A 288,358-nucleotide genomic window follows, 5' to 3' on the forward strand; every position below is an offset into this window, starting at 1 on the left:
AGATACCATCTCACACCAGTTAGAATGGTAATCATTAAAAAGTCAGGAAACAACAGGTGCTGGAGAGGATGTGGAGAAATAGGAACACTTTTACACTGTTGGTGGGACTGTAAACTAGTTCAACCATTGTGGAAATCAGTGTGGCGATTCCTCAGGGATCTAGAACTAGAAATACCATTTGACCCAGCCATCCCATTACTGGGTATATACCCAAAGGACTAGAAATCATGCTGCTATAAAGACACATGCACACGTATGTTTATTGCGGCACTATTCACAATAGCAAAGACTTGGAACCAACCCAAATGTCCAACAATGATAGACTGGATTAAGAAAATGTGGCACATATACACCATGGAATACTATGCAGCCATAAAAAATGATGAGTTCATGTCCTTTGTAGGGACATGGATGAAACTGGAAATCATCATTCTCAGTAAACTATCGCAAGAACAAAAAACCAAACCCGCATATTCTCACTCATAGGTGGGAATTGAACAATGAGATCACATGGACACAGGAAGGGGAACATCACACTCTGGGGACTGTTGTGGGGTGGGGGGAGGGGGAGGGATAGCAGTGGGAGGTATACCTAATGCTAGATGACGAGTTACTGGGTGCAGCGCACCAGCATGGCACATGTATGCATATGTAACTAACCTGCACATTGTGCACATGTACCCTAAAACTTAAAGTATAATAATAAAAAAAAAAGAGTGAAGTAGCTCTATATATTCAGTCCTAGAAAGGTTGTCAAGATATTATTCTCCAGGTCAATATATGATGATTCTACTTTTTAATTAAAAAATATATTATGTAAACATTTGCATATGTTGTTAAGACTAAATTAAACTACATGTGACAGCAAAATCTCAAATTATAGTGGCATCAGCAAGATAGAATTTATTGTTCTGTCGAAGTCCAGTCAGGGAATCCAGGGTTAGGGTAGTGAGAGCATCATGGCCTGAAGGAGCCAAGCTCCTTATTTCATTTCTTGTTGCTTGGCCTTGGTTGGCATCTGTGTTCCACACAGCACAATGAGGAGCTGGGTAGTGTTCAAGGAGATGGTTGATTATAAGTCACTTGTGGATTTAAAGGTTCCCATTGTGCAAAAGAAAAGCATAACTTGGTCACTGTGGAAGCTAAAAGACGAAGACAAGGTAAGAAGGTCATTTGTTAAGGAGGGTTTTTCTAACAGGAAGTGGTGGGCCACAGAATTTGAGAAATAATAAGTAAAAAAAGGCTACTAGAGATTCATAGACTAAAGACTAAAGCTAGAAGGAATGTCTGAAATTATCTGATTTGAATCAGTTGTTTTATATCTTTTATTACAATCTTCAAAGGCTAATAAGAGAAAAAAGAAAAAAAGTTAATATTCTAAAACTTGTGAAAGATAATCTTTTATGCCCAAAGTATCTTTAAAAAGGATGCATGTTTCTACAGTTTTTTATTTACTTATTTTTAGATTATCTAATATATTATTTTACTAATATATTATATACATTAGAAAATGTTCACCAAAAAGAAATTAATTAGGATTAACTTGAGTTAAATAAATAATATAAAAATATAATTAATTATGATGACTTCATATTATCTTGAGAAAAATTTATAATTAGGACAAGGTTCACTATTTTATATGCATATGCATATGTGTATGTGCATAGTATATGTATGTACCTATACTATAACTCAAATAGTCTTGTTGGTAATTAAGTTGTTTCCCCCCAATTCCCCATCAAATCTGTTAGGTCATCACTTTTCTCACCTGGATTTGTGGCTGAAGATGAACCTGTATCGAGAGTGGAAGAATTGGTTTTACCACTTGCCATAGTTCATTTGTGCTTGAATTATTGATATCTACTCAACTCAATTTACTTGCTACAGTCTTTTAAACTAGGGGCCTATTTTTAAAATTTTAATGTAGTTAACATTATGTATTTCATAAATCCATGCGTTTGTAATAATGGTTACTCTATAACCCACAGGGCCAGTGTGTTGTAATTTGGTGCTACAGAATGAAGAGGGTTCTGCTGTCATTCCCTGCATGCCATGGAATTTCTGTAGTTTTTCCCTGAGGCCACTTCATGTATTGGTTGGAACAAGTCACTCTCTGACATAGGGGCTAAGTGAGGGTATGAAATTTAATGTGTTATAAATATTGTCCAAACTTAATTTCTTTCTCTCTCTCTGTGAGATAAAAATGCATAGAAGTAAGTAGTCTAATACTCCATTCTCATATCCTATAAGCCAACTTCTTCCATCTCTAGAATGTATGCAACAGTTTTTCCAACTATAATCTTAAAATTACAGCTATAGTCTGTGTATCAGTAGGAGTTCATCCAAGAAGCAAAACCAGTAGATACATATTTTAAGGGGATTATGATGAGGAATTGGCTTACATAACTGTGCAGCTAGCTAAGCTTGTCCAGAGATCACAGGACAGGTAGTCAGGAAGGGAAGAGCCCCTGGGGCCTGGGTGAATGTTTAATAGGCAGGCAGTCAGGAAGGAAGATTCAAGGGAAATGGGGAGCAATTGCAGCTGCTGGTTGGGGTCTTTGGGTTTAGCGAAGACCTAAGCCATCTTTTGAGAGACTCACAACTGATTAAGTCAGGATCGCCCATTTAGGGGCTATTATCTTAAAGTCCCTAATTGAGTGGTCCTGACCTAATCAGGATAATCTCTTTATTGATGAACTTAAAGTCCTCTATTGGGGACTTTAAGTACATCTGCAGAATCCATTTACAATGGTACCTAGATTCATGTTTGGTTGAATACCTGGGAGAAGGTGTGCCTGCTAAAACCCTGCTGCTTCCTCTTCTGTCCTCCAACTCTTGTGAGACAACATCTCTTGTAGTTCATTCCAACCAGAAACATACCAGAAAGGGAATTCTGGGGCCTGTAGTTTAGCTTAGCTCAGTCTATGCCTCATAAAGCTATCACATTCCATTACTTCTAACAGATAGTTATCTACCAGGCCAATGCCATCTTACCTTGGAGTTGTATATTAGCTGTGAGGTCATGCAGTCTTTCTCTTGTACTTACTGTTCAATGAGCTAGTTTTTGCTATTGCAGTTATTAAAAAGCTGTATCATTTTCAGACAACTTTTATTTTGTCAGTGTGTGGCCCTTTTACCCCAAAGTTCTTTAAATAAATATGCTATAAGCAATTTATACTCCAACATTAATATTCCAAGCAAAGACACACTCACCTGCTACTCATCACAACAGGCACTAGTTATAAAATAGTATATGAAATGCCTGGAAATATGCATCTAATATGTTTTCCTTTGTATATGTGACCAAATGAGGAAGATGAAGCAAACATATCCTCTCTGACTATTCAGTCTGATGTAAACATGCACTTTTTAAACGTGTTTTTAAAGACTGTATTTAGCTTTTATTTTTTCTTCTTTTTTTTCTGTGCTATAACTTTAAGTGTACTTTGAATGCAAGATACAATAATGAGCCTCCATCCCCGGGTCAAAAATTTTGGTGACTAAAATGGTGCATAAGAAAGAATTGATCTTTGAGGTATGCCACCTCATTCCTTCTCTCCATCAGCCATCAGTCACGCCCTGCTTTCTTGACGCAGTAAACCTTTATGATAGTACATGTCAAGCATCTTGTATTTTCTCACAATAATTTATGTACACACTAAATTTATTTTCTTCCAACTTGCATTTTTATTACTTACATAAACTTATTTCCATTGTTCAATTATAAAAGTATTTGAATATCTTATGTTGGATGAAATATATTATGATTCTTCCCATTAAAATAAATGGAAATATTCTTATATAATTGTTTTTCACTTGGTGGCAGGGTTTTCAGGAATAAATTGAGGTTGGTTAGTGAGGGAAGATTGTATTGCATTTCTATTTAGAAATTCTATTTCCTGGGTCAAGTCAGTTATCCTTTCTCTGTTTAGTGGTTTCATCTATTTAAAAAAAGGAGCAGTACCTCATAAGGGTGTTATGACAAATGAGACCACACACATAAAGCATTGGCAAGATTTGATAAACAGTAATCCCTCAACCAATATTAGTTTAAAAATAATTCATTTAGGTGAAAACATATCCTTGGTAAAAAGAATACAATTAAATTTATAAGCCAGAGTAATGAAATATTTTATTGTTTACAAATGGAAGCATTCAGTGCTGAGGGTGGCTATTTTTCTCTTATGGAGGCATGCAATGGAGATCATAACTCTGATGGCATTTTCTGGCTCTGGCAATATACGCATTTTACACTGGAAGTCATACAAAGAAACCGTGTTTGCACTGAAAGAAATCTCAGAGATGACTTAGACCACAGTCCTCATTTCATAGGTTGGGAAGTAAAGACTCAGTGTTCAATGACTGATCTGAAATCACAGACGTAGTTGGTATCAGAATGTGGATAAAAAGGTAAAAGTCTTTTACCTTCCTAACTCTGACTCTAAACATTAGTTATCATACAGCAGGGAGAAAGGTATGAAACCCACGGCTTTCAACATTTTAGACTAAAAAAGAACCCCGAGGTTTTACTGGAAATAAATGTTCCTAGGACATTTTAAAAGACATTGATTTATATTTATTTATTTATTTATTTATTTATTTATTTATTTATTTATTTATTTATTTTCTTCTCCTTGAAATCTAGCTGTGGTTTTTCTCTTTTGAATGGATAAAGTGGCCAATTTCTTACTATTTCTTTTGTACAACCTTTGCTTGTTTTTAACCTAGACTCTTTGCTTTGTGTTGCTTGCTTTGTTAGGCATGGCAAGTAATAGAAGATGTGGGTTCTAATTTTAGAAGAAAATTATCCTTGGCAGGCATAAGGAACTAGAAATTTGGTGCTCAGGGAGCCAATTTTTAATCAAATAGGAAAATCAAAACATTTGAATTTAAAAGTGTCTGAATTTTCTGCCTCATTGATTTAAGTTTAAGAAGTTGGATGAGCTGAAGATAGTACATGCATAGTTCATTGGATTTGGGTTGAACTACTTTTACTTAGTATCTGAGACAATTTATTTTTCATTTAAATTGTTTTTATCTCTTAGAAAAATATACACAAGAAATAAAGAGGTTGGATATGGAGCATCATTAAAACTAATCTGCAAATTAACACCTGTATCTCTCATGGTGTTCACTGCAAATAATAATTTCCACTCTAGCTGTTTACAGCCTAAAGGGATTTATTATGGGATATAAGGTTGCTTATGTAATTTCCTGGAGTGTCAGATAACCAAGCGTGTATACTGTGCTATGACATGGGACTCTTCCAGTGGAATCCACTGTTGCCGCTGTACCTGCTTCTTGGCAACCAGAAAACTAGGGACTGAACCTTAAGAAAACCTCTTCTGCCACCACCATCACAGGAGACCACAGAAGAGCTTGAAGCCCATGGTGCCGACTTCCATCTTCCAAGTCTCAGCGGCTATATCTGCTTAGTAGATGTTAGTTCACATGCAAAATCCTTGCTTTAGGGGAGACTATGAAATACAGTTTGAAATTTTCTAGGCTCTAATCTTAGAAAGGCATACTGTGTTGGAATGGTGTTGACCTCAGCATGGTTGTTGAATGGTTATACAATACCATGTGCATGCTGTCTGGGAGAGAGTACGGGCCTCAGGAATTGGCTTTTTCATTCTCTATGATATGTTAGTATGGAAAAGTTTATAAGAATGTTAATATTATTTTGGAAAGGGAAGGGGATGAGGAACCAAGAAAATATATTTTGTATAAAATATGTTTTGAATGGTAATAGGAGAAAAATATGCTAAATTCAATTATGTAACTTGTATATTCAGTCAATTCTATTTTAATGCTAGAAGTATTAAGCAAGAGATTAGAATATAGGCAGTTCTTACTTTGCATAGTTCCAATATGCATGAATTTCAGTTACCATAGTCTAGTTAAGTAGCACTCACAGTATGGCTTAAACTTCAGTTACCACAGTATATTAACTATGCATAACCCCATAAAGTACACACTTCACTGCTAGCTCTTTAGTCCATGAATCACTACACAAATAAAAGATGATCAATGACCAATCACATCACTTCTTTTGAAATCTGCTGGTGATTGGTCACCATGCATCAGTTAAAAGGAGTAAGCATGTGGTTGTGTTGCTTCCTTGTCTTCAGTGATAAACCCACATGACATTTCGCAAAACTAGATAATAGGAAGTGGAAACTGACCAACAAAGATCAAAGTCCAGAGGAGAACAGAAAGTGACAAGGTAAAGAGTAAAGTTTGCATGAAAAGTAAATGGAATTTTAGAAGGTATAGATGTGGCCATCTCCACCGTGTATCCACCACGTGGACACTGCAATCAGGGGAACTTAGTGACCGAGAACTTACCGACATGAATGAGGAGAGTGGTTGTGACAAAAAGGATGATGATGTCCCAGAGGAAGTGATGCTGGCAAAAAACTTTACATTAGAGGAACTCTTGGAGATATTTCATGACATTGGAAGCATAAAGAATAGAGTTCAAAGCCCATCCAAACTTCGAAAAGATTATGATAATTCACCAAGACATAGCAAAGATACTCACTCCATGTTGTCAATTATCACATGAGAAGAAGGCAAGCACTGTTTAAACTACTTTTGGTAAGTTTTTATTTTTTCTTTTCTTAATGGTGGGGTGATTATAAGTAGGTTTTTTATTTCCTTTTAAAATTATGTATATTTAAGTGTACAACATAATCTTTTGATTAAATTATGTATATTTAGGTGTACAACATAATGTTTTGATATACATAGCGAAATGGTTACTACAGTCAAGCAAATCAACATATCATCATCTTACATAGTTACCATTTTTTTGTGTGTGTGATAAAAGCACCTAAAATCTATGCTCTTAGGAAATTTCCAGCTTACAATATTATCTTTATCCTCATGCTGGACATGAGGTATCTGGACTTACTCATCCTACATAACTACAAGTTTGTACCCTTTGACCTGCCACCCCCATCACATCTCCACCAACCACCATTCTACTCTCTATTTCTAGGTATTCAACATTTTTTAGATTCCATATATAAGTTAGATCATGTAGTATTTTTCTTTCTGTGTCTGGCTTATGTCACTTAGAATAATGTCCTCCTCTGCCGGGTGCGGTGGCTCACGCCTGTAATCCCAGCACTTTGGGAGGCCGAGGCGGGCGGATCACGAGGTCAGGAGATCGAGACCATCCCGGCTAAAACGGTGAAACCCCGTCTCTACTAAAAATACAAAAAATTAGCCGGGCGTAGTGGCGGGCGCCTGTAGTCCCAGCTACTCGGGAGGCTGAGGCAGGAGAATGGCGTGAACCCGGGAGGCGGAGCTTGCAGTGAGCCGAGATCCCGCCACTGCACTCCAGCCTGGGCGACAGAGCGAGACTCCGTCTCAAAAAAAAAAAAAAAAAAAAAAAAAGAATAATGTCCTCCTCCTGATCCATGCATTTTGTGACAAATGGCAGGATTTGTTCTAAGCTGAATAATATTGCATTATGTATAGCATAATTTCTTTATCCACCCATTGATGGACACTCAGGTTGTTTCCAAATTTTGGGTATTAGGAATAATGCTGCAATAGACAATGGAATGCAGATTTATCTCTATGAGATGTTGACTTAATTTCCTTTGAGTATATACCCAGAAAAGGAATTGCTGAAGTTGTTTTATTTGTTTTTGTTTGTTTGTTTTTACAAAGAAATAACATTCTCCATGTTTCTGTTTCAAATAAATAGTAGCTTAACTAATTTTTTATTTCCATATGCATTTATAATAAGCAGTAAGAAAGTTTTTTATTTTTTTATTATGATACTTTAAGTTCTGGGATACATGTGCAGAACATGCAGGTTTGTTACATAGGTATACATGTGCAATGGTGGTTTGCTGCACCCATCAACCCGTCATCTAGGTATTAGGTATTTGTCCTAATGCTTTCCCTCTCCTTGCCTCCTACCCTGTGACAGGCCCTGGCGTGTGATGTTCCCCTCCCTGTGTCCATGTGTTATCATTGTTTAACTCCCGCTTATGAGTGAGAACATGTGGTGTTTGGTTTTCTGTTCCTGTGTGTGTTTTCTGAGAAAGATGGCTTCCAGCTTCATCCATGTCCCTGCAAAGGACATGAACTCATTCTTTTTTATGACTGCATAGTATTCCATGGTGTATATGTGCCACATTTTCTTTACCCATCCTATCAGTGATGGGCTTTTGGGTTGGTTCCAGGTCTTTGCTATTGTAAATGGTGCTGCAATAAACATATGTGTGCATGTGTCTTTATAGTAGAATGATTTATAATCCTTTGGGTATATACTCAGTAATGGGATTGTTGGGTCAAATGGTGTTTCTGGTTCTGGATCCTTGAGGAATCATGATACTGTCTTCCACAATGGTTGAACTAATTTACACTCCCACCAACAGTGTAAAAGTGTTCCTATTGCTCCACATTCTCTCCAGCATCTGTTGTTTCCTGACTTTTTAATGATTGCCATTCTAACTGGCATGAGATGGTATCTCATTGTGGTTTTGATTTGCATTTCTCTAATGACCAGTGATGATGAGCTTTTTTTCATATGTTTGATGGCTGCATAAATGTCTTCTTTTGAGAATTTTCTGTTCATATCTTTCACCCCAACGTTTTAAAAGTCATGGAACAATCATAATTTTTTACATTGATTATTAAGATTACGTTGCATGGTTTCAGGTTGTATGTTTATTTATACTCTCCATACCAATATGCAGAAAAAGGACTATCTGTTTGTAAAATAAGGGCAACCAAACATTCCCTATTTTCACCTTGAAAGACAACTTTCTGGCTAAGATGTTAGATGTGTGTTACAATTTAAGACACAATCTTAGACGTCATGGAGTCATTGCTTGTCCATACAGCATTTTAATGTAAAGTAGAAAAAAATCTCTTTATGAAGACAGTTTATTTCTATTGGTCAGAAAATGCATCTATGATGGTTGCAACAGAAATGGTGTGTTTTTAGATGTAGCTCTGCTGTGCTCTCTGCAGCCTGATGAGGGTGGTGGCCGTGGACTGGTTTCAGGGTGTCTCCGTCCAGCTTACAAAGATAACCACGCACAGCAACTGAGCCACAGGAGCTGAGGAGTGGTATATCACTGTTACTGAGCCAACAGGAAAAGCTTCAAGATGACACAGGTGTTCATCAGTGTCTCAAAGGTTAACAACCAGGGCCAGGATTAAGGAGAGGCAAGTGAGGAGTAGTCATGCTAATCCTATTTTGATTCCAATTTTTGATATTTTGTGAATCATGAATTTTTTGCATTAATTTTGATTTTAAAATATATTTGGTATTTACCCAAAGGAGCTGAAAACTTATAACCACACAAAAACTCGCACATAAATGTTTATAGCAGCTTTATCCATAATTGCCAAAACTTGGAAGTACACAAGATGTCCTTCAGTAGATAAATGTATAAAACAACTGTAGTATATCCAAACAATGAAATATTCAGTGCTAAAAAGAAATGAGCTATCCAGCTATGGAAAGACATGGAGGAAACTTAAATACATGTTACTGAGTGAAAGAAGCCAATCTAAAAAGGCTATATGCCGTAATTCCAACTATATGACATTCTGGAAAAGGCAAAACTATGGACACAGTAAAAGAATCGGTGGTTGCCAAGGGTTACAGGAGAGGGAGGAATGAACAGGTGGAACATAGGGGACTTTTAGGGCAGTTAAACTACTCTGTATGATACTATAAGGGTGGATGCATGCCATTATACGTGTGTCTAGACACGGAGAATGAACCACACCAAGAGTGAGCCCTTGTGTAAATTCTGAACTGTGGGTGCTCATGATGTATCAATTGTAAGCCTTGTACCATTCCAGTGGGGGGATGTTGTTAATGGGGGAGGCTGCGCATGCGTGTAGGCAGGGGCCTGTGGGCTATCCCTGTACCTGCAACATTGCTTCGATTCAATATTGCTATGAACCTAAAACTCCTCTAAAGAATCAAGTTTATTAACAATATTACATTACAATGTTATTGATTTTGATTACTAAGTGTTTGCGTATCCTCTTCTAAATTTGGTACACAATGTGGCCCACTCACTTAATCCGATTCACGCCCTGGAACTTCATGAGGCAATTTTACCCTTGGAACTGCTGATTCACTATAAAAAGCAAGAGAGATAGCATGGCCAGGACTCAAGCACTGGAGGGTGAGAAGAATTCTGATTATTTTTTTCCTAATATGCTTTTGTTGCCATCACTTTAAAATATAGGAAGTAATTGTGGCTCAATTTTTTTTTTGCTGCAAATGGCAGGAAACTGTGTATTAGCATCTGAACAGCTGTCAGAGTATGGGCATTTGAGTGTGATTTTATGACAAGCTGAATAATATTTTTGTAGGTGTTTAGAAATTCAGATATAGATGGACACATAGGTAGGACTGCTGGATTTAGCAAGTGAAAATGCAGGATATCCAGTTAAATCTAGATTTTTGACAAACAATAAAGAATATTTTAGTAGAATCATACCTCATGAAATATTTGGGAGAGACTTAGACTAAAAGAATCATTGTTTTTCTGAAAGTGAAATTTAGCTGTGGGTCCTGTATTTTATCTAACAATCCTATACCTTGTGCAATTGCAGTTGTTTGGGGAAGGTTAATTCCTATCTTTTGCTTTAGTTATTGCTGCAATGTATAGACCTCAATATGTTATCACCTTGAGTGTGAGTGATTTTTTTTTTAACAGTAAATTTCTTTATATGCTAACTTCTATGTCTTTGAACAAAATAGCTTCTTTCAATTGGGTGTCCTCCTCTTTTTCTCTTTTCTTATTATTGTGATTTCTCTCCCTCTTTGGACTTTGAGCACATAAAGGTTAGGTTACCAGGTTTCAGCTTTTTTTGTTGTTGTTGTTTGTTTGTTTTGTTTGAGACGGAGTCTCGCTCTGTCGCCCAGGCTGGAGTGCAGTGGTGCGAGCTCACTGCAACCTCCACCTCCCAGGTTCAAGCGATTCTCCTGCCTCCCTAGTAGTTGGGACTACAGGTGCACGCCACCACGCCCAGCTAATTTTTGTATTTTTAGTAGAGACGGCATTTCACCATATTGGTCAGGCTGGTCTTGAACTCCTGACCTCGTGATCCGCCCCCCTCGGCCTCCCAAAGTGCTGGGATTGCAGGCGTGAGTCACCGCGCCCGGCCTCCTGGGGTCAGCTTTTATGTTTTCATCTAATTTCTTTGACAGTTAAGAGCTGAAAGGGAAGCCACATGAGACCAACATATGAAACGCAGCGCTCACATCACATTCAAAGTCGTTTGCTCCCTCATGCCTGAGATCATCAGTATGGAATTACTTCATTTCAAGCAGCTTTTCTTTTTTAGTCCATGTAATCATGCCGATCTCACTATTGTTTTTAAGTTAAGGCAGATCATCTATCCATCCATCCACTTTTACACATAATCATATTTAGTATGTATATACTATTAACTGGAAGGCTAATAGCTAATCCAGTATTCAAACAGTGGCAGAGTTAGGAAAATTGCCTTATGTTAACCACAGTGATTTACCCTTTCTGCTTTTATCAGAGAAATCCTGTATTTTAAAAATATATTTTCTACCTTCTCGTTTGTTTTTGAAATTGGTTATTTCCTTTGCTTTTAAATTTTCTTAATTCGAGAGCCAGTGCAAGGCATGGCATGAATTTGGGGAAGCCTGTCGTGCCGACATTCCTTCCCTGGCTGACCCTCCTGCCCAAGTTCCCAGGCACCTTCCCTGCCTGGTAGGAGACTCACACCCTTTCTAATCTTTGTAGACTTATACTTGCCATTTAAATACAGAACACTGGAAATAGCCAACCTTCTGTCTTGCACATCTCCTCTGATATTTAAATCATGGGAGAGAAGTCACTCTTTTTTTTTTTTTGAGACGGAGTCTCGCTCTGTCTCCCAGGCTGGAGTGCAGTGGCGCGATCTCGGCTCACTGCAAGCTCCGCCTCCCGGGTTCATGCCATTCTTTCTTCTCAGCCTCCCCAGCAGCTGGGACTACAGGGGCCCGCCGCCACGCCTGGCTAATTTTTTTGTATTTTTAGTAGAGACGGGGTTTCACCGCGTTAGCCAGGATGGTCTCGATCTCCCGACCTCGTGATCCGCCCGCCTCCTCTTCCCAAAATGCTGGGATTACAGGCGTGAGCCACCGTGCCCGGCCGAGAAGTCACTTTTTTCCTGCGCCGGATGGATTTGTGGCCTGAGTTTCATATCCTTTGGGCCCAGGGAGTCACTGGGCAACTTTGGCGGACTGATAAAGTATCTTGCACAGAGAAGAATCAGCACACAATATTTAAAGACCCCTGGATCCAAAAACTCTGGCAACCTGCCAGGCACAACGATAGGTGCTAACGATACAACTGTGAATCTTTTGGTTTTAAAGGGTTTTGCATGATTGTGGGAGAGAAGCATACATAAGTAATTTTACTCCAGTGTTATTTAATGCTAGTGTTATTCATGGAGAATTATCTGAGTTGAAGTAGGAGTTAAAGGTAATCTTTTCAAGCAAGGATTGAAAGAAGCTTATGGCAGTACAGGCCAGTGGTTTGGTTAAAGTTTCGCCTTGCACTGTTGGGTGTTTCTTGACTCATATCGACGCTTCACGCACTGGGAATGTTGATTTGAGATCGAATTGCTTTGGCTGCTAAGTATCAAGAGGATGGAGTGAATTCCAAATATGAGAACTAAAGAAGCTTCTGTCTGTAACCATGGCCCTTCTCAATATTTAGGTATTAGAAATAGATCTCCAGCTAAGAAGAGGTTAGTTGTGAGATAGATTAGATCTGGCAGGGAACACTCGGGGTTGGCAGGCTTCCCAGCAGTTGCGGAGTTTGGGAGCCGAGCACAAATGTCCCACCAAGCTAAACACTAAGGACATGCCACATTTCCATTGTCTGCCAGCAGTAAAAGTCAATGAGCTTTGGAGGGAGGTTATTCCAGATTCCTGGACGTCCTTACAACAACAGCTATCAAATGTGAATAATTTCTCTCTTCAAAAATCATATTTTTTTCTTTTTCAGAGCAAAACTCTGGCAATTTTCAAAACCTCTTTTTCCCCCAAGTAAGAGATTAAAAAAAATGAAGCAGATAAAATATATGGCATATGAAGGCTTAAGATCCTAAAGTATTTAATGGCTTTTCCTAAAACTGAAATCTTATTTAAAAGAAAGTTGGAGTCTTGGGATAAGGGCTGCCTTCACAGTCCCCGCAGGGGTAATTTAACTCCTGTATGAACCTGACTTTGGGGTCCTGGGGACTTGGTAGTGAATTGTTTTCACACTAACTCAGGCTCCACTGTGGTGCTGGCTGCTCTGGAGTTGGAGCCTACCGGAGTGTGAGGAGATCCTGCTCTTTCTGGGTCAATTCAATTCCATTCAATTCAAGAAATGTTTATTGCTTATTCCTACGTGCATTTAAAATAATTGGGGTGGTGAATTTTTTGAGGGAAGGGGACTTATTCAGTGACCTTTAATTCACATCTTACAAGTTGTATCTTTGAAAATGACTATCTTGATTGTGATTTGTTTTGAAGTACTTTGGCATCATCAGTCGAATGCACACACACTTCCCACTTCAAACACTCACAGAGAGTATACTTTATACCCTAGGAGCAATTGATGAACACGTGTAGTACTCTAATCAGGAATATACACCTTAGAAGTGTTTGGTTAACATTTGAAAAATTAATTGAGGCCCAGGAAGTCTCCAGAGGTGGCTGATAATAGGGTGCCAGCTAACTATCTCTGATCAATTCCACAAGGTGAAAAATTTTGCATAGCAGATGTTGGTGAAATAATTCTCATTTAAGAAATGTGATTTGGCGGGAGATATTCTGCAGCTGTGATCCGCCTTGTGTGAGCAGCACGTAAGACTCTCGCCAGCTTAATACCTTTTCTGGATAACGCTGTAGACTAGGATTTGGATTAGTTCTGTAGACAAATGCATGGATTTTGCTGTTTGATTCTGACTACCCTGTTAGCTGAATTTCATTGCAAAAATATTGTCCGATCTGCTTCAAAAGAACCTATTAGGCAAAGTAGGGTCCTCGTGCTCTACAGTCAAAGTAAACACTTGACTTGGTTTTCAGAACAGGTATATGACTGTCCATAGAACTATTTTTGCCTCTTTGAGTGGATGGCTGAATTCAGTTGGCTAAATTCATTCTTTTATTGTAAACCCTTCTGTGGTTGTAACATGTCGGAGATAACCCCAATAGCCCTCATCTGACTCTTTCTGTTGGCGTCCAGCAATGTCTACCAATAAAAGAATTTGATATTCACAAATGCCTCCGTCAGTTCCCACCAGTGTGTTTGCTGTGGCAACAAATTCTTGATGAAATTTTCTCCTTCAGTAGCACCAAAAAGGAAGGCCTTTGCTAATTAGGAGGAAGATGACTGGAGAATATAATGTGGTATATGTCTAATTATTTTTTCTTTACCTTTAGCTAGAACTTCTAAAAGGTATTTAGTGTTTGAAGCATTTTCAAAAGAATTTTCCCTTTTAATGCTTTATCTACCATAACACCTTTTTTTTTTTTTTTTCTGGGAGCAATGTCAGAGAAGGGTATTTTGAAAGAAAATTCTGTTGCAGTGATTAAAAGAAACACTCACAGCTTTCAAAAGTGGTTATTTGTGGAAGAGACCTAGTGCTTAAAGGGAGGTCAAGCAGAGGATGGAAAATAGATCCCCCAAACCTATGCAAAGGGTACATTCAAAAACCTTAACCATAGTTTAAATTTACATAGTAGACATTTATTTAGTGCTGAAATCAAATGAAATTTTGCAGACTTACGTGAAAATCTGAACATTTGCTTGTAGGTTCTCCAAAATTAGTGCAATAGTAACACTAAAGAACATCTAGAAAAGCAAACTTGTTAGTCAAGTAATTAAGCCACTGAGAAAAGAATGGAAGAAAATTGTTTGGCTAAAATATATTTGTCTATCCAGAGTTCTCCCCTTTTTTGCCTACATTTTGTTTTGCCGGGGAGCACTATGAGTTTCCAGGAAACAATTTGCGTTACAATCTTCCCTTCTCTTGCTTGAGTATGCTGCTCATGCTCTAAGACCAGTAAAGAGGAAATGACATACTATGTGTGCTTTCATTCCTTCCAGAAAATAAATTTTATTGGCACATATAGCTTGCACATAACACATTTGCAACCACTTCATTTGTTGGAACCAGGTAATAAAAGTGAGATTTCCTTTAACAAATGATATTCTGACATTCATAAAAATGAAGTAATGAGATCAGTCGGCCAGCTTAGGAGAAGGCCACATGCCAAATGATATAAGTTTAAATAACATAAAGTGCAATGTCAAAGTAGTTGAAGTAGTAATATGCAAATTTCCACTCAAAAGGTAGGAAGAGGAAGACAATTCTTCTTACTGTGAAGTACCTGAAAGAGCCCAGGCTCTACACGACTAGATTAGCTTGAATATGGCCAATAAAAACCAACAGTTAGTACAATCTAAATTGCATTGAATAATTTGCATCAAATTGAGACTCAGAGAAAAATAATTCTACAGGAACCATTATGAAAGAGGAAAAACTATCCTTTGTTTTTTAAATGGTGCAAATTTAAATAAGTTCTATAACCTCAGGATAGAAGATAGCTAGACTAATAAAATATTGGTTTAACAATAAGTCAAGTTCAAATACATGAATGAATCTGATTCTACAATTTTCTTTTACCTACACTGATGTCATTTTGGCCTTTACTTCATGATCTTGAAACTATATCGTTAGAATGAAATAGTGGAAAGTAGAAAATATTATATGCTGCTTTTTACACAAAGCTTTTTATCAATTTTCTTTATTTTCTCTTTCTGCTAATACAGTGGTAAAGGCAAGGTGATTCCAAAAACAATGGCTCACTCATAATTGAATGATTTTTTTTTAATCAACACAGAATGGACAACAACTAAAGGTCAATAACGCTAGAGATAAAGCAGCGTATAATTTATGGATCTCTGTAATGCCCTATGAGATGGTTGTGATACAAACACAGATTTGTTTATTCTTTTTAGTTTCTCTTACTGCTTTCTCTCTGGGTCACCTTCTATCTTTTAAAATCAAACACCAAATTAAAATTATTAATTTTAAAAATAGTATAATTACAACATAATATGAAGATACTGCCATAAATGCTCCACATCATGACAGTCAAAGCTCATTAGGGATGATTTTTAATCTTTGTGTTTCAGCGCTTCCCTCTACAAGCCAATATAGTTGACGGTTTTCAAGTGCAAATGAGTAAAAGGAGGTGATTTGTGTATAATAATTAAATTTTAGAACTAAAAGGAGATTTACAGTTCATCTACTCCAATCTTTTTACTTCATATTTGAAAGTGAAGTGAAAGAGGGAGGGCTGTGTAGGTTACATGTGTTGTCCATGGGAAAACAGGTCTTAGGCTTCTATTGGGTTGCTCCTTCCCCTAACGTATTCAATTAGCTTCTTGTGTCCAATAAACCTAAAAGCCCTTTAAATACTTTGGTCCTTGGCTGTCCCCTATTCCTCCATCTGTGTGGGCATCTGTTCTACATGTTTTGTGCTCCTTCCCAGGGATGTGAATCCTGATTTCCCATCTGACTCACTATCTCTAAGCTGGCCAATCCACTCACTCGCTCAAGGGGTGGAGTCCTAAGAGTCACTTGGCTCAGAGGAGAGCAGTGGCCATGATTTCTGCCGGTACTACTAATTACGCGTGCCCCATGGCTCATGCTCATGTGGATACACACTAGTTCTATTATTTCATCATTGAAAAACATTACTTAAAATAATTATTTAAGTGGTATGGAGTTTTGCTAGTCTCAAATGCAAGGAGCTTTTCCATATTTATTTGTAGATCAATGCATTTTTATAATTATACTGAAAAAAATTCCAAACAATGCATAAATCCAAACCTTAATTTTGAAAGAGCCTGATTAAAGATATAATCTGAAAGATAAAATTAGCTAGAGAGAAGTTTTTAATTAAGAATATTTTGGCCTCAGATGTTTTGATGAGTTTTTAATCTTTATCCTCTTAGGAGATGAAAGAAGTATAAGGCTTTTGGAAGAACAGGAGCATATATTATGAGATATCATATTTGATTAGCTTTTTATTTGCAGGGCAATAGCAATAAAAAATTATGCTTGCCTAGCTATAGACAGCAAGCATTAGGAAACTATTTTTTTCCATATTTCTCCCCCCCCTTTTTTTTAGTATACTCTCTTTTCCAGATTTTGATATTAGAGTGTGCCAGCTTTATAAAATAAATTTATATTTCTTCACTTCTACCTTAATGAGGAGACTACAGAAAAGAGGAACAATCCAGATTCTAGGAAATACACCAACTTTGAACTCTCTTATATACATTTATTCCCTGCTATTCAAATCTATTCAGTTTCTAAATTGGGAGAGTGAGGATTCCAATAGTAATTCGGAAAGCAGGGAGCATTCTGATTCAGCTATTCAGGGCCCAAATTTTAGATACCAAGTTGTCAGAGTTTTGAAATTGATGTGTAACTTTTCTCCAAACAGTCCTATCTCACCAATTTTATCTGAATCTCTTCTGTTGCTAAGTTTGGGGAGTGAGAGTTTTAACAGAAAATATTACTTGTATTTTTGAGCCTATAAAGTTAGACAATTCCACTATTGGGCTTCCCAAGAACACCAGGCATTTTTATCCTCAATCTTCTTGAAAGATGGATTTGGGAGAAGGACATCAGCAGGAACAGATTAATAAAAACATCTCTGCACTCTGGGGTGATTTGCTTCTAGACTTTAAAGCATGAAGGTATCTGTAGTGGACCCAGGAAAGAGGGTGTTGGGCATGGAAACAGTGATATGGCTCTGTTCAAGTGGTGGTGGCTGCTGGGTGTGTGTGTGTGACAGAGAGAGAGAGAGAGACAGAGAGAGAGAGAGAGGGAGAGAGAGAGAGAGAGAGAGAGATTGAGAGACAAAGGAAAGAGTTGTGTCCATGAAAGATGGGAGGGGTCTGGTCATGTACATTGGTCACAAGTTATCTTCTCTGCTCCCTAATCCATCCATGCCCTCTCTCCTCCAGCATGGCCTATTAAAGGTTTCACTTGAATGTAGGGAATTAAAAGTTTTGAAACCAACACAGAAAATGTCCCATCCCCAGACTGGGGATAGGGATTCCTATAGTAATGACTGGACATAAACATCAGTGTCCAAAGAGCATGATGTTATGAGGAGTATCAGCAGCAGAGGCAACGGTCTGGCAGGGAGACAAGATGCCCTGAATGGAAAACAGCAATGCGAGTGTGAATGCTAATAATGGTAATGTTACTAGCAATGGTAATTGAATGCAATGAGGGCTATATGCCTGGCATTTTCCTAAGCATTTTCATAAATGAACTCATTAGATCCTCACAACAACCTTATGAGTTACTATTATTATCCCAATTTTTCAGAAGAACTAAGATGCAGAAGACTAAGGAATGTCTAAGATCACATAGCTAAGAAATGGCAGAGTTGGGCCTGAAAGAATTTGGACAGTCTGGATGCAGAGCCCATGTTCCTAAACACCATATTATTCCACAAAACAATTCCAGAGAGCTGGGAGATAGTTAATTGAGAGCTGATACCTGCCATTAAAGCTGGCAGAATCGTGTGTGTGTGTGTGAAATAGTCTTACATATATTCTTGAAAAAATATATAAAATTTATGAAATGGTCATATATATATATAATCTATCTATCTATCTATCTGTCTGTCTGTCTGTCTGTCTGTCTGTCTGTCTGTCTATCTATCTATCTACCTGTCTTTATGAATAGAAGACCATTATATATGTAGACCATATTTTACATATATATATATATAAAATGATCTTCTCTTCTTATGTATGTATATAAGAAATGGTCTTGTTTTGCAATCTTATTTTAAAACAAGTAATGTTTGAAATTTTTGCATTTTACTATATTTTTCTTACTATGAATTTTGTTAGTGTTAGTATTTAATTTCTTCAAGAGAATATGTTTTCCTCTCGAAGGAGGTTTTCAGACTATTTCAACACATTTTATAGGTATAAAATCTATTACCATATAGAAGAATAATAAGAAAGTTAATTTTGTAACTTTTATCTTTGATGTAGCTTCTAAATTATGCTGATACTTACCTTGACACATGATACAGTTACAGATCTTAAGGCACTAAAAGAATTATTTTATTCTGGTATGTTTCCAGTGGAGGTATGTGCACCTAAGTGAGCTGTGAGCTCATTCTATCTGTATTCAGATTTCTATAGGAGCCCAGCCTTAGGTGGTACCAGTTGATGGTGTAAATCGTTGAAGGTATTAGCATAGCATCAAGGCAGTTTAGGGCTGAAAGAGGCCTTGGGACCAACTCTGTCATTGCGAATGAGGAGGGGAAAACTGAGGCTCAGAACCAGTGAACAGTGAAATCATGGGTACCTCCAGCATCAGTTATATATTGAATGCAAGGGCAGGAAATAGGAAATTAATGTGATGCCCAATCTCTTAGATCTTCTCTTACAAAATTGGCCTTTTGGAATTTATGTACTAGATAATAAATTGGAAGTCTGAATAAAGAAGTTTGCTCTTGGGCTGAGAGTGGAATCTTGTTTTTGATGGAGCTTAACTTTCCTATAATTTGCTTTTTAGGGCTGAAAGTAGAAACTGTATTCATTTCTTTCTTTTTACCTTACTTTCCCCCTCTGTCTTGGAGTTATGAAATGTTTTGGTGTTTGTTCTGATGCTTGATAAAGAAACAATAATTATCCCCTTTGGCTTTCCTTTCAATTTTGCGTAACTGAAATTTGATATCGTGTGTTAAGTGATTCATCTGCTGCTTTTATATCTGGTCATTTAGGCAAGAAGCCTTGAATAAAAGCAATTATGTTGGGTGATTCCCAATTATCCACATGCGGCCTAAGCAGATCTGTGTCCTTTAAACTCTCCAGATGCCATTTCAGGAAAAAGCACAAAGCCCAACAGAAATATACTGCTCTCAGCCAAAAGCCTCTTTTGTAACAAAGTTCTAGATAACAGTGATGCAAGGGCTGAACCAGGGATTCTCAGCCTCAGCACTATTGCCATTTTGGGCTGGATGATTCTTTGTGGGGAGGGCTGTCTGGTGCATTCTAGAATGATGAGCAGCTTCCCCGACCTCTCTCCGCTAAAAGCCAGTCATACTGCCTTAGTTGTGACAACCAAAAATGTTCCAGACATTGACAGCTGTTCCCTGTGAGGCAAAGTCACCCCCAGTTGAGAATGCCTAATCTCAGCCTACATTATGTACCTCACATTACTCTTCAGGTTTTGCATTTTGGAAGCACACTCTGGAAACATATTATAGACATGTTGGGGGAAAGATAACCTGTGGTCTAGCTGTCTAAAATACACTCAGTGATGTTTCATAAATGGGGGTCCTCCTCGTACACATTGCTTTTAGGCACCCCACCCTGATGACAATAAACAGCCTGGCAAAGCTTTTCACATTTTTAAAAATCCAGGTGAAAAAAAAATTAAAAATGACTGTTCACATGACCAACAGTTTTCAAAGCACTTTGAAATTGCATCTCATTTTTGCCTCATAAAAGCCTTGTAAGTTATGTTAGATGCCTGTTAATATGATTACCAGCTTACAGATGAAGACACTAAGTCACAGTGAAAGTCACAAGCCAGTTTATGCAAGTGATAGACTTAGAGCTCAAGTCACTTGCAGTCTCACAGCTGTCATCAAAGTGGCCATAGTGGAGAGTGAGGAGTGTGAGGCTCAGGACAGCAGGCTTTCAAATGTTGGTCCTGTGACAACTAGCTGTCAGAAATTGGGCCAGTCAAACTCATTAATGAGTCAAAAATCTCATTATTTTTCAGTTTTCTTGTCTGTAAAGTACGGACTATACTTTATAAGGCACTTTATGAGGTATATAAAATTGTGAGTAATAAATGGTCAGTGCTTGGTGTATAACAAGCACACAAATATTGGGTACATTGTTATTAATAAGAATGACTACACTAGTATTGTTATTAATTTTGAGAGTGAAAGACAGACTGCCTAAGTCTGGAGCTAAGATCTTCCACTTAGCAGCCGTGCAGCAACACAACCCTAATTTATCCTCTCTCTGGCTTCGTTTTCTCGTTCACAAGGCGAGGATGATGGTGTCTGCCTCACCTCATGGGGCTGTGTGAGGATTAAGTGCCACATAGTGAAGGATCACTGTGTGTAAACAATAATAATAATAACACTGATACTGATGATGATGATAATTATTCAATAAATACATTGGCATTTTTTCCAGATACGGCTAAATTTGAGCTTAGCCTCAACAGTCTTGTCTGCTCCAGCCTTTATCAGACAGGAGTTTGTTTGTAAGATAGAGAAAACAACACTTGTCATCTTAGACAGAAAGGAATTTATTGGAACAATAACACTGGAGAATCTGCCAGGCTCTAGGTCTGGATCTGGAAAGTGAGCAGAGGCCATGGGAAGCCAGAAGGCTGGGATCAGGAACTGTGCTGGGAGTCACCAGCAGGAGCAGCCTGGACTGCGGCACTGTCCCCGTGGGAAGAACTCTCATCGGGTCCCTGCATCCTTTGCTGCTTCCAAGACAGACAAGGGCCCAGAAGAGGGGTCTGCTTGGCTTTTCCTGGCTGCAGGGGCTAGGACAGAGGGCCGGTCTCTTTGGCCTCTGGGATGGTCCAGGCACAACCTCTCTCCAGAACTGTACAACACAGGGCTGGACGCGGTGGCTTATGCCTGTAATCCCAGCACTTTGGGAGGCCGAGGCAGGTGGATCACCTGAGGTCAGGAGTTCGAGACCAGCCTGGCCAACATGGTGAAACCCCTTCTCTACTAAAAATACAAAAATTAGCTGGGCATGTTGGTGGGCGCCTGCAATCACAGCTAGTCAGGAAGCTGAGGCAGGAGAATCACTTGAACCCGGGAGGCGGAGGTTGCAGTGAGCCGAGATCACGCCATTGTACTCCAGCCTAGGCAAGAAGAATGAAACTCCATCTCAAAACCAACCAACCAACCAACCAACCAACCAACCAACCAACAAACAAACAAACACTGTATAACACAGGAGAAAGACAGGCCCTTAAACATAACTGGGGAGTATCACGAGGAGGCTTGCATGGTGGGAAGCCAAGAGGTTGTGGATGTCTCTTATACTTTGCTAAGTATTTACTAGAAGAGAGATAGAGAGAGAGAGAGAGAGGGGGGTTTCAGCTGTTAAAATTAATCACTATGGTACTACAAGTAACATTTTAATTTTTAAATGGTACATTGCGTAATTGACATAGATAAGTTTTTTAAAAAATATTGTGGCCAAATATTTGTTTCAAATACAGTCACAATCACTATGCTACTGGTGGGAATGACAATGAGAAATAACTGACCTTTAAAAGACAGATTTAAAATGGTAAAACAGAGAAGAGTGAGTTCAGTTTAAATACTTTTCATTGAGCACTTACTATGCCCTGGATACTGGGCTAGGGCTGAAGACTAAAGATGCAAAAACATGGGTTCTTCCTCTAGGAAGCTAGTCATCCATGTAAAGATGCAGATACATTAAAAACTAAACAAAAACTCAAGTAACATAATGGGACAAGTGTTTTAATAAAGGCATTATGCAAACTGCTTTGGAATAACAGAGAAGAGACATAACTATGGTAGTGATGTGAGCTTAGACTTGAAGCAACAATAAGCCAGGAAAGAAAGAGATGAGGGGATTCCAGGAAGAGAAAAAGCAAAGGTGGAAGAAAAATCATATAAAAGAGAAGAGGCTCAAATCCCAAGCCTGTTCTAACTACTTGTCCTATCACATCTCATTCTTTTTATTGCCATTTTATCGCCTTTGTGATTTTTTTAAGAGCTAAAAAGTCCTGTGTAATAGCTGTCCCATGAGATCGTGTTGAATGTGAGAGCCGTATTTCTGGAATAACTTCCTACTAGTCATGTTTCTGAAAGGGCCCTCCACCTAGACCTGCCATGGAGAAAGCCATTAGGTGGATACTATTCAGGAAAGGGGAGGCATCAGCATTCAGAGGGGGCACAAAATGTCTCCTCTGTCAATCTAATTCCATTTTAACATGTCCTTAAGCTCATTTTTATAAGACTTAAATGAGCAGGTCTGGCTCAGATTCAACTGTGGCTGTACCTGTTCTGAGAAAGCGCTGGAGAGGGTGGTACAATTGTGAAATGGATTAGCAGCCTTAATTACCTGCGAAAGTTAATTAAGGTAAAGACAGGCAATAGAACAAATGATCCATGCAGACAATGAGAATAGTCCTAGATACATAAGACAAATCTGCCTTTCTTTTCCTGCCTAATCACAGTGAAACCATTCAGAATTTATCTCCTTTGAAAAATTACTGAAATAATAAAATAGATGTTAAAAAGGCAAGTGCAGTCTGATCTTAAATGAAAGGTGAGAAATGGCAATCCTGGATTTTGGTCCATTTAGATCAGGGATCAGGAGACTTCTGTAAAGGTCCAGATAGTAAATATTTTTGGTATTGGGGGCCATGAATCTACATTACAACTTTGGGTTGTCGTGTGAAAGCAGCCATAGAGAATATGTAAAAGAGTGGGCATGATTGTGTTTCAATAGAACTTTATTTATAAACACTGAAATTTGAATTTCATATAACTTTCATGTATCACAACATATTATTTCTTTGGATTTTTTTTCCAACCATTTAAAAATATAAAGAAACATTCTTAGCTCAAGGGCCATACAAAAATAGGTGGCAGGCCAGATTTGGTCCATGAGCTGTATAGTTTGCTAACCCCTGGTTTAAATGATAAAGAAATGATGAAATGATGAAAATGACTTAAATGTTAAAGAAACGTGGCCCAAATATGACAAAAATAAATAATATACTTACTATCATAACATCACAGAGTAAAGAATGACATAGTGGCACAAAACTCATTTTAAAAATCTTATTCCACAAAATTACGTGAATGTTCTCCAAGAAGTGAGTCAATCACATATTAATGGGCCATTTTCAGAAGTTATTCACCAAAAAGTGCCACTTATCTTGTCCGTACAAAAACGTGACTTCAAATTTCACTTGGAGCCAACTGGTTGAAGTATCTTAAATTTAGGCACTTGAAATTTCTTCTAAATTCATCAACTTTTTTTTGATAACAACTAATATTCACTAGAAAATGAGACACAGATGATGGCCCTAACCGCACCAACATGGACGCCATAAGGAGTGTCAGGGGGAACTCTGGCGGGAGTTGGATCTCGCCAACAATATTATTAGGTCAGCATTAAGTATCTCTGAAATGAATGGCCAGCATATCATTTTTGTATTGATTTTGGCCTCAGTTCTCTTTTTCTTTTGTTTTGCTTGTTTGAGTCATCTGCTGATATGCTTTGGTCATCTCTATGTCTTATATTAGTCTAGTAGTTTCCTGGCATCATTAATTATGTTGGTAGCAACATATTCTTTCTCTGGTTATGACATAAGCATTATTTTCTCCCCTTACCCAGTTTAGTGGTCTCTTCCTTATTTACAAAGTTGTCCATGAGCTGCTTTTATACTGACCCATTTTTGTTTTTATTTTTCAACTCAAAATTCTGTGGAAACCTCGGAGTGTTTTTCCTCCCTAATGTGAGATAGTCACCCTTGAGAATTGCTCTGAAAACAGCAATTGCTGCAGAATATGTCTCCCCAGGTGTATAGAAATGTCTTCAGATATTGTGGTGGGAAGGGTTTGTAAATGACTTTAATGTTGATAGGGAAAGAATTGGGGTTTAAGTCTGCTTGGAAGATTTCTATCCTTGTATCAAAGGCTTATTCTATTAGGTATGAGTCCTAAAACCTTGTCAGCATACATATTTATAGTCTTACACATATATGTGATATGTGTAACACATAACTATATAGTTGTAGTTATAACAATTTTAACTCCATATAGTTATATATATATATTTATAAGTCATCTACATGCATTACTGTATACATTAAAAACACATAGCTAACAGAATTTTAAAAGGTTAAGATACAAATAAAAACAGGAGTTCTAGTGTTTTCTTTCCAGTCCTGTAAATTGATTTGTGCACTCCTGGCATACACACTCCCCTCTCTGGAGATCAACATTCTACTGGCCCTCAAAGCTGGGATTAAAGGCCATCTGTTTTATCTGCTTCACTAAGGTTTTGTTGTTCATGGCTTCACACTTACAGTAGTGCACAGAACACTGAGTCATATTGTTGTGCTTTTGGGCGTGAGACTACAGAGCTAAGCATAGAGAATATTCTTTCCAGTTTGTGGCATGTGATGAGCTTGATGAATCTGGCAATTTCCATGATGAAGTAGGTTGTGCCTGGGGCACAGTTGGGCTGATGCAGCGTGCATGTGATGAGCGGGCTCAGAGCTCTGTCTTACAGGAGCAAATACCACAGCACCATGTCCCTTTATTTTGGCACAAACTGAATTTTATGTTTATTTTGAGGGCTGAATTTAGGCAAAACTGACTAGCTTTGAGGGAGTTGAAGATGTTTCTTACTGAACCCAAAAGCACCACTTAGCCCCTTTGCAGTGGGTGCATTTTGTGCCACGAGGATGGGACCCAGCACCATGCAAAGTATCTAATCATCTTCCAGTGTGAATTGCAGACACCATGATATTCCTTTCTAGGATAGTTGAATGTAAACTCTTATCTAAATGTTGAGTAAAGGCTTTTCCTTCTATCGAGAGAATTTTAAACATTAATGATTAGGCAGAGATAGAAGATGAGGTTAGAAAGCTTCTAGGTTCCTCTGAAATCACCCTGTTTGTTGATATGCTCATCTGTTCTCAGCCTCTAAGTACTTTCCTAGTCATTTGAAAAAGGAGAGAGATTCAACAAACCTGGTTTTATTCCTGAGAGAGTACTGTCACAAACAATAATGTTGTCAAGAAAACCAAAATAGTGTCTGACTTGTTTAGAGGTGCTAAGGGCATCTGACAAGCCAAAGAGTAAGGATAATATTGGAGGAGGAAGAATGCCTCTTACATTGGTGGACAACAGAACACGTAATTTGAAGAAAATAATCTGCTGAATTTCATTATTTAATTCTGATCTTGAACATCACATCTACATTTATTTCCATGCTAAACATGTAGAAAAAACTAGAACTAATTAGAACATTTGGAAATGGTACCAAAATAGATAATATTTTTAAATCAAATAAATAATAGAATGAACAAAAATGGGCATAAATGAGTGAGCAAAGCCGTAAGCACATTAGAAATATACAAATAATAAATGGTACACAGATGGCCTGATATTTAATACTGAACTGAAGTTCTGGAATGAACACAGAGTTTTTTTTTAATTGAAAATGGCATTTCACTGGCACACAGAAATAATAATAATTGGCTCTTTGGGACATTTCCTAACTGAGGGCTTAATAGACTACAGGTACTCTTGCACTTTTGAGGTTTGATTAAAGATTATATAAAACAAATAAGTGTAATGAATTCTGTTAGTGATAAACTAAAATATTTCAAGTAAAACTCAGTGGTGATTTCTGAAACAGCTGTGAAATATACTAACAAGATCAGTAGTCTCAACAATATATTTCTACTTGTGAGTATATATTTAGAGACCAACAAAATAGGGGGATATCAGGATTTGATTAAACTGTCAGGCCAGGAACCATATGTTTACATTTGAGTTTCTGCAGTCAATGGGGTGTTTAACATGGCCAGAAAACTTCCTTTGAAGTGGGTAGCAAAGACAGGGAAGGAGCCACATAAGTTGATATTCAGCATGGTTTAATGAGACATGTGGCTCCAATCCACAGACCAAATTCAATATCTACTCTACTATACATTTTTGCCAAACATAAATCCATATTTATTATTCCCTTCAAAGCATTTTGGACATTAACAAGGATTCAAGGAGAAATGGACCCTTTGCCAACTTCAGAGCCAGTTGAAATAGAAAGGTCTGAAGTTAAGTTTACACTGCGGGTCTATCGTGTTTACTGATTTGGCACCACACTGTTTCTTGACTTCTGATGATAAATGGTCTATAAAGAGGTCACACATCTTCTTTAGCGTCAAATATCTCTTCACAAGTAATATTTTAGTGAGTTGAATATAAATGAGCCAAAATCATGAATAATAGGTCCCTTTGGACTTATGAACGAAGGGGGAAAGTAGTTGTAGTTGATAAAATGTGACCAGAAACTGTAGCTTTAGTTTTTGTTAAATGTTTGAAGAAGGCACTATTCGATTAAAGAAATCATCTAGTGACAGTGCCTCTTTTCTGCTGAACACTCTTGGATTGGGCCAGTTACTCTTTAGGCTGAATTTCCTCCTGTCCCCAACTTTTATTTGTTTCCTTGTGGACAAATTCATCCCCCTGCTTTTCTGTGGACCTTGCTTCCTTACTTCTCAAATTCCATATATTTTAAAATGACGGTATATATCTTTCTTTTTTCTTTTTTTTTGAGACGGAGTCTTGCATGGACCCCCGGGCTGGAGTGCAGTGGCACGATCTCTGCTCACTGCAACCTCTGCCCACTGGGTTCAAGCAGTTCTCCTGCTTCAGCCTCCCAAGTGGCTGGTGCGGCCACCACACGTGCCACCATGCCCAGCTAATTTTTTTTTTGTATTTTTAGTAGAGATGGGGTTTCACTATGTTGGCCAGGCTGGTCTCAAACTCCTGACCTTGTGGTCCGCTCGCCTCAGCCTCCCAAAGTGCTGGGGACTGTATATATCTTTTGCAATATCTCCCATATTTAGTTTTTTCTTCTGGAAGAGTATACTCTACTATTATTAGGCAAGTCCCCAATGAGGACTTCTTTACCTGTAAGGAAAGCAAACTTCAGAAAGTTGACACTGGTTGTAGAGAGAAATCTAGGTCGAGAAGCCACATCTTCTGACTCATAGTCTTATACTTTGATTAGTACTCTGTATGGCTTCACCTAATACTGAGACATCTGCAAGAAGCCTCTGGATTCTGATGTCTTCCCTTTTCAATTTCCTCTTACCAATTTATTTAAAAAAAATAACTGTACCAGGTGTTTTGCTAGGAGCTGGGTACCAGTCTGCCCCTGCAGGACCAGTTACATAATTTGAGGGACCCACTGCAAAATAAAGATGCAGGACCCCATTTTCAAATAATATTAAGAATTTCAAGATGGTGAGAGCAGAGCATTAAACGATGTGTAGGGCTCTTCTGAGCCCAGTGCCCTGTGTGCCTACATAGGTTGCAAGCCCAGGAAGCTGACCTTAGCACCTGATTGTTCACATAGCACTCTTCTTAATGTCATTCCTTTGCTTATGACTTATTAAGTGGTCCTCAGAAACGTTTAAACTCTAAGAACTCTCCCCCTTTTGGCTGAAATCAGACTTTCCATTCTGACTTCTCATGGTTCTCCTAAGCAGACTCTCTTCCTGCTTAACTAATGAAATAATATAGTTGAAAAAATATCAGTTTTCTCAGCAGCTGATAGCAAAATGGTAGGCGCATGAAGAGCTCAGAGTGAGTCACTCAAAAGGAGAAGTGACCTTCGGGAAGATACTTGGATAGCAAGAGGAAGAAGTATGTTCTTCTAGATGATAAAGGAAGTGGAGAGGAAGGAGAGCACAGTCTTGGGGAGAGAGGCTTGACTTCTCTGGCAGCAAATATTTCCCAGAGAAGACATCAGTTGAGAGAAGGGTTCTATTTGTGTTAAAATCTTCTGCTGACTGCCTTGCTCAGAACGCGTTTGGCATGGAAATTCTGAGGCTGTGTTAGGGTTGGCGGTGACTTCAGACTGGGTGTGGTCGCTCATGCCTGTAATCTTATAACTTTGGGAGGCTGAGGTGGGCAGATCACTGAGCTCAGGAGTTCTAAACCAGCCTGGCCAATATGGCAAAACCCTGTCTCTACTAAAAATACAAAAATTAGCTGGATGTGGTGGTGCATGCCTGTAATCCCAGCTACTCGGGAGGCTGAGGCAGGAGAATCACTTGAACCTGGGAGGCGGAGGTTGCAGTGAGCGTAGATCACACCACTGCACTCCAGCCTGGGTGACAGAGCAAGACACTGCCTCAGAAAACAACAACAGCAACAAACAAACAAACAAAAAAACTCAGTGACTTTATGAGATGAATGTCAACAAATGGGATTCTTCTGGTATTTCACTATATCCTGACCATGCCTGGCATATGCCATTTTCCCACCACCCCTCTCAATCTACCCTTTTCCCAGCTATTCTTTCCTCTTTGTTCTTTGCTTATTTAAAATCTGTTCATCATATCAGGCTGAATTCAAACTTTTCTTTCTTTAAGAAATCTTAAAAACCATCCTGATTCAAAATGTGTTCAAAATGCATTCAAAATGCATTTTCTGCTATAAATGCATTTGACCTGTCACAAATCACTTGGCACTGTGGCTTATTGGCTTATTTCTCTTTCTAGATGGAATTGTTTTATATGACTGTGTGTGATCTCCCTCCTGAGGGAAGGGCTTGTCTTTTCATCTTTCTACCTCACACCCAGCCCAGTATTGTGTCTATACAGCAGAATGGAGAGTGATCCTAAAGAGGAGAGTTGATCAAGCTAGAGAAAACCTTAAAGTCAAAGAAAATGAAAAAAAAGGAGCAGAAAATATTTAGGTTTTAGAGACAGGTACTTGCAGCTTGGCAAAGACTTCCATACAAATCTGTTGATATATATTCTCTTCTGAAAAGTATTATTTTGACCAGGTATATTAGTAAGTCAGAAACTTTTTAATAAGCTTTTTGAAGAAGTGGCCAATATTCCAACCTTCCAGCAAGTGGTCATGGGACAAATGCAATTGGGGGAACACATTGGAAATATCCAGGCTGTTCCATAACATTGCTGTTACTCATGCAGATTGAGAGTAATCACCAGGTCTTTGGAAAGAATTTGAATCTGATATATTTACTTAGAACATATTCTATTACCATAGTCACAAAATAAACTCTATATTGTTTTCATAATAGTGTATGGTTCCAGTCTTTGCAGCTAAATTATTTGCCACAATCGTAATGTTCTATAGATACCGTTTATGCAGATAGCTGATTGGGTACAAACTATGATTACTGAAGTGAATATTTTGATGCCTAGAATGGGCTAAGGCCGGTAAGTAGCACAACTCGGAGATTTTTATCTTAAAGATGTTTATTTCTGTGTGAACATCCTTGATATAGTTTGGCTGTGTCCCCACCCAAATCTCATCTTGAATTGTAGCTCCCATAATTCCCACGTTTTGTGGGAGGGACCCAGTAGGAGATAATTGAATCATGGAGGCAGTTTCCCCGATACTATTCTTGTGGTAGTGGATAAGTCTCACAAGTTCTGATGGTTTTATAAGGGGAAACCCCTTTCTCTTGGTTCTCATTCTTTCTTGCCTGTCACCATGTAAAATGTGCCTTTCACCTTCTGCCCTGATTGTGAGGCCTCCCCAGACACATGGAACTGCGAGTCCATTAGACCTGTTTTTCTTTAAAATTACCCAGTCTTGGGTATATCTTTATCAGCAGCACGAGAACGGCCTAATATAATCCTACATAGAGTTTTGTTGAAAGGGGAGAGAGCTGGTATCAGGTGGAAAAAGAAAAAGCCGACCCTGCGGAAGGAGTAAACCTCAAGTAGGAATACATTTTTGTTTTATCTACGAATATGGTAAGTTTATATTTCATTTCGGAAGATACTGATATCAGAGAAGTTAAACATGGTATCCATGATAATGATAGTGAGTAGGTGTTCCCACCATAGAAAACTCAAATGGCCTTTCCTGTATGAAGTCAGGTGGGTCAGGAGCAAAATGACCTGACAAATGAATTGGTTGGGAATTTAGAAATCTCAGTAAGAAGTGCTTCACTTATTCAAACAGCATGCCACGCTGTCTCCCCGACCCCTACCACCAAAGATACCTTTCAGATGGCAGCTTTTTCCCCCAAACACCTTCTTCAGTAGCATTATCTTAGAAAGTTATTGAGGTGCTTAGGTTTACAGACTTGGAAGCCTGACTGTGTGATGCAATTGAGAATCATCTGTCTCTAAGATTCAGATGCATATTCGTTGAGCTTAAGGTTGACATACAAACATAGAATGCAAATTTATCTATTTATAGTGAAACTTCTGTCTTAGGAATCAGAATACTCAAGTCCTCAGCACCAGCACATTCTCTCCCTATAGGTCATCCCATATAGGGAGCCCATTATAATCAGAAGACTTTCCAGGGTGACATGAGAACATACTGTTAGTTTGATGAACTTCAGTGTTTCTTGGCAACAGGCTAAATTAGCTTGTTGTTTACACCGCCACAAAAAGAAAGACCTTGACAATGGACTACAGTATTCTGTGTCTGGCTAGGCCTGTTTAAAATGCTTTGGTGAGCAGCTTACATGTAACTTTCTGACTCTCTTTTTAAATCTTCCATAACTCATCAGGCATACTTTGTATCAACATATTATTTCTTTAGATGTGTTAATGAACTCCATTTGATCCCAGTCAGATTTTGCAGGCTTAGTTCTTGAAGGGACCTTGCAAAATGGGATGACTTTTAAATAATTAATCATATTTTCTTTTTCAGCTTCATCCATGATTAATTTTACCCTGTGGAAAATAAGGAGAAAATCCTAGTCATTGCTTGGTAGTAGGAGTGTGGTGGCATTATGGAGGAGTTTAGTGGGGAGTGACAAGATCTTCATTAAGGACATAGGGAATTGGGAGACAGATTTTCAGTTGCAGGAGAGATTTCCAGTTGCAGGTGAAACCATCTTGAGTTTGGAGTGGGAAAATTTGGAGAAGATCATTTGTGTCAATTCAGCTGGGATGGTGGTGAGGTGTTGACCTACCGGTGCAAAGATCCCATCTCTGTACACATTAGTGGCAAAACCCATGGCAGTTGTCATATAAATGAGTCCAGTGGCAAAAGCAAATTAATGAGGATTTTTCTGTGGTCAGAACAAGGTAGACTAAACCAGTGGACCCAAAGCTAAGAGAAAACGCAGGATACAGGAAATAAACCTGGTGATTCTTTCTGGAAAACACAGTCCTACTCTGACTGATGGAACAAGCAGAGAAAATGAAATTTTTATCTTTCTTTTTGTTGTCTAGTTTACCCTTCTTTCTGATAGAAAGTAAAAACAGTGGAGCATGGAAATATATATTTTTAAAGGTCTAACAGCTTAACTAGTAGTCATGCTCATATTTTTATTTTCTTTTTATTGTCTTGCTCTGACTGAGCATTAGGACAGAAATTAATTGATTTCGCAAAGTGGCGTATGCCACCACCACCCACCACCCCAAAGCAACAACAAAAACAAAATTTTTTCATAGGCTTGTGCCACTGGTTTTGAATAGAGTTCATTAGCAAATGTAAACTTTGTCTTACAGTCATATTTAACCATTGCCTTATAAATTAAAACCAAGACATTATTAAATTCTTAGAAAAAAAGATATAAACCATTTGCTTAGTTAATAGTTCCCCCTTTCCTTCCCAAGATAAAAAACAAAAACCAAACATTTTTGTGTTGCTATAAATTGCACCAGTGCATCCCTTTTGATGGTGTTGTGTTGCATAATATGTAACTACAGAAACTAATTTTGCAAACATGCAAGAATGGGATATTTGCAAATAGCTCTGTTCTGGATATTAAGCACAAAGTGAATTAAGTTATTGAATTCCGTTTAAGCAGCATTAACCTTGTTTTAAGCCTTTTACTTTCATTAGTCCACCCTTCCCTTCCCACTTGGCTGTTCATAGTACATATTGATTCTCAAGGTGGTACTTTAGAAAAGTAAGAGATGGTGGTGAAATTACCTGGATAATGGAAACCACAATGACATTGAAGGCTATGTTAGAGTCTTTTTGTAATACAAGTCCGGCTCATGCTGTAGATCTAAGCTGTGGATCTAGTTTAAAAATACTAATTTTATAAAAGACTCTCTCAGTTAAATGAATGAGTGGCCTTTGGTGTGCTCCAAGAATGGATTTTCCTGTGTTATATAAAATGTATACTATGTTGTTGCGTGGTTCGTTGTTTTTATTTTGATGAACCCGCTTTAAATATGAAAAGTATAAGTACTGTCACTTCTGTTATAACATGACAAATGTGTTCCTATAAGTCACACTGTTGTGGAAAATTACATAACATAAAAGGGCTTGTGAGAAAAATGGGGCTATGGGTATAATACCGCCAAACTAAGTCACTGACACATAAATAAGATAGGAACATACTAAAACAAGTAGCACAGTCTTACATATGTTATGTGGTTAAGAAATAAATAATAGAATAAATGTAGCCTTTTATCTTGAAAAATACTTGAAGTTTGGTTGTAGAAGAGTTGCAGCTTGCCAGTTATTGTGAAGTAGAGGAAGGACAGTTATTTTCAAGTCATGGGAAAGTTGTAACACTAGAAGGGTATGGCTCATAACCCATGAGTAAACTGAGATAATTGACAAATTCTCGGTGTTCGTATGTTTTATGTATTCCTTTGAGGCTCAGTTTCAGCAGAGTGCCATTTTCTGCATTCACCTGATGTTCCTTAAAGATGAAATAACTATACATAACTGTGAAATGTAAAATTAATGTTATGCTCACAGTTTTTGCTAATATATTAATGGTGTAGAAACAAATTTGCATATCAAAATATGCATACAAAACAAAACTGACTACATCTTGTTCGAAATCATCATTGGCATCATCATCATCATCGTTATCATCACCATGATTACTTAACATTTTCATGAGTTGATTTTATCATAACTTCTTGGGCATAAATTTTATCTGTAAGAATGTTTTATTGAAACACTTTAATAACAATTCTGGGAAATAATTATCTTTCAGAATAATGTGAAAATCTATTATCGCAATTAGAGAATAAATCCATAAGATGATATTTGGCTCCTATGAAGCTTTTGTTTTTGGCTTGCAGACTCTCCTTTGGAGACAAATAACAAGATAACAATTATCTTGTTATTTCTCTCAGTTCCAGGTAAACAAAAGGTGCCTAATACAAGCATATTAACCTGACTTGACTTAACTCAGAGGAAATGAAAAGTTCCAGCCAAGTAAGGTTAACTCAGACAAAACTCAGTTACCCTTTTTGAAGTCCTTTCCAAAATCAATGGTGATTTATTTCAGTGACCCCCCTTAAAGCGTACATACATTTCCACAGAATCAGCGTATTAATCTGTTCTCATGCTGCTATGAAGAAATATCTGAGACTGGGTAGTTTATAAAGAAAAGAGGTTTATTGACTCACAGTTTTGCATGGCTGGAGAGGCCTCAGGAAACTTAACAATCATGGCAGAAGGCACCTCTTCACAGGGCGGCAGGAGAGAGAATGAGTGCTGAGCAAAGGTGGAAACCCCTTATAAAACCATCAGATCTTGTGAGAACTCACTCACTATCACAAAAACAGCACGGGGAAAACTGCCCCCATGATTCAGTTATCTCCACCTGGTCCCTCCCTTGACATGTGGGGATTATTACAATTCAAGGTGAGATCTCGTTGGGGACACAGAGTCAAACCATATCAATCAGGGATAGGCACCCATGTGTGAGGGCAGTAGACAGAATCCAAGGGGCAAATAGATGCTGTGCCTTAAGAAAAGATTAGTACCTTTGACTGTTTATCTGGATTTTGCTAGTAGGTTTCTTTTTCCTGCAGCAGTAAAACCATCCCAAGCTCTGAGGAGTACCACTGACATACCCACTCCATTTGTGGTCCCTGAATGCTCTTTGACCCGTTTGAGGAACCAGGAGATAATTAGTTTCTAAAATATGATTTGAGAACATCCACTCTCCAACCACAATTTATTGAATTATCTGTACTACTAATTGATTTAATTCTAACAATGACTCTCTCAGAACCTTACTGCGGAAGGGAGCCTGGATATTTTAGTCCATTTCCTTTTCTCCCCACTCTGATTTCTTGAGAAAAAAATAATAGGGTTAACTACTGCAGAGCAATTCCTTTAGGAATGTAACAAATCTGCATTACTTATCGCTAGAAATTATGAGTGGATGATAATGATTTGAATGATTTGCAGGTTTCTTGATAGTTTTCTGCAAAATTAGACCAGGAAGGAGTGAGTTAGTAGGAAGTTGAGCTTGGTGGAGGCCATGAACAATAAGCTTGAGAAGCTTGAGGAGCATATTAATTGACTTAACTCACATGTGACCATGATTATCAGTACCTATTATTTGGAATGCAGAAATTCAAGAATGTTACTAAATCAGTTCAACACCAATCTCCAAAGGTCCCATTGGCTTAAATTAAACCTGAGACTCAGCAAAAAATGAAACCAAATCGTGGGTATTGTATAAACTCTGTTTTACTATTGAAAATACAAACTGAAAAACTGATTTTATGCACCACTTAGCTGCTGTTAAATTCATCTTCAGTGACTTATCGATTTGTAATGACACTGGGAAAAAGAGAGATTACACAGTGCTGGAATCTTATATTCTCTAAATAAGCCCTTCAGTTAAAACACAAACACATATTATATAATCACATAAAATAAAAATATAATATTATGGAAAGATAAATATTAAGCCGTTATTTTAATTTATTTGTAAAGTTAACAAAATTTAATGCATTAAACTTATACTCAAACATTTGATACTACAAAATTTTATGCTCTTTTTCTCAAAAGGGAAAATGGCATAAAACTTAAGTAAAAATTAATATATAAGAATGCTCCTGTTCTTGAATTAACTAACCCACTGCCAAATAAAGGTAATGGTATAAAATGTATTGCGATGCTTGCACCAGGAATCTGATGTGGGATATCAGGAGAATGTTCTATGATACCTCTGAACCAGACTTTGTAAAGCAGCTTTTATTATTCAGGATTGGCATTACAGGTCTATTACTTAAACTCATATTGAGGAGTCAGGAGAAAGGAGTTGCAGACATGAGCTGTCAGGGCCTATGGGTCTTGCTGTGTGGACACGAGTTGTGGAGAGGGAAAATGAAGCTGATATGCACAAAGATGCAGAAATAAGGAGCAGGGAGAATCTCATGTAGTCCAAGTCCACAGAATTCCCACCTGTACCCTAATCCCACTCCAGGCTTCTTATTATAAGTGCTCCATTAATTCCATGGATTAATGTATTTCTCTTTTTGCTCAAGCCGCCTAGGATTTTTTTTTTTTTTTTTGCCAATGGCAATCACACCATTCTAAGTACCTTTCTGTTCATCCCGTAATGAGGGCTTTTTGTGGCTCTGCAGCCCTGATCTTCCTTCCTGAACTCTCACATGTTCTTTCAGCACACATCTGAGTGATTCATCTGATGCTACCACTTTAAATGGGCTGCATTTCTGTTTAAAGTAGTCACCACGTCATAGAAAGCACTGCATACTTGAGTGGCAGAAATTAAAGTTGCTAGCTAGTGAGCAAAAATGAATACTAATTCTAGCTGCTCCTGAGTCCAGAGAGCGGCACACTCCATCTCAGTGAAGTAGCTCTTTCTGAGATTCCTCATCCGTGGGGCTTTTCAGTTAATCAAGAGAGTATGTCCAGGCTAGTCTACTTAGGCAAGGTCGAGGCAAGAGGAAGCTAAATGGCTCTGCCTGAAAAGAGAAGACAGGAATTTTTAAAGTGGGTAAGTCACACTAAGGCCACAGGGGTTCAACAGCATATCTATGTGTAACACAACAACTAACTGGGCGACTATGCGGAGAAAAAGCTCCCTTATTTCCAGAGTTTCTTCTTGGTTTCTGAGTAACTGAAGTTTCTGGTTAACAGGAACTTCTCCTCCTGTTCAGGATTGGAAAATTCAGCTCCTTTATGTTGATTCTGGCACTTCCATGAGATTCAGGAGTCAAGCTTTTCTGGGTAAAATGGAAAAGCTTTTGCACTGACTCATCTTGGCTGAGGGCTATCCTGGACTCCAAGGCTCTGCTTTGCGGTGGCAACACAGCAAGACCATCACTCCTTCAGGGATTATCTTATTACTTTTTGAAAATGGTTTTGGCTCATATTTATTACCTATCTTATTGATAACCAGCCTTTTAAGTTGGTTGGTTATTCTTAGTAAACTTCAGCTTATTTTGCTTCTGCTTTCGTATTAGAATTTTAGTTTTGTAACTTTCATGAATTTAAGAAACTTAAATTTTAAACAAAGGAAACTAGTACATATTTCCAGGATGGTTCCTTCTAACAATAAGTGACATTTATTTAATTTTTACACAGTGGATTAAGTTTTTGGCTGAGGGGCCATTATGTCTTCTTTTTTTTTCCTATGATGGGTTATTCCTCAAGGTAAATTTGTGCTTTAATTTAATTCTTCAATGTACCTTTTGCCTGTGAATAATGCCATTTTAGTGAATTTTACATTAGTTAAAAAAAAATCCTGATGATGGTCTCTAAATCCAGGTTTCAGGGGGAAAAAAGAGGGTCTCTTGTTATCATAAGGGAGGGAGAAAGAACAGGAAGGGGGTGCACTGTTTTACAGGGTAAGGACAGACAATGGCTGGGGATGGAAAAAAGGGACGGTTAGATGGAGATTTGTGTGTGTGTGTGTGGAATCCTAGGGATCTGTTGAACTGAACCTTCAACAATCCTGCACAAATCATCATATTCTCCATGCAACTGAATTTCTTACAGAGGCTGGTGAATAGGGTTAAATTCTGAGTTAAGGTTGCGCAGAGGTTAAAAGAACAAAGCTTAGCAGCAAGGATTATTTGAAATTTCTTTTAATGAGAAAAACTATACTTTCAATACACAAAAGTAAACTGTTCAAATTGTATATTATTTAATTCAGAAACCTGGCTCTAAGTAGTATGGTGTCTGAATAGATAACATTAATAGAAGTATAGTCTGGTCATAAAAATTAATTAAAAGCAATCAAGTTGATATTGTTAAGCAAGTTGGAGGGAAACTAACTTTTACACTGCAGTAACATCTAAAAATCCCCTTCTCAGTTCCTTTCTCTACCAATATCTCTCCATTCCTCTGACTGCTGAGAAACCATTCTCCGTATCCTCCCCTCTGTAACCCCAAACAAACCCCATTCCAATCCCAAACTCCAATCCCAACCCAAACCTTCTCCAAACCCAATAAATAGCAACATAGATTTATTGAACATCTACAATCCATGAACACTCATTTTGATTGATGAGGATACATTTGTGGATAAAACAGAGAAGCAGTTCTAGTTCTCATGATCCTCTGCCCTTCACCCTGTGGAAAAAGTAGGCAATAAAAAGGCAGATGATAAGTAAAATATGTAATATGTCAGACGCTTATAAATGATAAGAACCGACAGAGAGTCTTTGATGTCTGCTGGAGGAGGTGGTGGCTAGTGAAGTCTTCCTGAGGAGGGGATTTTTAGTAGAAACGTTAAGAAAGTGAAGAAGCAAGCCATACAGGCATACAAGGAAGAACATTCCAGGCTGAGGGAATGGCAAGAACCTACAATTTGTGTTTGGAGAAATTCTGGCATCTTCAAGGCTGAAAAATGGGGCTTGTCTGATTGAAGGACAAGGTACAAGGAAGAAGTTAGTAGGAGAAAGGGCCAGAGAATGTGTATGAGTATACACATAACAGAAAGGCTTCTCCCTTTATTCAGCATAAGATTGAGGCGTTTGAGAATTTCTGAGTGAAAGAGTCCCATGATCCGATTGTGTTCTACAAGCACTGAATTGAGAAGAGACTGAAGAGAGGAAAGTGCAGAGGCAGAAAACTCCATGAGGAAATGTGTATCATAATTCAGAAGAGAATCAATGATGTTTTGGATCATAGAGTTATGGTAATGGGAGGGATGCGAAGTAGAAGTAGAAGAATCCTGAATATATGTTGAAGATTGTATCAGTGGGATTTTTTTTTTTTTTTGAGACAGGGTATTGCTCTGTTGCCCAGGCAGGAGTGCAGTGGCATGATCATGGCTCACTGCAGCTTTGTCCTGTTGGGCTTAAGCAATCCTCCCACCTCAGCCTCCCAAGTAGCTGGGACTACAGGTGCATGTGTGATCACATCTGGCTAATTTATTTTTTTTTAATTTTCTTTGTAGAGATGAGGTCTCACTATGTCGTGCAGGTCAGTCTCAAACTCCTGATCTAAAGTGATCCTCCCACCTCTGCCTCCCAAAGTTCTAGGATTGTAGGCGTGAGCTACTGCACTCAGCTGGGATTGCTTTATGATAGACTACATGAAATAGATAAAGAAAGAGTGGAATAGCCATTACTGATGAGAGCAAAGGCTGAGGGTGAGTTGGTTTGAGAAGGAAAACCAGGAGATCAGCTATGAACGTATTAAGTAGGAGATGTCCCCTATATACTCAAATGGATAGGTCAGGTAGGTAGCTGGATATATAAGTTTGGGTCTGGATTTTGGAGACGAGTCTGAGCAGGAGATTTTAACATGGGACTCATCAGAATGTAGGTGGTGTTTTATGCCATGGGACTGGCTGAAGTCCCTAAGGGAGTGAGTGAAGACAGCATAGGGAAGAGATACAAAGATTGAGGCTCAGAAATGCCAACATTTAGAAATGGGGTGAAGAAAAGGAGCACAAAGGAGACAAGAAGGAGCAGCCAGAGAGATGGAAAACAATGTAAGTTTACTGATCTGGAGGCCCAGGGATGAAAGTGTTTCCAGGACCCAAGTGTAATCAGGTGGGTTGATGCTTTTGATAGGTAAAGTCTGATGAGTACTAAAAAATGATCGTTGGAGTTAGTGATATGGAGACCATTAGTAACCTTGAGAAGAGCAGTTTCAATGAGTGATAGAGACCAATTATGATTCGAGAGGGTTTGTTAGAAAAGAAGGACAAAAATTGGAGACAGTGAGTTATAAAAGGCCATTTTCAAAGAGTTTTGTTATTGAGGAAAAGAGAGAAAGGGATAGCTAGAAAGGAAAGCAGAGCCAGGAGAGAGTTTTTTGCCGTATGCATTCACTCTGGTCTGGGAGAAATGTTCATAGGCTAACAGTTTTCATCTAGTAAAGAGGAGGAAATGATGACTCCGAAGAAAAAGGGAGAATTGCCAGAGCAATGACCTTGAGTGACCTTGAGTGGGCATGAAAGGCTGGGAACTACAGCACAGGCCAAGGAGAGCTGGAGCTCAGTGAAGAAGACAAGGGGCAGGGTTTGGACTTGGACGCAGGTAGGTGGGCATCGACCTGTCGTGGGAGCTTGAGAAATTGTCACTCATTCTGCTTACATTTCTCAGAGAGGTAGGAATCAAAGTTGTTGGCCGAGAGTGAGGATTGTTAGGGAGTTTTGGAAGTGTAATAAGAGAAAAGCCAGAATGAAATGGTCACTCAGTATAGTGGGGGAGTTTGTTCTGGGGAGACATAGTAGCTCCATGAAGCTTTTCTTGGAGTACGTCAAGGCCTCTGGAGCAGGGAGGTCCCCTTTAACCATGAGATCCTGCAGGAGGCCTATTCTCTGTATTGCTGTCTCCTGTGCTCAGCATAGACAAGTTCAAGACAGACATTCAGGATAAATGCAATCATGTGAGGTTCATGCCCTGTCTGCATCGTCCCCAGAAGCATGCAGTGCTACGGAGCCATTCATGAACAGGTTGAATGTCCTCTATGATGGGCAAGGCATCCGCAGGCCAATGCAGTAGCTCTTCTGCTGGTGACGGGGCACTTGAAGGGAGGTGCCACAAGTCAGACAACTGTTCCAAAGAGGAGGGGTACTACACTTTGGTTAGAGAAACCTCTATGTCATTAATAAATGAGGAGCAGCCCCTTAGAACCCCTTTACAAATTCAGCATGGAAGGATCACTTGGCGGTGAGTGATTGTACTCGTAAGTCAAAACCAGCTAGAACAGTTGTGTTTTCTTTCATCCATGTTCAGCCACACAGGGGCAGCCATGGAATAAGAGGGTGTAGTTTGCTCAGACAAATATCACAAAGAAACGGGCATGGGAGTGAGGGCCCATTCAGGAGAGGGGTGATGTTGGTTGATCAGGGTTAAAGCTGATGAGAGAAAGAAAGGGTGAGGTCAGGGGAATGAGGAAGAATGAATAATAATTGGCAGGATTACATAATCACTGAAACTCCAGAGAGAGTGAGCTAGAAAGTTAGCAGATGGCACTCAGAGACAGAAAGGTTAGAAATCAACACCATAGAGGGTTTATAGTTACTGGAACAGCAGGTTCAGGAGTTTGGATCTTGCGTTAACTTCCACTTTTCCTTTTTCTCTTTTTCTACATGGCTCCACTTTCTAAATGTAAATTGTCCTTTCTAAGTTGGTAAATGCAGAATCTTACCTAAAAGAGTGGTGTGGGGAAGGGAGGGGTGTAGGTTTGGTGGAAACCTACAAAGAGAGCTGATAGAACACAGGATGGGGGGATGTTGAATACTTTCCCTTGAATATCTTTTTTAAGCCTTGAAAATCATCTGTATTTGTAACTAGGATGATTGATGATTATAGTTCAATAAAATAATCTTATGTCTCTCATTTTTCTGCAGTATGAACAACCAGTTGAAAACTGAGAAAAATCTGTATAATCAACACTTATTTAGATAACGCAACGACATCAGTAACTTCACTCTTTTCCACTACTGAATTGCCTAATTGTTTTCCCTATTGGAAGGACACAGTATGAACTTGAAGGCTCATACAGGCCCCCAGATAGTCTGGTACCATAGTAAGGGGCCCATTTGCTCTACATTAAACATTTGTTTGAGGTTTTCTGAGAAGGCCATTACTAAATAGGAAAAGAGTTTTGGCAGGGGTAGGGGTGGGGTGGTGAGAGAAGGAGAACTTTAGATTCTTTGGGGAAAGTTAATGATGGAGTTATGAAACTACCAACGGAGGAAGCTGTCAAGAAGTTAGGAGATCCTCAAAATATGTCAACTCATATGAAGAACAGGCACATAATTTTGATAGTAATTGCATGCTAAGTGTTCTAGATTGGGATTATTATTGGTCATTGGTGACAACTGATGAAGATTTCATCTGCAATATCTAACCACTAAATGAAGACTGCTTAACAAGTTAAGCTAATGAATTTATATTTGACTTAAAAGCCACAGTTATTTTAAAATTTTATATAATACATGTAAAATTATGCACTCACATAATGCATGTTATATATAATATATATGTGTGTATTAAATGTATAAATAAATTAAAAAATATATATCCCAATAATAAGTGTCTATAGCCTCTTGGTAATTAGGTTTTTAGTAAAATGTTTTCCTCTGTAGCAATGTTATTTCTTTTTTTTATTTTTTATTTTTTATTATTATTATACTTTAAGTTTTAGGGTACATGTGCACAATGTGCAGGTTAGTTACATATGCATACATGTGCCATGCTGGTGTGCTGCACCCATTAACTCATCATTTAGCATTAGGTATATCTCCTAATGCTATCCCTCCCCCCTCCCCCCACCCCACAACAGTCCCCAGAGTGTGATGTTCCCCTTCCTGTGTCCATCTGTTCTCATTGTTCAATTCCCATCTATGAGTGAGAACATGTGGTGTTTGGTTTTTTGTCCTTGTGATAGTTTACTGAGAATGATGATTTCCAATTTCATACATGTCCCTACAAAGGACATGAACTCATCATTTTTTATGGCTGCATAATATTCCATGGTGTATATGTGCCACATTTTCTTAATCCAGTCTATCATTGTTGGACATTTGGGTTGGTTCCAAGTCTTTGCTATTGTGAATAGTGCCGCAATAAACATACGTGTGCATGTGTCTTTATAGCAGCATGATTTATAGTCCTTTGGGTATATACCCAGTAATGGGATGGCAGGGTCAAATGGTATTTCTAGTTCTAGATCCCTGAGGAATCGCCACACTGACTTCCACAACGGTTGAACTAGTTTACAGTCCCACCAACAGTGTAAAAGTGTTCCTATTTCTCCACATCCTCTCCAGCACCTGCTGTTTCCTGACTTTTTGATGATCACCATTCTAACTGGTGTGAGATGGTATCTCATTGTGGTTTTGATTTGCATTTCTCTGATGACCAGTGATGATGAGCATTTTTTCATGTGTCTTTTGGCTGCATAAATGTCTTCTTTTGAGAAGTGTCTGTTCATATCCTTTGCCCACTTTTTGATGGGGTTGTTTGTTTTTTTCTTGTAAATTTGTTTGAATTCATTGTAGATTCTGGATATTAGCCCTTTGTCAGATGAGTAGGTTGCAAAAATTTTCTCCCATTTTGTAGGTTGCCTGTTCACTCTGATGGTAGTTTCTTTGGCTGTGCAGAAGCTCTTTAGTTTAATTAGATCCCATTTGTCAATTTTGGCTTTTGTTGCCATTGCTTTTGGTGTTTTAGACATGAAGTCCTTGCCCATGCCTATGTCCTGAATGGTAATGCCTAGGTTTTCTTCTAGGGTTTTTATGGTTTTAGGTCTAACATTTAAGTCTTTAATCCATCTTGAATTAATTTTTGTATAAGGTGTAAGGAAGGGATCCAGTTTCAGCTTTCTGCATTAGGCTAGCCAGTTTTCCCAGCACCATTTATTAAATAGGTAATCCTTTCCCCATTGCTTGTTTTTCTCAGGTTTGTCAAAGATCAGATAGTTGTAGATATGTGGCATTATTTCTGAGGGCTCTGTTCTGTTCCATTGATCTATATCTCTGTTTTGGTACCAGTACCATGCTGTTTTGGTTACTGTAGCCTTGTAGTATAGTTTGAAGTCAGGTAGCGTGATGCCTCCAGCTTTGTTCTTTTGGCTTAGGATTGACTTGGCGATGTGGGCTCTTTTTTGGTTCCATATGAACTTTAAATTAGTTTTTTCCAATTCTGTGAAGAAAGTCATTGGTAGTTTGATGGGGATGGCATTGAATCTATAAATTACCTTGGGCAGTATGGCCATTTTCACGATATTGATTCTTCCTACTCATGAGCATGGAATGTTCTTCCATTTGTTTGTATCCTCTTTTATTTCATTGAGCAGTGGTTTGTAGTTCTCCTTGAAGAGGTCTTTCACGTCCCTTGTAAGGTGGATTCCTAGGTATTTTATTCTCTTTGAAGCAATTGTGAATGCGAATTCACTCATGATTTGGCTCTCTGTTTGTCTGTTATTGGTGTATAAGAATGCTTGTGATTTTTGTACACTGATTTTGTATCCTGAGACTTTGCTGAAGTTGCTTATCAGCTTAAGGAGATTTTGGGCTGAGACAATGGGGTTTTCTAGATATACAGTCATGTCATCTGCAAACAGGGACAATTTGACTTCATCTTTTCCTAATTGAATAGCCTTTATTTCCTTCTCCTGCCTAATTGCCCTGGCCAGAACTTCCAACACTATGTTGAATAGGAGTGGTGAGAGAGGGCATCCCTGTCTTGTGCCAGTTTTCAAAGGGAATGCTTCCAATTTTTGCCCATTCAGTATGATATTGGCTGTGGGTTTGTCATAGATAGCTCTTATTATTTTGAGATATGTCCCATCAATACCTAATTTATTGAGAGTTTTTAGCATGAAGGGTTGTTGAATTTTGTCAAAGGCCTTTTCTGCATCTATTGCGATAATCATGTGGTTTTTGTCTTTGGTTCTGTTTATATGCTGGATTACATTTATTGATTTGCATATATTGAACCAGCCTTGCATCCCAGGGATGAAGCCCACTTGATCATGGTGGATAAGCTTTTTGATGTGCTGCTGGATTCGGTTTGCCAGTATTTTATTGAGGATTTTTGCATCAATGTTCATCAAGGATATTGGTCTAAAATTCTCTTTTTTGGTTGTGTCTCTGCCTGGCTTTGGTATCAGGATGATGCTGGCCTCATAAAATGAGTTAGGGAGGATTCCCTCTTTTTCTATTGATTGGAATAGTTTCAGAAGGAATGGTACCAGTTCCTCCTTTTACCTCTGGTAGAATTCGGCTGTGAATCCATCTGGTCCTGGACTCTTTTTGGTTGGTAAGCTATTGATTATTGCCACAATTTCAGATCCTGTTATTGGTCTATTCAGAGATTCAACTTCTTCCTGCTTTAGTCTTGGGAGAGTGTATGTGTTGAGGAATTTATCCATTTCTTCTAGATTTTCTAGTTTATTTGCATAGAGGTGTTTGTAGTATTCTCTGATGGTAGTTTGTATTTCTGTGGGATCGGTGGTGATATCCCCTTTATCATTTTTTATTGCATCTATTTGATTCTTCTCTCTTTTTTTCTTTATTAGTCTTGCTAGCGGTCTATCAATTTTGTTGATCCTTTCAAAAAACCAGCTCCTGGATTCATTAATTTTTTGAAGGGTTTTTTGTGTCTCTATTTCCTTCAGTTCTGCTCTCATTTTAGTTATTTCTTGCCTTCTGCTAGCTTTTGAATGTGTTTGATCTTGCTTTTCTAGTTCTTTTAATTGTGATGTTAGGGTGTCAATTTTGGATCTTTCCTGCTTTCTCTTGTGGGCATTTAGTGCTATAAATTTCCCTCTATACACTGCTTTGAATGTGTCCCGGAGATTCTGGTATGTTGTGTCTTTGTTCTCGTTGGTTTCAAAGAACATCTTTATTTCTGCCTTCATTTCGTTATGTACCCAGTAGTCATTCAGGAGCAGGTTGTTCAGTTTCCATGTAGTTGAGTGGTTTTGAGTGAGTTTCTTAATCCTGAGTTCTAGTTTGATTGCACTGTGGTCTGAGAGACAGTTTGTTATAATTTCTGTTCTTTTACATTTACTGAAGAGAGCTTTACTTCCAACTATGTGGTCAATTTTGGAATAGGTGTGGTGTGGTGCTGAAAAAAATGTATATTCTGTTGATTTGGGGTGGAGAGTTCTGTAGATGTTTATTAGGTCCTCTTGGTGCAGAGCTGAGTTCAATTCCTGGGTGTCCTTGTTAACTTTCCGTCTCGTTGATCTGTCTAATGTTGAGAGTGGGGTGTTAAAGTCTCCCATTATTATTGTGTGGGAGTCTAAGTCTCTTTGTAGGTCACTCAGGACTTGCTTTATGAATCTGGGTGCTCCTGTATTGGGTGCATATATATTTAGGATAGTTAGCTCTTCTTGTTGAATTGATCCCTTTACCATTATGTAATGGCCTTCTTTGTCTCTTTTGATCTTTGTTGGTTTAAAGTCTGTTTTATCAGAGACTAGGATTGCAACCCCTGCCTTTTTTTGTTCTCCATTAGCTTGGTAGATCTTCCTCCATCCTTTCATTTTGAGCCTATGTGTGTCTCTGCAGGTGAGATGGGTTTCCTGAATACAGCACACTGATGGGTCTTGACTGTTTATCCAATTTGCCAGTCTGTATCTTTTAATTGGAGCATTTAGTCCATTTACATTTAAAGTTAATATTGTTATGTGTGAATTTGATTCTGGCATTATGATGTTAGCTGGTGATTTTGCTCGTTAGTTGATGCAGTTTCTTCCTAGTCTCGATGGTCTTTACATTTTGGCATGATTTTGCAGTGGCTGGTACTGGTTGTTCCTTTCCATGTTTAGTGCTTCCTTCAGGAGCTCTTTTAGGGCAGGCCTGGTGGTGACAAAATCTCAGCATTTGCTTGTCTGTAAAGGATTTTATTTCTCCTTCACTTATGAAGCTTAGTTTGGCAGGATATGAAATTCTGGGTTGAAAATTCTTTTCTTTAAGAATGTTGAATATTGGCCCCCACTCTCTTCTGGCTTGTAGAGTTTCTGCCAAGAGATCTGGTGTTAGTCTGATGGGCTTCCCTTTGTGGGTAACCCAACCTTTCTCTCTGGCTGCCCTTAACATTTTTTCCTTCATTTCAACTTTGGTGAATCTGACAGTTATGTGTCTTGGAGTTGCTCTTCTCGAGGGGTATCTTTGTGGCATTCTCTGTATTTCCTGAAACTGAATGTTGGCCTGCCTTGCTAGATTGGGGAAGTTCTCCTGGATAATATCCTGCAGAGTGTTTTCCAACTTGGTTCCATTCGCCCCGTCACTTTCAGGTACGCCAATCAGACGTAGATTTGGTCTTTTCACATAGTCCCATATTTCTTGGAGGCTTTGTTCGTTTCTTTTTATTCTTTTTTCTCTAAACTTCCCTTCTCGCTTCATTTCATTCATTTCATCTTCCATCACTGATAACCTTTCTTCCAGTTGATCGCATCAGCTCCTGAGGCTTCTGCATTCTTCACGTAGTTCTCGAGCCTTGGCTTTCTGCTCCATCAGCTCCTTTAAGCACTTCTCTGTATTGGTTATTCTAGCTATACATTTGTCTAAATTTTTTTCAAAGCTTTCAACTTCTTTGCCTTTGGTTTGAATTTCCCCCTGTAGCTCGGAGTAGTTTGATCGTCTGAAGCCTTCTTCTCTCAACTCGTCAAAGTCATTCTCCGTCCAGCTTTGTTCCATTGCTGGTGAGGAACTGTGTTCCTTTGGAGGAGGAGAGGCGCTCTGCTTTTTAGAGTTTCCAGTTTTTCTGCTCTGTTTTTTCCCCATCTTTGTGGTTTTATCTACTTTTGGTCTTTGATGATGGTGATGTACAGATGGGTTTTTGGTGTGGATGTCCTTTCTGTTTGTTAGTTTTCCTTCTAACAGACAGGACCCTCAGCTGCAGGTCTGTTGGAGTTTGCTAGACGTCCACTCCAGACCCTGTTTGCCTGGGTATCAGCAGCGATGTCTGCAGAACAGTGGATTTTCGTGAACCGCGAATGCTGCTGTCTGATCTTTCCTCTGGAAGTTTTGTCTTAGAGGAGTACCCGGCCGTGTGAGGTGTCAGTCTGCCCCTACTGGGGGGTACCTCCCAATTAGGCTGCTCGGGGGTCAGGGGTCAGGGACCCACTTGAGGAGGCAGTCTGCACGTTCTCAGATCTCCAGCTGCGTGCTGGGAGAACCACTGCTCTCTTCAAAGCTGTCAGACAGGGACATTTAAGTCTGCAGAGGTTACTGCTGTCTTTTTGTTTGTCTGTGCCCTGCCCCCAGAGGTGGAGCCTACAGAGGCAGGCAGGCCTCCTTGAGCTGTGGTGGGCTCCACCCAGTTTGAGCTTCCCGGCTGCTTTGTTTACCTAAGCAAGCCTGGGCAATGGCGGGCACCCCTCCCCCAGCCTCGCTGCCGCCTTGCAGTTTGATCTCAGACTGCTGTGCTAGCAATCAGTGAGACTCCTTGGGCGTAGGACCCTCTGAGCCATGTGCGGGATATAATCTCCTGGTGCACCCTTTCCTAAGCCCGTTGGAAAAGTGCAGTATTCGGGTGGGAGTGACCCTATTTTCCAGGTGCCGTCTGTCACCCCTTTCTTTGACCAGGAAAGGGAACTCCCTGACCCCTTGCACTTCCCGAGTGAGGCAATGCCTTGCCCTGCTTTGGCTGGCGCACGGTGCGCTGCACCCACTGTCCTGTGCCCACTGTCTGGCACTCCCTAGTGAGATGAACCCGGTACCTCAGATGGAAATGCAGAAATCACCCGTCTTCTGCGTCACTCATGCTGGGAGCTGTAGACTGGAGCTGTTCTTATTCGGCCATCTTGGCTCCTCCTAGCAATGTTATTTCTAAGCCAGAATCCTTACAATGAAAGGCAATGAAGTTGGAAAAGAGTCTCATTCCCTAACCTGGGAGAATGATTCAGGGTTCTCCGTTTGTGTGGGGCTCTTCCAAGGCTCTATTCCTGCTTTTAAAATCACAGTTTCATGTTTTTTTTATTGAAGAGAGTCCTCAAAGTGATTAACCCAGGACTGAAAAAACCTGAGTCCACCCCTGCCTCAGAATGCTTTCAGCACAAAAGCATTCAGTCTGTATGATAATTGCATAATCCCAGTGTTGTGTGGTATAATATCAAACCCCAAACTCATCATGTATTCTCTGCCAGCTGGAGTCCAAATCAAGTTATGAAGATTTCCGGAGGCACTGCCAGCTTCTGTTGTCTATGCTCCCTTCCTCCTCTGGATGGCTTCTGTCCTTGATGTGTCTAAGGCTGGGCTTAGGGGATAGTCACAAGTGGCAGATGAACAGCAATCTGGTGTGAGTGGCTGCTGGGCACAGCAAATAGTCTCACACGGCCTCCTTTTCTCTTAGACAAGGCTTTGGTGGATTCCTTGGTGCCACTTCCTCCTGGCTGCTTCCCATCTGATGAGGACAGTATCTTTCCTGGGCTGGCCACCCATGACCCTGACACCTCTGCTCCTGGGTTCCCATGGCCACTCCTTTGTTGGAGTCCATTCGCCTCTCCAGGTAGACCTCTTCGTGGGATCTGTGTTAAGGTTTTCCTCTAACAGAGCTCATGTTTGGACTTTGACAAGCCTCCCTGGGGTCAAAGTGCAGCTTGAATCAGTGCATTCCCTCTTTTTTCTGGATCTCAATTTCCTTAAGTCTCTGTAAGTCACTTTCTCTTGGCTTCAGGTTGAGGGGAAGTGCCATCTCCCCTTCCTTGGGGATGTGTGTGGGTAGCAATATGGCTCACTGACAACTCATACTGTAGAAGTGTTAGTTCTTCAGTCTTTTTTTTTTAGGCTGAGGTCAGCAACCGGCTAATGCTGGAAAGACCAACTTGGGACTACTTTCTGCAATCTTTTGGAAAATCCTGAAGGAATGGTTTAGACTAGCATCTCTCTTCGAAATAGAGGCGGACTTGGAGTTGTTTTGTGCTTCACTTCAGAGGGATTACATTGAAGCAGGAAAAGTGGCATTTAATAACACATTACACCCCCAAATTGGAGAATCCAAGAAAATGGAGATGAAACAAGTCTACAAGAATAGTTTGGCACATGGAACTACAGATAAAAATGGTAGGAAAATCCTGTGGGGTGAGACACTGGCTACTCAAGTCTGGAGGGATAGCTTGGGGCAATGTGCTCAGAATAAGACCTTTCCATTTCTGACTTGGAGGATCAGGCACATCTTTCCTTAAAGTGGTCTATAATTTCTTTTTCTCATCTAGGTTTTGAACTGTAGGTGTAATACTTAAAGAGAAAGAGGGTAGTGGTATGGAAATGTAAAATCTAAGAACCAGTGAATACTTATTCACATTTGCAAACGGGTCCACAACAAGAAGCATCTACCTGGGATCCCTGCAATTTTATACTCTGATATTTCCTTGGTCTCATGGATCCAATTCTACAGTAAAATCCTCAGGCATCTGTCATAGCCTGGAAAAATTTACAATTCAAATACCCAGTGGGTAAACTTCTAGCCTAAGCTGGTCCCCATGAAGAAATATAATTTTATTCCTTTCTCTGTCTTGCGCTTGAAATGGAAATGAAAATTCTTAGTTTAAAAGATTCTACTGGGTCATCAGGATAAAATGATTACAATTGCAAACTCTTGTAAAACACATGATCCCTGGTTATCTGTATCATAATGGTGGCATTTATTTGGGAATTCTCTTGGATTTCAGGTATGGACTTGTTTGGGAAGTAGGGCAACAAAGCCCTCACATTCGTAAATAGTGGTGTGCATTCCTGCGCTGGTCTGCCAGAAAACCTGCATTAAAATTAATAATTTGCTAGAAACTTTTCAGGTTGGCCTGGCTTGACATGGAGTCATTAAGTTTTCAGATATGCATAAAAACCATAGGTAAAAACTATCAAAAACAAGTTAAAAGAGCATATTTGAATAATTTGTGTCAAGGATGGATAATATAATAATTAGAAACATTAAGTTCCTTAGGGTGTCTTAATTTGCTTTGGGATATTAACCTCTCACATTTGGCCTCAATAGGCATGCAATTTTCATATTTGCAGAAATTTCAATGCGTTTCCATTATCCATTTGTTGATGGGGGTGAAGATGAATTAAGTAATCTGTACTTATTTTAATGTTTAGTTGTCATCAGTTCATGCCTAAGAGGACAAAGCACTTGAAATGTGTACATGGTCATGGCAAAAAAAAAAAAAAAAACTTTGGTTGGAGGTCATTTGTCCCCTTCTTTTCCTATGCATTAAGTGGCTGTGTAAATACGATAGACTTAATTACTTTATAGCATGTAGTCATGTGGCATCTTGGTATGGCTAATTGGGGTGGAATTCTTAGAGACTGCTTTTTTTAGCTTTGTCTTTGTATCTCTTGGAATTAAAAACCTGTTTAAATGAAGGAACCATGCAACATGAAATGCTTTTCACCTGAGAGTGGTAATTGTTGAACTATACCTAGTATTTTCTGTATCTGTAGCTGCCTCTGGATAATTGTATAAGATAGGAGTCAGCTAATAGGGAATCATTAAGTATGACCTTCTTTTCCAGAAATTCAGGTCATTTTCACCCTTCAGTGATTGTCAATGTTAGTGAAGCTGTTTCTCACTTGTATGGCCAATTTCAATTCATCTCAAACTTCCAGACATTCCATTGATAATGCAAATAACTGAATGCTCTCAGCATAATCTGGTATTTACGTCAGAATTTTCTGTTTCATGTGAGCCTTGCAATAAACTTTTACAACACATTGAAGACTTCTTTCTTGGATAACATAATCAATAGTCATGAGATCTATTATTTAAGTTAATATATGTTTTTATTTCTATAAAGATGCATTTACAAATCATTAGTTAATTAATTATTATTATTTCCAGATGAAGTCTCACTCTTTCGCCCAGACTAGAGTGCAGTGGTGTGATATCAGCTCACTGCAACCTCTGCCTCCCGGGTTCAACCTCAGGTTAAAGCAGTTCTCCTACCTCAGCCTCCCGAGTAGCTGGGACTCAGGCACATGCCACCACGCCCTCATGAGATAATTCTGGGCAGTTTGGCTCTGTGTGGATTCGCTCTGTAGCACTCACTACAGGACCATTTCCCTGAGCTTTTTTTTTTTTTTTTTTGGGGGGGGAAACTAAGACCTTCCCCTCACCACTGGGAAGCACCATCCATCCATTATCCCAAAATGGCAAGGCCACTTCCTCTAGGTCCTGGTTTCCATATATTGTGTGATAGGGTTCACCTCCTTCCGGAAAGCATGATGGAATGTTTTGCTTGGCCCACCACAAGAAAGTATCTATTTAGGTAAGTCTCTGCTCTCCACCCTCCTTAGGTCGTTTTTTCCCAGGTCCCAGGTCTTAGACCTGCTTCCTCCATGTATATTTTGCTATTTTTCTCATGTGGGTATGCTGTATTTAATCTTTATAGAATTCATAAGATTGAATATATGGCAAATTAGAAATATGTTCAATTTTTAAGTTTAAAGTGTTGTTTTTCCATTCACAATCATTTTTAAAATTCTTTGGGTCTTTTTAAGGGCAATTTTCAAAAATGATTTTTTAAAGACAACACAATATTATTATGGCAAAAAGTTTATTGCATAGTACACTCTTCTCCCTAGATTTTAAACTCCTTAAGGGAAGAAAGTAAATTTCTTCTCATTATCCTGTAGGACTAGACTAGTGTCTGTCATATACCTGGATGAATACACAAATGGGTATTTTAAAATCATTTCTTTAAAACCTGGTTATATATATGAAATTCTAAACATTTTTTTCTTTGTGTGTGATGAATATATCCTGAATCAAATTACTGTGAACAGAAGTCAATGGAATGGTTTTTAAGATGTATTGATGCTAGCAAGGCCAGTTGCAAGTTCAGTCTTCTCTGTCTTTCTCTCCGATAGCCATCCTAAGTCCACACATTAAAAAAAATCTATTCATCCATTTATTCATCTATCTGTATATCTTCTACCTATTATCTATCTATCTATCTATCTATCTATCTATCTATCTATCTATCTATCTATTTTTCCACCCGGTTAGTCAACCAGTCACTTATTCTGCTGCTATTCAGTTGTATCCTTGTTATATAATGGTGAGCAAGGTAGGCATGGCCCTGCTTTCATATGGAGAAGAGAATATTAAGCCCATCACTTAAAATGTGATAAGTACTGTGATAGAAAAAAATACATCTCTCATACATCTCAGCATAGAATCTGTCATGTGAGAAATGAAGATCTAGAAAAGCATGGAGGAAAAATGAAAATTATGCTGAGACTTCACATGTGTGAAAGGGTTAACCAAGAAATGAGGAGAGGGGATGGTGTTTAGGCAGGCCAGAGTACAATGTCTGCACATCTGCAGGGGAGAGAGAACATGGTGTGTTCTAGGAGCAGAAAGAATTGCAGTTATTTCTAGAGCTTGGATTACCAAACAGGGAGTAAGGAATGATGAGGATGCCAGTACCAGTAGGGGTTAGAATTTGAAAGGCTCCATAAAGTGGTGAGAGTTTAAAGTTCTCATCTTGGCTGAAGAATTGAGAATGGGTGGCCAGGTGCAAATCTGGAGCAAGAGTAGGGACTGGGAAGCCAGTTAAGAAGATGCCACAGGGAAGAGGAAGAGGGTGATCACCTGACCTCAGGTAGTGGCTGTGAGGTTGTGAAAAATGGCATCATTCAAGTAAACACTCTTAGTTACAGGGAACTGGCAGAACATGAAAGGATCAGAATGAATCAATCTTGGCAATCAGAAGACACAGGTAAATCATCTGTTTCTAAGTTTCTCCATTGCTTCATCTTTGAAAAAGTGATAATTTCTGATCATTTCATTTTGAGAGCTATTGTTTAGTCTTTCCTTTTAGCAAAATTGATTAACCTTTGCTATAGATGAGGAAATAGAAGAAACGAAGAAGAGAATTTAAACAGAGGAGATACTTATTCTGGCATCCTATAAATTTGTTATTTAACTTCAGGGCAAAATCAAAATAAGATGCCAAATTGTGCTTAATGTGCATGCCTGTCTCTGAGGCTATAAACACAGCATGACTGGACAAACCACATATGCAGCTAGAGTCTTCTGTGGTCTTTCTTGAAGGGAATAAAGACCATGAATAAGGACAGGATATTTCAGGTCTCGAGATTCTGTCCCATCGACTGAAAAAGGCATCAAGCATTAGGGACATTAATTTAGAAGAAGACAAATATAGTTAACAGTAATTGTTGCATAAAGACATGATGTTATTGGTTTTTAAAAGCCCATTCAAAGTTTTAAAAATCTTAGCTATATTCCTATAATTTTTTAGTGCCACATAGTGTGATGCTTTAAGGATCTGTATGAGTAAATGTCATTTTTTTTTCAATATTTGAGCATAATTAGTGAAGTTTTTCTTGGTGTGGATGATTTGCTCATGTTATCGCTGTTGGTTACTGTTTTTGTAAATTTCAAATTGTCCATTTTTAAAGATAATTTTATTTACTTAAAGATGAAGAGGAACTTTGATTGTATGAGATTGCCTGCAGCGGCCTTAATAGTCAAAGAGATGGTTTAGTTCTTTTGGAAAAGGAAATGTGACCCTAGGATTACGCCCTTGAGAGATGATACTTCAATTCAAATTGGGATTCACAGGGTAATTGCAGCCTGTGGTAATGCATCTTCAACGTCTTAAAATAGCTGTTAGACAGTAGAGCTTTCCCCTTGAGGAGGGCAGTGTTCACTAGGAGATGTCTTTTGTCTCTTTCAAACCAGCAGAGCAGCCTCTTAACAATGCAAAGAAACAATATATAATATTTTCCGGAGTGATTTCAAAATTAACTGAGAACAAAAATATCCTCATCTGTTTTGTACTGTGCTACAAATAAAAAATAAATAAAACAAATAAATAGAACAGCATCTGGACAGTGTCCATGTCTGGGTTAATTTTGAGGCTTCTATAGGGAATATAAAATTTAGACTTGGAGCCCTTAGTGTACAAGCAAGCAACTGAACAAACTCTTAATGTCATGGGTCATTACATCCACTGTATTGTACTCTTTACAGAAAAACATACAACTAATAAAAATATATTACTATGTTTTTCTACCTTCTGTAGGTAAACAGTGGCTGACAGCAAACAGTGAGCTATTGCTTTATTCTGAATTGCATAAATTGAGCTGATGGTTTTCTTAAATATCCAGTGAATGAGGCTATTTGACTATTTTTTTCTTTGTCAGGATTTTGACAGCAAGTAACTAAATCTAATTTTTTTAAAAAGAGGTCATTGGAAGAGCCTTCCAGTCACACTGAAGGTTGTAAAGCAGAGAAACATGTTAAGATGAAGTGGACCATGGCAGCTGGGAGACCAAACCACACCTAACAGATAAGAGGCTGCAGGGGACAATGCAGAAGGTGCACAGGTTCCCTTTTCATGTCCAGAACTACTGGTTGGCTGCGCCCAGGGAAGACTGTAGGGAGGGGAGGACAGATTGAGTTGGGACACCTTGGCTGTGAGGGTGATTATGAAAATGCCAGCCCCAGAGGGAAGGCAAAAGTCAGGTTAAGAAAGCAAATCAGATGGCTGAGAATCACAAGAGAATGGGTTTTAAGTCAAACAGAAAAAATAAGAATGTAAATAACAGACAGGTAGCAAGGTCAGGTGATTTGGAAGATGGGACAATATGACAAGGAACAAGGTGTGCTGCAGATTGAGCTGATCAATTCAGGAACTAAATCCATAAGTGCTGAGAGGCAGCTAGACAGTTGATCTAAAAATTCTTTAACACAATGGGGGTTAAAGAAAAACCCTGTGTTTCAACAGACTACAGGCAGGGACTTGGCATCAAGACTAAAATATCAAGGATTTCAGCTAGATGGGCTGTCCAGAGTCCATAAAAGTAGAAACTGAGAGACCTACAGATGCTGTGGCAACACAGTGGTGTAAGCCAGGCAATGTCAATGGCAGCACAGCTCTAGAAGCTGAAGAATAGAACAGATTCATTCAAAAACAAGGCAAAGAGCACTTATCATGTGGTGAGTACAATAGATAGGTTACAAGGAGGTATCAGGGTTGATTCCTGTCCTCAGGAATGTGACAATCTGGTAGAGATACCACCAGCAACCACTCCTTCCCCAACCCACCCAACCAAACCAATGAGACATCTTGCAACACTCTGTAATATATTACTACATTTACTTTGCTTTATGACAGGTGGGCTTCAGGCCCAGGTCAGCCTGACATGGAGGCTGGTGTGTGGCAAGGCCTGCAACAGTTCTGAGAGAAGTGATTGCTGAGAGATTAGAACATAGGCTGAGATATTTTCTTGGCATCCTTCCTAATTAATCTCCCAGGCTTTGCTCAGCAGCACAGTAATTCTTGAACCCTCTCCTTAGCCACAGCAAGCACTAGACCCAAGATAAATTTATAGGACAGGTTTTTGGTGTGGTTTTATTGATAGAAGAAACAGGGTTTAATTTGCTAGGAAAGTATGAGTTTTACTTTCTGAAGGAATCTGTTAAAAATAAGGATGCGTATGCTTTGAAGAGTCCTTCCTGGCACTGATGTGAAAGCAACTAACTTTGAAGCAGCCTCTCTACTGTGGTTCTAAGTCTTTGTGAGTCACTTGGAAACACAAGTCTGGTAGGCAGGAGGTCTGTATTATTCATACTTTTTCCTAAGTCTGACTTGAGGCACATCATCCCACCTCTTTGTGCTTGTGCTGTATTGTAGTTTGAATGTTTCCTTCAAAGTGCATGTATTGAAGTTTAATCCCCAATGCAACAGTATTGGGAGGTGGGGCCCAGTAATAGGTGATTAAGTCATGAGGGCTCTGTCCTCATGAACAGACACACGTTATTATTGTGGAGTGGATTAGTTATCTTGAGAATGAGCTTGTTCTAAAGGTGAGTTCTGTCCTCTCTTGCTCTCTTTCTCTTTCTCCCACATTCTTTTTCATCTACTTTCTACCATGGGATGATGCAGCAAGAAGACCCTCACCAGATGCCAGACCCTCAGCCTTGGATTTCTTAATCCCCAGAACTCTAAGAAGTAAATTTCTTTTTCTTTCTTTTTTTTTTTTTAAATAAATTGCTTAGTCTGTGGTATTTTGTTATAGCAACACAAGATGGACTAAGACAAGCTCCTTATTCATAGCCATATCCTGGGATCAAACACATATGGATATAGTTTTGAGTTGGCAAATTTTGGACTGAATAGTCAGGTCTCACCATGGGCCCTTTAAGGCTAAACCTAAAGTCACTCTCCTATCTTCATTTCAGTGTTCCCAACTTGTTAATTCATATTCTCTTTCTCCCTCTCCCTCTCTCTCTCTTTCTAAAGAAATGCAGACATATTCTTGAAATCATCAGAAATTTTTATGTGAAGCATTTTTTGAAAAGATATGAGAATTAGGAAAAATGTACTTTCTTAAAACTCAAAAATTTGACTTTTGTTAGAATAAACACAGGTATTATCACTGATATTGAATGAGTGCTCATGTTGACCCTTATAAAATGGAGCATGTCATGCTTCTAGTACGTGCAGAGGTTACCTGTAGGGTGTAACATCAAGGATGAGTGATGGGAAAACTCAGGCTCTGTGGGATATCTCTTTTCTGTGAATCTTGACTGTGCCTAGGAGATCCTATTCCCCGTAAGAAACACACATTGAAGATAGAACCTTGTGTTTAAGGAGTGGGTGGGAGAGATCAAAGAGAGGGGCATGAAGTGAAAGTAAGTGAACTCTAAAGCGAAATCATATTTTGCTTAGGGCAAAGATGGCATCGGTTGCTTTAGTCATGAAGCAATCTGGATTAATTATTCAAACTTGAGAAGAAAAACTGCATTGTTTTGTATTAACCATGAGCCATTTGAGTTTTGTTTGTTTGGTATTTGGCTACACACAGATTTAGCCTAAGACAAAACCTGGAGTAAATAAAAAAGGCGCATAAAACATGTATACTACCCTGTTTATCCTGTTGAGCTCTTAGTGGTTTCAGAGGACATATGTGCAATAAGTCAGACTCTCCCTGGAAGAGCTAATATCGTATCCATGCTGTGAGTTCAGAGTACAGCAATTTGTTATTGATGCCCAAACATTAAAAATGTGCAGCCAGCCTCCTAATGTTCTGCTAAAATCATTTCCTTTTCTCTTCTTATTCGCATTTTTTTGTTTAAGAGAATAAAAGTATTTCCATTTTTACATAAAAATAGGAACAAAGAGCACATGTTAAATATACTGGTGAGTTTGAAAAACTGGGATGCATATTTAAAAAGACAGTATCATATCTTTGGTAATAAATAATGACAACTATTTTTGTATCCCACTTTCCCTACAGTTTTAGCACGTGAGTACCTGTTCCAGCATATTAAAAAGTGGAAATTCTAGATTTTCCTAAGCATCAACAATATAAAATGACTTGTGAAGATATCAGAGAAGTGTCAGAAGAGATGCAGGGAGAAAGAAAGTGCAAGGAAACATGAAGTCTCTTTCTTGGAGGATTTTCCAGGGAAGGCTTTCTGTGGAGACTGATTCAGCTAGTTTAGCCTTTTTGTTAGGGTCCCTGTCTTTTTCTCTCACCTCCATATGCAACTCATAAGCAAACACTGTAGGTTCTACTTTTAGAGTGGATCTCAAACTTGACAGCATCTCACTGTTTTCTTAGCTCCATCACATATCAAAGAACAATCGGAGTAGCCTCTGTGGGTCTTCCTATTTCCACAGTGGCCCTCTGCATCTATCTCTTCCACATATAACCACCAAGTCCTGAGTTGAAGATCAGATCATGTCAGTTCCCTGATTGAAGCTTCCCAATATCTCCTAATCACTGGGTTGTTGTTGGTGTGGGACTTTTTTTGTGTTTATTTGTTTTGTTTTTGTTTTTGACCATATTTTGAGACATGGTGTTGCTCTGTTACCCAGGCTGGAGTACAGTGATGCCATCATGGCTCACTACAGCCTCAACCTCTCAGGCTCAAATGATCCTTCAACCTCAGCTCTTCAAGTAGCTGGGACTACAGGGGTGTGCCATCATACCTGGCTAATTTTTTTTATGTGGAAATAGGATTTCATTATGTTGCCCAGGCTAGTCTCAAACTCCTGGACTCAAGTGATCCTCCTGCCTTGACTCCTGAAATGCTGGGATTACAGGCTTGTGCCACCATTCTTGGCCTCCCAATGACACTTAGGTAAAAGTCAACTTCCTATGGGCCATGTGACCTTTGCTGGGTAGACATCTAAGATGTACTCCAATGATCCCTGGCTCCTCTTACTCATGTTCCTGTGTATGTCCCTCCTGCAGTGTGTGGGTTAGACCTCCTCATGTGCTCTAACAAGTAGAATAAGGAAGAAATGATGGCACTTCACTTCTATGATTAGGATACAAAAGACCACAACTTCCCTCTTGCTAGAGGCCTCTGAACTTCTCTGTTTGCTCACTTTGATGAAGTAAGCTGCCATCTTGGAGAGGCCCACAAGACAAGAAACCGAGGGTTGCTTCTGGCCGGCAAAGAACTGAAATCCTCAGTCTAACAGCCCCCAAGAATTTGAATCTTGGTAACAAAACTTGAAAGTGGATCCTCTGGATCCACTGAGTTGAGTCTTCGGATGATCACGACCCTGGCCATTACCTTGATTGCAGGGATAGAAGGAGGAGGTGAGGGCAAAAAACAGAACAGAGGAGGTAGCAGATTCAGTAAGCAGGATCCAGCCCAACTGCACCAGATTTCTGAGCTATGGCAACTGTGAGATACTTAATGCTGTTTCAAGCCACGTGCGGGGAGTTCGTTATGCAGCAATAGATAACTAATCTATGGTCTTATAGGAACTGGCCCTTGGCTATTTCTCAAACCTCACCTCCCTTCACTTCCCACTTTCTACTTTTCTCCAGCATCTCTGCTCTTATTTCTCCTTCTTGGACATACCAAGCTCATTCCGACTCCATGGACTTTTGCTTGCTGTTTGGAATATGCTTGGGATGCTCTTACCTGAGACCTTTGCATGGCTGATTCTTTCACATACCCAGGCCTTCTTTCAATTCTCACTTTTGCAGAGAATCTTTCTTTGGCCTCCCTCCATGGAGAAGCTACAACTACTGCTTCCAACTACTTCTTTTTTGCACTCATCCTTTTCTCTGTCGCATCCTGAATTATTTTCCTTCCTACCCTTATGCCTTTCTTGTTTGTATTTTATTGCTTGTTCCTGTATTCAGTTTGATGCTCCATGAGGGTTGGGGTTTGGTCTGTTCTCAGTTTCTAGAATACGTAGGCACTAACTACATATTGATTGAATGAATGGGTACATTTTACCTCAATAGGCTGACACTTCCTCATTTGCAAGATAATGGTGTTGGAACAAATGTCATTAAATTTGCCTCTATAGCTAAACTTACTGTTCTATGATTAATATGGCAAAGAGATTGAAGACAGGAAATCAACACTAGAACAGAATAAAAATCAAGTAAGGGGACTTCTGGAATGGAAAACATGGAGTGTATGAGACACTCTGGATGGAGAGGAGCTGGGATTTCTCTCATTTGATAAGAGTTGTCTGGTCTAGGGTTGTCACATAGAACTCTGTGTTGATGGGAATGTTCTAAGCTGCACTGCCCAACACAGGAGCCATAAGCCATCTGTGGCTACTGAGCCCTTAAAATGTGGCTAGTGTGACTGGACAAACAAATTTCAAATTTTATTTTTATTTTATTATAGAGACAGGGTCTCACTCTGTCATCCAGGCTGGAGTGCAGTGGTACAATCCTAGCTCACTGAAGCCTCAAACTTCTGAGCTCAAGCCATCCTCCCACCTTAGCCTCCTGAGTAGCTGGTACAGGTGCATGCCACTATGCCCACCTAATTTTTTAATTTTTGTAGAGATGGGGTCTTGCTATGCTGCCCGGGCTAGCCTTGAATTCCTCGCCTCATATAATCCTCCCACCTTTGCCTCCCCAAGTGCTGGGGTGATGGTTACAGTCATGAGCTACTGCTCCCCATCTCAAATTTTATTAATTTAAATTTAAAGAGCCATTTTAGATTCTAAAGTTTGTAATTGCTTGTTGGCACTATGATTGTACTTTCACAGTCTTATCCTCCATGAAAGGTCAGGGCATGTTAGGCTGGCACAGCCATGCAGGTAGTTTTACTTCAGAGACAGAGACAGCTGATGGACAGGAGAGGGGACATTCTCTATGTACTCACCATAGATTTATGACTAAAATGCAAATTAGAAAAAAAGATTTTTGCATAGAACCAAAAATATGCTATGGAATACACTGCTCAGTACTAATTAAGTGCCTTGCTGTAATAATGACAGTTTTCTATGTCTTTGATTTTTTTTTCCTCTTCCCCCTCATTTTTTTCCTGCTTTTCATTTCCATCTAGGTGGTTTTGAAAGTAAACAGAAAAGACAAAAATAAACAAAATGTCAGTGCTCAGTAATTTTGCCACTTTTAGTATAAGTGTTGATTACCACCTAAAGATACCTCTGTTCATGATTATGAATGTAAAATAAGCCAATTGGTTGCCATTTTCTTTGGGTCTATGATGTCTCTCTCGTCATCTGGAATTTAAGCATCTGAGCTTCCAAATTTCTTCCCCACTCTTCTTAATTATTATCCCTTTTGCTTCCATAGACAGATTCTGAACTATCTTTTAACATAGGCAAATGCAATGTAATATCAGCTGTCTCAGCTGCTCTTTATAATGAAGGTAATTCCCCTCAGCCTAGGCCCTTGGCTGTAATACCTGGTATTGGAAAGAACCAAAATGCCTCTTTTTTTCCCTCTCTTTTTTTCATGTTAAATGACATGTTTATTTTCCTGGATAATAAAAATAATGACTCAAGAAAGTCCTACAAATATTTCAGCTTTTCCTTAACACACGAATGTCTTGGCATCTGTGAAAGGTTATGTGTTGCATAGGATTTGAGATAAGACCCAGGTTAAATTAGTGCTGTGCTAGGTATTTATATGTGACCCTGAGAAAGTTGCTAAACATCTCTATTTTGCTTCCATTCTCTCACAGGCAAAACAAGAATGATAATAGGCATGTCTCAAGGTTGCTGTGTGGACCAGCTAAAGCCCTATGTAAGAAAGCACTTCACATACAGAAGAGGGTAATATGAGATTCAATTTTTTTTTTAAATGGAAGTTCATTCTAGTTTTGGGACATGGCTTTGGACTCTGCCTTGGGATGTTAATCAGCCCTTTCTCCATTAACAAATTAACCCCATTAACCCCATCCATTAACCCCACCTTAGCAAATGGGTTCACCTCAGATGTCACTTCTCAGAGAGGATCTCCTTGACCACTCTCTGTCTATATAAAATTATCTTACTTTAAGTATAGCTCTTGTTAGTGTCTGGTGAAATGATCAGATCTATTAGTTTCCATGTATACTAGCTGCCCATTTCCCCGCACCTATGAGAATGTGAATTTTGTAAGGATAGGTACACTCACTACCTTCTTTACTTCTATATCCCCAGTGCTGAGAACGTTGCCTGAGCATAGTAAATGCTCCATAAATGATTGTTGACTGATGAACCCCCCAGGGACACTCAAACCAGTCAGAACCCAGCTGCATTTTTCCATAACAGGTCATAATTACTGAATTTATGAGCCTTCCTACTTACCAATTACAGCAGCGTGGCTGCTATGGAAGCCATATTTCCTTCTAGAGCCATTAGGAGTGGCTGTGGGAAATACAGATAGTTTGTCACCCTGAATCCAGGTTAAATATTTTGACAAAGAGTTCTGCAGCTCACCACAAGGTTGCAGTCCTCAGGGTTTGTTAAGATAGATCTAGATGCATTTTTATTTCCAAAGAAGAAATTTAGATTTTTATTAGTGTCTATATGCTACATTTTTATAACACACCCCTCAGTGGTGTTATTTAGCTGCACAGTGTGTAAAATTCATAAAGTAATTTTGAATTGCATTTAACTAATACCTACATATTTTTATTACGTGATCTTTGCTGGCATGAGTTGAAATACTGGCTCATAAGCAAAATGTTCTGAAAGTTTTCTTTTGCCCTTTGCTAGTGCCCCAGCCAGGAGACTCTTTGCTTAGATGGGCAACTCAGCAAAGAGTCTCCCAGCTGGGGCACTAGCAAACAGCAAAAGCAACTCAGGGATCCCATGTCCCTAATGTGTCACTTTGGTAGACAGTGTCTACAATTTGCTGCTTAAAATATTAAGTGCATTAATAAAAAGATATTCAAATAACACAGTGACTTGATAGCAGAAGAATTACTAGAGTGGTTCCCCTATTTGGGGCCAGGCTGCTGAGATCATGACATTAACTGATGAATTCAAAGAGTTTCCTTGTGGCAGAAATATTTATTATTCTTAGAAGACCTTGAAGCTGTCCAAATTCCTCCAAGTCACATGTCACATTAATTTTAGAGAAAACAATTCCCAAGGATTTCCTTATACTCTAAAAATTTGAAGGAAGAAGTCATAAACCTTCCTATACATAAATTAGCTGAGCATGTTAATTACATTGATTTGGAAGTTCATTTTTGGGGGCCCTCTGATGGTTAATTCATGAACCACCAGGTTAAATAAGAATCAGAAATGATTTTTCTGCCACACATCTGCAAGTGACCATGGCATCCTGCAGCAGGCACATCTATTTTTAATTATTTGTTTTTAAGAAAGAATTAAAATAGAGGAGTGGTATTTTAATGTTTTTTTATGACCTGTTTATAACAATTTCTATAAAAATTGAACTTAAATTGTCTTGGTGAATGATGTCACCAGCTAATAAAAAAATCTTAGATGTATGATGAAGACAGTCCCGAATGCAGAGTTCAACTAACTGGTTATGAATCAAAAATTTACCAATTATATATCATTAGATAAGTCATACTTTAAGTTTCAGCTTCTTTTTTTTTGTATATAGAAGGAAGGGAGGTGAGGAGTGACACATAGTTTTTAATGTAGAGGATCTTATTTACTGTGTAGTGAGAAACTAACAGTGTGAGAAAGGCAAGTACATGTCAGACAAAGGCCTTGTGGCCATGCCTCCTCATGCTTAGTAGCACATCAAGCTGATGGACGCTTCCTTTTGTATAGGTTGTCTTCAGATATTTGGGAGACTTGATTTATAAACTTGTAGGTGGTCTGCATAGCAAAGTCTGCTTGATAGGAAAAATGTTATATTCTTGAGATAAGCCAAAGGAGGAACACTGGCTTTATTACCAATGAGCCCACTGCCACCCTTCCAGCCTTGCTTGCAATTCTCAGTTCAGAAATATTATAATTTGGAGGCTGGGGACTTTAATTACAGAAAATCCAATGGATGTATACATGTTGCCTGAAAAAGAAGGTAAATTCAAGATGCCCGTTATTAATTTAGCCCTCATCTCCTATCACATGGACAGTGCTTGATCCATATTAATTGCTAGAGAACTCTATAATTTGTGGTACACTGGGAGGGATTTATTTCACCACACACCAGGATGGGACCTAATTTTTGATTTAATCAAATAGTTCCTCTCCTTTGCCATAAAGATTGCTTTAGAAAACCCAGGCTAAGCCAATCAGTATAAGGCACTCTCTTAGCCCAGGGATTGCTTTAGAAACAGGCATAGAACCAAATTTGGCCCAATAAAATACAACAGAAGGTTTCTTTGTAGATTTTGGGAAATAAGTGTTCTCAATTCTAAAACCATTGAGAGAGAAGTTCTATTTATTTCTCTTAAGATTGATGCATTTGGGAGACCCAGAAATGTGGATTCCATCTTTCTATGAGCCCAAGGATGAAGGAGAACAAAAGATCAATAGCAGAAAAACGCAGCTGGACCGCAGATGGTGCAGCCTGACCTCTGCTCTGCCTCTCCCTTTGTCTTTAATTTTCAGAATTAAAATGATTTATCTTGGTGTGGATTTCTTTGGGTTTCTCCTATTTGTGGTTCCCTCAGCTTCTTGAATCTATATATTTATGTCTTTTGCCAAACTGGAAAGGTTTCAGCCACTATAACTTTGAATAACTTTGAGTTATTTTTTTTCAAGGACTCAGATAATATAAATTTAGATCTATTTGGAAAATAGATTAGATTTTCTCCTTTTCAGATTTACTCATTGTAGCAAATAGCAAATTGCTTTATCTCTCAGTTCATTATCTCTTTCCTCTGTCCCCTTTATTCTGCCATGGAGCCCATCCACTGAGATTTTTATTTCAGCTACAGTATTATATATTTTTGTTCTAAGATTCCCGTTTGGTTCTTCTTCTTTACATATTTTATATTTGTTTAGACTATTTTTCATTTGTTGTAAATATGTTTGTAAATTGCTCTCTCAGCTAGTTGCATCGTGGCTGTCACATTGCTGCTGGGGCTCTTTGTCACTGCTGGATGATGGTTGGATTCTAGTTCCCCAGCAGCTCTCCACTGATACCTCTTTGGCTGGGAGGGGTAGAAGTAACTCATGCTCACATAACCTCCACTGATACCACAGAGTGGGGAGGTGGCTTCATTACCACTGGTAGTGCTGAAAGCCCAGACCCTCCACTGGGCCTCCTCGCACATCACCCTGGTAGGGATGGGGAGTGGCAGCTTGCTATTGCCAGCTGTGTGTGGAAGGCCAGTCTTCCCAGATGCCTGACTGAACCTGAGGTCGGTGGGTGCCTCGCTGCAGCCTGGAGAAGGCGGAAGTCAGTGTCCCATGTGGTCATTGTTGCGGTGGGTGGGAGTGGGGCCACAGACCTTTATCCTATGGTGTGTGGCTGGCGTAGAGTGCTTCCTGTCTGAAAGTTCCTGTCTTGATGGGCTGCCCCATCTTGGTCTTTGGCTGGAGGGATTGGGCTTCTGTTGGGGCTTTTTGGGTTTGAATTCATGGGATTTTCAGGTGTCAGCTTTGCTTTCCTCAGCTCAAGGCTGGGATCTATGAGGCAAAATAGAAATTCAGGGAACTCCCCTCTAAGGAGGTACCTCACATCCCAAGGTCTCTGGCCCATTTGCCTTCTCCACATTTCAACATTTTCTATGTTTGTTTGATGGATAATGCCCATGTATTTTATTTCTAAAAATTTTTTCATTTCCATGGTTTTATTTTTTGGGTAAACAGCTGGTATTTGTTGATATAAGTAAGTTCTTTAGTGGTGATTTGTGAGATTTTGGTACACCCATCACCAGAGCAGTATACCCTGAACCTGATTTGCAGTCTTTTATCCCTCACCCGCTTCCCACTCTTTTCCCCTGAGTCCCCAAAGTCCATTGTATCATTCTTATGCCTTCGCATCCTCATAGCTTAGCTCCCACTTATAAGTGAGAACATATGATGTTTGGTTTTCCATTCCTGAGTTACTTTGCTTAGAATAATAGTCTCCAATACCATTCAGGTTGCTGTGAATGCCATTAATTCATTCCTTCTTATGGCTGAGTAGTATTCCATCTCTATATCTCTATCTATCATCTATCATCTATCTATCTATCATCTATCTATTTATCTATCTATCATCTATCTATCTATCTATCTATCTATCTATCTATCTATCTATCTATCTATCATCTATCTATCTATCTATCATCTCTCTATCTACCACAGTTTCTTTATCCACTCATTGATTGATGGGCATTTGAGCTGGTTCCACATTTTTGCACTTGCAAATTGTGCTAATGCCCAGGTATTTTTGTTCTACTTAGTGGAGGAAGAAAGAAAAGTATGTTTATTCTGTCTTCATAGAAGTAAACCTCTCCATGATTTCATTTTTACTTTTCTTCAACAAATAAATTTTTGAAGCATCTAGAATTAAAATAAATTCTATCAAAATAGGTAAGATTTTGATAGAGTGGGATGGGGATCACACATGACTTTTTCCCACCCATGTCATTTATTGTAACAGCATTTATTGAACAACCTATTTTTTCCTCCAAGACTTAAAGTGCCACCTTTAGCATAATGGATTCATATATTTATGTGGATATATTTTTAAATTCTCTACTCTGTACCTTGATCTGTTTATTTGACCTCTGCTACTGAAAGGTTTTGATGACTATTTACTACATGGCAGGTCTGGTTTCTCCTTATTACTCTTTATTGTAAATTTCCTGAGTATTCTTGCCTTTTGTTTTCTAATATAAAGTTTAGAATGAGCTTGCCAACTTAAATAAACTCTTGCATTGTGCTTGGAATATTAAATATATCAATAAAATTTGGAATAATTGAGCCATTTAAAACATTTAGTGGTTCTGTATGAGTGCTCAGTATTTATCTTTACTTTTTGATGTCTTTATGTATCTCAGTAGAGTTTTAATATTTTTTTATAGAACTCTTCAATGAGCCTTATTAGATTTATTTTTTTCTTCTGTGTATGTGTGGGTTTTTGTTTTGTTTTATTTGAAACAGGTTCTCACTCTTGTCATCCAGGCCAGAGTGCAGTGACACCATCACTGGTCACTGTAGCCTCAACCTCCTGGGCTCAGACCATCCTTGCATGTCAGCCTCCTGAGTAGCTAGGACTCCAGGCACCTACCACCATGTCTGGCTAAATTTTTTAATTTTGTTTTTTGTAGAGACAGGGCTCCACAATGTTGCCCAGGCTGGTCTTGAACTCCTGGGCTCAAGCAATCCTCCCACCTCAGCCTCCCAAAGTGTTGGGATTACAGGTGTGAGCCAGTGTGCCTGGCCTGGTTTATTAAGTTTTAGGTATTTTATTCTTTTTTAAAATGCTCCTATTGTAAATGAGGTTTTAAAACTTATTTTTCTGATGATTGTTGTCTTATACAGGAAATACATTGATTTTATTGGTAATTTTGTAATAAGCCAACTGGGTCTTTTTAGTTCTTCTAACAGTTTGTTAGTTCATGCTATTCAATTATAATATTGGCAAACAATAAAATTTTGCCTTTTTCTTTTTAATTTTTACAACTTTTATTTCTGTATTCTGTAGTTAGCATTTTCAGAAATAATATTAGTCAATATTATGGATAATGGTAAAATTTTATCTTATTCCTGACTCTAATAAAATAAGATGCTACTAGTATTTAACAATTAATCATGATGCTGCAATTTGACTCAAGATACATAAATTTCAGAAACAGTCATCTACTTATAATTTATTGGGAGTTTCAAAACGTCAGGGGTAATTGTTGCACAATATTATGTTGAATATTATAAAATGTTCCTTTAGAAACTAGGACATAATCTTATGATATGTTGCCTCCTTTGCTTCATAGATATTATGTTTAGTATTAATGTCGAACCATTCTTGCATTCTTAAAATGAATCTCATTTGTCATCAAGGAGTATTTCTTCTTAATATTATTACTATTATTATTATTATTATTACTACTACTAAGGGACAAGGTCTTGCTATGTTGCCCAGGAGAGTCTCAAACACCTGGACTCAAGTAATTCTCTTCTCTCAGCCTCCCGTGTAGCTGGGACCACAGGTACCCACCACCATGCCTGGTAGCTTTTTATTATTCTTAGTATATACTCTCAATTCTATTTGTTAAAATTTTATTAAGAACTTTCCCTTGATACTTACAAGTGAGATTGACCCATAAGGTTGTCTTGGCTTTTGTGTATTATATTTTCATTGGTAATAGCTTTACAAAAATACTTAGGAACTTTTTCTTTTTTCTTTGTAGTGTAGAACAGTTTAAATAGTATTGGAAATGCCTGTTCCTTAATGACTTGTTAAAATTTTTCTGTAAATTCTTTGGGTCAGATACCATCATGGGAGGGCATATATCTTGGAAAATTTGTCAACCATTTAAAAAAAGATGTCAATTGGTGTGTTTTACATTAAAAAATCTTGTTGGAGTTTAGGTAATGTAAACTTTTCTTCAGAAAATCTTCCATTTCATTCAAGTTTTTAAATTTATTTGCATAGGGTTGAACAATAAATTCAACATTCAAAAATTTTGTCTGTATCTTATTTTTACCTTATTATTCTAAATTTTGGTATTTATGTTCTTTCTTTTTTCTTTATTAGAGTACTTTAGTAGTTTATGTGTTTTATATTTTATAAGAACCAGCTCTTGAATTTAATAATTAGTTTCACTTTTCATTTTCCTTGTTTCATAATTCATTTATTTCTGACTAAAATGTAGTTTACTTTCATCTCTTTTAAATTTTATTTTGATGTCTTTTGTAATTGTTTGAGTTAAATATTTAATTTATTTTCATTGTTCTTGGGTTAATAATAAAAATAATTAAAGCTATAGATTTTCTTCTGAACAGTGCTTTAACTGTGTCTCTTAAGTTCTGAAATCTGTTGTTTTTCATTATCTCTTAAAAGTATGCCACGGCTTTGGATTTGAATTCTTCTTTGAGCTAAGTGTTATTTATAGTGAATTTAAACATTTCTAATTGGTAGCGGTATTTCATTTTTCTTTTTTTTTTGACATTTCTAGCTATATCACATTTTGGTGAGAGAATGTTTTCTGTTTGATACCTATATTCTAGAATTAATTAAGATCCAGTACATAGAATTTTTGGAAATTTTCTATGGGAAATTAAAATGTTTATGTTTTGAGTATAAAATTACTGACAACAAAGAGAATGCAGGCTGGACAAAGAGAATAAAGGGTGGAGAATGAGGGTGCTGCATGGATGGAATTGGAACACCCCTGTGTGTCATCAGAGATGATGGTTATTGGTGATGAAGTGAGGGGCTCTGAGAGGCATTCTCTCTATTCTCCCCAGCCCTGTGCCCATCCTGCACACCTCTCCCTCAAGTTGATAGTTCCATCATCTGTTCTTCCTTAGCCCACTCACATTCACTTCCCTTCAACTCACCCTGGGGCCAAGGAATCGCTGAGTGTCAACTTTGGGCATAATAAGCTATATTATTTACTGAATATTAATTAGTGCCATTCGCTACATCTAAAATGTTTTCTTAATCACTTTTTACAAATTAGTTAAATATCTCCTGTCAAAGTAGCCCTGATAATCTAGCTAGAGATGCTCTGTCCTGTAGTTCTTGGCACCACTGTTGTCTTCATGCCGGGTAATGCTTTGTTTGGGTTTTCTTGTACCCACCAGTCAGGTTTTTTTTTTATTGCAGGGCTTAAATAAATGTTTATTACAATATAGCCTCATTTGTGATAATGACTAAATTCTTGGTGATTGAGCAAAGGATTAAAACAATGTAAATCATTTTTTTGAGTTTTGCTTTTCCTTACTTGACTGTAAACATACCTTTATCTGCGCCCTTCCTTTCCTTCTTTGGTCTGGCTCCGCAGAGGGAAACTTTCCTCCTCTGAAGCTCAGTGTTGGCCTTTGCTACACACTTCCACCTTTGTGTCCCCTTTTCTAGAATGTTCAGGCTTTTTATTTTTTACTAGTTTTTTTTTTTTTTTTTTTTTTTTTTTTTGAGACGGAGTTTCACTCTTGTTGCCCAGGCTGGGGTGCAATGGCGCGATCTCGGCTCACCACAACCTCCGCCTCCCAGGTTCAAGTGATTCTCCTGCCTCAGCCTCCCAAGTAGCTGGGATTACAGGCATGCGCCAACACTCCCGGCTAATTTTTGTATTTTTAGTAGAGACGGGGTTTCTTCATATTGGTCAGACTGTTCTTGAACTCCCGACCTCAAGTGATCCGCCCGCCTCGGCCTCCCAAAGTGCTGGGATTACAGGCGTGAGCCACCGTGCCCGGCCATTTTTTACTAGTTTTTGAAGTTTTCTCTCAGCACCTTGCCTTCTCAACATTCTCTAATCTTGGAAAAAAAAATCAGAGAAAGAAACACAAACAGACCTTCCCCTCCAGCCCGTTTAATGGATTAGAGGGGGATGGGAACCCCTTAGAGTAACCCTGATCCCAAATGAGGAAATGTGAACTAAGATCGCATCATTGTTTGGGGAAAAGGGAATGGTTGCAAGACATTAAGCAGTTTCCCATCTAGCTGACAAATCATCCATGATTCTGCTCTCTTACTGTTTCTTTAATCCATTTCCCTTGCTGCTTTGTCTACCGTTGTCTTCTTCACATCCAAGTTACTGAGAAATTTTATCACCGTCTACCTTATGACTTCCATTTCCCTCGTCCTCTTATTCTCTGCACGTACTCAACACTTGCCCTGTCCACCACTCCGTTGAACTTCTCTCGTTTGTTTCCATTTCTCCTTTGTAACCTGACTGGTGGACGTTTTGCAGTATCTTCTCTGCTGCATTTGAGCCTATTTTCGAACCAAGCGTGTTGAGAATGTTTGATTTCCAGATCCTTTCTTTCTCCAGTGTCTCCTTCTGCTCTTCTGGCTGTTCCTTATCAGTCTCTTGTGGACATTTCTTCCTCTACTCTCTCTTTAAATGGCAGAATTCTTCATGAGTGTTTCCATGTGTCCATGTTCTTCTTTTTTTTGTTTTGTTTTTTTTTTTTTTTTTTGAGACGGAGTCTTGCTCTGTAGCCCAGGCTGGAGGGCAGTGGCGCGATCTTGGCTCACTGCAAGCTCCGCCTCCCAGGTTCACGCCATTCTCCTGCCTCAACCTTCCGAGTAGCTGGGACTACAGGCGCCCGCCACCACGCCCGGATAATGTTTTGTATTTTTAGTAGAGACTGGGTTTCACCGTGTTAGCCAGGGTGGTGTCGATCTCCTGACCTCGTGATCCGCCCACCTCGGCCTCCCAAAATGCTGGGATTACAGGCGTGAGCCACCGCGCCCTGCCAGTCCATGTTCTTCTTACCACACTGAAACTCTTGGGAGATCATATCCCTTCCTATGACTTTACACTTCTTTACTTTGATGACTCTCAAGTTTACCTTTCTAGCTTTGATCTTTCCCTACTGAAACCATCTATGCAGCATCTCTCACAGTCACTAAACTATAACAAATGCAAACAGAATTCACCTCCACCTCTATCTTGCTTTTCTTCCCGAACTTCCCCATTTTGAGGAATCAAGATGACTGAGCCATCAACATCAGGATCCCTTTGGATTTATTTCTTTCTCTTACCCTGAAATTTGGTCTCTTATCAAGTCTCATTTACTCAGTGTGTTGCTGTCTCAAGCTCTTTCTCCCCATCCTCACTGCTACCATCTTCGTTCAGGTTTTTATGATTTTCTCCTGAATTATTGCTAGTGCCTAACCCATTTCCCATAGTACATCAGCATGGCCTTTCTAGAACGTATTTCTGCCTTGGAAAAAGCCCTCGTTTCCTAGAAGAATGAGAAGCAATGGGAACTCTTTGAGGATTTGGTCCCTGCCGACTTCTCCCCCTCATGCCTGCCATCTCTTCTGACCTCTGGATTCTGTGCTCCAGCTGTGCTGGACACCTGCAATTGTCCCCGTCTGTCTTTGCTTTGGCTTCCTATCCACTTCCAGTGTCATTCACTCCCTACAGCCATATTTTGTCCTGGATAGTTTTTATTTGTTTTTTAAGACTTTAATGAGATCTCTTGAGTTCTGTGAAATCCTTTCTGTACCTTTTCCCTAACCATCTCACCACAGACTAGTTTAAGGGGCTGTCTGTATGTGCTCCTCAGCTCACTGGGAACTTATGTTTCTATCACTGTTCTTACCAAATTGCATTATAAGTGCCTGTTTATTCATCTTTTTAAAAAACTTACAAAGATCTGGGCCGGGCGCAGTGGCTCACGCCTGTAATCCCAGCACTTTGGGAGGCCGAGGCGGGCGGATCACAAGGTCCAGAGATGGAGACCATCCTGGCTAACACGGTGAAAAATATGAAAAATTAGCCGGGCGTGGTGGCGGGCGCCTGTAGTCCCAGCTACTCGGGAGGCTGAGGCAGGACAATGGCGTGAACCCGGGAGGCGGAGCTTGCAGTGAGCCGAGATAGCACCACTGCACTCCAGCCTGGGCGACAGAGCGAGACTCTGTCTCAAAAACAAACAAACAAACGAACAACAAACAAAAAAACTTACAAAGATCTTTAAGTGCTCTGAAGAAAGTAACTGTTTCCTGCTTTTTCTTTGTATTCTTTAAATCTAGCACATGGCTTTTTTTAAATGAATGAAACTCAGCAGAGGTTTGGTGATAGAGCTAGATTAGGTCATCTAATCTAATCTAATCTGATCTAATCTAATCTAATCTAATCTAAACATCAAGCATTTTAATGTAATTGTTTGAATCTGAATTTCCTTCCAATCATTGTTCCTATGAAAACATCATTTTAATGTGCATGCAGTTTATAGTGTGCCATTTATCTTAACTTTATATAATATTGATTCATAGTCTTTAAGTGTAGGGATGATATTCCACTAAGTTTCTGTATTACCATTTATTTTTATTGTCCTCTTTTGCTAGCCACTTTAGTTGTAAGCCTTTCTTTTTATTTATAAAGGAACTGATTTTACAATTCTTACATGGCATTTTTCCCTATTTTCTATCAAATAGGTACTTAGTGAAAAAACAGGATCTTGCATAAGAGGATGCCATGATCAGCCACAGTATCATTTCAATTTCTCCATAATATTTTCTTTATAGAATTATTAAGATCAAAGTTGCACCAAAAACAAGGAATTAATGCTGGCACATCACCTGGACACTATTGAAGGAGTGTATGGTTATTAAGATTGGACTCAGAGATCCTGTTGTTTGTTGAAATCTGCACCAGATTTCATCTTGGAAGAAAGTGGCACTCAGGTTCTACATTCATAACCCAAGCAAATACCTGTGATGGATTGTTTTGTTCTCTGATGCTCTGAATTTTCTCCCATTGAAGTAATTGCTAAGGGAAGGATGGATGCTGGGTGAGATGGGAGAGTGGCTTTTACCAAGAGAAGAGCTATATCCACATAACTTGGAAGAAGATAGTGCGAGGCATTTTGAGCATAGAAGATACTTTGATACTTTCCAAAGTTTTGAACACCTACTGGAAATTAAACAATACCAGAAATAATTAATTAATGAACAAATAGGAAATAAACATTTCATTGTCACCTGGGTATATAATTGCTGCAGGGTGACACTCAAGACTCTTTTCTAATATTTTTTATAGTATGTGTTCCCACTGTTCCATCTTTTGGGTTATTCATCTTTCAATAAGCTTCAGTATATTGACAACTTTCTGGAAACAGAGCTCCCAGAGTACATTATTCTAGATGTGGCTTGTTCAGCACTGAGAGGCGGGCTTATGGTTTGCCTAATTCTGACATACATGCCAGTTAGTATAGTCAAAGCTTGCATTTCTTTTAAGAAACCTCATCATTAATCAAAAATGCAATTCACCAATAATTCATGACAATGTTAACTCTGTTCTTTTCAAGGCCATGCCCTGAGTTTTTTAAAGTTGAGATGAAAGGAACAAATCTGCTAGTTAGGGGTGGGAATTTCAGGCCCTGTAGGAATTTCAGGCCCTGAAGGAGTTTCAGGAAGGTGCCATGACTGGGCAGTGGGGGAGTTACTTTGGAATAAACAGGATTTCACCTCTCACCTCACTCCATATGTTTCATTTACTCAGCCCAGGCAGGTGGCCAACCTTGATTAGCACAACTTGACCTCATGTTGGTCTTGCTAGTCCTTGTTGGAGAAAATCTCATCTCCCTGTAGTAGTTACATGCCCAGTTGGCAATGAATTTTTTTATTACTTATTAATTAATTAATTAATTCTGGTATTATTGCATTTCCAGTAGGAATCCAAAAGCTTTGGAAAGTATCAAGAAGTATTTAATATATTCCTTTAAAATTAGACTGCACATCATAAAATGCTAGACTGAACATAACCTAATGTCGAAATGTCTTTGGGGTCTAGATAGATTTGAGTGTCATGACAGACATTTCTATCACTTACTGATATTTCTCATTCTCTTTTCCTTCCTGGATCCTTAGAGGATTATATGCCTCTTCCGTTTAAAGTTAGGCATGGTCAGACTCCTTCCTTTAGCAACAAAATGTGAACAGAGACTCACTTTTAGAGAAACAAATGTTTAAGAGTAGTGTGATTCTCATGGTCTTAACCCTGCCTCAGGAAACTGAAAGCTTCTTGTTGAGAGGTCAGCATTATGGGTGGGCAGGGTTTGCAACGTCCTGTGTCCTTGAATGATTACAATGAGCAGAGCCCCAATGTGACCAGCGTTGAACAAATAGCCCCCATGAGATTGATATTAGGTATGCATTGAATATTTTTGGGCAAAACCATGCATACATGAATCAGTGTCCCCTAAGAAAATTATGTGATTTTTTTTGGTGGGAAGACAGTATTGGAGTCTTGGCCCCCACGTTGGCAGAGCCTATATTTCTTTTCTGTAGGACTAACATTCTAACACTTATTTCAAGATCTTTCTCTATGCCTTCTCTGTGAAAAATAGGCACAAGTTTGAGAAAATTGTAATTTGTCTTAAAAGACTATAAATTTTCAATGTTCACGACCTTCTTGCTTATGTAGATTATCCCCAAATGAGATGGATGTGAACTGATCCAATTTTGCTTCAAAATTTTTTAGAGGAAATGTTTATTCTTTACAATTTATTTTTGAGAATAAAATGGAGTTTTTTCTTTTTAAATACATGTTGTCTTGCTAAAAATTTTATATGATGCATTGATTAAAACTTTGCCTGTAATATATGTTTTAATACATTTTGAATAAATAAGGATGAATTTTGCTGTAAAGAAATCACAGAATCTGAGAGCAGGAAGAGAACCTGGGCATTGTGCACTTTATTCCTTCCTTGTATAAAGTGGAGGATGTAAGAGTTTTCAGGAGAATGCTGAAAATTTAATTGGTTAAGTTTTTGACTCAAAAATTATTAACATGAAACATTTAATTGGTTAAATATTTCGACTGGAAAATCATTAATATGAAAGACCTCGGCTGGGTGCGGTGGCTCATGCCTGTAATCCCGGCACTTTGGGAGGCCGAGGTGGGTGGATCACGAGGTCAGGAGTTCTAGACCAGCCTGACCAATATGGTGAAATGCTGTCTCTACTAAAAATACAAAAATTAGCCGGTCGTGGTGTCATGTGCCTGTAGTCCCAGCTACTTGGGAGGCTGAGGCGGGAGAATTGCTTGAACCCAGGAGGTGGAGGTTGTAGTGAGCCGAGACCGTACCATTGCATTCCAGCTTGGGTGACAGTGAGACTCTGTCTCAAAAAAAAAAAAAAAAAAAGTAAAAGAAAAAAAGAAAGACCTCACAATTGTGCTATTAAAAAATTTTAGCATGTTAAAGTGATATCATTCATTACAGATTTTAGGTAATACTGATGAGGGGTCCTTTAATTGCTATGTTCACATTTACTACCTCCAGTAACAGAGAAAAAGTGAAGACAGCTGCTGCTTCTTCATTAGTTATTTCTTGATCAATGTTTATCAGAGAAATAAATGAATTTTAAATGACTAACAAGGGCTTTCTAGCTAAAAGTGAAAAATGATCAAACATTATTTCTCTCCTGAATTTTCTACCATGTTAGTAAATGAGAGTGAGTGATATATATCTGTTCTGATTCTATTAATGTCAGCTAATTCTTACCACATCACTAATGGCAGATGTGACTGACATCTGGCTCTCCCCAGGACCACTCCAGTCACAGGTGTAGTCCAAAGAAAACTTCCTGGCTAGAAATATCAGAATATTATTTTAACAAATAATTACTAAGAGTATGCTATATGCCTGCCTCCAATAGTGCCAGACATATAGCACACTCTCAGTAATTATTTGTTAAAATGACACTTGAGCATATCTTTAAAACTTGTCATATAGGAAAGCAATGGTCTATGGAGTATTAATTTATTTGCAAAGTTACAAGCTATGGAAGGAAAAAAATTATATTTCGAGAGCATGTAGAATATAAAGGGAAGCAGATTCTTGTACCCTGAAGGAAGGGCACCATGGAATAGAAGCAAGAGTGGCAGTTGAAGACATTTCTTGTTATTTTATAAATTAGCGTAATTCTGCAATTAGCAGTCGAGTGGGTGATCCTTCCTTTTTCTCTTAGTTTGATTGACAGGTTTGTAGTTGAGCATAGCTGAGTTAGCATTATTTCCAAATGTGTTTTAAAAGAAAGTAAAACTTTTTTCCCCCTTTCATTAGTGTCAGTAAAAACCTATTTTGAAAATCCCAAGAAACTGAACTACTTGAGCAAAATGAAGATTGTGGAAAGAGCCCTTTGATGAACTAATCAACACCTATTCTCTCTTCTTCCACACTGAAAATCAATGTTTTCATCAATTTATCATGTGCACTGAAATGAGATATGAATAGAAAGTTCAGTCTCATTTTGTTTTCCATTGTTTTAATAGGACACTATTAAGTTAGTGCTTATGAAACATCTATTTATTTAAGCATTCACCTTGGACTCTTCTAGCATCTTTGATACAACATTGTCAAGAGCCTGACATTTGGTATACTTGATGGACATGCATTTCTGCAGTACACTTGCATTCATGAAAGAAAACAAAGCATAAAGGTTTAAAAAACCTATATCTGCAATAACAGAACTTCAAAAGAAAGGAATTATATTTTTATTTTTATCAAAATTACAAAAATTCACAGCTAGGTCAGTTCCATGCAAGGAGACATACCTGTGCCATGTAAAAGTCATTGCACAAATATACTGAAGATACATGGAGGTGGTGTATAGTAGCTACAAGTTCCATGTGAGGCAAAGTGGCAGGTTGAAAAGAAGTGGACATTGACAGACGCCATCAAGCCCAATGTTACGTGAAGAACTGTAGATGCCTTCCATATCTCTTCTGCCATATTTAGACACAAAATAGATACTGCTCTAGGAAACATCTCTACAAATTTTTGCAAATAGAGAATTGTAAAGGTGCAGATAATTATTTCATTATATTTGGAAAGTAGTTTTATGTTACCTCATGTTGTATCTTTATGCTATTTTTAATAAATTAAAATATTTTATATAGCCAAAGTGAATCATTAGAACCCATTATCACTATGTACAGTCTTTTAGTATTTAATAAATTCACATGCACAAATATGTTTATTGTAGCATTGTACACAATAGCAAAGTCTTGGAACCAACCCAAGTGCCCATCAATGATAGACTGGATAAAGAAATGTGGCACATATACACCATGGAATACTATGCAGCCACAAAAAAGGATGAGTTCATGTCCTTTGCAGGGACATGGATGAAACTGTAAACCATCATTCTCTGTAAAGTAACACAAGAAGAGAAAAGCAAACACTGCATGTTCTCACTCATAAGTGGGAGTTGAACAATGAGAACACATGGACACAGGGAGGGAAACATCACACACGGGGCCTGTTGGGGGGTGGGGGGCTGGGGGAGGGATAGCAATAGGAGAAATACCTAATGTAAATAACAAGTTGATGGGTGTAGCAAACCAACATGGCACATGTGTATCTATGTAACAAACCTGCACGTTGTGCACATGTACTCCAGAACCTAAAGTTAAAAAAAAAAAAAAAAAAAAAAAACAACAACTTTAGGCATGCTTAGAATTTGTAGTTAATCCCAACCAAATCATATACTAAATCCTAACATATAACATGCGGAATTTTCAAATTTTTTACCTATTACTACTTAGCTAATGAACAAAATGATGCCAACAATTCAAATGAAAGGAGACTGATATCTCAATAACCAAATATAAAGTTACTATGAAGTTCCAACTAAAAGTTATCACAAAGAAAGATATAGGCAGACATAATTAACAGTTTCAAAAATTATAGGGCAAATTTGTTAGTATGGAAATTATTTAGCACTTAGGGGTTTAATAGAATACAATTCTTCTAAATTTTAAATAATCAGGTGGTGAAAGAAATTAGAGTAAGAAGTAATATATCTACAGTAAGTTTTAAAAAATTTTAAATTCTAATTATCCATGTTTGAATAAAAATATTCATATTTATTACATTTTATAATAAATATTCCTCTTTTTAGGGCCTACAAATTTGAGAACTAGTCCAGCATATTCTGGTTGGGTTCACCTTCTCTCTGATCATCCACCATTGGCCACCTTTGGGTGACATCTCACGGTAGGTGACCATTGCTGTCAGGACCTGCCAGGGTGCTCCTGAGTCTAGGACAAGGCCTCATGTCCTTATGCTCCGCAAAGGATAAGGTCTGAGGTTTAAATTGTGTGATGACTTCCTGGAGTCTTCACTGAGCCAAACTCACTCCAGTCCTTACATAAAGGAAAGCCACTCCCCTTGTCCTCAGGGGGTCACAGCTTGTGCTGTGTCCTCAGCTGTGCTGCAAATACCTTCCATCTTAGGCAATCCTTCAGGAGAACAACTCAGGCTTCTACCTGATGTGCTGTCCAGTGGCCTCAGGCAGAGGCAAGTGCAACAGACAGTGGAGCTGTTCTGGTTTTTATTCTTGTCTTCTCTGGTGTTAGCTCCCATCAAAATCCAAACCAACCAAATAGAATACAACACATCACTGCCAGGACATACTGCTGGCTCTTCCCATCAGTTTCTCTGACTAGCCCAGTTAGGTCCAAATGGCAGCTTCAGTTCGAACTGGATGCCTTGCTGTTCTAACCTTTCTATTGTATGCATGTTAAGGTACAAAGAGAAAACACACTTTGCTTTTTCTGCCACTCACCTTTTAAACCTGTCCCGTGGGATAGACAGTTCTTTCCTTGCCTCTGGACGAACTCAGATTTATATCAGAGTTTTATTCAGCTACAGTTGGATAATAAAGAGCTCAAATAAAACTCCAGAGAACAGTCTCACTTCAGCCATTAAAATGTCCAGACCAGAGTCATAATCACACTCAAGACACTGAAAATTCATGCTCCTCTCTGCTGGGCTCCAGCGTGAAAGTGCAGATCATTCCAGATTTTGTTTTTTTTTTTTTTTTTTTGAGATGGAGTCTCCCGTTGTCGCCCAGGCTGGAGTGCAGTGGTGCAATCTCGGCTCACTGCAAGCTCCGCCTCCCGGGTTCTCGCCATTCTCCTGCCTCAGCCTCTGGAGTAGGTGGGACTACAGGCGCCCGCCACTAAGCCCGGCTAATTTTTTGTATTTTTAGTAGAGACGGGGTTTCACCGTGTTAGCCAGGATGGTCTCGATCTCCTGACCTCGTGATCAGCCCCCCTCGGCCTCCCAAAGTGCTGGGATTACAGGCGTGAGCCACCACACCCAGCCTCATTCCAGATTTACCTCTCTCTCTCTCTCTCTCTCTCTCTCTCTCTCTCTGTCTCTCTCTCTCTCTCTCTATCTCTCTCTCTCTCTCCCCCTCCCCCTCTCTTCCCCCACCCCTCTTCCTCCCTCTCCCTATCTCTGCTATTAAGCCAATAGCACCAGAGTCTCTCTAGATCTTCTCTTTTGTTTGTGTAAATCAGTACTTAGTCAAGACTGACCTACTGTAAGTGGCAGAGCCTTACAGGTTGTAAAAATATAAGAACACTTCTGTAAGTTTGATAAATAAGTGACCCTGAGTTACCCAGTCAAGTAGGCACCTCCTTCCCCTTCCCCTTCCTTCATGATTCTCAGTTTTCCACAGTTCAGCAATGAAGAAGTAACTTCTAGCCCCTCAGGGCTCCAGGATCCTGTTCAGCCATTGGCAAGCTCTGTGCAACAGCCAGGTGTCAAATATTTTGAATCTCACCATGGAACCAATCCAGACCCCTAAACCTTCCAGGGACATGGGTTAAGCTCTTTGGTGGTACCTTGAAGCCCTTTTTTGTCTGTCTGCCCTCACCCTTCACCCTTCACAGGCAACTCTATCCAAACTGATGCCTCTAATCTCCACTACAGGGATGGGCTCCCAACAGCTGGCAGAACTATGCTGGGCCCTACCCTGTCAAGTAACTCACAGATGACCCCGCAGCTTGCTTTTAAAAGTGAATGACACTTTGCAGGTACTTTTTATTCTAGGCTTTTGGCATTCCGCTGAATCAGTAAAAGTTTACTTTTTAACCATCAGTCACATTCTATTTGGTATGAGCACAAATCCACCAAGAAAATTCATGTCATTAATAACCTCATTTTTGATTGAAAGCTAATATTTAGCTTCTACTATATAGGACTACTACAAAGATATAAAAGGGGTTTCTTGAGGAGCAGAGAAATCATTATGTGACTAAGTTAAAATTTGGCAACAATTTAGATGTTATTTTGGCATCCATGAGAATGTTTGTTTCCATACTAATTATATACATATACATGTATATAAATATAGAAATATATTTATGCAGGTCTGTATGTGCATGCTTATGCAGAAAGAACACTTGGCAATCTACTTGGCACATTAAAATACACAGAGAATTTATGGTTTATATTATGAAGAACACAAACATTAAAAAGAATAATCTGTGAGTCGCAGCAGAAAATAGAAAAATAATTTATTAGAAAATTATCTGAGGGTAAAAGGGGTAAAGATAATGCAAATTGTAGACTTCAGTTTTTCAAATGTGAAAAATGGTAAAAAAAATTGTTCTATTTCATAGGCTGAATAAGCTGAAAATGACATTATTCTGAACCATCAATATCTCCCGATTTAAAAATGTCTTCCCTCCGTCTTCTCTTTTTTCATCTCTACTCCCATCACCATCTCACTGAAGTTGTACAACATCATGCAGTCATTTATATTCACCTATTTAAAATAAAAACCTAATCATACCAAGCAGAAGAAAAATGAGTCTTATTATGCTTTTAAGAGAGTGCCAAATGCCTGATCAGCATCTAAAGAGGATCAGGGAAAGATTTAATTGTTAGCTTAGTGCATTTTGAAATATTAGCAGGTCAAAGATTAAGACAGGGAGATAATTCTGGACAGAGAACCTAATAAGGTTGCTAATGCATCTCAAAGAGCAAAAGAGGAGTGTGATGTGTTTTGAAAATATTGATGAGGTTTTACTGTGGGTCCTTACATGTCTGTGGTACATCTTCATTCCTAATGACAGAGAAGTCTTACATTGCTAATGCAATGGATGCTGCATACTTAATGTCCCACATATTCTCACTGTTCAGTAAAATGAAGAACTACCTTTTGATGTCACTAAATTACTCAGCTACATATTTTGGTTATTTTAGACATGGGTGCTTTTACGTCTCTCACATCAATGGTAACTTTGAACACCTTTCGAATACGAAACTCACAGATTAGAAATTAAAAAAATGGTGGTAGGTTTACATTCAAATATATTAGGGATATATTACAAGACAGGCATTGCAAAAGGACCTGAGTTCTAGTTTTCTCCCACATTTGTCCCCCTACTCAGTAATCCTAGAGTAGGAATGATGGAGGTGGAGACATAGTTTAAAAAGAGCTTGGGCTGGGTGTGGTGGCTCATGCCTGTAATCCCAACACTTTGGAGGCTGAAGCGGGCAGGTCACTTGAGGTCAGGAGTTCAAGACCAGCCTGGCCAAGATGGTGAAATCCCGTCTCTACTAAAAACATAAAAATTAACCGGTTGTGGTGGCGGGTGCCTGCAATTTCAGCTACTCAGGGGGCTGAGGCAGGAGAATCGCTGAAACCACGGAGGCGGAGATTGCAGTGAGCCAAGATCACACCACTGCACTGCAGCTTGGGCGACAAAGCAAGACTCCAACAACAACTACAACAAAAAAGGTCATTAACTTATTCTTATAAATGATTATTGCTGTTTAATTAGAAGATTCTAAGTGAACTTAGCTGATAATATTTTCCCCAAGCCAGAATAATGAATTATCTCAATTATACACGTTTTACAGTTTATAATTTTAGCTCTTTGTATTTTAGAGCTCTGAAGAAATACTAACGAAAAATGAAAATTACCATTCAAGAGAATTACCATTTCAAGAGTTGGTATGTTTTAGGAACAAAACATACTTAATCATGCATCTGCGATGGATTTCCTAATTTGGCCTCCCGAGTAGGACACCTTGAGAGGCAAATAGTTCCACAATTATATGGGAAGGAGATGGGAAGGTGCCAGCCAAGAGAGTCTCTCATGTGTATGAAGTAAAGGAATGAAGCAAGGTCTAGGGAAGCATGCTTTTCTCTGTGTGTCATGGTTACAGCAATGATAGAGCATCTGTGGATGAAGCGTTTCCTGATCCTATTTACTTCATGTGATTATTTGATTATTTCAGTAACCACACACTCAGTCACCATTCATTCACATGCTCCTAGAAGAAACAGGAGCCACACCAAATTACATTTTACACATTTTATTCCTGCATTAAGGATTGGATTATAATGTAACCTTTCTGGACTCTTTTCATTTTTATGACATTTATAGCTTTTGTTACATGCCCTTACATATGCCATGTGGATGGAGTGCGAGGAGAAGCAGAGAGCAGTCGAATTGCTCAGCGTTCCTCTAAAAAGGACACCATCAAAAGAGGTGAAGGACCAGGACTTGAATATGTTCATTGAAGACTCTTGTCAATCAAAGAGATCGAGATTGCTGAGAGGCTTATTCTCAGGGACGTGGGTCACCCCCAAATCCACATCCTTTTGGTGATTGCAGGCTGCATTGCCCAATCTTGATGTGCCTCCAGCTCAAAAGGCTCATGGTTTCCTCAACCCTGCTGTTTATTTCTCTCCCTTGTTACATACTTTGTGTCTCTATTCTGTCATACTTCTTTTCCTCCTCAGCACCGATTTTTAATAGACTGTTACTCCTTTCTAGGATACATTTGAGTGACCAAATTCAGGTATGAAACATATTTCTTCCATTGCCAACTTCTGTTTTCTCAAATCCTCCTTTCACATTTACAACTTAGCTGAAATTTTCTGTCTACATTCTCTTTTCTTGCCTTTGAACACTTCTCCTCCTCTGCTCCCCTCCCCAATAGAATCCAGCCTTTGAAATGCTGCCCTACAGTAATTGTTAAGCTAATTTTCTCCCAATTTTCTTATGGTTTACTAGAAAGCCTTTTTTGAGTGGTGACAAAAATTCATAAAGCACATTATGCTAAGAGACATTTGCATAACTTGGTATCCATCAATAATTCAAATGTTGATATAAAGCTAAGCATAGACTTACCACATGACTTAACATTTACGCTTCTAGGTATTCATCCAACGGATTTGAAAAATTATGCTCACACAAAAGCCTGCACATGAATGTTCATAGCAGTTCTATTCATATTTACCAAAAGCTGTGAGGAATCAAGAAGTCCTTCAAAAGGCGAATGGAGAAACAATTGTGGTACCTCCATACCATGGAATACTATTCAGCAATAGAAGTACACTATCAAGCCATGTAAAGATATGAATGAATCGTAAATGAGCATTGCTAAGTGCAAGAAGTTAGTCTTAGAAAGCTACATACCATATCATTCCATTTATATTACATTCTGGAATAGAAAAAAAAAAAACTGTAGAAGCCAAATCAGTGATAGGCAGAGTTTTGGGGAGGAAGACGGATTCATTAGGTAAAGCACAGGTGATTTCTTTCAAGCCTATAAACCATTCTGTACAGGACTGTAGTGGTGGATACATGACATTATTAACTTGTCAAATCCCATATAACTTTATAGTGCAAAGAATTTACTGTAATGTAGGCACAATTAAAAAAAAAATCAACCAGAAGATCAGGAAATCCAGAATGGGATGCAGACTGTAACTAAATAATCTGATCATATTATAAATGTATGAAATAACCTCACTTAAGAGGGTAGGGACAAAGAAATGCTGATTTAATTAACTTCAGTCATTGGGTACAGTGTACACGGCTCAGGTGACAGGTGCACCAACATCTCAGAAATAACCACTTATCCATGTAACAAAAAACAACCTGTTCCCCAAAAGCTATCGAAATTTTTAAAAAATCAAAGAAAAAAGTTATGTATCTAAAAAAATAACTTTGGAATGACTTTAAGACTAATGACAAACTATTAAGCTAGGTAATTATTGTACTCTAGTTGATAAAGTTATTTCTTAACAGGTGTGTGACTTCACAATTATGAAAACTCTGTACATGTCTACTAAAATTAAACAAATAAATAAATGGATGGTGGATGATGGGAGCTAAGTTTTTTACTGTTGAAATGGGGTTAACACATGTTAAATAAAATAGGCAGAAAGCCATTGGCCTGAGGCTGCCTCTGTACATTGAGTTCCAAATAACAAACTACAACCTAACTTAGGAGTATACGTTTTGTAACAGATACCCAGGTCTCAGCCAATCACAAGAAGTCAAGCTTCGGCCAATCACAGGCAGCCAACTGACCAGAGCACATCCAAATAAGGCAACTGCAACCAATCAAGCTATCTCTGTGCTTTACTTCTGTGTTCAGCCTATAAAAGCTCATTGCCAAAACTGCAGAGCAGTGCTCTCTGAATTCTCTTCTGAAAACTCCCTGTTCCCCCAAAACTACTGAAATTAAAAAAGAAAAGAAAAAAATTATTATGTATTGATATGTTTGGTTGTGTCCCCACCCAAAATCTCATCTTGAATTGTAATCCCCATAATCCCAACACGTCAAGGGAGGGACCAGGTGGAGGTAATTGGATCATGAGGGTGGTCTCCCTCAGGCTGTTCTTGTGATAGTGAGTCTCGCGAGAACTGATGGTTTTATAAGCATCTGGCATTTCCTCTGCTTGCATTCACTCTGTCCTCCTGCCCTGTGGAGAAGGTGTCTGCTTCTCCTTTTCCTTCTGCCATGATTGTAAGTTTTCTGAGGCCTCCCCAGCCATGTGGAACGGTGAGTCAATTAAATCTCTTTCCTTTATAAATTACCCAGCCTCAGGTATTTCTTCATAGCAGTGTGAGAATGGCCTAATACATGTATTCTAAAAAAAATTAACTTGGCCGGGCGCGGTGGCTCATGCCTGTAATCCCAGCACTTTGGGAGGCCGAGGCGGGCGGATCACGAGGTCAGGAGATCGAGACCATCCTGGCGAACACGGTGAAACCCCGTCTCTACTAAAAATACAAAAAAAAAAAAAAAAAAAAAAAATTAGCCGGGCGTGGTGGCAGGCGCCTGTGGTCCCGGCTACTCTGGAGGCTGAGGCAGGAGAAGGGCGTGAACCCGGGGTGCGGAGCTTTCAGTGAGCCAAGATCGCGCCACTGCACTCCAGCCTGGGAGACAGCGAGACTCCATCTCAAAAAGAAAAAAAAAAAAATTAACTTTGAAGATGACTGAAGACTAATGACAGATTAAACTATTAAACTGTATATAAGTATTGTACTTGTTTAGAGTCCAATTCATGAGTTATTCGTTGCTCAGATAAACTCTTTTACATTTAATTTGTCTAAAGCTTTTATATTAACACACATAAGCGAGGGAGAAAGCTAGAATGAGCCTCATTTTTATGGATTAAGTTGGAAACATCAGTATGAATTCGTGTTTAGCTTAATGTAGAGAGTGATGGCTATGTGGAGAAATAATTCTAAACAATGTGTATGCAAAGGTTGGCAAACACACATCTATTTCCTAGCCCTGCTCACCTAGGAAACCTAAGAGCAATGGCTTCCCACTGGCAATGAGTACAGCCAGCACCCACGTAGTAGTTTTTAATGCCATTCACCGGTAAAAGGAACCAGGGTTTCTTGCAAAAATAGCTAATTTTAGGGCCGATTCTGAAATACACGTGATGAGCCAGGAGCATCTTCTAATGTCAGAAACTATGGAAGTGCTTTAAAAGATGACATGGTATGTCAAAGAGATGCACGAGACAACTGAAAGAGTTTCCAACTGCCAAAGCTTATAATGGTATGTTAAATAATGTAGTAATAGATTACAACCCAAAGCATAAATACGTTCCTGTAATCCCAGCTACTCAGGAAGCTGAGGCAGGAGAATCGCTTGAACCTTGGTTGTGGAGGCTGCGGTGAGCCGAGATGGAGCCGCTGCACTCCAGCCTGGGCGACAGCGTGAGACCCCGTCTTAAAAAAAATATCCCCCAAAAACAAAACAAAACAAAAAAAGTATAAATAAATATCCATGATTGTATACTGACACAAATAAATAATTGAATAAGTAAAGAAATGTAGAATAGATAAATCTACTATACAGAGAATTCCAAATAAGCTACGTAGCTGCTCCCTCCTCAAGGTGATAGAGTATAACTCTGTACTCCTTATGTGTCTGTGGGGCTACATGTAGTAACCTGCTTCCAAAGAGTACAGAATGGGAATGGGGGAGTAACAAAGTAACTTTACAGTGAAGAAACCTGTCAGTCTTGTCAGGTGATAAAGGTTTATGGCATCAGAGATAAGTTGTTAGCATAAACTCTTGATGTGTTGTGTTGAGAATGGCACTTTCATAACCCTAGGTTAGCTGTGAGAAAAACCTCAGCCAAATTCGAATTGAGGGACATTGTACAAAACACCCAACAGGTAAACCTCAAAACTCAAGGTCATATAAAACAAGAAAAATGTAAGAAACTGTCACAGCTAAGAGGAGCCGTAGGAGACATGATGACTCAATGTAGTGTGGGATCCTGGAATAGAAAAGTGACATTAGAGAAAAATTAGGAAATCTGATAATGCGTGTTCTTTAGTTAATATATATTACTATGTAGAGAGTTACCCAGAAAGCAGGATTTGACTGGTTAACAGCCCCAAACTAAGAAGTACCTTTGGTGAGACAAAAGCCTCCTGTGGGCAGGGAGATGCGTGGTGGAGTGGGGTGGTCTGGATACCTGGACTGGGAGAAGAAAGGATTGAGGAACTAAAGTAGAGCTCTATTATGGGATGTAGACTTTGCTCCAGCTGGGTGCTGTAAAATCTTGAGAATGAATCAGCTGCAAGGATTCAAAGCCAGAGCGCAATGCAAAGGCTCTTCATTGATGAGTGACTAAGAGACAGCCATATAGCTGTGTAGGATTTGTCAGAGTCTCGCTTTCTGTTACTTTGGAATCCTGGAAAAACTAGAATCTCTACAGCTCAAAGTTAGTCTGGAAAGTTTGGGCAATGGAAACATGCTTTACATTGAGTTCTGAAGGTTAGAACATGTATGAATTGTTGAAGTTAAGCTATGGGGGGTCCTTGTAAATGAGAATTAGGCACAGATAAACAGGTGGCAATCAACTGGCTTGTTTGGCTAAAATAGAGCAGACAAGTCTGGCTGTGACACTAGGAGAAATCAATTTGATTTGAATGTTGGGGGAATCAATAGAAAGAAATCATAAAATGGCCAGTGGTGTATTTATATAAAGTTGATGAGTTTATATTCTATTATCAGAGAAATTGTAAACGGTTTTTCCCTGGAGAATACATGTTTCACTCTTTTTGAATATTTTTCTGTTATGTAAGGTACTTTAATTTGATACAAAGGGATTGTGATATTGTGAAATATTGTACTTGGTTTTCATCACTGTTTCCTGACATGCAGTTCCTAAAACCCTTGCCATCTCCAGTGGTATGTGTCTTTTATATGCTAATGAGGTGGCTTGTGGCTAGGATGGGGGCTAGTCACCCAAGACCAAGGCATGGTTAGAAGATTGGAACTTTCAACCCCATCGCCCAACTTCCTTTAACCTTTAGGGAGGGGAGAGGGGCTGAAAGTTGAGTTGATCACCAATGGCCAATGATGCAATCAGTTATGCCTATGTAATGGAACCTCCATAAAAGCCCCATAGAGCAGGGTTTGGAGAGCTTTGGATTGCTGAATGCATGGAGCTTTCTAATGGATGGTGTGTCCAGAGAGGGCACAGAAGCTCCAAGCTCCTTCTCACATACCTTGCCCTTTGCATTTCTTTCCTCCAGTTGTTCATCAATATCTTTTGTAATATTCTTTATTAATAAACCAGTAAAATGTAAGTGTTTCCATGAATTCTGTGAGCCATCATGGGAAATTAATCAATTCAAGGAAAGGAGTTGTGGAAACCCTCAATTTATAGTCAGTCTTCAGGAGTTCCAGAGGCCCAAACTTACAACTGGTGTCCCTAGTGTGGGCAGTTTTATGGGCCTGAGCCCTTGACTTGTGGGATCTGACACTATCTGCAGGTAGATAGTGTCAGAATTGGGTTGAATTAGGGGACACCCAGTTGAGGTCTGCTGAAAAATTGCTCATTAGGGAGCTGATGTTACCAGCCCACAGCCACAGCTTGCTGGGGCAGGCAATTTTTGCCTTCCACCTCCACATTTTGGTGACCAGAGATGAAGCATTCTGTATAAGACAGGAGGGTAAGAAAATCATTTTTTGTTTTTCCTATAACCTCACTCACAGTGGTCATTTCGTAGTTGATGTGGGCCAATTCAATTGTGTTAGTCTATTAGCAGGTCATAGACACAATGCCACATTCAGCCAGATGGTTAGGTTATTAGTTGGTCAAGTAACCAATCAAATATGGTGAATGAATAACAGATCAAATTTTGGGGAGATAATAAACATATCTCTTTGTGATCTCCAAATTTAAATTGTTAAAAATATCACACTTTAAATGAAATATGCATAATTTTGAATTAGTTAAGGACTGTTTTAGTCATTTTGAATGGCAGGCTGATAAGTGGTCCCCAATGATCCTGCGTCTTGGTATTCACACCTTTGCATAATTCTCTTCCCTTAAGTGTGTGTTGTACATAGTGACTGACTCATTAATGAATAGAATATGGCAAAACTGATGCGATGTCACTTTCACGATTGGGTTACAGAATACCATGACTTTTGTTTCTGTCTCTGTCTCTGTTACTCACCTCTTGCTCTGGAGGAAGCTGGCTGCTGTATTGTGAATGGTTTGCAGAGAGGCTTATGTGACATGGAGCTGGTGTTACCAGCCCACAGCCAGCCAGGACTGGAGGCCTACTGAGAGCTACATGGATGAGCTTGGAATTAGGCCTTCTCCCTGTCATGTCTTGACATGATTGCAGCCATCATTGACCCGTTGATGGCAGCCTCGTGAGAGATGCTGAGCCAGAGGTCACAGTGAAGCTACGCCAGGAAGCCTGACCTTCAGAAACTGTGAAATAAAAACCTTTGTTTTAAGGTGGTAAATGTTGGGGTAATTAGTTATCAGCATTACATGACTAATCCAGTCATATACATTTTATATTACATTAAAATCAAGTCAAAAGATGAGCTTTTACCTTTAAATAAGGAGGGTAATATTAACATTCTGGGAAAATATCTTTCAGCTGTTTGAATACGTGTTAACAGGGTTACTTCTGTATATAGGACAGCTATGAAACTAGACAACAGGATTGCTATTTCTGGAGGAGCACTGTGGCTCATCCCTGTAATCCCAGCACTTTGGGAGGCCGAGGTGGGTGGGCCACTTGAGGTCAGGAGTTCAAGACCAGCCTGGCCAATATGGTGAAACCCCATCTCTAATAAAAATACAAAAATTAGTCAGGTGTGATTGTGCAATACAAAAATTAGTCAGGCTTGATGGTGCATGCCTGCAATCACAGCTACTTGGGAGACTGAGGCAGGAGCATTGCTTGAACCCAGGAGGCAGAGGTTGCAGTGAGCTGAGATCGCACCACTGCACTCCACCCTGAAAAAAAAAAAAAAAAAAAAAGAAACGATTGCTATTTCTTTTACCTTTTCAGAATAATCAACAGCATGTACTATATTTCAAAGACAATTCCTTAACAGTTCCTTAAGCAAACATGCATGAGTCATTCTATTGTGTTTTCCTTATATTCTTCCCCCAGTTAGCGTGGACTCATCAATCATTAAGAGGAAAAGAAATAACTTGACTTTAGGCATGAAATGGAACAGAAAGGAATATTTGGTCTTGCTTTCTAACTCCTCCTAAACGTGTCTACATTTTAACTCTTCAAGGGGCATAGGCTTGTTTCACATGTTTTTGTTAATGAAATGGAAAGGAGGAAAGCGATGGTTCTAGATAAAGTAAAAGGCCTCTGTCAAGCCTCAGGTTAGAGGAGGGAAATACAAATCAAATGGAATCTAAGATAGTTTGTCCCACTTTAATTTCTCTGGTTCTTCATATCATGTTCAAAACTGCTCCCTATTCTTTTCTGTACAAATGGGGCCCATTTTCTGTACAGATATTTTTCTTTTTTATTATCTTTGCTAATGTTCCTTATATGCACAGATCAAGCTTCACACCTTCTTACACTCACTTTGCTTCTTTTGGCATGTATTCTGTTTGCCTGCCATATGTAACTATACTTGCAACATTTCCAGACCCAGTTTAAAATTTGAAATATATTCTCCGCTACACTTTGTATTTTTTGCACCTTTGGAACTTGGCATAACTTTTCTCCGTCAGAATCTGATTGATCTTCTTTTATTTTTTTCTTTAGTTAATGTCAAAGAAGCATTGCCTCTACTTTTATCATTTTTGTCCCAACTCTGAGTTCAGAGAACATAAAAATGTAGCAGTGTATCAGAAAAATATCTTTGTAGTGTTGTGGGGGCAATCCTAATAGACAGGTACTTGTGTTCATAAAACAACTGGATTAGATCAGACAGTATTCGTTTAAGCTTTTTCAGCTGACTTTGTGTGGTGAACCTTCCTCTGCTAAGGAAGGATACTGTCTCAAGTGACCTTTTACTAATGTAAGAATGAAGGTTTGTCAAATGTGGGATCTGATTTATACTGCAATTCACAGAAGTATTATGCTTGGAGATACTGAACTAAAATCATGCTTCCTAATTTATCTGATGACTCTTTACAGACACAGGAAACTATTCTATAATAATTTATATTGCCCACCAAGTCACAGATGGATGAGTGCTTATGCAAGTATTCCAGATTGAATCTTCTTTCTCCTGCTAGACACCTCCGTTTTCTAAGATCAAGGTCAAGTTTTACTCCCTTCACAAATCCCTCTCTGATCACACCCACATTGATCTTTAGGCATTAATTGTCTTTCTTACTTTAACTCTTAATTATATATTCTTAAGTAGCTTGGAATACTCTCCCTTCTCTCCATTGCCTGACAAACACATACTTGTTATTCAGAACTCAGAGAGAACATCACCTTCACCTTGAAGTCACCCCTGACCACTCTCACCCAGGAGAGCAGGTGTTCCCTCAACACTGTTCCCATAGCGTCATCTGTGTGTGAGAGTACAGATGCATCCCTCCATTTGATAATGTACCTCTATCTACCTTCTCTCTCCCCATTGCAGAGTGAGCTCCTTTCCAGTAGGAGGTTCATCATTTTCAACTCTGTCTCACTATATTCCTGTCTGGAAAATTAAGGAAACTCAACATATATTTGAGCTTTTTAAATTCACCATATATTTGAGCTTAATAAATAAATGAACACAAAAGAATAAATGAACATGTAAAGGAATAGATTATTGCAATTTGTATGTATCAAATAATGACAGATGCATATAAATTAATTCATTGTATGTATCAATAAATCAACTATGTGCATGAATTAATCATTATGTATAATTAACTTAGAAGCATCAAATTAATTACCAATACATATTAATTAATAGTTACATACATATTTATTTCTTGCTGAATAAGTAGAAAAAAATGAGTACACAAGATACATGAACTCTCCTGTTTAACTGAGGGAAGAGATTTTGTTTCATTCACATATGACATATTTTAACAAAATGTTTTTATTAGAAATACAATTTACTCAACTTTAAGAAAGTTAGAATTTAGGGAAGAAAATAAGGAAGATGTCACTTGGAGGACAAGCACCAATAAACCCAGTGTTTTAATCATAGCACTTGATATATTTTCTTTACATATTTTTCATGTAGATATTGTCATGTCTTATACTTTTGCATGCTATCATTAGAATGATTGCATAATACTCAATATAATAGAGGGTCATAGCTTGACCTATTGAAATCCACCAGCTGAAGATCATAAGAACACAAATGAATGAAACAAAATGAGGTTTATTTAGCTTGCTGTTGCAAAGGAGAACACTCACAGGTGGAACTGTGGAGGTTCCAGTAGGAGGATTTGGGGAAAGGTTTATGAAAGGATTTAGCCTCAAGCAGGGTGATTCTAACAGGGCTTAAAGAGGAGAAGGCCATTTCTGACTTGGATGCTGTCAGAAAGCAGGGGCAATTTAGAGACTGGTTATATTGGCAATTACTCTCTAGGAGGTGGGAGGATCAAAACAGCACTGTGTTGTATTGGTAAATCAGCGGAAGCCACTAGGGTTAGTACAAAGAGAGGGCTGTTTAGTTGTTTTGTGGTTGCAGAATGTCCTTGTTGCTATCTTGTTTCAGGCATGGTGACAAACACATCATGCTTAGGTCATCATTGATATTGAGTGTGTATTTATTACAGCCTTCTCTTACTTCCCATTGCCAGGGCAAGTTTTCACATTCTGAAACTACCTCTTATTGGATATTTAGTTTTTTTCATATTTTCAATTTTATGATGTAATGTCTTATGCACCATTGTAAATACAGTTTCCTGATAAAAAATAGAATCTCGGAGATGGCTATTAGTATCAAATATGTGGTCATTTTTCTTTGTTCTCTTTTATAACCATATTTTCCTGACAAATTGCCATATGTCACTATTAACAGTAATATATGATACTGTACCTCCATCATTACTGTGAATTGTACATTTTAAAAATGGATTATTTTAATACGCAAAGATGGAATCTAATTTTTAACTTGAGTTTCCATAATTATTTGTGAGGTTGATTTTTTTTTAACCTCTGCATTTGCTCTTTTTGGAGTATCTCTTCATGTTGTTTGTCAGTTGGGGCCTTGTGTTTCTTATTCAATTCATGTTAGTTCTTCAAGGAATTGAAAATACTTTTACAGTTTAGTAAAAAAATTTTTTTGCATATTAAAATTTTATGTAGTTCCGTAGGCCCATTTTTTCCCTTTGTGCTTTCTACCATGCCCTTCTTATTTTCATACACCCTTCCAATGGCCCAAACTTGATTTTACTATTAAGTTTAACTCTTTAGTCCATCTGAAGTTATTTAGGGGTATGGTGAGAAATCCAACTTTAAAATATTACTTTGAAAGATATGATCATATTCAATTTCTTGATAACTACCTTATTCATTTTCTTATACTGAGTAGCATCTTTGGACAGATGAATATATTTGTTGATGCTAAAAGTGAATATTGGCTATTTTTGAAAACGGTATTTGACTAGGCAAAATCTGAAGTATTTCTTCAGGGCAAAAATGTCAGCTATTGGCAGAAATCTCAGCAGATATTGTGAATAAATGGATGGATGAATAAGAAAGAAAGAAATGATTATGAGCATACAGCAAAATGTTATGGCAACATATTTGAGCTGCATGATTCTCTATAAATTAGTGGATTTAAAATTTCAAAATGAGGTAATTGTGTTTTGCTTTAAGCTATTAAATTTGGGATGTTACTCAAGAATACTCATCTATTAGTTTACTATTTTCCCAAGTAATTTTGGTTAAATGTTTATTTGAGAAACAAAGGCAACTTCCTGAAAGAAAATGTGTCAATAATGTTTGAATCTGAATTTTTATTGTATGTAATCTTGGTTTTAAGTCGGTGATAAAGTTCTATACACTGAGTATAATCTTATAAATACCTATTGGAGGCTGGGTGCAATGGCTCATGCCTCTAATCCCAGCACTTTGGGAGGCTGAGGCGGGAGGATCACCTAAGTCAGGAGTTCCAGACCAGCCTGGCCAACTTGGTGAAACCCCCATCTCTACTAACAATATAAAAATATTAGCCAGGCATGGTGGCAGGTCCTTGTAATCCCAGCTACTGGGGAGGCTGAGGCAGGAGAATCGCTTGAACCTGGGAGGCAGAGGTTGCAGTGAGCTGAGATTATGCCACTGCACTCCAGCCTGGGCAACAAGAGTGAGACTTGGTCTCAAAAATCAATCAAACAAACAAACAAAAACACTCATAAAATAACTTAGAATATAATCCTTTTTCAGGTATCATGTACTAATTTTTATATCTGATTACAGTTTTGAGGCAAAAAGGAAATGTACTCAATAATAAAATATATATTTAAAATGGTTGATATTTGAGTTTAAATATTTTAATAATTACTCTAAGTACTGAGACTAGTAAATATTGAAGCTGAATGCCTTTAAGTATCTATACCAACACATGTGTCTATTTTATAAGTATAAATATGATTTCATACATTAAGCACATATGTATTTAAAAGCTATGATACTTTCAGAAATGTAAACAATTGCTTTTCTGTGTTTGTTGAAGGCTCAATTCCACTAGGACTCTTGGCTCCGAATACGACATGCTTTCTTCATTCATGACAATCTTACAGCATCAATCATGTCCTGCAGCCATTGTGTTGCTCAGTGCTCTCCCTGTAATTATTTTTCAGAGCACTTTATAAAACAGTTTAATGCCACTATATAGAAACAGATATAAATTAATTCCATTTCCAAGGGATTTTAAGAAATGCAGCTTTATTTTAGGTTGCAGCTAATTTTGAATTGTTACTTTTAGTAGAAGCTTAAAACAGTTTCTTTACAATTAAAGATCAGGGTTTCAATGTTGCAATCTGGGAAAAAAATTGCAGTGTAACAGTGAAGCATTTTCCTTTTTTCTTTTTTTTTCTTTTTCTTTTTGGTCATGGGGAGTGGGGAAATGCAATCAACAGTCCCTCTGCCATATGCTTCAACTTTCATGTCTGTTTTGCCATCATCTATTCCATTAACATTATGATTAATGAAAGCTCACTACAATTTCAAATATTTTGAAAACTAGCCAATGCTGGCTCTTTGGAGGCTACATTGAAAATAAATAACAATAAAAATAGTGTGACTTAGGCTTTTGAAGTCTTTAAAGAAACCATCACTATGATCTTTACTACTGCTGCGGAAAAGAGGACAACACTCCACATTTCTGGCATTGTAAATGACAACACCGCAACTGAAAGCAAGCTTGAATTTCTGGGAGTAGCATTAGGATACAGGACCCCTGCTGAGCTCACCAGTTCCTTGCTCTACACAGCTGCTTTCTCAGCTGGGGTTTTGAAATAAGCACTGTGAGAAAAGACAGAAATGACCATGATGCATCTTTCTCACTATGAGAAAAAGGTAATGTTTAATTAACGCTTCAGGCTTCTGGTTTCCAACTTATTCCTGTATTTGTTTGTGTGTTTTGCTTGGAAGCTTTTTTTTATGCTCTTGTTCCTTTTCATTTCATGGAATACAATGCCTAACTCAAAATGTCTTTGTGCTTGTACTTATGTGAGAAGGATGCTGTACTTCTGGCTTTACTGAAATTAATAAGAGCAGTCTGTACATTTATACTCACAAGATATTAACATGGCTCATGCTCACTTAGCTGAGCTTGTGTGTAACGTAGTAAAAATGCCACAAGCGAAAGAGCTTGTTTTAAAAATATTTCAACAAATGCAGCATCTGACTTGTTGAAAACTCATGTATTTACTTTATCTATTGCTGTCCTATAAAATTGTGCCTTGAGGTTAACAATGAGCTCTACTTTAAGGCTGGATTAAGTAGTAAGCAAAAAATTAGTCAATTTCAATAAACAATGCTTTAAATCTTCCAGCCATGAATAATCATATTATCTCCGTTTTAACTTGTTACAAATTGTACTTGGATTGCATAGATAAAAATTAATTAAAAACACATGAAGAATTCTATTCTTCATAGCTTTTTTTGGTTCTGCTTCTTAGAGAAAAACCCAACGGGGTTCTTAACAGTATCCTTTTCATCTCGTTGAGAATACAATTGACTCTTGAACAACAAATGGGTTAGGGGCTCTGACCTCTATGTAGTTGAGAGTCTGCATATAACTTTTTACTCCCCCAGAACTTAACTACTGATTGCCTATTGTTGAGTGGAAGCCCTACCAATAACATAAACAGTCAACACATATATTATATGCGTTATGTATATTATATACTATATTCTTACAATAAAGCAAGCTAGAGAAAAGAAAATGTTAAGAAAATCAGAAGGAAGAAAAATATATTTTTTATTAAGTGGAAGTGGATCATCTTAAAGGTCTTCATCCTCATTGTCTTCATGCTGAGTAGGCTGAGAAGGAGGAGGAAGAGGAGGGGCTGGTCTTGCTGTCTCAAGGGTGCAGAGGTGGAAAAAAAATCCATGTATAAGTGGACATTCACAATTTGAATTTGTATTCTTTAAGGTCAATGGTTATTTATTTTACTAACCCAGAATGATCTCCATAAGAAGTGCTCCGTAATGTATGCATGTATAAGTGTATACTTCACCCTGACTTGGGTATTATGAATTACCTCTGTGATTTTCATTAGTTTTCTGGTTGGAAAGTTGAATACTTTTGAACTTGAATAATGTTCTTAGGAGTAAAGTTCAGAGGTTGGATATTTATTGGAAACATGTCAATTTAGTTTTATTTTAATGGTTTAGACTGAAATATTGATTGACAACACTTTAGTAATTGCTCAATATAAAAACTGGTCAGCAATTAATTTTACAAACATTTATTATGTGTCAGGCTTTGGGTTTGGCAAGGAAGACAAAAGATAAGTATGTGGCTCTCACTCTCAAGATCCTTATAGTTTCATTCTTTGGCTCAATAAGCTGTTTTCTGAGGAAGGATCTGATGTTTAACTTTATTGCTGTACAACCTATGTTGCAGTAGGGTGTTGCAGAAAGTATTGAATTACACCTCCAAGTAAAATAATATTTGCCTAGTAGGCAATTGGTCTTAACTGGATGAAGTTTTGCCTACTCATGCTACAACTATTTATTGAATAACTATTTTGTATCAAGCACTGTTGTAAACACTACAGATATAGTAGAAATCAAGACAAACAGAATCTCTACCCTCATGGAGCTTACATCCTAGCAGGGACTGGGGAGGAGGAGGTAGCATGCACTTTTGCACTTTTTTTTTTAGTAGGACAATGAGTCAAAGGTGCCCTAGAAATTGAAGCTTCTGACTTGATACTAAGCAATTAATATGGCCTACTTGCTTTCTATACTGTATGGCACTGACCCAAAGGAAAAGAAAGAGCTTCTACAATACTTGTAAGTACTTTTCTAACACTTGCAAGTGATTTTAAAGTCAGACAACAAAAAACTTATAATAATATAACCCTTCCAAATTATGTGTTAAGAATAGTATACAAAAATTATTAACACTATTCATGTAGGGTAGTGATTTTAAGTTTTGGACATTCAGAAGTGGTTAAAATTTCTTAGCAATAGTTTACCTGGAGCTTTCCCTTGACCTGACAATTGGCAAAACCCACAGGTTCTTTTTTTTTTTGAGACGGAGTCTCGCTCTGTCACCCAGGCTGGACTGCAGGGGCATCATCTCGGCTCACTGCAAGCTCCGTCTCCCGGGTTCATGCCATTCTCTTGCCTCAGCCTCCCGAGTAGCTGGGACTACAGGCGCCCACCACCACGCCTGGCTAATTTTTTTGTATTTTTATTAGAGACCGGGTTTCACCGTGTTAGCCAGGATGGTCTCAATCTCCTGACTTCGTGATCCACCCGCCTCAGCCTCCCAAAGTGCTGGGATTACAGGCTTGAGCCACTGTGCCCAACCAACCCACAGGTTCTTAATGCCTGCTGAAATTGCTACACACTCTCTGTGGGTCTGCTTTGGTTACTAGTGACAATGTCCACCACAAAAAGAACTTGAAAAACATTTATATGTGGCTTCATATCACCTCTCTTTTTCATTTTGAATAATTCATATTTCCTGTTTTAGGATTGCAGTGGAATACATGTTTTCTATTTTCTTTCTTTATCTTTTTTTTGGTTTCTTTCTTCATTTGTTTCTATTTTTTCTCTCTATTTTCACATAAGCATCTAATGTTTTTGGCTCACACTAAAGTATTTTAAATCCATTTCTCCATTATCATTTCTGCCATAACAGTTGGAAGAAACCTAAGTTCTTATGTCCCCAGTCTCTTTTGCAGTGAGAGCAGCCATATGCTTTAGTTCTGGAAACTAAGACATGGCCTGAACTTGCTAAGAGCTCTAGGAAGGATTTTGCTTTTCCTCATGTCAGGGCATGTTATAAGGTATTACCTGATATAATTCCTGGCATGGCTCCTTCTTCCTTCTTTCTTGAAGGCAGACTGCAATGCTGAAAGCTACTGCAGTCATCTTGCAACCAGGAAGTAAACATGAGAAATCCCAAGAGAATTTCAGAAATTGTCAAACCACTGAACCAATGCTAGCTGCTTCCCTCATGACTACTTGTTATGCCAGAAAAATTATCCAATATTTATTAAGCCACCCACTCTATATAGTGTTTCCTGTTATTTTCGGTTGGAAGCGTTCCTATCAGATGATGCCACACACATAACATGCATAAACCATTGTTAGTAATTATTGAAAGTTGAGCATTAAGCTATAAATTAAAACACAACAATGAAGACAAAATGCAATTCTTATCTTGAAGAAGCTTATGGTGAACATTTTATAAGTTAAGCCAATAAGAATCAAAAACCCTTCTGATATTAGTTGAAGGTCTGCAACTAATCTGGACTGGTATGTTTCTTACTGATTCTTGGCGTTTGTTTTCTCATATATAAAACAAGGGATTGCATTATTTCCTGGGTCTATTGCAGGCATAAATTTCCAAGTTTATTAGAATAAAATGTATTTTAAATTCATGGATTTATAACACTTCTGTCGAACGGTATTTTAACATTTGTATTCCATGGATACTTTGGATGCAAAAGAAGCCTTCGCACATTTCCTGTTCACGCTTAGGATTCTGTGCATACTACATTGAAAAAGCTGGGCTATGAGTTTGAGCATTTTGATATGGCATTCTAAAACTTCATTTACTTAGCATTCTAAAAGTCTAGTTTATTTGTTTACCTACTGAACAGCATAAATAGAATACCGGGAAATATCTTTTAGGAAGAATTTTTCCCAAGAAAATCCTATACAACTTCAGTAATTTTCTTCCCTTTTATGAGCACAAAATTCAGACAAAAATAATTCCATTAATATGGAGGTATGGCTGATGCACTAGGTTTGCCAGCCCTTTTGTGATATGACTGCACAATTGTATGAAATTGCCAGAAAGAATTTTCACTGATAGCAGGAAAAGTATTTTAAAATTGCTCTTAGGAGGCATAAAGGACAACAAAGTGTTGCTATACTGTTTAAAAGATTATGAACAAATGTGAATTAATGGAAGAATTGATGATAAACAACATGAATTGCAGTCTACTATATGTTTCCATCTCATTTTGCAATAGCAAGGGGTTATGTGTGCTGACCAAGTGCCAGTTGCTCCAACCAAGCCTTGTTTTTTTTTTTTGTCATGATATGTTGATGCTTAATTCTAAATTGTAATTTGGTTGGTGTTGGAAATTGAGATGTACGAAGAAGCCATCACTGGAAATAGAAACGAGGCAAAATATAAAAGAAAGAATTGATAGCCAGTACAGAAATTTAACACAGAAAATGAAAAAAAAAGCAAAGAAGAAAGAATGGTGTGTGTGTGTGCGCATATGTATGTGTATGTGCTTGTGCATAGGCAGACATATGGAGTAATTAGGCAGGGAGAATAAAAGTGCATCAGTGTAGAGGTTGTGTCCTTTTTATGAGATGAGGAAATTATTTCTGGACAATTATCATTACTTCTAGTTTTCCAGAGTAATATGCAGTTCACAGGCTGGAGAGCCAATCTGGTACTTAAAAAGGAGAGATTCTTGCTTTCTTTGAAGCAGCATAGCGTCTCAGGGTGTTGGTTGAGTACCACAGAAACAGAGATGCATGTTCTCTACATGCTGGAAGCAGTCATCCTGTTGCTAAGGAAACAGCCTCACTCAGCAAGGGTCACCTTTGGAAACAACGGCAAGACTTCAAAGCAGATCAATAGAGAAATACCAAGACCTGAACTTCCTAGCAAATGCTCTCTTCTATTTTAAATATCCTTTTCAACAAATGTTTGCTTATGTGATTTCTGTTTAGTGGGCAGTAGCAAGGCAAAATTGAATGTGTAATAAGTCGAGCCCAGTATTTTTCAAGCTCTGGCTCTTGGAGATCTGTGGTTTTTGGTAGATGCTTTGAGTGTGGGATTGTGCAGGAACAGCAGGATGGAGATGGATTGATATCAGGTTTAAAAAGAGATGCTGCATTTATGGCTTCATTCGAGGGAAAGGTTCCACTCACTAAAAAATGTAGATTCTTTCCTCATGCAACACACTTCATTACTCATGTGTCCACATTAGTGAGATTTTTTTAATTTCTGAAAATGTCTTGTCATATCTTAGGTTTATGCACATTTTTGTGTCACTAAAGAATATTTCATTCATGTATTCATTTGTTCATTCATTTGTCAAATATCTTTGATTTTCTACTGTTTCAGGTACTCTGGGGATAAGAAGTGAATAGAACATATTTAAGTTCTGGGGGACTCAATCTGAAGAAGAAAGCAGATACGGAAATAAAACAGTGGAATCACTTGCAGAGGAAACACAAGGAAATGCTTATAATTTTTTCCTGGGGAGGTGAGGGAAGGCATTTGGGGAAAGAAAATGCCCGATATTATCCTTGAAACATGGATTAGAACTGAACAGGGAATCTAGTCCTAGAAGTCCCAAGACAGAGACAACAGCAAATACTAAGTGCAGAGAGGTGAGGAAGAGATTTCATTTGGCTTCTGTTGATGAAGTTTAGGATATATTATGAAATGTGTTTCGACAGGAGGCCAGAAAATGAAACTGGGCCTGGATCATAAAAGTTCTTACTTAATATAAAAATAAGTATATACTTTACTGCTAGTTTTTCAGATTTTTTAAATTTAATGTTATAATAAATAGAGCCTAGCTTGGTATTATTCCTCCCTTACCCCTTTGACAATATAAAATTTGTTACAAATACCTAACTGCTTTCAGATGCCTGAATGAACTGGAATTTCAGCAGCTATTTATCATCTAAATCAAGAATTGTAAAATTTAGTGATAAGTTCTTGCTATTAACACTCACAAAAATATTTGATTTATTAAAAGATGAATAATTGATTTTTATAACTGGGGTTAGGACAATTTCTGTTTTCAAGATAACTAGTAAAATTAAGTTGTTGGCTTCAACCATTTCTTGAAATCATATACTTTTTTTGGTAGAAAATTTAAGTGACAAATGCAGATAGCTGTTCTCTCTCCTAAAGTGTTATGAGCCACACTGAAATGCACCTTGTTAACTCTTCCTTTATAAGGGACAAGAATGAAACTTGTGTACAAGAAAATGTGGCGGGTGCCGTTGTTTGGGAGCTAGAGCTTGTTGGCCTCATCTAAGTTAGCCACCTGTTCTAGCCTGCATTTGCTGAATAAATTAGATGCTCTTGGGAGAGTGTATGCAGCTGACTGGGTTGCCTTGTTACCTAGGCAACCATTTTTCTTCTGCTCTATGACTCTGAAAGGTTTCATAACTCATTAGTGCTCCTCTGGGCATCAATGAGACAAAATTCCTTTCTTTTCTTTTTTAAGTTCCTGGTCAAGATGATGAGATTAGTGACAATTAATAAATACTCTTACCATATTTGTTTATTTATACAGGATATTTTCCAAATGTTTGAAAAACTTAGGTCCAGACCTTAAAGGCACAAACATAACAGTTAAATGGAGGAATGTGCACAATAATGAATAAAAAATGAAAAACATTTTCAATCTCAGATATTTTCAAAGATTGAAAATATTTTTCAAGTGGAGTTTAAGACAATATGTAAAAACATAGATTCTCTAAGACAGTGGATGAAAACGTATTTTTATAATTATTCCAGCTGTTATCTCCATCAGGCCTTTTTTACTCTGTCTGATATGGCACAAGAAAGAGCACAAGTTAGCAAAGCTGTTATCAGATCCATAAAGCCATTAATTCAGGGGCTAAGTGATCATTTTCAGAATGCCACAGGGCCCAAGGAGTCATGGAGGGATGGCCGACCCTATAATATGGGAACACCATCAGAAATCCATGCAGGCGTTTAATCCTGACATTTAGACCCCAGGATATTTGTTTTCTTATATTTTGTGATCCGTATTTCTTGTCTTTCCTCTCTTCCTTTATATGTTGTCCCTTTTTATTTCATATCTTCATGCATTAGAAGAAATCAGTTAGCCTCCCACACAGGTAAATTTCTTAAATAGTCACCTTATACTAGGAATTCTACATATTATCCCACTTGCTTCATTTCTCATGTCAACTCAATGAGATGGATATCATTTATCTCATTTTACAGGTGAGTAGACTGAGGCCAAAGGTAGCAGAGTTGGTATTTAGATTGAGTTGTAGCTCATTCCAAAGGCATACTTTCTCACTATGCGGTGGTGTCTCTAAAGTTCTATAATAATGACGTATATCCTTTCTGAACGTTGGAGTATTAGGGAGAAAAAAAAGATGATATTTTGATACATTAAAATTAAGCCTCTAAGAGGGCTCTTGTTCTATTTTTTGTTTGTTTGTTTTGTTTTGTTTTTTGACAAGTAGAATGCAACTCTAGGCTCTGCCAAATTCACTGTAGTGCTGGAGCTTTTGTACAGATTATGGGAATAGCCTTATCATACATGGCAATTTCTTTGACACTACTTTTTATTATCCTTCTATAAGTACTAGAGAAACTGATTGAAACTGAACCTTAAACTCCCATTCTGTACCGATCTTACTTGTTGTTTGTAGTTGAAGAATAACATCCTGCTGATATCCACTGCAGGACCGCTAGGACCTCCGTTAGAGATTAAGCTCATGTTTTGATTGTAGACAAACCTTAGTGAAATTAGATTTACCCTAGTTTCTTATTTTCTAGTGATTGTGCATCCTGAGATTTCAAAGGTGGAAATCATATTTTCAAATACACATTTCATTGATAGATACAGGAAAATTTTAAGATACGGCCAAATCATGAATAGACAGTTTTTAAAAAGTACAGTTAGCAGTGTCCAATAAAGCAGTGCAAATATTTTACATGGTGTGAAGGCAGGGGGATTATGTTTTTTTGTTAAGCACATTGTGATTGATCCCTGCTGTAGTTAAAGATTAACACTTCACTAGACATCACAAACATGCAGGAGGAGCACAGAGACGTTATTCTTCTAGAATACAGGGATTTGACAAAAGAAGAAAACACATACTTGCATTTGCTACAAGCATGATTAATTTGCTTTTTTTCTCTCCTATTTCCAGCATCAATGTAATGTCTGAAAGTTAGAAGAATATGGCAATTATTTTCAGTCTGAAAAATAATGTTATGCAAAGGCATTCTATTTGCTTTTTGAGAAACACCTTTATTTTCTTTATTTGCCTCTGCCATTCTCTTCCACATTTACCTAGATTAGATTAAAATACTACTTTTGTGCTCCAAATAGTGTTCTGGTGCCCTTGTTTATTCAATGTGCTTTCAGCAACATTTATGGTCTCTCTTGTATGAGGTACTCTGCTCAGCGCTGGGCACCCAGAGATGAACATGCAGTCCCTCTGTACCATGAGCTCAGCTTTGTGAGGGAGACATATAAGGCAGTCAGTGGTCTCTGTAGGTTAAGTACTGTCATGGAGGATAATGCACCTGTGGGTTGAAGGATCTATTAGAAAGTATTTTCAAATGGAGAGATTCTTCCAGCATCTACTCACACTGAATCTGAATCACCCTCAGTGCTTTGTACTACAGACCATTGTCCCTAACACTTGCCTCAAACACACCCTACCCCTCAAAGAATGGCAATCCTCCCAGATGTCTCCTCATCTCTATTGCGTATTTCTGCAACACCTATGATTAAGTTGCTTGATGACCATTAGAGGCCACAGCACCAATCAGGAGAGCAGCTTACAGGCATGAAGTCCGCGGGCACTTCCCACCAACATTGGAAAGCAACACATTCATGGGATCAGGATTCATTCTGCTGTTGTTTTAAATCTAAATTTTAAGTACCTCTCTATTTTCACACAGAAGAACTCATATTAAACATATTGATCTCTAACTTGATTTGTTCTCAAATAATTTGAAGACCTTTTGGTGTACTCAAGTCACAAAGGATATTTGGTGGTGGACCGTGGACAATCCAGACCAAACCTCCAGAGGGAAGGCAACCAAGGTTGTGCTGGAGAGGCCAGAAGCAGCAAATCATTAAGTCATTTCCATGATGGACTATACTCACTCTGTCTTTTGCCTCTGGTTGTGCCTGTTCTACTTTGTAAATTCCAAAGAGAGAATTTTTATCTAGGTTGGGCCATATGTCTCTGCACTAGATCAGTCAACCATGGCCGAAGAGACTGGTAGAAGTGACCATTGGAAGCATCATTATGAGCTCTCCAGCCACTCCAGCTTGTGCTCTGCAATTACACTGGTTTTACCCTCATTTCCTTGAGCCAGTTTCTAAATAAAAGCAACTTACCACAACTAACTTCCAATTTATTGTCTCAAGTTTGAATTACTGGGCAAGGCCTCTTTTTTAAACTTTATTTCTTCTTACTTTATGTTATCAGGATCACTATTTTTTGTATGCATATACATATATATACAGACACACACATAATTTTTGTGTATGTGTGCATGTGTGTGTGTATATACATATATATACATACACACAAAAAATAGTGATCCTGATAACATAAAAGAGATTTTATATATATATAAATATATATATAAATATATATATAAATATATATATAAATATATATATAAATATATATATAAATATATATATAAATATATATATAAATATATATATAAATATATATATAAATATATATATAAATATATATATAAATATATATATAAATATATATATAAATATATATATATAAATATATATATAAATATATATATATAAATATATATATAAATATATATATATAAATATATATATAAATATATATATATAAATATATATATAAATATATATATATAAATATATATATATAAATATATATATATATATAAAAATATATATAGAGATAGGATCTCACTCTCACTATATTGCCCAGCCTGGTTTGGAACTCATAAGCTCAACTAATCCTCCTTCCTATTTATATATCTATATATTATATATAATATGTACATATCTATTAATATATATAATATTTATATATCTATTTTGTTATATATGTAATATATAAATAGAGACAGGATCTCACTGTCACTACATTGCCCAGCCTGGTTTCAAACTCTTGAGCTCAAGCAATCCTCCTGCCTTAGTCTCTCAAAGCACTGGGATTACAGGCATGAGCCACCGAGCACAGCCCCAGGACCATCAGAACCACCATTAACTTCTATTTCTCCCCTTGTTTTGTTTTCTTTATGAGTAATATTGTTTTGCCATAAACTTCCATATGGCTTAATTGATCTTGATTTTACTCAAAAATGATTCCTGTCCTCTACAGGATTACATGACCTACGGCTTCCCATATAGTGACTCTCCTACTATGGAGTTCTCTTCTCTGTGAGGAACTCTCAGTTAATTTTCCACTGTCTCTGGAGTGGGTTTTTACTAAGATGAATCTTAACAGTAGAATCATGAACAAATGAATGGAGGCAAAAGGAAGGAAATACTTTTAGGAGACACAGGAGTGCAGTATATGTGTGGATGTAAGGATAGCTGAGTCTGGAAAGGTAAGAACAGGCCATGAAGAATTTGAAAGCAATGAGAACCCCATGAAGAATTTTAAACAGAGGAATGACGTGATTAGATATGCATATCAGGAGGGAGGTTAGCTTGATGTAAGACTTGGTGGCCATTGAAGGGCTAGTGAAATAACCTAAAGAAATAATAAAGTTGAAACCACGGTAGTGGCAGTAAAGGTGGAAAGTGGAGAAGAAATATGTGAAATGTTTAGGAGGCGGAATTTATAGTACCGGTGGAGTAATGAGGGAGAGAGTTGAGGCTGACTCTGAAGGCTTGGGGATGTTGATGCTACGACTTTGGAATGGCTGAGTCAAGCAAATTAACATATGCTTTACCTTACATACTTATCATTTTTTTGTGTGTGGTAAAATCTACTCTCTTGGCAAGTTTTACATGTACAATGCATTGCTATTAACTGTAGTCACCATGTTGTACAATAGATCTCCTGAAATACTCCTCTTATCCAATTGAAATTTCGTATCCTTTTCCTCAAATTTTCCTAATCTCCATCTTGCACCTCTAGTCCCTGGGGGCTAACCAACATTCTAATTTCTGCTTCTGTAAGTTTCATTTTTTAGATTCAACACATAAGTGAGATCATGTAGTATTTGGTTTTTTGTGCCTAACTTAGTTCATTTAGCATAATATCCCCCAGGTTCATCCATGTTCCTGCAAAAAGCAGGTTCTTCTTTTTTAAGGCTGAATAATAGTCCATTGTGTACATACACTACATTTTCTTTAACCGTTCATCCATTGATGGATACTTAGGTGGATTTCATATTGTGACTGTTGTGAATAATGCTGCAATGAACATGAGAGGGCAGATCTCTCTTCAAAAAACTGATTTTATTTTCTTTGAATATATACCCAGAAGTAGAATTGCTGGATCATATGGTAGTTTTATTTTTAATTTTTTGAGGAATTCCATGTTTTTTTCCACAACGGCTGTACTAATTTACATTCCCACCAACAATGTGCAAAAGTTCCCTTTCCTCCACATCCTTGCCAATGCTTGTTATCTCATCTTTTTCACAATAACTATTCTAATAGGTGTGAGGTGATATCTCATTGTCATTTTAATTGGCATATATCTGATGATTTGAGAGACTGAATATTTTTCCATATATCTATAGACCATTTGTATGTTTTCTTTTGAAAAATGTCTTCAGGTTCCTTGCCCATTTTTAAATTGGGTTGTTTGTTTCATCGTTACTGAATTGTTTGAGTTTCTTATATACGTTGAATATTAACCCATTATCACATGTGTGTTTTGAGAATTTTCCCTCCCATTTCATAGGTTGTCTCTTCACTCTGTTTCCTTTGCTGTGCAGTAGGCTTTTAGTTTATTGCAATCCTAGTTTTCTGTTTTTACTTTCGTTGCCTGTGCTTTTGAAGTTCTGTGAAATTCTTAACCTTACAATCTGATTGCTGATTCCTAACTGATGGGGCACTCAGGATTTCTAACCCCTTCCTTGTTTCTGACCTCTGATAAGCACTGATAAATTAATACAGCCATTATAAAAACATCTGAAATTTCAGCCTGTTAACTTAAGAGTTAACAAAATAGGAATAGTCCTTTCATTTTTTAGTGATAAAATGTTACATTTTTATTAAAATGTTAAAGAAAATATAGAAATACAAAATGAAGAAAATAAATATAGAAATACGTATTGAAAGATATAAAGTATCTCAAGATTATATGCCCTATACCCAGTGATAATTATTGCCAACCTTTTATTATACATCTTTTATTTTTCCTCTCCTTTTTTCCCCCTTTGGGCTTTTTTTATTTTAAAACATAGTCTTGCTCTGTCACTCAGGCTGGAGTGCAGTGGTGCAATCATAGCTTACTGCAGCCTTGATCTTCTGGATTCAAGTGATCCTCCCTCCTCAGCCTCCCAAGTAGATGGGACCACAGTTGATCTCCACCACACCTGGGCAATTTAAAAAATTTTTGGTAGAGACAAGGTCTGGATAGGTTGCCAGGCTGGTCTCAAACTCCTGGCCTCAAGTGATCCTCCTGCCTCCACCTCCCAAAGTGTTGGATTACAGGCATGAGCCACCACACTCAGTCTATTACATATTCTTTAATATTTAAATTGATGCCCTCTGGAGATTTCTCTGTTTACTCTTCATACTATCTAGTATAAGCATTTTTATTTGATTGTAAAAATATAATCTACATCTTTTAATGTACACAACAGGTTAAGATTTTCATCTTGCTCTTTGATGGCCACCTGTTTTTCTCTTGGCTCTTCCATAATTTATGTAACTAATCTCCTTATGGTCATTGAGTTATTTCCAATTTTTTAAATTACATACAACATTAGGATGGGTACATTTCTACAAATATCTTTGCACATTTGCTGATTATTTCCATAGCATGCATTCTCAGATGTGGACTTTCTGGTCAAAAATAGGAATGTTAACATTTTAATGTATGTTGCCACATTTCTGCCATTAGTTTACAAGATTATTACTTTCTTTCTGCACTGTTGCCAAAAATTCTTTTAAAGTGTCTGCCAATTTGATAGGTGATCAGAGTCTTACAATTGCCTGGCTCTCCAGGTCCTTATCCATATCTTGGGATCTTGTGCTGCAGCTACCATGAATAACGAAGACTTCAGAAATCCATCATCTCTCTAAAGGGGATTTTCTTAGTATTGAAAACAAATTTGGGTTTTACTTCTTAGATTAACTACTTAGTAGTCACTCTTTTTTTTTTTTTTTGAGATGGAGTCTCGCTCTGTTGCCCAGGGTGGAGTGCAGTGGCGCGATCTTGGCTCACTGCAACCTCTGCCTCCTAGGCTCAAGTGATTCTCCTGCCTCAGCCTCCTGAGTAGCTGGGATTACAGGTGTGCACCACCACGCTTGGCTAATTTTTGTATTTTTAGTAGAGATGGGGTTTCATCATGTTGGTCAGGCTATTCTCGAACTCCTGACCTCGTGAACCGCCCACCTTGGCCTCCCAAAGTGCTGGGATTACAGGCGTGAGCTACCGCGCCCAGCCAGTAGTCACTCTTTTATCACTGCTAGATGAACCCTTTCTTTAAGTGATATCTCTACTACTAAAATGCTTAGCAAGAATCTCTTCGAGGATATGAAATTTCCTGCAAGAATCAATTTCCTCTTCCACTCTTCCCATAGATATGCTTTTTCAAAAAAAAAATCTAGTTCTCTTGTTTCAAATATATCAACAATATTTGTTCGTATTTGCTTTTTTTTTTTTTTTTTCAGTAGGCAAATTGTTCATGTTTGGCCAGAACTGGATGGATAATATATTCTGTAACTTGGACAACTAGGGCAGAAGACCCTCCTCAAGTGATGATGGTAATAGTGCAAACTGATTCAAAAGCAGACTTCTTGGACAAGGCATGTGACCAGATTCTGTGGCTGAACTTCTGACTTCCAAAGGTTTACTCACAGTTGGGACTTTCTTCCTTTTTGAATCACACTGACCAGGATTTTGTTGAGAGAACACACACAGTGTGGGTAATGTTTCTGTCCTGTCTTTAGTTTTTGATATAGAGACTTCTTTGCTATAAAATTGAACTGTGTAACATTGATTAAGATTACTCAGGGGAACACTATATCACAACAAATGGTTGAGGCAATTCCAAGACTATTGTATTTCATGGTTCCTTCCTCCTCATTCCGCTGGGGCTGACACCTGGCAACCTCTAGTTCCATTTCTATATCAAAGGTTTAATCATGCAGATACTTTCACAATCAATTTTTTTTCCCACTTCTTCAACAGAATATGAGTTATTTAAGGACACAGAATCTTTGTAAATGATCTCAGTATTCCCCACACACCTATCCTGCCGAAGGATTTATTTAGGATTCAAGAGATACTGAATGAATTAACTTTTAACTATGAGTTATGCTTCTAAGGAAGAATGCAGACATATCAAAGGTATAATAAATTCCTAAGCTTTTTCCCATTTTACTGCTACCAAGTTTATTCAGGCTACCTCTATTCTCTCACATCTCAAAGCTTTCCCAAGCAACATAGAAGAGATAAATGGCTAACCTTGGCGGTGATTACTCATGGTATTAATCTAGTTCACATCAGAGGAATTTGGTACTACTCAGAATGCATCTGGTGTCTAGTGATTCAAAGGTTGTCATTCTGCCTTTTATCTTGGGAGAGTTCTGGTTATTTGCTCATGGTCTCACCATGCCCTGATGCTGGTTGATTCCTTTGTTTAAAAGATTTGGTCTTTTCCATCGTTTGGAGGCAAATCTATAATGGCACTATGTGATGGAGTGCTCTTTGGAATATTGTCTAGGGATGTCATTAAGACACTGTTTACATTATTTGGAAAGTAATGTACCCAGCACCTCCTTAAATCATCTGTGTTTACAATCATTTTCCAAAAAAGTGGGTTAAGATGAGCTCTATCCTTATGACTATGCTGTCACTTTTGAACCAGGCTAACAAATCCATTTGATGGGACATATTCATGTTGGGATCTAGGACTATGAACAGACAAAAAAAAAAAAAACTGAAGTTTGGGTTTCTTTTTCTTTTTCTGCATCTGATGGTATAGCTTTCTTTGGAATACTTATATTTCTAACAATTTCCTTGTCTTGAGTCAAATAACAATTATGGAGAGATCTATTCTTCATCCTGAACTTCTGGAATTCTTGGCAAAGAGAAAAGGTAGCAATTCATGACATTTGATCTACAGGGAACCTATTATTTAGGAAAGATGAGAGAATGATAAATGGAGGAAAATATTTTTCTGGACCAAATGCAGCATTTTAAAATTTTTAATCTGCCTGTTGGTCCAAGTCAGTGTTTCCCAAACCTTACTGCACATTAGAAATCCCTGGGGTGTTTTAATAATAATAATAATAATAACAATATTAATAAATGATAAAAAAGGCAAAGGTCTTATCTCAAGTACTCTGATTCAAATTTGGGGTTTGTGTCTGGTTGTTTTGATTTTTAAAGCCCTTAAGTAATTCTAATATGCAGCCTGATTTAAAACCACTGGTCTATGTAGCAACACCCCATGATATTCTGATATTGCCCTTTAATATTTTCTTAACAATTTTTTTCATAGTTTTCTTAGTTGCTCACAGTGTTTGCAACATTCTTCTGGCATCTCTCAAACATCTCTCATGTTAAAATAAGAAAAATATGCTTTTTATAAAGAAGAGACTTCACTGTGGATATGTAATTTCTCTCACAATGTGTTTTCATGACATGGAATGAGCATGGCTCAAATATGCAGGGATGGCAATGATTTCTTTGGCTTTAGCTTCTTTGGTCTTATCAGGACTTTGTATCAGGGTCCTCATGTGTTTTCAAACTTACCATCGATCTGCTAATAAATTCATATTGTTTTGTACCAGAAAATCCTGAATGATTTGCTTTCAGTCAGTTAGAAACAACTTTTATCCCTCACTGAGATGAGTTCCTCCTAACCAGATGCTCTTCAAAGTAAATCACCTCTTGGGCAACCCAGTCACTATTTCCTTCTCTGTCACCGTTGGCACGCAGGTCTACAGCAAGGCCGCATGACACTTCAACTCTATAAACATAAATGAGATAATAAATGACAAGGTCTCCCGAAAACACCTTTTCAACTTTAGGGTCAATGAACTCTGATCTAAATAAACACTTTAGCAGACCACCAAAAGTCAGACACAACAGCCAGAAGAATAGTCCTAATTTCTTCTGTAATTTTATTTGTTGCAGTTAATTAGCACCAAATAAAATTGTTATGCAGGGACATGGACTCCTAGCATGTGCACATACATACAGTATTTCATTAAAAATATGCTACTGATGTCTAAGGCCCGGTGCTGGCTGTCATAGGGACTATACACTTTCATTGGACATAATCTCTTAAGAAATTTACTATCTATCATCAGAGAGCTAAGGTAGGTATACAAAGATGTAAAACACAAGGTCACAGTGATAAGGGCTATGAGACTGGTACACACTAAATCCCAGTATTTAGAGAGAGTCTTTTCCGCCAGCATGAGATGCGGAGAAGACAGTTTTTCAATGAGATCCTAGGCAAAATCATGAAGGTGAGAAAACTTTTAATGCTATATTTTAAGAAATTAGGGCAGCTCCTGATAATTCTCTCTCTCATTCCAGCTCCCAAATTACTAAACCAAATATATTTTTCATCCTAAATCATGATTGAATGTATTAATTTGTCCCCATTTCTTCAACCTCTAGGTTTAAGCTATCACCATTTTTCCACTGAACAACTAAAAAAGCCCCTTGACTCTTCTCCTAGTATCCATTCTTGGCCATTGCAATGACTGTATGTAATTAGATTAAAAAAATACATATTTTAAATAATTGTAGGTTTACACACAGTTGTAAGAAATACCATGAAGAGATCTTTTGTACTCTTTACCCGGCTTCCTTCAATAGTAATATATTGCAAAACTATAGAACAATTTCAGTAGCAAGATATTGACATTGATACAATCTACCAATCCAGTTTAGATTTTTCCAGTTTGACTTCTGCTCCTGTGTGTGTGTGAACACGTGTTTGTGTGTGTGTATATGTGTATTTATTTCTATGCAGTTTTGTCACATACGTAGGCTTCTACATCTACCACTACAGTCAAAATACAGACCAGCCCCATCACCGCAATGATCCCTCTTTTTGCCTCTTTATAATTACCCACCTCTTTCCCATTACCTGCTTCTCCCCATCCCTAAACCCCAGCAACCACTAATCTGTCTTACTTTTCTATAATTTTTTCATTTCAAGAAGGTTATATAAATGAAATCATTTTGGAATTGGCTTTTGTCATTTAGTATAATTTCCTTGAGATTCAATCAAATAGTTGTGTGTCTCAATAGCTCACATTTTTTAAATTGCTGACTCATATCCCATCATATTCCGTGGTATGCATACATCAGTTTGTTTAACCAGTCACCCATCGAGGGTCACTTGGGTTGTTTTCAGTTTTGACGTCTTACAAATAAATCGGCTATCAATGTTTATGTACAGGTTTTTGTGTGGCTAAACTTTCCTACTTCTGGGATTAAATGCTCAAAAGTGCATTTTTTAGTATAGTAATTGCACAATAATCTCATATAAATACGATCTGATTGGGTCACTCTCCTTTTTAAAACCTTTCAATGACCTCCCATGACTCTTAGCATCAAGCCAGCAGGTCTAGAAAGCCTTGAAATACCTGGGGTCTGCTCTCCTTATCCAGTGCCTTGACCTTCCTCTCCCTCTGTTTCTCTCCTTCAGACACGCGGGCTTTCCTTCCATTTCTTAAATGTGCCATGCTTTTATCCTACCACAGAGCTTTGGAAGATACAGTTCACTCTCAGAATTTTTCACTTTTCCCTTCTCTATGCTGTTTAATTAAACTCTCTCTCTTCTTTCATATTTCAGTTCAAATCTCATCCTTGCCGGGGATATCTTCAATGCTACCAGATGTCTCCCTCTATTACATGTCCTGAGAACACTTTATTCTTTCCTTCTGTAGCAAGAGTTTGTATGACGTACTTATTCTTTTGAATATTTGTTTCATGGCCATTTCTTTTCATTGGATCACTACTCTGTGTATCTCACTGTTATTAGTGAAAACTCCTTGGTAGAACCTATGACTTGCTACTGACCAATAGAATATGACAAAGATGATGAGATGCCACTTCTGTGATTCCATTCCTGTGATTCCATGATTGCGTTACATCATTCTCACTTAGCAACCGAGAGAGGGGGAGAAAGGGAAAAAGAGGGAGAGACAGAGAGAGAGGGAGGGAGGGAGGGAGGGAGAGAGAGAAAGAAAGTATTTGTCTTTCTGGCTTTTATGAAGTAAGCAACCATGTTGAGGCAGTCCATCTGACAAGGTACTGCAGGTGGCTTCTAGAAGCTGTGAGCAGGCTCCAGCTGATGGCCAGAAAAAAATGTTGGGGTCTTCAGTCATACATCCTTAAGGAAATGAATTCTGGCACAAACATGAGAGAGCTTTGAAGCAGATTCTGATCCAGTTGAGTTTCCAGATGAAAATGGAGTCTAGACAAAACCTTTATCTCAGCCTTGTGAGATTCTGAACAGAGGGCCCAGGTAAGCCGTGCCTAGACTCCTGATTTCCCCCAAATTGTGAGACAGAAGCTAACCCACTGGCTTCCATTACAACACCGTAACCATGAGTTATGGTCAGTGGCATGGGCACTGAAGTGTTACATATACCACCCCTGGACTTTGCTCAAAAAAAACTTTCTGCAAGACCCTCCCCAACATTTTCCCCAGGTTATTAGCCCGATTTTGAGCAGAGATTCAAGTACAGTAGACTAGAGGGACTCTGGGCGGTTAATCATTGCATGGGAGGTTGCTTACTGAATGCCTGCAATTGTTTATTATAAGGTATCACTACGAATTTGGTGATTTCTTGTTAAATTAGCTGATATTATTTAGTTTAGCCAAAACCCTATATTCTTGAGATATAGAAATAATATTTGACAGCAGGATCAGGGTTTAATACCTTAACAATGAAAGCTGGAAAAATATCAGAAGATAGGATGACAAAACAACCAGAGTATCTTTAAAAATCTCCCTAATGTCTAAAGGAATGAAACTTAGACTGTTCTTATTCTATGACTATGTCACTTAGTAATAATTCATACAAAAGTTGCTGTTTTTCACACCTTTGAAACATTTTTCCTTGGAAATAACTTCAGGCAATGAGGAAAAATTTGCCTGACCTTCAGAGTGCCCTTCTTGGGAATGTTTCTCTTCTTTGCTAGTTCTACCATATTTTTACAAATAACAAGAAACATCAGGTGAGCTAGCCAATAGACCATTGCATTTCACATTCACTCTCAAATCACAAAGCAGAACAAGTGGTTCCTTTTGTAGCCTCATCAGTGCTTGCTATAACATAATCTCCCATCCTTATGTATAGCAAAGACAGTCTCTTTCTTTCAGCTGTTTGCTTTCTAACTGCATTGAGTTCTTCGGCCAATTTAGCAATAACTGCATGAATAGAATATTTCCATGCAACCCAAAACAATGTCATAAAGAAACTGCAAAAGAAAAAGTAAAACTATAATGACAATGGAAGTGGCAACTTTTTTTTAACTGTAGGAGATATACTTTACATCAAATTAGTAGAACACCAATGTGATGGTTGGTCTGCAACTGATTAGAATTGCTATGAATTCTTTTACCCTGTCATCCAGTTCATAATTCTTATGCTCTTTATCTCAAATTTAGTCATCTTAAAACACACTAAGCTTTTTTTTTTTTTTTTGAGACGGAATCTCACTCTGTCACCCAGGCTGGAGTGCAGTGGCGTGATCTCAGCTCGCTGCAACCTCCACCTCCCAGGTTAAAGCAATTCTCCTGCCTCAGCCTCCTGAGTAGTTAGGTTTACAGGCACGTGCCACCATGCCCGGCTAATTTTTGTATTTTTAGTAGAGACGGGGTTTCACCATGTTGGTCAGGCTGGTCTTGAACTCCTGACCTTGGATCCACCTGCCTCGGCCTTCCAAAGTGCTGGGATTACAGGCATGAGCCACCGCGCCCAGCAAAATCCACTAAGCTTTTGCATAATAAAGCTTATGGCATTCATGTCCATGGGGGTACATTTTTCCCTCACATCCACCATTATATCACCTCAAGGGATAACATTTCCTAGCAAGCCAACTTTCTTGCAAGTCAATATGTATTGTTGACTTAATCCGAATTAGTGCTTATATATTTTGATGGGTCAGTTCCATTTTCTTAATGGTAAAAAGTTTGTTGTTATACAATTTGATGATTTAATACTCTATCGATATTAAGTAGTTTTAATAATATGGGATATCTTCCCAATGTTATAATGATGGATTATTCTTACAACAAAAATACATGGCTAATTTATTTTTTTTAATAAAGACCAATAAAATCTAAAATAAACAAGAAGTCTATTATGAAATGACGAAGAGATTTATTAGCTTTCATTATGGTCCCAAAATGTGGTCTAATAGCACTAAACTCAGTCAATGCTAAAGTCATAGAGGCTAAAATAGAATAAACAAACAAATAAATAAATGATTATGCTGTTTCTTGGCATCAATTATCATGCCTTATATATATTTTTATATATCATTATATATTTATATAATATATAAATATATTTATATATAAGGCATGATAATTGATATATATTTATATATCAATATATTTATATATTTATATAAATATATTTTATATAATATATAATTTATTATATATTATATATATATAAATAGATATATATTTCAAATCTATTTGGACTGTGTCCCCAAAATTATTTTATGTTGAAGGAAATGTAAACTCATCTTTAAAAATTAAGACATTACCACTGACCCCACAGAATTACACACACGTACACAAACGGTGACTATTATGAACACCTCTATGCACACAAACTAGAAAATTTAGAAGAAATGGATAAATTCCGGGACACATACAACCTCTGAAGACTGAGCCAGGAAGAAATTGAATCCCTGAACTCAGCATTGAGTTCTGAAATTGAATGAGTAACAAAAAGCCCACCAACCAGAAAAAGCCCAAGACCAGATGGATTTGCAGCCAAATTCTACCAGATGTATAAAGAAGAGCTGGTACCAATCCTGCTGAAACTGTTCCAAAAAACTGAGGAAGAAGGACTTCTCATCAACTCATTCTATGAGGCTAGCATCATCCTGATAACAAAACCTGGCAGAGACACAACAAAAAAAGAAAACTTCAGGCCAATATTTTTGATGAACATAGATACAAAAATACTCAACAAAATACAAGCAAACTGAATCCAGCAGCACATAAAAAAGCTAATCAGCTACAATCAAGTAGGCTTTATCCCCAGAATATGAGGTTGGTTCAACATATGCAAATCAATAAATGTGATTCATTATATCAACAGAGCTGAAGACAAAAACTACAATTACTCAATGGATGCAGAAAGGCTTTCAATAAAATTCAACATTCCTTGATGTTGGAAACCCTTCACAAACTAGGCACTGAAAGAACATATTTCAAAAATAATAAGAGTCATCTATGATAAACCCACAGCCAACATTATACTGAAAGGAGAAAAACTGGAAGTATTCCCCTTGAAAACTGGCATAAGACAAGGTTGTCCTCCCTCATCACTCTTATTCAACATGATATTGAAAATCTTAGCCAGAGAAATCGGCAAGAGAAAGAAAGAATGGGCATCCAAATAAGAAGAGAACTCAGGGGATCCCTGTTTGCAGACAACATGATTCTATATCTAGAAAACTCCATAGTCTCTGCCCAATCTCTTTGGGCTGATAAACAACTTCAGTAAAGTTTCAGAATACAAAATCTGCATACAAAAATCTGTAGCATTTCTATACCCCAACAACATCCAAATAGGCAAATCAGGAACACAGTTTAATTCATAATTGCCACAAAAAGAATAAAATACCTAGGAATACAGCTAACAAGGGAGGTGAAAGATCTCTACAACAAGAATTACTAAACACTGCTGAAAGAAATCAGAGATGACACAAGCAAGTAGAAAAACATTCCATGCTCATGGCTGGGAAGAATCAATATTATTAAAATGGCCATACTGCCCAAAGCAAATTACAGATTCAATGCTATCCTAGTAAACTACCAGTGACATTATATTAGTCTGTTCTCACACCACTAGGAAGAAATACCCAAGACTGGGTAATTTTTAAAGGAAAGAGGTTTAATTGACTCACAGTTCCACATTGCTGGGGAGGCCCCAGGAAACTTACAATCATGGTAGAAGGCAAAGGAGAAACAAGCACCTTCTTCACAAGGCGGCAGGATGGAAAAATGCTGAGTGAAGGGGGATGAGACCCTTATAAAACCATCATATCTCATGAGAACCATCAGATTCATTATCATGAGAACAGCATGAGGGAAACTGACTCCATGATCCAGTTGCCTCCACCTGGTCCCACCCTTGACATGTGGGGATTATGGGATTATGGGAATTACAATTCAAGATGAGAGTTGGGTGGGGAGACAAAGACTAACCATACCGAACGTTCTTCACAGAATTAGAAAAAAAATTATTTTAAAATTCCTATGGAACCAAAAAAGAGCCTGAATAGCTGAGGCAATTCTAAGCAAAAAGAACAAAGCCAAAAGCATAATGCTATTCTACTTCAAACTCTACTATAGGAATACAGTAACCAAAACATCAAGGTATTGGTACAGAAACAGACACATAGACCAATGGAACAGAATAGACAACCCAGAAATGAAGCCACACCCAACCATCTGAATTTGGACAAAGCTGACACAAACAAGCAATGAAGAAAGGACTCCTCATTCAATAAGTAATGGTGCTGGAATAACTTGCTAGTCATATGCAGAAGACTGATACTAGACGCCTACCTTACACCACATATAAAAATCAACTCAAGATGGATTAAAGACTTAAATGTAAAACCTAAAACTATAAAAACTCTGGAAGATAACCTAGGAAATATCATTATGGACACAGAACTTGGCAAAGATTTCATGATGAAGACACCAAAAGCAAACAACAAAACCAAAAATTGAAAAATGGGATCTAATTAAATGAAACAGATTATCAGCAGAATAAACAGACAAACTACAGAATGAGAGAAAATATTTGTAAGCTATGCATCTGACAAAGGCCCAATATCCAGAACCTATAAGAAACTGAAACAATTTTACAGATTAAAAAGAAACAATCCCATTAAAAATTGGGCAAAAGGCTGGGCCAGGCACGGTGGCTCAAGCCTGTAATCTCAGCACTTTGGGAGGCTGAGGCAGGCGGATCACAAGGTCAGGAGTTCGAGACGAGCCTGGCCAATGTGGTGAAACCCCTTCTCTACTAAAAATATAAAAATTAGCCGGTCATGGTGGCAGGTGCCTGTAGTCCCAGATTCTTGGGAGGCTGAGGCAGGAGAATTGCTTGAACCCGGGAGGCAGAGATTGCAGTGAGCCAAGATCATGCCATTGCACTCCAGCCTAGGAGACAGAGCAAGACTCCATCTCCAAAAAAAAAAAAGTGGGCAAAGGACATGAACAGACACTTCCCAAAAGAAGACATTCCTGCGGCCAACAAACATGAAAAAATGCTTAACATCATTGATCATTAGAGAAATGCATATCTAAAGCACAATGAGATACCATTTCATACCAGTCAGAATGGCTATTACTAAAAAGTCAACAAATAACCAATGCTGGTGAGGCTGTGGAGAAAAGGGAATGCTTCTACACTGCTGGTGGTAATGTAAATTAGTTCAGCCATTGTGGAAAGCACTGTGACAATTTCTCAAAGAACTTAAAACAGAATTATCATCAGACCCAGCAATCTCATTACTGGGTATATACCCACAGGAAAAGAAATTGCTCTTCCATAAAGATACATGGATGCATATATTAATTGCAATACTATTTACAATAGCACAAACATGGAATCAGCCTAAATGCCCGTCAGCGACAGACTGGACAAAGAAAATGTTACGTACACCATGAAATACTATGCAGCTGTGAAAAAGACAAGATCACATCCTTTGCAGCAACATGGTTGGAGCTGGAGGCCATTATCCTAAGCAAAGTAACACAGGAACAGAAAAATAAATACCACGTTTGCATTTATAAGTGGGAACTAAACAACAAGGACATGTGGGTACTAGAAGGGGAACAGCAGACACTGGAGCCCACTTGAAGGTTGAGGGTGGGAGGAGTGAGAGGATCACATAAAAATACCTATCAGGTACTGTGCTTATTATCCAGGTGATGAAATTATCTGTATGCCAAACCCCCATGACACACAGCTTACCTATATAACAACTTTGAACATGTGCCCCCGAAAATAAAATAAAAGTTAAAATAAAAGGACTAACCAAAAAAAATTTTGCTGCTTTTTGTCTTCAGTTTTACCTCTTAGCTTTTTTATTTTTCAACTTTCCTAGTTTACCTCGTATTCTTTCTGATTTCTGCCTTAAGAAGAGATTAGAGCAAGTGATTTCAATGTTCTTTTCATTCCAGTAATTAGGCAAAGGAACTCAGAATTATCTGTAAATAGAAAAAGTTAGACAATGGTATATTTGACTTTCATTTAAAACCTGCAAACTGATAAAACAAAAAAAAGTCACGTTTAAGAAAGAACTTACAGTGTGAATTCTTTGTATTGGTAACTGATTTTTAAAAGCAGTATTCTTTTTATGAGATTCAGGCTTTCAATGAAAACAAAACTTCTTTTGGCATTTAAATTATCTAGAGTAGGATATTTAATTATTATTTTTCGATGCATAAGACCTTTGGAAAGGTAAACATGATTAACTCTAGCAAAGAACAGCGAGAAAAAGACAAATTTAATCTGTAAGTAATAGAAAATTTATTATGCTTCTCAGAGAACTGTTCTGTACATTAATATAAAAAAGCATAATTTAATTTACATGCCTTGCTGAATTTCCAAGGCACTGATGCTGGATCATCAAAGGAACAAGAATATTAGTATGCAAATAATTAATCTGAGGCTCAGCAGTCCTAATATATACACACTGAAATAAAAATTTTTTGCTACCGATGGAGGTTTTCAGTTCTGAGAACCTACTTCCTTTGAAATATCATTAAATTATTCCCAGTTTTCATTAATTCCTTACTTTATTAAACTAAGATGTATTACATACCTACCATTCACCTGAAACTGGGCTAGGCACAGAGATGCATTAATAAGCAAAAAGGTAAGATTTCAAGCAAAGAGTGTGGCAGAAGAGTATTAAGTGTGTCATTCCATATTGATGAAAGTGCTCAGAAGGAAAAGCCCATGACTCTTTGTGAGTTATAACAAAGGCATGGTTTAGGCTAGGGGGTTCCACACAGGTATCTTTGGGAAGTGAAGCTTTAGGTTGGATCTGAAGGGGAAATCGAAATTAAGAGGGGAAATGAGGGGAGGAGCCAGTCAGAAGGAGCACTCAGGCAAGGGCACAGCACATGCAAAACCCAGGTAGGAGAAAATATGTCACAAACAAGACACAAAGAAAGCAATTGTATGGTTGGAATGTCAAGACAAAATGGAGAGTCCTGTGGGTTGGAGGTGGAAATGTACTCAGGAACAGGACCAAATATTACAAACCATTTCAATGACTTCTGCCAAACGAACCCATTTTTCTTATTGCAAGTTAGTATCGACATTGTATGTGAGTACAGATAGTTAATTTTGGAACAAAATACAGCAAATATAGTGTGAAATTTGGAAAATAGGACATTAAGTATAATGTGAAATATCACAGGAAGCAAATGGAATATATTGTACCAACTAAGTTTCCATCATAATATTCCATGATGATTTTTCATTTAACAAAAATTTTGGTGATTTGGAAGAGGAGATGATATCTCTGTATCAGAAATGCTTCTGGCTGTAAAAAACAGAACTCCTGATTAACAGTGCCTTAAACCATATGGACATTTACTGTTTACCTAACAAGAAATGTAGAAAAATTTTTTCGAAACAACCAAGGATAAAGTTCCTGTTACCTTTCTTTCCTGCCACGCCTAACGTCTTGACCTCTCATGATTATGAGATGTTTGATATACCTCCAGAGAAAAAGAAAAATAAGGGAAAACCTATGTCCAAAGTAGAAAGAAAGGAGAAGAGGGAGTGAAAATTATGATTTTCTACCTCTAATTTTCATCAGGAAAGCAAAATACTTTCCCAACAAATCCAAGGCAGTCCTTCACTTATGTCTCATTGGCCAAAAAGCAATAATATTGCCACTACTCCTACCTGGCAGGGAGCTGTGAACATGAGAATTTGGCATGTCTCAGACCTTCAGTAGAAAGCGGAAAAGGGAGAAAGCAGAGGCGGTGCTGCCTGGTTATTCAATCAACAGTGCAAATGCCTGAAAAGACTGGGTTATGACAACACTTGCCCTGGAAACCAAGACAGACAATGTTTATTTTGGACAAAATTATGCAACAGGCTTCTGTTTCTCCAGTTGGGGTTTTGTGAATATTCTACAATAATTTCTTGGTTTTCTGTTTGGATTTTTATGATCACAGAGAAAAACTTGATGTTGGATCATACAACCACGTTGGATCACATGGTGACTGGACTAGAACCTACCCCTGTATTTGCTTGATGTTTAGATCACATTGACAGCAATAGTACATCTTTGATGGTGATCAGCTAATGAAAAGATAGCAGAACATGATAAGGAAAGTACACCATTCTTGTCAGGTGCGGTGGCTTACGCCTGTAATCCCAGCACTTTGGGGGGCTGAAGCGGGCGGATCACGAGGTCAGGAGTTTGAGACCAGCCTGATCAACATGATGAAACCCTGTCTCTACTAAAAATAAAAATAAAAAATTAGCCGGATGTGGTGGCTTGTGCCTGTAATCCCAGCTACTCAGAAGGCTGAGGTAGGAGAATCGCTTGAACCTGGGAGGCAGAGGTTGCAGTGAGCCGAGATAGTGCCACTGCACTCCAGCCTGGGTGACAGACCGAGACTCTGTCTCAGAAAAAAAAAAAAAAAAAAAAAAGTACACCATTCTTTTCCAGAAGTGAAGTCCAAATGATATCATGAAGCACTGTGCAAATAAAGGTTTCACGTGAGTTTGAGTAAAGTGGTAAGTGAATTGAGTTACCAGATGGCACACAGTAGCATAGGCATGCTAAATGCCTTCAAAACTATGATGTGGCAGTCAGTATGATATTCAAATTTCAAACAGATTAAGATTCAGCATGTCAAGATGATTCATCATATTAAATTAAAAACATTAATTTTAATTTTATTGGAGTAATAGTTTGGTTTATAATTTGCAGATTTGTTTCTTACAGCCAAGTCCTGTGAGCATAAGATGTTTATACCTGTTTTTATATTTATAAGCATTTAAGAGTATAGTGAAAGTAATACAAGTCAACACTGAGTATATGAGTTAATATTTTTTTCTTTAAAAAGATTCTGTTCAAATTTTAGCAACATTGTATTAGAGAGCCCTTCAAGTTAGTCATGGAAGACCCTAAAATTACCCTTGCCTGCCCCCATGTCAAGAGTAATTACAAACGTCTATTTCTGCCCTACTCTGTCTTTTGCTAGTCCACATTTTAAAAAGCAATGAATATACTCTTCCTGTGTGTCTTTTAGGCTTTGCCCAGGGATTTCATACTCCAGCTCAAGAAACAGATCAAAAGACACTGAAGTTTCTGAGTAGTGTCTGCTGGAGTCTTTTATTCAGTGTATACAATGAAGTGTTTACATTAGAGTTTTAAAGCTGGTAGTATTTATTAATAATTTGCTGAGGAAAAGTATTGGTCTTTATGCAGGAAGAGTTGTAAATGAAACTTGATTAATCTCTAATAGAAATCTAATGGATTTGTTCAAACAGAACTTTGCTTTTTCCTCACAGAAGGCAATAACCCATTTTCATGCAACAGCACAGTCAAGAGAAGTCTTAGAGGCTATCATGTTGTCTCTAGGAAACAGACTTCTGGAGGCTAAGTGCCCTGTGAAGGCCATTTCATAAGCTTATAGAAATATAAGGATTGGGACCCGGATGTCCAGAAGATTATGGGTCTTTTTCCTAGTGTCATATACCTAAAAAAAGGAACTGTCTATTTGGGGTGGAAGTGGGGAGTGAAAACATTTGTATTAAAAACTGGTTCACTGAGCAGTGGCCTATGCCTCTCTTGCGCACGTTCTCATTGCTGTATTATTGAATAAGTCAACACCATACTCACAAATTATGATCAATCTGAAGTGTGCATTTAGGAAAAGTGGTCCTCTAGTAAGCGCCCATCCTTTGCCGTCAAGAAAACAGTACTAACGATCATAACTGCTTTAAAGCCTCTTACAAAAATCTCTAAAGTTGATTCCACAATAAAATATTTACCAGAAAATATTCAATGATAAAAAAAGGCAGTCAGTACACACAGGAGATTGGTAAATGTTTAGGCTTTAAATAAATGAACGAGGGTGTCAATTACAAATAATTATGTTAGATAAAATAAGGCTGTGAGCAGTTCGAATGTTTCATATGGAATCATACCTCTGCACAAAGATAAAAAAACGGAGACATGACTGAAGAATCCGATTAAAGACTTTGGGGAAAAATTGATGTTTATTTTGAGCAAATCTTTCTTTAAAGTGGTCTTTCTAGTTAGCTGGTGTATCTTGACAGTCATTTGTGGTGGTTGCTTTTGTTTAAGTTGGGAGGCATATTTATGCTCAGCAATCACTACAACGTGCCAAATTTTGAAATATATTGGGCATGACTTAAATAAATACCACCCCCAAAATTTCCACAATTATAAGTTAGAAGATTCAGCTCTAAAACTCCAGATTTGCTAAATGACTCCTTAACACTGAGTGCAGCAGCAGCTGAGCAGTTTTCCTCTCTCTCCTGCAATCTGTATGTGTACCTGGCGGCCATATTTTCTTTTATCAGATACTGTTGCTGGGGCAACCACCTCCTTTGTAAGGGCTCAGGGTAGCTGCTTCTTTTTGGAAGGGGCCCCTGGGCTGGTTGCCAGATTTTCAATACTCAAATTCAGGATTCCACTGTAGCTTACTTAACCCTTTCACTGGCCTGAGAATAAATGGAGTGCAAAAGCTTTTTTAATTTTATTTTTTTAAATTTTACTTTAAGTTCCAGGATACATATGCAGAATGTGCAGGTTTGTTACATAGGTATACATGTGCCATGGTGGTTTGCCGCACTTATCAACCTGTCATCTAAGTTTTAAGCCCTGAATGCATTAGGTATTTGTCCTAATGCTCTCCCTCCCCTTGCTCCAGACCCCCTGACAGGTCCTGGTGTGTGTTGTTCCCCTCCCTGTGTCCATATGTTCTTTGTTCAACTCTCACTTATGAGTGAGAACATTAAATGTTTGGTTTTCTGTTCCCGTGTTAGTTTTCTGAGAACGATGGCTTCCAGCTTCATCCATGTCCCTGCAAAGGACATGATCTCATTCTTCAAACCACTGTTCAAGGAAATAAGAGAGGACACAAACAAATGAGAAAACATTCCATGCTCATGGATAGGAAGACTCAATATCATGAAAATGGCCATACTGCCCAAAGTAATTTATAGATTCAATGCTATTCCCATCAAGCTACCATTGACTGTCTCCACAGAATTAGAAAAAAAACTACTTTAAATTTCACATGGAACCAAAAAAGAGCCTGTACAGCCAAGACAATCCTAAGCAAAAAGAACAAAGCTGGAGGCATCACACTACCTGACTTCAAACTATACTGCAAGGCTACAGTAACCAAAACAGTTTTTATCCCAAAGGGAAGCAGAAGCTATCAGGTTACAAATCTAGAAATACTCTTTTACCAGGACACATACCGTGCTGAGAAGGAAAATAAAGGAGATTTTTGTTTTTAATAATTAAAGAGAAGAAAATCATTGTTGATGTTTTTCCAGGACAATTCACAAGGGTTATGATTTAAGTCCAATTTGTACTTCTCTGATTCTAACTCCGTAGAGGGCAAAAATCAGTTCACGTTAATGAAAGGAGTTTTAGTATAACCTTACTCTTCCCTACTGAGACACAAAATGTAGCATTATTACAGAAGAAAAAATAAAAGCTTCTTAATCCAGTCTTCTTATAATCATTTCAGTAAACTATATTTCTTGAGTTCCTTCTATCCTTACTTCCTTTATTGCTAGTCTCATTAGACTTCAAGGTTGAGAAGAGGCCTCACAGGTGTGTCTACCTTCTGACTCTTTCCAACAGTGAAACTGTTCACTTTATCTTTGAACTCTAATTATTAGAAATTTTTTATTTTTTGATGCAGTCTGAGTGAAACATCCATTTCTTTGTTCTACTTCTGTCCTTTGAAGTCATGTAGAAGAAATCTCAACCTTTATCCATATTACAGCTCTTTAGTAAAATTAAAAACAGCTGTTATGTCTCCCAAGTATGGCGGCCATGGAGTTTTGACTTCAAAAGACCTGTTGGGGGAGCGTACTTGATTGACAGCCTCCAATGGCTGCACCTTTGGATGCTTAGGGTCATGGAAGCCAGGCCATTCTTCCTTTGGGCTGCTTCCACCCCATGACTGAACACAGCTGCAATTCTAGAACAAAGCCATTCCTGTCCTATGGGAGATTCATCTAACAGCTAACTATAGCTTGCCAACTTTCCATGGGTCTGGCCAAGACGTTTTTTTTAGAACCTTGCTATGATTTGAAGCTCTTCGTATACAATCCTTCAATTCTTCTTTCCACAGGTGTCAGAGCTGTACCACAGCATTAAGACTCTTCCTATCTGTTACTCCTCTCTCCCCCTTTATCCTTGTATACATCATAGATATTTTTCTAATGAATCTCTTGTGCATCCAGTCCTATCTGGCTGTGTGCTTCTTGGGGGACTCACACAGACACACCAAGTGTGTTCTTTTTCAGGCTAAATATTCTCAGATAATCAGTCCTTAATATACATGTAGTGCTTTGCAGACCTTTGTCTTCCAGATGCATTCCAGCCTTTCAGGGTTCCTCTTAAGTGACGCACCATGGAGGAAAAACATTTCCCAGGACTGTTTGAACAACACAGAGCTACACTCATTGTCAGTTCTTGTATTCTGAGTACAGTGTTTTCTTAATGCATTTCAGGAAGGCATTAACATTTTGGGCAGTTTTATCACTCTGTTGATTCATACTGAGCATGTAGAAAGCCAAATGAAGAGTTTGGATTTAGTCAAATAAAATTCAAGAATACTTCAGCTGTCCTATTCAAGCGTTGTGGAATTTGAATCCACTAAGAGTTTTTCACATGCACTATTTGTAATAAAATTCTTCCTGTCCTGTCCTATACAGGCAATTAACCTAGGCATAGGTATTCACATCTGTTCTAAGTTTATTTTATTAGATAAATTCAGGAATTTCTACCATCCATTATATTAGCATTAGTATAAGCTATGCCTTGTACTTCCTGCCACTTTGGAATTTCATAAGTATGACAGCAATATTTATATTACAACTATTGACCAAAATGCATAGCCACCACGAAAGAGATGTCACAAGATAGGTTAAATCAATCATCACCTTTGGGAAGGGTCATTAATTCAATAACATATCTGCAAAATTGTATTGCCATTCATAGCATGTTTCTCCATCTTTTCTATAAGAAATTTTCAAGCGTATTACACAAACATAAGTGGAACACAGTTCAAATAATTTTCTTATTCTATAAATAAACTATAATAAAATACTATATGACTTGCTTTTAACCTATGTAGGTACTCAATATTTATTAATTTCTTCCCTCCTTATGGCATACATTCATATTTGAAGTTATTCTGAAATGTTAAAGGGATGGGATAATTTCTGAATATGTCTTACTATTATTAACAAAGTTTGCCTTGATACTAATTATGCATGTAAATGGTTAATAATATTTCAACTCATTGTGTAAAAGCAATTTAGTTGTAAGATTTTTTTTTTCTTAGTAAGACCCTTTTCAAAATGAGGTTCTTAGAAGGCAGTTTGTCAGATAATCATGACCAACCCCTTGCCTCCCCATCCCTACACAAAACAAAACCAAAAACCTCACTGAGAGGTGAAAAAGAATTCTAAGTGTAAAGAAAATTTCAGTTAACATGATTAAAGCTCACTTAGGTAGAATTTCTAAAACCTTTTGGTGTCTCTCATTTATCATTGTTAAAGGAATTTGGAGATTTGAAATACAAGATTATTTAATTCTTAGCAGTATTGTGTTTCCCATGGATAGTCACACAGAATGTTGACTTAGACTTTCCTGTTCTCCCTTCTTTGCTTTTCAATAACACAAATCATTTGTGGATATTGGTCAAATACAAGTTTCCAAGCAAAATATTTAAAAAGAGAACTAAATGAACAGAAATACATTTATTCTAAAACTACCAGGAAAGAGTATATGTTTGGAAAAAAAATGTAGTGTTTCCATTCTCTCAAGAGTTATATGTGTGTGTATCTATATCTATCTATCTATCTATATATATATCTCTATATATATTAAAGTTGGTGCAAAAGTAATTGCGGTTTTTGCCATTACTTTTAAATGTTATTTGGAATTGTCAGTGACATGAAAGAATTTTTTGTGATAACGGAAATACCTATCTTGATTGTAGGATTGTAGTGGTGGTTGCACCGATGTCTGCATTTGTCAAAGTGCACACACACAGGCACACACTTAACTATATACTTGCAAAAAAATTTGTATGAGGCAAAATTATAGTAATTTAAGTGGTATTTAAATTTTACCAAATATTTAAAATACATAAGATAAATTGTTAAAACTGGATCTACTATTACTGACAGTCACTTTTTATAAAATTTATAATATAAACTCACATCTGTAAAGATATCTACTGCTTGATTCTTTTAAGCATTTTAATCAAGCAGAGAATGAAGATGACACACATAGGCACATAGAAGGGATCATCTAGGGTACAGAATATTTATTTGAATTGTCCATTCAATTTAGGTATCCTCTTCCAAAATATCCTAAAAGATCGATTTTGGGGTGGAAGAAACTTTTTTTTTTTTTTAAAGATAGAGTTTTGCTCTTGTTGCCCAGGCTGGAGTGCAGAGGTGTGATCTCGGCTCACTGCAACCTCTGCCTCCCGGGGTTCAAGTGATTCTTCTGCCTCAGCCTCCCGAATAGCAGGGATTACAGGAGCCCGCCACTGTGCCTGGCTCACTTGTATTTTTAGTAGAGAAGGGGTTTTGCCAAGTTGGCCAGGCTGGTCTTGAACTCCTGACCTCAAATGATCTGTCCGCCTCGGCCTCCCAAAGTGCCGGGATTACAGGTGTGAGCCACCATGCCCGGCCAAGAAACATTTTTTTAAATTAAATTTATTGGGCTATTGTTTACAACCAATAAAATATCCCATTCTAAGAATATAGATTGGTGCATTTTGACAAGTGTAGACACCCCTGTAACCATGACTGTAATCAAGATATATATTTCCATCATCACAGAAAATTCCTTTGTGTCATCCACAGCTCCAGGTAACTGCCAATGTACTTTCTGTCACAATATATTAGTTTTCCTTTTCTATGATTGTATATAAATGTAATCATAATGTAAATGCTCTTGTGTTCTGGCTTCTAATCAGCACATTGTTGAGATTCATCCATGTTTTGTGTGAATGAGTATTCTGTTTTTTTTCTTTAACTTTTATTTGAAGTTTCAGCATACATGTGCAGGATGTGCAGGTTTGCTACGTAGCTAAACATGTGCCATGGTGGTTTGCTGCACAGATCAACCCATCACCCATGAATTAAGACCAGCATCTATTAGCTATTCTTCCTGATGCTCTCCCTATCCCTACCTGTGAGAGGTCCCACTGTGTGTTGTTGCCCACCATGTGTCCATGCATTCTCATCGTTCAGCTCCCACTTCTAAGTGAGAACATGCAGTGTTTGATTTTCTGTTCTTGTGTTTGTTGAGGGTAATAGTTTCCAGTTCCATTCGTGTCCCTGCAAAGAACATAATCTTGTTCCTTTTTATGGTTGCATAGTATTCCATGGTGTAGATGTACCACATTTTCTTTATCTAGTCTATCACCGATGGGCATTTGGGTTGATTTTATGTCTTTGCTATTGTGAATACTTCCGCAATGAACATATGGGTGCAAGTATCTTTATAATAGAATAATTTATATTTCTTTGGGTATATACTCAGTAACAGAATTGTTAGGTCAAATGGTATTTCTGCCTCTAGATCTTTGAGGAATTGCTACACTGTCTTCCTCAGTGGTTGAACTAATGTACGTCCTGACCAACAGTATAAAAGTGTTCTTTTCTATCCACAACCTTGCCAGCATCTGTTCTTTCTGGACTTTTTAGTAATCACCATTCTGACAGGTATGAGATGGTATCTCATTGTGGTTTTCATTTGCATTTCTCTAATGATCAGTGATGTTGAGCTCTTCTTCATATATTTGTTTTCCACATGAATGTCTTCTTTTGAGAAGTGTCTGTTCATGTTCTTTGCCTACTTTTTAATGTTTTTTCTTTTCTTGTAAATTTAAGTTCCTTGTAGACTCTGCATATTAGACCTTTGTCAGATAGATACATTGCAAAAATTTTCTTCCATTCTGTAGGTTGTCTTTTCAAACCGATGATAGTTTGTTTTGCTGTGCAGAAGCTCTTTAGTTTAATTAGATCCCATTTGTCAATTTTCGTTTTTGTTACAATTGCTTTTGGCATCTTTGTCATGAAATCTTTTCCAGTGCCTATGTCCTGAATAGCATTACCTAGATTTTCTTCTAGGGTTTTTATAGTTTTGGGTTTTACATTTAAGTCTTTAATTTATCTTGAGTGAATTTTTGTATGTAAGGTGTAAGGGAGGGGTCCAGTTTCAATTTTCTGTGTATGGCTAGCCAGTTCTCCCAGCACCATTTATTAAATATGGAATCCTGTCTCCATTGTTTGTTTATGGCAGGTTTCTTGAAGATCAGATGCTTGTAGGTATGTGGTCTTATTTCTGAGTTCTCCATTCTGTTCCATTAATCTATGCATCTGTTTTTGTACCAGTACCATACTGTTTTGGTTACTGTAGCCTTGTAGTATAGCTTAAAGTCAGGTAGCATGATGCCTCCAGCTTTGTTCTTTTTGTTTAGGATTGTCTTGGCTATTCAGGCTCTTTTTTTGGTTTCATATAAATTTTAAAATGGTTTCTTCTAATTCTGTGAAAAATGTCAATATTAGTTTAATGGGAATAGCATTGAAGCTATAAATTGCTTTGGGCAGTATGGCCATTTTCATGATATTGATTCTTCTGATGCGTGAACATGGAATGTTTTTCGATTTGTTTGTGTCCTCTCTGATTTCCTTGAGCAGTGGTCTGTAGTTCTCCTTGAAGAGGTTCTTCACTTCCCTTGTTAGCTGTGTTCCTAGGTATTTTATTCTCTTTGTGGCAATTGTGAATTGGAGTTCATTTATGATTTGGCTCTTGGCCAAAAGTGATGAAAGCAAGAAATTTGCTTTGCTTCCATTCTTAGAGAAAAAGTTTTCAGTTTTTTATCATTAAACATTATGTTAGCTGTGGGATTTTTAGAGATACTTTTTATTAAGTTGAGAACATTTCCTTTAATCAATATTTTGATATAATTTTTTTAATCAAAAGAGGTTTCAAATTTTTTGAAATGTTTGTTCTATATCTACTGAGATGATTATATAAAATTCCCATGTTCTTATGTTAATAGCGTGAATTACACATCAACTTTGCATTCCTGGGATAAACAAATTTCACTTTTTCAGGTTTCATTTTCTTGATGTTGTTGAATGTGGCTTCTAAATATTGTATTAAGAATATTGCTTCTCAATAATAAAAATATTATTAATTTTCTTATTAGTAATATTCTTCTTAATAGTAAGAATATTACTTCTTAATACCATGTTTTTGGTAGTCAGAAAAATGGCTCCCCCAAATATGTCCACATCCTAATCCACTTTATCTGTGACTTTGCTACATCACATGGAAAAAGGAACTTCAAAGATGTGTTTCAAGTTAAAAACCATTAGCTGGGGATTATTCTGCATTATCAGAGTGAGGCCAATCTAATGACAAGAGTCTTTAAAAGCAGATAAGCTTTCCTAGTGGTGGTCAGGGAGATGTGTCAACAGAAGCAAGGTCAGAGGAACGTGGTGTTGCTGGCTTTAAAGATGGAGGAAAACAGCTATAAACCAATACATGTGAGTGGCCTCTAGAGACAGGAAAAGGCAAGGAAACGGATACTGTACCAGAGCACCAAGAAAGGAATGCAGCCTTGCCAATCCTTGATTTTATTCCAGTGTGTCAGATTTCTGACCTACAGACCTATACGATAATAAATCTGTGTTAAGCTACTACGTTTGTGGAAGTTTGTTCCAGTAACAGCCACAACAAAAAACTAATACAATGTCCATGAAAGATATTTGTTGGTAGGTTTCTTGTAGTTTTCTTCTCATTTATTATCAAGGTAATACTGGCCGTATAAAATGAGCTAAAAAGTGTTCTGTCCTGTTAAATTTTATAAAAAGATTTGTATTATTTTGTGTTACTTCTTCCAGAAATGTTCAACAGATTTCACCAATGAAGCTATCTTAACCTGTACCTTTCTTTGTGAGCAGGTTCTAAATTAAAGTTTGAATCATTTAATGATTATAGAGCATTTCACAGTTTCTAAATTCTCCTGTCTGTTTTTACATTTCATATATTTGTTTATTTTAGTTAAAACTTTGAATTAAAATAATATTCCCTTAGGATTTTTTTAATGTCTGTAGGATCTATAGTAGTACTCCCTCATTTATTCTTAAAACTGTTAATTTGCTTCCTCTCATTTTTACTTGACCATTACAGCTAGAAATTAATCAATTCATCTACATTTTCAAATTAGCAGCTTTTAGATTTTTTATTTATTTTCCTGTTTGCCAGATTTTTATGTTACCAGTTTCTGCACAGATTTTTATTATATTCTTTCTTCTATATACTTTGGATTTAACTTGCTTGCTTGTTTCTTAAAATAAAACTTAGACCATTGATTTAGCCCTTTTCTAATGTAAGTATTTACAGCTATGTATTTTTCTTTACTCACTCTTTTATCTCCAATTTCAAAATTCTGATAATTTAATTTTATTTTCCTTCAGTTAAAATGATTTGGGTTTTCTTCTTTGACTCATGGAGTATTTAGAAGTGTGATGATTAATTTCCAAATACTTGCCAGTTTTCCAGACATTGCTTTTTCCCTCATATTGTTGTGTTTTATTTCAATTTAGTTTTATTATAGTCAAAGAACATACTCTGTAAAGTGTCAATACTTTAAAATTCATTGGGAATTGTATTATGACCCAGAAAATGGTATAACTGTGACATTTTCATATGCATTTGAACAGACTGTATTAGGCAGTAAAGGAATGTGGTATTTAAAAATATGAATTACATCAAGTGTGTCAGTAGTGTTCAAATGTTCTGCATACTTGCTGATTTTATGTTTACTTGAAATTACTGGAAGAAGAATGTTGAAATCTCTAAATGTAATTGGAAAGTCTCTACTTTTCTTTGAAGTTTGTCTGTTTTGCTTCACTACTTGAGCAGCTCTGTTATTAAATGAATACATACTTGGGATTATTATGTCTCTTTGATGAATTGAACTTTTTTTGTATTGTGGCTGTCCCTTTTTTCTTTTGGTAATGTTTCTTCTTATGAGGTTTACTTTCTCAAATATTACTATAGACATTTCAACTTTCTTATAATTGATGATTGAATGATATAAGTTTTTCCATTCTTTGGCATTTAAACTCTTGGCCACTTTATAAATAAGTGGAAAGAGAAATTGATTAATGGGTACAAATAATAGATTTTCATAGAAGAAATAAGATCTAGTGTTCAATAGAGCAGTAGGGTGACTATACAATAATCAATTGTATTTCAAAATAGCTAGAGGAGAATAATTAGAATGTTTCCAGCATAAATCATTAAAAAGTCAGGAAACAACAGGTGCTGGAGAGGATGTGGAGAAATAGGAACACTTTTACACTGTTGGTGGGACTGTCAACTAGTTCAACCATTGTGGAAGTCAGTGTGGCGATTCCTCAGGGATCTAGAACTAGAAATACCATTTGACCCAGCCATCCCATTACTGGGTATATACCCAAAGGACTATAAATCATGCTGCTATAAAGACACATGCACACGTATGTTTATTGCGGCATTATTCACAATAGCAAAGACTTGGAACCAACCCAAATGTCCAACAATGATAGACTGGATTAAGAAAATGTGGCACATATACACCATGGAATACTATGCAGCCATAAAAAATGATGAGTTCATGTCCTTTGTAGGGACATGGATGAAATTGGAAACCATCATTCTCAGTAAACTATCGCAAGAACAAAAAACCAAACACCGCATATTCTCACTCATAGGTGGGAATTGAACAATGAGATCACATGGACACAGGAAGGGGAATATCACACTCTGGGGACTGTGGTGGGGTCGGGGGAGGGGGGAGGGATAGCATTGGGAGATATACCTAATGCTAGATGACGAGTTAGTGGGTGCAGCGCACCAGCATGGCACATGTATACATATGTAACTAACCTGCACAATGTGCACATGTACCCTAAAACTTAAAGTATAATAAAAAAAAAAAATTAAAAAAAAAAAAAAGAAAAAAGAAAAAAGAAAAAATGTTTCCAGCATAAAGAAAAGAAAATATTTAAGGTGGTGGGTATCCCAATTACATTGACTTAATTTTTACAAATTATGTAAATGTATTAAATTGTCATGTGCATCCTGAAAATATGTACATTTATTGTGTATCAATAAAAAAATTTAAAAGTGATATACAGATAGCATGTATTTGCTTACAGACAATATATAGTTGGTAACTGTTTATTTGGATCTTTTCTCTTTTCTTCTTTATTAGTCTAGCTAGTGACCTATCTTATTAATCTTTTCAAAAAACCAATTCCTGAATTCACTGATCTTTTCAATGTTTTTTCATGTCATGATTTCTTTCAGTTCAGCTCTGATTTTGGTTATTTCTTGTCTTCTGCTAGCTTTGAGGTTGATTTGTTCTTGCTTCTCTAAGTCTTTCAGTTGTAATGTTAGGTTGTTAATTTGAGATTGTTCTAAATTTTCAATAGGGTGTTTAGTGCTATGAATTTCTCTCTTAATACTGCCTTAGCTGTGTCCAGAGATTCTGGTTTGTTGTATCTTTGTTCTCATTAGTTTCAAAGAACTTCTTGATTTCTGCCTTAATTTCATTATTTACCCAAAAGCCATTCAGGAGAATGTTGTTTAATTTTCATGTATTTGAATTGATTTGAACAATTTTCTTAGTCTTGACTTCTATTTATATTGCACTTTGGTCTGAAAGTATGTTTGGTGTGATTTCCATTCTTTTGCCTTTACTGAGGATTGTTTTATATCCAATCACATGGTCAACTTTAGAGTATGTGCCATATGGCAATGAGAAGAAGGTATATTCTGTTTTTGAATAAGAGAGTTCTGTAGATGTCTATTGTATCCATTAGGTGCAATGTTGAGTTCAGGTCCTGAATATCTTTGTTAATTTTCTGCCTCATTGATCTGTCCAATACTGTAAGTGGAGTGTTGAAGTCTCTTACTGTTATTGAGTGGGAGTCTATATCTCTTTGTAGGTCTCTAAGAACTTGGTTAAGGATCTAGGTGCTTCAGTGTTAGGTGCATATACATTTAGGACAGTTAGGTCTTCTTGTTGAATTGAACCCTTTACCATTATGTAATGCCCTTCTTTGTCTTTTTTGATCTTTGTTGGTTTAAAGTCTGTTTCATCTAATATGAGCATTGCAACCCTGCTTTTTTCTGTTTTTAATTGGCTTGGTAGATTTTCCCCCACCCCCTTATTTTGAGCCTATGTGTGTCATTTCATGTGCGATGAGTCTCTTGGAGACAGGATACCATTAGGCCCTAGTTTTTTATATACCTTGCCACTCTGTGTGTTTTAAGTGGGGGCATTTAGCCTGTTTACATTCAAGGTTTTTATTGATATATGTGGATTTGATAGAATATCTCCCCAGAAAATGTGTTTTTATTCTCTATCGCATTGTCAGTCTGCAAATTTTTCAAACTTTTATGCTCTGCTTTCTTTTGAACACTTTACTGCTTAGTAATTTCTTCTGCCAGATACCCTAAATCATCTCTCTGAAGTTCAAAGTTTCACAGATCTCTAGGGTGGAGGTAAAATGCTGCCAGTTTTTCTTTTTGCATAGCAAGAATCACCTTTACTCCAATTCCCAAGAAGTTCCTCATTTCCATCAGAGACCACCTCAGCCTGGACTTCATTATCCATATCGCTATCAGCATTTTGATCAGAGCCATTCAGCAAGTCTCTAGGAAGTTCCAAACTTTCTCACATTCCTGTCTTCTTTAGCCCTCCAAACTGTTCCAACCTCTGCCTGTTACCCAGTTCCAAAGTTGCTTCCATATTTTCAGGAATCTTTATAGTAGCACCCAACTCCTGCTACCAATTTACTGTATTAATGGATTCTCACACTGCTAGGAATAAATACCTGAGACTGGGTAATTTATAAAGAAAAGAGATTTAATTAACTCACAATTCTGCATTGCTGGGGAGGCCTCAGGAAACTTACAATCATGGCAGAAGGTGAAGGAGAAGCAGGCGCCTTCTTCACAGGGTGGCAGGATGGAGTGAGTACAAGCAGAGGAAATGCCAGACACTTATCAAACCACTAGATCTTGTAAGACTCACCCATTATCATGAAATCAGCATAAGAGAAACTGCCCCCATGATCCAATTATCTCCACCTGGTCCTGCCCTTGACACATAGGGATTATGGGGATTACAATTCAAGGTGAGACTTGGGTGGGTACATAGAGCCAAACCATATCAATTTGCTTATCTTAAAAGTATCTCATTTCTTCTTTGCTTAGAAAACTTAGTTTGGCTGGATATGAAATTTTTGGTTGAAAAATTTTTTCTTTGAGTGTTGAATATAGGCCCCCAATCTCTTCTTGTTTGTAGGGTTTCAGCTAAGAGGTCCACTGTTAGTCTGATGATATTCTCTTTGTAGGTAACCCACCCTTTTTCTCTAGCTGCCTTTAACATTCTTTCTTTCATTTCAACCTTGGAAAATCTGATGATTATGTTCTTGGGGTTTATCTTCTTGCACAGAATTTTCCAAGAATTCCATTTGTTTCCTGAATTTGACTGTTGGTCTCTCTAAAAAGGTTGAGGAAGTTTTCATGGATGAGATCCTGAAATATGTTTTCCAAGTTGTTTGCTTTCTCCTCCTCCCTTTCAGGGATGCCAATAATTCGTAGATTTGATCTCGTCACATAATCCCATACTTCTTGGAGGTTTTGTTCATTTCTTTTTATTCTTTTTTCTTTATTTTTGTCTGTCTTATTTCAGAGAATTAGTCTTTTAAGTTCTGAGATTCTTTCCTCAGCTTGGCTTATTCTTCTCTTAATACGGCTAATTGCATTCTGAAATTCTTGTATGGTGTTACTCAGCTCTGACAGACCCATTCAGTATTCATATATATATATATATGTATGTATATATATATATGTATGTATATATATAAATATATTTATATATTCAATTTCATATATTATATATAATATATACAAAAATATATAAATATATAAAATACATATATTTCATATGTCATATAGATATATGTGTGTATATATATATATACACACACACATATACACACCAGCTATTTTATCCTTCAGTTCTTGTATTGTATTATTGTGATTCTTATTTTCCTTGGATTGGGTTTTGCCATCCTCCTGAATCTTGATGATTTTGTTTCTATCCATAGTCTCAATTCTATTTCTGTCATTCCAGCCAGTACAGTCTGGTTACAAACTCTTGTTGGAGGACTGGTGTGGTCTTTTGGAGGACATACAGCATTCTGGCCATTTGAGTTACTGGAGTTCTTGCATTGGATCTTACTCATCTCTGTTTGTAGGTGTTCCTTTAACTGCAGTGTAGATGGAGTACAGTCAATAGACTTCTTTTTTTGATATGTTCACTAGGCTGAGGCTTTATGCACGGTTTTTATTTGAAGCTGACTTCTTGTCTCTGGTATCAGAGGTGGGTATATTAGTGAAGCATTTTGGTGTTGAAGGTTTAGGGTGTGATTCAGTAGGTGGTACTTAGGATTATTGGTCAGTTGGTAGACTGTTGCTCAGTTGTGTAGCTCCCTTGTCTTCCCTCACAGTGGCTGTTGTGTTCCCTCTCAATGCTCTGAAAGTGTGAATTCCTCTCCCACTAGAGTGCTGGCATAAATTGTGACTTGGCAATCCTGGGCTGTCCACTGCAGCTCTCAGGCAATCTCAGGGTTTATATTCCTTCCCCATCTTAGAGGCAGCAGAGGAAGGGACCTTAGTAAGTGCTTGTGGCCAAGTGTGTTTTGCTTGTCTCCTGGGGGCTCCACCCCAGAGAGATGTAGATCAGTAATTGCTCAGTGCAGTCAGCCCAGGATGGAAAGTCTGAGCTGTGGGCCCAAGCCAGGGGTTCCCTATATGGTGACAGGCAGTGGGAGTTGTGTGAGACCCATAAAAAATGGAGTGACCTCCTTTCCTTGGGTCTACTGAAGCTTGTTGGAGGTGTAGATAATGCATTTAGGGTCTTTGCTCCTTCATTAGTCTGAGAGTAGTAAGGGTAGATCCACTGGATAGGCAGTGGCAGAGAGGCTTTCAGTTGCCTCTGGAGGCTCTGTCCAGGGAGTTGCTGAGTTGGTGCTGGCTTGATAGCTCTGGTGAGGGGCTGGCTGGAGGCCCAGGTCTGAAGGACCTGCCTGGTGAGAAGATAATGGACACCCCCGTAGCCGTCTGGCCAGTTTTCTGTCGGGCTGCTGTGATATGTTGGGGTCCCAGTCCAGTCACTAGTCACCTCAGGTTTTCCAGTACCTAGAGGTCAAATTTTGATTTGTTCTATTTTTATCTTCTATTCCTCCTCATTAACATCAGGTTTTCCTTTAAATATTTCAGGAAATTTATAAAAGCTCTTTCAAAGTTATTGTCTACTAATTTCATCTTCCCTTCCATTTCTGAATGTTTCTATTTATTGATTTTTCTTATGTTTATGTGTCACATCTTTCTACTTCTTGTAATATATAGCACTTTTTATGGGAAGCAGGGCATTATAATAGTATGTTGTTGAATACTTGGATTTTGTATTTTCTTTTAAAGAGTGTTGGATTTTGTTTTGGTGGACAATTAAGTTATTGTGGGTAAGTTTGATCCTTTTGTAACTTACGTATAAACTTTATTAGAGTGGACCTAAATTAGCCTTTACCCTTAAACAAGCTTTAATATAGGGGCTGGTATATGTCTATAATTATGCTGTACACAATGGTTAGGATGTTCCACAAAGTGTCTCTATTCTTCCTAGTTGAAACTCAAACATTTCCCAGACCAATGTGAGTCCTGGAAATTATTCAGCTTTCTAACTCTTTGCCTCATAAAGTTTCACCCTATGCGTATGTATCTTAGTATTCAGCAACATATTTAAAGGAATGCCTATGTGTATTTTTGGAACTCCTTTTCTTAGTAGCATCCTTTTTCTGTGCTCTGTCTTGAAAACTCCAGGTATCTCAGCCTTTCTAAACTCCATCTGTCTTTTCAAACCAGTGAGGCGATGGTGTTCTGCTTGGCTTTCTTCCCCCTACTCCATGGTCTAGAAAATGTACCGGGTAGAAATCTAAAGTGACCAAGGTCTCATTTTTTCTCTCCTCTCTCAGATATTACAGTATTCTACTGTCTAATGCCCAATGTCTAAACTCAACTTTTAAATATTTTTTTTCAGTTTTTTAGCATTTTTTTAAATGGTGGGAGGGTAAGTTATTATTTCATGTCCAAGGACCAGCACCCATTTTTAAAAAAACAGATTGTTTCTAAGCTCTGTTTGAAGTTTTATGGTCAAAAATGATTGATGTTTTCTTGAAAAACTTAAATTATGTCATGTTCTGTTTTTATATATTAAGCTGGAATTTTGCTTCCTATAACTTTTTCACAGATTACAGTTACATCTTAAATCTGTAGGCTTCAGCTACATCGCATAGGTCTGTTTCTTTCTTTCTTTTTTTTTTTTCACATGACAGCTGTTTGAAATTTGAAGACAGAAAGTGCTTTTTTTTTTTTTTCCCGAGAAATGGTTTTCTGAATCTTTCATAATCTTTGATACTTTTTGGATATTGTCAGATTCAAAATATTTTTTCTAAAATATATTTCCTATAAATAATAAAAGCATTCCAGATGTGGTCTGATGAAATCATGCATATGGAATTGATCTTGTGTTATCAAATGATTAATAACTTTTATTTAAATATTGTTACTAGCACACTACCATAGAATCTATATAACTTCAACAAAATGCCACTTTTAACCTCTTTTTTTATTACAAAATATAGGGTTATAGAATCACAGAATTCGAGGGAGAGAAAACTATTGAGAACAGTTTGTGCAACTATGCCATTCTACTGAGAAATTTTTTTTTTTTTTTTTTTTTTTGAGATGGAGTCTCACTCTGTCGTCCAGACTGGAGTGCGGTAGCGCAATCTTGGCTCACTGCAACCTTCACCTCCCTGGTTCAAGCAGTTCCCCTGCCTTGGCCTCCCAAGTAGCTGGGATTACAGGCATATGCCACCACACCTGGCTAATTTTTTTTTGTATCTTTAGTAGAGACGGGGTTTCACCATGTTGGCCAGATTGGTCTCAAACTCCTGACCTCAGGCAATCTGCCCGCCTCGGCCTCCCAAAGTGCTAGGATTACAGGCATGAGCCCCCACGCCCGGCCTCTACTGGGAAATCTTTATGGCCTTCCTGTCACTTTCAGCAGAGCCCAAAGTCTTAATGGTGCAAACACAGCCTTGTCTACTTTTCTTCATTCATTACTCATCTTTGGCTCTATGATTTTTTGCTTCAGTAATCTGTTTTGTATTTCATAAATAGATTTCTTTCAGGGTGTTTTTTCCATGCTATTTTCTTGCCTAGAATGTCCTTTCCAACATGATTTCTTACCTAAAATTACATATCCTTTAAGAATCTTTACAGATACTGATTCATCCAGGAAGACTTTCTTCTTTTTAAAGCACTAAGGATGAGTTAGCTGCTCCTTCTCTTGCACCCATAATTTTTTTAATAACTCTGTCACTGCATTTAGTACATTTTACCATAATATCTAATGTACTTGTCTATCGGGAATACTGAGGATCTTGACTAGTATTATTTATCATTTTATCACTAGTGTTTAGTAAAACACCTGGGACATAGCATAAGTGAAATAAATGGCTATTAAGAAGAAAATGAGTTTTACAAATTGGAAAGTTGATTTCTGAGAAACTAATTGACTTGTCTAAGGACACAGAGCTAAATCATCATAATCAAGTCATAGAACTGAAATTCTACATGTTTTTGAAATCATAGTTTAATTTTCAAAATTTTAGTTTTTGCATCTTAAATAGAGAAAACTCATGCCAGGCAACATAGTTTCCTAGAAAGTAGTGTTAGGCAAATATTTATGTTTTAAGACTTTCCTGGGGAGTGTAGTCTTTGAGATGTGAGAGAGAGGGAAAAGAGAGTGAGGCAGGAAGTAAAGAAAACGAATATGATGGGGTGTGTTACTGAGTTAGCTATCACTTGACATCAAGTATAATGACTGTTTAATTTGGTAAGACTATTGCTGGGGAGACTGCATGATCTGCTGGTCTTATGACAGTCCTTCTAGAGAGAGGAAGGGAGACAATTTATGTGCCAGATTTGTCTCTTACTGATCTGAGATTGGTTCCACAAAGATTGTCTCTCTAAGCTTATAGATTGAATATGCATGACTGTCAACTGGGTTCCAGGACATCTTTAAATGTCAGGGAGGACTTATTTCAATTTGCTTCAATTGTACCATCTTCATGTGAAAAATATCTCACAACTTTCTTATATAGTTCTTATTTGTTTTATGAAATTTTTACATAATAGGATCGGCTCTTTGCTAAAGTTGAGTGTGCATTTTGATTCTTTTTCCTCTCAAGCATTTTTGAGCACTAGAGTGGAGAAAAGGAAGTAAACAGAAAAATGGCAAGTATGATGCGTAATGAATTAAAGTTATTTTCCCCAAAATTTCCCCTAATTTTCTAAATGATAGAAACCAAATAGAAGAGCCTTTTTTGGGAAATAGTGTTATTCCTAGAGATCCCTAAGAGCTTTGATAGTCATTTTAATTCATCATTTTTAGAAGTTCTAAACTGCTTTTCGTTTTTGAATTTGATAATCGTCATTTACCAATTTCTCCTACCCTAAGAGATAGTATATAAAACATGGTCTATAGTAGACTATTGCCTGGACAGAAAACAATGGCCAGAAAACAAATTAACATGTAAAAACATGCTTAGTCAAGGCTTTTTGATTCCCTTATCAACTCTTCAGAGATAAATATGATTAAAAGTTTGGTACATATTCTTCCAATTTTTATGCAACTTATGTGCAAACTTACACCTAGAGAAACTTTTCTATATTCCCTGCTCTGTACCTAGTCTCTTAAGCTAGCTAGCTTTCTTTTCTCTTTCTTTTTTTCCTTCCTTCCTTCCTTCCTTCCTTCTTTCCTTCCTTCCTTCCTTCCTTCCTTCCTTCCTTCCTTCCTTCCTTCCCTCCCTCCCCTTCTTTCCTCTTCTTCCTTCCTTCCTTTTTCTTTCTTTCTCTTCCTTTTTCTTTCTGTCTTTCCTTCTTTTCTTCTTGTAATTACACACACTACTGTGATGATTATTCTACCTGCATAATAACTTTGGGTAAATTTGTGTGTAATCACTAAAAGTGGAATTGTTAGTTCAAAGGGAAGGCAAGATAGGTATTGCAAAATATATTGTACCATTGGACCCTCCTTAAATGGTTGAGAATGCCCGGTATCTTCCTCATTCAAATGAGTATTAAGTATTTTAATCTTTGCCAATCTGATGCATAAAAAAATCATTGTTCTGATTTGTATTTATTTGATTATTAAGATTCAAGATCTTATTAATTGTTTATTGGTCAATTCTGTGAATTGCTTTTTGCAAGTCTTTTCATGTTTGTTTGTAAAATTTGTAAATTATTTATTTTTATTCTTTTTTATTTACAAAGATAGGTCTATTTTAGTATTAATTTGCAGACATTTTTGCTATTTTGCATAGTAACCTATTTCAAATGGATTGAAAAAAATTTTTCCATTACTTTAAAATTTGCTTATAGTGTTTTATAATTTGGCTTATGGGATTATTTGTTATGAAACATTTAAATGACTAAGTTCCCAAATGTATTGATCTTTTCTCTTTATAGTTTCTGTGTTCATATTATTATCATAAAGATCTTTTTCATTTTAAAATTATAAAATATTTTTATTTTTACATTTTAATCTTCAAGTTGTCTTGATTTTGCTTTTGAGCATAACAAGAGGTTGTGTAATACCTTAAAAGACATAGTGACTCCAATTTCTGCACACAAAACATATTAGGTAGTCTACCTATTACTCATAGATTTAAAAGGTAATCTGTATTATATGTTGGAGTTTCATAAATCTTTGGGATCTCATCTTGTCTACTGATATATACTCTTATGTGCTATTATTATATAATTTTATTATCATGAATTCATAGTATATTCATACATTTGCTTAGTCATTTGTCTGTTTTAGGTACCATGTGAAGGCCTGGGCATATAACATGAAACAAGAAAGATAAGGCCCGTGCTTACATAGAACTTGGTGAAGAATCTAGACCATAACAAGCACACAGAGAAAACGTATCACAAATTGTGCTAAAGTTCTGTAAAGGGATTAAGATGAAGTGTCACAAGACTGAATTAGACAGAGTGCCCTTGAAAGAGGTCAGTTGATAAACAGTCTTTATTTCTTATGCAAACTGAATTCCCCTTTATCACATAACAGAACATATTTACAGGTTCTAGGGATGAGGCCATGAACTTTTTCAGAGGCTCATTATTCTGCCACCTGCAAGAGGAGAGAGAACTGTAGTGCTGTGTGTGAGAGGAAACCTGGCATGAGCTGGGGATGGAAGCTATGGTCTTTTTTATTATGGCAAAGAGTTTAGATTTAAGTGAAAACAGCCATGGTGGGGGGGTTTAACAGGGCCATACTATGATTTGATGTAAATTTTCAAATGTCTATTTTTAACACTGTTTAATTTTCAATACAATAATTTACTCTTAGATGTTAACTCTAGAACAGAAAAGCTAAAAGTTTTTCAAAAAAAAACAAAAAAACGAGGAATTTTGATTGAACCATGCTGAATTTATTGAACTATTTTATTAAGTGGTGCCTTAATATTTAGTCTTTTGATTGTACAGGATTTATACTTCCATTTATTCATTTGAGTTTTTAAATGTATACTTTTTAAAAATATTCTTTACCTTGGAACTGTATATTTCATGTGAGATTTAACCTTAGATGTTATGTAAAATTAAAAAATATTTTAATGTTGTATCACTGATTATTTTTAGTTAAATTAAGTGCTCTTGATTTTGTATATTTTTCAAAAATCTAGTAACCTAGTAAAATTTGCTTATTCTAAGAATTTTCACTCAATACTTTTAGGCTTTCCAGGTAGACAATTTTCATATAATCTTAATTCTTTCATTTTATATTTACATGTTTAACTTAAATTGCACTGACAAAGGCTTACAGTATAGAAGTGATAAGTGTAGGTATTGATTAGTAATGAATGCTTACTTTATTAAGTGACTTACTATAGCATGTATCATTTTTGTCCGTTAGTGTGTAATGCAATGAATTACATCATTATATTTCCTCAGTATTAAACTATTTTTTATTTCTGGAAGCAATGAATACTACTTTTCTCTTGGTACAATATTCTTTTACTTCTGCCAGACTTTATGGCTAATATTTACCTTTATGATATTAATAAAGTATCTATATGCATAAGTGATGTTTATCTATTGTAATTTTTATGCTCTCTTTGTTCATTGAATATTAAAGATACAGCAGGTTTATGAATAATGTTTGAAAGATCTCATGTTTTTCTATGCTCTGAAGCAAAATTAAAAACCTGACCCTTTGCTAAAATTTATGAATCTCATGCCTTTGTTATGGGTCTATTCAGGATTTTGAAATATTTTGTAAAGTTGGTCATTTATATTTTCCAATAAAATAATTGTATTGGCCAGGCACAGTGGCTCACAGCTGTAATCCCAGCACTTTGGGAGGCCAAGACAGAAGGATCACTTGAGATCAGGAGCTCGAGACCAGCCTGGGCAACATAACAAGCCTCTATCTCTACAAAATTTAAAAAAAAAAATTAGCTAAGCATGGTAGCATGCAGTTGTAGTCCCAGCTATTTGGGAGGTTGAAATAGGAAGATTGCTTGAGCCCAAGAGTTTGAGGCTGTAGAAAGCTGTGATAGTGCCACTACATTTGAGCCTGGGTGGAAGGGTGAGACCCTGTCTCTAAAATAATAATAATAATAATAATAATTATTATATTTATAAGTTTATTGGTATAAAGTTATACTTTATTCCTGTATGACACTTTGACCTCAAATTTTAGCCTTTAATCTGTGTCTCTATGCTTAATTTTTTTAAATCTTATTTCTTTATTCTTGGGAATATCTGCAAGAAGTTTTTATTTTAATACTATTTTGAAAAAGGAAGCTTACTTTAATAAATTATGCTTATTTAAAGTGTTAATTTCTATTTTACTTTTATTGCTTCTGCTATCTAACTTTCTCTAAGAGAAGACTACCAGTACATGTGGATGCATAGTTTCTTGATAAAATTGATGACTCACTCTACTGAAAAACAAATAAAAAAAAATCTGAGTTCATTATGCATTTCATTCCTTAGGTAGAATATTTTAAAATTTTAGCACTTATATTTCTAAATTGTTTTTATTCTTCTTTGATTCATTTATCATAGTATCTTGCTTTTGATTTATGGATGCCATATGGTCTCAATTTCCATGGAGAATACTAACTCTCTTCTTTCTTGTATTAACTCTGTTTCATTAGAAAAATGACATTTACTGCCTTTGAGCTTCTTTTCAGAATACTGAGTATGTTCCTGTGTCACCTTATTTGCCAATAGTGCCAATTTTTAGAATGGAGGGTGTAGATCCATCCTTTGCAACTGGTGAGGACCTCCTCAGTAAGGCACTGAGCCAGGAGTCTATACAGCCATGCCAGCAGGTAAGTATGCTCACCTTCTTCTCTGGGTTACAAAGTCAATTCGCATTGCTACAGGCATATCTTTTGACCATGACAACGCTTTGTGGGTTTTTTGTTTTGTTTTTGCTTATTTTTATTTTCTTTACTAGGGAAACAGTACACACTCATACTAAAAAGGCATTCTTTTCTTGTCTGTGGTGGAATTGTCCAAGTTGTTTGGCCTGATCTCCAGGGTCGACTTTCTAAACCAACAAGTTTTTAATCCTCTGATGGCAGAATATTAGGAGTGTCTGTTTCTGGCCTGGATTTTAGTTGCTGAGGTTATAAGTATGTAGGGAAAGAATTACTGTAGAAATTAAAGTTTCCAGGGATTTTATTGCTGTGCTGAGTCATTTATCCTTCTTGTGTTTTGGGGCTGAAAGTTAGCTGGAGAACTATTTATCTTTTCTCTCTCTTCTAATGCCAGTAATCCAAGTCTACTTTGCCAAAGTCCCAATTTTCTATTGATTAAGCTAAACTTCCGCATGGTGTGAATGCTACAGTTAAATGCATTCTGTGTTTAGAAAAGGCACAGTTCTTAAAGTCACGCTGCCATCTTCCACAGGGCTTCCATATCACTTCCTCTTTCAACCCTGAGTTGTGGATTATTTTATTGAAAAAATATTATTTCTAATGTTTCAAAAAGCTTTCCTTTGCTTGAGTTCAGTTATGAGTGATATCTACTTGTCTTCATCAAGAAATTTTTTAGCTGATTTGATGGCTGATGCCTGTAATCCCAGGACTTTAGGAGGCTGAGGTGGGAGGATCACTTGAGCCCATGAGTTTGAGATCAGCCTGGGCAACACAGTGAGACCCTGTCTCTCCAAAAAAAAAAAAGAGAATGTCTTCAATTTCTTGTCCATTGATAGTACATGTCTCTGGTACAATGCCTTTCTTTCTCTTCATTTTTCTTACATGCAATTTTTGTTGGTAATTAAAATAATATTTGGGAAAGAAAAAATGTATCCAGATAAATATGTCATCAAGAAATTAGAATTTGTAATCGGGTTCATTTAACAATTAATAGTTTTCCACATGTGACTCTTCTTCCAATAATTTCTTTCTAGGGCATTCTAAACTCTCAAATGTCACCCATGCACTTTGCCACCTTTAGTGAAAGCTGTAGAGTTACAGTAGAGTTTGTTCAGAATCTGTGGCTCCTTAGTGATGGAGAGCAATTTGTTCAGCATTCTATCGAAATAGGAAGGGTTAATGGCCTTGTTTGTCCTGAGGCTTTTTTTTCAGTCTCTGAAAATGGAATTGTATGTTAATATGTAAATGAATTCTATATTTTTTGCAGCTACACAGCTCTTTACTGGAGGGGACCTCGAATACAATTTCTCTAAAAACTAATGTAGGTCTCTTCTATTATTCCGAAAAGTCTGCCTCTTTTTTTTTTTTTTTTTAACCTGTCAGGCATATTTGGTCTAACCTTCTATATCCAGGTAGGCAAGTTGTCATTTAGCTACAGTTTGCAGATGTGGCAAGTGAGGCTCATAAAATTTAAGTAATTCTCAATATACCTAGTAATAAAACGCTAGAATCTAAATTGTCTATTTCTAATTAAAGTTATGCTGCTATCTCCCACAGGGCTTCCGTATCACTTCCTCTTTCAACCCTGAGTTATGGATTATTTTGTCAAAAAACCTATTATTTCTAATGTTTAGGAAAGTTTTCCTTTGCTTGGGTTCAATTATGAATGATATCTATTTGTCATCATCAAGAAATTTTTCAGCTGAGCTGCTTCTACATCAAATGAGCTCTCTAAATTTATGAATAAAAATTAGTAAAAAATATTTTATCAAGTATCTAATCTGTGTGATATACCAATATGGCTAGGAGGGATGTGCAAAAGTGAGTATGGCATGATTCTGAAGAGTTAACAATGATCACGTTGAAGAAAGAAGCAGGGAAGATATAAAATAATATCGCTGTGCTCATTGACAGAGACAATAACCATTATAAACAACCAGAAGAACAATAGAAAGATGCACAGTAAGCACAGGTTTTTATTGTCAGAACAGCATCTTTACGATGTTATAGAACTGGAGTTGTCTCAGGCATGTTAACTTAAAAAAGTTTCCTGGAGTATCCTGGAGAATTTGATATCTCTAGAAACTGTTGCCTGTGTTGTGTCATCAAGGATGCTTCCTGGGCTCCTGGTGGCTCCTTGGCTCCAGTTATTGACCATGACATTTGGTGTCTGTCCTACTTGGCTCTGGATGTTCTTGACCCCTGGATGCCCCTGTTCACCCTTGTGACCTGGGCCTCTACCAGGTTCTGAACCTGCTGATTCCTTGCTGCTTCCTTGCTGCTTTTCAGTACTGACTTCTGCAAATTCCTGGTTTAAATTCTGCTTAGCCCAGCAGTGAGTGCCAGTGGGGACATATGTAGGCAAAGTGAATGGAGGGTTATATAACTGCCCAAACAACTCTTGCCAATTTCAGTTCAGCCAGAAGTATTCATTTTGATGTGGGTTAGGTATATAGAAAAGGAATCTCTTAATCAGACCTCTTAATTTAGTAATTCCTGGTTTCAATATTACATACAATAAAGGAGTCCTAGTTTTATTATTACCCAATGTACTGAGTAGAGACAATTAAAATATAATCTGTAACTAAGAGATCTGTTGTAGAAAAGATAACTAAAAATGGAAAATCCCAAATGTTATCATTCTGGATAGAAGGCAATCTACAATAGGGAGGTAGTTTTAAAAATATAAAATTATCCTGTTTTATTTGGATAGTTCAGGACAATGGACACATTTACTTTTATGTTATTTGAGCCTCTGGGTTAGAAGGAGATCTCCTCTCTCTCTCTCTTTCTCTTTCTCCTCCTCCTCCACCACACACCTTCTCTCTCCTTTCCTTCCTTTCTCTATTCCTCTTTTCTCTTTCTCTCTTTCTATTTCTGTCTTTCAAGCTGAGTATATCTATTATATATAAAGAGAAGTTAGAGGGACCTTGATCTCCAAGATAAACTAATTGTAATCAATGTTTTCATAGAAGTGTCTTGTGCAAAACAAGTTTACTGAAAATGGGAGAATTTTGTCTGCTTGTTTGTAAAAGATGGTTCTTGAGCACTGTTGTAGAAGAAAAGATCCTATCTCTCACTGAAGACTATTATATTATCAGTATCAATCCACCGTCAGGAACAAAAAATAAAGAGGTCAAGCTTTATGAATGTTCCAGTTGTTCTTTATATTCACTTGCACTTTGTAATTTTTTTTTTGAATTTTAGGCAATTCTCTAGGTGTATAGAGGTTATGGTTTTAGTTTGCATTTCTCTAGTCACTACCTACATTGAATACATCATTCACAATCTTGAACAACTTTCACATAATTTTCTTAGTTGCTACCCGTATCTTTTCTCTGGTGAATGTTTATTCATTCTTTAATCCAAATTTCATTTGCTATCTTCTTATTATACAATTGTAAGTCTTTATGTAATCTAGATACACATGCTTTATCAGATATGTGTTTTGTAAATATATTCCTTTGTTACAGAACCAAACCTGGTTCAACTTGCCTGGCATAGGAAAGCCAAAAATCCACACCAAGATTTTGCAGCTAGAGAAAAGAGGGCATTTATTCAGAGGGCACCAAGCAAGGAGAACTGGATAGCTCACACTTAAGACCTGACCACCCTCATGGCTTCCAAGCAAGAGTTTTTTAAGTTAGGGGTAAATTTCAGCAAAGCAGAAGTTACAGGCAAAATTGTAAATACACACAGGAGGCTATTTATTGGTTTAACCTAAAAGGGAGGGATATCTTTTAGGTAGGGCTTACAGAACATGGGTGAATTTAAAGATCCTCTGATTTGCAATTGATTAAGGAAGAAAAGCTTTGTCTAAAAACTTGGGGTCACAGAAAGGAATGTTAAGGTCTGGCATGTGGATGTGACTTCCTCCAGGCCCCTCTAAAAGAGATTTAGAACAAAGACTGTTGGTAAGAGTTCAGTCCTCAGTTCCACTTTATCTGAAGTCTATGTGCTAGCAGATGGCATTTTCCATTTGATGAGGGTCCAGTATTCTGAAAAAACAGCTCGAGGACATATGTTAAGATGTTATCTCTAGTTTTTATAGGGGACCAAACATCCCGTGACTCTAACATTTTTGGCTATGGTTTAATCTGTTATTACCTTCTTGCTTATCAGATTGTTCATTTACTTCTCAGAGCTAGCTAGGTGCCTTGAATTTCCCTTGAAGGAACTCAAGATTTTCTTTTCTTTCCACGCTTTTTGGGGATGCTGGCAGGCCCCTAAGAGGGGTTTCAACTTTGTCTCCCTTTTAGTCTGTGGTCTGTCCTTTCATTTTCTTAGCAGTGCCTTTCAAAGAACCAAAGATTTTGAGTGATTTCAATTTATATATATTTTTATAGTGGATGCTTTTCTTCTTCTAAGAGATATTTGCCTAACCTAAAGTTACAGGATTCTCTCTTCGGTTCTTGTCTAGAAGTTTTAGAAGTTTTATAGTTTCTCCCTTTAGAATTAGGCTTGTGAAATTTTTCTATCACTTTAGAAAATAATTTGGCAGATTCTGATAAGTCAAGCATATCTTTAGCATGTGATCTGTCAATCTCACTTCTAGGAATTAACTCAAAAGAAGTAAAAACATTTATCTGCATGAAGTCTTAGGCATAAATTTTTACAGTGGCTTTATTCATAATTGCCCCAAATTGTAAATAGCCGAAACATCCATTAATTGATGAATAGATAAACAAATTGTGGTATATTCATATAGTATAGTTAAAGTAAAAACTACTGATACATGTAACAACATGGGCTCAGGTCAAAAGCATTATAATGGAAAAAGCCAAACACAAAAACTACATAGTACACTATTCCATTTATTGACATTTCAGAGAAATTACAGAGACAGAAACCAGATGATCATTTATCAGGTGCTAAGGGTGAGGGAAGGGTATTGATTACAAAGTGGCTCAAATAAGCTTTTTGGAGAAATGGAAATGATCTATACTCAGGTGTGTTAGTGATTGATATGGTTTGGATCCATGTCCCTGCTCAAATCTCATGTTGAATTTTAGTCCTCAGTGTTGGAGGTGGGGCCTGGTGGGAGGTAATTGGATCATGGGAATAGTTTCTCTTGAATGGTTTAGTACCATGCCCTTGGTGCTGTTCTCATGACAGTGAATGAGTTCTCACAAAATCTGGTTGCTTAAAGGGCTGTGGCACCTCCCTCCTTACTGTCTCTTCCTCTTGCTCTGGCCATATGAGATGTGAGATGTACCTGCTCCCCCTTTGCCTTCCACCATAATTGCAACTTTCCTGAGGCTTCCTTAGAAGCCAAGCAGATACTGGCACCATACTTCCTGTACAGTCTGCAAAACTGTGAGCCAATTAAACCTCTTTTCCTTATAAATTACCCAGTCTCTGGTACTTCTTTATAGCAGTGTGAGAAAGGACTAATGCAATGGTTATGTAACATTTTATGTTCTTCAAAACACATTGACCTGTATATCTAAAAATGGTGAACTTTTCTATATGTAAATTTTACCTGAAAAAAATCTGAGTAAATAAAATTTCTTTCAAAGGGTTCAAGCTTTCACAAAAGTATTTTCAAAGAAAAATTTTGTAATCTGTTCAGAAATCTCTGCCTCCCATTTTTTTTCTATGAATGAACTAATATTTTCTAGGATGTGAGATAGCCCAACAACAAATTCCCAGCTCTCATATAGGTGCCCATAGATATTGCATAAATTTTCTCCGTTTTTATTATAAACAGTACCTATGTCAGTGCTTCCAGCTAGAAAATTCAGACACATATTAGCTTTTTGCCCTTATTCTTAAGAAGTTATCTGTCCAATTATTGCTGCCTTTACTGTCTTTGAATCATATTTATCTTCTTTTCTCTCCTTTCCTCTCACTATGTTAGTCTAGGCTTTTGTGCAATTTGAATTGAACCAGTAAATTTGATCTTTAATTGTTTTTCCTACCCATTGGCTCTAATTCTTTCAATTCATGTTGAATATGATGACCCAAAACATCTCAAAATGCAGGCTTCACCAAATTGCCTAACATATCATGATTACGCCTTCCATTTGCTTTTAAATGCTTTGGAAAATATAGCTTCAAACAAAATGTTCTCTAAAGAATAGGTACTAAAGCATTTTATTTGGTTTAGCAATTATAATACATACTTGGATGTAAAGTAAGAATTTATTTTTTCCAAAATTATCCTCCCAAATGAAAGATATGCTTGTGTCCTTACAAAGCCTTCCAAATTTGGGGGTACTCCATCTACTACTTTATTTTGGGTAGCAATATATAATTGATGAAAGGCTTTTAGTCTTTAATAATGTCAATAAAAGCTAGTTTAGATGCCCATAGCGGTCTCTTGTTGGAGTCAAATACAGATGCTAAGAAATTTAACATAGATTTAGTGAGGGATGTGGTCTCACTATTATTGCAAGATTGTACATTGTAAACAAGCCTTTACAGATGTTTAATTGATTTCCTAGGCTAAATTGCTTAAGAATATGTTTCACTATTTTATATTATAGTTTAAGTTGACCAACTTTCTCCTCCCTGCTTTTTGGATGTTCTCTCTCTCTCTCTCTGTCTCTCTCTTTCTATTTATCTATCTATCTTATCAGCCAAATCAGTTGAGAATAACATTGATATATCTACTGCTTATCTGGATTATTTTAACTATCAGTGAAAGCTTAATCTATCCACATTGTCTATATTTAGCTTCTTCAACTTCTAAAAGAAATCAACAACAGATTTTCTATAGAATTTGGTGATGATTGACAAAATTTTGGTGACTTAGTTCACATTGTTATAACAAAATGCCATAGGTTGGGCAGTTTATGAAGAACAGAAATTAATTTCTCACAATTCTGGAGGCTGGAGGTCAGACCAGGGTGCCTGCACAGGTGAAGGCCTTTTTGCAGGTGGCAGATAGCCAACTTCTCATATACTCACATGGTGGAAAGAGAGCTAGAGAGCTCTCCAGATTCTCTTTTATAAGGGCACTAATCAAATTCGTAAAGGCTCCACCCTCATGACCTAATTACATCCAAAGGTCCCATCTCCTACTAACATCACACAGGGGATTAGGATTTCAATGCATGAATTTTTAGGGGACACAAATATTCAGTTTATCACAGATAGATTTATTGGGCTCTTGACATCAAAAGTTTTGGAAAATATCTATGCTTGTACCACCTTCTCCTCTCATTAATCTGTGGGAGTACCTTCATAGAAAAATTGAAGCCTTATAGGAAATTGAATTCTTAGAAAACCTTTAGGACTTTGCATTTTTTCAATCATATCCAAACATCTATTAGAATTTGCCCTTTTCTTATAGCCATTTTTACAACATAATCAATAAAATATGTAATATTTACTGGATAGAGAAGTCAATTGATATTTAGGAGTCTTTGGCTTTAGCCATGGGTCTATGGTCACTTTCCCCTGGGCTTTGATTAGTCACCCTTCAAATGGAGAAGGCAGGTGATATGGTTTGGCTGTGTCCCCACCCAAATCTCACCTTGAATTGTAATAATCCCCACGTGTAAAGGGCGGAGCCTGGTGGAGATCACTGAATCATGAGGGAGGTTTCCCCCATATTGTTCTCGTGGTAGTGAATAAGTCTCATGAGATCTGATGGTTTTATAAATGGGAGTTCCCCTGCACAAGCTCTCTTGCCTGCTGCCATGTAAGACATGACTTTGCTCCTCATTCACCTTCTGCCATGATTGTGAGGCCTCCCTAGCCATGTAGAACTGTGAGTCAATTAAACCTCTTTTCTTTATAAATTACCCAGTCTTGGTAATTTGTGTCTTTATTAGCAGCATGAGAACAGACTAATACAGCAGGACTGGACGTTGTGCATAATCCTTTCAGGATTTAACACTGATCATATGTCATTCACAACCACAACAGATACTTACATAGATGTGATATCCTCAATATTTGCTATACTCTCCTTTCTTTTAGTTGCAAAATTAATATTTTATTATATACAGATGGCCTAAAAGATGGGTGCATATTGGATGTTAATTGTGGCTTAGAGTAGAGAAGACAGTACCAAAACTTTGATTATTTGTTCTCTCTGCTGTAGGAGTGCTTGTGAGGGGTTGAGCCTTATTCACAGTGTTAGCAAATGTTAATGCAAACAGAGGTGAGTCAGCATATCAGTGACTCATAATAACTTTCATAATTGAGATCATATTTATACATTTTTCTTGTGAGGAGAAAAACAAGTAGAGATAGAAGTGACTTTATGATTTTGTGATGATAAATACCTCAATAGGTAGTCAAACAATCAGGAGTAGATGCTACCAATTAACTTTGTGACCAGAAAAGACCTCCCTGTGGGCTTGGGGATCCTGTATTTACACTAAAAGTCTCAGCGGCCCAAGCCCGCAGAGGATCTGAGTGGCAGAGTGTGTGGACAGATGGCCTATTTTCTGCTCTGGGTTTGTGGAAGTTATTACTTTCCCTTTCATGCTTAAATATCTTACATTTATTCCCTCTCATGGCTAATATTTTCTATTTCAACTTAGATTTTCCCTCATAGAAGCATGATGGTTTTACTGCTGCAGTGAAATTATTTAGGTCTGTAAGTCAAAACTTTTCAAAATAGATGGATGATCCAGTTATCTTTCTGAGCAGTGACCATAGTTCTCAGACATAAAATCAATATTTTCAAATGAAATTGATAAAAATAAAACATAAGTGGACTGCAGAAAACCCAGACTACACCCTTTCAAATTCATCTGAGATTTGCTGTGGACCCGCCATGTATCAGGCATTTCCCTAGAATTTCAGAAAACCTAAACGTAGTGACCACCTAGGAGAAACTTCTTTCCAGATAAAGAATGTTCTGAAGAGAGTACCTCGATTGTTTACTGAGAGGTATAATTACTACAAGATTTTCTTTCCACCCAACATAGAGCTCATTTTGACATGTTGAAGGCTAGAACATATCTTATAGGGGAGGGACCTTTGTGACTTTATGTGCTTTCCCAGCTTAGATGTAAAAATATCTCCTCCCACATAAACTAACTTTTTAGCCTAACTGGTTAGCCAAGTATCATTTTATTAATTTTAGCAAAAATATCTATGGTTGTGTGTGTGCATGTGTGTGTGTGTGCATGTGTGCATGCGTGCATGCTTGCATGTGTGTGTGTTGCTCTGCTTAATAAATTGAGAAGAAATTTGTGCTTACTCTGGCATTAGTTGAGAAAGGGAATAAGTGAAAGAAGCTGAAGTTGTAAAGAGATAGAGGAGATAGGGCAGGGTTCTGGAAGTGAGAAACTCCCTGTAGCGTGAATGGCTTTAGACAAAGGGACATGAAATGCTCAATTTTATGTTTTAAGTTCTGTTAGACTTCTATGTAACACTGTACTGTTACTTTTTGAATCTTTAATAAAAGCCTATTATTTAAAACTGCTTGGTGAGAGTGGTGTTTGCCAGAAATCAAGATTAAAAGCGACTGTGGATGACTTGGGGTCAACATAGGTTTGAAGTAAGTTACAGTTGCTAGAGGAAAGGTGAAAGTGAGTTGGTAAAATCAGGAGAGGCAGGGAAGGCTCAGAGATAGAAGTATAGATAATTAGGAGAAATGTAAGCCCTGACCAACTCCTGTAGTTAGGCCTGAGTCGTTTTGCTTTGTTTCTCTGGGTTTGTGGAAGTTATGACTTTCCCTTTCATGCTTAGAGTATGTGGAGACATGGACATAGAAGTAACCACCTGGACTGAGATAGAGAAACATTCTGAAAGCAATATTTATACATTTAGAATTCCTTCTCTGAAAATCACTAAAGAAACATTATGACGTGATATCAGCAAGATGGCAGAGTAAAAGATCCCAGTCTTTGTCCCCTATAAAAAAGAATTAACTCCCCATGAATTAAAATAGCCCCGAGAGAGCTCAGCAGCCAAATTAGGACACTGTGGCAACACAGTAGAATAAAATAACAGAGACTAACTCCACAGAAAGGATAGGGAGTATGGTTTCATTCTGCCTGCATCATTCCATCCTCCATGTCAACATGGCTTATGCCAAAAAGATTCTCCTTGGCCCAGAAGTTTTCCTCATGGAGAAAAAGTATAGCAAGTGACCTACCAGCTACCCTATCTTTTCAGGTTACTTCTCTAATGACCTGCTTCAGTTTCACAGCACCCAGATTGCTGGGAAGATCAGCATGCTCAGTATATCTGGGATGTCTGGAGACAGCTAGGAACAAAGAAGAGCTGCAGGAGCTGTAAGTGTCAGTCACAACGTGGGTACCACTCTGGTCCTCAGTGGCCTGCTGCTGAGGACCTCAGTAACCCTCATGGACACCAGAGAAATCCTCACTGCTTCCGCCAATGAGAATCCTATCATGTCTGCTTCAAACACCAGAGCCACCACTACAGTAAGTGCACCTGTGCCCTGGGCCCTGGAGTCATAATTATTCCATACGAGCCCATGCTCTGTACCTTGGTTGTGCAGCCATCCTGTGAGTGTCTGTGCATCACAAACTGGCAAGACCACTGCCATCAGCATTCCTGTGTGTCAGATCTGTCACTAAGAAATATACCCTTAACCATAAACTTCCACTTATGGGAGAAATAGAGAACAGGTGAACCCCAGCAGCCTTCTCCACTGAGAGCCTCAACAACATTCACAGCTGTCATGGACATCCACAGCCTTGGCTGCTGAGGAACCCAATGGTCTTCTGACCTCAGCTGATGGAGCTAAGTAGACTATATCAGTGTGTCCAGAGCCAGAACCACTTCACCCTACTCAGCTAACACCCCTGCTCCCACTGTAGGTGAAGATCTTTCCTCACCAAAACCAATCCATAAATCCTGGAGGAGGTAAATGCTCTCCTAAATGTGCAGATATCAATGCAATAAAAACAAACAAATCAGGGAAACTTGAAACCACTGAAGGAAAACAATAATTTTCTGGTACCCAACTGCAAAGAAATGGATATATACAAATTATGTAAGCAAAGATTCAAAATAATTGTTTTAAAAAGGCTCTGTGAGCTATAAAACAAACAGGCAGACAGTCAACACAACCATATCACAACCATATCAGGAAAACAATGCATGAACAAACTTAGAAGTTCAACAGAGATAGAAATCATAAAAAAGAACCAAACAGAAATTCTACAGTTGAGTAATACAATGAATGAAGTTAAAAAATGAAACATAGAGCTTGAACATCAGACTCAATCAAGCAGAAGAATTAACCTACAAACTCAAAGATGGTTCTTTGGAAATTATCCAGTCAGAGGAGGAAAAATATAGAAACAAGAAGAGTGAAGACAGTTCTATGTGATTTTTAGGACACTGTAAAAGAAACCAATATATGCATTTTGGGAATATCAGAAGGAGAAGAGAAAGAGAGAAAGAAGAAGAAACTTCTTTAGAAAATGACTAAAAACTTCCCAAATTTGTCGGGGGAGAAATGGACATCCAGATTGAGGAAGCTGAAAGATTTCCAAACAGGGTTGATTTAGTTTGGCTGTGTCCCCACCCAAATCTCATTCTGAATTCTCATGTGTTGTGGGAGGGACCCAGCGGGAGGTAATTGAATTATGGGAGCAGATCTTTCCCATGCTGTTTTTGTGATAGTGAATAAGTCTCATGAGATCTGATGGTTTTAAAAAGAGATGTTCTCCTGCACAAGCTCTCTCTTTACCTACCACCCATCATCCATGTAAAATGTGACTTGATCCTCTTTGCCTTCCACCATGATTGTGAGGCCTCCTCAGCCATGCAGAACTGTAAGTCCATTAAACCTCTTCCTTTTGTAAATTGCCCAATCTCAGATATGTCTTTATCAGCAGTGTGAAAACAGACTAATACAGTAAATTAGTACCAGTAGAGTGGGGCACTGCTGAAAAGATACTTGCAAATGTGGAAGTGACTTTGGAACTGGGTAATAGGCAGAGGTTGGAACAGTTTGGAGGGCTCAGAAAAAGACAGGAAATTGTGGGAAAGTTTGGAACTTCCTAGAACTTGTTGAATGGCTCTGCCCAAAATGCTGATAGCGATATGGACAATAAAGTCCGGGCTGAGGTGGTCTCAGATGGAGATGAGGAACTTGTTGGGAACTGGAGTAAAGGTGACTCTTGCTGTTTTAGCAAAGAGACTGGCAACATTTTGCCCCTGCCCTAGAGATTTGTGGAACTTTGAACTAGAGAGAGATGATTTAGGGTATCTGGAAGAAGAAATTTCTAAGCAGCAAAACATTTAAGAGGTGACTTGGGTGCTGTTAAAGGCATTCTGTTTTAAAAGGGAAGCAGAGCATAAAAGTTTGAAAAATTTGCAGCCTGACAATGTGATAGAAAAGAAAATCTCATTTTCTGAGGAGAAATTCAAACTGGCTGCAGAAAGAGAATTGCGTAATTAAGGAGGAGCCAAATGTTAATCCCCAAGACAAATGGGAGAATGTCTCCAGGGCATGTCAGAGGTCTTCCTGGCAGTCTCTCCCATCATAGGCCTGGAGGCCTAGGAGGAAAAAGTGGTTTTGTGTGCCAGGCTCAGGGTCCCCATGCTGTGTGCAGCCTGGGGACGTGGTGCCCTGCATCCCAGCTGCTTCAGCCATGGCTGAAAGGGGCAAACATAGTGCTCAGGCCAGGGCTTCAGAGGGTGCAAGCCTTAAGCCTTGGCAGCTTCTGTGTGGCATCGAGCCTGAGAGTGCACAGAAGTAAAGTATTGAGGTTTGGGAACCTCCACCTAGATTTCAGAGAATGTATGGAAACACCTGGATGTCCATGCAGAAGTTTGGGGCTCTCATGGGGAACCTCTTCTAAGGCAGTGTGGAAGGGAAATGTGGGGTCACAGCCCCCACACAGAGTCTGTACTGGTGCATTGCCTAGTGGAGCTCTGAGAAGAGGGCTACTATCCTCCAGACTCTGGAACTGTAGACCCATTGACAGCTTGCACCTTGTGCCTGGAAAAGCTGTAGACACTAAATGCCAGCCTATGAAAGCAGCCAGGAGGGAGGATGTACCCTGCATAGTGAACAGGGGCAGAGCCGCCCAAGACCATGGGAACCCACCTCTTGCATCAGCATGGCCTGGATATGAGGTATGAAGTCAAATGAGATTTTGGAACTTTAAGATTTGACTGCCTTGCTGGATTTCAGACTTGCATGGGGCCTGGAACCCCCTTTGTTTTGGCCAATTTCTCCCATTTGGGATGACTGTGTTTACCCAATGCCTGTAACACCATTGTATCTAGGAAGTAACTAACTTGTTTTTGATTTTACAGGCTCATAGGTGGAAGGGACTTGCCTTGTTTCAGCTGAGACTTTGGACTGTGGACTTTTGAGTTAATGCTGAAATGAGTTAAGACTTTAGGGAAATGTTGAGAAGGCATGACTGATGTTGAAATCTGAGGACATGAGATTTGGGAGGGGCCCGGGGTGGAATGATGTGGTTTGGCTGTGTCCCCACCCAAATGTCATCTTGAATTCCCATGTATTGTGTGAAGGACCCAGTGGGAGGTAATTGAATCATGGGGGCAGGTCTTTCCTGTGCTGTTCTCATGATAGTGAATAAGTCTCACAAGATCTGATAGTTTTAAAAAGGGGAGTTTCCTTGCACAAGCTCTCTCTTTGCCTGCTTCCATCCTCACAAGATATGACTTGCTCCTTCTTGCCTTCTGCCATGATTGTGAGGCCTCTACAGCCATGTGGAACAGAAATTCATTAAAGCTCTTTTTTGGGGTAAATTACCCAGTCTTGGGTATGTCTTTATCAGCAGCATGAAAACAGACTAATACAAGGGTCAAGTCAAAGAAGACTACATATATATATATATATATATATATATATATATATATATAATTAAGTAGCCAAACTTGAGGACAAAGAGAATTTTGAAATTAGCAAGAGAAGAGAAAAAACCTAGCAAAACCATCTTTCAAAAATTAAGGAGAGATTAAGTTTTCCCCATCCAAACAATCACTGAAGGAGTTTTTTAGCATTGTACCTGCCTTACAAAAAATACTTAAGGGGATTCTTCAAATTGAAACAAAAATATGCTGAACAGCAAAGGAAAAGAATATGAAAGCATAAATTTCATTGATGAAGGCAAATATGCAGAAATATGTAGATTAATGTAACGCTGTAATGGTAGTGTGTAATTTAGTTTTAACTCTATTATAAAAGTTAAAAGATAAAAGTTTGTTTATAGATACACAATATAAAAAGAAACTGACTACAAGAATATAAATTATGTATATATGTGGGAGTAAAAGTACAGTGTTTTATATACTTAAAACAGAGAATTACAGCTACAAGCTATTTTATGCAAGCTTTGAGCTGATCACAGGAGAAAAGTCTCTAATACAGAAAGAAGAAAAAGGATGAAAGCAAATTACTAAAAAAATTATCAAATAACAAGGACATATGGCAACAGAGGAAAAGAATGAGAAAACAACCACAAAATAGAAAACAACAAGATGGCAGTACTAAGTTATCTCCTATTAATAATAACCATAAATGTAAATGGATTAAATTCACCAATCAAATGGGACAGCTTGGATGAATGAATTAAACAAAATACAATATCCAGTGATATGCCATTTACAAGAGACTCACTTTAGATTTAAAGACTTGAAGCAGCTGAAAGTAAGAGGATAAGAAAGCTATTTCACATAAATGGTAAACAAAGACAACAAAAGTGGCTATACTTACATCATAAACAATATATGTAAAGTACAAAATGATCTCTAAAGACTAATGTCATTATGAAATGATAAAAGGGTCAATTCAATAGGAAGATATAACAGTTATAAATATATAAACACTCAATATCAGAGCACTTGTATATAAAGCAAATACTGCCAAATCTGAAGATAGAAATCAACAGCAAAACAATAAAAGTAGAGGATCTCAATATCACACTTAAAATATTGAATAGAACATCCAGACAGAAAATCAATAAACAGCTGCCTTGAACAACAATATACCAAATGGACCTAACAGATATATACAGAACTTTCTACCCAACAGGAGATGGGCACTCATTCTTCTCAAATGCATGTAGAGCATTCTCTGGGATAGAACATGGGTTAGATCATAAAACAAGCCTTAACAAATTTAAGAAGATCAAAATCATGCCAAGTATCTTTTCTGAACACAGTGAAATGAAACTAGAAACCAAAAACAGCAAGAAAATAGAAACATTTACAAATACCAGGAAACTAAACAACACACTATTGAATAGCCATTGGATCAAAGAGGAAATCAAAAGGGAATTTAAAAAGTATCTTGAGATAAACAAAAATAATACAACATACCAGTAGCTATGGGATGCAACAAAAACAGTACTAACAGGAAAATTTATTGTGGTAAACCACTGCATTAATAAAGGAGAAATATCTCAGGTAAAATAATCTAACTTTATACTTCAAATAATTAGAAAAAGAAGCAAAAGCTAAGCCCGAAGTTAGGAGAAGGAAGAAAATAATAAAAATTAAAGCAGAAATAAATCAAGTAGAGAATGAGAAAACTACAGGAAAAAATCAGCAAAATCTTTTTTTTAATTTTCAATTTTTATATTTTGTAGGTACATTCTAGTTGTATATATTTATGGGATACATGAGATGTTTTGATACAGACATCCAATGTGTAACAATCACATCATGGAAGATGGGTTATCCATCCCCTCAAACATTTTTCCTTTGTGTTAAAAACAGTCCAATTATATTCTTTTAGTTATTTAAAAATGTACAATTTAATTATTATTGACTCCAGTCACCCTGTTGTGCTTTCAAATACAAGGCCTCATTCATTTCTTCTAACATTTTTTTGTACCCATTAATCATCCCCACCTCTTTGTCACCCCTCACCCACTACCATTCCCAGCCTGTGGTAACCATCCTTCTACTCTATATCCATGGGTTCAATTGCTTTTATTTTTGGATCTCACAAGTAGGTGAGAACATGCAGTGTTTATCTTTCTGTGCCCAGCTTATTTCACGTAACATAATGACCTCTGGTTCCATCCATGTTGTTGAAATGACTGAATCTCATTCTTTTTTTTATGGTACTCCATTGTGTATATGCGTGACATTCTCTTTATCCATTCATCTGTTGATGAACACTTAGTTTGCATTCAAATCTTGGCTATTGTGAACATAACTGCAACAAACATGGGGTGCAGCTATTTCCTTCATATATTTATTCCCTAGGTTTTGGGTATAAACCCAGTAGTGGGATTGATGGATCATATGGTAGTTCTATTTTCAATTTTTTGAAGAACATGCAAGCTGTTCTCCACAGTGGTTGTAATAATTTACATTCCCACCAACAGTGTATGAGGTTTCCCTTTTCTCCATATTCTTGCCAGCACTTGTTATTGCCTGTCTTTTGGATATAAGCCCTTTTAATTGGGGGTGAGATAATATCTCATTGAAGTTTTGATTTGTATTTCTCTAATGATTAATGATGTTAATCACCTTTATCTATGTCTCTTTGCCATTTATATGTCTTCTGCTGAGAAATGTCTACTCAAATCTTGCCGATTTTTAAAACAGTTTATTAATTTTTTTTCCTATAGAGTTGTTTGAGATTCTTACATATTCTTGTTATTATACCATTGTTAAATGAGTAGTTTGCAAATATATATTCTCTCATTCTGTGGGTTGTCTCTTTACTTTGCTGTTTTTTTTAATTATTATTTTTTCTGCGCAGAAGCTTTTTAACTTGATGTGATACCATTTGTTTATTTTTGCTTTGGTTGCCTGTGCTTGTGGGGTATTGCTCAAGAAATTTTTGCCCACTCCAATGTTCTAGAGAGTGTCTCCAATGTTTTCTTGAGTAGTTTTATAGTTTGACGTCTTAGATTTAAGTATTTAATAGATTTTGATTTAATTTTTGTATGTAGTGAGATATAGGGGTCTAGTTTCATTCTTCTGCAAATGGATATTCAGTTTTCCCAGCACCATTTATTGAAGAGACTGTCTTTTCCCTAGTGTATATTCTTGGTAACTCGGTTGAAAATTATTTCACTGTAGGTGTTTGGATTTGCTTTTGTGTTCCCTATCCTGTTCCATTGGTCCATATGTCTGTGTTTATGCCATTACCATGCTGTTTTGGTTACTGTAGCTCTGTAGTATAATTTGAAATCAGGTAATGGGATTGCTCCAGTTTTGTTCCTCTTGCTTAGGATAGCTTTGGCTATTCTGGGCCTTTTGTGGTTCTATATAAAATTTAGGATTGTTTTTTCTATTTCTGTGAAGAATGCCATTGGAATTTTGATAGAGATTGCATTGAACCCTTAGACAATATTGATTCTTCCAATCCATGAACATGAATATCTGTTCATTTTTTGGTGTCCTCTTCAATTTCTTTCATCAGTGTTTTATAGTTTTTATGATAGAGATCTTTTAATTCTTTGGCTAAGTCGATTCTCAGGTATGAAATTTTATTTGTGACTATTGTAAATGGGACTACATTTTAAATTTCTTTTTCAGTTTGGTCACTGTTGGTATACAGAAATGGTACTGATTTTATCATGTTGATTTGGTATCCTGCAACTTTACTTAATTTGTGTATTAGCTTTAATAATTTTTTGTGTAGTCTTTAGGTTTTTCCAAATATGAGATCATATCACCTGCAAATGAGAAAAATTTGACTTTCTTTACAATCTGAATGTGAGCTATATCTTTCTTTTGTCTGATTGCTCTAGTTAGGACTTCCAGTACTATGCTGAATAACAGTGGTGACAGTGGACGTCCTTGTCAAGTTTCAGATCTTAGAGGAAAGGCTTTCAGTTTTTCTCCATTCAGCATGAAACTAGCTGTGGGTCTGCCATATATGGCTTTTATTATGTTGAGTATGTTCTATCTATACGCAGTTTTTTTAGAGTTTTTATCATGAAATAATGTTAAATTTTAGCAAATAGTTTTTCAGCTTCAATTAAAATAATCATACGGTCTTTGTTCCTCAGTCTGTTGATATGACGTATCACATTGATTGATTTGCATTTGTTGAACCATCCTTGTATTCCAAGAATAAATCCCACTTTGTCATGATGAATGATCTTTTTAATGTGTTGGCGAATTCACTTTGCTGATATTTTGTTGAAAATTTTTTAAGCAGTTGTTTTTTAGAAAAGAAAAAACAATTGAAAAACCTTTAGCTAGACCACCTAAAATAGGAGAGAATGGACTCAAATAATAGAATCAAAAATGAAAGAGGAAACATTACAATACGTGCCTCATAATTAAAATGGGTCTTAAGGGACTACTATGAGCAATTATATGCCAACCAACTGGATAACCAAGAAGTCATAGATAAACTCCTGGAAACACACAACCTGCCACAACTGAATCAATAAGAAACAGCCCTAACAGACTGATAACAAATAAAGAGATTTAATCGGCAATAGGAAAATCCCCCAAAAAAGAAACACCTGGGACCAGATGGCTTCACAGATTGACTCTACCAAATATTCAAAGAAGCATTCATATAAATCCTCTTTAAACTACTCCATTAATTTAAAAAGGGAACACTTTAAAACTCATTCTATAAGGCCAATGTCATAATGTGTTAGGTTGGTGTAAAAGTAATTGTGGTTTTTGCCATTAATTTTAAACCAACCTAATATAAAAACCAGACAAAGACACTATAAGGAAAAAAACCCTACAGGTCAACATCCGTGATAAACATAGATGCAAACATTCTTAATAAAATACTAGCAAACTAAATTCAGTAGTACATTAAAATAATCTCACAGCATGGCCAAGCATAATTTATCCATGGGATGCAAGAATGGTCAGCATATGCAAATCAATGGAAGTGCTATTCCACATTAACAAAATGAAAAAAAAAAGTCATCTCAATAGATACAGAGAGGGCATTTGACAAAACTCAACATCTATTCATGATTAAAACTCTTAGCAAAATAGGTATAGAAGAAGCTTACCTCAACACAATAAAGGCCATATACTCTAAGCCCACAGTTAACATCATACTCAATAGGGAAAAGTAGAAAACTTTTCTCCTAAGATCAAGAACAAGATAAGGAGGCCCACTCTAATCACTTTTATTCTACATATTTCTGGATGTCTTAGCCAGAACAAGTAGAAAAGAAAAAAAAAGGTATTCCAATAAAAAAGGAAGAAGTAAAGTTATATCCATTTGCAGACAACATGACCACAGAAAACCCTGAAGAGTAGATTTCAATTGCTCTTAAAAAAATACAAAAAAGTATCTTTGTGAGGTAAAAAAGAAGAGAAAGCCCTACAACACAACAAAAAACCCTGTAATAACAAACAAGTTCACTAAAGTTGCAGGATACAAAATGAACATATAAAAATTGTGTTTCTATACAAAAATAATACACTATCCAAAAGGAAATTTAGAAAGCAATCTCATAATCACAAAAAGAATAAAACACTTGGAAATGAACTTAACTAAAGAGGTAAAAAGTTTGTATACTAAAAATTATAAATAATTGATAAAGGAAATTGAAGAAGATACAGAGAAATGGAAAAATTATTCCCTGTTCAGGGATTGGAAGTCTTAATATTGTTAAAATGTCTATTCATACTACCCAAGATGATGTATAAATTCAACACAATTCCTACCAAAATCCCAATTATGTTTTTACAGAAAGACAAAACCAATGCCAACATTCATGTGGAACCACAAAAGACCCCAAATAGCCAAAACAATCTTGAGCAAGAACAAAGCAAGAGACGTCATGCTTCCTGATTTCAAAATGTATTACGAAATTATCAAAACAATATGGTACTGGCAGGAAAGAACAGATATATAGAGCAATGAAACAGAACCTAGAGATAAAAGATAAATCTATCAATCTATGATTCTTTGATCTTTGTTTGCTCAAGGGTGCCAAGAATGGCTACAGGCGCCCACCACCACGCCAGGCTAATTTTTTGTATATTTAGTAGAGACGGGGTTTCACCATGTTAGCCAGGATGACCTGGTCTCGATCTCCTGACCTCATGATCCGTCCGCCTTGGCCTTCCAAAGTGCTGGGATTACAGGTGTGAGCCACCACGCCCTGCCAGTACATTTTAAATACATACAATTTTTAATTGTAAATGACACCTCACCAAGTTGGGGGGCTGAGGGAGTGGAGAAACGTTATGACCAGAGTTTTTCTCATTTAAAAATTGCATCGTTAGAACAGTAGTGGAAGTTTATCTATTCAAAGAAAGAAACAGAATAAAAAAAAAAAAAAATGTTACTGGCCTTGGCCCTCCTGAACTTCAGCTGAAAACTTTTTTCCAAACTGTAAACTAGGGAAATTGTACAGCTCATTTTCTTTATTTCTTGTCTTTCAGGGAGCACTGTCTTTCATTGTCTGATGTTTATTGCAAACCTGTTCTTTTCAGCTTTTTGTTGTTTCAGGTAAGTGTGTAAATCCAGTCACTGTTCCTTCAGCTGGGTTGGAAGTGGAAGTCTTCTTCTTAAGAGTACTGTGATGTTCTGTCCCATATTTGCCTTTCGCTCTGAGCAGAGCCTGAGTCAAGACTTAGGTGCAAGCAGTGTATTTGGAAGATGATTCCAGGAGGCAGGTGAAAGAGAGATAGTTGAAGGGAATGCCAATAAAAATGTTTTGTCGAGCTATGAGCTATTCCTCTTACTGACTATTCGAAATTACCATGTCTCCAACAACTTTTTAACTCATTTATGTCAATGTGAACTTTTAAAAAAAATAAATTAGATGTCCTTGTGGGTATTACTGTGCACAAAAATTAGCTTAGAGCTGCTTTATTTTTTATATTAATATTCCATTTACTAAAATTTAAATGTAAAACTCTTAAAACTCTGATTTATCATTTAGCTTTTAACTACATATCTGATTATTTCCTTGGTAAAGCTAATACATTTTAATGATTATATTAAAGGCAGTTTTACAAAAGGATTCAAATATATAACATATTTTACTATTTTTAAAATCTTTTATAATTTTAGTACATTTGATTCTTATTTTAATGGGTATCATTTTCCTCATCCAAAATTAAAACAAAATTCCCACACTTAAAAATAATTATTGGAAATCTAGAAAATTAAACTTATGCCTTGGCTGACTCCAATTATTTTAAAGGTCTAATTGTTTTGTAAGCCTAGTGGAATTTCAAGTTAAAAATTGTGAGTATAAAACAATTACTTATATATTCATATTAAGTTTAAATTATAAACTAATCTGCTACCACAATAAGAAAAAGTGTCTTAAAAGCTACATAAACTAAAAACATAAAATATGAGAATTTTTCTTTAATACAGAATTATCACTATTAAAGATTTAATTACTTTTGTCATTAATATTTAATTTTAAAACTTTAACAGTAAAATATGCTTAACCAGTAGGGAATCAATAATACCATTTTAAGAGGATTTTAGAATCTGTTTTCAGGCTTAGTTGTTTTTGGCTTAAATGCTCAGTTCACCTGGGAAATAGACTGCAATAACACATATCAAGCTGTTTGACAGTAATTTTATCTTCAAAGGCAGTAGTACTGAGAGAGGAGAAATGAAAGGGGGATTTTTCACTGTTTACTCCATTTACTTGTAGGTTGTTTGATTTTTTTAAAATAAGCATGTTTTTATGTATGACAAGTAATTTCCTAAATTCCTCTTCACCATAGAAAACTTGGAACATGTACAATATGTTATCCCTTTAAAAAACGCTCAGTTGGCTTAGGTTGCGTGGCAACCAAATATTAGGACAAGATAGGAAATCTTGGAGTAGCAGATTTTATCCATGATTCTACCTGCCAGGTGAGCCCATTTTTAAAAATAGTTGGTCCATAAATGAGGAGCTCTCTTATCCCATCTCTCCCTTATTAAACTGAAACATTCCTAAACTTCTGATTTACTGGAATCCCCAGGTCGGTTTTTACAATCACCACATGAGTTTTACATATTGTATTCTATTAGCTTATACTATTGTAACACTAATTCATCCTTTTAGAAATTACTTTTTGAGTGTTTACTATGTGCCCAGCATTGCTCTAGGTAATTGAGAATATTGTTGAGCAAGACAAAAATTCCTGCCTTGTAGAGCTTACACACTAACAGAAGGAAAGAAACACTGAATGACAAGGATGCCAAGTAAATAAAAGGTTTAGTAGGCACACATAAGTAAATTATTTGGTATGGTAGAAGGGGATAAGTGTTAAAAAAATAAAGAAAAAAATTGAACAGAATATGGGATTGTGAGTGCTGTGGAGAATGTGTTGTCAGGATGCAAAAATTGTATAAGATGGTCAGGAAGGATCTCCTTAGTAGTTGTTATTTGAGAAAGAGTTTGAAGTAATTAAAGAAGCTAGTCAAGTGGTTATTAGGGGAAGAGTGGTCCAGGCAATGGGTACAGATAGAGCTAATGAGCTAGGGCTAAAGCATGCTTATTGCCTTTGATGAAAACAATGATTGGTGGGGCCAGAAAGCTGTCAGGGGAAAGATGAATACAGAGGGCATTGTAGATGATTGTCAGGGCTATGATATTATGATTCAGGATATGGAGAACCATGGCTGGGTTGAAGAATGACACAATCTGGCTTACGAATCCTTGTAGCTGCTGTATTGGGAATAGAATGTGGAATGGTTGGCAAGGAAAAATTAGAAAGACTTATTAGAAATCCATGGCAGTAATCCAAGAAAGAAAGAGTGGTTGCAAAGTCCAGATTGAAAGCATGTGGTGAGGATTATGGACATGATTTTAAGATTAACCTACCAAATCTCCTGGCAGATTGAATGTGGGATGTGAGAGAAAGGAGAGTGTCAATATGGCACCAAGTGAAATATGAGAAAATGGAAAGATGGGATTGTTATCAAGTAGGTTGGTGAGCATCTAGAGTACAATCTAGTACATGTTGAGAATGAGCTTCATACAGGACATCAAAAGAATGATTCAAATCAATAGCTGTAGTGATGTTCAGAGCCCAATATGAAAACTTAGAATGTAGAAGAACAAAAATGATGGGAGGGTTAGGGATCTTGGAGCAACTAACACAGAGAGAAATTGTGTCCGGTTATTGAGATGACTTCAGGTGACTCAGAGTAGTTAATAGTGATGAGGCTAACATAGGTAGAGATGAGGCAGGCTGGAGTCTTGGGGCCCCTCTTGATTTGTGATGACAACAGTTGAAGGCTATACACTCAGTATTACTCTTCACCAGGTTTGGGGAGACCCAGTCTAACTTGAGTGTGAACTTTGTCTCTTGAGTGACCTGAACACTTCCATGGAAGCTGCAGCTACCCCAGCTGTGACTCCTGTCACTCCTGATGAGAGTGACCTGAGGCCTAGTGCAGTGGCAATTTAATGCCTATTCTTGACCCTAAATGATGGTCTTACTGCTGGGACTTTTACCTTTAATTCACTTCCTCCAGTCCATTTTCTATACCAGTGGTCTTCAAATTAGGGAGGGTAATGTCTAATTATTAAAATATATTAACTCTTCTATTTGCATTAGTTTTATACAAAGCATTTTGTAGATTCAGGAGGTTCACAAAGATCATTAACATTTTTTTTTCCTCCTCTGATGCAACTACTTCTACCTTTTTTAGTTTACCATCTTACTATTTGCCAATCTTTTTAGAGACAGAGTCTCGTTCTGTCACCCAGGCTAGAATACAGCAGCACAATCAAAGCTCACTTCAGCCTCAAACTCCTGGGCTTAAGCTGTTATCCTGCCTCAGCCTGTCGAGTAGCTAGAACTACAAATGCACACCACTACACTTGGCTATTTTTTTTTTTTTTTTGTTAAGAGATTGGGTCTCGCTGTGTTGCCTAGGTGGGCTGGCCTTATACTCTTGGCCTCAAAGGATCCTCCCACTTTGGCCTCCCAAAGTGCTGGGATTACTGGCATGAGCCATTACACTCGGCTCCTATTTATCAATCTTTTGTCATAACAGAGAAAGGAGCTCTTGAATAGCTTCCATACTAATTTTTTAAAGCTTCTAGTTTTAGTTTTGTGTTTTTTCCTCACTTCTGTGAATTCCTAGTGCCTCAAATTTCTTAGTCTTTTGGAACTTTGCAGCATAAGTTAGGATGTTATAAAATGACTTTTCACACTTAGCTTTAGCTTAGCTTTAATTTCTCTTCCTAAGTCATTTATCCCTAGTCCTTGTACTTTTCAGCTTCCAACATTCTATTGCTGTGGTCTCCTCTCTATTTTTCTTTGTGGTTTAATGATATTCACGTTACATTTTTACTGTTATTTATTGGGGTTTGGGGAGACAGCCAAAGTAGATGTGTATGTTAAATATGATAACTTTACCTGGAAGTATTTTATGTGTATTAAAGTTATTAATATTCATGGCATATAATGATATAACTTATACTTGAAAACACATATATTTTACTGATAGGTTGCACAAGACAAATATTGGAGATCAGTATTCACATTGGCCAGAGTGTTCCTTCTAATTTAATATATTATATTGATTGTAAATTGTGCCAGAGATTCTGCAGAGCTTGTAGATTTCCTACCAAACAAAACGTGTTCATGTGGAACATTAATTCCTCTATATTTGAGAGCAGACACAAATCTTTTTAAATAAAGAAGCTATTTAAATCCGGTGGGTGAGTATCAAGAACAGTGGGACATCTGTCCATTTAAATTATTGGAAAATTGAGCAATTCAAGACATCAAACACTCAGATGCTCTTATGCAGTAAAATATGTACAATCTAATGATGCGGCTTTAGTGATGAGAAAGGGTCAGGTGAAGTACTGATCCTGTATTGATTCCCAGTTGTAGAAATCTTGTAATACCCTAATTTCACAGATCTGCAATCTAGCTTCAGCATAATAATGTCTGTGACAATAGGGTGCCACTGGTACAGTGTCATAGAAACTGCTCACCTGGAAAGAATTCACAAAAACATTTAGGTATACATATATAGGAATCAGATCAATTTCTATTTTTGAGAGCTCCTTGGTTAAACTTAAATCAGGTAGTTGAGACCACTATTTGCTTCAACTTTACATATGGCTTTAAAGTGTGTTTTTTTTTTCTACATATTATTGGATAACAGACTTTAGCTTTGACTATTGAGAAAGTTGGACTTTTTTTCTCCCTTTCAGGAACCAGATGGTGTATATTATTTGGGGCTAAATTGTTATGCCATGACAAAATGATTTTTTCTTTTTAAAATATTTATTTAAATTTTGTAATAAAAAGAGAAATCAAATAAATCTTGATCTTGGTCATTTCCTGTGGTCCTTCATCCTGTATTACATTAAGATGTAATGATACCTGAAGCATCCTCTTTCTGAAACCACCATTCATTATGTAATTACAGGTCTGCAAGGTACCAGCCTTAAGCCAGCATAAGGCGTAAAATGAGTGAGCCTAGACTCTGCCTGCAACATGTTACTGTACACCTCATGAAGAACCCTGGAAGTATGTTTAGAAGTAAAATATTTTAATGCAATTTAGTTTAGACTATATTTCTTTCATTCTGCCTTCCTATCACACGTCCCTTCATGTAGGGTGGATCAGGTCCATTTGGGATTCAGCTAAGGGGAGGTAGAGACGGCAATACCATTGGTTTGTGTTCAGGGGGATATAATTGGGTGTGTCACAGTCATGTTCATGTATAGCTCAGTTGTTGTCATCTATTTCAGCATATCATTTCCTTTAGCACACAGCACTGGATATATATGAGTTGTAAAGAAACGCATTTTGAAATGTACAAAGCAGAAGCACGTCATTGGAAAATGTGTCTCATCATTGGATGTGTAAAACTTAAGTGCAAGATTTAGCTCTCACTGAGCTTGTTGAAACAGAGAACCTTTCCTTTAAAACCAGACTAAACAAAGCAGTAAATAAAATTATAAGCACACCACATTTTACTTTGGATGGAAATCATGTAAAACACATTTTATTGGAGTTCTCAGGTTTTTAGGACACAAATGTGTGGCAGCTCTACAAATAGCAAGACTGTCTTTATATGGAGTCATAAGCTTTATGTATCTCAACATATCAGATCCTAGCGGATCTGACGCAATTTGGTCTGCTGAATTCTAATAGTTCAATATGAAACTGCAGGAAAAAATTGCCCCCAACATAGCAAAATGGCCTAGCAGTCTTACATATTTCATCATTAAGTCAATATATGCTGTCTAAGAATGACTTTATTATACAAATATGTAGCTTAACCTCAAATAGTGACAATTTGAGAGCACTGTTAAAAATAATTTTCAAAAGAAATTTAAAATCATGACTTCATGCAGATGGAAGAATGAATCTGTGTTAAGGATTTTATTTAACTCATTAATTAGGAAACTGGGAAGATGTTTAACTAGCTCAAAGGGAAATCCAGAAAACATATTTAAAGATCAGGAATTTGGAAATGAATGTGCAAATGGAAATAAAACTCTCTTCAGTCACAATGGGGGATAGAGGCTTTCCATGTCTACAGACAAGAATTTGAGTATTGCTATCAAATTCTTGTCTGTAGTATTGTAGGTTATAAATAACCTACAGAGCTATAAAATATCAGAATCAGAATAAGGTAACTCAGAAGGTGTGCTCTAGATAGGGGTGGGCAAACCTTTTCTGTAAAAAGCTACATAGTAAATATTTCAGACCTTGTGGGCCATATTGTCTTTGCCGTAACTACTCAACTCAGCCACTGTGGAGCTGAAGTAACCATAAATAATATGGAAATATATTGTTGCAACTATGTTCAAATACCATTTTATTTACAGAAAGAGATGATGGGCTGGATGTGGCCAGAGGCTGTGGTTTGCCAACTTCTGCTCTAGACAATGCACAATTGTTCACTGAAGCACCTCCTTCCTCTTATACTCTAAGTTCTAGGCTGAAGAATTCCTGATCATCGCTCAGATGTTCAAAGCTAGACTGCAACTTTGGGAGAGGACTAGTTTAATTGTGATTCATACTTACTCTGAAATCTATTTCTTTAAATTTGTGCATAAAGAAAAGGAATAAATTAGGATTCCTGCTTGAACATTTCAAATCTCAGGGGGACCATGGACTTTATGTTTTTCCTTTGGTCCTGCATCGTCACCAAAATTCAATTATATCTCAGGATTTTTCTCCCATAATTAAATATATATACATATTCTCAGAGGCAAAAAATGTGCTGACATTTTTTTGAGTGCTGACCTTGTCTGGCTTCATTCATTTCTTCTTCTAGGTTTTGGTGTAGTAAATAATTACGTGATGGTTGTTACTTTTAGGAAGATTTTTTAAAAAGATAATTAACCCTTATATTTTAGTGTCTTTGTTTGGAGGGTTGGTCTGAATTTTTCAGTTAGCATTATTGTGCACAGAAGTCTCATTCTGTTGATTCTTTAAATACTTTAAATGTCCACTTAGTATCACATGAAATAATAAAATGATCTTCACTGAATGTTTTTCTGACTTTATATAAGTCTCACTAACAATAATAAGACATATTATTTTGCTCATTCTTTTCTGAACCACTTCTTTTGGCTCTAGAAAACCTGGAATTAATATGCTTTGAAAAAAACATTAAAGATGATACTACACTATTTGGAATATCTTAACACTGATTTCATAAATGATGGAGAGTGTTAGATATTTAAAATACATTTTTATTTATTAATGTTAATGTTGAGTAACTTCTAAAAAATGAATCTACTATATAAGAAATTTTATACATGTGTCTGACTACAGGTCTAACCTTTAGGGATAAGAATAGTGTTCTATATCCCAAATTATAATTTTTACTTCTACCAAACCACTCAAACTAAGAAAAAAGGCAAAATTATGAGACCACATTTATGAGAGCGGTAAGGAAATCTATTTTAAATAAGCAAAAATTATAAATTATAAGTAAATTTAAACCTTTAAATATTTAAAATTAAAAACATAGTCTCTAAGACAAAATGTATGTTACACAAAATAAAAAGATGAAACACAAACTAGGAGATGACATTGATAATTTATAGATACAAATTGTTAATTGATATGTATCCAGAATCTAGAATGAATGGCAATTAAGAAAATGTAGCCAATGCAATAGAAAAATTGGCAATAATATGAATTCCTCAATGCTGAAATTCTCATGGCTAATAAACCCGAACGGCCAATAAACAGATGATGAAGTTCCCAACCTTCTTATATGCTATCAAGGGAATTAAAATAAAAACCAAAAAACTAAAATTAAAATTAAAAATGAGAAATAACTTTGTACTCTTAAAAGTGGTAAATATCACAAAACCCGTCTGTTTGTTAATTGTTGTCCAATCATATGGTACCCCCTAAACCTATGTAGGGCAGAAATGCCTGGAAGGCAGAGAGGCCAGTGCATTTGTTGAATGGCACAAATGCTCTCAACACCACACGTAACCATTTGGCAATGTCTGTTGAAGTTGAAGCTGTGCATAAATGATGACTTGGCATTTCAACTTCTAGGAATCAGTTGAAGATACTTTTGCACATGCATAAAAGGAGGCACAGAAAGAAAAGTTTTATGTTTTGTTTTATTTTTTATTATTTCGGCGGTTTTGGGTAATAGGTGGTGGTTGGTTACATGCATAAGTTCTTTAGTGGTGATTTCTGAGATTGTGATGCAACCATCACCCAGCCAGTGTACACTGTACCCCATGTGGAGTCTTTTATCCATCCTCTCTGTCCCACCTTTCCCCCAGTATCCCCAGAGTCTATTATCTCATTCTTATGCATTTGTGTCCTCATAGCATAGCTCCCACTTATAAGTGAGAACATACCATGTTTGGTTTTCCATTCTTGAGTTACTTCATTTACTTCATTTAGATTAATGGTTTTCAATGCCATCCAGATTGGTGTGTTTGTAATTATTTTATTCCTTTTTATGGCTGAGTAGTATTCTGTTTTATATATATGCATACACCATTTCTGTGAGAGAGATATATATATATATATATATATATACACACACACCATTTCTGTAATTATATATATATCTATATTTATATATCTATATATCTATCTATCTCACAGTTTCTTTATGCACTCATTAATTGATGGGTATTTAGGCTGGTTCCATGTTTCTGAAATTGCAAATTGTGCTGCTATAAACATGTCTGTGCAAGTGTCTTTTTCATATAATGACTTCTTTTCCTCTGGGTAGATACCCAGTAGTGGGATTGCTGGATCAAATGGTAGTTCTTTTTTTACTTCTTTAAGGAGTCTTCATACTGTTTTCCATAGTAGTTGTACTAGTTTACATTCCCACCAGCAGTGTAAAAGTGTTCCATTTTCACCATACCCACACCAACATCTATTATTTTTTGATTTTTTAATTATGACTATTCTCATAGTAGTGGTATTGCATTGTGGTTTTGATTTCCCTGATCATTAGTGATGTTGAGCATTTTTTTCACATTTGTTGGCCATTTGTATATATTCTTTTGAGAATTGTCTATTTATGTTCTTAGCCCACCTTTTGATGGAATTGTTTTTTTCTTGCTGATTTGTTTGAGTTCCTTGTAGATTCTGGATACTAGTCCTTTGTCGGATGCACAGATTGTGAAGATTTTCTCCCACTCTGTGGGTTGTCTGTTTACTCTGCTGATTATTTCTTTTGCTGTGCAGATGCTTTTTAGTTTAATTAAGTCCCATCTATTTGTCTTTATTTTTCTTGCATTTGCTTTTGATTTATTCGTCATGAACTCTTTACCTAAGCCAATGTCTAGAAGAGTTTTTCTGATGTTATCTTCTAGAATTTTTATGGATTAAAGTCTTAGATTTAATTCTTTGATATGTCTTGAGTTGATTTTTGTATAGGGTGAAAGATGAGGATCCAATTTCATTCTTCTATATGTGGCTTGCCAATTATCCCACCACCATTTGTTGAATAAGATGTCCTTTTCCCACTTTGTGTTTTTGTTTGCTTTGTTGAAGATCAGTTAGCTGTAAGTATTTGACTTTATTTCTGGGTTCTCTCCTCTTTACCCTAGGGATGGGGCTTCCTGAGAGCTGACTGCAGTGATTGTTATTGCTTTTCCGGGTCTAGCCACCCATCGGGGCTACCAGGCTCTGGGTTGGTGCTGGGAAATGTCTGCAAAGAGTCCTGCGATGCGATTCATCTTCAGGTCTCCCAGCCATGGATACCGGCGCCTACTCTGTTGGAGGTGGCAGGGGAGTGAGGTAGACTCTGTGAAAGTCCTTGGTTGTAATTTTTTTTAGTGTGCTGGTTTTATTGAATGCTGGTGATGCTAGCAGTGAAGTTGTCACATGGACAGACTCAGGACCTCTGGTTAGCCAGGATGTTGCAGGTGTTGTTTTCTCCTTCTGTGGAGCAGGATTGTTTTGTTGTGAGTTGTTGGCTTGAGTTTGTTGGCCTACAGCCAGGAGGTGGCACTTTCAAGAGAGCACCAGCTGTGGTAGCAGAAGAGGGATATAAGCTTGCCCTAAGTTGGCTAGGGTAAGTATTCACATTTCTCAGGAAATGGGTGGGGCCGTAGAGCTCCAAGGAATTTATGTCTTTTGTCTTTGGCTACCAGTGCAGGTAGAGAAAGACCAGCAGGTGGAGACAGGATGAGGCGTGTCTGAGCTATGACTCTCTTTGGCTGGGGCCTGCTGTGGTCACTGTTGGGGGTAGGGGGTGGTTCTCAGGCAATGGAGTTATGTTCCAAAGGGGATTATGGCTGTCTCTGTTGTCTCATACAGGTTGCCAGGGAAGCCAGAAGTGATAAGCTTCACCCAGCTCCTACGCAGCCAGCAAGGGCAGTCTCACTCCCGCTGTGCCCCACCAACAGTGCTGAGTTTATATCCAGCCAGCTGGTGCATAGTGCTGAGATCTTTTCCCAGGCAACAGGCCTCCCTGCTGAGAAAGCAAGCAGGGTTTTCAGGCCTTGTCCCTCTCCACCTACCTACAGCATCAGCTGTGGCTCCTGTGCTTGCATCCGCACTTCCTGTTCACCCCTAGATTCTACGCAGGAAAAATTATGCTCAGTCAGAGTTATTACAAAGTTCAGCTAGAAGCTTCTTTCACCCTGTAGCCCCTCTCTAATTCTGTGGGCTGCCTTCACCAAGGACCCCTGTGAGATAAACTCAGGGATGGCTTCCCTGGATTTGAGCTGGGGACAAGGAATGCCTACAGGGCTCTTCTCTCTTTCTCTCTCTCTTCCTCCCTCCCTCCCTTCCTCCCTTCCTTCTTTCCTTCCTTCCTTCCTTTTCTTTCTCTCTTTCTCTCTCTCTCTTTCTTTCTTTCTTTCTTTCTTTCTTTCTTTCTTTCTTTCTTTCTTTCTTTCTCTCTCTCTCTCTCCCTCTCTCCCCCTTTCTTTCTTTCCTTCTTTCTTTTTTTTTTTTTAATTTTTTATTTTATTTTTTTCAGAATCTTGCTCTGTCACCCAGGCTGGAGTGCAGTGGCATGATCTCAGCTCACTGCAACCTCTGCCTCCTGGGTTCAAGTGATTCTCGTGCCTCAGCCTCCTGAGTAGTTGAGGTTACAGGCACCCACCACCATGCCCGGCTAATTTTGTACTTTTAGTAGATACTGGGTTTTGCCATGTTGGCCAGGCTGGTTTCAAACTCCTGACCTCAGGTGATTGACCCACCTCAGCCTCCCAAAATGCTGGGATTACAGGTGTGAGCCACCATGCCTGGCCCACACTGTTTCTTCTACTTTTGTATTTCTCTTAGCTCCCTAAATCCATTTCAACTCTAGGTAAGGCTAAATCTTTCTCCCACTATCTGGATTTTTCAGAATACTCAGCAGGGATGTATGTTCAGAGGCAGACGTTCCCTCCTCTCACACTTTGGGAACTCACAGTTTTTTGGCTCTTCATGGAGTTTGCAGCGACACACCATTTCTTTCAAAGCCTCTGAACTCTTTCTGTTTCCCTGGTATGTTCCTGAAGTGGTTCTTTGATATGGTTTGGCTGTGTCCCCAACCAAATCTCATCTTGAATTTCCATGTGTTGTGGGAGGGACCCGGTGGGAGGTAATTGGATCATGGGGGCAGCTCTTTCCCGTGCTGTTCTCGTGAGAGTGAATAAGTCTCACAAGATCTGATGGTTTTAAAAAGAGGTGTTCCCCTGCACAAGCTCTCTTATTTTTGGTCTGTCACCATCCACATAAGATGTGACTTGCTTCTCCTTGCCTTCTGCCATGATTGTGAGGCCTTCTCAGCCATGTGAAACTGTAAGTCCAATTAAACTTCTTTCCTTTGTAAATTGCTCAGTCTTGGGTATATCTTTATCAGCACCATGAAAACAAACTAATACAGTAAATTGGAACAAGTAGAATGTGGTGCTGCTAAAAGATACCTGAAAATGTGGAAGCGACTTTGGAACTGGGTAACAGGCAGAGGATGAAACAGTTTGGAGGGCTCAGAAGACAGGAAAATGTGGGAAAGTTTGGAACATCTTAGAGATTTGTTGAATCACTTTGAGCAAAATGCTGATAATGATATGAACAATGAAATCCAGGGAGAGGTTGTCTCTGATGGAGATGAGGAACTTGTCGGGAGCTAGAGCAAAGATGACTCTTGTTATGTTTTAGCAAAGAGACTGGTGGCATTTTGCCCCTGCCCTAGAGGTTTGCGGAACTTTGAACTTGAGAGAGATGATTTTGGGTATCTGGCAGAAGAAATTTCTAAGTAGCAAAGCATTCAAGAGGTGACTTGGGTGCCGTTAAAGGCATTCAGTTTTATAAGGGAAGCAGAGCATAAAAGTTCAAAAAACTTGCAGCCTGACAATGTGATAGAAAAGAGAATCCCATTTTCTGAGGAGAAATTCAAGCTAGCTACAGAAACCTGCATAAGTAATGAGGAGCCAAATGTTAACCCCCAAGACAGTGAGGAAAATGTCTCCAGGGCATGTCAGAGGTCTTCATGGCAGCCCCTCCCATGAGAGGCCTGGAGACCTAGGAGGAAAAAATAGTTTTGTGGGCCAGGCCCAGGGTCCTCATGGTGTGTACAGTCTAGGGACTTGGTACCCTGTATCCCAGCCACTCCACCTGTGCCTAAAAGGGGCCAAGGTACAGCTTGGGCTGTGGCTTCAGAGGGTGCAAGCCTCAAGCCTTGGCAGCTTCCACATGGTGTTGAGCGTGCAGGTGCACAGAAGTCAAGAATTGAGGTTTGGGAACCACCACCTAGATTTCAGAAGATGTATGGAAAAGCCTGGATGCCCAGGCAGAAGTTTGCTGTAGGGGCAGGGTCCTCATGGAGAACCTCTGCCAGGGCAGTGCAGAAGGGAAATGTGAGGTGGGAACCCCCACACAGAGTCCCTATTGGGGCACTGCCTAGTGGAGCTGTGAGGAAGAGGACCACCATCCTCCAGACCTCAGAGTGGTAGATCCACTGACAGCTTGCATCATGTGCCTGGAAAAGCAAAAGACACTCAATGCCAGCCTGTGAAGGCAGCCAGGAGGGAGTCTTTACCCTGCAAAGCCACAGGGGTGGAGCATCCCAAGACTATGGGAATCTACCTGTTGCATCAGCGTGACCTGAATGTGAGACATGGAGTCAAAGGAGATCATTTTGGAGCTTTAAGATTTGACTCCCCGCCAGGTGCAGTGGCTCACACCTGTAATCCCAGCACTTTGGGAGGCTGAGGTGGGTGGATCATGAGGTCAGGAGATCGAGACCATCCTGGATAACATGGTGAAACCCTGTCTCTACTAAATATACAAAAAAAAAAAAAAATTAGCCGGGTGTAGTGGTGGGCGCCTGTAGTCCCAGCTACTCAGGAGGCTGAGGCAGGAGAATGGCATGAACCCAGGGGGCAGAGCTTGCAATGAGCAGAGATCATGCCACTGCACTCCAGCCTGGGAGACAGAGTGAGACTCTGTCTTAAAAAAAAAAAAAAAAAAAGAAAAGAAAGAAAGATTTGACTGCCCCACTGGATTTCAGGCATACCTGGGGCCTGTAGCTCCTTTGTTTTGGTCAATTTTTCCCATTTGGAATGACTGTATTAACCCAGTGTCTGTACCCTCATTGCATCTAGGAAGTAACTAAGTTGCTTTTGATTTTAAAGGCTCATAGGCAGAAATGTTTTGCCTTGTCTCAGATGAGACTTTGGACTGTGGACTTTTGAGTTAATGCTGAAATTAGTTAAGACTTTGGAGGACTGTTGGGAAAGCATGATTGCTTTTGAAAGGTGATGACATGATATTTGGGTGGGGCTAGGGGTGGAATTATATCGTTTGGCTGTGTCCCTACCCAAATCTCATGTTGAATTCTCACGTGTTGTTAGGGGGCACCTGGTGGAAGGTAATTGAATCATGGGGGCAAGTGTTTCCTGTGCTGTTCTTGTGATAGTGAATAAGTCTTATGGGATCTGATAATTTTAAAAAGAAGGATTCCTCTGCACAAGCTCTCTCATATTTGTTTACTGCCATCCATGTTAAGATGTGACTTGCTCTTCCTGGCTTTCTGCTATGATTATGAGGCTTCCCCTGCCACGTGGAACTGTAAGTCCAGTTAAATCTTTCTTTTATAAATTGATCAGTCTGGTGTACGTTTTTATCAGCACCATTTAAACAAACTAATACATTCTTGGAGCAAAAGCTCAAAATGTGAGTCTCCACACACAGTTCTGTCTGTCAAAGTGGGAGCTGCACGTTAGTCCTGTCTCCTATCCATTTTCTTCTCCTCTCAAGAAAAATATTTTAGTAGCATTGCTTGTAGTAGAGAAACATGTCTATCAAAGGCAGGAGAGATAAAGTTGTTTTGGTGTATCATAAAATGGAATATTTTTTTAGCTATTATAATGCATAATCTAGTAATCGATATATCAGGTTATATAATTCTTCAGAATATATAACAAATGAAAAAAAACTAGTTGCACAATGTTATATAAAATGATCTCTTTTAAAAAACCTTGTAAAATATCAAAACAGGAATATGCATTATTTAAAAATATCTCTATGTTATAGTTTTATATGTATATTGTATTTATAGTTAACAGCATGCAAACATTGACAGAAATTATATATGGTATTTTTAGGAAGATGCATTTTCTCTGTGGAGAAAGGAAGGTTTGGGTTTGAAATGGTTGTGGATTACAAAGGAGGCATTAATTCCTTATGTTACATTTTCTCTAAAGTGATTTAAAAGAGATAAGGCAAAATATTCAACATGGATAGTTTGTATGTGGACATTTGGTATGAACTTGTTAATTTTCTGTTTATCATTTTTTTCTAATCAAAAAATAGAATAAGAGACGAGCCATACATTGGAGGAAGAGGGTGGAAAGAGTGGTCCGGCCAAGACTGAAGTGTTCTGCCACACATGAAGCTTTTCTAAATTATCCTACATATTTGAAACCTGACTTCCACACATAGCCATATTTCACAAAGATATTAAAGTTTTAAATTACCATTGAGTAAAATTGATGCTCAGGAAGATGACATATATTCCTATTTCTTCCAGTTTCTTTAGTCACTCTAGATTAGATTTGACTTGATATGAGCATGTACTTGGACCCCCAGTGATCTCCCCTCCTCTGAACTCTTGTGATATTTCCTAGATGAGGCAACTGTTGTGACAAAAATTCCACTGCCTTATGTAAATGCTTTGAACAGTTTTGTGAGTATTATTTGTGCCTGCCCTGTGGATGCAAGCTCCTGGAGTTGTAAATATGCTCTAATCTACTTATATAAATGCTTACCACAGTGCTAAATTTATGAACAAATCCTCTTAATATGCCTTATGGCATTCAGAGATTTTATGTTATTATGCTCATTGGTAGAAAATAGCTTGTGTGTGTGTGTGTGTGTGTGTGTGTCTGTGTGTGTGTGTATGGATGTGTGCATGTGTGTGCAAACACTTGAAGGAGGTAGATCAGGATAGAAATACTTAGATATAGGCCACTTTGCTCTTTTAAGTTAGAGGATGGCAGAAGTACCTAGCAAATGATTATATGTGTGTGCCTTGTGGACATATCTTGTAACACAATATGTGTGTTTCTGAAAAAAAAAAACAATGCTTATATTCTGCAGAATCATTGGATTAAAAATTAAAGAGGATTATGCTGAACATAGGGTCATAGGAGGGCCACTAAAATCATGTGCAGCTTTGTAACTAATTTACTAAGACAAATACTCCTAATAAAAATACTAGTAAAGCTAATAATAACTTTCTAATGAATATGTACACACTTCAATACATTTTGAACTTTACCTTAAACAAAAGAAACAAAGTAAGTATAGTAGTAGCTTGATAGAAAGATTGAGATTACTGAGTTGTGGAGAAAAAAGGAAAGTGGGCAGAGATCAAGGAGATTCATCCCACAACCCTTCCAAGACAGAGACCATGGCTTGGCTGAGTTCAAGAAAAGGACATGGGGTGAGTAGAAGTCACAGAGCGAACGAGATTTTTTTCCATGGCTGCGTCCGGCAGCAGGTGACTTCTTTGAGTTTAGTTGCTATTTCACAGGGGCACAACATACGGTTACCTTGCTTTATTAATTTTATGTCTTTTGTTATCAAAGTACTTTAAGACCTTCTTATTATTATTTTCTCTTCTTTCTTAAGCATGGATGCCACTATAGTTTTTTTCGCAATGTCTGAACTTTAAGGAATTTAGCTTTTATATAACGCATAGTGAATCAGCATATGTACGTCTGTGTGGCTACCCATAAGGTAATGCATAGTCACCTTTGTCTGATAAAATTAAAGTAATAAGAATTTTACATATCATTATGTATTTATATTTTTGCCAATAAGTATGGAATTTGTAAATAATATCTATTTTAGATAGTAAAACTAGGTGAGTGCTATGCTAATATTTATATAACAAATTTGGAAGACAACAGGATTGTAAAGTGGCTTTGATAAGAAAACATTAAATTTATTTTCTATTTGATATAACATTGTGTTTCTAATTGCTTTCTTAGCAAAGAAGTTATTATTCATCAAGAATCATCAAATGGATTTTATCCAAAACTCTTAGACTGACAGGATAATGGATTTCTGCTAATATGGTGATTGATGGTTGATGCTAAACTTGAATATTTTTTGCCATAGTTATACTATAGGGACTCATCTTTGGATAATAATCAGCCATAGCTATAAAAGATTTTCACTGAATAATTTGTGTTGCTCCACAGTGCACCCTAAGGCATTGAACTGATTACAGAAAGGTAAATTACCTTTATGCATTTTCTTCCTGACTACGTGGGTGGCAAGTACAAACACTGAATTCTATCTTGAATTAAATAATTCTTTCGTAGTCTAACACTGTATAAAGACTTGTTTTTAAATATTCTTTACTTAAAGTGTTCCTTAAAATTATAACCAGATGTCTAAAAATAAAAATGAATACATTCAGGCAGAAACTGCTACTCAGCTGTCTTTATCTACTATAACTCATTTTTAAATAAAAAGATTTTAATAATCTGTGATCACATAACGATTTAACACAATTAGCATGTGTTTTGGCCTCAGATTTTCTGATTTCCTATTTTCTCTGAATAAGCGTTAAGAATCATGTTACTCTAAAGTGTGCTAATTAACTAAGAAAAATATAATTTTTCTGACCTAGTTACGAAATACTTCAGACTTTAGAATTTTAAGATCAGTGCCATATTTTTCAACTTGACTATGAAAAAAGCCTCAAATCCCCTTTGAAATGATTGAGTATTGAACTAATATGAACTGTAGATTATGATAATCTCTAAAATAAAAGCAAGGCAATAATTTTAATTAAGGGAAAACTACAGCCAAAATATATGTATGTTCTGCAATCCTTTTCTTTTTTAAAATGTTGGTATGTAATGCCTTTAAAATATATTCTAAAGCATTAAAATAAATTAGAAAACTTAAAATCGTTTTCTTTATTTTGTAGTTAGTTGGATTTATCAAAATATCTTTTCAGTGATTATGGTAAGTTGTATTTTCAGAAAATACTTTTGACTGTGATTCATATTCAAAAGAGTATTGTCACTAGTTTCACTTGCTGTAACGGCTAAAAAGAAATAGACTGTAAAGACCAAGTGTTGGTGAAAATGTGGAACGATTGGGAATCCCATACATTAAGGCTAGGAGTGTAGAATGGTACCACCAGATGGAAGAGTTGGGAAGTGTTTTAATAAATTTATTCCTACGCCTACCTTATGACACAGCAGTTTTACTCCTGGCTTCTTACCCAAGAAAAATTAAAACTTTGGCTACAAAAAGACATGTACAAAAATCTTCACACCAGCTTTATTTTATAATAACACAAACTGAATACAACCCAACAGATATCCTTAGTTGAATGGGTTAATGAATTATGCAATATGTGTACTCAGTAATGAAAGGGTACAAACTGTTGATATACACAATAGTCAATAGTGGTTATGAATGCTGAAACATTACCTGAAGTAAAAAATAAATCCACGTTTATGAATTTGTAGCACAGATAAACGAAATAATGATGACAGAAACCAAATACATCCTTTTCTGGAAGAATCAGGCAATACACTGGAAAGTAGCATGCAGAAACTTTAGAGAGTAATAAAATTGTTTTTATCTTAAAGTGGTATACATATATATGAACACAATTATCAAAATTCAACAATCTGTGTACTTAAAATTAGTACATATTATTGTATATAAATTGAGTGCAATAAAAATAGTAGTAAAACAGTAAAAACATAAAAGTGCCCATTATTATTTGAAGGACTGGCTAATATTACATTTAAAAGAACTGCTAGGCCAGGTGCAGTGGCTCACACCTGTAATCCCAGCACTTTGGAAGGCCGAGGCGGGCAGATCACCTGAGGTCAGGAGTTTGAAACCAGCCTGGCCAATATGGTGAAACTCCATCTCTACTAAAAATACAAAAAAGTTAGCCTTGCATGGTGGCCAGCACCTGTAATCCCAGCTACTTGGGAGGCTTAGGCAGGAGAATCACTTGAACCCGGGAGGTGGAGGTTGTAGTCAGCCGAGATTGTACCATTGCACTCCAGCCTGGATGACAAAAGCAGACTCCATCTCAAAAACGAAAACAAAGAAGAGGAAGGAGAAGGAGAAGAAGAACTGCTAGTGTTATACAGAAAGATCCATTTTTCATCAAAAGCATAATTGTAGTGACAATACAATTGAGTATCTAAACTAGGGCACTTTTGAGAGTGAAAGGGATACTATTAATACAATACATTTGGTCAAAAGGACTAAATCAGTACTTTTGTAGAATAATCAAAGAGTACTGTTACCCCAGTGTTGACTGTTTCCCCAAAATGTTGGTGTTAAGAACTCTAGAACAACTGCTCGTAGAGGTATATTCACTGTGTATATACACATATGTGTGTGTATGTGTGTGTGTGCGCACGTGCTCACTCGTTTGCTGCAGGCCGTCTTCAGTCATTTGCTCACTGAATCAAGTTAGTGAAGCTGCTGATTATTTGTATGTGTGTGAAGTTCAAGGGCAGCTGATAATTTCCAGGAGCTATCAGCTACCATGCAGGCACGTAAAACCTCAGGATCCACAACTGATAATGAGGTGCGAATCAGACATACTGGGTGATGTCTGCAAACCCTGTGGTTCTATTACTGAAATAACAGAACCAGTTTTACTCTGTGTCTCAGCCACACCTTTGCATTTGATCTTGCAGACTTGTTAGATTGCTTGTTCACACCCAAGACTTTCCCAGAAGACATACAAAATTACCTTACAAATGGAAGAAGTTGCCTATACGATGTATTTTGTCTCTCAGTGACTAGTACATGTTACTGTTTCTCCCATAGTCAGACTAATACAGGATTATTTACAGGGAAGAGTGGGTATACTAAAAATTAGAATTACACGCAAATTTGAAGCAGGAAAGGCCCTCTGGAGAAGGTAATGTTTCAACTGAGATTTTAAGCATAGTAGGCATTATATAGGCAGAGAAAAATAGAAACAAGGTCCAGGCAAAGAAAACAGCATGAAATGTGCTGAAGTTTCAAACAGTATGAAAAATTCAAGAATGTACAAGAGGATGGGTATTGCTACAGAGAGCAGTGTGTGAGGGGAGAGGAAACGGGGAAAGTGATGAGAAAGAAGTTTCCTGTACTCAAGTTTGTCTCTTGTATTGTGAGTATGCTATAGGGCCCCTAGTCTAAAGTACGTAATCAATTAAATATATAGACAAAGAAAACAGGGCAAGCATCAAGTTTCTCATTATTTTTAAACAAAATTCCAAGCATAGCGTGTTTCTTATTTAGCACAATGTTATTGTAATTTGTGCAAACAGTATACATCTTTAAATGTTTTCACATTGTTAATGAATTCAAACATATACCATAGAAAGTAATATGAGCCTGTGTTTCAATATATTTGAGTAGTATTTATTAACACTCATGTATCGGTTAGCTTTTGCTGGGTAACAAACCACTGTAAAACATGGTGGCTTGAAACAGCAATCATTTATTATTGCTCCTAAGTCTGTAGTAGGCTGAGTCCATTCAAGCATCTGTAGTCCACTGTGGGTGGATAGATGCTACTGCGGATCTCATTTATGTTCTGCATGCTTGAGATCAACTGGTGGTCAGTTGGTCTAGAATGCTTTGTTTCTCCCCATAGTCTCTCATCACTTAGCAAGCTGGCCTGAGTTCTTACAAAGAAAGAAAATATGGCGGGCCTTGAAAATTGAAAGCAGATGAGAACAGAGACTAGCATTCCAAGACTCTGCAATACTCAGAACAAAGGTCAGACTATGCATGGAAAGTTAGAAGATATAATAAAGAAAAGAGCCTAACTGAAGCAAAGGGATATGTATCAGTCATCTACTGCCAAAATAATGCCACATAGGATACTGCCAAAACCTCAGTGGCTTATGAGCACAGGTATTTATTGACTGTGGTTTGACTGATCGGGGCTTGGCTTGACTGCATGATTCTGATCCAAACAATTATCATCTGAAATTGGCTCTAGGCTGTGGATGATTTTAGATTAGCTCCATATTTATTCATTCTGGGACTAAGGTTAAAGGAGCATCCAGTACCAGGGTGAGCTCTTCTCATGGGGGAGCACTATAGTTTAAAATCCAAGCCAAACCACATATCACATGCAAAGTCTCTGCTTGCATCACATCTCTTAATTTTCAATTGGCCAAGTTAATCACATCAACAGAGCAGGGATATACACTCCACCTACCCTGAGAAAGTGGCTATTTAATAAACAATAATCAAAAAATCAAAGGGTATATTTGGTGAAATAAGGGAGAAATGAGGACATAAGATAGAAATCAAATAGCCATATGATTTAAGTTGAATAATTAAGTTAAAATCATACTATGGGAAGCACCTGGAATTTTCCAAGATGGCCACACCAATATCCCCAATTCCTCCTGCTCCTGTAGAGGTATAATGTGACACTGGTGCTCTTCCCATCAAGAGCTAAGGTCTATATCTGCTTTCAATTATGGACCAGCCTTAGTGACTGGTTTACCAAAAGTGTACAGTGAAAGTAACACTATGTTACTTTCAAGCGTAGGTTATCAAAGGCCACCTGGCTTCCCCTTGCTTCTCTGGAACAATCACACTGGAGCCCTTAGCAGCCCTGAAGCCATCTGACTGTACCAAGCCTATGAAGCTGAGAGGAAGCGCAAATCAGCACAGGTAGAAGGACCACATGGAGAAGCTCTGCTACAGCATGGAGGGACAGGGATGCCTCACTCGCCCCCAGCTATCACAGTTCCACCGTTCCAACTCCAGCCTCCCTCTGACTGCAGCCTCATGGAAGGTCCCATGCCAGGACTACCCAGCTAAGCACCTTCCAGATTCATGTCCCTCAGAAACTGTGAGAAATAATAATAAGATTGTTTGAAGTCACTTGGTTTTGAGATGATTTGCTATGCAACAATATATAACTAGAAATATATATATAGAGAGAGAGCAGGGCATAAATATTAGGGAGATAAATTTGACCTGTTTAATAAGAAAGAGCAACAAAGTTTTGTTGGGCAAAGAATAGCAGGATACTTGTAGTGTTTTAGGTAGTTCAGGCAAAGGACAGCATGAGGTCACCTGAGGACAGGAGTACGTGGAACCAGGGAAATGATCTCAGTGTTCCTGAGAGCAAATGCACACGCTTTGGCAATTCATATTTTAGAAAAGTTAAATGTGTCAGTTTTTGGCAACTTATGTATATTTTATAGATCTTGACCTTTTTTTTTTTTGGAGACAGAGTCTCGCTCTGTGTCCCCCAGGCTGGAGTGCAGTGGCGTGATCTCGGCTCATTGCAACCTCTGCCTCCTGGGTTCAAGGATTCTTCTGCCTCAGCCTCCTGAGTAGCTGGGACTACTACTCAGCTGGGCGTGCCACCACGCCCGTCTAATGTTTTGTTTTTTTTTGAGATGGGGTCTTGCTCTGTTGCCCAGGCTGGAGTGCAGTGGCAAGATCTCAGCTCACTGCAAGCTCTGTCTCCTGGGTCCACGCCATTCTCCTGACTCAGCCTCCCGAGTAGCTGGGACTACAGGTGCCCGCCACCATGCCTGGCAAATTTTTTGTATTTTTAGCAGAGATGGGGTTTCACTGTGTTAGCCAGGATGGTCTCGATCTCCTGACCTCGTGATCCACCCACCTCAGCCTCCCAAAGTGCTGGGATTATAGGCGTGAGCCACTGCACCCAGTCAATGTTTGTATCTTTAGTAGAGATGGAGTTTCACCATTTTGGTCAGGCTGGTCTCGAACTCCTGACCTCGTGATCTGCCCACCTCGGCCTCCCAAAGTGCTGGGATTATAGGCATGAGCCACTGTGCCCAGCCAATGTTTGTATCTTTAGTAGAGACAGAGTTTCACCATTGTGGTCAGGCTGGTCTCGAACTCCTGACCTCGTGATCCACCCACTTTGGCCTCCCAAATTGTTGAGATTACAGGCTGAGCTACTGTGACCAGCCAGATCTTGATCTCTTAAATGAATACACTATTGAGTCATTTTATGAAAAATATGTTTACCTCCTAGTAAATCTGTTTGTTAAATGTGGGTTTTTATTAATTGGTTCAGTGACCTTACTTATTAGTCACTTTTTGTTCATTTTTTTAAAAGTCTCCATTTAAAACTGCTATTGTGTGGAAACCAAGAGATTTTATTAGCATCCCATTATAAACAATTAATAAGCTAACATTGTTTTTCCTAAAAATGATTTAATACCACAAGATTTAGTATACATTTCAGCAATTAGTACATTTCATGACATAGTACCCTTAAGCCCAACATCATTAACTCATTTATTTTGCAATGTAGGGAAACTTTGAGTCATATTTATATTGTTGCTGATGTTTCATAGGCATCTCAGACTGAAGCATGTGATTTGTAACACGTGTAGCCTGTGTGTCAGTTGTTTTCTCTGTCATTGAAGATCACCTCCTTCTATCACACTAGAAAAACAGGAGGGGTTGTCTTATAGCTGCCCTTGTCATGTCCAGCATGCAACTGCTCCCAAACATGATGTGGCCTTTCGCTTTGTGCCTGCTTCACCGTGAACCCTCACTCACTTCACTGATGTCCACCAAATGGAACTGCTTGACAAAGACCCTTCAGTTCATGCCATTTTCTGCATTCAAGGCCAGCTGACAGGTATATGTGGGGTAGGCCATTCACCCCTTTGTTGCTTGGTGCTTTCATTTTCTATAGTTCTATGGCTGAAAGTTCTAGGAAGTATGCATCAGATGTCACCTAATGGGACTTAAGGGAAATTTTAAACTAGAAGGGAAATATTTTGAAATACACACCAAATATTTGATTCCTAGTGCCCAAAATGCACTCTAGAATGTAAACATTTTTATGTTTGAGTGTTCTGGAATGCCCACCCTGGTCTTGTCACTGTGTCTCTTTTGAGAGAGACATATTTTTCTTATCTCCATCATTAAAGTTTTACTCTTCTGTTGTGAAATCCCCCTCACCACCCATAGATCTAGCCCAGGATCCAGCCCCTTACTTTACACTTACATTTTTCAAGGTCAAGAGAATTTTCTTTTCCTAAGGGTAATGAAAGGGGCAAAAGGAGGATGGTCTGTGGTGGTATTCAGCATGCCAAGTACTGCAAGTGGTTTAGGGGGTGAACACCCCAAGTATTATCCCCTTCCCCATTTATTCACCCATGTAAGTTGCAGGCTATTTACTCGTCAGATTGCATAATCTCTTCCTTCTCCTTCATCCCCATCTCTTAAGGTCAAATGTTAGTTATAAGAGATTGTGTAATCTAGCTCCCCATTGCGAAAGAGAAACATTCCTAACTGCTTTTAAGTTGGAGATACTACTTCACATTACTGGAAGTGATGATCTAAATTAACCAAGTAAACTAACATGTAAATGTTAGCCATGTTAGTTGCCAGCCATATTAGTTCACTTACTTCAGTTTTTTCCTGCATTCCTCTGATATTTTGTCCTATTAGATCAGTTTAGAAATAGAAACAGATCTGCTGATGAGCCACTCACCCTTTAAAATGGTCACTCTCTTTAGCTGCAGAGAAGATATAGAGAGATGTAGAAATTTGTTCAATTAAATATCAAGCCAGGCATGGTTGCTCATACCTGTAATTTCAGCCCTTTGGGAGGCAGAGGCGGGAGGATTGTTTGAGCCCGGTAATTCAAAGTGGCAGTGAGCTATGATCATGCCATTGCACTCCAGCCTGGGTGACACAGTGAGACCCCATCTTAAAAAAAAAAAAATTGAAGATACCTAACCCTTTCTTGTCTGGGAAAAAGAGGAAGGATTGTTTTATTTTCCATGAAACAGAACTTCTACCATAATTTGTTTTGCTTACTGCATATTTTATCCTATTTTATTATTTATTAATGAGTTTAGAATGTATTAAATAATTGACGGATTGCCATGTGAAGGTTTGGGATGAGAACATGCATCAGAAACATAGCTGTTGCAGACACAGAAATGACTTTAGAATGTTTGAGGCAGGAAAAGGCCAGTGTGGCTGGAGTGGAGTGGAGTTTCTCCTTATCTTCCAAATAACTTTACTTTAGAAAATAGAGAATGGAGGGGCTGAGCAGGTCTCATATTCAAAATTTTGTGTTCTTATCTGGAAAAAGAATCAAATTTAGAAGGACGTTTTAGATCTTTCTCTCTTGACCATCCACTATGTCTAAGATCCATCTTCTATAAGGAAAGACTGGAGAAAGAAGAGAATAATGGTGGTGGAGGGCGATGTAGGACATTCTGCACCTCTTCAGAAAGAAGGAATAAAAGATTGAACTGTTTCACGTGGAGAATTTGACCTGGCTTTCTGACATGTTACTGTGGTTGAGTTTCTGCGGTGCTCATGTTGAAACCTGTTGTTTGCTAACATACTGTTCTTTTCTTTGTGGGAATGCAAGCCTGTAATGTATTTAATGGTTCAGGTAGAACAGCGGGATATGTTTACTAGTAAAAGATTTTGGATAAAGAAGTAGGAGAGAGAAACTGGCATGATTTTAGTGTCAGCAGGCAAACAGTCCTGCTGGAGGGCATGCTGTCTCCTGCCAGTCACGAAGATTCTCCCAGCTGTCAATCACTGGGATGCCTAGGTCTTGCCAAAACTTGGGAAACTTGCCAAGGAGAATGCTGCATGCTCTGTGCTGGAGAAAATTTTTTTTTTCTTTAGCAGCATTAAGCTCCACAAGAGTATTGTTGAAGTAATTAAAATACAACAATATGCTTGCTTAAAGCCTTTAAACCAAACAGTGCATTTTCTCCTGCTCTTCTGATGACCAAATTCTTTATAGTATGATAATTGGTTTTCATGTACTTTTTTACATAAGAATAGCTATACATGTGCAGAAGACTCTGAGTTAAGGTGACCTTTTTCATTTTTAGGAATGCTGGAGAGGATGATTAAAATAATTTAAAATACTGAAAATAATTGCTGGGTTTTAATTTAGGTCATTACTTTCAGTGACTTTAAGTCATTACTTTCTCACACACACATGTGAGTTTTGTTCACTGGAAACTTTTTGCTATATTTTATACAATTCTTAAATATGAGATATTTCAACTCTAAAATGCGTTCAACTTTAAAATATTCAAATTTAATTTTTAATTCAACTGTATATTATTTAGTTACAAGATATAATTAGAAGGTCTTTCTTTCTTTGCTGATTAACATGGTGTAGTTGCTTTCTCAGGTCACACATAGACTTTTGGGCAACAATCAGTGGAATGATCAAATATGAAGAACTGTATGCAATGGCAAAATTCTGAGTGATTGTTCTGTTTAAAGAGAGAATTTAGATGTTAACTTGAGGGGCTAAGAAAAAAAAAAAAACTGGTAACATTGCCAAGAAGGAGAATACTGTTAAAAGTAAAGCAGAATGAGGTGCTCATTCATTTGCGGATAGATTGTTCACTTTGCTCAGAGCATGAAATACAGGACAAATGACTTCCCACCTGTGGAGAGACAGATTATACCTTCTTTCTCCCTTTTTCACTGAGCCATTAATTACACAGTCAAGTGTGACTCTTGTTTTTTATCTTATTCCCATTAATATTTACTTCAAAGTATAACCTTAAAAATGAAAGTCAACCCGTTACAGCCCTGGATTCTGGCAGCCTCAGAACTGTTACTGCTTTATCCACAGCAGTGTCAGTATTGGCTTCCTATTTCCATCTGTACTAATGAGATTTTTAAGATGCATTACATCTATAATTACTGTACTTTTAGCCATTATTTTACATACAGAGAAACTGGATGATATAAAAAACATTAAAAAGCTATAAGTCTAGTATTTGAAAAAGTAACAACCAATATAAAAAACATAGGCAATGTTGCACACCTATAACACATACATATTTTCTTGAAATGTCAAGTTGTTTATTTTTGCATAATTTAAACAAAACTGTTCAAAATTATCTTTTATTAAATTCAGTTTTATCCTTCTTTTATGGGTGAATTCAGTCATTTCATTTCTGTCCGTGAACATTGCCTAAAAAATAAAAATGCTTTTGGTTGTTGGTATAGAGAAATTGAGTCATTGCTAATAGCAATTGTATCTCCTTACTCAATATCCTCCTTCACCCTGCCCTCAAGAACATAGTAGAATAATAGGCCATCAGTCAATCCTCAATAAATATTTTGTATTAGTGTGAAATCTGAAAAATAAAAGCAATCTACCTGTCTATTATCTATCTTTATCTATCTGTCTATCTGTCTATCTATCTATCTATCTATCTATCATCTATCTGCCTATATAGCTAATATATTAAATCATCTACTGTCTATTTTTATTTCTCTGTCTTCATTTCAATTTTACCTATACCCTATTTTTTACATTTTAATTGTTAAATTGAGGTTTTTAGTTAGAAAACATATAGTGGTGTTTTAATAAATTGTTATTCTCCTACTTAAAAAAAAATAAACTGGAAGTGTTTGATTAATTCTTTGTGAAGATGAAAACCAAAAAGGTCTTAATAAGATTTTATTCAGAACCTTGTTTCTAATTAGAATTTCGTTTTTTTGTTGTTGTTGTAAAACTTGGGAATGGTTTTTATTATGTTTTTGAAAAATTTACACATACAATTTATTAAAAGTAATCATTTCATTTAAGGCATTAACATCTTTTTGTATGTATGTGTTTTTTATTTTTATTTCAGTAGGTTTTTGGGGAACAGATGGTGTTTGGTTACATAGAAAAGTTCTTCAGTGATGATTTCTGAGATTTTGGTGCACCATCACCCGAGCAGTATACACTGTACCTAATGTGTAGTCTTTTATCCCTCTCCCCACTCCCACTCTTTCCCCTGAGTCCTCAAATTCCATTGTATCATTTTTATGCCTTTGCATCCTCATAGCTTAGCTCCCACTTATGAGTGAGAACATACAAAGTTTTATTTTCCATTCCTGAGTTACTTCACTTAAAATAATGGTCTGCAATTACATCCAGGTTGCTGTGAGTGTCATGATTTCATTCCTTTTCATGGCTGGGTAGTATTCCATTTTATGTATATATATATACATATATATATGTGTACATATATATGCATATATATATGTGTACATATATATGCATATATATATGTGTACATATATATGCATATATATGTGTACATATATATGCATATATATATGTGTACATATATATGCATATATATATGTGTACATATATATGCATATATATATGTGTACATATATATGCATATATATATGTGTATATATATATGTATATATATGTGTATATATATATGCATATATATGTGTATATATATATGTGTGTGTATATATATATATATATATGTATATATATCATAGTTTCTTTATCCACTCATTGGTTGATGGGCATTTGGGCTGGGCTGGTTCCATATTTTTGCAATTGCGAATTGTGCTGCTATAAACAAGTGTGTGCAAGTATCTTTCTCATATAATTACTTCTTTCCTCTGGGTAGATCCCCTGTAGTGGGATTGCTGGATTAAATGGTAGATCTACTTTTAGTTCTTTAAGGAATCTCCACGCTGTTTTCCATAGTAGTTGTACTAGTTTACATTCCCACCAACAGTGTAAAAGTGTTCCCTTTTCATCACATTGATGTCGACATCTATTATTTTTTGATTTTTTGATTATGGCCATTCTTGTAGGAGTGAGGTGGTATCACATTGTGGCTTTGATTTGCATTTCCCTGATCATTAGTGATGTTGAGCATTTTTTTTTCATGTTTTGTTGGCAATTTGTGTATATTCTTTTGAGAATTGTCTACTCATGTCCTTTGCCCACTTTTTGATAGATTTTTTTCTTGCTGATTTATTTGAGTTCCTTGTAAATTCTGGATAGTACTCCTTTGTTGAATATACAGATTGCAGAGATTTTCCTCCCTTCATGGGTTGTCTGTTTACTCTGCTGATTATTTCTTTTGCTGTGCAGAAGCTTTTTAGTTTAATGAAGTCCTATCTGTTTGTTTTGCTTTGCATTTGCTTTTAGGTTTTTGGTCTTAAAGTCTTTGCCTAAGCTAATGTTTAGAAGAGTTTTTCCAATGTTATCTTCTACAATTTTTACGGTTTCAGGTCTTAGATTTAAGTCTTTGATCCATCATGAGTTTTGTATAAGGTGAAAGATGAGGATCCAGTTTCATTCTTCCGTATATGGCTCAGCAATTATCCCAGCACCATTTGTTGAATAGGGTGTCCTTTCCCCACTTTATTTTTTGTTTGCTTTTTGAAAATCAGTTGACTAAAAACATTTGGGTTTATTTCCAGATTCTCTATTCTGTTCCATTGGTCTATGTGCATATTTTTATACCAGTACCACACTGTTTGGGTGACTATGGCCTTATTGTATACTTTAAATTTGGGTAATGGGATGCCTCCAGATTCGTTCTTTTTGCTTAGTCTTGCTTTTGCTATGCAGACTCTTTTTTGGTTTCATATGAATTTCAGGATTGTTTTTTCTAGTTCTGTGAAGAATGGTGGTGATATTTTGATGAGAATTACATTGAATTTGTAGATTTCTTTTGGCAGTATGGCTATTTTCAAAATATTGATTCTACCCATGAGTGAGCATGAGATGTGTTTCCATTTGTTTGTGTCATCTGTGATTTATTTCAGCAGTGCTTTTTAGTTTTCCTTGTAGAAGTCTTTTACCTCCTTGATTAAGTATATTCCTAAGTATTTTATTTTTTATTTTTAGCTATTGTTAAAGGGGTTGAGTTGTTGATTTGATTCTCTGCTTGGTCACGGTTGGCATATAGCAGAGCTACTAATTTGTGTACACAAATATTTTATTCTGAGACTTTGCTGGATTCATTTACCAGTTCTAGGAGCTTTTTAAATGAGTCTTTAGGGTTTTCTAGGTATACAATACTGTCATCAGCAAACAAACAGCGACACTTTGACTTCCTCATTACCAATTTGGATGCTCTTTCCTTCTTTCTCTTGTCTGAGAGCTCTGACTAGGACTTCCAGTACTATGTTGAGCAGAAGTGGTGAGAATGGGCATCATTGTTTTGTTCCAGTTTCCAAGGGGAATGTTTTCAACTTTTCCCCATTCAGTATAATGTTGGCTGTGGGTTTGTCATAGATGGCTTTTATTTCCCTAAGTTATGTCCTTTCTATGCTGATTTTTCTGAGAGTTTTAATCAAAAGGGAATGCTGGATTTTGACAAATGTTTTTTCTGTGTGTACTGACATGGTCATAGGATTTTTGTTTTTATTTCTGTTTATATGATGTATCACATTTATCGACTTGCAGATGTTAAACCATCCCTGCATCCCTGGTATGAAATCCACTTGATCATGGTGTATCCTCTTGATACACTGTCAGCCTCGGTTCACTAGTATTTTGTTGAGGATTTTTGTATCTATGTTCATCAGGGATATTGATCTATAGTTTCCTTTTTTTTTGTTATGTCCTGTTCTGGTTTTGGTATTAGCATGATACTGGCTTCATAGAATGATTTCAGGAGGATTCCCTCTTTCTCTCTTTTGGAAGAGTGTTGATAAGATTGGTACCAGTTCTTTGAATGTCTGAGAGAATTCAGCTGTGAATCCATCTGGTTCTGGACTTTTTTTTGTTGGTAATTTTCTTTATTACCATTTCAATCTCACTGATTGTTATTGGTCTGCTCAGAGTTTACATCAGAGTACTTGATGTAAATTACATCAGAGTACGCTGATGTAAATTACATCAGCGTACGCTGATGTAAATTACATCAGCGTACTCTGATGTAAATTACATCAGCGTACTCTGATGTAATTTCAGTTTTCTTAAATGTGTTGAGACATGTTTTGTGGCCTATCATATGGTGTATCTTGGAGAACGTTCTATGTGTTGTTGAATAGAATGTATATTCTGCATAGAATCTTGGGTAGAATGTTCTGTAAATATCTGTTAATCCATTTGTTCTAGGGTATAGTTTAAGTCCATTGTTTCTTTGTTGACTTTCTTTCTTGATGACCTGCCTAGTGCTATCAGTGGAGTATTATTCTTTTTTAAGTCTGTTACTATTATTGTGTTGCTGTCTATCTCATTTCTTGGGTCTAGTAGTAATTGTTTTATAAATTTGGGTGCTCCAGTGTTAGGTGCATATATATTTAAGATTGTGATATTTTCCTGTTGGACTAGTTCTTTTATCATTATATAATGTTCCTCTTTGTATTTTTTAAACTGCTGTTGCTTTAATGTTTGTTTTTTTCTGATATAAGAATAGCTACTCCTGCTCACTTTTGGTGTCCATTGCATGGAATGTCTTTTTCCATCCCATTACCTTAAGTTTATGTGAGTCTTTATGTGTCAGGTGAGTCTGTTGAAGACAGCAGATACTTGGTTGGTGAGTTCTTATCCATTTGGCCCTTCTGTACCTTTTTTTTTTTTTTTTTTTTTTTTGAGACAGAGTCTTGCTCTGTCACCCAGGCTGGAGTGCAGTGGTGCAATCTTGGCTCACTGCTACCTCTGCCTCCTGGGTTCAAGCAATTCTCCTGCCTCAGCCTCCTAAGTAGCTGGGACTACAGGTGCATGCCACTGCATCTGGCTAATTTTTGTATTTTTAGCAGAGATGAGGTTTCACCATGTTGGCCAGGCTGGTCTTGAACTCCTAACCTCAGGTGATCCGTCCACCTAGGCCTCTCAAAGTGCTGGGATTACAGGCATGGGCCACCACACCGGCCCATTCTGTATCTTGTAGGTGGAGCATTTAGGCCATATACATTCAATATTAGTATCGAGATGTGAGGTACTATTCTATTCACCATGCTATTTGTTGCCTGAATACATTGTGTGTTTTCTTTTTTCATTGTGTTATTGTTTTATAGGTCCTGTGAGATTTATACTTTAAGGAGATTCTATTTTGGTGTACATTGAGGATTTGGTTTCATGATTTAGAGCTCCTTTTAACAGTTCTTGTAGTGCTGGCTTGGAGTGGCAAATTCTCTCAGCATATGTTTGTCTGAAAAATACAGTATCTTTCCTTCATTTCTGAAGCTTAATTTTGCTGGATACAAAATTCTTGGCTAATAATTGTTTTGTTTAAGGAGGCTAAAGATAGAATCCTAATACCTTCTGGCTTGTAGGATTTCTGCTGAGAAGTTTGCTGCTAATCAGATAGGTTTTCCTTTAGAGGTTACCTGATGCTTTTGTCACCCAGCTCTTAAGATTCTTTCCTTCATTTTGGCTTTAGATAACCTGATGACTATGTGCCTAGGCAATGACCTTTCTGCAATGAATTTCCCAAGTGTTATTTGAATTTCTTCTATTTGAATGTCTAGATGTCTAGCAAGGCCCAGGAAGTTTTCCTCAATTTTTTCCTCAAATATGTTTTCCAATCTTTTAGATTTCTCTTCTTCCTTAAGAACACCAATTATTCTTATGTTTGGGCATTTAACATAATCCCAAACTTATTGGAGACTTTGTTCATTTTTTAAAATTCTTTTTTCTTTGTCTTTGTTGTATTGGGTTAATTCAAAAGCCTTCTCTTTGAGCTCTGAAGTTCTTTCTTTTACTTGTTTGTTTGATTCTATTGCTGAGACTTTCCAGTGCATTTTGCATTTTTCTGAATGTGTCCTTGATTTTCAAAAGTTGTGATTGTTTTTCATTTATGCTATCTATTTCACTAGAGATTCTTCCCTTCATATCTTATATATATATATATATTTTATTTCTCTGAGCTAGACTTCACCTTTCCCTAGAGCCTCCTTGATTGGCTTAGTACTTGACCTTCTAATTTTTTTTCTGTCAATTCAGAGGTTTTGTCTTTGTTTGGGTCCATTACTGGTGAGCTAGTGTGATCCTTTGGAGGTGTTAAAGAACCTTGCTTAATCATATTACCAGGATTGTTTTTCTGGTTCCTTCTCATTTGGGTAGACTATGTCAGAGGGAAGATCTGGGACTCAAGGGCTGCTGTTCAGATGGTTTTGTTTCACGAGGTGTTCCCTTGATGTGGCATTCTCTCCTTTTCCCCAATGGATGGGGCTCCCCAGAGCCTAACTGCATTGACTGCTATTTCACTTCTGTATCTAGCTACCTAGTGGAGCTACCAGGCTCCAGGATGGTATTGGGGAGTGTCTGCAAAAAGTCCTGTGATATAATCCAATTTCAAGTCTTTCAGCCATGGATACCAGTACCTGTTCCTGTGGAGGTAGTGGGGGAGTAAAGTGGACTCTGAGAAGATCCTTGGTGGTATTTTTGTTAAGTGCACTGGTTTTGTGTTTGTTGGCCTCCCCCAGGAAGTAGCACTTTTACAGGCACATTAGCTTTGGTAGTATAGGGAGTATCAGGTGGTGGGCAGGGTCATGGAGCTCCCAAGATATTATGTCCTTTGTCTTCAGCGACCAGGCTGGGTAGGGAAAGACCATCAGATGGGGGCAGGGTTAGGCATTTCTGAGCTCAGACTCTCCTTGGGCAGGGCTTGCTGTGGCTGCTGTGGCATATGAGGGTGTGGTTTCCAAGCCAATGGACTTATGTTCCCAAGGGGATTATGGCTGTCTCTGCTGCATCACATAGGTAACCAGGGAAGTGAGGGAAGGCCAGCAGCCACAGGCCTCATTCAGTTCCCATGCAGCCCACAGCCCAAAAGGCCAGTCTCACTCCCACCGTGCCCCTCAAAGAGCATCAAGTTTATTTCCAGGCAGCTGGTGAACAGGGCTGAGAACTTGCCCCAGGCTACAGGCCTCCCAGCTGAGAAAGCAAGGTTGGCTGTCCCCCGGAATCTGCAGCAGCAATCCACCTCTTTCAGAGGGTCTGTGGATTCTCTGGGCTTACCTGGTATATTTCTGTGGTAGTTCTTGGAGCAAAAGTTCATGATATGGGTCTTCATAGCTCTGTCCCTCTGAGTGGGAGCTACAAGTTAGTCCTGCCTCTTATCCACCATTTTTCCTCTAATTGACACCCTGTTTTTTGAGGCAGAATTTTATTCTCATAGCATGTGAATAAATACATTCTACTATGATATGAATGTTTCTAACCCCTAAATTCATATGTTGAAATCCTAACACGCAAAGTGATGGTATTAGGTGCTGAAGGCCTTTTGGGAAGTGATTACATCATCATAAATGTGATCAGTGCCCTTATAAAAATAGGCCAAAGAAAACTCATTTATTCCTTCCACCATGTGAAGACACAGAACCAGAAAGTATGCCCTCAGTAGACGCTGGATCCGATGCTTTGATCTTGGATTTCCCAGCCTCCAGAGCTGTGAAAGATAAATTATGCATTTTTTTAATGGCCCAAACAGATTAAGACATGTTTCTGAGAGCATTGCTCTTAATATATGTAAGGTGAAGTAGTTAAGGAATGAACTGGTTTTTTAACAGGTGATTTGCTTGATACAGTCCTAATACAATGAATGCCACATGTAATTGGAAGCCCAATAAATTAGTTTGAAATAATTTCACCTGCTATAGAGAATACTCCTTCCCTTTACTAGATCAAGTTTTTTGAGGTTAAGAGTAGGCAAATATCAGCTCTTTATAATAAGGAAGATTTGGAACTAAGTCTGGCATTACACTTGTTGAGAGATAATTCTCCATGGGTTTCTCACAATTCTGCACATCTTGTGAGCAGAGACACTGGCAATCTTTGTTTTGGGCTATTTTTTTCAAGGATATTTCTATAGCAAACAACACTGGAAGGTAGAGGTAATATCTCCTCCTAAGCTTAGGGGTCACTTGGCTGGGATGCAAACCCAGTGCATGCACAGCATTCTCTTGGGTGCCTCTCTGTCACCCCTGTGGGACTTAGAGAGCAAGAGGAACCAACATAGCCATGAGACTCATGCTTCCCGTTGTGCTATGAGTAATAAAGGCCTTTGTTTCTGTCCCAGGAGTCTTGTGCCTTTGATCAGCCTCCATGAAACTGTGGCACGCAAACTTGTTACATTGCACATAGGGTCAAATCTCAGGCCCTTCAAAATTCTTGAAAAACTTTTGATGGGTTAAACAGAACCATATAAGTTGACATTTTGCCAAGGAAAAAGAAAGTTTAAGGGGCCTATGACAAAGTTGCCTTAATCCCCTTCTCTGTGATTAAATACTCTATTTACATGTTTGTTTTGTTGTTGTTTGTTTCTTGTTTTTAAAATGGCAAAGAAAATTTGTTTTAAAGGCGTGCCAGGTAAGTAAGAAAAGAGAGTGTTTGGGTAAGGTACAGAAGCATTTGCTAAGGTGGAGTCAACTCTCAAGTGTGGAGCTCCAGCCATCAGATAGGATGGCAAAAATGTGTGATTCCTAATAGAAGGAAAAATAGGCTTTTGCTCAGTAAATACCTCATTCATAATTTATTCTCCTCAGTCCTCTTTTTAAATGGAGAGGCAAATATAAGTTATATCAATAATTTATTTTTACATAACAACCAACAGTGCATTTGATACAGTTTTCTATAAAATAAAGAGGTGATTTTTAAAATTTGTTTCTTCTTTCAAATTTGGCTTAATTATCCCTCAATAATTCCTCTTTACTGAACTTTATTCCACCCTTTATTGATCTGCATGGTAGCAACAAGTTAGAGTTTTAAAGACAACTTGTCAGTTTGACATATCAGATAAAGCAGCTAGTTAAGCTATACTTTTTATGTTTCCTCGTGTGACTAAGAAGTCACAGTCACTCTGTTTTATACATATCACAGAAAGTCTCCAAATAACTGGAATCCATCAAGTGAATTAATACGCCTAAAGGCAATCTGTGTTATAGCTAGTGGATTAGATAGCTGTCTAAAGTTTAGAAACTTGTGTATCTAACAATGTGAAAATTCAAAAATACTTAGTAAAATACATCAACAGACTCAAGCTTCACTGTAAACAGGTCACACTAGCCAGAGGGATCTTCTTTGGTCTGTCATTATGAAAAAGTTGAACCATCATCAAATGGGCACATAGCTTTCCCAGTTTCTCAAATACCCATCAGGACAAGAAATATTTCAATATATTTCCTTCTTAAGCTGCATTTAAAGAAAAAGTAGTGGTACTCTACAAAATTAAAATAGTTACAATTAAGGAGGAATAATTTAGAAATTATAATCTTGTCAACTTGAATTAGTTAAAAGGAAAACAAAACCCAACATAAAAATTATACAACCCTTAATAAAATAAAATGATCCTGGATACCACTGGCGACATTCTTCCTTTTTGATGACATTTGAATATGCTTTAATACTTGGATTGTTTAAAACTATTTTTGGTTGTTTTAGAATCATTGAGACCAATATGTTATCACTGGCTATCCTGCAGTTACAATGATCAAGATTTGGTCAAGTTTTGACTCCAATTAGGAATATCAAGGGTGTGTGTGTGTGTGTGTTTTAATCTATCTTTCTCTTTTTTGTTTGCAAACCCAAGAATTTCTGTGGGTCACTCAGGGTTTGATCAGAAAAAGAGGACTTACAGTATAGGTGTACAATAAGGGATTTATTACAGAGATTTGCCTTTACGCAAATGTGGGGGCTACATACGTCGTCTATGTGAGACTATTGTTTTTCTATCTGACTTTCGTAGCGAAAGTCCACAGGGCAAGTATTTTAGAAGGAAAAATGGAAACAATGAGAGGACTCATGGACAAAAAAGATGTTCTTCTATTTGTGATTGGATGAGCTATAAAACAAGGACAGCATGTGTACAATCCATAAACTAAAGTCATTCAGCAATTAGATCAAAGAGGCATTTGAAGCCAATAATGACATGAGAAGGTGAGTAAACTCCTTGTTATAATGAGGAGAGTGGCTGAGAATTTGCAGAAATCATGAAGCCTTTTGGACGGTCCATAAATCCTGGAGTGAAATGGGTAAGAACCAAAGTACCCTTCTTCTAGTGGGTCACATCAGCTGCTACTCAGGCTATACTAGTGTGTGCTGTGTAGAGACTCTTTGATACCCTGAGAAGACTTAGAATTAAATTTGGATTCTTAATTTCTGACTCTGGAAGTATAAAACATTAATTCCTCAAGGCATTTTTCCTCATCTGCAAAACTGGAATTATAAGGCCTATCTTATGTGATATTATTATAAATAAATGGCTAGCATGGTGCCTTCAAGAGTAGACTGCGAGCTGTTTCCTTTTTATTTTATCCTGTGAATGCACTTTATCATTATCTCCTTGAGGCATTAGAAAATGTAAAAGTGGAAGCTGGTACATTTAAACTCACATAGAACTCGAAGCGATTGTGTATTATCATCTATAAATGTTAAAATGAAGACTCTAGTTACTAGATATGTTCCCTCTTATATATATTTTTCACATATCCATAATGTCCCCATACTCATTTTTTATGTGTGTATATAATAGTGGAAGCTGTGTTTGTAAAAACAATTTTAATGTCATTTTCCTTATTACAGAAGTAATAATTAGAGTAGAAAATTTTGGATTTACATATAAGCAATATCAAGAAAAGAAAAATCAACCAAGGTCTCACTGCTCTAATCATTAATATTTTGGTTTATTTTATCAAACCTAATCTCTCAGTCTCTATCTCCATATTATATATGTATACACACATACCATATATGTACCTACATATTGACTCATATGTTGCCAAGAGCTTTACAGATAATATAGGCTGGAGACTAGGTTTACTGCTAAATAATTTTTATCAGTTTGTTTAAAAAGAATTCTCTCATTGGTGTTATATACTAAGGCCAACAAAAGGTGGACCTGGTTTGGCATTGTAATATGGAAATATGCCTTGGATCATCCATACCAAGGTGTTTATTTGGCTTCTGATAAATTGCTGGGTTTCCTGATTTTATGCTATTGCTTTTCTTTAAACAATTATTTTATGCAACCAATAAAAATTCCACCTTGCTCGGAAACTCTACCTGAGGATATCTTTATAAATTGGATGATTTTGCCTTGTTTGGGTTGGTTAGAGGGTCTGCATAGACTTTGAAGCAGTTACACTATTTATATTATAGTGGTACTATGTTGAGGAGAGTGTGTATTATGGAAGTTTCTAAATATTTACCTAAAGGTGGTGTTCATGCTCAATTCTTTTGATCTTATGACTAACTTCCTTCTTCTGAGATCTTGACTTTGAGGAATATTTACCAATTTTCTTCAATTACATGATGACTCATAAGCTACATGAAACCTTAAAAAGAATTTCCTTGTATTGTTTCATAATCTACTGCTTTCAGATTGTGTAAGCAGAGGTGGCTGTACTCACTTGCTAGAAGAGATTTTCTTTAATTTTAAAGGGAATGAAACAGTAGCTACTTTGTAATTTTTAATACTTTTGTTGTTATGGCTTAAAGTGTTTACTCTCATCAAAGTCCACCAACTTTTCATCTCTCTTATCTCCTTTTTACTAGTAACCTGATGACTCCAAGCAATGTTTACAATAGATGAGGAATATTTTGCGCCAAAACAGAAGACCTAGTTGAAATGTATTTTATAAAATGTATCAGTTCTAAAAGCAGAGGCCATTATATTCCTTGGGGAATTGGAAATTCCTTCAGTGGTCAGATGTGTACTGTTCGGGAAGGATTTTTTAAAATCTCTAATCAATAAAATCATCCCTAAAGGGTTCTTTGAAAGAACAATTTAGAATTATCTACAAAACCTGTCAATGATTAGTGTTAATGTTTGTCACTCACTGAAAAGTAATAAGCATTATTTGCATGCTATACATATGTTATCTCTAGCTATCAGACCCTACAGTCAGATTTTATTGATGCCCTGTCTGACATTAAGATGTCACTATGAAATCATTTAATGACCCAATTAATTTAAAATGAAAATTTTGTTAGCTGGTTCTAAGTTTCTGCTGGTGAGATTTGTACCTTTCCTCTCAGTGCTCACCAATTTCATTACCGTGTGTAAAGATGTAGGTAAAAATATTTTATGTAGTTTTATCCATTGGGTCTGTTATTACAATGTATGATATTTATTATTTATTTATTTTTTTTATTAATGTACTTGCATATTAGCTCCAGGAGTATAATGACATGAAGAAACAAAGTAAGCTAATAATTCTGAGAGCTGTCTTATTTCAGGGTTGCCTAATTAAAACCAGTTTTAAAGACAGAAAAGAAAATTAATGATTATAACAGGATGTAATACATGTAATCTTGGAAGGATGCTCAAGATTCCTTGGGAACTGAGGAGGAACATTCAACTCAGATAGGGAAGAATTCCAGGAAGTAACACTTGAGCCTTTAACACTGCTAGAACTATATATGCACACTGAAAAAAATACGAATAATACAGAAGAGTATAAAGCCAACAATGAGAAAACTATATATAATGTGGTACCCTAGATTAGATCTTGAAGCAGAAAAAGGATATTAGTGGAAAAACAGATGGAAACTGTACAAAGTTTGGAGTTTGGTTAATAGTAATCTACCCATGTTGTTTTCTTTTAGTTTTGTGAAATCTATTGTGGAAATGTAAGATATTAACAATGGGAGAAAATAGGTGAGGAAGTATTTACAAATCCTCTGAACTGTCTTTACAACTTTTCTATAAATTTAAAATTATTCCAATATAAAAAGCTTATTTAAAATGAGCAAATAATAATCTTTTTTTCTTTCACTGACATATCATAATAACATACTGTTTTATCTTCACCCCCAGCAATATAAGGTTCACTTTCAGATCAATACATATGAATCTACCTTATTTTAAAAATGCCTGTAAGTTATTCCATGAAGCTAATTTACGTATTTTAAAGTCATTCTGTTATCTCCATTTTTATGTCTTAGAAAACAGTGTTGCAAAAAGCATCTTTGCAAATATATTCTTATTTACAATTGCCAAAAAATAAAAATATGAACATTTTAACATAAAATAAATGTTTAAAATTGCCAGAAAAGAAATGAAAAATTCTTTTTCAAATAGTTGTTGGAGTTTATAAACCTACCAATATTATATAAGAATGCCTTTTTTCTCATGTTCTTATTAAAATGGATATTATCATTTAAAAAATTGCATTCTATTAGAAAGCAGGTGGTATTTCAATTGAGTTGAGATGGATGAATGAATACTAGCTAGGCAAATGGGAATTTGCGGAATAATGGGTAAGATGAAATCATGAGCAAATGTATGGCAGCACAGAGGAAGTGCTGTTCTCAGAATATGATATTTTTCAGAAAAGCTGGAATTTATCATGGCATTGAGGATCAGCATCATAGAGTTGGCTGCTATCATCATGAAATGTTTGCATCCCTCCTAAAGGGATAAACCTGGAAAAGTTAGAAATGATTACAGTTTTTATAAAGGGAAGACCATATTCAGATTTTCACTTTAGAAAGATCTCTATGAATGCATTGTAGGAGCCTGGCTTAAATGAAGCTAAATCTGGAAACAGGATAATCAGTTAAGAGGCTTTTAATATGATATGATAAATATCAGTATTGAGGCAAAGGAAGCACCTTTGAGAGAGGCATTGGGGTCAGAAGCTTCGGGACTTAGAAACTGATGAGACCTGAAGGGTAAAACAAGTGGAGTAGACTAGGTTAAATCTCAGTTCCATTTTTAGTGTCAATGGCAAAATTAGAGGCTGTAGGGAGAGGAGTAGATTTGCAAGAGAAATGATGAAGTTTTTCTTAGACATGTTTCATGAGAGCTGCCTGTGAAACTCAAAACTGAAAAGTACGGTGGACTGAGAGAGGCAGATTTCAAGCCTATTTCTGGTCCAGAGATACAGATTTGAGAGTTATTAAGTGTTACGAGTGGAAGAGGAGACTATGAAATTATTGACATTGGGGTGGATAAGTCTTTGTTGTGGGGGCTTCTCCTGTGCATTGTGGGATGGTTAGCAGCACCCCTGGTTTCTGCCTGCTAGAAGTCAGTAGTTCTTTCCAAGCTGTGACAACAAAAAATGCCTTTAGACATTGCCAAGTGTCTCCTCAGGCTAAAGTTCCTCTGGTTGATGACCATTGGACTATGTGATGTAAGAAGGGGAAAAAGATGATTATGGATCCCCGGGGAACTCTGGCACTGAAATGTGTTAATAACGGTGCATGGGAGAAATGCCAGGTAGCTAGAAGTAAAACAAATAAGAAAAAATAAGTGGTACCATCGAGGACAGGGCATGAGATGAGACAAGAAGAAGGAAATAGACATCGATGTCAAATATTGATAAGTCAGTTGAAGACTAAATTTGTTAACTCTAGGTGGCAATTTCAAGGTCACTGGCGACATTAACAAGAGTAGCTTTCTGGATGTCAGCTTCAGGTGCCACCTGGAACCGGTTGTTCTCAAAATTCAATAAACTCTTAGTTTTTGAGTGATGGCTTCCTCACTGCTTTCTTGGGGGGTTTTAATGAAAGTTTTATTACTCTTCTGATCCTCACTCAGTCTAGGTATTTGCCTTAGGGAAACACTGAAACCTCTCTACATTTCTCACTCCTGGTTCGTTTTTGGACTTAAACTTTTAATAAGCAAATGCCTTTCTTATTTTAACATGATGACTCTTTCAGTTTTTACTCTATTATTGTAGTCCCCTCATCCTAAAATATCCGGTGGTGTGTCCCGATGTTAACTGGAGTGGCAGACGTTATCTTTGCCAGAAACTTCTCTTTTCTCTTACTCTTGAACCAAATTTAGATGACTAAAAACTCTCCACTTTCAGGGTGAGTTCGTTTCAGTGGAGTACTGGAGCTGGTTCTCACAAGCTTGAGGGCTGATTGTTAAATCTGCAGTAATTTTGGAGCCAATTGTTAAACACCATCATTCTAAAAAATTAAGTTATAAAATCTGACAATTCATTTTAAAACAGTGGTAAATATTCAGTGCTCATCAATTTTGAATAATTTTACTATTGTCTAAGTTCTTGAGGTTATGTCTATTATATCTAAATGGTAAAAGTGTCATATGATGTGGTACTTCTGTGCATCTCTTCTCAAATTTGCGTTCAATGATGTCAGGTTGGTAGCTTGAAATCAGCCATGGTGGAAGTTTATACACTGCAGATATTGTCAGAGCCTCATATATTTTTTAACTGTATAGACTGTATAAAGTAATGGATAAAATATAATAATTCTGATTAAACTTAAAAGTATCTTGTGTCTGTAGCTGTTACATTGCGAATAGCACACATGGTGAAAATATTCTGGTACCTAAATATTAGTATCCAATCGGCAAACAAATCATTCCGGTCCTTGATGAATGAGTGAAGTTCCAACACATATCTCTATTGTTTCAATGTCATCTTACTCATTAATAAGTTAACATTCATATTAACCAACATTCAGTTGGAATTATTCTCATTTGTTAATTGCAAAACTAGGTTGACTATATAAGAATTTGGCAAAAAATAAATGAGACCATTTTGTGTGAATAAATTCACCATAAGAAATTTACAATAAAGAGTAATGTATATCTTATTTGCAAGTTATATGCTGCATATCCTTTATATCAGTTAAATTTATAATGGACTTAGGTTTGTATATCTATATCTATACTTATATTGTTCATATATACTTTTTTTTCAGAAAGTCAACCATTAAACATTTGCCAGCATTTCTTTCTTACAAGACTTTCCATATTAATTTCCAGGGGCTGCCTTTTAAGGTCAATAGGTACCAAAATCTGAGGCAAATGCACTTTAGACCTTCTCAGAAAGTGTTACTATACACTGGTATTTCTAAAATTGGTCTCGTCTCTGTTCTTGCTTCTGTCATTGTCCCACATTTTATTTTATCATATCTTTACAAAATTACTCTATATTCGCCTTCCTGTATCTACTTTTCATACAATATTTATCTTGCAACTATGTAGTCAATTTTTATCTTGTAAAATTCACATCGTTCTCTGGATTTATCTTTCCTAATCCTTTTCTGTGACACTATTGCATGTGGTATGAATTTAACTGTACATACTGAAGTTCTACATATTTTGGTCTCATTATTGAATTTTTTTTATATACTTCTGTTTTTTATCTCTTTAGTGAGTCTAGTCTCTCTAGTCTCTGGATGATGATTGAAAGAAGGTTTTCTGTTCGTAGGCATTGTCTATGCTACAATCATTCATAGGCATTCATCTCAAGTGCAGTAGAAGAGAAAGTGATAGGCTTATTCAATGTTTCAATGGGTTAGCTTCCCCTAGTTTTGAACACAATGGAACAAAATCACCTGGAAACTTGAGAGAGTCTAGGGTGGCCTTTTTCCCTCTTTCTGCATCTATGTTCAATTTCTCTTTTTCTATTTTCTTCATCAAGTCATACTGTTAGGTAAACTATCCCTCACCAATATTCAGCCCTCACATCCTGCTCCAGGTTGCAGAATGTCGTTAGACTCTAGTAAAATGGTGGCCTTCCCTTTAAAAGCACTGATTATCTGCTATAGGTTAAATTGTGTCCTCTTCCCCCTATGCCAAAGTCATATGTTGAAGTTCTAATCCCTACTACCTCAGAATGTGACCTTATGTGAAAATGGGGTCATTTCAGATTTAATTAGTTAAGATGAGGTCATACTACATTAGGGTGGACCCATGAACGAAAATGGCCAGTGTCCTTAAAAAAGGGGAAATTTGGAAACACACACACACACACACACACACACATACACTCTGCCATGTGGGCATCAAGGCAGAGGTGAGGTTGACGAGTCTACAAGCCAAAGAATGCCAAAGATTTCCAGAAAACGGCAAGAAGCTAGGATAGAGGCATGGAACAGATTTTTCCTCATAGGCAACAAAAGGAACCAACTGTGTCGATACTTTGATCTCAGAATCTTTGCCTCCAGAACGTTGAGGCAATTAATTTCTTTGTTTAAGCCACTAAATTTGTGGAACTTTGTTATGGCAGCCAGCCAACTAGTGTGTCATCTAATTATAATACTATCACTGTGACTTAATTAATATCTTGTATCACATATATAGTAAAAGTTTTTTGAGAGCAGGGACTGTGTCTATTTTGTTCATAACTGTATTCTTTGTGCCTACCATAGTGCATGACATATACTAGGTGCTCAACTGAAAACGGTTAATTGAATGGTTAATTGAATGAAAATCCTCCTCCTCAACAGAGTTTACTCTTACGATGGTTGGGAGAATTTTAGTTGTAAACTTTCTATCAGATTTTTCTGCTTGCAAATTCAAGGGGTTGGAGAATTTCTTCTGTAAATTTGTCTTTGAGATGGAAAAAGGAAGGAAACCTCTTAGTTGGGTGGGATGCATGTGTCTGGTGATAAGCGTTCTTTATTTTCACATAGGCTAAATTTACTCACTTTTGGCCATAGCAACAGAATGCGTGCAAAAGTCGAGAGAGTAGTGTGTGGAATGTGAGGACAGCGCCATATGGGGAATTGTGTGGTACGTGGTTGATATGATGTATTTTAATGTTTAATTTAAGAAGGTCTGATTTTGACAGTAAGAGTTGGGGACTAAAAATAGAACCAAATGATAAATATGGAATAGTACTGTGTGATACTAAAAAACAAAAACAAAAACAAAAAACCCTTGTGGCGTGATAGTCCATTATGTTCTATTTTTATATATAATACTTTCACGCAAAACAATACCATTTCATCTCTCTCATTTACCTAATTTGCATTATAAATGCATATTGTAATTTTATATGTGCAATGTGAGAAATCTGTCCTGTTTTTCTCTATTTCAGGCTGTTTATCTTGGGTAATTGTTTTATTGTTGGATCCATTTTAAAGATACTCTTTGTTAGCTATTTTTAATCTCATATAAATAGGATATTTAAATCCTGACAACAGAGTTTTGGCCACAGGTTGATTTATATATATTATAGCATATGGATTAGCATAAGGAGTAAGACCAAAAAAATCAGAGTTCATTCCAGAGGAGCATATGTCATTTCAATGTTTGGTGTCACGTACATTAGCTAGATAAAATAAAATTGATTCCAAAATATATTTTCTAAATACATATATGTTAGTTTATTTTTAAATAGACTTTATGGTTGTTGTTAACATATAAATTCTTCCTATTGCTGTACTAATTAAATGCAATTCTTTCCCCATCACCCCAGCATATCTATATAATTATGACATAATTTGATAAAAATATATTTAAGCAATATCTATAATAACATATTTTAGTCTTTCATTACTATAAAATTTTGAATATGGAGCCAAGCAAATAAATTCAATTTTATATATTTGGAAAAAGAGTTAGAAAGCATTTTCTAGTAAGTACATATACAAGTACATACACACACACACCAACACAGGCATGCACTCATACACACACACACACACATACACACACACACACAAACACACACTCCAACCAACTGTCATGAAATCATTGAATCAAAACACAATGCTTTGGAAGCTAAATTTGCCAAGTTTCAACTAACTAAAATGTTGGAGATTTTAAAACAATCCTTGAAGGATTTCAGTTTATGGAAGTTAAGACAATTTCTAATTCTCCAAGAATAATTTAAAACAAATTTAAACATTCAAAGGTTTTCTTGAACCTCATAAAACTTTGCACAATAATACATGTGACTTTGCATAATAATAATAATTAAGGACTAAAAGTAGGTGCAGAAGGGAGAAAATAGAAAGACAAATTGTCAATATTCAAATAGAAAATGGTCCAGAATTTTCAGAAATGAAGAATGACATGAAACACACACATACACATGAGACTAACCATGAAGTTTAATTTTTCTAAGTGATAGATTAAGTGTTTAGTAAGAGATGTTTCAAAATAGAAAATCTTTTTAAGTTAGACACCAACACTCTTAAATATTACTAGGTTTTCTCTCTTCTTATATTATTATTATGCCCAGTATAACAAAATAAATTTTTTTCTGAAATGTTATCCTGAAATTTTGAAAGGACAGAGACTAGAAAGATGCGTATTTATTTGGGGAATCATTTGACAAATGTAAGCATAGCAAATAAAATGAAATATCTCCCCCATAGTAACAAAGTGTTCATTGTATCATCGTAGAGCTAGAGAATAATAGTACCAAAATGATAAGAATTATTGGCATTAGTGAGGAAAAGAAAGACAACATGCAAACAAAATGAAATCAAGTTATTCTATGAATTGTCTTCCAATTAACCTTTAAGTTGGGAACTCAGAACTAGCCACAGGTTTTTTGAAAAGGCCTGAGTAAGCCAAATAAAATTAAGTATATCTGTAGTTTTTATGTCGAATCTGTCAATCATATGATGTCATTTAGAAGATGTCATAATAATCACTGTGACAAGTTATAACAAAGTAATGGCTTTTAAAGGACAACAAAGTACAATGTACAGTAAAATCCTTTAGATAAATAGTAGCTACTTGAGATTAATAGAAAATAAATGATTAAAGCAATATTATTTTGCTTTTATTGGCAGTGAAACAGAAAAAAAAATCATATACTTTCCATGGGGAGCACATGACACGCAGGGGAATGCACCCTGGCTGTGAGGCTTCCTGTTTCAATGCCAGCATGGGGTTGGAGCTGCAGCCTAAGATCTTGCTTTACTTTAGTTCTCTGCTTGAAAAGATCTGGATACTTAAAATGGTTGGCTCAGGGTCTCCCCTGGAAATGAGCTGCTGTCTCTGACTCATCCATGTCATACTGGAATCATAAGACTGGTTAATGCACAAACTTAGGGTTTACTTTCCCTACATTCACTCCAATTTTGTGATGTGAGACTCCAGAAGGAGGATTTTCACCTTGGACTTTGTTTAGAATTGTTTCTTTCAGTAGAAAGCAGGAAAGATCACAACAGTTGCAGAGTTACTACATCAAGAGGCTTCTACTCCCCAAGGGAGGAACTGGATAAATCTAAGAACTGCACAATGTTAACTCACAAAGAAGAATTAAAAACAGAAGACGTTTTCCTACGTAACAAACCTGCACATCCTGCACATGTATCCTGGAACTTAAAATAAAATAAAATAAAATTTTTAAAAAGAATAAATAAATAGCAGGTAAGAAAATCTAAAACTAAGAGATATACTTAAACCTAACAATGAAAGAATTTACATCCAAGTTGAAATAGAATTGATGGGATACTTTTGGAAGCGGATCTCAAAATAAATATAACAAAAATTCTTAAAAAGATAAGTAAATAATACTCATGAAAAAAGAATACAATTATGCAACAAAGTAAAAACTAAAAAAGTTTTCTTTGCTTTCTATGAGGGATTATAGATAGATATGAGGAATTGTTCCAGAACAGAGCCAGATACATAAATAGAAGTCACAGGACCTAGAGAACAGAATGAGAAGCTCTAACAGAAGACCAAAGGAAGGTGCAGAAGAGAGAGAAAATAGAAAGACAAATTGTCTATATTCAAATATAAAATGGTCCAGAATTTTCAGAAATGAAGAATTACATGAAACACACACACGCACGCACACACATGCACACACACATACACACACTCCATCAAACAACAGAAAAGTCCCTTTCATTTCATACATACATGAAACACTTAAAAAGGAAGAAGTAAACAACATCAAAAAAAGCATAGGACTAGTTAGAGATGAAGTAGAGATTTAAAATAGCACAATAGAATTTTCCAATGAATTTGATAATTTATGTCAAATTGATTTATGTTTAATAGAAATATACAAATTAACAAAACTGACATAAGATGAAACAAACATCACTAGTAGATGAATAACATGAACAAAATTTAACAGGTATACAAAAAGTGACCTATTTTAGATGTCCCTTCAATTGTGGAAACCGGGGAGTTGCTACATGTATATTTTTTAGGAGATAATATTTTTCTGGGTTTTAAGCTAATACTTCTTAATATTGTTCCTATTGCAGCAATTTCAAACAATGAAAGAATCAGAACCCTTGTGTTTTTCCATTTTTGCAGCCTAGTCCAAAGACGTTTACATCCTGGAAGAGAACTTGCTGGCTTTTCACCTCAGCATGTATGGGCCAAACTAATATAACAAGGTAAAATGTTTTTATTGGCACCTATCTCCTATTTTGATGCTTACACTAAGGTAATCTATCATTCAAGCTGATGGCTGGTTGGTAACTTTTGTAGCACTCTACCTCCAGACATCTATCCTGCTCGTTACTGAGCCTTCCACATTCTTTTGTATCTTACCTCAATGTTGATTAAAATCAATCACTACTCTCTAAATGGCTTCATATTCAATAATAGTAATAAGCTCTTAGCACACCATATAAATTTCAAATATTAAAAGAGTAGAAACATGTTTTCAGAAAATGGTTGAATTTTCATAGAACTTTAATTTTGTATTCAGTTTATAATGCTTCTTTAATTTTTCTTAAGGAAAATTCTTTAATTTTTCTTAAGGAAAATTCTTTCTTGTCAACAAGATCATTAACAGTTCCAGAGAAAGCCAGGCAAAGCTATGAACACAGAGTTCACAAAGAAATACAAGGAACCAATACGTACATTAAAATAAACTAAATCTCAAGAACAACTTTAAACAACATAAACAATATGGAGGTAAGCTTTTTCATCTAGATGGTCTAAAGTAATAGGCACTTTCATGCATTAAAATTGGCATATTCTGTCTATAAACTTATTTTAAAATTTTTAGGAAATTAAAATACCTTTGATCAGGCAGCTATAATTTCAGAAATTTAAGCAATGAAAGTACTCAAACACATACCTAATGTTTAGTGCAGCTTTTTAATAACTTGGAAGTGGTTTTAATCTCACTAAAGGGACTCTAATTAGATATATTGTGTTCAATTTAAACAATGAGATAATACCCCAGCCATTAAAAAGAAGAATGCATCACTGTATCTGAAAGTGATACGGGACAGGGGAGTTTGGGAGGGATAAAAGTGTTATTTCTCATTTCATCATATGAGAATTTTTACAACTAAATTAATATTTAAAATGTAAAAATCCAATTAAATATCAAAATGATCTATTGCTATTACCTCAACATTACAATTATGATATAAATATTATTGGAATGTGATGGAATGGGAAGCATACATGCACATTTGATTTGATTTGCTAATTTCCATTTAGGAGTTTGAATCTGTATTCACAAGTCAGGCTGTCCCTTGGAGTTCCTTGTGCAGTCTTGTTGGGAGCTGGTAATACATTTGTAAGATGGAGCACTACAAAAGCACCATTTTTCTCTTCTGCCTACTGAAGAATAATTTGTTTTTTTTTTTCCTCAATTAAGGAAAACGGTAGAAAACAGTTTTGGGGAGACTTTGTGGGATTTTGTTTTAGATATAAGCCTGGCAGATCACAGACAAGAAAAAAGATATTGAGACCATTACAATCTTCTATTTGGCTTAACGTTAAGCCCTTCCTCCTGGTATAAATGTGAGGGCCTCCCAAAGCACTCAATTTGTCTAAGTGCTTCTTGTTTATTGGGAAGAAGGGATCAATAGTCTTCAAACATCTGTCTTCAGGATTCAGAATTCAAACATTTTTGGAATAAATTTGGGTGGATGAAACCAAGATACAGAGGTAGGGAGGTGATTGGAGAAACAAGTAAAATTATCATGATGTTAGGGATGAGGCATCCAGGGGGTTGGTTTCAGCCAGGAAATTGAGAGCAGAAAGGAAGAGTGTTTTCCATCACATTCTATTGGAAATGGTTTAGACGTAGGAGAACTACTTAATCTGAGAATTAAAACATCAAGGTCGTCACAGCTGTGATCATACTTGGGGACAAGTCAAATTGACCTGATGCTCTTTTGTGAGCAGATTTAACCTAAAGAAATTCTTTGGTATCTGGGCCTTGTCTCAGTGACAGACCAATTCTTATTCTGGAGGGATCCCAGAAATTGTCCCCAATTTTCACAGCTTTAACCACCACATAGGTGGGGTAATGGAAAGCGCTTACTCTCTAGAACCTGGCTAGATTGAGCACTTTTTTTTTTTTTTTTGAGATGGAGTCTCGCTCTGTTGCCCAGGCTGGAGTGCAATGGCATGATCTCGGCTCATTGCAACCTCTGCCTCCTGGGTTCAAGCGATTCTCCTGCCTCAGCCTCCTGAGTAGCTGGGATTACAGGCACGTGCCACCAAAAATACTAATTTTTGTATTTTTAGTAGAGATGGGGTTTCACCATGTTAGTCAAGCTGGTCTCGAACTCCTGACCTCATGATCTGCCCACTTCAGCCTCCCAAAGTGCTGGGATTACAGGCATGAGCCACCGTGCCTGGCCTTTTGCACTCTTTTAACTGGGAAACTGGTCAGCCCACCCTGGCTACTTGAAGGGCTGATACTGAAAGACAAGATGCCACCTGCTACATGTGTTAGCTACTGAAACAGGAACTTTTCTTGAGTTACAACATTTATCACAGGCACTGTTGATCAGTGATAACAAAGACATGAGATTTTTGATATATCAGCAGTAAGTTATTCATATAAAACAGCAGACAAATATGCTAAAACTGTGAAGTGCAGGTATGAAACAACCATATCATTAGATAAGCATTGGAAAAAGTGTAACAAGATTTTATCATTTGAAGTTATTTAACTTTGCAAAAGTATAAATAAAACATAAATCTCTCTAATAATGAATAAACACATGGAAATTTTAAAATCCCCAAACTAGAATTTGATTTGCAATAAGTTAACTTTCATTTATATCCTTCAAATATTTTTCCCTCAATTTTATGCCAGCAATTTGTCAATGGTCCAAAATTTAGTGATTTCCTGAAATAGTTCTTCAGGTTTTTGTTTTTTCTTTGAAGAGAAGGTAAACAGGATTCTTTTATTTAAAAAATGCTCCTCATAAATACCAAACAAGAAATACTATTAACAATACCATTTTTTTCTTTTATGTATATATTTAGCAGAATGCATTAGTAAGTTTACATTAAAAGAAAAAATAGAGAAATTTTTAGTAAAGTTTTTTTATATGAAGTTTGGGAATGTTAGGCAGGCCACACTGAAAAATGTGTATGTCATCAATACATCATGTTGTCACATAATAAGCATTAAGGCTTGTAAATACTGCACAATCATTTGACCTCAAAATGAAATTTTTATTCTTTCAATAAAAAATATTGGTCAAAATGGATTTTAAAGACAATAAATACTAATCGTGTCAAATAAATATTTTAATAGCAGTTTAGCAAGTAAATGCATATATCTAATTAGTACAGTTGTCCCTTGGTGTCCATGGGTAATTGGTTCCAAGACCCAGGTGGGATGCTCAAGTCTGTGAAATGAAATGGCATAGTTTTTTCATAGAACTTTTAAATAATGTCTATGTTACTTATAATACTTAGTACAATGTAAATGCTATGTAAGTAGTTGTTATACTATATTGTTTTAGTGTGATTTTTATTATTATTGCATTTTTTTTTTTTTAATATTTAGATCCTTGGTTGGCTGGAATCAGTTGCGCAGGAACCTGTGGCTATAGCGGGTGGACTGTGTGTTTCATTCTAATTCCTAACATTCATTTTCTTTGTAGAAAGAATTCTTGCCCACTCTGTTCTGTGTTCTTTTTGAGTGCTTTGCTCAGATGTTTCTCGGGTGAGGGATTGATCTAGAGAATATAATTTTCCATTACACTAAGGGCTGGATATGGTTGGAGGAACATAAGAAAACATGGAAGGGGGCCGGGCGCGGTGGCTCACGCCTGTAATCCCAGCACTTTGGGAGGCCGAGGCGGGCGGATCACGAGGTCAGGAGATCGAGACCATCCTGGCTAACACGGTGAAACCCCGTCTCTACTAAAAATACAAAAAATTAGCCGGGCGTGGTAGCGGGCGCCTGTAGTCCCAGCTATTCGGGAGGCTGAGGCAGGAGAATGGCGTGAACCCGGGAGGCGGAGCTTGCAGTGAGCCGAGATCGCGCCACTGCACTCCAGCCTGGGCGACAGAGCTAGACTCCGTCTCAAAAAAAAAAAAAAAAAAAAAAAAAAAAAAAAAGAAAACATGGAAGGGAAACTGAAGGCAAATATTGAAATGACAGATGAGATTTATAAAGGAGAAGGGGAGTGCTAACATTCAGAAAGCAGATACTAGAATTTCATTAGTTTGAAAGCATTGGCTTTTATAAAGTCTTTGATCAAATTAGTTTAGATAGAAAATAACCTCTTTTTTTTTTTTTTTTTTTGAGACGGAGTCTTGCTCTGTCGCCCGGGCTGGAGCGCAGTGGCATGATCTCGGCTCACTGCAAGCTCCGCCTCCCGGGTTCACGCCATTCTCCTGCCTCATCCTCCCCAGTAGCTGGGACTACAGGCGCCCGCCACCACGCCCGGCTAATTTTTTTTTTTGTATTTTTAGTAGAGACGGGGTTTCACCGTGTTAGCCAGGATGGTCTCGATTTCCTGACCTCGTGATCTGCCCACCTCGGCGTCCCAAAGTGCTGGGATTACAGGCATGAGCCACCGCGCCCGGCCGAAAATAACCTCTTTGACACAGATTTTGTCAGATACGCCACTATGTAAAGCAATATTCCTGATTAACGACCTTTCAATCAATTCAACAATTTTGAGTTTTAGTTGGTCATGAATAATTACATGGTTTGCTCCTTTTTTTAACCAAAGTTCTCTTTCCAGATAATTTGAAATTGACTCACAATTATCAGTTTTGATAATTATTGCTAATTTTGTTCCTTCTAGAGATATTTGCATTTTACAGAAATCAAAACGTTCACACTAATGGTAAATTTTTGGTGCTTTGTCTAGTTCTTTTTTTGACTAGTGTTTAGAAAAATAAGTTGTTTCCATGAAATAGCTAATTCTGTGAAATCATTAACAATATTTTTATTTTCACTGAAATGAAGTAAAAAATTTAAGGAAATTTTAACACTATTTTATATATAACAAATTAATATTAATAGGAAATATGCTACTAATTTAAATTTATCTCCCCTTGGTCAACAGGATCTTTCAGAACATTTCTCCCCTAGAGCTTACAAATATGTGTGTTTCTGAGAGTGCGTGTAGTAGAAGTCCATTTTATCTTATATTTACATATGGAACATCTCAGATTTGTTGTCTCCCAATTCCCATTTCAATCCCAGACACAGAGAGCTTGAATGCTTGAGATGAAAACACACACACTACGTTGGAGACACACACACACAAACACATATGCACACACACAAACATACGCGCACACACACGTTGGATAGCCTTTATTTGACCTTCTCAGCAGAGGTGGGGTATTTCTCAACCCTGTACTGATATTTTCCTATGAAGACTTCTTTCCACACTATGTGCCATCAGGCCTGTTACACATTTTCTAGTTTCCTTCTTTTAAACAGAGCAAAGAATATAAGTCTAAGACCAAAGTTTACATTTCTAAATCCACCTGCCAATCAGTCAAGCAATTCCTAAGCAGCAGTTACTACTGAAGCTGCTGGGTGGGCCTGCCACACAATCACAGCAAGGCGACAGTGAGCCTAAGTGGAGTTAGACTGTTTCTTGCTCATGGCACAATAGACAGCATGAGACTTAGGCTTGCATCACTTCCTCTTGTCCTCCCAGTCCCAAAGAAGGTGATGCGGAGCAGGCCCAGGTGAATGCTGCTCACACAGTGGGTTGTGGTTATGCCTGAAGAACACTGAGCTTAGAAAGCTCTCCAACCTCATGAGGGGACCACAAGCACATTTGCCTATCTTTCTCTCTGAAGAGAGACATTATAATTCTAATCAGAAACAAATTTTCAGGTCAGAAAACAAATCTGCCTTTGGACAGAGATGTTACTTTTATCACCCTGGAACATGTCAGGAGATGGGAGGAGGACTCCAACTTTAGAAATTTGGAATCTAAGCAAATCTGCTTCCTGTCCAGAAACATCTTTGCAAATACCTTGGACAAGTTTCCTTGAAGAAGTTGCCAGTGCCTTTTGCTCAGCTGTGCAGAAATGGCAGCTCCATGAATCATCTCCCAGCCCTATCTTTTTCTCACCTTTGGTTCCTTTGTCGAAACTTTACTTCTGTTTTGCATTTTGCATTTTTTTCTTTCTCTTTATGTATTACAAAAACAAAATTTTATTATATTCCTAATTATCCTTCAAGACAGCAATTCCCATGTGCTTTACTAGATATAAACAAGTGATATGCTTGTCTTTGAGGTAATGGAAATGGAAATTTGCAATTGAAGAGGAATTAATTTTTTTTATTTCCTGATACAGACACTTAACTCTGATTACTTTTTCAGATTGAATCGGTGTTAGTAGGACATTTGACCGTACAAATCTCTTTCTATTAGAGAAAGAGATAAATTTGGATGTATGATCACTGCTTTGGAAAATGCTAATATGATGAATTTAAAGAGACGGAGATATCAATGTACCCCTGATAGTGGAATAGGTGAAAAATACACTGTTCATTTCAAATTAACAAATACTAAATTTCAAAAGTGTAATCTATTAAAGATATGATTACTAGGTACAGGGTCATATTTTCTTACCTCTGCAGCACCTGAAATCCATCCCAGATTAAATCAGGCTACCCTCGATTTTTGCTTTTTTTGATTATTTTTTCTTATTTTCCAGAAGTCTTGAGAGGAGTCAGCGGCCAAGCTCCATGTCTTGCAGCCAAACAATGCTGTGGGATGGAAGGTGGGATGTCATGTGTCTGGTTTACAGCACTCACGTATCAGTTGGCAGTTAACGGAAGTGCTACTGATTGGTAAGCACCCAGAAACATCAGGCAGAAAACCTGCTTACACTGGTGCTTTAGCCTTGGAGATTCCTGAGAATTTTCACAAATTAACCTCATTTGCTGAGAGAGGCCAATATGGAAACTTAAAATTAATTAATGCATTAATTAGTTAATGTAGAGGAACACAAAGTCAAGAATGTGTTCCTTGTTTTTTTTTTGTTTTAAATTGTCTGGACAGTTGAGCAAATGGTCTTAATTCTTCTAAATATTGGAAACCTGGTGTCTAGGCACAAAACTAGATTTTTGGCGTCATTGAGGAATAAATATATTTGTTGTTCCACTCAACAAGCAGAGATCAATACAGTATTCTAGGTCTATTGGGAGGAGGGGCTGTACATGATAACTTACCTAGTGCTTTTTGTCTAGCACTAATGGAGTTGGGATGTACTTCTGCCAAAGGACTAATTTTAGGAGGACTTTGGGACTGTTGGGTAATAAACTGATCAATGCGATGAAGACCCCAGTCCCTCTGAACTCTTGGAGCTTATGAAAGTCTAGATGTCAAGCCAGAGAAATTGTGAAGATTATACCTCCTAAAAAATAATCTCCAAAAAGATCAAGATGTATGTTCATATCTATTGATTTTCGGGAAGCTACTATTTTCTATAATCCCTCAGTTGGGGGTTTTATGCTTACCCTTTTCAATGTTCACTGATAGTGAGATTGAATAAGTCATCAATGAGAAGAGTGGTTTGAAAATATGTAGCGTAGTACATAAATATTATGTAGAATTAAGAAGGCAGCACAATCCTCAATAAGGTCCAGATACTCAACTTACATTTAAAGCTCTAATTAGTACTCCTACCTTTTGAAATATACAGTTACACTGCTGTGCATTCCTAAAAGAATGCTACAGTTAGACATTACAAAAAATATTACGGTTCCCAAAATATAAAGTCATAAACCTATGTTTATAAAAACAATTGCATTATGAACCTGGGATATAATATATATCACAATCATTCAGCTTACAATAATTTGAGAGTGCTGATGTGAGGATTTCATCTTGGTTAACTGAAGGAAATAATAATTTGTTTAAGATCATCAACATGTGATCAACTTGAAATAAGAGCTTCTCAGTGTTATGAAAATTGTGAGTTGATAATGTGTAACACAATCAGACTAAAATAAGCCTTATTAAAGCAGATTTCTCTAAGGGTACTTCTGCTTCATTTTGCCAATTCTGGACTCTGCAATCTTAATTTCATTGGTTAGGGAGGATCTACTCCCTCTAACACAATACATGCAAATCATAAATTAGAATTGGTTGCATATAATGTAATAGAGAAGCTGTATTCAGCTTACTCAATTAGCAGAAATGTATATGCAACTGGTATAACACACATTAACAGATTGGAGTGCTAATATGAACATATCTCTCATTTCAAAATTAAAACTGGTAGGGACCCCATTTTTCAGATTAGGAGGAAGTCCAGCATCTTTCTAAAGAAATCCCTCACTGCCTGCATGACTTGTTAAGATAATTCAGAGACTTACTCAATACCAACTACCCATTCCAGAGTCCCAATTTTATTTAAGGACAAACTGTAGAATTCACTCAGTGCACAAGTGAAATCAGGTTTTTGCCTGTTTTTGTTCTTGTTGCTGCCATAACATGTCTCTCTTGCAAGCTGCTCCATGTAATCCAGTGTGTGGTTAACACACACAGGTTGGCACAGTCCCTGCCTGGAATGTGGAGAGGCTCATACTTGGATTTCTCAGGTCAGGCTCATTGGTTAATGCTTACATGTTCAGACATTTTCCCCAAAGCATGGTTTCTAATCCAGGATGGCTGGTCCAGCCTGGGCTTCCAGCCACAGCTGGTCATTTTCCCAGAACCAGCTCTGGCGTGCTGCTTGAGTCACAGCTCTGACCTTCCCTCCCTTCTGTTAAAGTTCCCTTTTAGGTGGCCTTAATGTCCATTTCTGCTACTGTGGTTGGGGAAACCTCAGCCTTACAGAGGATGTTCTCCTTTTCTTTTCGACTGTATGCTATTAAATCCCGGTCTTTGTTCAGAAACAAAAACAAAAACCTCAGCTCTTTACAAAAACTGAGTTTTCCATTTATAAGTCTAATTTTTAAAGCAAAGGTGACAAATGATTACTCTTAAATCTTTTTATCTGCTGGATTCCGTGGAGAAGATTTTGAGAGACTGGTGGGTTAGAGTGGTACAAGATTATGAGGGCAATTTCCCAACCAGTAAGAAAAGCCACAATCACTCTAATCATTAGTTATATAATTACCTCTAAGAGTAGCAAAAGAAAAGATTCTGCTTTCAAATGACAGAAGCCCTGAAAATCTCATCTAAGGAACTGGAAATAACTTGTCTGTATTTTTTTCCTCTGTGCTCTAAATTCATTTTTAGTAACAGTGGAAGCAATTTGAAATGAAATACAACACTTAAAGCAAATGAAACGGAAGTGAATGCCAGCAGTAAATGGCAAGAAGAAATCCAGTTCAGTGTGTTCCTCAGAAATCTTGCCTCTTGGGACTAAATGCTGCAAATGTAACTCTTATCCTTGTTTTTCAAGTTTTACCATCTCAAAGCTATCCACTTTATATTAAATTAGTTCTGTTATATTATGTCAATTTGTATTCTTAAGAGCACAAGTTTGGCCTCAAATAGACCTGAGCTGAGATCCAATTCTTTAATTTATCTGTGTTGTTTTCTTTTTCCTTAGCTTTAAAGTGGAAAAAATGCTACTTACATTTTATTTATGAAGGTTAAAGATAAAGTGTCTGATATGGGACCTATCATATGTGGTAGGCACTTAGTACATGGTAGCAATTATGATTATTATATCTGATATTAGCATTATTATTATGATTTGTTTTAATCTTCAAAGTATCAACTGTTTCTATTACATTTGTGGTAAATACTCCTAAACAGAGTTTTTAAGTTCAAGTGTCCAAAGTTGTTAGAAACAAAGATATTTGACAATAACATAATCATATCACATGACCTCATGATTTAACCACCTCCCAAAGTTGCCACCTCCTAATATTATCACCTTGGGGGTGAGGTTTCAACATATGAATTTTAGAGGAACATAAACATTCAGACCATAGCAATAATGAAGATAAAGAGTTTATTCATAGATAAATGTTAAGAAGTAGATACTGTTTGTTAGGAGAAGTGTCCACAGTTAGGGAGAAGTTAGAGGTCTGGTGTCATCTTTGATTTTTGTGTTTCTTCCGGAACCCTGTTGCCTGGCTTCCTACACTATTTCTTGTGTCTTTTTCTTGTAGCTAAACTTGAACATTTTTTCCTTGAGTACCATTTTACAATCAACTGTGCTTTTATGCAGTGGACTTTCACTGAATGTCCCCTATTGGAAATTTTAACAACAATTTAACAACTATTTATTTGATACTTTCTGTATAACCAATATTATTGAACATCCTAGGAACACATACATAAATAAAACTTGATCTCTGCTTTCAGAAAAGTTGATCTATTTGGAAAGATATCAAGAAAATAAACAACCTCAACATTATCACATGGTTTTATAATAACATAATTTCTTAGGGGTTCTGTGGTTGGGGCAGGAAACACCAGGAACTGTCTTGGAGGAAGCTGAAGTTTTTTTGCAGTCTTTATGAATGAAAAGTTTATAAGAAGGACAAGTATAGAACTAGAGTTTCTGGAATTGGGAACATCATAAATAAAAGTACAGATGCAGAATATCACCAGGTAATATGTGGAAAACTGAAATTGGCTTGTAAATTATAGGGTTGGGGGTAGTAATTGATAAAGCCATAGAGATGCACAGATGCCCCATGTGAGAGGGTCCTGTGTAGAAGGCTGAAGTGCATGCATTTCATCTCAAAGACAATGAGAAGCTCCTGCAAGGGCTGTTTAAGTGAAGAATAATGTGCCATTTAGAGTTTATAAGTACTGAGTAGCAGTCATTCACAATTCAAACCAATTCTGATTCATACTAACAAAATTGAGAGTTCAGAAGTAATTTGGCAAACATAGAAAGACGTATTCAAAGTCAAGATTCAATTCTCCACATGTATCCCATTCCATTCGCTCAAGCCCTGGATCCCTGAGAGAAATCCAGTGAAACTGCCCTTCACTAAGGATTTGAGAAATACAGTGTTGAGGAAATCACATGGTCTTTTTATAATAGTGATTTACTCATTGTTTTCTCCAAGGTAGAAATGCTGGTGGCAAACACTATGAATAAAATGGGTTGTTACTTTGGTGTTTACCAAAGAGAAGGGCCTAAGACAAATGCTGTTATTAGGGAATGCAAACCAGGAAAGTAGGGGTAAGACAGAAAAGGAGGGAGAACAAATATCTGAGTGTTAATAACAGGCTGGCAGTAAAACTGATAGCTGGATCTTGTAGGAGTATGCTGTCAACTACATCTCAGGACAGTACATCTTGGAGGATGAAAGAAGAATTTATTCATCAACTACTGTCTCCATTGTATTCTCATTGTGTGTCCCTAACACTATCTACTTGGGTTTGCATCTTAAAATCCACCAGGGAAGCCCTGGGTGGGAAATGAAGCATATGTAGGGTAATGGCATGAGGGAATGTACTATTGGGTTATACTTACATGAAGTCAATAGAACCCATACAGATTGAGCCACTTCTATTGTGGCCAGGTGTGGGTGGTGGTGATCAACAGCCCTGAGGTTGAGACAAATCTGAAGACTCTCATATAGACACCCTATGGTCAATGGGGATGAAACAATCACAGTGTGCAGAGACTGTGTTGGAGCACATTCGTCTTCAATAGCTAAGTGGATGTGGTGTTTAAAGCAGAGGGTAGGACTGGCATTACCATCACATCTCTGTGGTTTGTAGGATCTGCTGAGTTCTTTCACACTGGCTAGTTGGTAGTAAGGTATCTAGGATTGTTTCTGATAGTCCTTATGTTCTTCTTCAGTTGTTTAAATATAGGAATTCCAGCTGTCACGCATAGAGATCTGACTTGAGTAAACATGATCGAGATTATATACACCTTTTCCCAGTATCAGATGAAGGCTCAGGGTGGTCATAGACATAGACACTTTGAAGGAAAAAAAACCAATTGGGTTTCCTGAAACAGGGCTTCATGATGGCTGAGTAGAGGCATTCAGTACTTCCCTCCCTCACAAAAAACAAAATTGTGAGGAGATCATTATACTTCAAATAGAACATCTAAGAGAGAACGATGCTGGAATTAAACAGAGAAGTGACAGGAAACACCTAAGGCAAGAAAGGAGAGGAAAGTGAGGAAATCTGCCCACCTAGGATCAGCCAGGAATCTGGAGAGGCTTCCGATCCAGGGAAAGAGTAAATGAGTGACCTTCAGTGGTTCATATTTCCACCACAGACTCTTGTAAACCTTGCCACAAAAGAAACTGTCAACCCATACGGGCCCTGAGACTAAGATAGGTGGCTTCCTGTAGTCAGGAGCATCATGGATTGCTCCAAAGAGGGATCTCACACCAGGTTCCACACCTGCCTCCTGAGTCCTGAGAAGCTATAGAAAGGCACTATTTTGAGATCCCAGCCCCTACCAAATTGCATCTTACCCTGGGGCCCAATAGCCCTTCATCTCCACATCCTTGGAGCCCAATTACCACCACTGAAAGCAACCCCACCTTCCCCAGCAGCAAGACTGAAGCATAGCCAGTGCCACCCAATCTGAACAATCAACCAGGAGCCTAGGGATCACCCCACCCTTGCCTACCACAGCCAGCACCCACATGTCCCACTGGAGAAACTGAGGACTGGTCTCCTGACCTGGTTTCCATCATCCCCCACCCAGCATCAGACTCCTAGGTGTTACCCTACTTATTCACTACAATTGGCAACTTAGCACTCCCCATGAGGGCCTGATGATGGGCCCAACCAACCTGTTGCTACCACAATAGCTGGCACCCACCCTCATGCACCACATCCAGGCCTAGGAACTGACATGCACAGCTCATTGCAGTCACTGCTAACACCAATGTGGACCCCTTGGGAACCAGAAGATTGTTCAATAATTGCTACTGCCATTTCCCATGTCATGTCTAATATTCAAGAACCTAAGGACCTTCTCACTCAGCCAACTTCTGCCACTCCTCAGCACCTAAACAAGCTGCCTGGAGGCCCAGGAATTAGACTGCCTTGATTCAATAACATGAGTGACAGCAAGTGCCATCTTGGGGCCTTAGGACAGCCAGGCTTGGGCCCCACTGGGCCACCACCGGGACCTGAGGACTGGTCAACTGATGTCCCTGTCCCCAGCAAAAGTTTACCCCTAGAAACCATGCCCTAAGTCATTGAGGAAATCAAAGACACCACTGACACTTTTTACAGCCAAATAAATCATGTGGAGACTACACTACAGCACAAACCCAGAATAAAAGCCAAAGTGCCCTACCCACCATAGTTACATCTTCAGGAAAAAGTTATCCTATAAGAAAGAAAACTTTAAAAACTGAAAAAAATTACACCAGATGCACAGGTATGAATGTAAGCACAAAAGAAACATGAAAAAACAAGAAAATATGATACCTCCAAAGAAACACAATGATTCTGCAACGAGATTCCAATGAAAAAGAAATGTATAAAATCCTAGATAGATAATTCAAAATAATGATAATAAAGAAGCTCAGTGAATTGCAAGAGAATATAAAAAAATACAAAGAAATCAGGAAAAAATCAGGCTATTAATGAAAAATTTACCAAAGAGAGGGATATTATTTTTAAAAACTCAGAAATTCTAAAACTGGAGAATTAACTAAATGAAATACAAAATACATTTGAGAGCTTTAACAATAGACTAACTCAAGTAGAAGAAAGAATTTAGAAACTTAAGAACAGGTCTTTTGAAATTACCTAGTCACACAAAAATAAAGAAATAAGAATAAAAAAGAATGAATAAAGCTTTACATGACATATAGGATGCCAAATGTGACAAAATATTCCCTTTTTTTTTGGTGTCCCAGAAGGCAAAGAGAAAAATGAAAGGAAGAAAAAAACCTACATAATAAGATAATAGATAAAAACTTGCCAAGTCTAGCAACAGATTTAGATATCCAGATACAGGAAGCTCTCAGATTCCCCCCAAAAGGATACAATTCAAAAAGTTCTCCAGCGCACATTGTAGTCAAACTGTCAAAAATCAAAGACAGAAAAAATTTGCAAAACACCAAGAGAAAATTGTCTAGTCACTTATAAAGTAACCCCCAACAGATTAACAGCAAAATTCTAACCAGAAACTTTAAAACCCATGAGAGAATGAGATGATGTATTCAAAGTGCTGAAAGTAAAAGAAAAAGGAAGCAGCCAAGTTTCTCTTTATAAATGAAAAAGGAATAAAATCTTTTTCGATAAACAAAAGCTGTGGGAATTCATCACCACTAGACCAGTTCTACAATAAATACTCAAGAGAGTCCTACAGGTGGAAGTGAAGGAATAATATTTACCATCATGAAAACACACAAAAACATAAAACCCACTAGGTAGAGCAAAAACACAAATGAGGAAGATAAAGGACTCAGATGTTATCACTACAGAAAACTACCAAACCACAATGATAAACAATAAGAGATAAAGGGACAAAAGATACATAAAACAGCCAGAATCAATTAATAAAAGGACAGAATAAGACCTCACATGAAAAGGGATTACACTTTCCACTTAAATGATACAGACTAGCTGAATGGATTAAAACAAACAAAACCAAATGACCCAACTATATGTTGCTTACAAGAAACTCATCTCACCTGTAATGGCACATTTAGGCTGAAAGTAAAGGGATGAAAAAGGACATTGCATGCCAATAGAAACCAAAAAGGAGCAGGAACAGCTATATTTATATCAGATGAAACAGAATTTAAGTCAAAAACAGTAAAAAGAGGCAAAAAGGTCATTATGTAAAGATAAAAGGATCAATTCAGCAAGAAGTTTTTAACAATTTTAAACATATATGGTCCCTGTACGAGAGCACTCAGATATATAAAGCAAATATTAGATCTAAAGGGAGAGACAGACCCAACACAATAATAGTTGAGGATTTCAATGTCCCACTGTCAGCATTGGACCGATCATTAAAATAGAAAGCTAACAAACAGTAAATTTAAACTGCGCTTTAGACCAAATGGATCTAACAAACATTTATGGAACATTTCACTTAATAGCTACAGAATATACATTCCTCTCATAGCACATGAAACATGCTCCTGGATAGACCATATGTTAGGACACAAAATAAGTCTCAACAAATTTTTTAAAGATCAAAATTATGCCAATATTTTCTCATACCACCATGGAATAGAATTATAAGTCAATGACAATAGGAATTTTGGAAACTGTAAAAATTCATGAAAATTAAACAACATGCTCCTGAATGACCATTAGGTCAAGGAAAAAATTAAGAGTTTTTTTTTAATTTATTGAAACATGAGAAATGAAATATAACATACTAAAACCTATGACATACAGCGAAAGCAGGGCTAAGAGGCAAGTTTATAACAACAAGCATCTACATGAAAAAGGGGGAAAGAATTCAAATAAGCAATCTAACAGTGTACCTCAAAGAACCAGAAAAGTAATAATACAAAACCAAACCCAAAATTAGTAGAAGGAAAGAAATAATGAAGATCAGAAAAGAGCCAAATGAAATAGAGACTAAAGTAAAAAACAAAACAAAACAAAAACAAAGTATCACCAAAATGAAAAATTGTTTCTTTGAAAAGTTAAACTTCTAGCTAGACTAACCAATGAAAGGAGAAGAACCAAATAAAATCATTAATGAAAAAGGTGATTATGACAATTGATGCCACCAAAATATAAATGATAAGCAGGGACTGTTATGAACAACTATATGCTAATTAACTAGAAAACCTAAGCTGGGCGCAGTGGCTCAGGCCTGTAATCCCAGCACTTTGGGAGGCCGAGGTGGGCAGATCACAAGGTCAAGAGATCGAAACCATCCTGGCCAAAATGGTGAAACCCCATCTTTACTAAAAATACAAAAATTAGCTGGGCGTGGTGGCATGCGCCTATAGTCCCAGCTACTCAGAAGGCTGAGGCAGGAGAATCGCTTGAACTCGGGAGGTGGAGGTTGCAGTCAGCCAAGATTGCACCATTGCACTCCAGCCTGGGCAACAGAGTGAGACTCCTTTTCAAAAAAAAAAAAAAAAAAAAACCTAGAGGAAATGAATACATTCCTGGATACATACAGCTTACTAAGATTGAATCAGAAAGATATAGGAAACCTGTACAGAACAATAACATATATTGAGATAAGACAGCAATAAAAAGTCTCCCAAGAAATTAAAGTCCAAGCCCAGATGGCTTCACCGCTGAATTCTACCAAAATTACGAAGAAGAACTAACATGAATTCTTTTCAAACTACTCAAGAAGTTGAAAAAGAGATTATTCTTTTTAACCCATTCTACAAGGCCAGCATTACCAAATCCAGACAAGGATTTGGTACCAAAGCCAGACAAGAGCAGAACAAAAAAAGGCAAACTTCAGGCCATGTCCCTGATTAATACAGATGCAAAAATCATTAACAAAATACTAGCAAATTTAATCCAACAGCACATCAAAAAGATCAATTGCAATTTATCTCAGGAGTGCAAGGATGATTCAATATATGTAAAACAATACATGTAATCTGTCACATCAACAGAATGAAGAACAAAAACCATATGGTCATCTTGATAGATGCAGAAGAAACATTTGATAAAATTCAATATTCATTCATGACAAAAACTCTCAACAAACAAGGCATAGAAGGAACATACATCAAATGAGGGCTATGTGATGTAACTATATGATCAACCAACAGCTAATTTTACACTGAAAGGAGAAAAGCTGAAAGCCTTTTCTCTAGAACTTGGAACAAGTTGAGGATGTCTATGCCTATTTTCACCACTTCTATTCAATGTAGTACTGGAAGTCCTAGCCAGACTAATCAGGCAAGAGAAAGAAATAAAAGGCATCCAAATTGGAAAAGGAAGTCAAATTTTACCTCTCTGCTGATCATATGATCTTATATTTAAAAATACCTAAAGAGATCACCAAAACACTCTTGGATCTGATAAATCAATTCAGTAAATTTGCGGGATACAAAGTCAACATGCAAAACTCAGTAACATTTCTATACACCAACAATGAACTAGATGATAAAGAAATAAAAAAGACAGTCACATTTACAACAGCTACAAAACAATACCTAGCAATAAATTTAACCAAGGAGGTGAAAGACCTCTGGAAGGAAAACTACAAAACTTCAATGAACAAAATTGAAGAGGACAAAAACAAGTGGAAAGATATCATGTGCTCATGGATTGGAAGAATTCACATAGTTAAAATGACCATACTACTTAATCAATATACAGATTCAATGCAATCCCTATCAAAATCCCAATGTCATTTTTCACAGACATAGAAAAACAATCTTAAAACTTGTATGAAAACAAGAAAGAGCAATCCTGTAGGAAAAAAGCAATCTTGAAGAGGAAAAAATAACCTGGAGATATCACATTATCTAACCTCAAAATACATCACAAGGCTATAATAACCAAAACAGCATGTTATTGTTATAAACAAAGAAACAGAATGAACATCATAGAAATAATCACAAAAATAAATCCATGCATTTGTAGCCAACTCATTTTCAACAAAGGCACCAAAAATATCCATTGGAGATGAAACAACCTCTTCAATAAATGGTTCTGGGATAACTGGATTGCCAAATGCAGAAGAATGAAACTGGCCCCTATTTCTCGCCATATACAGAAATCAACTCATGATGGATTAAAGACTTAACATAAGACCTGAAACTACAAAACTAATAGAGGAAAACAGGAAAAACACTTCAGGACATTGGTCTAGGCAAAGATTTTAGGGATAAGACCTCAAAAGCACAGGCAACAAAAATAAAGATAAATAAATGGGACTATACTAAATGAAAAAGCTTCTGCACAGCAAAATAGAAAATCAACAGAGTGAAGAAACAACCCGTTGAATGGAAGAAAATATTTGCAAACTCTTTACCTGACAAAGCACCAATATACAGATATACAAGAAATTCAACTCAATAGTAAAAAAAAAAAAAAAAAATCCCATTTAAAAGTGGGCAAAGGACATGAATAGATGTTTCTCAAGAGAAGACCTACAAATGACAATGGATATGTTTAAAAAAATATGCTCAGCATCACTAATCATCAGGAACATGCAAATCAAAACCATAGTGAGATATCATCTTATCTCAGTTAGAATGGCTATTACTAAAAACACAAAAGTAGGAGATGCTGGTGAGGATGTGGAGAAAACGGGACTCACATACTGTTGCTGGCAATGTAAGTTAGTACAGACATTATGAAAAATAGTATGGAGATTTCTCAAAAAAATAAAAATAGAACTGTCATATACTCCAGCAATCCTGCTACTGGGTATTTATCCAAAGGAAAAGAAATCAGTGTTTTAAAAAGGTGCATGCACTTCTATGTTTATTGCAGCACTATTCACAGTATCAAAGACATGAAATCAATCTTGGTGTTCATCAGTGAACTAATGGATGAAGAAAACGTGGAATATAAACACAGTAGAATACTATTCAGCCATAAAAGGGAATGAAGTCCTGTCATTTGCAGCAACATAGATGGAACTAGAAGTTATTATGTTACATGAAATAAGCCAGGTGTAGAAAGACAAATATGACATGTTCTCACTTATATGTGAGGTCTAAAAAATTGATCTCATGGAGGAAGAGAGTAGAATAATAGATATCAGAGGCTAGGAAGGGTGTGTGAGTGGGGTGGGGGGATGAAGACAGGTTAGTTAATGGGTACAAATATACAGTTAAAAAGAAGGGATACATTCAAATGTTTAATAGCATAGTAGGGTGATGATAGTTAACAACATTGTATTGCATATTTCAAAATATCTAGTAAGAGAGGACTTGAAATGTACCCAACACATAATTTGATACTATTAAGTAATGGATACCCTAAATACCCTGACTCCATCACTATACATTCTATGCATGTAACAAAATATCACATGTACCCCATGAATATGCACAAACATTATATCAAAAACAAAGACAAAACATAACTGTATTTATTTAGGGAAGGATCATGTTATAATAAGACAAGAACATCAAAGGGACCTTCCGTTTAGTCTTCCCCATATGACTCAGAGTCATGTGCATAGATGATGGGTAGCGGTGAATGAAAAACACCTAGGATTTTCAGGAGTGATTGGTGTTGGCTCTGAGGTAACATTAATTTCACAGGACTCAGAATTTCAATAGATCCATGGAATTTTGACTTCAGTCCAAATTACAGAAAGTCAACAGAGACCTTGAGTATATTTACGGTCATCATCCCAGGTACATAATGGTTGGGATAGATGTCCTTCACACCAAGCAGAATCTCAGCAATAGTCAACATTTCAATCACTCTCTTGTGAATTCTCCTTTTTTTTCTTTTTGAGATGGAGCCTGTCTCTATTGCCCAGGCTTGACAGCAGTCGTGTGATCTTGGCTCATTGCAACCTCCACCTCCCAGGTTCAAGCAATTCTCCTGCCTCAGCCTCATGAGGAGCTGGGACTACAGGCATGTGTCACCATGCCCGGCTAATTTTTTTGTGTGTTTTTAGTAGAGATGGGGTTTCACCATGTTGGCCAGGCTGGTCTTGAACTCCTGACCTCAGGTGATCCACCTGCCTCAGCCTCCCAAAGTGCTGGGATTACAGGCATGAGCCACTGCCCGGACTCTTGTGAATTCTCTAAACTCTCTTCTCTCATCTCTTATACTCATGATCTAAAAACCCATGCCACATACACTCCTACCACCTGCATGGATAAACTCAGCTACCTGCCTTCTCTGGGTCTGTAACCACAAAACAGATCACCTATTAGGGAAACACACACACACACACACACACACACACACACACCCCAACCCCAATGTCAATGTACATAGTCTTCAATCCTGTATTGCTTCAGACAGTTTGCTCTCACACTTTTCACAGCAACAACTTCAAATCTTTCCTACTCTTCTCAAAGCTCTAATAGCCCATTTCAAGCTCCCTATTCTGGGAAGAGAGCCTTGCCTCCTTCTTGAATGAGTAAACACGAGTTATTAGGTGGGAATTCTGTCAATTTTCCCCCAAAAATATACAGATTGAAGTGTGTCTATAGTCACAGTCCTCTTTTCATTTTATGTTACAATGCAGGAAGTGTCCCTTCAGATTTCAAAAGGTAATTTTTGAATTTTTGAATTCCATGTATGCTCGGAATTCTGATTTCCAGAAATCTTACAATTCTTTTATCTTCCATATGTTCCCCACTTTTTCCCTCTCAGACCCTGCTCTAATATCTCCTGTAACCAGGAATACTTTCCTGGATTCAATATTATCCTCAGGCTATGCTATCTACAGCCCTTCTCTCACTCTGTTCACAGTTACAAGTATCTAAAGGGGTCTTTAAAAAGGCAAGAGATGCAAATATTAGAAGGAAGGAATAAAGATATAGCCTCAACTTTCTAATCCAAATGTACATGCGGTATGAGCAGCCTCATTGAAAACATGTCAAGGGAGTGTCCTTAGCAGAGAACCTGGTCAAAACATAGGATTAGCATTCAGGAAAGAAGCTCAGAATTTATTGGGGCTTTATGATCTTGCCAGAGAAATTTTAGCGAGCACAATGGTGGGGTATAGTAGGAAGGGAAGAAAGTGAGCAAGAGAAAAAGAGAGAAGAGAGGAATTTGTTGTATGTTAAAAGCACACAGTGAGTTGTGGAGATGATATTGGTAAAGCAGTGTTTCCCAAACTTTCCTATGCATAAAATTCAACTGCACCCAGGTGAAAATACATTTCTCCAGTTTTCATCCCAGGTATGATCCCCAGAACAAGAAATTTGAACTTTTAACAACCACCGTGGGTGACTTTTTTGATGAGGCAAATATGAGAGGGGTGCATTCTTAGAGGGTCCTCAGAGGGTGTGTGTGTGTGTATTTATGTGCATAGATGCTAGTACTTAGCTGTTAAACAAAGATAATGGACATGGAGAATTTGGGTTCTAACAGTTTCTTGGAGCTCCATGGATCTTTGGACCACACAGACTTACCTGTGGCTTGAATGGTTAATTGTCTGATAAGTGTGTCCCTTAGGTGTTCCTTTCGGTGTTTAAAGCTGGCATCTGTGGTTGTTGTATCAGCAATCAGCACAATGAGGCAAGTGAGGATGAGGTCCTAGCTATATTATGACCATGGTTATGTGGCTTAGAGGATTGAAGCCTCAAAGACTTGAGTCAGTTTCAGTCCAGCAGTGGTGTTCTTAGGGAGTATCTGGCTGACATTCTTGGCTGGCTTCAGCACATGGCTTTTTATTATGTTCAGCCAAAACTGTGTCATAAGGGTGAACCAGAGCAGTGGGGTCAGGGGGCAAGATGAGAAGGAGAGTCAAGAAATATCTAAGCAGTAACTGTGAGAGGAGTTTGTGATTGATTATAAGGGAGAGACAGAAAGATAAACGAGCTTTCTGCCTTAGAGACTAGGTAACTGATGATGCTGTGGATGAACAGAACAGAAAATGTAGGATAAAGAGCTGGTTTTCTAGGGTAGAAAAGCTCACTTTTGCATCCCTGGAGTTGAAGGTGCCTATGCTACATTCACACGGGAATGTTCAATGTTACGTATTTATGGAACTCAGTAAAGAGAAATGGGTGGAAGGTCCAGGATCCATAATGTGATGGTTAATTTTATGTGCCAAGTTGGTTGGGCCACAGTGCCCAGATATTTGGTTAAACATTATTATGGATGTTTCTGGGAAGGTGTCTTTTGAATGAGATTTACCAGTGGTCCCCAAACATCTTGGCACCAGGAATCAGTTTTGTGGAAGACAATTTTTCCATGGCTGGGGTGGGTGATGGTTTTGAGATCAGGCTTAAGATTCTCATAATGAGACACAACCTAGATTCCACATATGTGTAATTCACAATAGGGTTCGTGCTCCATGGAGAATCTAATGCTGTAGCTGATCTGAAAGGAGGTGGAGTTCAGGTGGTAATGCTCACTTGTCCGCAGGTCACCTCCTGCTATGCAGCTGGGTTCCTAACAGGCCATAGTCCAGTATGGATCCATGGACCAGGGTTGGAGACCTCTGAGATGATTGTTTAGACCAGTGGACTTTAAGCAGATTATGATCTTTAATGTGAGTGGTCTCATCTACTCCATTGAGGGTCTTAATAGAACAAAGACTAATATCACCTGGTCAAGAAGGAATTCTGCCACCTGTCTGCCTTCAGGCTTAGACTGTGACTCTTCTTGCATCTCCAGATTAGTGACCTACCCTGCAGATTTTGAACCTGCACTTCCACAAATACATAAGCTGATTACTTGAAATAATCTCTCTCTCTCTCTCAGTAGATTTATACATATAGGACTGTAATACATATGGTATATAACCTCAGAGAGAGGGCTGGGGAGAGGAGAAAGAGATAGGAGGGAGGAAGGGAGAGAGAGAGAGATTTAAATATACACACACAGAGTCCTGAGTGGCTTAACACTGGGGATATATTCTGAGAAATGGTTTTGATACGGTTTTTCTGTATCCCCACCCAAATTTCACCTTAAATTCCCATGGGTTGTGGGAGGGACCCGGTGGGAGGTAATTGAATCATGGGGGCAAGTCTTTCACGTTCTGTTCTCATGATAGTAAGTAAATCTCACAAGATCTGATGGTTTTATAAAGAGAAGTTCCTCTGCATAAGCTCTCTCTTTTTGCCTGCCACCATCCATGTAAGAAGTGACTTGCTCCTCCTTGCTTTCTGCCATGACTGTGAGGCCTCCCTAGCCATGTCTCAGGTATGCAGCAGTGTGAAAACGGGCTCATAATGTTCATTGTGTGAACATCAAAGAGTGTACTTACATAAACCTAGAGGGTATGCCTACTACATGCCCAGGCTACATGAGATAATATATCTCCCATTAAAAAAAAAAAATATATATATATATATCCTATTGATATATATATATATCCTATTGATATATATATATATCCTATTGATATATATATATATCCTATTGATATATATATATATCCTATTGATATATATATATATCCTATTGATATATATATATATATATCTCCTATATATATATCTCCTGTACACATGGTACTGTACTGAATACTATAGAAAATTTAACACAATGGCATTTGTGTATCTAAACATATCTAAACAGAAAAGGTAGTGCATTGTGCTACAACACTGTAATGGCTACAGATTTATACAGTCACTAGGCAATAGGAATTTTTTTTTTTTTTTTTGACGGAGTTTCGCTCTCGTTGCCTGGGCTGGAGTGCAGTGGCGCAATCTCAGCTCACCACAACCTCCACCTCCCAGGTTCAAATGATTCTCCTGCCTCAGCCCCCCGAGTAGCTGGGATTACAGGCATGTGCTACCGCGCCCGACTAATTTTATATTTTTAGTAGAGATGAGGTTTCTCCATGTTGGTCAGGCTGGTCTCAAACTCCCAACCTCAGGTGATCTGCCCGCCTCGGCCTCCGAAAGTGCTGGGATTACAGGTGTGAGCTACTGCTCCTGGCCAGCAATAGGATTTTTTTAGTTCCATCATAATCTTATGGGGTTGCTGTTTTATATTCAATTGTTGCCCAAAATATCATTATGTGGCAATACTATATTCCCCCCCACTCCCCGCCACACATCTCATTGGTCCTGTTTCTCAGAAGAACCCAATCTTCTCTGAAGATTGAAATTTGTCTAACAATAATGCATGCTTTTCTTTTTCTGTATTGTACTTGGTAGCCTAAATTCGGGAATAGACCCAGCACTGTGCTGTTCGTCTAAGGTCCTAATGTAAGGTAACATTAGCAAGTTAGATAATGTTTCCTGTGGATAGAAATTAAGGTCAACATCAATGGGGTCCAGGCTTAGTGGAGAATGAGGTGATGACATAAGGGAGCTGGTAGTCATGATAAAAAGGGAAGGTAAATTTTAAAAAATCTCTCTCTCACCTTAGACTCCAAACTATATTCTTAAGGCAGCCATTTTTCCTTCCATGGCTTGAAGAATTACCCAGAAAGCCACCACTGGTGCTTGCTAATTGACCCAGAGAATTATTCCAGGTGGCTACAACTCTCACCATCTGCTTTGGACCCTCTCTCCAGTCTGGTGTCCCCGATTTCTCTGCCATTGGCACCATTACTTGGAAGCTTTCTCTCTGCTTGGCCCCAACAGATTGATTAGCTATTTGGACAGTCTGCTGTTCTTTGGACAATCACTGCAACATGTGCAGCTTCTCAAATTACCCCCCATGGCAACTGCGGCCAGCAGTAAGTGGTGACAAACCGTCCAACACAGCTCCCAGGACACTAAGTGCCTGCTTCATGGGAGCATTGAGAGGCTTCATTGCTATGTTCTTATGTTGAGCAAATTTTGTGTTCAAATTTCTCTTGAAAACAGAGACACAGTCAATATACTGGTGATATTTTACAATACCCACAACCACATAGGGGTAAAGTATGAATGCTAAAGGGTTATAAGCATTAAGAATTTTATAATACTTGATAATCAACAGAATTATCCGGTGATGTGAAAATGTAGCTCCCGTCAGAAGACAACTTGCTGGGATTTAATCTCACATTTTACAGAGAATTAGGCTATTATGAGCTTTCTTATTTGTTGAATCATCATCGTGCCTTCTGGAATTTAGAAGCATGACTGGTCAGGATAATCATTATTTTGGGGCCCACTGGGTTTGCAGTAAATTCGAAACTCTGAAACAATTCAGCTTTGACCTTGGGACTTTCTTAGCAGGGCCAGCTATAGACCTAGTTCTGCCTACTTTTCAGGGAAAAGTCATTGTTTTCTATGACCAGGTCATCTACCCAATAGAGAAACTGCATGAGCATCTGAGTGTTTTACATTGCTGTATAATGAATACTGGGGATGCCATTTTTCATTTATCATGGCTGCTTGACTCGGCATTATTTTATGATGAAAATAATATAGCACTTAGAGTCAGAAAAATCTGGAATTTGTTTCTTACTCAATCAAGCCGTCACCTTCAGAAATTACATCATTTTCAGGTCTTTTGTTTCTGCATCTGTAAATTTGATCTGTTGTTCCATTCTTAAAGTAGATGTAATCGTTAACAATAAACTGTAACCTAAAGTTATAAATTGACTTCAATTTTACAATAATATTACACATACATAAAATTTACACAGTGATTCTTGTTCTTTAGCTTTTCTCTTTTTATTATAAGTTATATCATGCAAAGACCACATCTTTCTTTTTGGTCACTGGAGTGCCATATAAATTGTTAAAACTTGTAGTCCATTAAATGTAAAGCTGGCTGATGATAATTGATTTTCTTCTTTTTTGGTAGTGCTTTCTTGTATCATTCTTTCTTTTTTTGACTGAAAAATATATTTTAAGTTGTTATGCTTGTACTTCATTATTACATATCCAATGTCAATCAATATAAAAAGCATTTAAACTAGTAGTTTCACAAACACATATGTGGCCAACATTTACACCAAATTCAGAACATATTTTTTTACCATCTTTTAAATGTATCTTCACTTAGGTATATGATAATTAATATAGATTTATTTCAGTTCTTATATTATTACCTTTCCTTGTCCTTCTCCCTCTACTCTTTGTCCTTCAGAAAAATCTCCCCTAATAAATCTTTTGCATGTCTGTTTTGTGTAATTTGTGATATGTTTCCATATATCACAAATGTTACTATCATATATGTTACTGTGTTTTTCCTTGATACTTTTTTTGTGGAGTTTATCTTGCAGTTTATTTATTTTTTATTTTGGTAGGTTTTTGGGGAACAGGTGGGGTTTGGTTACATGAATAAGTTCTTTAGTGGTGATTTCTGAGATTTCAGTGCACCCCTCACTCAAGTAGTGTACACTGTACGCTGTGTGTGGTCTTTTGTCTCATCTCCCTCCCCCCACTTCCCCTGGGTGCCCAAAGTTCATTGTATCATTCTTATGCCTTTTGTATCCTCATAGCTTATCTCCCACTTACAGGTGAGAACATATGATGTTTGGTTTTCCATTCCTGAGTTACTTCACTTAGAATGGTCTCCAATTCCATCCAGGCTGCTATGAATGCCATTATTTCATTCATTTTTATGGCTGAGTAGAATTCCATGGTATATATATCACAATTTCTTTATCCGCTTGCTGATTGATGGACCACTGGGCTGGTTCCATATTTTTGCAATTGTGAACTGTGCTGCTAAAAACATGTGGGTGCAAGCTTCTTTTTTATATAACGACTTTTTTTTCCTCTGGGTAGATACCCGGTTGTGGAATTGCTGGATGAAATGGTAGCTCTAATTTTAGTTCTTTAAGCAATCTTCACACTGTTTTTCATAGTGGTTGTACCAGTTAACATTCCCACCAGCAGTGTAAAACTGTTCCCTTCTCACTATATCCATGCCAACATGGATTTTTTTTAATTTTTTGAATATGGCTATTCTCGCATTGTGGTTTTGATATGCCTTTACCTGATCATTAAAGATGTTGAGCATTTTTTCATTTTGAGTATGTTTGTTTGTCATTTGCATATCTTCTTTTGAGAATTGTCTATTCATGTCCTTAGCCCAATTTTTGATGGGATTGTTTAATTTTTTTTCTTGTTGATTTGTTTGAGTTCCTTGTGGATATTAGTTTTTTCTCAGATGTACAGAAAGCAAAGACTTTCTCCCCTTTTCTGGGTTGTCTGTTTACTCTGCTGATTGTTTGTTTTGCTGTGCAGAAACTTTTTAGTTTAATTAAGTCCAATCTATTTATCTTTGTTTTTCTTGAATTTGCTATTGTGTTTTTGCTCATGAAGTCTTTGCCTAAGCCAATGTCTAGAAGAGTTTTTCTGATGTTATCTTCTAGAACTTTTATGGTTTCAGGTTTTAGATTTAAGTCCTTGACCCATCTTGAGTTAATTTTTGTATAAGGTGAGAGATGAGGGTCCAGCTTCATTCTTCTACATGTGGCTTCCTAGCACCATTTGTTGAATAGGGTGTTCTTTCCCCACTTTATGTTTTTGTTTGCTTTGTCAAAGATTAGTTGGCTGTGGTTATTTGGCTTTATTTCTGTTTTTTTTTTTTGTGTTATTATTATTCTGTTCCATTGGTCAGTGTGCCTATATGTATACCAGTATGATGCTGTTTTGGTGATTATGGCCCTATACAATAGTTTGATGTCAGGTAACGTGATGCCTCCAGATTTATTCTTTTTGCTTAGTCATGCTTTGGCTATGCAGGGTCTTTTTTGGTTCTGTATGAATTTCAGGCTTGTTATTCCCAGTTCTGTGAAAAATGATGGTGGTATTTTGATGAGGATTGTGTTGAATTTCTGGATTGCTTTTGGCAGTGTGGTCATTTTCACAATATTGATTCTACCCATGCATGAGCATGGGATGTTTTTCCATTTGTTTGTGTTGTATATTATTTCTTTCAGAAATGTTTTGTAGTTTTCCTTGTAGAAGTCTTTCACCTCCTTTGTTAGGTATATTCCTAAGTAAATTTTTTTAAATTAAATTTATTTTTTTTGCAGCTATTGTAAAAGGGGTTGAGTTCTTGATTTGATTCCCAGCTTGGTCACTGTTGGTATACACAAGAGCTACTGACTTGTGTACATTAATTTTGTATCTGGAAACTTTGCTGAATTCATTTACCAGTTCTAGTTGCTTTTTGGAGGAGTCTTTATGATTTTTGAGTTATATGATTATATCATCAGCAAACAGTGATAGTTTGATATTCTTTACTGATTTGGATGCCTTTCTTTCTCTTGTATGATTGTTGTGGTTAGGATTTCCAGTACTGTGTTAAATAGAAGTGGTGAGAGTGGGCATCCTTGTCTTCTTCCAGTTCTCAGGGGGAATGCTTTCAACATTTCCTGGTTCAGTATTATGTTAGCTGTGGGTTTGTCTTAGATGTGTTTTATTACCTTAAGATATGCCCCTTCTACGCCAATTTTGCTGAGTGTTTTAGTCGTAAAAGAATGTTCGATTTTCTCAAATCCTTTTTTGCATCTATTGAGATAATCATGTGATTTTTGTTTTTAATTCTGTTTGTGTACTGTATCACATTTATTGACTTGCATATGTTAAACCATCCCTGCATCCTTGATATGAAACCCACTTGATCATGGTGGATTATCTTTTTGATATGCTATTGGATTCGATTCACTAGTATTTTGTTTAAGATTTTTACATCTATAGTCATCAGAATTATTGGTCTGTAGTTTTCTTTTTTTTTTTCTTTTTTAATCATGTCCTTTTCTGGTTTTGGTATTAATGTGATAATAGCTTCATGGAATGATTTAGGTAAGATTCCCTCTTTCTCTATCTTGTATAATAGTGTCAATAGCATTGGTACCAATTCTTCTTTGAATGTCTGATAGAATTCAGCTGTGAATTCATCTGGTTCTGGACTTTTTGTTGTTGTTGTTGTTGGCAATTATTTTTATTATCATTTCAATCTCACTGCTTGTTATTGGTCTCTTCACAGTTTCTGTTTCTTCCTGGTTTAATCTAGGAGGGCTGTATATTTCCAGGAATTTATCCATCTCATCTAGGTTTTCTAGTTTATGCATGTAAAGATGTTCATTAACCTTGAATGATCTTTGTATTTTTGTGGTATTGGTTGTAAATATCTCATTTTGTTTCTAATTGAGCTTATTTGGATCTTCTCTTTTTTTTATTGGTTTATCTTGTTAATGGTTTATCAATTTTATTTATCTTTTTAAGGAACCAGCTTTTTGTTTCATTTATCTTTTGTATTTTTTTTTGTTTTAATTTCATTTAGTTCTCCTCTAATCTTTGTTGTTTCTCTACTTCTTCTGGGCTTGGGTTTGGTCTGTTCTTGTTTCTCTAGTTCTGTGAGGTGTGAGCTTAGATTGTCCATTTGTGCTCTTTCAGATTTTTTTCTTTTGTTTTTATTTTTTTGAGATGGAGCTTCGCTCTTGTTGCCCAGGCTGGAGTGAAATGGCATGATGTCAGCTCAGGTTCAAGTGTTTCTCCTTCCTCAGCCTCCCGAGTAGCTGGGATTACAGGCATGAGCCACCATGCCTGGCTAATTTTGTATTTTTAGTAGAGACAGGATTTCTCCACATTGGTCAGGCTGTTACAATTTCAGACTTTGTGATATAAGCATTTAATGCTATGAAATTTTCTCTTAGCATTGCCTTTGCTGTATCCCAGAAGTTTTGATAGGTTGTGTCACTATTATCGTTCAGTTCAAAGAATTTTTAAATTTCCATTTTTCTTTCATTGTTGGATCAATGATCATTCAAGAGCAGGTCATTTAATTTCCATGTATTTACATGATTTTGAGGGCTCATTTTGGAGTTGATTTTCAGTTTTATTCTGTAGTGGTCTGAGAGAGTACTTGATATAACTTCACTTTTCTTAAATTTATAGAGACATGTTTTGTGGTCTATAATATGGGCTATCTTGGAGAATGTTCCATGTGCTGATGAATGGAATATATATTCTGTAGTTGCTGAGTAGAATATTCTGTAAATACCTGTTAAGTCCATTTGTTCTAGGGTATAGTTTAAGTCCATTGTTTCTTTGTTGAGGTTCTGTCTTCGTGACTTGTCTAGTGCTTTTAGTGGACTATCAAAGTCTCCACTATTCTTGTGTTGCTCTCTGTCTCATTTCTTAGCTCTGGTAGTAATTGTTTTATAAATTTGGGATCCCCAGTGTTAGGTGCATATATATTTAGGATTGTGATATTTTTCTTTTGGACTAGTCCTTTTATCATTATATAATGTTCCTCTTTGTCTTTTTTAACTGCTGTTGCTTTAAAGTTTGTTTTGTCTGATATAAGAATAGCTACTCCTGCTTCCTTTTCGGGTCCATTTGCATGAAATGTCTTTTTACACCTCTTTCTCTTAAGTTTATGTGAGTCCTTACATGTCAAGTGAGTCTCTTGAAGGTAGCAGATACTTGGTTGGTGAATTCTTATCCATTCTGCCATTCTGTATCTTTTAAGTGGAGCATTTAGGCCATTTACATTCAATGTTAGTATTGAGATATGAGGTACTATTCTATTCATCATGCTATTTGTTGCCTGAGTACCTTGTGTTTTTTCTTTCATTGTGTTATAGTTTTATAAGTCCTGTGAGATACATGCTTTAAGGAGGTTCTATTTTGGTATAGTTCTCAGGATTTGTTTCAAGATTTAGAGCTCCTTTTAGCAGTTCTTGTAGTGTTGGCTTGCTAGTGGTGAATTCTCTCAGCATTTCTTTTTTTTGTCTGAAAAAGTCTGTATCTTTTCTTCATTTATGAAGCTTAGTTTCACTGGATACAAAATTCTTGGCTGATAATTTTTTTTAAAGGAGGCTGCAGATAGAGCCACAGTTCCTTCTAGCTCGTAGGGTTTCTGCTGAGAAATCTGCTGTTAATCTAATATGCTTTCCTTTATAGATTATCTGGTGCTTTTGCCTTACACCTCTTAAGATTCTTTACTTTGTCTTGACTTTAGATAACCTGATGACTCTGTGCATAGGTGATCTTTTTGTGGTAAAATTTCTCAGGTATTCTTTGACCTTCTTGTACTTGGATGTCTAGATCACTAGCAAGGCTGTGGAAGTTTTCCTCTACCATTTCTTCAAATATGTTTTCCAAACTTTTAGATTTCTCTTTTTCCTCAAGAATACCAATTGCTCTGAGGTTTGGACATATAACATAATCCCAAACTTCTTGGAGGCTTTGTACATTTCTTTAAATTCATTTTTCTTTGTCTTTGTTGGATTGGGTTAATTCAAAAAGCTTGTCTTCAAGCTCTGAAGTTTTTTTCTTCTACTTGTTTGATTCTATTGCTGAGACTTTTCAGGGTATTTTGCATTTCTCTAAGTGTGTCCTTCATTTCCAGAAGTTGTGACAGTTTTTCACTTATGCTATATATTTCACTGAAGATTTTTCGCTTCATATCTTATAACTTTTTTGATTTTATTAAGTTGGACTTCACCTTTCTCTGATGCCTCCTTGATTAGCTTAATAATCAATCTTCTGAATTATTTTTCTGGCAATTCAGGGATTTGTTCTTGGTTTGAATCCATTACTCATGAGCTAGTGTGATCTTCTGGGGGTTTAAAGAAACTTGGTTTGTCATATTACCAGAATTGTTTTTCTAGTTCCTTCTCATTTGGGTAGACTATGTCAGAGGGAAGATATGGGGCTCAAGCGTTGCTGTTCAGATTCCTTTGTTCCACAGTGTTTCTCCCTTAGGTAGTGCTCTCTCTCTTTCCCTAGGGATGTGGCTTCCTATGAGCCAAACTGCAATGATTGTAATTTCTCTTCTGAATCTGGCCATCCAGCAGAACTACCAGGCTCCAAGCTGGCACTGGCAGGTGCCTGCACAGAGTCCTGTGATGTGAACCATCTTCAGGTCACTCAGCCATGGATAGAAGCATCTGCTCTATCACAGGTGGCAGGGGAGTGAAATGGACTCTGTGAGGGTCCTTAGTTGTCGTTCATTTATTGCACTAGTTTTGTGTTGGTTGGTCTCCTGCCAGGAGGTGGCGCTTTCAGGAGAGCATCAACTCTAGTAGTATAGGGAGGATCAGGTGGTGGGCAGGGCCCTAGAGCTCCCAAAAGATTATGTCATTTGTCTTTGGCTACCAGGACAGGAGAGAAAGACCGTCAGGTGGGGGGAGGGTTAGGCGTGTCTGAGCTCAGATTCTCCTTGGGTGGGACTTGCTGCTGCTGCTGTGGAGAATGGCGGTATTGTTCTTAGGCCAGTGGAGTTATTTTCCCAGGGGGTTTATGGCTGCCTCTGCTGCCTCATGCAGGTCGCCAGGGAAGCAGGGGAAAGCTGGCAGTTACAGGCCTCACCCAGCTCCCGTGCAGCCCAAAAGACTGGTCTCACTCCCACCATGCCCTCTCCCAAGAGCACTGAGTTTATTTCCAGGCAGCCAGGTGAGCAGGGCTGAGAACTTGCCCCAGGCTGCAAGCCTCCCCACTGAGAAAGCAAGCAAGCCTTTCCGGTTTTGCACTTCCCTGCCTGCCTTGGCTTCTGAGCTATGTTTGCACTCCTGATTCACCTCCTCCTCTGAGTTCTGTCCAGGAAACTTCCCATTCAGCCGAAATTGTTACAAAGTTCAGCTGGAAGTTTCCTTTTCCCTGTGGTCTTTTCCCAGTTCCCCTGTGAGCCCTCCCCAAGGACCTCTGCAAGATAAAGTCAGAAATGGCTTCCCTGGGGACTGAGAGAGCCCACAGGGCTCTTTCCACTGCATCTTCGACCCCTATATTTTGCTTGGCTCTCTAAATTTGTCTGATCTCCAGGTAAGGTCAAATTCTCCCATGATCTGGACCTTCAGGTTCCCCAGTGAGGGTTTGTGTTCTGGGGCAGATGATTGATCCGCCTTTCACACTTGGGACACTCAAAGGTTTTCAGCTCTCTCCCGGGTCCTGCAGGAGAAATCTGCTTCCTTCAAAGAGTCTGTGAATTCTCTTGGCTTTCCTGGTATGTTCCTGTGGTAGTTCCTGGAGCAGAAGTTCAGGATGTGAGTCTCCACACACTGCTGTGCTTCTTTAGATTTTCTTCAATGAGGTTTAAGCGAAGGGAAACTTTTGATAAAGTAACCATGTGTCAACATTTGTATTTTAAAGTGATTGCTGACCTTTGTTTATGGTAGAAGTGGTAAAAATTCTGTACTGTATATTACCAGCAGGTAGTAGAAGCAAATGTGAGAACAAACTTCAGTGACATCGACATCATAATTTATAAAAATATGAGAGTTGAGCATGTCAGATATTCTCCAACTGTACCCTTTCACATTCCACTCACATGTGGCCATTGCCTCATAACTGAGAAATGGTCTTTCATTAAATCACCATTGTCATTGCAATCTATTGTAAAATAAATTAATTTAACATCTATTTATTTCTATTTCATCAATATCACTAGAGGAATTTTACCCACAGAAAGAGTCACTCAATTGTTGCAAATTATTATCTCTGTATTTGCATATTTATTTTTGGAAATATGTTTTATTGTGGAATGGAACAATACAATTTCTCTTATTGAATTGCCTTATTGAAGATGAAAATTTTCTAATAAAACTCTAAAACTCTAGTCATTACTGTGTTGTATTCTGATATGTCTATTCTCTCTGCTAGCTGATAATAAATTCTCTATTTTAAATCATTACATAACTTATTTCTTTGGTTGCAAAAGAACAAATACATCTTCATGCTTTTTGAAATTTGGATAAATATTTGACTGTGGAAGGCAAACTCACTCTTTTATAGAAAATAAAGTGTACTCATTATCCATTTTTTCATAACTACAGAATAGGTAACGATTTTGTGTGGCTTCAAGTAAATTTACTGCACTAACAATGGTGGTCTAGGAGCCATTCAAATTTGTAGGAAAAACTTTGCAGCAAGTGCTTAAAATAACAGTGCAGAATATATTTTGTGATTCTGTTATGTGAATATTTCTTTAAGTGGGCAACACGTTGTGATTTATTTTTTATGGGTGCTTTATTAATAGAACTGATTTATACGATTAAGTTTTACCATATAATTCTATAAGAAATTTCTGATAATAGGGGCACTAAACTAATTGCAGTAATTCACAGAATAACTCTTCTATGATATTTATCAAACAAATACATCAGCTGATTTTAACCTCAACATCAATAGACCTCTGAAGAAAAGTGCCCATTATAAGAAGACCAATATTGATATCTCCTATTCTATGAGACAGCTGGGCTGTCACAAATTTCAGAATAAAGCTGGTAATTAGGCAAATAAAACTGCCACGTTCCTTTTTAAATTTGACAACAGTTAGATAGAAGGAATAAAATCAAGTGTTCAAGTAGCACAATAGGGAGACTATAGTTAAAAATAATTTATTGTATTTTTCAAAATACTTAAAAGAGTAAAATTGGAATTTCCTACCAAAAAGAAATGATATGAGCTCTAGATGATGGTTATCCCAATTACCTTGATTTGATTGTTACATGTTGTATGATTGTATCAAAATGTCACATGTGTCCCATAAATATCTACAACTATTATATATCTATAATGATTAAAATTTAAAAATTAAAAAAAATTCCAATGTATGAGATTTACATATTTTAGCGATTTTATGCAGCTTCCTTTTCTTGACACACAACTAGATGTCTTGTTAGAATACTTTGTGTTCAAATAAGATATTGAAATGTTAAACTTTTTTTCTCTTCTTCATTTTGTTTCCCCTTTCTTTCCTCTCAGTTACTTGCATTATAATACAGTATGCCTCAGGGAAACTAAAATATTACAGAAAAACAGAAGATTTTTAAGTACTAAAAATCTAGGACCCCATGGGACTTGGGATATGAAGAACACACGATGAATCTGAACAAGTCTAGATGAAGTTTTCTCAGGTTTGGGGAAGAGAAGAAACAGTCAAAGGAGAAAGGAAGATATCTAAAAACCCAATGCGTCCCTCAAGAGGGTCCTCATACTTTGTATACAACTTCAGAGTTCTAGACAACAAAAGAACAACCCAACCGAAAAAAGTGGGCAAAAGACTTGAATATTCTTTTCTCTACAGAAGATCTATAAACGGTCAACAGATACATAAAAAAATACTTAACATCATTAGTAATCAAGAAATACCACTTCATACCCACTAGGCTGTCTAAAATGAAAAAGACAGAAAATAACAAATGCTGGGAAAGTTGTGGAGAAATTGAAACTCTTACATGTAGCTGGTGAACTTTTAGAATGGTGCAGCCATTTTGGAAAGCATTCTTGGTAGTACTTCAGAATGTTAAATATAGAGTTACCACATGACCTAGCAATTCCACTCTTAAGACTATACCCAAAGTAAATGGAAATTTATATGCATCCAAATCCTTGGACATGAAAGATCACAGTGGCATGATTCATAATGAGCAAAAGATGGAAGAAATTAAAAGTGCTCATCAACTGATGCAATGAGTAAATAAAATATAGTATATCCATACAATTCAATAATATTTGGCAATACAAAGAAATAAAATAGTGATGCATGTTACAATAGGATTGAACCTGGAAAAGTATTATGCTAGAAAAAAATTTAAAAAGAAAATTAGAAATGAAGGAGAAATAAAAAAAAACACTTAAAATAGTGTTAATTCTAGGTGAAAGAGGCAAGTCACAAAACACCACATATAGTATGATTTCATTTATATGAATAATACAGGCAAATTTATAGAGACAGAAAACAGACAACTGGCTGTTAGGGGCTGAAAGAGGGAGGAATGTGGAGTTACTGCAAAAAGGTACAGAATTTTTTTTTTTTTGGAAATGGTGAAATCTTCTAAAATTATAGTTTTAACAACTTTGGGAATATGCTAAAGAGCACTGAATTGTATATTTTAAAAGGATGCATTTTATATGAATTATAACTCATAAACAACAGTCAACTAGAATGAATGCAAGAGTATCTTGAATCACTGAATCTTGAATCATGGTCTATTCTCTTATGGGAGAATTGTGATATGGTTTGGATGTGTGTTTCGCCTCCACATCTCATGTTGAAATATGATCCCCAATGTTGGAGGTGGGGTCTGCTGGAAGGTGTCTGGGCCATGGGGGTGGATACATCATGAATGGGTTGGTGCCTTCCCCATAATAATGAGTTCTCACTCTATTAGTTCAGGCAAGAGCTGGTCATTTAAAGTAGCCTAGCATCTCTGTTGTTCCCTCTCTCACCAGGTGATATGCCTACTCCCCCTTCACCTTCGATCATGATTGTAAACTTCGTGAGGACATCACCAAAGGCTGACATTGGCAACATGCTTCCTGTACAATCTGCAGAACAACGATGGAACAAAATAAACACCTTTTCTTTATAAATTACCCGGCTTCATGTATTCCTTCATAACAATGCAAAGCAGCCTAATACAAATTGTCAGTGAGTAGGCAGATTTTCAGAATGTATGGCTAATTGGAATTTCCATGGTCCTATATGAGAAGAGATTTGAAGTAATTCCATAGAATGTTATGAGCGCCCTGGGAGAAGAAAAAGGGTGATTTTTCAGAAGGAAAAGAGTGTAAGAAAAACATGAAATTCAATTTTCCAATGACAGTTCTGAGAACACTTAAACAAGGAGGGATGTGGGAAGTGATTTTTAAGTCTGTATCTAGAAATAGGGATTTCTAAAATAACTGGATCTTTTTCTGGAGAGATTAAAAAAAATACTAACATTATTCACCAGGCAAGTAAAAGCAACCAAACTAGCATGTTCCTTAATATCTTTAAGTATAATTAATTGAGTACTAGTAGAATGCTATCCCTTCTGACATCCTTTGAACACTAGGATGCCAGGATCCAATGTAACCCTAGAAAACATAGTGATCATCCCAAGAAAGATTATATTTCTAAGGTAACCACTATGGATTCAATGAAACCAAAAGGCATACTTACACTTTTCCAATAGGAAAACTAAACACACCACAATAATTATATGCATAATGAAAATGAGGCTTAGGAGGTTACGGAAAGTGTGCCAAGACTGTATACTATTTATTTATTGACAATTTAAGCAGTAGACTTTAATTCATTTTTTCTCTAGTATTGGAGATTTTCTATGTCCAGAGACAGAAAAATGACTCTGATGAGGAGGAAGTGGTGTGGAATATGGCTAGGACATGGCACCCCCACCAGTTAACCTGAGTCCATTGAGAGCTCCCTCTGAGAAGGGGAATTGTGCCTGCATCCATGTCCACATTTCCTTTGTAGCATTGATGATAATGTGTAGACAACAAAAAGCTTCTTGAAAGAATCAGGGGTGACTCTAGTTCCAGTCTTAAGGGGAGTGCGAACTGTACCTTTATCCAGCCTTATCTACCCATCCATAAAAACTCTGGATATATGATACATGTTTATATCTGTTCATGTTGGAATTGGGGTGGAGCTAATGATATCTACAGAGTCATATACTGATTGGTACGTAAGTAGTAGTATTTTGGAGAAATGAGCTCAGAATATAGTTTCAGAATATAGTACAAGTCCCCAAAGAGATTTTATATACATATTTACTCTATATAATGTATATATATATTTATAAATATATAAATTATCTTGCAACCCGGAGGGAAGCAGAAGTAACAAACAAAATGGTCATACCTGAAGAGGCCTGGCATAAAGGAAAAGAAATATGACAAAGCAGTATTTCTACTTGGACATATGAATAACACAGAAGACGGACATTTCAGAAGATGTGTCTGTAGATAAAAATGGCAGAATCTCAGGTTATAAGGCATGTGTACACACACATACATGCGTATAGAAATCTGTGTTCCCTAAAACTATGTGTGTCCCCTGGTTGTTAGTTCCAACTATAGGAAAATGTATTAGGTAGGGACTTGAAAATAAGTTTCTTCCATGTGATTGGATTGATGCTAAAAATAGAAATACATATAAGAAATATAAACCATAGTCATACTTGAGTTATGAGCTTACATTTGTTCATCTGTAAAAATAGCTTCTTAAGTGAAACAAAAACAAATGACTTCAAGATCTCAATCATGATCTGGTCAGCTTCATGATAGCTGGCATCACTGTGTTGATATTGATACTGTCAAGAACTGTAGTTAAAGTTTTGTTTTGAGAATAACAAGTTTGAGTGTTCGTACTATGGTATTAGAGCTTCTTTTATGTCCATTACATAAGTGAGTTTTTCCATTTTCATTTCCTTTTGTGGGGAAAATCATACAAAAAAAGCAACATTAAAAAATGGTACAGAGGTGGAAAAGAGTTTTGATGTGTGCTCATGGTAACCACTGTAGTAGGAAAGATGACATGAAGATGGGGACTGATGAAAATATCACCTGAAGATGCAGCAGAAATGACACTGTGAAACAGCCATGGCATCTCACTTGATACAAACAACCCAGCACTGCCTTCCTCACTGAGCCTGTGTCTTGTTCATGCAGGTGCAAAACAGCCAGTACTCTTGAGAAGTGCACACTGCACCATCGTGCTCACAGGCTGTCATTTCGATCTTCTGCCCTTGGGGAATTGCATAAACCTTGGATTTCAAATCACTTGTTTAAATGAATTCCAAAATCCTTCCTAATTTGAAAATCTAGGGAAGTAGACCTTATCATTAAATTGACACTGACTTTTGTTGTACCTGAAATTTGAATTATTGCTAGATCAATTTTTACTTTGATAAAAAATATGATGATATTTACTTTTCCAAGTTTTCTTTTTCTTTTTTCTATAAAGCTGTTGAGAAAATCATTGCATATATGCTCTAGTTAGGGGAAACCTTTCTATTTTATTGACTCTTACAAGTGTCAAGATGAGAGCAATAGTTTCATCTTATGGCATGATAGCAGTAGTTTCATTAGGTTTTTATAAAAAGAAGTATAGTGATTCAATTTATCAAAACCTAACATGGAAAACTAAAAATATGTTGTTGAAATGATTACCAGGAAGGATTTTTGGCTTCATCTCTCAGAGGTAAAGAGCTTAAAAGTCTTCACTTCATTATTAAAACAAGAAAAACCCAGAAAAACTAAAAATCAATGATTTTTTTCAGATCCACCAAAGAATTGAAATTGTAGTCCAAACCAGCACTCCAAAATCTGGAAAGACAGGTGCATCCAGAGGGGCACTGCTGAGATTGACTAACCAGGAACAAATTTTGCTTGAGCCACAAACTCATAAAAACATGAAAATAGTAATTTTGACCGATTGCTGGAAGCTGAGTACGGACTAGTGTGAGTGTGAGGACCTCCTGTAGGCCCCAGTCTTAAGGGTCTTTCACCTTTTCATAGGCTTTGCCTCAAAGAACCTTACTAGGTTCTCATGATGAAGAGCTATTTATCTCAATCTCATCAAGGAAGAATATCCTTAGTTAAACCTGGATTTCATATGCATGCTTATGTTTGCAATTAATTTCTTTATACTGAAATTTTGAAGAAACAATTGCAAATATACCAATGACTTCCTTCACTCTTCGGTTAATTGCACAATTTTGGCATAAAGTTTTAGGCATAAACGTTTTGAACAGTATCCTTACCTTTCTACCTACCTAATTAGTAAAACATATCAAAATATATCTTTAAATGAATTGATTTCAAACAAGTAGAACAGAAGAGGCAAAATTGCAAGTTTAGATATAAAGATTTTCTTGTTATTTACCTAGTGTTTTCATTCCCAGATGTCAAGCAAAGAAGTGGAGTTATAAATTTCTCGACTAGATAAACCTACAACAGCTTAGAATACATTTGTTTTAAAATGTGATTAAATTATTATAATAAAGTTCTCATAACTCTAGGACAAAACTACTATCTTTGTACAAGGTATACATTTTTTCCTTATGAGAAGAAATGGTAAGATTCCTGAAACACTTTAATTATATAAGGATAACTTTTTTGGGAGGCCGAGGTGGGTGGATCACCTGAAGTCAGGAGTTTGAGACCTGGCCAATGTGGTGAAACCCTGTCTCTACTAAAAATACAAAAATTAGCCGGGCGTGGTGGTGGGCGCCTGTAATCCCAGCTACTTGGGAGGCTGAGGCAGGAGAATCGCTTGAACCTGGGAGGTGGAGGTTGCAGTGAACTGAGATCATGCCACTCCACTCCAGCCTGGGCAACAAGAGCAAATCTCCGTCTCAAAAAAAAAAAAAAAAAAAAAAAAAAAAAAAAAAAAAAAAAAGGCAAAAAAGGCTATTTTTGTAGTTTCACAGGGTTTTTGTTTAAAAAATCTTAATCAGTCAAATCTTCTGAGCTATTGGATTTAAATAAAAACTAAACAGAATATATGTTTTATTGTCAACCCAGTAATAGCACAGTGCATGATGTCTTGTGGTTCTAAGCTTATCTGATGCTGTTATAATTTTAGATCACTCAGTATAGTCTCAACTAAACAAAAATGGAAATGGGTTATTTAGGTCATTTGGTAGTGTCATAAAATAAAGTTTTATCCACTATCTTTGATTAACTTCATGGAAAGTTTTCAGGAAGAGGTCTTAAAAAGCCTCTTTTAGAGCTGTGGCTTACCTTTCTAAGTAAGGAAAGCAAACCATTTCCGTTAGGGCCATCGATCAATGAATAAGCAGCTTGGTTCCAATTGGAAAGCTGCAGCTGCATTGTCAGATAGGAGCAGTTATTAACCCGTCCCTCAGCAGAATGTGTTATTTCCATTACTTTCATCTCTCCTGATGAGCAGATAAATTGATAGAAAAAAATGAGTTGAACAAAATAGAGCTGAAGGTGATGTATTTGCAGGGCCCCAAGGTGTAAATGAAATTCCTAACAGCTTCCATTGTACCTGAACATAGTAGAGCAAAACTAAGTCAAAGGAACAAAAACTGCTTAAGTGTGACAATATGGCACCATTCATGTTCATTCTGGATTACAAAAGCTAAGCACAAAGGAAAAGGGGCTATAGACCCTGCCCTCAAGGAGTTTACAGCTGTGAAAACAGAAGGAAAGGAAAATAAAATGTAAGAGTGTCATATGTTTAGTGACAACAGTCAACCCATAGTGTCTGAAAGTACACTAGCAAGGAACTTTGTCCATAATATTAGGGCCAGGAAGACTTCTTGTATTGAGTCTTTAAGGATGCATCAGTGTTAGACAAATGAATGAAAAGGAAAAGGGGGAAAGAGCATTTTATGTAGAGAGAAGAGAAGGGCAAAAGAAAGAATGAGAAACTGAGGCAGGAATAAAAACTATAAGTAGGTGGTTTAACATGGCTGATGTGTAGGGTTTGGGTGTTCTGAAGTAAGAAATCAGGTGGATACGTAGAGAAGATAAATATTGCCTTTTTAGAGAAGGTGAGAGGAAGGACTATTGCTAAAGGAGATTCAGAATAAAGACATTTTATCAGGACCAACTAACCTGCATACAGGCTGAGGGGGAGCAGCTCAATAGGAGAAGCTGAAAGACACAAAGGTATGAAAAGTTCATTCTCAAAATGACTCGAGTCCTGTCTTTCAAGTGTCTAGGTGAAGAGTGCAAAGCAATATTGAGTCTGCAGCTGTTGGGGAAGGAGATTGGCAAAGTTCTTGACAGATGGTCTTTTTTACCAGAGGAATGTGGTTCTCAACTGGGGGTAACTTTTCCCTCACTAGTAGATGTCAATATTGAACAATGTTTGGAGACACTCTTGGTTGTAATAACTGGTGGAGACATTGCTACTGGCCTCTAAGGCATGGAGGCCAGGAATGCTGCTAAACATTCTGCAAAAACACAGCAGAACACCCTTCAGGGCTGATCTGTGGGTGGTCTTGGACCAGCCCGGTTTTCTCTCCTTTATAGTTTTCAAGAATAACTGTAGAATGTGCTGGGAATGCCATATCTTGAGATAAAGGGGAGGTGGCTGAAGCAGGCCTAAATCTGTTTTAGCCCTGACACCTCCCCAAGAAGGATGTCTTTGAAAATTTTAGCCCAGCATGCATGTGACCCCCAGGGTATAAAACCAGGGCAAACTGCTTTCCAGGGGCCCTCAGCTGTGGTGCAAGTGGGACAGACATAGTTCAGACTCCATCTGCCCCAGGTAGCTTTCCTGAGTAATAAATCCTAGGCTTCTGTTGTCCCTTGTTGCCTATCTGTAAATAATGAACCCACTTCATGTAACTTGCTGTGTGTGTAGATGTCTGACCAGACTCAAACAAGTTGGTAACTAGTGCACAGTGAACCTACTTTGCACCTCCCACATAAAAAGAATTATTCAGCCCAATATATCGATGGTACCTAGGTTGAGAATGCTGCTTTATGAAGTAGTAGATGATGTTATTTGCAGAATTAGGGATTTGAAGATTAGTTGGCAACTTTAAGAGAATAGACTGAGTTTGGAATAGCTCTTTACCAGAATGGTAGAAATGCTCAGGATGACTGAGATATGGACAAGGGTTGGCCAAAAATCTGTATGGCTACAAAATTTCATGTGTCCAAGTAGTAAGGTAATGGACAAAATTTAACTGAATTACAAAATAATAAGAAGAAAGACAAGTATTGTGCTCTGGGTAGAGAGGGTGGACACCAATTTCACTATGTAGGAGGAAGGTTTGGGGCTCATAGTGGGCAAGACGAGGCTGGGACCATGTCACTGTGTTGCCTGTCTCTATTTGTCACTCTGAACTCAACTCACTGGCAATCTGCCTTCTCCTGGGTCCTCTTTACTGAAACTGCTTTCACCCAGGATGCCAATAACTTTGTTATCCTTTAATTCAAGAGACATGCTTCCCTGCTTACTTTCCTTGGCATTTGAACATCTGTCTTTGTTGACCACTTGATTCTTCCTGAAACAAACTTCACTCTTGGTTCTCGTGATGTTGAAACTTCATATTTTTTTAGCCACTGCGTAATTAGTCTTCTTTCTGGCTTTTATTTCTGTATCAGATTCTTAATTTTTCACTTTAAAAAAGTCTCTGTCTTTGGCCCTCTTCTCATCTCACTGCCATCTCCATCTGAATGTTTCATAAGCAACTTAAATTCCATGTATGCAAAATTGAACTCCTTTTCTTTCCCTGACAAACTCCTTCTTTTTGTATTTTTTAGCACTGAGTGATATCAACATAAATAGAGATAGCTATATTGGTTAAGATGATGAATGTGACAGAAAACCCAAATTGATGTTGGCTTAACCATCCTAAATTTTATTCTGTTATGTAAAAAAGGCCAGAAGTCAGCAGTTCTGGGCTTGTATGACAGTTCCATGCATTTTTAGAAATCATTTTCTTCTAGATTATTCCTCTGCCACCCCTACATTTCTCTCCAGTTTAGCATTGTCACAGATAGCTGGTGGAGCTTCAGCTAACATCATCATGATGATGACACCAGATAGAAGAAAAAAAACCACTATGATTCCATTTAAGAACATTTCCATGAAGTTGTGCATGCTACCACCGCTTAGAGCTTTGAACTCAGTCCCAAGTCCAAAGCAAGCTTCAAAGGAAGCTGGTTAATGTAGCTGTTATTTCAGGCAGCCCTGAACCCAACTGAACAGATGTTTGTAGTGCCATAGAAGGGATTAACAGCCCTTGCTATGCAGTCCAACGTCTAGAAATCTAGGCTCAAATCTATTTTTCTTCTCCCACTCTCACTTCTCATGTTCATTCAGTCTCACATCTATTGATTCCAGCTTTCGAATTTTCAAATATTTATTATTGCTTTCATCCATGCTGCTGGATGAAACTGAGTTTGGAATAGCTCTTTACCAGAATGGTAGAAATGCTCAGGATGACTGAGATACGGACAAGGGTTGGCCAAAAATCCGTATGGCTACAAAATTTAGTGTGTCCAAGTAGTAAGGTAATGGACAAAATTCAACTGAATTACAAAATAATAAGCAGAAAGACAAGTATTGTGCTATGGGTATAGAGGGTGGACACCAATTTCACTATGTAGGAGGAAGGTTTGGGGCTCACAGTGGGCAAGACGAGGCTGGGACCATGTCACTGTGTTTCCTTATCTACAGACTTGGATTAATCTCAATCAGTTTCCTTATCTATAGACTTAGATTGAGAAATATATTTACAACATTGAAGACATTATTAAAACAAATAACTACCGAAATTTATTGTTACTCTGCACTAACAAGTTATCATTAACTGCAGGATAATGTCTAAATTTATTAATGCCATTTATGTCTTCTGTGATTTCTCTGCTCCTTAAAATACAGAAATTTGTTTCCAAAATGCTATCCCATGACTTGTTAAAAGCTTAGTATCTTCTTAAAATGTCAGTGTATTTCCAGAAAATTTAGTTTCTCATGATCAACTCTGGCTGTAAGCATCTGCTTTGTGGAAGTGGTTTATTTTAAAGATGGATGATGTTCCTGTTTTATGCTAGGTCTAGAACTAGGCATAGGACTCAGCTACTTTGCTTGAATGACAGGTTAAAAGTAACTGCTAAGTATTGATCATGTGGTCAATAGATTGGATATTTGATGATACCAAAGAGATTGGCACTTAGCCCTGTGGCAATATAAACAGGTTTAAAATTGAAGATGAAGTATTATTTGTTATTCAACAGTTCCTTGTTTTTTATTAGCCTAAAGAAATTTCCTCGTTTTTACTAGCTTAAATCCAAGCTATAAATACAAAAAGAAAGAAAACTTGAAAATAAACCTTACGATTTCATTACATTTAGATCCCCATAATAATAACTACATTTGTTGATAGCTTTCCATGTGCCAAGCACTGAGTTTGGTATTTTACATACATCTAATTTAAGTGGACTCCTTCTTTCTTTCTCTAGGTTTGATTTTAGATGAGGCATTCTTAACTCTAAAACTCATTTTAGCTCCTTCACCACATTGCTGAGTCATTCTTCTCCCTCTGCATAGGTCGATTCCCTTTCTTTCTTTATTCCATTAGTCCTGTTATATTCCCAATGCAGTTGAGTTTAATCTCTTTTGTTGCTTGCTAACTCCTTTTCTCAGAGCTCACCTTTTATTTCAATAAGTTATTGTCCCAAACTGTATTAGTCTGTTTTCACAGTGCTATAAAGCACTGCCCAAGATTGGGTAATTTATAAAGGAAGGAGATTTAATTGACTCACAGTTCAGCATGGCTGGAGAGGCCTCAGGTAACTTACAATCATGGTGGAAGGTAAAGGGGAAGCAAGGCGCCTTCTTCACAAGGTGGCAGGAAGGAGAACGAATGCAGGCGGAACTACCAAACACTTACAAAACCATCAGATCTCATGAGTACTCACTCACTATCACGTAAACAGCATGGAGGAAACCGCCCCCATGTTTTAATTAACTCCACTCGGTCTCTCCCTTGACATGTGGGGATTATAGGAATTACAATTCAAGAAGAGATTTTGGATAGGGACACAATCAAACCATATCACGCACCAAGACAGTTTCTGCCTTAAGTGGAATGCTTACATTAAGATAATAGCATTATTTTATCCTATTTCTTATGCTTTATAATTTTCCTAGTGATTTATCTCTCTTTTCCTTCTGTATCCTTTTCTCTTGCCACTCTGATATCCTCTCTCTCTCTCCCTTTCTCTCTATTTCTCTCCACATGCTCTGGACATTGACTCCTAATGTCCTTGACTATAGCTATCCTCCTCTCCCTACCTAGCTTGTAAGTTACTCAACCTGGTATTGCAGCTCATGCATTTTTTTTTACCCTTGGAGGCTTTACCTGAGTCTCGCTGAGTCTCAAAACAGTGGGGTATGTGCTTCTGCCATGAATTCTGTACTTCTCTTTTTGTATTTTTAATTTCCTTTTTTTCCCCATGTCTTTCTGTTTTAAAACATTCTCTTCTATTTTTCCAAAAACATCTTGAACTTCTCCCTCCCTACCATCCCAAATGTATCTATCCTACACAACCAAACATCTAGATAAATTCTCCTATACCCACTTCATCCACTTCTTCACCTCCCACTTACTTGCCTGTCTACTCCTGTCTGCCTTTGTTCCATTTGACTTCAATACATTTGCTTTTCCCTATGGTGACTGCTGACCTTTGTGTCACTAAATGCAATGTACAATTTTCAGCTCTTTTATTGCTTGATTCTTTAATAAGGGTTGACTCTTAATTCCTCGTCTTTTGTTTTTAAATTTGGGGAACACTTTAAACTTTTTTATTTCTTGGTGAGAGGGCAATGGATGGATGAAAAGGAATATGTAGAGCAATAAAAGTCTACCTCTGACTCCTGATCTCTATTTCCTTGGATCTGCTTTTAAGAAGAAAACACTTTAAGCAGTCTCTCATCAATCTTCACAGATGGAAAAAAAATTACATATATATATATATATATATATATATATATATATATATATATATATATTCATATCCACTCAACATCTCCATTCATTTTTACACAAAGCCCCAATATCTTGTTCTATAACAAGTAACTTGTTCTCTAATTGTATATGCATAAATACTTTGCAAATTGTTTACTGTTAGAGATGAATCATTTTAATGGCAGCAAAACAGTCCATTGTATTCTGACACCACTATTTAACTGATCTACTGAGTGCTTTTCTCACATTGTAATTATTATTAGTCTCAAGAAGTAGCCCTGGATATTCTTAAGATATAATAGAAAATTGCTGTTAGACATCAGTTTTTGAGTGCAGATAGAACTACTGTATGATTCTGCTGGGCATTTCCCTGGGGAGTTTTTTCAGGATCATTGCTTGGTCTATAAATATAAAATAAGAAAGACCAGGACGCATTCAATTTTTAGCTCTGAAACAGTATGGGGCAGCTTTCCTCCTGGCAGCATTTGACTTTTAGAGATGACTTTGGCCAGCATTTTCTCAAATGCACCCTTCTGAATGTATGAGTTGTTGTGACTGTTGAGCTCTCTCAATTCATGGGCTTCCATTATTGTAATAAATAGAAGCCCATGTGTTTTAATTCTGAGAAATGTTCTTGAAACTTTTTTGACTGTTTCTTCCCCTCCATTTTTTAATTACATTTTTTGTTCTTGGATATGGTCATCTTGGAATCATCTTATTTTCTTATCTTTTCTCTATTAATTTGTATTTATTTGTCTATTCTCTGATTTCTGAGACATTTTTTGAAATTTACCTTCCATATCAGTTTCCTATTGCCATTGTAACAAATTACCACTCACTTATACCTGAAAACAATAGAAATATATTACCTTACATTTCTGGAGGCTGGATGTCTGAAATGGGTCTCACTGAGCTAAATCAAGTTGTCAGTGTAACAGGATCCTCAGGGTGTTACTTGGCTAGCCAGAAACCTCTGTGGCCAGTGGCACCTCTGCTTGAGTTTTGCTTACATCTGCTGGATTTGTTCTGCCAACTCATCCCAACAGACTGTGCTCGGCTTGCACTACCAGCCCAGATCCTATGCCTGCAAAGGGCGAGTCAGGCCTGGAGCCCTGAGGGATGTGTGAGTGAGCAAACGCAGGGTCCAGCCAGGCATGCTGGCTGCTGCAGCAGAGTGGGTAGCTCCAGGTGCTGGCAAAGGCACCGGCTCTGCGAGGCTGCAGCTGGAACAGACATAGTCAAGTGGCTCCTGCTGCAGGCACTAGTGTCTGGATGAGGGGAATGCAGTGGTGCCTGAAAGCTTGGAGATGCAAGGAACCACAGAGCCCCAAAGAGGGTGTTACAGCATGTCAGAGCCCTGGCTTGGGGAGCCCTGAGGTCTGGGATCCCAGAAGGGTGGTAGCTCTTCTCTCCTTCTCATTGCCCACAGCTCAGTGAGTGGGGAGGCATGTTTGGGCAGGGGAGTGTGTTTCAGCTCATTTGTGTTACAGCTCTTTCAGTCCTGCCACCCTGCTCCAACCCATGGCTCCTGGGCTGGCCTGGGCCTGCCACTGTTTCTCATTGCATGGGGCAGCTACCTGGCACCTGCACTGGGTAGGAGGGCTATAGTGTTACAGACCCTTTAGCTATCCCCTGCAGCTCTAAGAGCCAGTCAGGGAAGAATTACAGCTCCTTTTGCTCTCACTGTTAGGTGGGTCCTGAGTTTTCACTCTGCGTTTAGGAAGAATAAGGTTACACAGAAAACTGGAGGGTAAGCAAGGTGGAGAAGAGATTTACTGGGCAACCAAACAGCTCTCAGTGAAAAGGAGATGTAAAGTGGACAGCTCCTATCCACAGGCAGGTAGTTCCAATGAGTGGCTGAGTCTGGCTGAGTCTCAGGTTTTTATGAACTCAAAAAGGAGGAAGCACATGCTGATTGGTCCATGGGTGGGAGGAAGTGTGTGCTGACTGATCTATGGGTGGCCATAAGTGGGCCTGGACAAACCACCATTGTATTAGGGTTCCCTAGAAGGACAGAAATAATAGGATATATAGATATATCTCTGAAGATATATAGATATATATATCTTCAGAGATATATAGATATGGATATATAGATATATAAAGGGGAATTTATTAAGTATTAACTCACATGATCACTAGGTTCCACAGTAGGCTGTCTGCAGTCTGAGGATCAAGGAAAGCCAGTTCAGGTCCCAAACTGAAGAACTTGGAATCCAATGTTTGAAGGCAGTAAGCATCCAGCCCAGGAGAAAGATGTAGGCTGGGAGGCTAGGCCAGTCTAGTCTTTTCACGTTTTTCTGCCTGCTTTATATTCTAGCCGTGCTGGCAGATGATTAGATGGTGCCCACCCAGATTAAGGGTGTGTCTACCTTTCCCAGCCCACTGACTCAAATATTAAACTTCTTTGGCAACACCCTCACAGACACGCCCAGGATCAATACTTTGCATCCTTCAATCCAGTCAAGTTGACACTCAGTATTAACCATCACAACCATCCAATTGTCTGAGAGGCATCAAGGAAGTTCTCACTCTGGGTTGCAAACTCCACCCAGAAATGGCAACCAACCCCCTAGGTTTCAGGCCACTCCTGGCTTGAAGGTCAGACCTCATCATGGATCTGCCCTTCCCCTCCTAGGAACCTGTTTCCCTCCCACCACCATCATCAGTAGGGCTGCATCCCTTTTTGGAGGCCCTACGGCAGGCTCCAAAGGAGAATTCATCTTTTTGCTTTTTACAGTTTCTAGAGGCTTCCTGCTTGTATTCTTGGTTTATACCTCCCTTCCATCTTTAAAGCTAGCAATGACCCATTGACTCATTTTCACATTGGCCACTGGAACTCCCTCTTCCACATTTAAGAACCTTGTCATTACATTGGGCACACCTGGATAATCCAGGCTGCTCTACCTATTTTAAGGTCAATTTATTAGCAATTTTAATTCTCTCTGTAACTTTAATTCCTCTTTGCCATGTAACCTAATAAACTCTTAGGTTCCAGAGATTAGAACTTGGACATATTTAGGGGCCTTTATATTTCCCATTACACCTCCCAAACCTGCAGGGTTTTTTTTTTTTCTTCTTTTTTTTTTTCCCGCTGCTGTGATCATCTGTTGTCTGAATGTTCCTTTTCATGGAATGCTTTTCTTTTTAAAATGGTTTCAGTATCTTGTCTCTCTAAGAGTATTCATGATCCTTTATTGTTGTTGTAGTTTTTAAGTTTTCTCTTCCCTACACAGTCTCTGTGTTCTCTTTGTCCCTTACCCTCCTCATTAGTCTTCTTCTCTACCTTTCATGTGAAAAGCCTCTTCGTAGGTCATTTGTCAGGTTTGGGCATTATCATTTATTAAATAGCTTTCCTGAGATAGTTGGCAATCCTTCATTTTATAATTCTTTTCAAAAGTGAGAGACTACAAAGATATTAGAAAACACTGCTGTTCCCTCTAATTTTTCTTCTTCTTTTTTTTTCTATTCTCCTATCCTACTCCTCCTCATCCTTTACCTCTCAGCTGAAATGACACTATTCAAGGGCCAACATTTTAAATCTCCTAGATTGGGTAAAAATATATTTGGTAAAGGATCCAGTAACATCCTGTATTTTCTTTTCTGAATCATCACACTTTTAATGATGTCCAATACACATACCTTATTTGAATCCACTGGGACCAGAAAAAAGGAAACAAATGGGTCAGTGTTTTAGTCCATTTTCACACTGCTATAAAGAAATGCCTGAGACTGGGTAATTTATAAAGGAAAGACGTTTAATTGACTCACAGTCCTGCATGCCTGGGGACGTCTCAGGAAACTTATAATCATTACAGAAGGGTAAGCAAACACGTCCTTCTTCACAAGGAGGCAGGAGAGAAGGAGTGCATGAGAACACAGGAAAAAAAAAACTACCATTTATAAAATCATCAGATGTCATGAGAATTCACCCACTATGACAAGAACAGCATGGGGGAAACTGCCCCCATAATCCAACCACTTCCCACCAGTCTCCCTCAACATCTAGTGATTACAATTCAAGATGACATTTGAGTGAGGATACAAAGCCTAACCATATTAGTCAGCATTGAGGGGACTATCATTGGGAAGTAGTGGCCCTACTTACCTTTCTGCCACTGAAGCCAACAACACAGCAGATCTTCCTTAGGAGAGCATTGGAGGGAATGGCATTCTGTTTCCTCAAGGCTAGGCTAAGTTTGGTCAAGAATACAGGAGAAAGAAAAAGGTGAGTTTATCTACAATGTGATTTAAAAGTGTAAAATGAAAAAGAGGAGTAAAAGACCAGGTAGATAAGATGAAATGGTATTCTGCTGGAGCTAGGGAAGGCTTATACTGGGAATGATAACATTTCACTCTCTGGCTCCTTTAATATGAAGTTTTCTTTCATTTCAGATATTACCCAAAGTAGGCAGATAAAACCTCGTTTTGATCAGTCATGACTAGTCTACCACATTGTGCTCTGTGTTTATCCCTTTGACTCGAATTCCCTAAGTTTAGTTTATTTCTCTCAGGTTCCAATTTGCAATTGCCCCCGTTAGCAAACCATCCAGATTTCTTTCTCAGACATTCTGACTTCAGTTCCCTGCTCATCTCTACAATTTGTGCTCTGCCAGTTTGACACTGTGTTCAAGCTCCAGTAAGAAACTTGCCCTCCCTATTCCAAGCCAGTTGGAATTTCTGATTGTCTCTCTAACAGGCTTTATATTTATCCCTTTTCTTTTCCAGTCATGCATATAAGGGGAGCAGTATTTAGGAAATTGAATGCACTACATGTTACTAGTAGGAGCAAAAGTAAGCACTGGGTTAGCAAGACTTGATCCGAAATGCTGGAAGAATTATGAATGTGAAGATCCATGAGGACACTGGGGCATTTTGCTTCTTCACACTTATCATTCTTAAACATATGACTTTCTACTTACTGGCATAAAAAATGTTCTGTAGCCAATTTCTCTGATATCTGGGGCATCAGTGGCTGTTTGTTATTCTTTTCTGTCGAGACTTTGAATCCTATTTAAGAGGCATTTGGTATCTGTATGGCCCCAATATTCTGGCTCATAGTCATTGCCCAAAACTTCTTGGTTATTAATATAGATAATGGATATATTTCTTGTAGAACTGTTACACAAGAATCCCCAAATATAGTTTAAAGGAACAGATAAAATTAACATACATTATTTAAATGATTTTAGTACCTAGTATATGTTTGACAAAAGTACTATTTATTCAATGATTTTTCCCTCTACCCCATGAAGATTCTATAAAGAATCTATAAAAGATTTAATATAGTTAACAACTATGATTTTAATGACTTTAATTAAAATAACAAATTGCTTTAGATTCTTCAGTGGCTATCGGATTTCTTGGCTATATGGAGTAACAGATTCATTCCCATGTTTTAAAAATAGCTTTAAAAAACATTAAAACAGGATGAAGAACATTTAGAATGGTCTTGTCATTTATTTCTTTCTTTTCTAAAAGCGATTTGGCATCTTTTTCTCATAAAAGATGGAAATATATAATGAGAAAAGAATAAGCGACAATATGGATAAACAGATAAAAAGCAAACTTTATTAATGCAATGCTTGATTGCATGGAAACAATATATTATAGTTATTCAAATAATAAGATTTTTCCACCAATTCATTTTCCATTATTATCTCTTTTGTATAGTCAATCCCTTTCCAGTTCTTTATTGCATTCATAAGGGTTTGGTATCAACACCAGTGAATACTCCCATCTCAACTGTGGAAAATTAGGTTAAGCTTCAGCCAGGCTAACAGAGAACTGGTACATATCGGCGGCTTATCAACAAAGGTTTCTCCCTTATGCTGTGGGTCCAAGATGGGCTTACTGAGGCTCACTCCATGTTTTTTGAAGGACATGGCCAGACATTGTGGCAGAGGGGCAGAGCCCCTGAGAACCTTGGACTGCTCCTCTGATTTAAAAATGATACACATGCCATTTCCATACACATTTCGTTGGTCATAAAAGGTCACGTAGTCATGCCTGAGTTCAACAGGCTGGAAATGTACAGTTTTTCCAAAGGGAGGGTGACTAAAAGATCCATTGGATATAAAGGTGACTAAAAATACAACATACCTCATTTTCTTCTTCTCTGTGAAGAAGATTTAGTACTTTGAGTTTAAGTAAACTGTTCAATATCACACAACAGGTAAGTTATCAGACAAAGGTACACATTTAAACAGTTTAATTTCCAAAGCATGATATTACAGTTTTACTGTGTGCCTCTTTCCTGAACATGGTTAAATGGGTTGAGATTCTCCTGGCACCAAGAAAGTGTGAAAAATTAGATTTCTTGAAAAAATTATAGGGAATCCATGTTTATCAGAACTGTCATACATTAATAATGGAATTCAAAATTTCCTGTTTTTTCTTTTGTCCTTCCTTTGGTCGTATCACAGTCATAACCTTGATCTTTACACTCAATTTTTATCTGCCTCTTCATGCATACAAAATCTATGTAGTTACTTGATGTTACTGCTGATGAGAAAGAGAATGCCAATGTTTAATCAAACAGAGGACAGCATGAGGTCATGGGAAAACAACATATACATATAATGTCTTCTAACTTTTAAAGTAGATGACAATTTGGTTTCAATCATTGTGGTTTTAGTTTCTAATATCATTTTACATTGTTATGCTTTCTAACTAAAGAGTTCAAGTGAATTGTGGTATAACTCATTTCTCTTTCATTGCTATGGACTATTGCAATATCATTCAATTACACAGTCTCATAAAATGCTTGGGGCCAAATCTTTTATGGATATTTGACACTCAGAATTACATTTAAGACATTTATATGTATCTCTAGAGAAACTATAGTATTTAGATATTATATGGATTATGCCTTTTCATGAAATAAATACATGGATTTTGATGATTCTTGCCTCTCTGTAGCTGTGCCATTTTAAAAATAGTGTTTTAAATAGCTTAATTTAAATGTGTTTTAAATAGTTGATATTTATGTTTATATATATATTTTTAAATAATGTAGAAAACATAGCTTATAATCTTAGGCTTGATTGATATTTTCCTTGTAGAATGCTCTAGGTGCATGACAATTCCTGTGTAACATCATAAAACACATCCTTGTTAGTGCCTGGGGATTTACTGTTAATCATTTCATTTCTGATTTGTTTTAACTGTATGTGGTATTGAGGTTGGGGGAAGAAAAATGAAGAAAAAGATTTTGAGGACAAAAAACAGGAGGTAAATGAAGATTTATTAAGAATACTATTCCAAGGATGTTAAAGTAAGTAAAATGCTATAAATATTCATAGCATTTGACATTCTTCAAACTAAATATTTTATTAGAATAATAGCATTTCTAGTATTAATTATTTCCTATTTGAATATAATGATTCCTAGGCTGGGACATGTGCTATTACTACCCAAAATGGTACTTGGCTCCAAGGATATATCATACATTATATATTGAATAAATAAATAAATATTGCATAAGAAAACAAAATGCTTACAATTTTATAACTGGAAATTAACTTATTGTGGAGTTCTTTATTTGCAGTTAAGTATAAATATAATTTAGAGATTATTTTATTAAGGATAAAATAACATAATAATTTAAGATAAAAATAACACTGATGAAGTGATTATATTTTAAAATTAATTTTAGGAGGAACAGTTGAGGAATCTGCAAATTACTTTGAGCTACTTTTTCTTTTTATACTTGACTTACCTGGTAGTGGAGTGCAGGTTTTACAACTGGCTGTTGCATAATAAATATTCACTATTTCAGGTTTCAGTTTAACAACACTCTAAGACTCTATTAAAGTTTCCAGGCACAGAAGTCAGATTTCTAAAGTCCACAACAACGTCTAGTTGGAGAAAAGATTTGGCTTTCTTAAATATTTTCTTCTAAATGTAAGATAATCTCACTTCTCAGTCAAGTCTGATGCAAATTATTTTTATTGGAAACAAAATTATCCAAGAACAAATTAAATTTGTGCATTCCAAGTTATTTTCTGATGTATTTACCAGATTGGTTCAAAGTATATAGTCCATTTTGCTAAATAAGCAGGCATCCTTATAATGAAAATTCAATATAGACAGTAAATGTTAAAGAAGATGTTTAATTATTGTTTTAGCTTATAATTCTTCATAATAGTTAGAAATATGAAAATCCTTGTAGCTCTAATGTTCCCTATAGTTTGTTTCCAAGTATATAAATAAGAAGCTAGACTTATTAACTATGTATTTTAAAATAATGATATGTATTTGAATAAAAATCAATATAAACTTCTTAGAAGTTCATAATCTGAACTCCAAAAAGTCTTTGGGGTTCAAAACACCAGTATTATAAAAATAATTCCTTTTATTGCAAATTGCAATTTTGATAAAATTTTATATATTTTTTTCTCATATGATCTTCTTAACAATTACATGTTGCAGGCGGATTATTTGTTAACTTAATAGACTATAACTTAGAGAGTTTCAATGATTAGTGATGTTTACAAAGTTAGTGAAGACAGAATTAAGACTTCCGACTTCAATTCTATCTCTCTTCAGCATGGCAAATGTTATATGTTTAACATGTTTTTTATTTGTAATTTCACAATACTTACATATAATTCCATGTTGAGTTTTGTTATCTTGAGTAAATTCTTATTAACTTGTGGAATTTCTCTCGCAATATTATATTTCAGGATTAAAAAAAATCTTTAGCCTGGGCACGGTGGCTCACGCCTGTAATGCCAGCACTTTGGGAGGCCGAGGTGGGCAGATCACGAGGTTAGGAGATTGAGACCATCCTGGGTAACACGGTGAAACCCTGTCTCTACTAAAAATACAAAAAATTAGCCGGGTGTGGTGGCGGGCGCCTGTAGTCCCAGCTACTCAGGAGGCTGAGGCAGGAGAATGCCATGAACCCGGGAGGCAGAGCTTGCAGTAAGCCGAGATCGTGCCACTGCACTCCAGCCTGGGCGACAGAGTGAGACTCCGTCTCAAAAAAAAAAAAAAATCTTTAAAGCAGAATCCCAGTTTCTCAAATTGTGGTTCATAGATCACCTGTTACAGAGTGAATTGTTTTGATGGATGGAACTGCAGGTTCCTTTGCTCTACATACTGATAAGAATCTCTGAGGAAGGGTCAAGGGTTTGCATTGTAACAAGCTTTCTGGGTAACATAGAACATATGTAACAATGAAGGAACAATCTTACCAGTGAAAGAAGATAATAAAACTGGTAGATAAATCGTGGTTAATCAGGAAAAGGCTTTTAATGCAAACTAAGGTTTAGGATTAGATGGTAATAAGTTATTATACATTGTCAACCAGGTTATGAAATAAATATTATTTTATAGAATAATTTACCTAATAATGTTACGAAAGGTAACAAAAAGTAGAAAGATGATTGAAAACAAGGTAAACTTTAGAAGGCTATTTCCCAAATTCAGTCATAAAATGTTGTAAGTAGAAGAGGATAAGATTAATTAAAAGGCAATATAAAAATAGAACATAAGAGGATCTTTGAGGGAAGGGAAAACATAATTTTGATATAACACATGAGGGGATAACTTTAGCTTTCTAAACTAGCAATCAAACACTTAGTGGTAGTAACACAGTGAAATAGGGAAGGTTCATAACTTGGGTTAGGAATAATTTGCCAACTGTAAGCATACTAAATTTCAGAATTCAGTCAAGATATTCTAGGTAGAAATATGGATTGTAGCCAACCTATGAGGTGGAGTTAGAAAAATGCTTTGAGAATTATTAGCATGAAAGTTAAATCTGAAAGAACAGAAGTATAAGAAGTATCTAAGAAAATGAACAAAAAGGAGATAAAACATTGATGACAGAGAAATCTCAGAGTCACATTAATAGTAAACACAGAGCATAGTTCTTGGCGCTTCATACATTGGAACTCATTTAATTGCACAAAAACCCTATGAGAAGGGTACTATTGTAATCCACTTTTTAGAGGTAAAGAAACTTAGCTCCAAAGAGGTCTAGAAATGGCTTCATTCTAGACATAGAAAGTAGCAGAAACAAAATAGTAACCCAGAATATTTGGCTTCAGAGGCAATGCTCTCTATAGTCTACTTGATTCTTATGCCTCAGTTATGAAAGCTAATGAGCACAGGGAGCCAAGGAAGAAGACTATTGAACTTACACACATCCCAATAAAGAATGAGGAGAACTAAGTTATGGGAAACTGTAGAATAAGTATAAGGAATCTCTGTACAATCTTTTTTTTCATTTATTACAACTACAATCTGTAGTTGTACCTGACTACAGATACAACATGAATAATAAAGGCAAAAATTCCTATCATGGGAGAAATTTGAAGGTCTGAGAAAAAGATCATATTTCTGAATTATTGACCTCCGTGCAAAAATAAAGGACAAAGATATAGAAAGGTATAGTCCTAATCATCACGTTGCCACATATACAAATTAGCTTATTGGAAAATAGTAATTAGGCAGAAAGACTTAAAACCATAAAGAGAAAAATGTTTCTCCAGTTCATTAACTCAGAAGTGATAAGTGAATTCTTTCCTAATCCAACTAACTTGGGAATGTGTCAAACATAAATAACAAAGAATATAAATGCAACTTATTTCCAGTAAATCGATATGATAGAATGGCTGGTCAAGGACACACACAATGATTGTACTGAAATTGTATCTAAATTCTATTGAAGAGACAACTGAAGTGAAGTTAAAAAAGACCAAAAAACAGTATGTAATATTTATATTCCTCTTATGTGTAAGCATTGCATATCCAAAAAGATGAAAAGGGAGCAAGTCAATCAAATACATTTCTATTCATAAGTGATATAGATTTTATGGGCCAGACAGGCCTGAACATTTTTATGCATGTTCATGGCTAATACCTGTTCCACATTTTTGCAAGCCCAGTAATCCTTGCGTCTTAGTTAGTTTAAGCTGTGTCTTAGTTCTTTTGGGTTGCCATAAAAAATACCTTAGATAGGGTACATTATAAGCAACAGAAATGTATTGCTCACAGTTCTGGAAGTTGAGGATTTCAAGGTCAAGGCACTAGCAGATTTGGTGTCTGGTAAAAGCTTACTCTGGGGGGAGGGTGACCAAAATTCAGACCATAGAAAGATGCTGTAACAAAATAGACCAGGTGGCTTAAACAACAGTTCTGGATGCTGGGAAGTTTGAGATCGGGGTGCCAGCATGGTCGAAGTCTGGTGAGGTCTTGCTGACTTGCGTATATAGCGCCTTTCTCACTGTGTCCTCAAGTGGTTTAAAGGAGAAGTTCTGGTGTCTCTTCCTCTTGTTCTAAGGACACTAATCACATCATGAGGGCCACACTTCCAAGACCTCATCTAAACCTAATTACCTGCCAAAGGCCCCACTTTCTAATATGATCATCTGGGGGTTAGGGCTTCAGCAATATGAATTTTGGGGGTACACATTTAGTTCATAACACCTTCTGTTGATGGGAATTGACTCATGCTGATTACTAAAAGTGTATAGTCCATTTTGCTATTACCTTCTTTAGGATGAAGATGGAATCCAGGTTAACTATTGTTAATAGCCTCTCAATTTTCCTCCTTACTCCACATTCGGCAAAAATTATTTTTTCTGAAATACGGGTCATTGATTCATTCAGTGTTCAACAAAAATACGTTGAGTTCCTACTGTATGCAAGGCATTCTGTTAGATGCTGTTTTAATTATCCTCCTTTTACATTTAAAAAAATGGTAGACTAATTCTTCAATGGTTTTTCATTTATGCTTATGCAATATCCAAATACAATTACTACGTTACCTACAAAATAAATCCTAACTCTTAAACCCCAGAGTGTTCTAAAGTATAGTCTTGACCTTTTTGCCTTTCACTTTCTTCCTGCTATTCTAGCTGGATAGGAGTAATTCTTCTTTCTTATACATGCTTTCTTGATTATTTATCTTTGTTCAATATTTCCTTTTAAGTCCATTTTCTAGCATTTTATTCCACGAACGTCCTATTCGTCATTTGAAGCATAACACACACATTATTTTCTACAACAAGACTTTTTCTCATTTTCTAAAACCTGTCCTCTTTCACCCCTTCATCCAAGTAATCTTTTCATAGTATGAATTCTGGTAAAATTCTAACTATAGTCTTCCTAAGACACTCAGTTTCTAACTAATGAGCACTTACTGTGTGGCAGTCACCGTCCTGTAACCTGGAATGTGGTCAGGAAGGAATAGACAACACAATTTAGTCTCTGAATTTAAATTAGGTCTAATGAGAAGATTGGCATATAAATAGAAGAGTAAAAAATCATTTGGTAGGTGCAGTATCATGCTAATGGTAAGAAAAGTGAAATCAATTTTGTCAACAACTATGGACTGAAATACAGAATGTAAAATGAAGAAAATGGGAGAGGCAGGACTTGAGAAGGGATAAGGGTCAGTGCCAAGTTACTGATGAGCTGCATGCACCATGAGATGGAGTTTGGGATGTTTTTCAAAGTGTCCTCTACATTTAGAGTTCTCCCTCAACAGTAGTACAATATATAACAATTTCTCCCTTAGTACCTTGAGGATAATAATCTTTTATGATGAAGCCTTCACATTTCAGGCTTAACTATCTCTCTCTTAATGTATCAAAACCCACTTAAAGCTATCATGTACTGTAAAGTGGCATAAAACTTAAAAGAATAAGAATTATGTGGATATAGATGAGAATTTTTCGAGGTTAAAGTTTATAGCAATAGTGAGATCAAATAAGATGAGATGAATAAGTGAAACTCAGATGACACAACTACTTCATCACACTCCAGGAAGTCTCTTGATATTGGCCGAAACTACGAGAAGCAATTTTGATTTTCAGGATCATTTCAAATTTTAAAATGTCAAAGGATTTTAATACTCTTTTCAAATTGGCAATTTTGTTCTATGCCAAATAAAACTTTATCCTATTACTTTTAAAGTATGACATCCAGGAAAAACTAAATGAATGATACTTTATAAAATCAATATAATTAGGTTATTTTCTCCATGATAAAAATATTTAAAGTAAGTCAAAGACTCGGTCATAAAATACTATGATTAAAATCATTTTGAGATCAAGCATAACAAATTGCAGAATTCTGCAGAAAGTGCAAGTCCAAATATTATATATAGAAATTAAAAATGTAACAGTGAGAAATTACTGATATACAGATAGACCTGCAAATTTGGAAAAAAAAAAAACCTACTAGTCTTAGATCCAGTCCTTCTTTACTTATGAGAAAAGTCATTTAACTTCTCTTGAATTGTATGTGTTCTTATATAATGAAAAAACTGGACCAGGTCAGTGGTTCTGATAAATTAACAAAATATACACATGTATATAGCTATTATTTTCATTTGAAAATTTGATATATATTAGAATTACACACATTTAAAGTTTCATTACAGAAGGTCCTCAATTTATGATACTTCAACTTAGGATTTTTATGATGATTCAACAATAATATGCTTTCAGTAGAAACTGTACTTCAAGTTTTGAATTTTGATCCTTTCCTGGGAGCAACATGTGACAGGATACACTCTCATAATGCTGGGCCACGGCGATAACCTGCAACTCCCAGAACAACTGATATTCTGCAGTGGGCTATGTGGCCAGTAGAGTTTGCCCAACTGTAGGTTAAATATAACTGTTCTGTATATGTTTAAGGCTTTTCTATTTGGTAGATTAAGGGTGTGAAATGCATTTCCAACGTGATATTTTCAACTTATGATGGGTTTATCAGGACATTACCCCATTACCCCATTGTAAATTGAGGAGCATCTGTAATTTCTTTTTCTTTTCTGTTTATTTTTTTTTAATTTTTTTTTATTTTTTATTTTTGAGACGGAGTCTCGCTCTGTCGCCAGGCTGGAGTGCTGTGGCGCGATCTCGGCTCACTGCGACCTCTGCCTCCTGGGTTCACGCCATTCTCCTGCCTCAGCCTCTAGAGTAGCTGGGACTACAGGCACCCGCCACCATGCCCGGCTAATTTTTGTATTTTTAGTAAAGACGGGGTTTCACCATGTTGGCTAGGATGGTCTCAATCTCCTGACCTTGTGATCCACCCGCCTCTGCCTCCCAAAGTGCTGGGATTGCAGGCATGAGCCACTGACCCTGACTACATCTGTGATTTCTAGACCCTGGTCTACCTGAGAAAATCTATAGTCTCGTCCATCCTCTTGTTTCAACCTCTATAGTTTTATAAATTAGAACACCACAATTTTGCAGTATTTTAGATTGTGTGAGGATTTCTTTAACATTACTTCACGAGATTTTTGGCAGGTGTGGTGGCTCACACCTGTAACGCTAGCACTTTGGGAGGCCGAGATGGGAGGATGGCTTGAGCCCAGAAGTTAGAGGCTGCAATGAGCTGTGATTGTGCCACTGCACTCCAGCCCAGCCTGGGTGATAGGAAAAAGACCCTATGTCTTAAAAAAAAAAGTTTTGAGTAAAAGAAAAAAAATTCTGTCTTCTCATTATTCAACTCACTTAAAATGGTGATTAAAAAAAATTAAGACCAAAATTCTAAATTCTCTATCAATTCAAGCTCTATAAAATATTGCTCAGTGATAAGAAATGCTCTCTATGATGTCTCAAACACAAAGAAATCCTCAAGATGTTATAACTTATCCTTCAGACAACAAAAATTTAAAGTAAAAATCTTTTAAGTCTTTTTGTATAGGAACCAGAAAGCATTTCTTAGCTACATACTATATTACTGTTGTATAAGTAGATACTTAACATATGAAACAATTTTTATAGAGGAATGAATATTTCAGCTTCTACTGTAGAAGGATACCCAGCCCTATGAAGATTAATATTGGCCAAAGCTTTTCTCATTGCACATAATGTCATTTGGAGCTCTAAAATAGCTGCCTTATCCCTAAAATATTATCATCAGTTCAAGGATATAGTCATTATTAAGCTAAATGTAAGGGAAATTAAATAATGTGGCTCTTACAGAACAAGTGAAAAACAACAATAATTTAAAGACATATAAAAAGTTATAGGAGAACTTTACATAGTTATTACCTTGTTTGCAAATGTGCAACTTACTACCAAAATAAAGGATCAATCCAGATTATCCTATGGCTATACTACAATGCAAAGAAGTAGAAGAGTCATATAAAGAATCACTTCATTCCATTTTTTCCTAACAGAGGTATATTTAAAAATCAATATAAATATATATTTAATTTTTTTTCAACAACATCAGAGTTGATTACTGAAGCTGAGAATGCTTGTCAGTATAAGTGATAATACGTGTTATGACATTAACCCAGGTAGATTGCATTCTGATGACCAAATTGATTTTAAAAATACATGTAAAGTAAACTTTTCATAGTATGAATTTTTGAAAGGAATACTTTTGAAAGCATACATAGTTTAAAAGACAACTGTATGTGCTGGTTCAAAGCAGCCTCTGGAGCAAGGATTTGACTCCTGGCTCTAACACTACTGCTGTGACACCTGCTAGCTGCCTCATCTTGGCGAGCCACTCAAATGTTAATGTCCTCATCTGAGAAGCATGATGATTATACACCTACTCCATAAGGTTATTGCAGCAGGTAGCTGAGATTCTATGTATGAAATACTTAGGACCTTGTCTGGCAGATGGTAGTTGCTATAAAATATTTGCTGTTATTATTATATATTTTATTATTGGGACCAGTGAATAGGTTTAAATTTAAAGTCACACTTACGTTTTAGGTAATGTTCCAGATCCTTTTAGCACCAAGGCACAAAATGTTGATTGATATAAATAAAGATGACACTTAAAGTAGTTTCTCATTTTGTTATTAGCAAATGCTAATTGTCTTTAGGTCGCAGACACCTTCAAGACTCAAATATCACCAGCAATACTGAAATTCTTTTACGTGAGAAAAATGTATTCATATATATAGCTTTGCAACCTATTTTAGGGGATTCAAGGAAAACATATTAGTAAACTCTTACATAATGAATAACTTTTGGGTATAGGTACTGAAAAGGATGTCATGACAAAGACACGAAAAACCATCACAAAAAAGCAAAACTTGACAAATGGGATCTAATTAAACTTAAGAGCTTCTGCACAGCAAAGGAAACTATCAACAGAGTAAACAGACAACCTACAAAATGGGAGAAAATATTTGCAAATGACACATCTGATAAAGGTCTAATATTCAGCATCTATAAGGAACATAAACAAATTTACAAGAGAAAAACCAACAACCCCATTAAAAAGTGGGCAAAGGACATGAATAGACACTCTTAAAAAGAAGACATACATGTGGCCAACAAACATATGAAACAAAGCTCAGTATCACTGATCATTAGAGAAATGCAAATCAAAACCACAACAAGATACCATCTCACACCAGTCACAATGGCTACTAAAAAGTCAAAAAATAACGGATGCTGAGGTTGCAGAGAAAAGAGAACTCTTATACCCTGTTGGTGGGAGTGTAAATTAGTTCAGCCATTGTGGAAAACAGTATGGTAATTCCTCAAAGAGCTAAAAGCAGAACTACCATTCCACCCAGCAATTCCATTACTAGGTACATACCCAGAGGAATGTAAGTCATTCTACCATAAAGACACATGTATGTGAAAGTTCACTGCAGCACTATTCATGATAGCAAAGACATGGAATCAACCTAAATGCCCATAAAATAAAATATGGTACATATACACCATGGAATACTATGCAGCCAAATAAAGAACAAGAGTTATGTCTTTTTTGGGAACATTGATGGAGCTGGAGGCTATTATCCTTAGCAAAATAATGCAGGAACAGAAAACCAATACCATATTTTCTCACTTATAAGTGGGAGCTAAATGATGAGAATTCATGAACCAAAGAAGGGAACAATAGACACTGGGGCCTGCTTGAGAGTGGAGGGTGAGAGGAGGAAGAGGAGCAGAAAAGATAACTATTGGGTACTGGGCTTCGTACCTGGGTGACAAAATAATCTGTACAAGAGATCTCTGTGACATGAGTTTACCTATGTAACAAACCTTCACATGTACCTCTAAAGCTAAAATAACAGATTTTTTAATTATTAACTTTTAAGGGTTAGATTTATTGTGTTCTTGCTCTAATGAAAATATTAGGTATTTTATTTATCTATCTATTTATTTATTTATTTATTTATTTATTTATTTATTTTTAGACAGAGGCTCATTCTGTTTCCCAGGTTGGAGTGCAGTGGCACCATCTCAGCTCACTGCAACCTCCTCCTCCTGGGGTCAAGCAATTCTCCTACCTCAGCCTCCCAAGTAGCTAGGATTACAGGTGTGTGACACCATGCCCGGCTAATTTTTGTATTTTTAGTAGAGGCGGGGTTTCACCATGTTGGCCAGGATGGTCTCTAACTTCTGATCTCGTGATCCACCCACCTTGGCCTCCCAAAGTGCTGGGATTACAAGCGTGAGCCATGGCACCCAGCCGATATTAGGTAATTTTATGTGTAGAATAGAAATGTATCTTATGTAAGTCACTTATGTGAAAAAAGACACTTGCACACACTTGTTCATAGCAGCACAATTCACAATTGCAAAAACATGCAACCAGCTTAAATGGCCATCAACCAATCAGTGGATAAAGAAAATGTAATATATACATATATACATCATGGAATACTACTTGACTATAAAAAGAAACAAAATAATGGCATTCGCAGTAACCTAGATGGAGTTGGAGGCCATTATTATAAGTGAAGTTATTCAGTAATGGAAAACCAAATATTGTATGTTCTCACTTATAAGTGGGAGCTAAGCTACAAGGATGCAAAGGCATAAGAATGATACAACGGACTTTGGGGACTCCGGGGAAAGGGTGGGAGTGGGGTGAGCGATAACAGACGACACATTGGGTACAGTATATACTGCTCAGGTAACGGGTGCACCAAAATCTCAGAAATCACCACTGAAGAACTTATTCATGTAACCAAAAACCACCTATTCCCCCAAAACTATTGAAATAAAAAAATTTTTAAGTCTTCTCTATATATCATCTCTGTAAATAGTTATTCATATCATTATGTCATAATTTAAAAATAAATGCCACATTTTCTTTCTTTGTAAAACACCTTAAGTTTTTAAAGTTACTTCAAAAACATACATTCAGAATTTTACTCTAAAGACAGCTCTGGCATGCTAATTAAAAGCTGAAACAAATCTGGATGACAACTTATCTTAATTGGAAACATTAGGAAGAAACATTGATTGCATCAATCACTAAAAGATGACACTGTAGCACCCCTGAAGTATTTATTCAGAGCAACTGAGGTGTGAGATTTTTTTCATCCCCCGGAAAACAGCACCTGCTGAGTAGGCAACATTTTTGCCTATAACTACATTCTGCTGTAGTAGTCACTACAGTAATTAAACTTTAATAAAATTAGTGTTTTAGACATTAAAAGTAACGTCCTCATTTCATAATTTAAAAAATCAATGAATGCACTTTAATAGGTTTTTGTTTCCAAGGCTACACCAGACTGGAAGAAAAAGGTTCTGTAATAACATAATACATTTTTCTTTACACTGTCCAGTTATAGCTCTAGAACTTCATCACTTTCTCAATTTCTCTTCTTTATTCTTGTGCTCTTCTTTTGAAGGCTCAGAAATTGGTCTAAAGGAGCCTCCACTGAAACATTATCTGAGTATCCCCACTCCAAGCTGCTCTCAAGATAAAGTACTTCTTTCCCAGCCATTGTCACCATGCCACGTGTGTGAGAATTGCTTCTTATCTGTTTGCTACTTTGGGGAACAAAGTGCGCAGGCTGAATTCTGTGTTCACCCTGTTGCCTGAGTCTACATGTGTAGGGATATGTAGACTTTTAGAATGGAAAAAAGATTAAAATCTGCTATCCTTTAAGACTTTTCACCCCGAAATTCAAGGATTTCTTTTTTTAATTTTAATTTTTTTTTTTTTGACAGGATCTTGCTCTGTCACCCAGGCTGGAGTGCAGTGGTGTGATCTCAGTTCATTGCAACCTCTGCCCCCTGAACTCAAGTCATCCTCTCACCTCAGCCTCCTGAATAGCTAGACTACAGGTGTGCACAACCATGCCTGGCTAATTTTTGTATGTTTTGTAGAGACAAGCTTTTGCCATGTTGCCCAGGTTGATCTCAAACTCCTGAGCTCAAGCAATTACCCCACCTTGGCCTCCCAAAGTGCTGGGATTAGAGGCTTGAGACACTGCACCTCAGCCTCCATGACTTTCAGTGTAAAATTCGATGTCTACATCCTTGTACCCATCGCAGCTATCAAGATATAGGATGTTTGCATCATCTCAAAGAGTTTCCATGATCTCCTTTGCAGTCAGTCTCTTCCCTTTTCCATGGCCCCGGGCAGCACTAATCAGCTGTCACTATACTTTTGCCTTTTATAGAATTTAATTTAATGAAATCATAAAGCATATAATCTTTTGTAGTTGCCTTTTCACATTTATTTAGCATAATTCTTTTGTGATTCATTCCTTTTTTTTTTTTTTGACAGAGTCTCGCTCTGTCGCCAGGCAGGAATGCTGTGGCATGATCTCGGCTCACTGCAACCTCCAACTCCCTGGTTCAAGTGATTCACTTGTCTCAGCCTCCCAAGTAGCTGGGAATACAGGCACGTGCCACCATGCCTAGCTAATTTTTGTATTTTTAGTAGAGACAGGGATTCACTGTGTTAGCCAGGATGGTCTTGATCTCCTCACCTTGTGATCCACCCGCCTCAGCCAACCAAAGTGCTGGGATTACAGGCGTGAGCCACCGTGCCTGGCCCGTTCCTATTTTTATATGTATCTGTGGTATGTTCCTCTTTATTGTGGAGTTCTATATTCCACTGTATGAATAATTCATTGATTAGTTGACAAACATTTGGTTTATTTGCAAGTTTGACTATTGTAAACAAAACTTCCATGGACATCATATAAAAAAGTCTTTCTGTGGACAAGTCTTTTTGTTACACATTTTTCTTGAGTCATTGCTAGGAGTCTGCTTTTTTTAAACTCACAAAAAAAGTATCTTTATAAGAAACTGTCAACTGTTTTCCAAAACATCTGTATCATATATATTTCCACAAACAAGAAATGAATATTTCATACATAGAAAACTACTGACCCATCATATCACCTCACCTATATCAGATAATGTGTCCATGAGAATTAATCTTTTGTAATGTTTTGTAGTGTTAAGCTACTTAATTTGTTACTGAATCATACTTTATCGAATACTGACTAAAAGAATTTTCAAGCTGAAAGATTTAGCCAATTTTTAGGATAAGTAAGGACAATGCTGATTAGGATGCGGCCTTGATATTGCACAGCCTAAAGTGCTTTCTCCTGGCATCTTAGTTAGAGGTGCTTTAATACAGAGTTGATACTTTATTCTATTACTTCTATGGATTAATCTTGAAATAGAAGTGAGAAGTTAGTATCACATAGTATCCCGCTTGAACAAACCAGTGTTTTATTCCTGGATAGAGCCATCTCCCTAGCTCTAGGGTGGTGGTGAGAACATGGTGTCAAACCTTCCAAAAACTTTATATGTGCAAATTCTCTCATCTTTTTGGGGAATGATTAAATATAAGAAAATAGCTGAGGATCATGTGATATTTGAGAAAAAAATCCTTTAATTTGAGTGTAGGTGTCAAAATGGACAAATAAAGATAATTTGGAAAGAAAAGAAGTATTCATTTTCTATACTGCTAACAAATCACTACAAACTTACTAGCTAAAAGCACACATATGTGGTATTTTGCAGATTTTGTGGGTCAGGAGTCCTGGCATGGCATGGCTGGATCCTCAGTTTAGGGTCTAATATGGCTACAATCAAGATGTCAGTTGGAAATGGGTGTAGTGGGACTCACCTGTAGTCCCAGCTACTCAGGATGTTGAGGCAGGAGGATTGCTCGAACCCAGAAGTTCCAGGCTTTAGTGAGCTATGATTGCACAGCTGCACTCCAGCCTGGGTGACAAAGCAATACCCTGTCTTAAAAAAAAAAATGTTAGCTAGGCTGTATTTATATCCCTAGGCTTGACTGAGGAAGACTGTGCTTCCAAACACACTAACATTGTTGGTAGAATTCCTCACTTACAGTTGTAGAACCGAGGATATTGACTGTTGACCAGAGACTTACATAAGCTCCTAAAGGCTACCATAATCCCTAGCCCAGAGGTTCCTAACCTTTTTGGTACCAGGAACTGGTTTTGTGGAAGACATTTTTTCCATGGATGGGGGTGTTTAGAGGTGTGGGATCTTGCGGGGGGTTGGGGGCGGTGGGAAATGAATGAAACTGTTTTCAGGCATTAGATTCTCATAAGGAGCGTGCAACCTAGATCCTTCACATGTGTGGGTCAGTTCACAATAGGGTTCACGCTCCTGTGAAAATCTAAGGCCACTGCTGATCTGACAGGAGGTGGAGCTTAGGCAGTAATATTCTCTCGCCTGCCACTCACCTTCCTCTGTGCAGCCCAGTTCCAAACGGGCCCTAACCCTCACCCTAACCCTGCCCTAGCCACATGAGCTTTTCCAGCACTGCCTCTTCTTCACACAGCATGGAGAAACTCAAGAGCAGGTCTACTAGCAAGGAAGAGTCTTATACAATGTAACGTAATCATGGGAGAGACAAAGAGAGGAATCCCACACAGGGATGAAGCACCTCAGTGGTGCGCGTCAGTGGTGGTTACTGCAGCACCTCGGCAAGTATGCATCTAGCTTGGAGAGACACGGGTCCCATCCAGACTTAAACAGGAAGCAAGAGCCTCCAGAAAAGACATCTCCAAGAAAAACAAAATCATTTTCTTGATGTATTTGACATAGTAAATAGGCAAAGCAAAAAAGATACAATGTTAAATCCCCATGACAACAAAAAGTTGTATAAACATTAAATAATAAATGCTAAGTATTGAATTCACCAAAAGTGCAGTAAATACTTTGGAGGTTGGACAGAGAAGATGTGTATGTCTGTGTATAGGAAGTAAAATAGACATCTACATCTTCATGTTTTGTAGTAAGGAATCAATATGTTAATATCGAAAACTAAAAAGATGAAGATGACAATGGAAGCACAATTGTGAACAGCATGGCAGTAAATAAATGGAGGAATTAAAGAGCTGAAAATCATTGCTTATGGCAAATACACAGGAAGATTATATATATATTTATATATATATTCAGCAAAGTTGACTCTTTTTAGTCATACACTTAATTTAAATTTTTCAAACTATGTACTTATATAATCATGATAAAGAGCAAGTATAATAAGAATATGAACATTTTACTTCATAAACCTTAGTATTACTTGAATTTATTTTTATAAAATTTATATAAGTCTAAATTTGTTGTTAAAAAACAAAAACATCTCCTTACTTCCTCCATGTCCCATAGACTATGAAGCCTATGAATGAATTTTAAGGAGAAAGAATCTTTGAGGATGGGATAGAACAGGAGAAATAGCAGGACAGCTAATGGAGAAGGGACCAGGTATAAAATTAGGAAGAATAAATTTCAGTAACTTTAAAATTCTGGCCAGGCCTACGGTTGTGTTTGAAGAAGGCAGGAGACAGACAAAGAACCTCATTAATTGCCCACAGCGTGCCAGGCACTGTGAAGCTGCTTCACTCAGTTTCCTCACTTACTCATAACAGTAACACTGTAACAGACATTTCTTGCCCCATGTTCTAGAGCAGGGGACTAATAACAAGATGTTAAAGAACTTGCTCAAACAAACCAAGCCTCTTAGTGTCAGAGCAAGAACTGACTCCAAAAGCCTCAGTTGTTCAGGGCTGTAAACTGAATCCATGGGCAGCAGCAACTCTTTGCATGTAAAATTTGCTTCATTTACTAAATAAAAACCTCTTTCATTGTGTTAATTAAATATGCCCGCTACAATCTTGTTTACATTCATTCCATTAAAAATAGACAACTCAAAGGTAACTTTCAGTTTTGCTCTTGTAAAATAGCCAAGTCTAGAATTTTATATCATTTTCATTAAATTTAATATAGGTGTAGGTGGTTAATTAAAAACAAGATTTTGCTAAATGTAAGTATTGGATGCTTACGTAATTTTTAGTTAATTACATGGCAACTTGATTTATCTGTTGCTATTTGATTAAATCTTAACACACTGTTTTAGCAATAAATCAATATTTAATGACGTATTAGCATAGAGTCGATATTCTGCCAAGTCTTGATGAGAGGCTTTGCTAAATATGAGCTTATGGCTTTATGTACTATCTTCATTTTTAAGTAAAGGGTATTTTGTTCTAACTACTGTTTATGAAGAAATATATGTTTTAGCATATTTAGGACTTTTGACAATCATTTCTAAAGAATCTCAAAATGGACTATGTTCTCTCTAGATTTTCTGCATTTATTGCTGTGATAAAAACAAGTGAGAGTGTCAAAGAACAGTAATGCTGAAAACTTATAAAGGGATTAATAGTCCATTGGTAAAATAGCTCCATTAATTCGTCTGTGCATATGAACAAAGGACAGTCTTGCAGACACACAATGGGCAAAATGAACATAGTGATATATGGCTGACACCAGAATGTAGCACATTTCGCAGTGTATGAACAGGCAGAAGATAACAGGCCACAGACTCGAACTCTTCTGGAGGCCCCTAGCTTTCATTGCTGATAAACTGCAACAAAAACGCATGAGTATGTGGGTTTATGTGTGTGTGTGTGTGTGTGTGTGTGTGTATGTTTTAATTAGCATTTAATTAATAATTATATCTTTCCAATTTGTAAATGAAAAATATATTTTTTTGGTAATAACTGGTCACAAACAATCTCATCAGAATTATGCTGGTGACTTATACCTAAAATCTTTAAGCATATTTTTCAACGAATAAAGATGCCAATATTTCTGAGTATATATTGTCAGCTTTTATGAGAAAATGGTGTAAAATTTATTTTCATTTTCTGTTTCAAAGTATGCTTTGAACATTTATAACATTTAGATTTTATGAGACTTACAAATTAAAAGGTCCAGATATTTTTTTTTCTCAAGCACTATAGCTCAGGTGTTCAAAAGGAGAGAGAGATAGTGTGTGTGTGGTGTGTGTGTGTGTGTGGGTGGGTGTGGGTGTGTTTGCACACAAAAGGCAAGGATTTCATGTGCATGCGTGTGTGGGAGAGCAGATTTTCCATGAGATAGGACTGATACTCACCTGTTCTGTCACTGACCAGCTTGATGGCCTCTCACCAACCTCTCTTCCTATTTTCTGTGTTAGACTCATTTAACAGAAAGCGTGATGAAGATGACAAAATGGGATCAGCTGATCCTTAAAGCTTTTGTTTAGCTTAATAGGCCAGGTTAGCATTTTGCAGATGTTGGGTTTCCAGATTAATAATCCTAATGAGGGCATCTAGCAGCAGTAGCTATTAGATGATGTAATTTGGAATCTGATTTGCTTCTTAGGTTAAGACAAACAAATCTCATTTACAGTGTAAACTATCTAAAATAATGCCTTCTGTTTTGCTTTCTCATCCAAGGACGTTTTCCAGAATTAGAAGTCAAGGTTACTATAATGGACGTCACACTGCAGAAAGCTGCTGCCACAGACTGTGTTTTGAAGCCTCCTTTTTTCACTTATTAGGTTATAGCAAGCAGCAACCATACTAGTAGATGTATGTGTAGCTTTATATTGTGTTGGGAGAAATGGAATCCCCCGATATTACAGCTGCACTTCTGATTTGTCATTTATTTGGAATAAATAGAGGGTGGTATGCCAGTTGCTATGGAAACTAGTTCCACATTGGAGCAGTAGAAGACCTTTAAGCACGTTTGAAATTGCTTCCTGCTCATTATGTTTCAGCACTGAAGAAGGTGTAGTGTGCAATTAAATAGAAATCAAGATTTAATTTAAAAATTAAATTAAATTTTCTGGATTGTCCTTTGTGTACAATAAGCTTATGAGACGGAGCATTGCTAGATGCAATGCTAACTGGATGCACATTTGGAAAGAGAGCTGGATCACACCCTTTCTTCTCTGTGGTGTGTATGTGTGCGTGTGCGTGGGTGTGTGTGTGCATGTACAGGTGTGTACGTGTACATCAGAGATACTTATAATAATCCCTCTTATGGCAGTTTATTCCAAAAATGTCAGTTTCACCTAGCATATTCTAGAAAATTGGTTAATGTATGCAGGGCTATAAAAAGAAACATATATGTTTGGATTCATTTGTAGGTTATAAAATTAACATCAAGAGAGTTAACCATTATGTTGAGACAAAAATACAAAATTTAATTGTGCAGATTTTTAAAGAGAATATTTTAAGGTAAATTAGTGAGAACATGAGATTGATATGTAGTCAGACTTGGAAATACAGGCACTACAAAAACAATAACATATGCATATGAAGCAGTCAAAATATAAGGATTTTATATGATGGAAGCAAAAAGAAGGCTATATATATTTTTCAAAAACCAAGTGTATTTGGTGTATACATAGGTGGTATTCCTTAGCTTCTAAAATTGAAAAATATTATAAAATGTTTATTTAGTCTTATACTGTACATTAATTATATGTTATCCCAGAAATACAAATATAGATAATTGTTCTAAAAGGATCAGGGGATTACTTTAGTTATAGCCATGTATTAAAACCTTATATTTTTATAGCTCTTTATAAAATATAATGGGCTTCATCTGTATGATTTCATTTGCTCTCTAAACAATTCTGAGGTAATCAGTGTAGAGCAGCTATTATCTTCATTTTACATATAAGTGACTTGTGTCAAGTCACCTAGATAATCTATGGAACATCAGGGAAAGAAATCTCCTGATTTCTTTCCATTTCTAAAAGTATTAGTTAATCTTACGCTAAATTTGCAAAATATATCCTGTTTTCTCTTGACTGAGAAAGGCATCATAAAGTATTCAGGAATACAATTTATCTTTTCTTTAGAGTGACAGGAAGTGTGTGATGAAGTGTGCTTTAAAATAATTATTTTTTGAATCATCTTATTGTATGTATTTATTTCTTAAGGGTTTAAAAATGTATTTTCTGGTTAATTTGCATTGTTCAGACATCTTTGCCATGATTGGATTTGGATGTAAATAGAAACATGCTTGCTATATTGATATACAGGATTGCTTTTTTCATGGCTCTGTGTGTCCACCTAACTAGGTGCTATTTATGTTTAGTAGTTCTCTGCTCAATCAGTCCCTTACTGGTGATGAACCCTTGTGGCAATGGAGCCCCGTGCTATAAAAAGATTATATGGATAACTGAAAAAGATTGCCCTATAATAACAGGAGCTTCCTTGGTGAGCAGCTGCTGGCCCAGCAGTCCTGGGGCTTTCATGAGGCTGCTATGAATATGTTCACAGCATGCTGAGGCTGACTCCATGCTGTTAATGTGCTGCCTCGCCAGATCCCAGGCTGCTGCTGTGTGTGTGCTGGCTTCCTTCTATTTAATACTGTTTTTCTTATAGGAGATACTTTATGCTTCTGTCAAATGAAAGTTATCCTGTTCAGTATACAATCAATGCCTTCATAATATCACCTGCAGAAATTAGCACTTCGTAAGTATTATGTGATTTCTTTTTTATTAATTGTTAAATATGAAGATTCTACCTTATCACAAGTAACAGGTGAAGTAACTATACTTCAAAAGGAAAAAAAAAGATATGTTGTTAATTACTTCAAGGCCTGTTGTCTGAGATTTGGAATGTAAAGATTTAATAAGGCTTTAATTCTTGACTGAGAAGACAGTCATATCAGATGCCAACAAGCTGGAAGGCCCTCGAGTGTAGGCCTTTTTGGTTTAAAGGAACCTGACCAAAGTAGCAAGCCTCCAGGGCTTTCCATACTGGCACCAACCCGTGTGCAGTAGAAATGGAATAAAGGCTGCAGTGGAAATCTAGGAGAGAAAATGATAAGTTGCAGAACTACAGTAGTGATACTACTGGGGATGGAGAGCTTTGGACACTCATGAGACAAAGAAACATATGGCAGTGTTACATATGATGGTTGATTGAATGTGAGCATTTGAAGTAGATAATGGAGTCAAGAAATGTATCCAGATATATAGGGTTATCGACTGGAGTAGAGGAGAGAGCCCGATCACATTCAGCAGGAGGGCTCTGCTTCAACTCTGGCTCCAAGCATTGAGGTCAAAGCCCAGATAGCATAATGTATAATTTGTGGCCAAAATTAGTTTCAATCTAAGACATGTTATTAACAAATAATTATATTTTTGATTCACAAAATAATATTTTGGGACAAAGACAAAAATATCCTATGAAAAATTAATCTCTGTGGCCCTTGGTATATATACTTGAAAGGATACTGGTGTTCACGGGATGTGGGGAAGAACATGTTCCCACTTATTAAAATTAGTCAATCCATTTTAAATATTAACTTGCCTGGTCAATTTTGGAAATAAATTATTCTAAGCCTTCAATTTTGATATTATTTTACCACACTTAAAATAGTGTGTTGCTCCCTTCCCCTTGAATCTTCTTTTCCCCCCTCCCCCAGTAAAGAAAAAAGCACAGCTTCTTTGTAAGTTTATTGTGATATTTTGTGGGACAATCTTAATTCTCAGCATCAAACTCAAAGTTATTTAAGGAAGTGGATTCTTTTGAAATTTGTATTCCCAATGACTGCCATGGTGACTGGTTTATTCACACTTTTTGAATAAACAAAAGACTTATACCACAGCACTTGCTACCACATGCAAATACTTCATCTGACCTCCCATTATACAAGGTAGCAATGGAAATAAACTGCCTTTTAAAAGGTAGACATTAATGTGCACTAAGGCATGAATCTTATGGAATAAAAAGTGGTGAATATACAAAAATTTTTTCAATAAACTGGACTTAGGTAAAATAGTTTTAAAATTATGATTTTTTAAATCCGTAATACACATTCATTAATTTCTTAAGTAATTTGCAACTCTTACTTCTCTTAAGTACAAAGTATTTCCCAAAATGACTATTGGCTGGAACTTAGATATTTCCCAAGTCAATCTATCTCTGAACACTAAAAAAGTGATCTATCCAAATAAGGCAACACAACTGTTAAGCTCAATAATGAGTGGCAGAATTCTATTTAATTATTTAAAGTATCATCTATTTATTTTACATTAAAAACCCAAATGAGCAAGTACACAATTAAAAGTGTCATTCAACCGAGGAAGAATGGTTGAAAAATTATAGAATTACCCTTATGAAAAAGTATATAAAGCAATATGACATATGTTAGCAATAACTGAACATTAAATATTTTTATTTTATATAAACATTTATTTTTTCAATGACATCTGAGGAAAAAGCTTTAATTTATTTATATACTTAGAAGTAAATCATGGGAGATATTCTTAGTTGGAGTTCCCCCATCCAAGGTACCCAGGTCCCAGAGATTCAGATTCATTTAAACCAACATTGTGGTCCCATTATCCTTTTATGGAAACTTATTTTTCAGCTAATAAAAATTTATGCAAGTTAATATAATTTAGGAGTGTAAAATATATCATTGAGAAATTATTTATATTATTTTTAAAATTATTTTTGTTTTTTGAGACAGAGTCTGGCTCTGTTGCCCAAGCTGCAGTGCAGTGGCAAGACCTTGGCTCATTGCAGCCTCTGCCTCCTGGGCTCAAATAATGCTTGCATCTCACCTTCCCAAGTAGCTGGGATTACAAGCATACACCACCACATCTGGCTAATTTTTGTATTTTTTGTGGAGGCAGGATTTCACCATGTTGCCCAGGCTGGTCTGTAACTTATGAGTTCAAGACATCTGCCTGCCTGGACTTCCCAAAGTGCTGAAATTACAATCTTCACTCAATTTTAATTAAATAATTTATTTCTTTTAAATGATGACAGATTTTAAGATGTTATTCTCCTTACCAAAGTCAACCTCATGTGTTGAAAGTCTCTTTTTAAATTTTTTCAAATACTTTATATTTAATTCTCTAAAATGATCAACTGAAGAATCCAGATGGACTGTAATAATTTATTCTGTTGTTTGTGTGAGTCACATTTAAAGTTGTTCATTACCATTTTGTCCTTTTACATAGAACATTAAGGAAAGGCATATGAGGCCCATTGTGACCAAAAAGCTGAATGACTAACCAAGAAATGAATTGTTAATTTCATCAAAGTAATTTTTATAAGTTATACAATCAGTGACAGCCTTAACCATCTTTAAAAATAAACCAATCTCTTATGTTTCAGTAGAGTATCTTAAGAAGTAAGTATTGGTAGAAGACACCATCAGTTAACTACTCACTGAAAATTTCATTTCTCCTAATAAAAGTTTAATTTTGTTTGGGACCCACTCCTGCTCAACATAGCCTACAAATCTCATGGTAATAATAATAATAATAATAAGTCTAATAACTATGTTACAAACCTCTTATGTATTCCATGTCACTTTTATGTACTTTACATGTAGCTAATACTCACAAAACTCAATGAGACATTATCGTTATCACCAATTTACAGAGAGAATGAAGTAAACTGGTAAGGTTTCACAGATAGCAGGTAACAAATTTAAGGAGTTTAAGAGTGTAAAATATATATTAAGAAATTATTTAAATCCTTTTTAAAATTCTTTTTGTGTTTTTGAGACAGGGTCTGGCTCTGTTGCCCAGGCTGGAGTGCAGTGGCAAGACCTTGGCTCATTGCAGTCTCTGCCACCTGGGCTCAAGTGATCCTCCCATCTCAGCTTCCCAAGTAGCTGGGATTACAGCTTGCTTAGTGTTTCAACGCATAAATGAGGGTTTAATTTAGCTCAAATTTTCACTTATATATAATGATTTAAGTTTAAATTAATAAGTAGATATAGATCTTTTTATTTATATACCAAGGAGGAGGTTTATTTTGTATACCTTCCTTAGGAGATAGAAGTACAAGTCCTGGAATAAGAATTATGTACATTTTAGGAATCTTAAGGAAGTGTACATCCTCGTACCTGTTTATCACTTGATATATTTTCTTTTACTTTCTCCTTGAAATAAAATTTACATACGATGAAAACCACATATCCTAAGTGTGTAATTTAATGAACGTGGATCAGTGTATACACGTGGTAAACAACATCTCAATTATCCTTCATCCTAGATGTGTTTTTTCACATTCTGTTCTAGTCAGCCACCACCCACAGTTGGCCACCG

General features: G+C 37.1%; 2 long non-coding RNA genes across 4 annotated transcripts, besides 4 other annotated features; both read left to right on the top strand.

Annotated features, from left to right (window-relative positions):
- The first annotated feature begins 36,346 nt into the window (after positions 1 to 36,346).
- LOC105374666 (uncharacterized) lies at positions 36,347 to 78,286 on the top strand. 2 transcript variants are annotated; one of them, XR_925809.3, is made up of 3 exons: positions 36,347 to 36,560; positions 61,441 to 61,531; positions 78,192 to 78,286. It is a non-coding gene; the product is annotated as an uncharacterized LOC105374666 (long non-coding RNA). The 2 variants fall into 2 exon arrangements; XR_001742615.2 differs by lacking the exon at positions 78,192 to 78,286 and adding an exon at positions 64,124 to 64,306.
- A 21,534-nt stretch (positions 78,287 to 99,820) lies between these two features.
- On the top strand, positions 99,821 to 223,036 carry LINC02223 (long intergenic non-protein coding RNA 2223). 2 transcript variants are annotated; one of them, NR_134286.1, is made up of 8 exons: positions 99,821 to 99,941; positions 103,999 to 104,096; positions 142,730 to 142,920; positions 145,153 to 145,253; positions 165,567 to 165,633; positions 212,774 to 212,856; positions 219,371 to 219,506; positions 221,905 to 223,036. It is a non-coding gene; the product is annotated as a long intergenic non-protein coding RNA 2223 (long non-coding RNA). The 2 variants fall into 2 exon arrangements; NR_134287.1 differs by lacking the exons at positions 142,730 to 142,920; positions 145,153 to 145,253; positions 165,567 to 165,633; ... (1 more) ...; positions 219,371 to 219,506; positions 221,905 to 223,036 and having other exon boundaries at positions 103,703 to 104,402.
- Positions 174,875 to 175,734: an enhancer, noted in NCBI's record as "H3K27ac hESC enhancer chr5:17882437-17883296 (GRCh37/hg19 assembly coordinates)". NCBI's record gives its function as "activates a minimal SCP1, AML or CMV promoter by ChIP-STARR-seq in primed H9 embryonic stem cells {active_cell/tissue: H9 hESC(primed)}" and the evidence as "EXISTENCE:reporter gene assay evidence [ECO:0000049][PMID:30033119]".
- Positions 175,735 to 176,593: an enhancer, noted in NCBI's record as "H3K27ac hESC enhancer chr5:17883297-17884155 (GRCh37/hg19 assembly coordinates)". NCBI's record gives its function as "activates a minimal SCP1, AML or CMV promoter by ChIP-STARR-seq in primed H9 embryonic stem cells {active_cell/tissue: H9 hESC(primed)}" and the evidence as "EXISTENCE:reporter gene assay evidence [ECO:0000049][PMID:30033119]".
- Positions 243,924 to 244,502: an enhancer, noted in NCBI's record as "H3K27ac-H3K4me1 hESC enhancer chr5:17951486-17952064 (GRCh37/hg19 assembly coordinates)". NCBI's record gives its function as "activates a minimal SCP1, AML or CMV promoter by ChIP-STARR-seq in naive and primed H9 embryonic stem cells {active_cell/tissue: H9 hESC(naive and primed)}" and the evidence as "EXISTENCE:reporter gene assay evidence [ECO:0000049][PMID:30033119]".
- Positions 244,503 to 245,080: an enhancer, noted in NCBI's record as "H3K27ac-H3K4me1 hESC enhancer chr5:17952065-17952642 (GRCh37/hg19 assembly coordinates)". NCBI's record gives its function as "activates a minimal SCP1, AML or CMV promoter by ChIP-STARR-seq in naive and primed H9 embryonic stem cells {active_cell/tissue: H9 hESC(naive and primed)}" and the evidence as "EXISTENCE:reporter gene assay evidence [ECO:0000049][PMID:30033119]".

This window comes from Homo sapiens, chromosome 5 (assembly GCF_000001405.40).
Source record: "Homo sapiens chromosome 5, GRCh38.p14 Primary Assembly".
NCBI classification, from domain to species: Eukaryota; Metazoa; Chordata; class Mammalia; order Primates; family Hominidae; genus Homo; species Homo sapiens.